Source organism: Sorex fumeus, unplaced genomic scaffold (genome assembly GCF_029834395.1).
Source record: "Sorex fumeus unplaced genomic scaffold, SorFum_2.1 ptg000131l, whole genome shotgun sequence".
Classification (NCBI taxonomy): domain Eukaryota; kingdom Metazoa; phylum Chordata; class Mammalia; order Eulipotyphla; family Soricidae; genus Sorex; species Sorex fumeus.
The window spans coordinates 31,274,623-31,562,980 of record NW_026606188.1 but is presented as its reverse complement, the minus strand read 5'-3'; the positions used below and the strand labels follow the sequence as shown (position 1 = coordinate 31,562,980).

Below are 288,358 nucleotides of genomic sequence, written 5' to 3'. Positions count from 1 at the left end.
CTCCTGGCTTTGCACTCAGAAATTACTCCTGGTGTTGCTTTGGGGACCATATGGGATGCCGGGGATTGAACCCGGGTCAGCTGTGTGCAAGGCAAACGCCCTACCCGCTGTGCTATCACTCCGGCCCCCAAACAAATAATTTTTAAGTTAAAAAAAAAAGCCATCAAAGTCCTTTTTAAAATTTCTTTTTTTTTTTTTTGGTTTTTGGGTTACACCGGCGATGCTCAGGGGTTCCTCTTGGCTCATGTACTCAGGAATTACTCCTGGCAGTGCTCGGGGGATCATATGGGATGCTGGGAATGGAAACTGGGCCAGCTGCATGTAAGACAAACGCTCTACCCACTGTGCTATTGCTCCAGCCCATTAAGATTTCTTTTGCTAGGGAAGTCTGGTATTGATGATGATATTTTGAAAAGCAAAGTAGTAGAAATGAGACAGAATCTTCAGAAGTAGGGGAGAGCTGTATGGAGCTGCCTTTTGCAGTGTCAGCTCTGTTTCAGTGTCTTCGTGCCCATCTAGTTGGTTTCCTAAAGGCTCTCCTGGTCTGGCTTGTGACTTCTCCTTAACATCCTAACTCTTCATGTTTCCCCACTGTGGGACCTAAGACAGACATTGTGTTTCCATCTGCGCTTCATTCTTTGGCTTTTCACTGGCTTTCTGGAATCTGCTTTATTTCTCCTTAGTCCAGTGACCGACCTGCCTCCTCCACAAATCCACAGGCTAAAGAAATACCCACAGTATGGAATGATTAATACACTGATCCTGCAATCTGTGCTGCATGTCTGTCTACCTGGGAGTAAGAATAACTATGCCAAGAAAACTGAGTGACAGGAAGTGCACTTGAGAAATATTCTCAGCCCTGAGTGTCTGCGCCTCAGAATTCCAGGGTGCAGTCTAAATTGACTGTTGACACAAACCTAAACAGTATCTGTCGGGGTGGACAGGAAGGCCAAAAATGAGAAACTGGGAATCAGGCTCCTGGCTTGTGAGAGGAAAACCTTTCCCCTCTATTCTCCTGTGATGAAGAAACTGGAGAAGTCTGAGACACAGAGAAGGGAGATGGGATGTCATGCCCTATTTTAGCTCAAAGAATCCTCAGGAATTTGATGTCACTTGTTCTTCAAACACTCTGGAGCCATTCACTTTGGGGGCAGCACAACAGAAGTCCAGTTTCTCGTCTCTGGACATTTGCTTTCCATGACAGCAAGTCACAGGATTGTCTAAGGCAAACTAATGCACTTACCGGGCAGATTCATCAGTAGCCCTTGGTTCAGGGGACCCTATAGTTGCACCCTGAAGTCTCATTTCATCAGGAGTTGCCCTATCTATCATGATTCAATTTAGGGATAAACTGATTATTACGGTCTTTCTGTAATAACGGAAGGAAGGATTATTTTAAAAACATTTTTGGTGGGGGCCAGAGTGATAGTACAGTGGGTTGGTACAGTTTGCCTTCTTCTTGGCCAACCAAGGTAATCTCTAGCATCCCACGTGGTAACACAAGTCGGCCTGAATGAACCCTGAGCATCACTGGATGTGGACCCAAAACAAACAAAAATTTTGGTGGAGGATGCATCTGGCATTGCTCAGAGAATATTTATCAACACTGTGCTTGTGACTCTGGGAATGACAGTGGGAGTGAGCGCAAAGCAGGCACTCCAGCCCTTGGAGTCGCCCAGCCTGGAAGTTTTATTTAAATGAACAACAAACCACCACAAATGGATATTGCGACTTTTTAAATGTTTTCTCCAAGTATCTCAGTTTTCACCTAATTTATAGGACCTTGTAAATAAGAACATAGTAAAATATAGGGAGAATTTTACCAGAGGGGTTTAGGGGCATGCTATGCATGCAGCTGACCCTGATTCAATGCCTGATACCACATATGGTCCCTGAGCAGCACCAAGAGTGATTCTGAGCACCCAGTCAGGAAGAGACCCTAAACACTACCAAGTGTGGTCAAAACCTCCCAATGAAGTTAAATAAAAAAACCTTTAAAGTACGAAAGGGTATTAGAGATTCCAGTCCCCTTTCTTTTATAAAAGAACATAAGCCCTGAATTATTAAATATTTCAAGTGCTATCCCTGTAAACAACTAAAAATGTTATTTCCCGGGCTGGAGCAATAGCAACGGGATAGAGCATTGACCTTACACTCGGCCAACCCGGGTTTGATTCCCAGCATCCCATATGATCCCCTGAGCACCAGGAGGAGTAATTCCTGAGTGCATGAGACAGGAGTAATCCCTGTGCATTGCCAGGTGTGACCAAAAAGGAAAAAAAAATGTTATTTCCATTACTAATGATTGGTTCCAAGGGTTTAATAAATTCACTCAAAGTCAACAATAATAGGTGAAAGCAGTATTCAGACACAGATCTGTTTTTCCCTCTGGCTTTGGAGACAGCTGTGATATGATGTGAACTGGCAATCTGACACCCGCCCCATTGTGTGAGCAGCTTTCTCATGCAGACAGAGAACTCTTCAGCGCACCAGGCTGGTAAGGTGAGTGCAGTGACGCGCCACAGTTTGAATCAATGCTAAGCAAAAGCAAAAGGATTTGGGGTTGTCTTCCTACTTGGGTTTCTGGAATCTGATCCTGCTGACATCAGAATAACAACTTGAACCTGTTTCTTTCAGCAGTCTTGAATTTGTCCTAGCTTTTTCCCAGCCTTAGACTTGGCTGTAACTCAAGACAGTATCCCTTAAAGGAACGTCTGTTAGCAAAGTCATTTGCTAGAGGGTCTTCAAGTGTGTGTGTGTGTGTGTGTGTGTGTGTGTGTGTGTGTACTTTCCTAAGTCCCATCCTGAAAGATAAAATCAGAATTTCCATTTAGTCTTCCTTTTCCCTTTTCTTTCTTTATATGTTACACCTGGTGACGCGCAGGGGTTACTTCTGGGAGTGCTCTGGGGACCACATAGGATGCAGGGGATCATAATTGGGGTCATCCAGGTGCATGGCAAACGCCCTACCCGCTGTACTATTGCTCCAGTCCTTCATTTAGTCTTCATGTTACAGAATATTTGAATGGGGTTAAATAAAAACAGACAAAAACAGTACCAGAATGTGGTCTCTTGTGGAAGACACAGCAAGTGTTTTTTTCGTTTTGTTTTGTTTTTAAAATAGACACAACATAGTTGTTAGATGAAAGTAAAACTGGTGAAGTAAAGATAAAACCGTCTGAGTCCTACATGGATACTGAATGACTGAAAGAGTACATTCTTCTGGTTACATTCCTGCATCTCAGCACCAAGCACATCTTTGAAAGAAATCTGTTGTTGGGTTTCTGGGCCATACCCTGTAGTGTTTGGGCTGGAGCGATAGCACAGCAGGTAGGGCATTTGCCTTGCACATGGCCGACCTGGGGTTCGATTCCTCTGCCCCTCTCGGAGAGCCCAGCAAGCTACCAAGAGTATCTTGCCCTCGCGGCAAAGCCTGGCAAGCTACCCGTGACATACTCGATATGCCAAAAACAGTAACAAGTCTCACAATTTGTTGTGAGATATTACTGGTGTCCACTCAAGCAAATCGATGAACAATGGAAGGACAGTGATACAGTGCTACCCTTTGGTGTCCGGCGCTTATTCCTGGCTCTGTGCTCAGGGATCACTCCTGGCATGGCTTAGGGGACCATACGTGCTGCCCAGGATCAAACCCGGGTTGGCAGCATGCGAGGCAAATGCCCGACCTGCTGTACTTTCTCTCTGGCCCTAATCTTTCAAAATTGCCCGTGTGTTTAGGTGTGTACGTTGTCTTCAACTCTCCTTGCCTAGTTTTCTGGTCAGGTGTGCAGAAAAGAAGCCCTTGGTGGAGCTAAAAGAGAGAATGGTCTCTTCCTGCTTCCAGTTCCTGTCAAGGTTACTCCAGCAAACTCTGGCTTGAAAATTCTTTCAGCTGACTCTGCCACACATCCTGCTGAACCCTTTTGGCTGTATGTAGGAAAAGCCCTACTGGGCTTCCTCTCCTGCTGGCTGCTGCTACGGGAACCTCGAAAGCACCTGGCAAGCTGCATCTCCCTGCCTAAGAGCTAAAGAGTGTCAGGCCTGATACCCATCACAGCAGTGCTTCTTGAAAGATCTCACCAATGAGTCACTGAAAGCCCCTGCCTTCAAACTGGATTCTGGGTGTCAGAACAATTGCACAGTGGGTAGGGTATCTTGCCTTATATGCAGATGACCCAGGTTCAATTCCCAGCATCTCATATGGCCCCCTGAGCACCGCCAGGAGTAATTCCTGAAAGCAGAGTCAGGAGTAACCCCTGAGCATCACCAGGTATAAACCAAAAAGGAAAAAAAAAAGTCGGTTTCTAGGTTTGAGTAGGCTTATCAGAGACTTCATATTTCATTTTTTTAATGTAGGAGTACTGTTACTTATTCAGCCACTGATTAGCTGTTGAATTGTGCATGAACTCCACCTTACTTTTTTAAAAATTTTTTATAATTTTATTTATTGAATCACCGTGAGAGCAGTTACAAAGCTTTTGGGTCTAAGTATCAGTCATACAATGAAACACCCACACCTTCACCAGTGCCCATTCTCCACCACCAAAAGCCCCAGTATACCCCCATCCCACACTTTCCCCCTACCTGTGAGGCAGATGATTTCCACATTGCTCTCTATTTTGATCACATTCAATATTTTGACACCAGACCCACCATTATTATTTGAGATTTTACCCCAACACTCAGATCTGCTGAAAAGGCAAGAGTAGACAATTTGTTTTCTATTGCTGGTTATGAATAACATGATGTCGCGTGGCTGCAGTAGTGGCCGCGCAATTTTGAAATTCCAAAATTTTAACACTTAAATCTGGAGGGATTTCTGCCAAAACCTGCTGGGTTACGAGATTTGCTCCTGAGTCTCTGGGCTCATGGCCATTAAGCAGCTTGATCAGGAGCAAAAAGGCCATTCATGGGCGGCGACTCAGGATCTTGTTGGGACAGGGAGGAAAGGGCCGGCTCCACCCCCATCCCACAAGGCCCCGCATGTCTCGTCACTGAGGGCCCAAACCTGACTATCCAGTGGCCTCTGGAGTATGGTGGCCACAGAGCCACCTAGGGGGAGCAGGCGAGGGACAACACTCTTTTCCCCCTGGGGTAGCCTGGCAACAATAACCTACTGCGGGGTCCGGACGCATTTCTGCCAAAAGTCGCTGGATTTTGAGATTTGTTTCTGAATCTCTGGGATTATGGCCATTAAGCAGCTTGATCAGGAGCCAGAGAGGCCGTTCGTGGGCAATGACTTGGGGTCTCACTGGGGTGGGGAGGACAGGACTGGCTCCACCCCCATCCCACAAGGCCCCGCATGTCTCGTCACTGGGGGCACAAACCTGACTGTCCAGTGGCCTCTGAAGGATGGAGGCCACCAGGCCGCCAAGGGGAACAGGCCAAGGCACGAAACCTATTCCCACCTGGGTTGGCCCAGCACCAGTAACCTACTGCAGGGACTGGACGCATTTCTGCCAAAAGCCGCTGGGTTTCCAGATTTGTTTCTAAGTCTCTGGGATCATGGCTATTAAGCAGTTCAATCAGGAACCAGAGAGGCCATGCCTCCAGTTATATAGCTGAGCTGGAGGTGGCTTGTGGGTGTGTTTCCCACATACCTAACTTTTGGCCGTTTACTTTCTTGGTAAACTTTGCCCCAAGTTTTTGGGGTCTGGCCAAAGGCACAGCAGCAATTCTGGGGTATCTGGAATTCTGAAGGCGCCATCAGGCTGCTGATGCACTTGCCTCATAGGTACAGATTGATTTGCTGGCAGCACCATACCCCCCAGAGACTTCATATTTCAAACTAGTCTTTGATGCCTTGGAGATTTTCTGTACTTTAGGGATATCCACAACAGCAAACATTTCTTTTGGAAAGAGGAAGAGAGGCAGCTGTGAAAGACAAGCTACCTAGGACAACCTGCAAAGCCTTTGCAGCAACTCCGTTTTAGGAAGGAAATATACCTTAGATAGTATATAGAGATAACCGAAAAGAAAAAATTCTCACTGTCATCTGCGAATTTGAAATCCAGGTACAGGCTTTGTAAAACTCAAGTAGTATAAACACTCCAGCTGAAGGCCATTGCTTTATGGAGTATTTGTAAAAACAACTGTACAAGGCTTAGGAGATGGTATAGTGGTATGGGTGCATGTCAAGCCACAAAATGGTCCCCTGGCAGGTATGGCCTGGAGGTCCCCGAACCAGAGGTGACCCAGGTAATCTCTTGCACCCTTGGGCCCTTACACTGAGCCACCAACCCTGTCAGCTGACCAGTGGGGCCTATGGGCCTCCCGATTACTGCCTGTGTCAGGGATTCATTTAAAAACCAAATATACAGTCCAGTGGGTAAAGCATTTGTCTTGCATGAAGCTAACCTGGGTTCGACCCTGACACTGCATATGGTGCTCCTGTCCACCCAAGGAAGGCTCTGGGCACAGAGTCAGGAGTAAGGCCTGAGCACCTCTAGGTGTGACACAATCAAGATAATAATAATAACAATATAATAATTTAAAAAACTGAGACAGAATTTTATAGAAGGAAAAATTTTTAAAAATTACATTTGGGGGCTGGAGAGATAGTACAGGAATTAAAACGTTTGTCTTGCATGTGGAAAACCCCAGTTTGATGTCCAGCATCACATATCACTGATCTGTGACCAATCTGATCCTCTGAGCCCCACAGGTAGTGATCGCTGAACACAGAACCAGGAGTAAGCCTGAGGACTGCAGGGGGTGGCCCATATATATCTCCCCACTCTCATACTACACTTGGAGAAAACAAATCCAGTCACTTCTAAAATCTATCAATTCTAACCTTTCAACAATTTTACCTTAACCTGACTCACCAACAGTGAAAGATCCAGGCCAAGGTCCATTATAAACTCACCACTGACGCTGGACCTTAAATAAATCTCACCGCACACCAAATAAAGGGTGCTAGAAAGATCCGTCCATGATGGGGGATGCATGCTGGAAATAGACTATAGACCGAACGTGATTGCCACTCAATGCCTCCTTTGCAAACCACAACACCCAAAAGGAGAGAGAGAACAAAAGAGAATGCCCTGCCACAAAGGCAGGGTGGGATGAGGGGGTGTGGGGGGTGGGAGGGATACTGGAATCAGTGGTAGTGGAGAATGGGCACTGGTGGAGGGATGGGTACTCGATCATTGTATAACTGAAACCCAAGCACAAAAAATTGTAAGTCTACAACTGTACCTCATGGTGTTTTACAAATAAAAATTAAAACAAATAAATAAATAAATAAATCTCACCGCACAATATCCCTGTCTGTGCCATGACCTGACACTGCTCCATACCTGTCACAGCTACCAAGCTTACCTTTTTTTTAAAATTTTTTTATTTTTATTTTTTTATTGAATGACTTGAGATAGACCCTTACAACCCTGTCCATGATTAGATTTCAGTCACACAATGTTCCATCACCCGTCACTCCACCAGTGTATATTTCCCAGCGCCAGTGTCCTCAGATTCCCTTCCGCCACCCCCCACCCCCAACTGCCTCTATGGCAGGTCCTTTTCTTCCCTCCCTCCGTCCCTCTCCCTTCCCCACCCACTTTTGGGCATTGTGGTTTGCAATATTGATACTAAAAATTTATCAAGAATACCCCTTTACCTACTTGTAACTCTCAGATCTTGTCCAGCGTGATCATTTCCGGCTATTATTGTCATTTCTCTATCTTACCTACCCTCAGCCCCACACACTTACCAACCTTACCTTAGACCAGAGTTTCTGAACATGGGCTGCCCCTTCCCTGGGCAGGCACTAAATCAATCTCGGGTTGCAGCAGCAGGCTTGGGTGCAACTGGGGGGGACACCTTGTTTATCAAAGAAGGAACAATTCCAGGGGGGTGGTGAATAATTTTTTTTGCTAAAAAATGGGGTTGCAGGTAAAATAAGTTTGAGAACCTCTACAAAGACCCTAATTTAAGACAATGGCAGTACTAAAAGAAAAGTTTGGGGCTGGAGAGACAGCACATTGGGTGGGGTACTTGCCTTGCATATAGCTGGCCACGGTTTGATCCTCCACACCACATGTGTTCCCTCCAGCCCCATCAAGAGGCTCTGAGTGAGGGCTGGAGAGATAGTACAGCAGGTAGGGCATTTGCTTGCACACGGCCGACCTGGGTTCGATTCCCAGCGTCCCATATGGTCCCCTGAGCAGCGCCAGGAGTAAGTCCTGAATGCAAAGCCAGGAGTAACTCCTGTGCATCACTGGGTGTGACCCAAAAAGCAAAAAAAAAAAAAAAAGAGGCTCTGAGTGCTGAGCCAGAACCTGTGCACCACCTGGGATGGCCCCCAAAACAAACAAACAAAAAAATAGTAACAAAAAAGGGATAATTTTATTACAAAAAATATTTTCTTAATGTAATTGTTATTAAACTAATAAAATTTATGACAATATAAGCAACCCACCACCATCTTTAAAGTTGACTAAACTCAACTGAGACAACAGATATAAGAATTATGATCACATACAAAGTATTATTTTTCATACAGTTCTATAGTAAATCTTAAGTTTACTAAAATTTAGCATTTTATGAATACATATTATGAATACCATCCTCGGAATTTATATCATTCTCTAGGGCTGCTTTAATTACCAGATAATGTCCAAATAAAACCAAATTTGAGTCAATTCCTCACTCTGTTATAGTGTAGCTTACTTAGAGGATGCATCAAACCAGTTTCATTTGACTCATAACCGCCTACAGCCTACAGAGATCGGGAAGTAATCTAAATGTGGAAGTAGGCTAGATGTCAAATAGAGAATCATGAAGAGTACATTCTGTTCTAAAGTCACTCAGTTATGTTTTTAGTTTTTTGGTTTTTGAGCCATACCTAGCCATGCTCAGGGCTAACTCCTGGCTCTGCACTCAGAAATTACTTCTGGTGTTCAGAGGACCATATGGGATGCTGGGGATCAAACCTGGGTTGGCAGCATGCAAGGCAAATGCCCTACCTGCTTTACTAAAACACTGGCCCCCTCTAGGTTATCTTCTTTTCCACACACACACTCCTATAGCTTATGCCGGAAATCAAACCCCAGGTTCCTGCAAGCGTGCAAAATGTGGTTGAGTTGTGTTTTTAATACCTTAAGCCAAACAAAAGCTTATTTAGGGCTCAATTTCAATAAACCTGTAAGGACTGAAAATCTGTAATTATTCTGTATGCTTGATACAATGGCGGGGCAGGGCAGATAAGGGAAGGGAAAATCATACTTGAAACAAAAAAGATTTTATTTCACTTGAATAGTGAAATCAACTAGCACATACGTATTTAACAATTCATATTACATGGTCATATCTCAAGAGATATTCAAAATGGGATTCAATGAAAAACTTTCAACAAATTCGTGACACTCTAAATATTTCATCTCCAAATTTGAGACAGGTCCTTAAAATAATTTCTTAGAAGTTACTGTTCTGAAAAAAATTATGTAATGAATTAGTGCAATATACCACTGAAGTGTCATTCAAAAGGCAATCTAGAGATGTGGATTTGTCATCCCAATTCCTTGGCATTCAATAATATAAGAGTCTTTAGAAGCATCTTCTTCATCTTCTGATTTCGTCACAGTAAATTTAGCCTGAAACCAGAACATTCAGTATGTAAGTAACATAGACAGGTAAATAATGAGCCCACACTCTTTGTTAAATATGCAGGATCTAAAATCAAAATCATTTTACTGAAGAAACTAGAGATATACAAAGATCAAATGGCTCTTGAGAGGTTCAACAGGCTAGATATACAAACTGTTCTGTTTCAGAAGCATAATTCCTGTTCAAAGAAAAAAACACATAGTAAAAAACTGGAGTTCTTTGGTTGTTGTTTTGTTTTGTTTTATCCACACCCAGCTGTGTTCAAGGCTTATTCTGGCTCTGCGCTCGAGTCACTCCTGGTAGTGCTTGGGGATCATATGTAGCGCTGAAGACTGAACCTGGGTGAGCTGCATGCAAGGCAAGTGCCCTGTCTGTTATACATCTTTCTTGTCCAATCTGTGGAGTTCTGTGACTGAGGTCCAGAATTAGAATCCCTGGGAAATCAGCCTAGACAACTATCAATGTCTAAAATCTCAAATCTAGAGGTTGGAGAAATAGCACAGTGGTAGGGTGCTTGCTTTGCATGCAACCAACCCGGGTTTGATTCCCAGCATCCCATATGGTCCCTCAGCACCTCCAGGAATAGTTTCTGAGAACAGAGCCAGAAGTGAGCCATGAATACCACTGGGTGTGACCTCAAAACAAAACAAAACAAAATTTAAGTCTCAACTGTTACTAATATTTCTAAAACAGCATTAAAGCACTTACACTTCTTTTATCTTTTAAAATGAGTCTTTCATTTCTCTCAAAATTTTATTGTCAATTTAATTTCCCAAATATACAATTAGAAAAAAACAAATTTAGAGGAAAAAAGGGGGAAGGTAATAATTAACACCTGTTAACCATTGTGCTCAACATTGCATTGTTTTTGTTTTTGTTTTCCAGTTGGGGACCACAACCAGTGATGTTCAGGGGTTACTCCTAGCCCTACACTTAGGGATTACTCCTTGGGGGACCATGTGGGATGCCAGAGATCAAACCTGGATCAGTCATAAGTAAGTCAAGTGCCTCATCCACTTTACTATCTCTCCAGCCCCTCAACATTGTGTTCTACTGTGAACAAATTACTAATTTACTTTTGGCATTGAGATATTTGTGCTCATCACAATATGCTGGAAATGCGATTACTTTTATAAAGTACAACTGTTCAAACAGAACTAACTTCAAATCGAAGCAATTAAGTAAGCTGACTGCATTTGTGGCAAAGAAATTTCAAGTATGCCTAGAATTATAATTCCTTAAAATAAAATTCAAAACCCATCACTCTATGGTCTTTTTAAACAGTAATGTTTAAAAAATCTCTCCAAGCTCAGTACTTACATGGTTCTTTACTGACACACAGTGGACACTGTTAAATAAGCACTGAATTCTAAGCTTAGTAGCCAAATTATTCTTGTAGCACTCATATAAAACAAACATTCCTGAAGGACCAGAGACACAGCACAAGGGTTAAAGGGCTTGCCTCGGGGGTATGGTGCTGCCAGCAGGTCAATCTGTACCTGTGAGGCAAGTGTATCAGCAGCCTGATGGCGCCTTCAGACTTCCAGATACCCCAAAATTGCTGCTGTGCCTTTGGCCAGACCCCAAAAACTTGGGCAAAGTTTACCAAGAAAGTAAACGGCCAAAAGTTAGGTATGTGGGAAACACACCCACAAACCACCTCCGGCTCAGCTATATAATTGGAGGTATGGCCTCTCTGGTTCCTGATCGAACTGCTTAATAGCCTTGATCCCAGAGACTCAGAAACAAATCTGGAAACCCAGCAGCTCTTGGCAGAAATGCGTCCGGTCCCTGCAGTAGGTTACTGGTGCTGGGCCAACCCAGGTGGGAATAGGTTTCGTGCCTTGGCCTGTTCCCCTTGGCGGCCTGGTGGCAGCCATCCTTCAGAGGCCACTGGACAGTCAGGTTTGTGCCCCCAGTGACGAGACATGCAGGGCCTTGTGGGATGGGGGTGAAGCCAGTCCTGTCCTCCCCACCCCAACGAAACCCCAAGTCACTGCCCACGAACGGCTTCTCTAGCTCCTGATCAAGCTGCTTAACGGCCATGATCTCGAAACCCAGTGGCTTTGGCAGAAATGTGTCCAGACTCCACAGTAGGTTACTGTCGCTGGGCCCCCCAGGGGTGAAAGGGTGTTGTCATTCCGCCTGCTCCCCCCTTGGCGGCTCGGTGGCCATCATCCTCCAGAGGCCATTGGACAGTCAGGCTTGGGCCCACAGTGACAAAACTTGTTGGGCCTCATGGGATGGGGGGAGCTGGGCTTGTCCTCCCCGTCCCAACGAGACTCCAAGTCATCGCCCACGAACAGCCTCTCTGGCTCCTGATCAAGCTGCTTAATGGCCATGATCCCAGAGACTCAGAAACAAATCTTAAAACCCAGCAGCTTTTGGCAGAAATGCGTCTGGACCCTGCAGTAGCTTACTGTCGCTGGGCCACTCCAGGGGGGAAAGGGTGTTGTCCCTCCTCCTGCTCCCCCTTGGCGGCTCAGTGGCCACCATCCTCCAGAGGCGATTGGACAGTCAGGTCTGGGCCGGCAGTGACGAGACATTTTGGGCCTCAAAGGATGGGGGTGGAGCTGGTCCTGGTCTCCCCGTCCCAATGAAACCCCAAGTCATCGCCCACAAACGGCCTCTCTGGCTCCTGATCAAGCTGCTCAACGGCCATGATCCCAGAGACTCAGGAGCTAATCTCGAAACCCAGTGGCTTTTGGCAGAAATCCCTCCAGATTTAAGTGTTAAAATTTCGGAATTTCAAAATCACATGGCCCTACTGCAGCCACGTGACATCATATGTTATTCATAACCAGCAATAGAACACAAGTTGTCTACTGTTGCCTTTTCAGCAGGTGTGAGTGCTGAGGTAAAATCCCAACTAATAATGGTGGGTCTGGTGTCAAAATATTGAATGTGATCAAAGTAGAGAGAGTAATGTGGAAATCATCTGCCCCACAGGTAGGGGGAGGGTGTGGGATGGGGGTACTCTGGAGTTTTTGGTGGTGGAGAATGGGCACTCGTGAAGGTACGGGTGTTTCAATGTATGACCGAGACTTAGACCTGAAAGCTTTGTAACTGCTCTCACAGTGCTTCAATAAATAAAATTATAAAAAATGAAAAAAAAAGTAAGGTAGAGTTCATGCACAATTCAATCAGCTAATCAGTGGCTGAATAAATAGCAGTACTCCTACATAAAAATAAATAAGTAAATAAATAAAGAGCTTGCCTCACATGAATGCATAGCGTGCCACGAGTGATCTCTGAGCACAGAGGCATGAGTAAGCCCTAAGCACTGCCAGTTGTGGCCCCCAAACAAAAAAGCAAACCCCCCCAACATTCTTCATATTATAAACATTTAATACATACAAAACAAGCAGCAGGCATGGAAATCTTTAGCCTACATAAAAACCTTATGAAAACTACAAAACTTGTTGGAAATGAGCCTTGAGGACCTGTGGTATTACATCTGACTCTATAAACTAGTTAAGCTGAGGCACAGAAAGAGTAAACAATTCACCCTAAGAAATGCTATGAAAACTTAACAGAGTAGAAAAAGACATCACTTGAACACTTGACATCCTGTTACTCATCGATTTGCTCGAGTGGGCGCCAGTAACATCTCCATTTGTCCCTGTCGCTTGCTAGTGTAGCCCAATGGCATCTGCTCGTTCTAGGAATATGAACAGCCTCAAACCTCAAAAAGACATCAGAGTTCAAATTCCACAGACAACGTGACCGTGACATGAAGCTCTTTTAAAAATTGTGCTGGGCAATGACAGAGAGTGTGGGCTGGATGTGGGCCGAAAACAAACCAAATTATTTTTTAAAAATTTGGTAGGAAAATTTGTAAGTCTACAATTGTACCTCGTTGTGTTTCACTAATAAAAATTTTTTTTAAAAAAAGAAAAACCACTAAGAAAATAAATAAAATGAATATTAAAATATTTCCATAAAAATAATTTGGTAGGAGTTCCACTTAGGGCAGAGTCAGTGTACACACTCCTTCCCTCCCTTCTGAGTGGTGGGAATAGGGGGCGCAAACCTAAAGAGAAAAAGGGTTTTTTCATTTGTTTGTTTTGGGGCCATATTTGGTGGTGCTCAGGGACAATTCTGGCTCTACACTCAGGAATCACTCCTGGTGCTGTTCAGGGGATACTGGGGATCAAACTTGGGTTGGCTGCATGCAAGGCAAGTGCCCAATGCACTGTACCATCTCTTCGGTCTCCGGGAAAAAAAAAAGGTTTTTAAGGGACAAAGAAAATACCTAAATATCTGAGCCAGGGAAGTATTTCACAGGGCCAGAATACACATTTTACACACACGCAGGAACCTGGGTTTTGATTGCTAGCAAAGCTATGGGAGTGTGTGGAAAAGAAACACCTAGATATCAACAGTGGTTTCAGTGGCAGGAAAGTTGCATAGGCAGGTTTCTTCATTTATTTCCCCCAATTTTCTATAAGGAAATCAGATTGGCTTTTAATGCAATATATGTGACGACCATTTTAAAAAAATTATGAACCCCACAGAAAGACAAATTTCCCCTCCCCACTCTGCCCCCCATCCCCCCCCCCCAAAAAAAAAGACATTTGCTTTGCATGAGACTGATTCTGGCTCAATCCAGGAACCACATAGTCCTCAAAGCACAGAGCCAGGAGTAGTGACCAAGCACTACTGGGTGTAGCCCCAAACCCTCTCCCGTAAAATATGGATGTGGCAGAAAGTATAAGGGTTAAGCCTGATGTTGATGTTGGTTCAATCCACAGAACCACAGAAGATCCCCCCAGACACCACCAGGAACGGCTCCAAAACCCAGAAAAGCCAAAGCAAAACCAAAACAACTAAGCAGCCTGGGCAAGTAGCTTAGTCCTTCTCCTTTACTTTACTCATCTATACAACAGAAATGCTAACTACTCCCCTAAGATGATTCGGGTAAATTGCTGAGTTAGCTCAGTGCCGGCCATGGAAGGAGAACTTAGTGAGTGACAGCAATGATGGTGACTATTAAACTTTCTACTGATTAAAATTTGGTCTCAACCAACTTCTCTTGGGGGCCAGATATCATACACCACCCAGGGTGTCTGCCTTGCATGTGAGCAGGACCCAGATTGAATCCTGGGCATCCCATATGTGTCCTACCACGAGTGGTCCCTGAGTGCAGAGCCTAAACTAAGCCCTGAGCACTGTCAGGTATGGCCCCCCCAAACGAAACAAAACAACAACAAAAACAACAGTAGCAACAACAAAAATCAGCTACTCTTTTCCTCGTGTGTGAGGAGGCCCTGGTACCACACACAAAAATAAGATGTTAAAATGACGACTCTTTCTGATGGAATACTCACCTTTGTCAGTTGTTCAGCAAAATGAATAACTGTTTGTGTATGGAGTGTAACTGGTCCTGTCTTAATTCTAGAAACGCCATTGGCCAGCGCCATAAAAATGATGAGCTATTAAAAAAAAAAAGAACAAAGAAGGAAAATGCCACACATTTATAGATATTTACAGTAAGTACTTTGGTGTTTCCAATTCTACTAGAAACCAAGGGGCTAAAGCTCTAGTACAGCAGGTAGGGTGCTTGCCTTGCATACAGCTCACCCAGATCATTGGTAGCACCCAATATGGTCCCCTGAGCATGGCCAGTAGTGATCCCTGAGCTTAGAGTTGGGAGTAAGTCCTGAGCACCACTGGGTGTGGTCCCAAAATGAAACAAAAAAGCTAGAAATCAAAATACCTAACAAAAAAATAATTATTTTTGGGTCATCCACCTGGTGATGCTCAGAGGGCCATATAAGATGCTGGGGATAGAACCCAGGTAGTCTGTGTGCAAGGCAAGTGCCCCACCCGCTATCCTATCCTCCACATCCTCCAGTCCTTTTTTTTGGGGGGAGGGAGGGTGCTCAGGGCACCATGAGGTAGTGGGGACTGATCCCCAGATTCCTGCATGGAAAGAATGCACCCAATCAGTTAAGCCATCTCCTAGGCCCCCGCAAAGGGTCCTTATAATCTTGAAAGTGTGATTTACCTGGTCTTGGAGATACTCATCCACAGCACCACCATGTCTAAGATTTGAAAGTAGCATTTCAGCGGCATCAATTCCAACCTTGTCTGCATTGACACCTATGATAGCATAGCGTTAAATTAACAAAGACCTAAGTTACTAAGAAGCAAATGATCAATACAGCCTAGTTAGCATTTATATAACATTTTTAAGATCCTAATCTCACTGACTGATTTTTGGCAGGGGTGCCACTTCAGCTTTGCTCAGATCTTATTCCTGGCTCCATGCTCAGGGAGTTACTTCTGGTAGTGCTTAGAACAAAGGTCAGGCAAGTCAAGAGTCCTATCTATTGTATGATCTCTCCAGCCACTCACTCAACTTATTTTTCTTTTACCATTTTTATTGCTCACTCAATTTTTTTAATAAATCACCTTTATGTATGTTTAATCTTTGGAGATATCAGTATATGCAAATGCTTTTATGTTTTTCAAAGTATAGTTTATATAGTATAAATATTTGTTGTATGATTCAGGAACAGAGGTTGGCAACACATTTCCATTGAAATCAACAGAAAGTAGTATCTCTCTCTCTCTCTCTTTCTCTCTCTCTCTCTCTCTCTCTCTCTCTCTCTCTCTCTCTCAAACCCAGGATTCCCACATTCCCACATACAAAGATGCTATGATAGCCCTCTAGCCATTTGCCTGGCTCCCCAAGAAAATTCTTCATGTTCCAAAATTAGTTTGTGCTCTGAATGGCATAAGCCTCCTTATGTCCTTAAAAGTCTGGAGTGATAGTACAGTGGATAGGGCATGGCATACAGTGGATAGTACAGCCTGGCATGTGGCTGACCTGGGTTTGATCCCTGCCACCCTATATGCTCTCCGGAGACCACTAGTAGTGATCTTGAGTGCAAAGCTAAACGTAAGCCCTGAGCCTTGCTAGGTGCGGGACACCCTACCAAAAAAAGTCTTTCATGAAACCATAATTTCTTTAGAAATCTGCATTTGCATTCTTCCTTGTTCCAGCTAGAAAAAAACTGAAAATACCATGGTAGTAACTCTCCTGAACAAAAATGTCCTTACAGACTGAAGGAGAAATAAACGGAGATCAAGTCAGTTCAAAAACTTTTTCTATCTTTAAATGCACAAAGGTAAAGGAAAAAAACTGGGGCTGGAGTGCAATTCCTGAGTGCAGAGCCAGGAGTAACCCCTGTGCATCACCAGGTTATGACCCAAAAAGAAAGAAAAAAAAAAACAGGAAGTTTTAGCCTATTAAAAGTCCTAGACTAGAGGTAACTAAATAGTCTAGCAGATAAGGCATTTGCTTTGCACGCAGCTGTTTGGGTTTAATCGCTGGCACCCCAAACACTACCAAGAGTGATCCTTGATCGCAGAGCCAGGAGTAAGTCCTCAGCACTGCTGGGTATGACTCAAAATAAAAGTCCTGGGCTAGAGAGATAGCACAGGGGTTAAAGTGCTTGCCCTGCATACACCCAACCCTGGTCTGATCCCCAGCACTGTCTATGGTCCTCTGAGCATCACCAGGAATGATCCCAGAACATAAAGCCACGAATGAGCCGTGAGCCCCCCAAACCCAACACTCCCCGCTCCCCCAAGAAAAGATTACAGCACAAGGGAGATGGCTCAGAAGGCTCAAGTGCATGCTTTGCAAGTACAAATTCTGGGTTCGATCCCTGACACAACATATGGACCCCTGAGTACTGCCAGGAGTGACCCCCTGAGCACAGAGCCAGGAGTAAGCCCTGAGCACAGTTAGGTGTGGCCCAAAACCCAGAGGGGGAAAAAGAAAAAAAGAAAAACTGACATTATATTGATCATTACTGCTCTTGGTTTATGGGCCACACTCTAGGGTGCTTGGGGGCTACTCTTGGCTCTACACGCTAGACTGCTTCCTGCAGAGCTCAGCAGACCAGACACACACCAGGCACTGAACTAGGACCCCCTAATGCAAACATGCACTCAGCCCACTGCGCTCTCTCTGGCACCAAAGCCTGCGATTTCTAAAGACAAGCATCACTGCTAGTGACTCCTGACCCAGGAAGGAGCCCCTGAGCACTGCAGGGAGGGGGTGGGGAAGGGTATCAACAATAAAACAAAACAAAATCAAACTGTGTTTAAACAGTTCCACAGGTGGAGCACATGCCTCACATGTAGGAACCCCAGGTTCAATCCCCAGCACCCCCAAGCACACTGGGAAATACAACAGAACAGCGATGGGTGTGTGCTGTCATTCATCTCTTCCACGGGCTTGGAACCCTTCAAGGCCTAGAGTGGGGGACACATCAAAATTCTACCTGACTCTAAACACAACCAGTCACCCCTTTCCTTCTGAACTCGCTTTCTACATGATGAGCTGGAGCGACAGCACAGTGGATTAGGGTATTTGCCTTGCACGCAGCTGACCCGGGTGAGATTCCTCTGTCCCTCTCGGAGGGCCCAGCAAGCTACCGAGAGTATCCCGCCCACATGGCAGAGCCTGGCTCCCTGTGGCGTATTCGATGTGTCAAAAACAGTACAACAAATCTCACAATGGAGACGTTACTGGTGCCTGCCCGAGCAAAACGATGAACAACAGGAGGACGGTGCTACAGTGCTATCTACACATTATTCTGTAACATTCTAATCCAGAAAGATAACTTCAAAGTCCTCCGCTAGTGATGGGAATTATAGACCTCCCTCATTTACCTCGTTTACCAAGTGCCGACCCAGAAATCAAACAGCCGGTGGATGTCTCGGCAACAATGCTGTATAGAAAAAAAAGTGTTACTCTTTATACTCTATAAAATTATGCACATAAAAAAGAACAGTGACTGTTAGATACACAGAATAAAATCTAACCAGTACACTGCAGAAATGGAATTCTTCTGTAGAACACATGCCTCTCAAGCGTGAGATCCTGGGTTCGGTCCCTGGTCCACCCCTCCCCACATCACTGCACCCCTCCCTCTCACACACAGAGAAATTATTGGAGAGAACAGCATGATTAACATTATCTTTTTCAAAACATTAGAATTCTTTAGCATTTATGACAATTACATTAGACTCAGGCCAGGGAGGTGGTACAAAGGGCTGGAGTACAAGTTTTGCATGCAACAAGTGCAAATTTAATTTCATCCCCAATATTGCATGATCCTTTGAGCACCTTGCTAGGAGCAGCCACTGAGCAATGCTAGTGTGAATCCCTTTGCTCCACAAAAATCATCTGAGTCAAAACTACTCACAAGTGAAGAATGGCCCTCCCTGAAGTCACCAGGTCTGTACACTGTGGTATTACTGCACTATGATACTATGCCATAAAGTATCATAATACCTTAAGATGAACTGAAACAGGGCAGAGAGATAGTACAGTGGGGAAGGCACTTGCCTTGTGTGTGGCCAACCCAGGTTCAATCCCCAGCACTGCACCTCGGTATCCCACATACTGGCAGGAATAACCCTTAGAGATCCCTCCACTCTATGCCTTACTACCCAGGAAGAAGCCCCGAGCAGAGCCATCTGTCATCCACCACTGAAATACTAACTTGGAAAGGTCTCAGGCAATACTGGGGATGGAACTGCAGCTGGACACAGGAAAGGCCAGCACCTTACCCTCTATTACCTCTCTATTGCATATATGGGGGTACAAAGAAACCTGGCACTGTTTAGTTTTTGATATTATGGTCCAGATGGAGAACAGGCATTTACCTCAAACCCATTAAAAGAAACTCTTGAGATTTTAAAATTTAAATTCCTACAAATACTACTTTTACATTTCAGAAGGTATTTCTGACACTAAAACCAATTATCTCAGCAAAGGATTATGACCATATGGGACTCTGGGAATTGAACCCAGGTTGGCTATGTACAGAGCAAGCACCTTAACTGCTGTACTTTCTCTCTGGTTCCTAAAGACTACAAATGTTTAACTTAGACAGGATTGCTATTCCATACCCTATACCAATAGATATTATATTACCAATATCTATTGGTATAGGGTATTGCTATTCCATACCATATACCAATATCTAGGAACAAGCATTTTATCTTACATTATTCCACTTCCATTGCCGAAAGCTTGGTCCTTCGGCTCCTGGACAGACTGAATGTTAACGTACAGATCCCTAATCTCTTTTCTGATGCACCGCACAGCTGCTGCAGCCATATCTTTTGCCAACTGTTTTGGTAAAACAGAAAAACAAGATAAAATTAATGATTATGTTGATAATTGTTTTTAAGTTTCCAAAGACATACAAAATAATAAATTATTCTTAAAACTTAATTTTCAACAGAAGAGAATAGATAAAAAAAATAAAAGATTCATTGAAAAATCAACTTTTTTTTTCAATAATTTCAAAATTTACATGACATAATCATCTATCAAAAGATATGTGGGAATAAAGAAATAGCCCAGTAGGTAAAGGCACTCTCTTGGCCTGTGGCCCAGCCGTGGTTCAATCCCTGCTGGCACCACATATACCCCTCCAAGCACTGCCTGGGCCCATCCTGAGCATAAAGCCAGGACCAGACCCTGAGTGCCACTGGTCCCAGTCCCAAGCAATACCAAATTCTGGTGTTTCTGTCTCACCCAGAGATATTCAGGGCTTATTCCTGGCTTTGCACTTAGGAATCACTCCTGGAAGTGCTCAGGGGACTGTATTGTATGTCAGGGATCGAACCTGGGTAGGCCACGTGCAAGACAAATGCCGTATCTGGTGTTCTATCGCTCCAGTCCCAAGAAATATATACATTTCTAAGAATAACTAGACAGGGGCCAGAGCGATAGTACCGTGGGTAGGGCATTTGCCCTGTACTTGACCAGCCCAGGTTTGATCCCTGGCATCCCATACAGTCCCCGAGTACTGCAGGAGTAATTCCTGTGTGCAGAGCTAGGAGGACCCCTGAGCATCACTGGGTGTGCCCCAAAAAGCCCAAGAAAGAAAGGAAAGAAGAAGGAAAGAAAGAAAGAAAGAAAGAAAGAAAGAAAGAAAGAAAGAAAGAAAAAGAATACCTAGAGAACTTACTTTAAGTGGTAGAACACCAGCAACAAAAGCTCTTCCATGTATCTTAGTCACGGTGCCACGGTCAGTTAAATCTATTGGGTTCAACTGCTTAACTGGCGATGTCCGGATAATCACTTCCCCACCCCCCTTTGGGTAGTAGCCCCTACGAAAAGGATGAGAAACATATAAGCTGACGGTATGACATGTATAAGGCTGAATTTTTATGATATTATAATATAGTTGATACCTAGACATCTAATTTACATAAAAGATCTATTCTAGATCTAGGCTGATCAATTTGGAATCCCTGAACTAAACAAAATGTCAAACTCAGCTCGCCATTGGACCACTGCCACTTCAAATGCTCAGAAACAGGCATCTGTGGCTGGGCTGCTAGCCAGCTGCTGGCTAAAGGGAACACTTCTGTAAGTGCCAGAGCTCAGGGGTACAGCACTTGCCTGGCACACGTGAGATTTTGGGCTCAACCCCAGCACCACAAAACAACACGGAAACGGCAGGCTTCATTTTGAGAATGTATGGGATTCCCAATTTTAGGAAAGTGGAGGAGGAAAAACACAAAGACAAAAAACATCTGAAGGCACAAAGCATGATTAAGGAACAGAAATTACACAGTCAGAATACATGGCATGTGAGAAGGATGGGAAGGAGAACGAAAAAGATAAAGTTGGTATGAAAATGCCAAGCATCGGGGCTGAAGCGATTGTACAGCGGGGCGGGCATTTGCCTTGCACGCGGTTGACCCGGGTTCGATTCCCAGCATCCCACGATTCCCCGAACACCACCAGAGTAATTACGGAGTGCAAAGCCCAGGGTAATCCCTGAATCCCTGTGTATCGCTGGGTGTGTGTGACACAAAATGTTTAAAAAAAAAAAAAAAGTCAAGTGCTGGAACGTCACACCAAGATATCTGGCCTTGTTATTCTGTGGCAAAAGGGATGTCTCAAGGAGAAAGAACCTGAATGCTGATATGCTTCTCTAGAAAATTACTGCGGGTATCTGGTCCGGAAATCTCTTCTCCTCAACCTGGTGTGCCCTGCACACTATCTACAGAGCTTCAGTCTATGCTGAGCATGGAGAACGCCACACATGAAACAGGTGAGTATCACGCGTAGCTGTGTTCAATTCCCCATACCCCTGCTGGTTATCATTCCTGTGCTTCAAAGCACATCTGTTTCCTACAAGCATGATGTGGTAACTGGGATCCAAAATGGCAGTTCTCTAGGATCTACATATTCTTTTCTTTTTTAAAAAAAAATTTTTATTAGTGAAACACCATGAGGTACAGTTGTAAACTTTTTTAGAATTTTTGTGCTTGGTTTTCAATTATACAATGATCAAGTACTCATCCCTCCACCAGTGCCCATCCTCCATCACCATGGGTCCCAGTATCCCTCCCATCCCCCACACCCCCATCCCACCCTGCCTCTGTGGCAGAGCACTCCCTTTTGTTCTCTCTCTCCTTTTGGGTGTTGTGGTCTGCAAAAGAGGCACTGAGGGGCAATCATGTTTGGTCTATCTATAGTCTACTTTCAGCATGCTTCTCCCATCCTGGGAGGATCCTCCGAACACCCTTTATTTGGTGCTCCCTTCTCTATCTGAGCTGCCCTTTCCCCTAGCATGTGTGGCTGGCCTCCAAGCCATGGAGTAAACCTCCTGGTACTAATCTCGGCTATCCTTGGGTGTTAGTCTCCCATTTTGTTACTTTATGCTCCCCAGATGAATGCAATCTTTCTATGTCTGTCCCTCTCTTTCTGATTCATTTTACTTAGCATGATACTTTCCATGTAGTACCACTTGTATGTAAATTTCATGATTTCATCTTTTCTAACAGCTACATAGTGCTCCATTGTGTAGATGTACCAAAGTTTCTTTAACTAGTCATCTGTTCCTGGGCACTCAGGTTTTTTCTAGATTCTGGCTATTGTAAACAGTGCTACAATGAACAAACAAGTGCAGATGTCACTTCGACTATACATTTTTGCCTCTCTGGGATATATTCCCAAGAGTGCTATTGCTGGGTCAAATGGGAGCTCAATTTCTAATTTTCTGAAATCGTCCATACTGTTCTCCAAAAGGGCTGAACCAGTCGGCATTCCCACCAGCAGTGAACGAGCGTCCCTTTCTTGCCACATTCAAGCGAGCACCGGTTGCTTTTGCTCTTTTGGATGTGGGCCAGTCTTTGTGGTGTGAAGGATCTACATTTTCCACAATCTTTAACTGTAGTTATCACAAGTCTAAAGATTAAGAAATAAGTAACTTACCTCATTTTAATGTCACAGTTAAATGTGAAACCAAATTTTTCTACAATTGGCTTGAAAACCTGAAAAATACGTTCATTGTTACTTTAATCCCCACTCTTCATTGATACGATACATATGTTAAACAAGTGGTATGCATTGAATTAGTAATAGGTCAAATAAAAAGTGAACAAAAGTTTGGACTATTTCTATCTTTCAAATAAAATATGCACTCAAGTTGTGAGTTTAATATTTAATTAATTAGAGCTGTACAAGTCAAGTCAATGAAAAAAATTGAAACTGGATATTTTAGTCAGTGGTCATTTTAATCTTCCCCATAAAGAGTTATATATGAGATGCAGATACAGCTCAGTGTAAGGCTCTGGGTTGGATTTCTGGCAAGAAGGGGGGAATAAAGTCAATATAAAATAGTATAAGAAATTAAATGAGGACAGAGAGATAGCAAAGCTCTTACCTTGCCTGCAGGAAACCCAGGTTCAATTCCCAGCACCACATATGGTTCCCAGAGCCCCACCCAGAATGATCCCTGAATGCAGAACTTGGAGTTGGTGCTAGAACACTGCCGGATGTGACCCCCACCCCACCACCCACAACTGGAAAGGGAGGGGCAGATAAGAAGGAACTTGAGAGCGATGTGAAGGGATACTAGTAGTCTGGTGGTGGGTGTGGTGGAGTTAATACTGTATGCTTTAGGCATAAACATTACCACCATTGTAAACCACATTGTCTCGGTACTAATAAAATGAAGGACCAGAGACACAGAAGAGTGGATCAGAAAAAAAGGTGCATGCTTTGCTTTTCTTGTCTTTGATTTGTTTTGTTTTTGGACCCTACCTGGCGGTGCTCAGGGATTACTCCTGGCTCAGTGCTCAGAGATCACTCCCTACGGTTCTCAGCGAACCATATGGGGTGCTGGGGATTGAACCTGGGTCTTGCAAGGCAATCATCCCTATTATCTACTTCTCTGACACCAAAAAGAGCTTCCTTTTGTGCACATTCAACCTGAATTCGATCCCCAGACCACCCTGAGCACCACCAGGGTAACCCCTGGGCACTTCTAAGCATGGCCTCAAAACAAAAAGTTGAAAAAGAGACCTTCTATGGAAGGAAGGAAAAAACATTTATTAAATAACAAAAAAAAAAGGAAGGAAGGAAAGATGGAAGGCAGAGAGGCAGAATGGCTGGTAAACAGCATTCCATCCTGTGTTCTCAATTTTAAGTAGTAGAAATCTCATAATATATACATATTTTATCCTTAAACAGAAATACTTTCCTGGTATCATAAAATTCATCCTAAACATCCATGACTGCATGGAATTCTAGAATTATTTCCCTAATCATTCTCCAAATTTTCAGTTTTACATAATGACATGTGTATGATATAAAAGTGGTAACTATGACCTAATGCTCTGTTCAAATACCTTTGATATTTCTCTTTCAATGCATTTTGTATTATTTAATTAGAGACATTTCCTTGAAGCAGAATTACTAGGTGAAGAAAATAAACTTCTAACAACTAAATACATAATATATTGAAATTTCAAGATTAGGGGCAGGAGCAATAATACAGCAGGTTGGGTGTTTGCTCTGCACATAGCTGGCCTGAATTCAATCCTCAGCATCCTAGATGGTACCCTGAGCACCGCCAGGAGTAATACCTGAGTGCATGAGCCAGGAGTAACCCCTGTGCATTGCTGGGTATGACCCAAAAAGCAAAAAAAAAAAAAAATTCTAAGACCTCTCCGAGATCCTGACTTCAATGTGGCTGCGGCGGCCATGGCCCTCCTGGTTCCAACATCAGACCTACAGATGGTGCCCTGAGGAATGACCACTGGGCTCTGCCAGGTAGGGGCCAAAAGTCCACACCACCAGCCAGAGAGAGAGTACAGCAAACAAGGCATCTGCCTTGTATGCTGTCCGTCTAGCTTCAACCCTCAGCACCTCACTGCCCCCTGAGCCCTGCCAGGAGTGATTCCTGAGCACAGAGCCAGGAGTAAGTCCCAAACATCACCAGGTATGGCCCAAAGCAAAGCCCCCAAATTCACATCAAAAAGTTAAAAATCCCAGAACTTACCTTAAGAAGGATAAATTTTACTATAAATAACTACTCCTAAATAAATCTGGAGGAAAATAAGATGATTCCAGGGCTAGAGCAATTATACAGTGATGCAGGGCGTGTGCCTTACACACGTTTGGACTTGGTTTGATCCTTGACACCACATACATCTCCCAAGCCCTGACAGGAGTGACCCCTGAGCACAGAGCCAGGAGTAAGTCCAGAGCACTGCCAGGTGTGGCCCCCCAATTTTTTTTTAAAAGGATGATTTCATTTTTCTCTCCCATTAGGTGTATGAACTGCCAATATTGAGTTTAGAATTTCAAAAATGTATAGTCAAAATATTACAACCATGTGTGTTTGGTGTTGGAGACTGAATGCAGGCCTCCAAGGCATGTGTTCTACCACTGATTGATAGGCCTAGAACATTAGTGGGTTGGGTTTTTTTTTTTTCACATTTTTCTTACTTTTTTTTTTTTTACATTTTTTTCCACTTTTTTTTTTAATTGTTTTGGTTTGAGGCCACACTGAGTGGTGCTCAGGGCTTACTCCTGGATCTGCGCTTAGGAATCACTCAAGGCGGGGCTCAGGGCATCATATACAGTGCCAGGGATCAAACTGGGTTGCCATGTGCAAGGCAAATACCCTACCTGTTATACTCCAGTCCCTCTTTTCACACTCTTACTCTATTGAGAGCAGGGATATAGCCTTAATGTGATGCCCTGTATACAATAATTAGCACCAGCCAAAGAGAAAATAAAAGGCTGGAGCGACAGTGCAGCGTGTAGGGTGTTTGCCTTGCAAGCGCAGTTTTCATCCTTATGGTCATCTGGCCTTGCCAGGAGTGATTCCTGAACACAGAGCCAGAAATCCCTACCGAGTACTGCCCAATGTGGCCCTGAAACCAACCAAATCAACCAACCAAATAAAAACCCCCAAAATCTCTAGAGCAGTGACTTTCATTTTCTCACATGCCAGCACTGCTTTGTGTGGCTGAAAACCAAATACCAGTAAGTTCTGGTGGGCAAGCAGATGAGCACTGATCTGTTGGTCAGCAGCAGAAAACCACTGCTGGAGAGCTTATTCAACTATAGATCAGCTATCATGAATAATGTTGCAAAAAAGTCAACTCTGGGAAAAGCACCCACCCAGAGAAGGAACTGCTGAATGATATAGTAACCCTGTTTCTAATTTTTGGAGGAAAAGTCATACTGTTTTATATTCCATCTCCAATACAGTGCTTTTAATTTCACTACATCGTGACTAATACTTGTCACACACAGTACTAAGAGCAGAGTGATAACTTGACAGCCTGAAGTACATGCTCGACCTGCAGTGCCCAGGGCTCAATTCCCAGCACTGCATGGTCCTCTAAACACCACCTGGATTAATCCCTGAGCGCTGAGTTAGGTCTAGACCCTAAGCATTTTCTGGTGTAGCCCCCCCCCCCCCTCCCAAAACAAAGTATTTAAGGGTCTGGAGAAATAGTACAGCAGGTAGGGCACTTGCATTACAGAGTTCAACCCACAGGATACTATATGGTTCCCTGAGTACTGCCAGGAATTATTCCTGAGCACAGAGTCAGGTGTTAGCCCTAAGCACAGCCGGTATGACCTAAACAAACAAACAAAAAAAACCCAAGAAGTAGTATTTCATTCTTATTTTGAATTTTCCCAAATCATAATTCCTATTTTATAAAATAAGTCACTTAAATAATAAGTAACATAACAGGGCAGGAGCGATGTTACAGCAAGTAGGGCGCTTGCCTTGCGCATGGCCAGCCCGGGTTTAAATCTCAGCATCCCATATGGTCCTCTTGAGCACCACCAGGAGTGATTCCTGGGTGCAGAGACAGGACAGGCTCCTGAGCATCACCAAGTGTAACCCAAAAAGAAAAAGAAAAAAAAAACCTAGAAGATTGTCTTAGCTTGCCACCACCAACCAAGTCTTTACCATTGTCATGTGATCGATCTGCGGTGCCATTTCTGCATTGGTTCCACCTTTCAAACGAAGCTCGGACGGTGAGGCAGCGAAGAGCACACAGGGCATGGACACCTGCATCAAGAGGCACACACTCCTAAGGAGAGGCAGAAGACACTCAGCTGAAGTTTCCACGCAAAGTCTCGGGAAAGCATCATCACCACAAAACTGGCCAAAGTTGGGGCCTGAGGAAGAGAAGTACTGCGGGCAGGGCACTTGTCTTGCGTGTGGCAGACCCAGGTTTCAGCCCCAGCACCACATATGTTCCCCTGAGCTTCGCCAAGAATGAGCCCTGACTAAGCCTGGAGCCACACACTTGCCAGGTATGGCTCAAAAGCAACAACAACAACAACAAAAAAAGACAGGCTGAAGCATACTCAAGTGAGAAAGCAAGTATAGCCTTTGAGTAAAGCTGAAATTGCAATTACTTTTTTTTTAAAGAAAAGATACTTTAATGGACTGAATGCATGATTTACATGCAAGAGGATTCAACCTCTGAGCACCAGGAGTGGCCCCCAAGCACAGAACTGGGAGTAGTTCCTGGGCACGGCAGGATGAAACCCCAAAACAACAAAGAAAACCCCACAACAAATAAGCAAATAATGGATTATTGCTATTAATAGCTTCAATAAGTAATCAGAGGGCACAGAGACAGGATAATACTAAAGGTGCTTGCCTTGAATGTAGCTGACCCTGCTTCGATCTTTGGTACCAAGTATGGTTCCCCAAACACCACCAGGAGCGCTCCTTTAGCACAGAGCCAGGAGTAAGCCCTGAGTACTACCAGGTGTGACCCAGCAATTAGATATCCAAAACTTTAGATAGTTTCTAACCCTAAGAAGTGTTATTTCCTCTAATTCTAAAATGAGGAAATTAAGGGCAGGGGATGTGGCTCAGTAGCAAAGCATGAGTCTTATGTGCACAAGACCTGGGTTTAAACACCGGCACAGTGCAAAATTAAAATACATCAAATAAGCTGAAAACCAGTTCCGAAGAGATAGTGGCTAAGGCATTTGCCTTGTAAGCAGCTGACCTGGGTTCAATCCCCAGCACCCCATATAGTCCCCAGAGCCCTGCTAGAAATGATTCCGGACTGCAGAGCCAGGACTAAGCCCTGAACAGCACTGGGTGTGGCCCCCAAATAAAACAAATCAATACAATGCAAAAAAAAAAAAAGAGAGACACCAAAGCAGTTTGTTTAATAAAGGCAATACCTGGATTGAACACCAAAGTCCATACTTAACTGGTAAGACAAGTAATACATACCCTGCAGTCTTGGTATCTGCTGTATGGACTCCACCTTTGATCTTCTCTGGTGTAAATGTTATTTCCGTTGAGCCGATTTCTGCCCCCTCCAGCTGTCCGTCACACAAATCTCGAATCATTTCCAATCCAGATAAATGTTGAGGCCTTCAGGTCATAACACTGCATCAAAATGTGTGCATTCAGCCTGCCTAGAGCCCTACATTTTATGACACATTTATAAAAGTGCAAATGGCAAGAAAACAGCAAGACTAACCACAGTAAGTGCCACAGCTTCAGTGTTCTGTTTGTTCATTTTATGCACCAAGTCTACCGGCTAGTAGACGTAAGCACACACTGGTATGTTTGGCATATTTGAAGTGTGCAAAAGAGGAAAACTAAAGAAACTACCAAAGAATCACTATTTCCACCATGCTTCACTGCATCACTCATGGATCCTGCTACAGGCTAACGGGATTCATACACTTAAGATTCAACTACGGTGCCTAAACTGGGAATGTTGAGTGCAACTTGGCAAAAGAGCCTTTAAAGAGGATCAAATTAAATAGAGGCAGTGAAGGTGGGTTTTAATCCACTTTCTGTGTCCTGACAAAAAAGAAATTTGGCCAGACTAGAAGAAATTTAGTCTGGCCGGCAGGCGAGGGTCGTGTGCACTTCGGGGGGGGGGGGGTGTAGTAAAATTTTGTGGATCAATGCTATAAACTTCAATACTATTGTATCTTCCAAACCATAACAAATAAATTACGAAAGAAATTAGGACAGGAAGAAAGACCTGGTGAGTGAGCACACATCCCGTGAAGGAGCAAGGGAGTGGCCCTTATGGACCTGTGCTCCCATTATGTTGCTACCCTGTGTATCTCTAAGTCCCACATATGAGACATCATCCTGTCTCTATCCATTCCTTCTGACCGACTTCACTCAGCAGATACCCTCTGCTGCAGCAGACTGCAAGATGCTGTTCTTTCTTAGAGTGGTAAAGTATTCCATTGTGTATAGAAACTGCAACTTCTTGGCCCAATTATCCACAGTTGGGCATTTGGGTCGTTTCCGTATCTTGCTAACGCACAACGTGCTGTGACGAATACAGGTGTGCATATATTCTTTGGGATTAATGTGTGTGTGTGTGTGTGTGTGTGTGTGTGTGTGTGTGTGTGTGTTGGAGGTAGATGCCAGGAAGCAGTATTGCTGGCTCCTATGGGAGATCTAGTGTTTGAATAGATCTCCATATGCTGTCTACCATGGCCCTTTTTTTTTTTAACTTGCCTCTTGAAGCGTCCCCAGAACCCAGATCCCTGGCAGCTTAACCGGATAGTTGGGGCCCCTGTCCCACTCTCAGATTCCTTAGCTCTGGCAAGGGCCGAAAATCATCTTCCCAACCATACGGTGCGAGCTCCGGATCGCCCCCCAGGTCCCGGGGCTCGTGCCATCTCTCGCACACACCCGCCCCGCACCCGAAAGCCTTGCAAACTCACCCCCTCTTCTCCAGTCCCAGCTCCGCATTACCTCAAGCCCGGTGTGCTGCGCCCGGCCCGGATCTTCTGCACCCGCAAGGGCAGGCCCAGGAGGCAGCTCAGGGCCGTGGTGACCCTCAGGATCTGGCCGCCCTGCCGAGGGTGTGCAAGGCAAGAGGAGGCGGTGAGACGGGTGGGGACCGCTCCCCGTGCAGGGCTGCACCCCCAGCCCGCTCCGCGCGCAGCGCCGCACTCACCCCTTCCATGATGCCGCCGTCCACTTCCACCCGCTGCCCCGCCATGCTGGGCACCCGGGGACCCGGCCCGCCGCCACCCAGGCCCCGCTGGAAGAGGAGGAGGGGGAGACGCTGGCGGCCTGCGACGCCCAGCGAGGACGCTCCACGAGGCCCGATTCTGCAGACACCTGCAGCCACGGCCGCACCCCGCTCCGTGCAAACGCGCCGGCTGAGGGCGGGGCCGCGGAGCCAAGTCCCGCCCCGGAAGCGGAAGCGCCGGTGGAGCCCGGAGCGAGCGGTCCGCGGGCTCCCCTAGAGCCGGGAGGGAGGTGCGACCTTGGGAGCCGGCTGCCGTGGACGCGACAGGAGCTCGCCGGGTGGCTGGAAGCCTCCCTGCCAGCCCTGATATCCAGTTCCCTCGCAGACGCCGCAGACGGAACTGGAGAGGCCAGGAGCTGCCCTGGCCCGATCTCCGCCTTTCTCTCTCTGCAGCCTTGTCTGCTGCAGCGCGGTGCTGCAGTGACTATGACAGTGTCGAGCCGACAGACACAAAGTCTTGGCCAAGAGTGAACGAGAGGATTCACACTCCAGGGCAACTAACGCAGAGGCCAGGATTGTGGCTCGATCCCTGCCTTATGTACCAGAGAATATGCAAGCCCCATAAGCTCACAAGAAAAGTGGGCTTGGAAAGATCGTACCGCGGGTCGTATGCCTGCCTGGAATGCCTCCGACACGGTTCAGCTGTATTCCTCCCACCCCTACCCCATCGTGATCACGAGTCCAGTAAGGAGGAAACCCTGAGCACAGCCAAGCGTGACCCCAAAACCAAAGAAACAGAGAAAAGATATTAAAGAAAAGCAAAGTAGAGTAAGGTGAGGGACCCTCCCAGAGGGCTTTGGTCTTGCTTTTCTACTTTCTGGCCTGCTCCCTGCACCTTGCTGAGCAGTATCTCCTGCAATTCTGAAGAAGTTTGTGTGTTTCGGAGACTGAGAAGAAAGCAATTGCAGTGTGGTTCACAATAGTCATGAAAATAGCATGTGCTTATCCTTTCAGCTGGAGCTATCGCAGGCAGGTAGGGTGTTTGCCTTGCACATGGATAAGCTGGGTTCATTTCTCCGTCCCTCTCAGACAGCCCGGCAAGCTACTGAGAGTGTTTCGCCTGCACAGCAAAGCCTGGTAACCTATCCGTTGACTATTGGATACGACAAAAACAGTAACAAGTCTCATAATTTGTTGTGAGATGTTACTGGTGCCCGCTCGAGCAAATCAATGAACAAGGGAAGGACAGTGCTACAGTGCTATCCTTTCGTTAGGTGAGGCAGAGGACAGCAACTAGAATGTGAAAAATTGTAATAATACTAACATTTATTAAGCACGTAGGTGAACACACTGTTTAGCTCTTTGGGTCACACCCAAGCTTGCTCTGGGATTTCTCCTGGCTCTGTACTCAAGAATTACTTGTGGCGGCTTCGTGCAAGGCAAGAGCCCTACCCACTGTGCCATCCGGGCCCCAAAGTACTGTGCATTCATGGCCTCTATAAGAACTGATTAGGGGAGAGTGGGGCTAGGCCACACTTACTCTGAGGCTGCTCTATGCTGGGAGGTGCCTTGCTATTGGGTGCTCAGGGGCTGCTTGAGGCTGTGAGGACCAAGTGATGCTATGTATGGAAGCTCCTATGGGTCAAACCTTTGAGCTGTCTCTGTATCCCTGTTTCAGTAGTTGCTATTTGGGCAAGGCCATCACCCTGAGGGGCTTAGGTACTCCTGGGTCTATACTGAAGTATCACTCACTCATACTAGAGATTCAGCCAGGTTTCCTAAATGCTTAATCCCAGGAGTTGGCTCTTCCAAGTACGTACTTTTCTGACCTTTTGTTTTGTTTTACATTTTGCAATACAGCCAACTAACTTGAACCGTAGAACAGTAGGAAATGAACTTGGATAATCTGATGTGGACACCCTGGTGTCCTAATTCCACTCTTCAGTACTGTACCTAGGCTTTGCCATACAATTGGGGGTGAGGAGGAAATCACATTTGCATTGTAGAATTAGGCAGTATGAGGCGACTAAACTAGGGGAAAGTGGACAAGCGGGTACTAGAGTAGAGATCAAGTAGGCAGGATTTTACATCTTTTTTAATGTACATTTTATTATGTAAATATTTTACATCTTTTTTTTTAGGTACATTTTCTGTGCTAATGTAAATGGAAATGTGAGGTTAATATTCCTGTCTTCATCTGGCTAATGAGGAACAGAGGCTTAAAAATTGATGTGAGCCACGCAGTGACGAGACATGCAACCCGTGAGGTCCTTTCCTACCCACCCCAATTAGACCCTCAGTCGCCACCCACAAACGGCCTCTCTGGCTCCTGATCAAGCTGTTTAATGGCCATGATCCCAGAGACTCAGGAGCAAATCTCGAAACCCAGCAGGTTTGGGCAGAAATCCCTCCAGATTTAATTATTAAAATTTCGGAATTCCAAAATCGTGTGGCCACTACTGTGGCCACGCAATATCATATGTTATAATCAGCAATAGAAAACAAATTGTCTACGTTTGCCTTTTCAGCAGATCTGAGTGTTGCAATAAAATCACAAATAATAATGGTCGGTCTGGGGTTGAAATATTGAATGTGATCAAAGTAGAGAGAGAGCAATGTGGAAATCATCTGCCCCACAGGTAGGGGGAGGGTGTGGGTTGGGGGTATACTGGGGTTTTTGGTGGTGGAGAATGGGCACTGGTGAAGGTATGGGTGTTTCATTGTATGACCAAGATTTAGACCCGACAGCTTTGTAACTGCTCTCATGGTGATTCAATAAATAAAATGATAAAAAATGAAAAAAAAAGTAAGGTGGAGTTCATGCCCAATTCAATCAGCCTAATCAATGGCTGAATAAATAGCAATACTCCTACTGCACTGTCCTGCACTGCACTGTCCTCCCGTTGTTCATCGATTTGCTCAAGTGGGCCCAGTAACATCTCCATTGTGAGACTTGTTGTTACTGTGTTTGGCATATGGAATACATCACGGGTAGCTTGCCAGGCTTTGCCGTGCGGGAGAAATACTCTCGGTAGCTTGCCAGGCTCTCCGAGAGGGGCAGAGAAATTGAACCCGGCTGGGCTGGACCATCGGCTTGCAAAGCAAACGCCTTACCACTGTGCTATTGTATGTGGGCCAGAGTACAGTTGGTGGGGCACTTGCATGCAGCTGACTTGAGTCTGATCTCTGTAGTCCTGGAGTTTTGCCAGCAGTGATCCCTGAGCACAGAGCCAGGAGTAAGCCCTGAGAACCACCATGTGTGGTGCTCCACCCCCCACCACCAAATTGATGTGACATGTTGAGTTGACAAAATCTTAGTATTTGGCCATGGAGAGAACTCAGAAGGCTCCTGTGGCAACCCTGGGTTTTATCTCTGTCACCGGATCCCCTGAACACTCTGGTGTGACCTAAACAATTGATTAATTAAATGTGTCAACAAACTATCACGTAAAATAAAAATTAGTGGTAAATGGGTTAGATCCGGGGGGACCTTCAATTATCTACAAAGAAAGGACAGTAAGTCTGAAAACAAATTCCTCAGTAGAATGAAGGAAATAAAAAATTCTTACCTTTAGAATGGGCTGGAGTGATAGCACAGCAGTAGGGCGTTTGCCTTGCATGCAGCCTGCTCGGCTGAGCCGGGTTCGATTCCTCCGCCCCTCTCAGGAGCCCGGCAAGCTACCGAGAGTATCTTGCCCGCACGGCAAAGCCTGGCAAGCTACCCATGACGTATTCAATATACCAAACACAGTAACAACAAGTGTCACAATGGAGACGTTACTGGGCCCGCTCGAGCAAATTGATGAACAATGGGAGGACAGTACAGTATAGTACAGTACCTTTAGAATGCTAACCAAAAAAAAAAAAAAATTAACCATCATGCACTTAACCTGGGTCTGATCCCTGGCACTTCATATGGTTCCCCAATCATATGCCAGCATTGATCCCTAAGCACAGAGTTTGGAGTAAGTTCTAAGCACCACTAGTAAAGGTAAAGGCCCTCCCGTTGATCATCGATTTGCTTGAGCGGGCCCAGTAACGTCTCCATTGGAGACTTTGTTGTTACTGTGTTTGGCATATCGAATACGTCACGGGGAGCTTGCCAGGCTCTGCCATGCGGGCGAGATACTCTCGGTAGCTTGCCGGGCTCTAGGTGTGGCCCAAAAGCCAAAAAATAAAATAAACATCAACATAGAATTAATTACCCAGGGGCTTGAAAGATACACAGTGTGTAGGTTGCTTTCCTTATAGGCGACCAACCAGAGTTCAATCCCTGGCACCTGAGTCCATCAGAAGTGATGCCTGAGTGCAGAGCCAGCACTAAGCCTTGAGCACCACTGAGTGTGGCCCAAAAACTGAAAAAAAGAAAAAAGAAAAAGACGAATTGTTTACCCCGCATAAGAACTTATGAATAAGGGAAAACAAAATATTTTCTAGGTCCACAGAAACTGAGTTTAAAAACCTATGACATGGAGGGCTGGAGTGATAGCACAATGGATAGGGCATTTGCCTTGCACACAGCTGACCTGGGTTTGATTCCTGGCATTCATATGGTCCCCTGAGCACTGTCAGGAGTAATTCCTGAGTGCAAAGCCAGGAGTAACCCCTGTGCATCGCCGAGTGTGACCTCAAAAAGCCAAAAAAAAATCTATGAAATGGGCTGGAGTGATAGTTCAGCGAGTAGGGTGTTTGCCTTGCACGCGACAAACCTGGGTTCGATTCCCAGCATCCCATATGTTCTCCCAAGCACTTCCAGGAGCAATTCCTGAGCATCGTGGGTGTGACCCAAAAAGAAAAGAAAAAAAAAAACCTATGACACAAATCGTAGAGATAATAATAGACTGAGCACATACTAAGCATGCAGTTTACTAGATTTGATCCCCAACACTACCTGATTGCCCCCAACACCAATGAGAGTGACCCCTTGAGCACTGCCCCAGGTAGCACAAAACCTAAAAGGCAAAAGAATCACAAGGTCTATGAACACTTTTTTGGGGATGGGGTGACACACCTCGCAATGCTCAGAGTTTGCTTCCGGTGCTGCACTAAAGAATTACTCCTGGGGCATCTCATGGGATGCCAAGGATTGAACCTGGGTTGTCAGCTTACAAGGCAAACATCCTACCTGCTTTACCATCTCTCTGCCCCAATAACCACTTTCCAAAGGACATACATCAAAAGGAATATATATTTTCTTCTTTTTGGGTCACACCCGGCAATTCTGCACTCAGGAATTACACCTGGCAGTGCTCAGGGGACCATATGGGATGCTGGGAATCTAACCCGGGTCAGCCGCGTGCAAGGCAAATGCTCTACCCGCTGTGCTATCACTCCAGCCCCCTAAAGGAAGGAATATTTAACCTCGGAAGAAAAGTCTGAGAAGTAAGAAGAAATGATGAGCAAAATAATTGTAGGTGAATGTAAACAAAATTACAAAAAAAAACTACATCCTTGAGGACTTATGCATTTGTGTTGGAAAAAATTACTTAGTATTCTCTTCAGTAAATTTTTTTTGTTTTTTTGCTTTCTGGATCACACCCGGCGATGCACAGGGGTTACTCCTGGCTCTGCACTCAGGAATCACTCCTGGCAGTGCTCAGGGGATCATATAGGATGCTGGGAATCGAACCTGGGTCAGCTGCGTGCAAGGCAAACGCCTTATCCTCTGGGCTATCTCTCCAGCCCCTCTCTTTGGTAAATTTAAGGATCTGTTTTGTTGGCGTGAGCCACGAATGAACAGAGAGATAGACAGCTCAGGATAGGATAGCGAGTTTATTAGAGACTCAGTGCTAAGGACTCTAAGTCAGAAGAAAAAGAGACTTGGAGCCCTGTTTGCTGAGAGGATCTCTCTTTTATCCTCTAAAGGTGGGCTACAATCTATGTACATTCTTACCAGTGAAAGGGGAGATACAGAGGTAATAAGTAAGAGAAAAACAATCAATGCATCATTCCCACATGGTATGGCCTTCAGATGCTCAAAAGAAAAATAGTCAGTGTCAATATATCTTGTCCATTTTTGGTGTGGCCTTCAGGTACCATCTCCCATGCACTCCCATCAATCTGCTGGGCCCAGTGTGCTCCCACCAATCTGGGCTGGTGGGCCCTTAACTCGGTTAATTGGGATCCTAAAAGGAATGCTTCTCCATCCTTCTCTTGTTTAACTAGGGGATCAGTTTCAGTTTCCCAGTCCACATCATATTTTCTTAATTTTCATTACAGTTTCAAAATTCTCATTACATATAGCTTCTTGCCATTACAGATCCACTAGTTAGAATATAGTTGGCTAACCAGCGCTTCTATATTGCTCATGGCTTATTAGGAATGCTGACATAGTTACTGCATCTTTCTTACAAATATGTATACATGGGCTTATCAACACAAAGTACATATAAAATCTTTTGTTAATAGGAAAGTTTAGCCTGGCAAGCTACCGAGAGTATTGGATATGCCAGACACAGTAACAACAAAGTCTCCAATGGAGACGTTACTGGGCCCGCTCGAGCAAATCGACGATCAACGGGAGGGCTTTACCTTACCTTACCTTAAGTTCTGGGACACACAGCTCACTAGGCTGCGCCTAGTGCATGTTTTACATGCAGAAGGGCTTTCCTCAGCACCTCTGGGAGCAAATGCACAGAGCACTGTCAATGTCACTGTCACTGTCCTCCCATTGTTCATCGATTTTGCTTGAACGGGCACCAGTAACATCTCCATTGTGACACTTATTGTTACTGTTTTTGGCATATTGAATATGTCATGGGTAGCTTGCCAAGCTCTGCTGTGCGGGCGGAATACTCTCGGTAGCTTGCCAGGCTCTCCAAGAGGGGGTAGGAATTGAACCTGGGTTTGCAAGGCAAATGCCCTACCTGCTATGCTATCGCACTGGTCCTACCCTCCAAAAATCAAGCCAAAGCAAAAAAACTTGAATAAAACAAAAGGAATACATTTGAATAGTATTAATGTGTCTGTAAAACACCTGGTTTCTTTTGTATCCACCAATCTCCAATGTAAGGATTTATTTACTGGTTCTTTCGGTTTTGGTTTGGGGCCACACCCAATGATGCTCAGATGCTCTGGGGTAAGGGCTGGGGTGCCTCCACATGGAACCTGGGTCTCCACCATGTAAAGCTGGCGCTCCCAAACAATCTCTCCTGCTCCTCAATGTTAAGGATTTATAACGTTGCCTTCGTTTCCATTCCTCATCCCCCTCAACAACTCCTGTGCAGATTTTCATTATCATGTAAAAGGCACATGTCATTCGTTATTACTAGAAATGTTCCCTCATTACTAGAGTTTCGATTCACTATCTAATCTCTATTTTCTTCATCAGTTCCAAATGACCTGAATTTGATATTTGTTGCATAAGCAGGGCAGCAATGCAGGAAATCTCTTTTTCTAAAAAGATTTTGTACACCATGTACAAAAGTAAGATCAAAATGGATTAAAGACCTCAACATCAGACCAGAAACCATAAGGTACATTGAAGACAAAGTTGGCAAAACCCTCCATGACATTGAGGCTAATTTATCTTCAAAGATGCCACGCCACTGGCCGAGCAAGTGAAAACAGAGATAGATAAAAGGGACTATCTTAAACTAAGAAGCTTCTGCACCTCCAAAGAAACAGTGACCAAAATACAAAGATAGTCTACAGAATGGGAAAGGATATTCGCCGAATACACATCTGACAAGGGGTTGATATCTAGGATATACAAAATATTGGTTGAACTCCACAAGAAGAAAACATCCAACCCCATCAAAAACTGGAGCGACTAAATGAACAGAAACTTTCTCAAAGAAGAAACCCAAATGGCAAAAAAGCACATGAGAAAATGCTCTACATCATTAATCATCAGGGAGATGCAGATCAAAACCACGATGAGATACCATCTCACACCTCAGAGACAGGCCCACATCCAAAAGAACAAAAGCAACCGATGCTGGCGCAGATGTGGCGAGAAAGGGACACTCCTTCACTGCTGGTGGGAATGTCGACTGGTTCAGCCCTTCTGGAAAACAGTATGGATGATGCTCAAAAAATTAGAAATTGAGCTCCCATTTGACCCAGCAATACCACTCCTGGGAATATATCCCAGAGAGGCAAAAATATATAGTCGAAGTGACATCTGCACTTGTTTGTTCATTGCAGCACTCTTTACAATAGCCAGAAACTGGAAGAAATCTGAATGCCTGAGAACAGATGACTGGTTAAAGAAACCTTGGTACAGCTACACAATGGAGTACTATGTAGCTGTTAGAAAAGACGAAGTCATGAAATTTATGTACAAGTGATACAACATGGAAAGTATCATGCTAAGCGAAATGAGTCAGAAAGAGAGGGATAGACATAGAAAGATTGCATTCATCTGGGGAATATAAAGTAACAAAATATGAGATTAATACCCAAGAATAGCTGAGATCAGCACCAGGAGGATTACTCCATAGCTTAGAGGCCAGCCAGGCATTCTAGGGGGAAGGGCAGCTCAGATAGAGAAGGGAGCACCAAATAAAGGGTGTTTGGAGGATCCTCCCAGGAGGGAAGATGCATGTTGAAAGTAGACTATGGACTGAACATGTTTGTCACTCAAAGTCTCTTTTGTAGACCACAACACCCAAAAGGAGAGAGAGAACACAAGGGATCGCCCTGCCACAGAGGCAGGGTGGGATGGGAGGGATGGGGGTGGGAGGGATATTATCCATGGTGGTGGAAAATGGGCACTGGTGGAGGAATGGGTATTTGATCATTGTATAATCGAAACCCAAGCACAAAAAATTGTAAATCTACAACTGTACCTCATGGTGTTTAAAAAAAAATTTCGGAATTTCAAAATCACGTGGCCCTACTGCAGCCACGCAGCATCATGTTATTCATAACCAGAAATAGAACACAAATTGTCTACTGTTGCCTTTTCAGCAGATCTGAGTGTTGGGGTAAAATCTCAATAATAGTGGGTTTGGTGTCAAAATATTGAATGTGATAAAAGTAGAGAGAGAGTAATGTGGAAATCATCTGCCCCACAGGTAGGGGGAGGGTGTGGGATGGGGGTATACTGGGGTTTTTGGTAGTGGAGAATGGGCACTGGTGAAGTTATGGGTGTTTCATTGTATGACCGAGACTTGGACCTGAAAGCTTTGTAACTGCTCTCATGGTGATTCAATAAATAAAATTAAAAAAAAAAAAGGTGGTGTCCATGGCATGCTTATTTTATTTTATTATTATTATTATTATTATTTGCCTTTTGGGTCACACCTAACGATACTCAGGGCTCACTCCTGGCTCTGCAATCAGGAATTACTCCTGATGATGCTTGGGGGACCATATGGGATGCCGGGGATCTAACCCGGTCGGCCGCGTGCAAGGCAAACGCCCTACCCGCTGTGCTATCGCTCTGTCCCCAGCACGCTTATTTTAGACCTAAGGTAAACCTGTTCATCTCCCATGGGGGTGGGGGGCGGGGATTGAAAAGTCAATTTTGGTCAGTAAGAGCACTTAATGCACTGTAGTACTGTCCTCCCGTTGTTCATCAATTTGCTTGAGCGGGGCCCAGTAACGTCTCCATTGTGGCACTTGTTGTTACTCTGTTTGACATATCCCATACACCACTGGGGAGCTTGCCAGGCTTTGCCCAGGGGGCGAGATACTCTCGGTAGCTTGCTGGGCTCTCCTAGAGGGGTGGAGGAATTGAACCCAGGTCGGCAGGGCTGGCGGCTTGCAAGGCAAATGCCCTACCGCTGTGCTATCACTCCAGTATGACATGATCAATACTAACTCTTTTTTTTTTTTAAGAACACTTAATAGGAATAAGAAATGCCAGTCATTGGGAAGTAAGGACTTGTGACTCAGCTAGTGGTCCGGAGCCCTGGAGCGAAGCTTAGAAATGTCCCTCCCTGTTTTTGTAATCACGGTAGTTACAGTCTGAACTGAACAAAAGGATATTTATTTGCTCAGCCCTCAGGTGTCAATCTCCCCCAGGCCAAGCACTCTTCCTTACAGCTGCCTTTCCTCTCTATCCCATTGCAGGAAATAATGAAGCCACGGTCCTTGGGACGTATGCACTGATCCGTCAGTGCCTTGCCCAACTTTGTCCCTGAAACGAAACTTCTGTGCCCTCCTGCCCACTTTCTGCCCCCCTCCGGAAAGCTCGATTTTCCGTCCCGCTGGGCTGGCCACCCCCTGGGGCTTATCGCAGGCCCCGCCCCGCTCCCTGATTGGCTGTCCGGTGGGAGGCTCGTTCCCCCGCTCGCCATTGGCCGCCCCGGGGGAGGCGCGTTTCCAGGCTCGCGATTGGCCGCCCCGCGGAGGCGACTCTCGGCCGCCGGGCCGCGGTCATTTCCGGGCTAAGATGGCTGCAGTGCGTGTGCTGAGGACCTGGAGCAAGAATGCGGGGCGGCTGGTGAGTCGGTCCGAGCAGGGTGAGGCGGGGCGGGAGCGACACAGTCCGAGGCGCGCTGGCCGAGACGCGTGGCGCGGCCCTCCGAGCGCTGCGCGTGCAGGGCGGGAGGGATGGAGACGCGCGGTGACATGTGCCAGCGAAGGACAGAGAGGGTGGCCAGCTGGGGGCCGGAGCCGCCTCCGCTCACCTGAGGACGCGGCTGCGGCGACCGGGATGCCCTCGCGCCCCTGCACCCCCCGGGTGCCCCGCTGTGCCCGGGCACCGGTGGATGCGCGCTCCGGGCAGAGGCACATTCTCATTCAGCATTTAGTGACCCTTACCCAAGTTTTCCAAACGCTGATACCTTTGCCCCCTAAGTTGGGGGAGAATCTACCATCTAGGGAAGGGGCCAGGCGAGAGCACCCGTCTCGGCCTCCCAGGCACGGGCGGATCCACTCTTGGGGCCTCCCCTTCTCTCCTGGCATCACTCTTCTTCCAAGCCGCCTTTTGCATCACCGCCTTTGCGACCTTCTCCCACCTTCTTTCTCCCTTGCGATTACCCCCATTCACACAGGGACATCAACCCAGCGATCGTGCTGCGTCCTGTTTGCAGGTTTTCTTCCAAGGTCCCCTTCTTCCCAGGTTCTTGCTGCAGTGACCTATAAGTGGCCTTATAACCCACCCCACCCCCCCCCACCTGCTAGTGAAGTAAAACAGTTTTTATTTACAGAAGTTAGAGGAGTGTGAGAGAAACTGTTCATGAGAGATCATGGGAGGACCATAGTACGTGGGTCGTCGGGCAAGTGCATGGGCTCACCCAGGTTGGGTCCTCCATAGCCCATATGGTCCCCCAGGCCCCACCAGGAGTGAGCCCTGAGCACTACCTGGTGTCTCCTCCTCCCCCATTCCCTAAAAAGAAGAGAAAAGGGGCTTCTCCTGAGTGGAAAAAGCCCTTAAAAACCCTGTAAGAGACTACTCCGTGCCAGGTACTGTGCTCTATGTACCAGGTACTCTGATAAGCCTTAGGGATGAAGATATGAGTAAGGTAGACACCACCCTTATCCTCAAGGGGGAGAGGCAGAGATTGAACAAGAAATTACAGCACAGTAAGAAAAGTGCAGGATGGAATAAGTGCATGGATACTGGAAACCAGGATGGGGTCTTGGAGGCAAAGAAGAGTTACTAGATGATTCCCCATAATTTCACCTTCACACCTTTCTGGGTATTGACCCTCTTTTTTTGGTCTGTGGTAGGGGTTTGGGCCACCCAGCTGTGCTCAGGGCTTACTCCTGGTTCTGGGCTCAGGGGACCATACATGGTGCCAAGAATTGAATCTGGCTGAGCTGTGAGTAAGTGCTCTATCAAGTGCGGGAGAAACTACGGGCTCCTTGACCTCCTTTTGAAAGCTCTTCATCCTCAACCTCTTTTTTTTTTTTTCTGTTTGTTTCTTGGGCCACACCCAGTGGTGCCTAGGGCTTACTCCCAATTCTCACTCCGGCATCATTCCTGGTGGGGTTCAGGGGTCCATATGGGGGTGCCAGGGATTGGACCTGGGTCAGCAGTGTGCAAGGCAGTCACCCTATCAGCTGTCTGATGGCTCCGCTCTGCCCCTCATCCTTGACTTCCGATACTCAACACTAACACTAACGTCTAAAATTCTTCATTCATCTTTGGTTACTTCCTCCCAACCTCTTCTCCACTGATTTTGTTCTTTTGGTGCTTAGGAGGCCCTAGGCCCCCTCCCAGCCATTCTCTGCCAACCAGATGGCAGTTCACTGTGGTGCTTCTTAGTCCTGAGAGACAGTGGATCACCCAGGCCACTCCAGCAGTGCATGCCAAGTGCCAGTGGATGGAACAGGTATTATCCATGTGCACACCATGTGCTCTATTAGCCCCGTACTCTCTCCCGGACTTGTCCAGCTTGTTGCGGGTGTTTCTGGGGCTAGAGCGATAGCACAGCGGGTAGGGCATTTGCCTTGTACGTGGCTGTCCCTGTTTCCATTCCCAGCATCTCATATGGTCCCCTGAGCACTGCCGGAGTAATTCCTAAGTGTATGACCCAGGAGTAACCCCTGTGCATCACCGGGTGTGACCCAAAAAGAAAAAAAAATTTTAAATGTGGGTGTTTCTAAGTTGCACATAGCCCCACGATGATTCCCAGAAATCACTCTTGAGCACAGAGCCCAGAGTAATCCCTGGCTTACCTTACCCATTGTTCTTGGTGGGGCAGGGGACTCACCCTCTGTGCTCAGGGGCCTGATATTCGAACCACTATCAGTTGGATGCAAGGCAAGTGCCTTATTTTCTTTTTTTGATTGTTGTTTTGGGTCACACCCGGTGTTGCTCAGGGCTTACTCCTTGCTCTGTGTTCAGAGTTCACTCCCGGTGATGCTCCAAGGACCAACCACATGGGGTGCTGGGGATCAAACCAGTTTGGCAGTGGCAAGGCAAACACTTTACAAATTAGGGGGCTGGAGCTATAGCACAGCGGGTAGGGTGTTTGCCTTGCATGCGGCTGAACCGGGTTCGAGTCCCAGCATCTCGTATGCCTGAGCACCGTCAGGAGTAATTCCTGAGTGCAGAGCCAGGAGTAACCCCTGTGCTTCGCCAGGTGTGACCCAAAAGGCAAACAAACAAAAAACAAATTATTGTTCTGGTCCAAGTGCCTTAATTTCTGTACCATCTCTCTGGCCTTTACTTTTTAAAAAATTTACTTGGCAAAATATGCATATAGCCATTCTATATAAAGATTTCTATATGGAGCACATCTTGTATGTCTCATTTACTATTATTATATTGAATGCAATGGAACATAGTGTCTTGTGCATAGTTTTGAATGGATAAATTCTCTTGAAAGTTGATTTACTTAAAAAAAAAAACTTAGTTATCGCTATATGATGATTCCCAAAGTTTTCCCGAATCCCAGCCAGATGTACCCATCTAGACCCATCTTTCTCTTACTGTCCTGGAAAGCTCCAGATTATACTAGGTGTGTATTAGATGATTTCCAGCTAGAAGTAGTAGTAGCCCAACCAAGCCATAGGAAATTTAAGTCACCGTGTATCCAAAGTATCCCAAAGTTAGAGGACAGCTGGCATTGACTGATTCAGTGACTCATCATTCTCAGGGTTGTAATTTATGTCACTTGGCTTGTCCCTTATGGTCAGAGGAGGGCTGCTTCAGTTTCTTCATGTTCAAGGCAGGAAGGAGTCAAGAAGAGTACCAGCCAGACCAATTGCTAAAACCAGTGGCTGAAATCATGTTTGATGTCCCCAGCAAATACGAAACTTAGAAGAGCTAGACTGTAGCCTTCTCTCTGCTGTACAGACTCTAGGCTCCAAAACATAATTCCTCAAACCGTTTCTCCTGATATGAGCCTATAAATGACTCTGAATCTAGGCACAGCGCCCCAGCTGCAGATCTGCTGGCTCATCCTTAATGACTTTCTGACTTGCATCTTGGGCCTCCCCAGCCCATGGCTCTGCAGTATAACCAGGGCAGTGTATAAAGTAAGACACAATTCTGAGAATCTCATTTCCTTAAAATAGCACTCAGAAAAATAGCCAAAATCCAGTTATCTGGAACCCTCCAACTTCTCAAGCCTCCTTTAGTGACAAAAGTTCTTCGTCCTGGGCCAGAGAGATAGTATAGAAGATAGTGAGGCGCTTATTTGCCTTGCACATAGTTGTGATGGCCGGGACTGTGATTCAAATCCCTGCATCGCACATAGCCCCACGATGATTGCCAGAAATCACTCTTGAGCACAGAGCCCAGAGTAATCCCTGAGCCCTGCATGTATGGAACTCTCTCCCCAGTTTCTTTTAAAAATAAATATATACAGTCATTTTTTTAAAATGGTTGAGACTGAAGAGATTAAGTCTCGAGGTTAAGGTGCTTGCCCTGCACATGGCCAACCCTACTTCAGATCTCCAGCACTATATGTGGTATCTGAGCCCCACCAGGAATGATCTCTGAGCACAGAGCAGGACTAAGTCCTGAGCACCTACAAAGAACAACAGAAATGCTGTGAATCCTAATCTCTGCTCTGATGCTTCCTTCACGATTACTCAGCTCTATTAGAACTATCTTCAATAAATTCAGTTAATGGGGCACATTGTACTCTCTTTTGATTTCAGACCTTTGCACATATATTTCTTGTTTTAAAGTCTCTTGCGTTACACTCTTATGGCCTGATCTGGGACACACCTACTAATCCCTGAATCACTCCTACTCCTCCTTCACATCTGCAAGTTCACATCCTCCGAGTACATTTTTCTGTAGCACTTCTTATTTCCCGTCATCACTTGGTTGCATGTCTTTATCTTTCATCGTGTGGATTCATTCTATACAAGAAAGAACTGCGTGTATTTTCTTATCCCTAGTTTCTGGGACACATTACATTTCTCATTAAATGTTTGTTGAATTGCTCATTAAAAATTCTGTTTGAGGGCCTGAAAAGATAGTATGGAGGTTATCACATGCCTTGCATGCAGCTGATCTTAGTTCAGTCCCCAACACCACATAGTCTCCCAAGCACCACTGGGAATAACCCCTGAATACCACTGTGTGTGTGTGTGTGTATGTGTGTGCGCACACACGCATGGGGGGTGAAGGGTAGCTTTCCTAGCTTTAAAATTGTCTTCTGTTAATTTTTTTACTTCTCTATCTGTTTTAATCCTTCCATTTAGGGCTTACTTTTGGCTCTGTGCTCAGGGATCATTCCTGGCGAGGCACCCCACCATTTGGGGTGCCTGGGGATTGAACCCAGGTTGGCTGCACACAAGGCAAGCACCGGCCCTGTCTGTTGCTTTCTTATGTTTCTAATATTATCTTAAGGGACTAGCTTAGTTAAGGAACTAGTTTTTCTAACAGACTTCTCCATGATTTACCTGTTAGATCTAATCGGACTAGATTGAATTCCTAATCCCTGTTTTTTTAAAAAAAATAATTCATAGGTGTATGAGTTCAATTTTTTGTCATCAATAATTTGGTCCTTGAATTTCAGGTTGCTCCCTTTTGTAAATTTTATGAAGTCAAACCAGGCTGCTCAGGCTGTGGCATACACGCTAACCAAGCTGGCCGCAAACTCCTTTGTGCTATCTCCTCTGCCTTAAAAGCACATTATTACACGTTAATTACTTATGTCTGTTATGAAGACCCTGCTCAAACCTTCCTCCAAGAAACCTTCCTAGGTCAGGTCAATCTTTAAAAAGATACACAATTTAATGCCTTATTAACTATACTTATTAAAAAGTTTATAGAGTGTGGAGCTGGAGAGATAGTACAGTGGCTAAGGCCACTTGCCTTGTGCACAGCTGATTCTCAGCATCCCATGTGGTTCCCCGAGCACCATTAGGAGTAATGAGGGCAGAATCAGGTGTATCCCTGAGCATTGTTGGGTGTGCCCCCCCCCCCAAACAGAAACAAATCAGAAATTTAGAGTGCAGACTCGAGAGTGAATGTGTATGTGTAATGTGTGTTTATTATTACAACTAGTTGTGAAGTCTCTGAAAGCAGGGATTTTTTTCCCTCCTGATAGCAATAGGATTTGATACCAAGAGTCTGGGCTTTGGAGTCATGTTTATTCAGCTTCAGAGCTGAGTTTTTTCCATTCATTTGCTGTGTGACCTTGTACAAGTTCCTTCTAGTTTTTCTTTGTGTTAAAGTAATTGTGAGATATAAAGAGAACAATGCTTGTAAGTCCTTCAAAGTACATAGTAAAATCTTACTATGAGAACATAGTAAAATCTTTTTTGATAAATGTTAAGCTTGGAAATTTGTCTTTCTTACATTAATAGCTCCTCAATAAAAGTTGAAGGTAGGATCTTCTAGTAGTTGAATTTCTCTGCAGAGGTTTTAAAAATAGAAACTCTTTAAGTCAGTATAAAGCTATCGAATTTACAGTCTCATTAAATGTTCTTAATTTTTCTTCCTGAGAAAGCAGAGGCTGATTTACCCTTTAAAGTTTCTTGTTGACCCAGAGCCAGGGTTGAAGGAGTTGAAGGAGTTGAAGGAGAAAGAAAGGGCAAAGAAAACCGGGTTGTTTGCAGGAGAGAATTTTTTCACCCTTCGTTAAGTTTGAAGCTGTCAATTTCAGTCATTAGAGTGAACTTCGTGTTTTCTAAATGTTAACATCAATAAAAATAAAATATAGATATTGTAAAGATTTGTGACTTTTGGATCATCTCTTACCATACATTGAGGATGCATGTTTAAGATCACGTATGTTGTAGGAAAGGAATCTTTAGCTTTACTTTGCGTGTAGGAATAAGTAACGGGCTCAGGGACATCTTCCTGGCTCGATGGACTGGAGCACACACGTCACTCCCCAAACCAGGGTTCGATCCCCAGCACCATGAGGTTCCCTAGAGGGTTGCAAGCAGTTCTCTGACAGAGATGCTCCCCCCCCCACAGGGTGTGGCCCCAAACAAAAACATACAAAACAGAGATGAGGAACAACTTAGAAATGAACGTGAACAACATGTGAGTTTTAACGTGTTAGTCCTGTCAGCCAACCCATGTATTGGTTTTTACATTATTTGCTGTCAGCAAAGAAAAGAAATTTGTCTGTTTATGGGCCACGCTGGATAGTGCTCAAGGGGGGGTCTACTGGTGGGGTCCGGGACTGAAACCCAATTTTCCTCTTGCAAAGCGTGTGCTCAGCCCTTTTAGCTATCTCTCTGGCCCCCATTACTAAGTATAATTTTAATTAGAATCAGAATCACTGATTATAACAGGACTTTAGTATAAAACATAACGTGGATTATGGCATAAGTTTTCACTGCGGGTGGGTTAGGCCATACCTGGTGGTGCTTGGGTTAGTTACTGGCTCTTACTCAGGGATCTCTCCTGGTAGGCCTAGAGGACCCTGTGGGGTTCCAGGGATTAAGCCCTGGTCACTGCGTGCAAGGCCCTACCCACTGTACTCTCTTTCCACTCCCCCCACCAGGCTTTCCATTTTAAGACCTAGTCACTAAATTACAAACTACACAGTGATCAAAGAACAGCTTCCCCCGCCCCCAAGGCCCCTTGCACACTTGGTTAAAGTATCACACTTGGCCACAGTCGCACACTTTGTGGGCAGGACATAACAAACAGCAGTGCCACAGTGATTGCACTCGTCCTGTAGGCCACTGCCAGGGATGGAAGCCTTGGCCTCGTGGCCAGGCAGGCCAGGGCTCACCCAGGAGCCACCCCGAGCCCTGGGTTGACTTCTGAAAGTCATCACTCCCTGCTCAGGGTACTTTGGCATATACCTTGGCCTCCTGCGTGTAAAGCCAGCACTCAGCCTGAGGAGCCCTCTCTCCTGTCCCTGTGTGGTAAGTTTTATAGCCATGTTTCGCCTTTTGTTTTTGGCTCACGTTTTAGTGCTCACATCTGGTTCAGTGCTGGGAGTGGGGTAGGGACAGTGCTTCTGCATGTAAAGCAGCTGCTCCAGCACTTGACCTGTTTCCTCAGCCCTTGAGTTCCTTATTAGTTTATTTCAGTAACCCTTTAATGACTCAAGTGTACCTACAAGCTGCTGTGCTTATCAGGTGTGAAGACATTGTTAAAATTACTTTCATAAGGATAGGACTGGGAAGGTAGAACTTGGCTTGCCCATAGCAGACCCGGGTTCCATCCTGGCACCCCATATGGTTCCCTAAAGCACCATTGGGTGTGTCCCAAAAGCAAATAAATAAAAATGAATTAAATCACTTTCATAAGGAAACAATAAACTCATGAATAATCTGACACTGAGATATAATTATACTAAATAAGAACCACGGAATGTTTTCTGTGAGATATGGTTTGGATACTTCAGCTTTCTCAAAAACAAATACTGAGGGCGCTGGAGTGATAGTGTAATGACTAGGGTGCCTGCCTTATGCGCAATTGACCTGGGTTTGTTCCCTGGCACCCAGTAGGGTCCCCTGAACCCCTCCAGAAGTGAGGGAGGCTGCTAGAGCACAGAGTCAGGAGCAAGCCCTGAGTGTGCCTCAGAACCCCCCAAACAAACGGACAATAGTAACAATATTGAAGAAATAATCAGCCATATACATGTTATTGATACCAAATGTTCTGATTTGGGGCTTAAATAATACAGTTGTTTATATTGACATGATTGTTCTGTGTTGTGAATCAATTCTGCATTTACCTGCTGAGATACATATTAAGGTAATTTATAAAACTTTATTTTCTCATCTCCAGATTTGCATTCACTACTTCCAAGCACGTAGTAATATTCATATTTTGAAGCCGAAGTATGTGTGTTTCTTTGGTTATCCTTCACTCAAGTATAGTCATCCACGTCGGTTGCTGCAAACAACGGCTGGTAAGTAAAATCTCAAAACTATCAGTTTAAAATGATTTTTATAAAGAAATCTTGTTTTGGGGCTAGAGCGATAGCACAGTGGGTAGGGCGTCTGCCTTGCATGCAGCCAACCCGGGTTCGATTCCCAGCATCCCGTATGGTCCCCTGAGCACCGCCGGGAGTAATTCCTGAGTGCATGAGCCAGGAGTAACCCCTGAGCATCTCCGGGTGTGACCCAAAAAGCAAAAAAAAAAAGAAAACTTGTTTTGTATCTTACTTCGAACCAAGTACTTTTTGTTCAAGAAATTGGAGATTTACCAAAAGTAAAAAAAAAAAAGCCTTTTTATTTTTAGCCTGCCTGTCCTTACCCTCCCCTGATCTATTCCTTTATCTTGTTTTCTTTGCACCCTATTTTGCACCCAATGGTACTTACGTCTGTGTTACATTTGGCCCTGTGTTCATTTACCCGACTTGCCTAAGTGCAGTGTTCAGCATTGGCACTGTTCCCTGGTCGACATTGTGTCCTGTGCCTGCTGTATTATAGTTTGACAGATGAGGCATTTAAGATGTCACCTTGGGGTGAGGTGACAGAATCAGCCTGAGGTACTCTCAGTAGAAAGGTCCCTGACTACCTTTCCCCCGTATTTTCTATTCTCTATAAAGAACTTGAAACTTTATCAGATTGATCAAGGGTGTTTTTTTTTTAAATTGAATCACCGTGAGATATAGTTACAAAGCTTTCATGTTTGAGTTTCAGTCATACAATGATTGAACACCCATCCCTGCACCAGTGTACATTCTCCACCACCAGTGTCCCCAGTATCCCTTCCTACCCCCATACCACTCCTCCCCCTGCCTCTGGCAGACAGTTTCCCCATCATGTTTGGTCCTTCATCTACTTTCAGCACACATTTCCCATCTCAGATGATCCTTCCAACCATCATTAACTTAGTGATCCCTTCTCTATTCCAGTTGCCTTCTCCCCCAGCTCATGAGGGAGGCTGCCAATGGCCCCTGTGTCTACTGTCCTTGGTATTAGTCTCATATTATGTTATTGTATATTCTACAAATGAGTGCAGTCATTCTATGTCTATCCCTCTCTTTCTGATTCATTTCACTTAACATAATACTCTCCATGATCATCCACTTATAAGCAAATTCATGATTTCATCTTTTTTAACAGCTGCATAGTGTTCTATTGTGTAGATATACCAAAGTTTCTTTAACCAGTCATCTGTTCTTGGGCACTCTGGTTGTTTCCAGATTCTGGCTATTATGAACAGTGCAGCAATGAACATACAGTTGCAGACGTCATTTCTACTGTGCTTTTTTGCACCCTTGTGATATATTCCCAGAAGTGGTATTGTGGGGTCATACGCAAGCTCAATTTCTAGTGTTTTAAGGAATGCCTTATTGTTTTCCAAAAAGCATTCCCACCAACAATGAAAGAGTCCCTTTTTCCCCACATCCATGCCAGCACTGAATGTTCTTGTTCTTTTTGATGTGTGCCAGTCTCTGCAAACATGTTTTCTTTTTATTTATTTATTTATTTATTTATTTTTTAATTAGTGAAGCACCCATGAGGTACAGTTGTAGATTTACAAATCTTTGTGCTTGGGTTTCGGTCATACAATGATCAAATACCCATCCCTCCACCAGTGCCCATTTTCCACCACCATGAATAATATCCCCCCCCCCCCCACTCTGCCTCTGTGGCAGGGCATTCCCCTTTGTTCTCTCTCTCCTTTTGGGTGTTGTGGTCTGCAGAAGAGGCATTGAGTGGCAAACATGTTCAGTCCATAGTCTACTTTCAGGTTTCTTCCAGTTTCTGGCTATTGTAAAGAGTGCTGCAATGAACAAACAAGTGCAGATGTCACTTCGACTATACATTTTTACCTCTCTGGGATATATTCCCAGGAGTGGTATTGCTGGGTCAAATGGGAGCTCAATTTCTAATTTTTTGAGAATCGTCCATACTGTTTTCCAGAAGGGCTGAACCAGTCGGCATTCCCACCAACAGTGAAGGAGTGTCCCTTTCTCTCCACATCCGCGCCAGCATTGGTTGCTTTTGTTCTTTTGAATGTGACCCACATCCACCCCCCCCCAAAGAAAGTGATTACCAAGATTTGTTATTTATTTATATTTGTTGGGGAGTGGGGGGAGGTTAGGCCACACATAGCAATATAGCAGTGCTTAGGGATTACTCCTGGCTCTGCACTGGAGTTCTGGCAGGGCTTGGGAGACCATATGGGGTACCAGGCATTGAACCTAGGTCAACTGTGTGCAAGGCAAGTGCCTTACCCGCTGTACTATTACAAAGATAGTGAGTCCATACTTAATTTTCTCTTCTGTAGTAGTCTTGTTTTTTTCTACCACCCCTTACCCAGCCAGTAAGACTTCTGCTCAGTTAACTGTTACTAAAAAACACCCAACACACACATGCACACATACACTCCTTAGTGGATTTAAACTACAGTGATTTATAATTTCTCAAAATTCTGGGAATTGACTGAGTAGTTCATCTGCTGGTTCTCTCTTGCCTCACTACATGCCTGTATTCTGCTAAGATCATCTGGACTGAAAAATCTAAAATGTTCTCACTCTGCTGGCAGCTGCTGCTCTCTTTTTATCTGGAACATCTTACTTCACTGGCAGATGGTCTGTCTCATCTTCCACCAGACTAGATCAGCTTCTTTACATGGGAATCTCAAGGCAGCATTTCAGGAGGAAGTAGGTAGGAGCTGCAAGATCTTTTTCAGCCTGAGAGTTTCACAACTTTTCTAGTGCTATGTCCTGTGTTCACGCAAGTCATAGTTCAGTGCGTTTAAGTGGTGGTGAAATAGATACTACCTCATATGGAGGCAACTGTACAAAACCAATGACTTTATTTCACATCTGGCTACTGCAACCGCCTTGCCTCATCATGACACACTATGGTTTTTAAAAACTAGGTTGATTTCTTGCCCTATATTCTATCTTTTTCCATAGAGAACTGTTGATGGTTCTCCAGGCTATCTCTTTATGAAGATATAGTCATGTTCTGAACATACTGATCCTTGTGTAATGTTACTGTATGTAAAGGTGCCATAGTATTTACTTGCTATTTCTTTGCTTTCTTAGTTTTAGTTCTTCATTCTACCTCCTTAATAAGTATACTTTTATTGGTAGTGGGGCAGAGGCATGGGAGGGGTTTGTTCCTCACTTGGCAATACTCGGGATTAATCCTGACTATTCCGGGAGACTTTTTGTGGGCTTAGGTGTTTGGGGGTGGGAGCATTATATGTTATGAGGGATTGAACCAAGTTGGCCGAATGCAAAGCAAAAACCTAAACCCTGTGTTCTTCTCTCCAACTTTTTTTTTTTTTTTTGGCTTTTTGGGTCACACCCGGCGATGCTCAGGGGTTACTCCTGGTTCTGCACTCAGGAATCACTCCTGGCGGTGCTCAGGGGACCATATGGAATGCTGGGAATCGAACCCGGGTTGCCTGCATGCAAGGCAAACGCCCTACCCGCTGTGCTATCACTCCAGCCCCTCTCCAACCTTTTGATGACCATTCTCTGTGTACCTTTTCTCTGTAAAAATCTTATCTTTTGATAAGTCTTTCTATTTTCTCAGGGAAACCAGTCTTAAAACTAGAATTAATTGTTGAGTTAAAGATTTGGATTCTTAATATTAAGTAGCAAATGTTCAGGGCTTACTCCTGACTCTGTGCTCAGGGATCATTCCTTGTGGTGCTTGGGAGTCTGTATGTGGTGCCTGGGATTTAACCCAGGTCAGCAGTGTTTGAGGCCAACACCTTAACCCACTGTACTATCTCTCTGACCCCATTTTTTTTCAAAGGTTTCAGTTAATACTGTAAGCAACAGTGTCGGGGAGGATTGAGAAGAAACAATACCTACATGTAAAAATGATGGGGTCAGAAGGATAGTACAGCGGGTAAAGCATTTGCCTTGCGTGCAACTGACCTGGGTTTGATCCCTGACACCCCGTGTGGTTCCCTAAGGCTTGCCAGGAGTGATTCCTGAGGCAGAGCCAGGGGTAACCTCTGAGCATTGCTGGAGCAATAGTAGAGTGGATAGGACGCATGCCTATGCACTCAGCTGACCTGGGTTTGGTCCCTGGCACCCCATATGGTGCCCCAAGCACCGCTAGGAGTGAATCTTGAGTGAAGAGCCAAGAATAAACCCTGAGGACCTTCAGGGTTGTGGCCAAAACACAAACAAAATTATTTGGAGGCTCGAGAGATAACTTAAAAGACTTTGCATGCAACAGCCCCTTGTTCAAAATCTGGCACCATATAGTCCCCTGATCATAACTGGAAGTGACCCCTGAACTGTAAGTTTTAACCCAGAAAGGGAGAAAGGGACATTATTTTATATTTTGCAAATACTAACTCATATTAAAGAAAAAAATACATGGCTGGGGAGTAGCTCAGTGACAGAACTTGTCCTTGGTACGTATAAGGCCCTAAGTTAAGTCTCTGGGACCACCACTTCCTTCCCTGACAAAGAAAATGTTACTGTCTTCACCTACTTGTGTATTTTATAAGCAGTTTTGAATAATTACAGTCTAAAATTAGATGAGCAGTCTTCAATCTATTTAGAACTTTTTGTTCACTTAGAAAAAGAGGTGGGGGCAGAGCAACAATACAGAGGGTAGTGCATTTGCATCGCATGCAGCCAACCTGCGTTTGAATCCCAACGCCCCATGTGTTCCCCTGAGTATTGCCAGGAGTGATTCTTGATTATAGAGCCAGGAGTAAGGCCTAAGCATAACCAGGTGTGGCCACAAAATCAAAACAAATAAATATATAAATAAAACCTCATTCAATGGAAGGGCTTTCTAGGCTCTTATTTCTTAATTTTTTTTTTTTTATGTAGGAGTACTGCTATTTATTCAGCCACTGATCAGCTGATTGAATTGGGCATGAACTCCACCTTACTTTTTTTTTTCATTTTTTTTTATAATTTTATTTATTGAATCACCATGAGAGCAGTTACAAAGCTTTCAGGACTAAGTCTCGGTCATACAATGAAACACCCGTCCCTTCACCAGTACCCATTCTCCACCCCCAACAACCCCAGTATACCCCCATCCCACACCCAGCCCCTACCTGTGGGGCAGATGATTTCCACATTACTCTCTCTCTACTTTGAGCACATTCAATATTTTGACACCAGACCCACCATTATTATTTGAGATTTTACCCCAACACTCAGATCTGCTGAAAAGGCAACAGTAGACAATTTGTTTTCTATTGCTGGTTATCAATAACATATGATGTCACGTGGCTGCAGTAGTGGCTGCACGATTTTAAAATTCCGAAATTTTAACACTTAAGTCTGGAGGGATTTCTGCCAAAAGCCACTGGGTTCCGAGATTTGCTCCTTAGTCTCTGGGATCATGGCCGTTAAGCAGCTTGATCAGGAGCCAGAAAGGCCGTTCATGGGTGATGACTTGGGGTCTTGTTGGGGTGGGGAGGACAGACCCGGCTCCACCCCCATCCCATGAGGCCCAGAATGTCTCGTCACTGTGGGCCCAAGCCTGACTGTCCAATGGCCTCTGGAGGATGACGGCCACTGATCCGCTAGGGGGAAGCAGGCAGAGGGACAACACCCTTTACCCCCTGGGGTGGCCCAGCAACAGCAACCTACTGAGTGGTCCGGAAACATTTCTGACAAAAGCCACTGGGTTTTGAGATTTGTTTCTGAGTCTCTGGGATCATGGCCCTTAAGCAGCTTGATCAGGAACCAGAGAGTCCGTTTGTGGGCGATGACTTGGGGTCTTGTTGGGACGGGGAGGACAGGACTGGCTCCACCCCCATCCTGTGAGGCCCACCAAGTTTCGTCACTGCGGGCCCAAGCCTGACTGTCCAGTGGCCTCTGGAGGATGGCCGCCACCAGGCCAACAGGGGGAAAAGGCCAAGGCACAAAACCTATTCCCTCCTGGCTTGGCCCAGCACCGGTAACCCACTTCAGGGACCGGATGCATTTCTGCCAAAAACTGCTGGGTTTCAAGATTGGTTTCTGAGTCTCTAGATCATGGCCATTAAGCAGTTCAATCAGGAACCAGAGAGGCCATGCCTCCAGTTATATAGCTGAGCCGGAGGTGGCTTGTGGGTGTGTTTCCCACATACCTAACTTTTGGCCGTTTACTTTCTTGGTAAATTTTGCCCCAAGTTTTTGGGGTCTGGCCAAAAGCACAGGAGCAATTTTGGGGTTTCTGGAAGTCTGAAGGTGCCATCCAGCTGCTGATGCACTCGCCTCACAGGTACAGATTGACCTGCTGGCAGCACCATACCCCCATCTTAATTTTTTTTATGGGAACTTTATTTTACAGTCTTTTTGTTTGTTTTCTGTGGTATTTGGGGGATATCCTGCCTCTGTGCTCCCAGGGGTGCTTGGGGTGCCATGTGGTACTAGGGATAGAATGTGAACCTCCTACATAAAAGCATACATTGAGCTATCTCTTTGGTCCCAAGAATACTATTTTTGTTGAAAAACACAAGTTCTGTGGCAGTGCCAATAGGTCTGTGTCAGTAAATATTTAATATGTTGGTTATGTTTTTTCAAAATTATTAAATGCTTTTTAATCTATAAAGTAGAATTATTTATGCCTCTGTGAATATTTTCTAATTTTATATGTAAAAGTATGGATCATGCATTATATTTTCAACATGATTTTTTCTTATTTGTTTTGAAGCTCTGCAGGGACAGATTGTTCAATTCAAACTCTCAGACATTGGAGAAGGGATTAGAGAAGTAACTGTTAAAGAATGGTAAGTTATCCTGAACTTTTGTTAAGTAAACATAAAAATAATTATGTACAAGTGGCTAAGATCTATTTAAATTGGGAAAGTTCTTTGTATACACATAATATTGTTTTAAAGGTAAAACTAGTGGTGTTGATAATATACTGGAAACACGATTCATTATATATCATGAAATTTTATCCTATGAAAAGTATTAAGAATTTTTCTCCTTTTCAGAAAGATTCCTTTCAGTGGCCCAGGTGATTGTACAGGAGTTATGGTGCTTGTCTTGCATGTAGCCAGCCCTGGTCAGTCCCTTGCACTGTGTCTGGTCCCCTGAGCACTTCCAGGAGTTATCCCTGAGCACAGAGCCAGAAACAACAAGCTCTGAACACAGCCAGGTGTAGCCCCCAAACCAAAGAAATTAAAAAAAAAAAAACCCAAAAAACCCCAAACAACAAATCATTCCATTGACTACCCTCCCTCACTTCAGCTTAAGAAAAAAAGAGAGAAAAATAAATGACTAAAATATGTTCAGTTGAGATGTCCTGTATTATGAGTAGCATCTAGTGTGTAAACACAGAACCTCTTTCCAAATTGTTTATATATTTTTTATTGTAGCATATGTTATGATTGAACATAGGGCCTCACCCAATGCAAGGCAAATGCTCTACCACTGTACTGCATTCTCGCTCTCCCAAACTATTTAAAAATCACCCTGTAGTGTGAACTTTCTTTCTGGAAAATGATTCCATTCAAATGCAAGTATAGGACCAGGGAGAGCGCTCGAAGTGCTGGAGTACAGAGTCCTCCCTGTGGAGGTGAGGTTCCTGAGAGGATATGATCCCCTGGATCATGACACACCTTTAGCAACGTTCCCACCTGGTCCAACAGAACAAAGAATTGCAAGTGCAATGGACTCACCATTACAATATCTATATATTTAGAAAAGGTTATACCAAAAGATGAAAATCGACTGGGCCAGAGTGATGGTACATGGCACTTGCCTTGCTCATGGCCAACCCGGGTTTGATCATTGGCATCCCAGACAATGAGCTTTACTGAAAGTGATCCCTGAGCAAAGGGAAGCAGTCAGCCCTCAGCATCTCCTGGTGGCCCAAAAACAATCAAACAGAAAAACAGAAGAACCAAAGGACTTGAATCAAAAATAACTTTTAAATAGGTTTAAAAATGTTCAGAAAAGGTCTTGGAACATAAGAAAAACCCTTCCACTGCCTTAGCTATTTTTTTTCTTCATGCTTTCTTTGAATTTTGGGGGAAAGGATGCAATAATCTAGGGTATTTAAATGATTTCGTGGGGGTAGGAGTGCCGTTGATTGAAACCAGAGGAACTCACACATGGAAGGTATGTTGTGCTACTGTTGAGTCACATATCTGACCTGTTTAATTATTATTATTTTTTTAATGTAGGAGGACTGCGATTTAATCAGCCACTGATTAAGTTGACTGACGTGGGCATGAACTCCACGTTACTGTTTTTTTTTTTTTTAGTTTTTTATTGAATATCCATGAGGTAGACCATTACAAAGCTGTTCATGATTGTGTTTCAGTTATACAATGACCCAACACCCATCCCTCCACCAGTGCACATTTTCCACCACCAGTGTCTCCCGGTTCCCTCCCACCATCCTCCAACACCCCACCTCCCACCCCCAGTCTCCCTCTATGGCAGGCACTTTTTTCTTTCTCTCTCTTTCTCCTTTTCCTTTTGTGCATTATGGTTTGTGATAATAAGTAGTGATAATAAGTTTGTAATAAGTAGTCATCATGTTTGTTCACAGCATTCAGTTATTTTTATCGGGACAGTAAAGCTGGAGTAGCTTTTAATTGGGTGGCAGCTTTGGGGTGTGGATGTGGCTGCTGAAGCTTCCGGAAATACAGGGAGGTGGGAGAAGGTAGCCCAACCCAACCCCAAGAAAGCCTGGAGCTTTCAGTCACAAAGACCTGCAAATCTGAATTTTCAACAGATCATATCTCCATGAGGTTTGTCCCGAGATGGTGGAGTCTGACCTGTTTAATTTTTAAGAGTTTCCAAAAGTAACAGATAAATAAGATTCTCTTTCACTGTGATTTCATACTGTTGAGGATCACCCCGCTATTTTTCCCAGTCTTGGGGCCACACCCAGGCACCGGTGCTCAGGAGTTGCGCCTGGCTCTGCACTGAGGAATCTCTCCTGGTGAGGCGAGGGTACCAAATGGGATTCTGGGAACCGAACCCAGGTCGGCCCTACCCCCTCTGGCCCTCCATTGAAGATCCTTCTAAGAATTGGTTCGTCTCCCCTGAACATTGTTTTTCTGGAGTTCTAGTATCAGTACTTTTTAAGTTAGAAGAGAACTTTAGTAACACAGATGAACCATACAGCGAGGTGTGCAGAGCCGGAGCAGAGGCAGGAGTAAGCTCAGCATGTTGCTGGGTATGTACTTTAGAAAACAAATCAGAGAAGCTGGACTGAGGTGTATGCATTGTACAGGTGATGCACTTGGCGTGGACTTCGTGGGCTTTTGTCTCCATGTGTGGCATTATGAGTAACAGTCTGCTCCCTCACAAAGGTTATTGAAAGCATCAAGTGTAATAAAGAGAGCATACATTTTGAATCTACGAAGTAATGTGTACAGCTGTTACCAATTTTCCAAAACGTTATTTTCCTTTTTCCAAAACCAACCCCGTGATTTGTTTGTCTTTAAGTTTTTGCCACACCTGCCGTGCTTGAAGGCGCCTCCCACCTCTCTGCCTGGGGGTTCTTGGGGGAAGGGGACCTGGTAGAGCCGGGGATCAAACCTGGGCCTGACTCAGAAGTCTGCACTCAGACTTCCTTTGAGTGCTTGTTCTACTGTCCTGCTTTACTTTCCTTATTGTAGGGGAGTGGTGTTGGGTGGAATCCAGGACCTCACCGACGTCAGTGATGTACATGAAGCCACATTTCTGACTCTGAGGCTACTCTCTTTTTGATTTCAGAATATTTTTATTTATTTATTTTTAATTTTTTATTTTATTAAAAAGCCTGGATTTACAAAGTTACAGAAAGTTGGGATTTAGGCGTACAATATACAGACACCAATCCCATCACCAGTGTCAACTTCCTTTTGCCAGTGTTATCACATGTGCTCTCCCTCCTCCCCATCTGATACTTCGTCAGGCACATTTCAAAGTTCTGTGGCTGTAATTTGGATCTCATGTTTTCAGTGTTTTTGATTTTGTGCTTCGGAGCTATACCACTCTCCCGCATATTAGGTATAACAGGTCTGACTCTTGTTCCCTTGTTACTTCCCTTTCAGAATATTTTTAAACAGTTATTTGGGGGGTTTGTGGGGAGAATGATCATATAGTGGGCAGGGTGTTTACCTTGCAAATAGCCAACCCGGGTTGGATCCCCAGCATCCCTTCTGGTCCCCCAAGCATCACCAGGAGTAATTCCTGAGTGCATGAGCCAGGAATAACCCCTGAGCATCGCCAGGTGTGGCCCCCAAACAAAACCAAAACTTTTTTGTTGTTTTTTTTTTTTGTTTTGGTGCCACACAGAGCAGTGTTCCTGGGTTATTCCAGGCTTGGTTCTTGGGGTCTTCTGCTCAGAGCAGGGGATTAAACCCAGGCCTCTTGGATGCAAAGCATGTGCTCCAGCTTTTTGAGCCCATCTCTGGTCTCTTCTCCTTTTTTGTATTTGAAACATCATGATTTACACTTGTATTTTTTTGCTCATTTGTTTTTGGTTTGGGGCCGTACCTAGCTGTGCTCAAGTATTGTGCTCAGGGACTGCTTCGAAGTTGTGCACAACTTCTGCCTCTGCGACTCAGAGATGACTCCTGGAAGACTCAGGGACCATAGGGGGTACCTAGGATCAAACTCATTTCAACTGCATGCAAGGTCAACTGCAAGGGCCCTACCAACTGTATCATCTCTCCAGCTATTGTAATACTATTCATGTTAAGGTTTCATGTATACAACATCCTTCTTTTCCACTTTCCTCTAGAGATCTACTTCCTTCCACCATTGTCTTAGAACCTTCCCAATCACCCCAACTCTGGTAAATTTAGTTCAGCCACCCAGGTCTCAGGTTCTATTGTCCTTTAATAGTACTATAATTTCTGTCTCTCATTTATTCTCTAGATCTGTCTGAATGGTGTGGGGCTTTTCAGGCTCTTGAAAAAGATCATTTCACCCTAAATGATTCTTTAAATGAATCATTTGATTTATTTTTTTCAGAAGTCCTTTAAGAAATTAAAAAAAAAATTGTAGTTTTCTTTCTAACATAGTTTCTATAAATCGGAATTTTGAAAAAAATTGTCTTGTTGCATTTGGTAAAATACTAAAAAGCATAATTTAACAGAAGTCACTCTGTTGGTATGAGACAGTTAATACCTTACCCTTTCTTAGTATTTACAGAAGAAAATATATGACGATCAATGGTAAATAAACTTAAGTTTTAAAAAGTATTTGACAGAGTTCTAAACAATTCTTTATGTGCTTTTGGATCTTATATATACTTTTGTATTAAAGTCCTTTGTCCATAACTAGTCCAATTACTCCAGCTCTTTTACTCTTTGCATACTGCCTTTAACCTTTTTTTTTTTTTTGCTTTTTGGGTCACACCCAGTGATGCACAGGGGTTACTCCTGACTCATGCACTCAGGAATTACTCCTGGTGGTGCTTGGGGGAACCATATGGGATGCTGGGAATTGAATCCGGTCAGCAAACGCCCTACCCACTGTGTTATTGCTCCAGCCCCCTTCTACTTCCAATCTATTTGTGTCTTAATTTAAAGAATGTCACTTACAATATAGGATGTAAGGTTCTGTCTTGCATGCAGGTCATCCTGGTTTTCTCCCCAGAACCACATGTTTCCCTGAACAGAATTGAAAGTAGTCCCCAAGCACTGTCAGATGGGTTTCTCCACCCTCACCCCAAAGGGATATAGATAACATATAGTTCGATTATTTGGGCCTGGACTAATAGTTCAGCTGGTAAGTTGTTTGCCTCGCACACTGCTGACCTGCATTCCGTCATCGGTACCCCATTTGATCTCCTGACCACACCAGGAGTGATCCTTGAATTCAGAGCCAAGAGTCAGCACTAAGCACCGCCAAATATGGCCCCAAAACAAAAAAGCAAACCAAAAAATATATAGTTGCATTATTTAATTTTTTTTTAATTTGTTTGTTTGGGGGCCCGCACTGATTGTGTTCAGTGCTTACTGGCTTTGTGCTCAAGAATTACTCCTGGCAGTACACGGGGACCATATGTGGTCCCTAGGATTGAACTCAAGTTGACCATATGCAAGGCAAGTGCCCTGTGAACCATACTATCTCTTTGGCCCACTAGTTGGATAATTTTTAAAGTGCTTTCTGATAATCTCTGCCTTTTTATCGTAGTATTTAAACCACTTATATTTAGTGTAGTTACAAATGAGGTAAGATTTTGTATTTGTTTTCTGCATATTTCACGCGGTTTCTATTGGATTATTCTTCTACAGCAGCCTTCTTTTGTGTAAAAACAGATGCTTCCCCCCACCCCTTTTTTTCCCTACTTTTGGGCACACTTAGTGGCACTCACTGTTCAGTCCTGGCAGTGCTCATGGGGCCTTCTGTGGTGCCAGGGATTAAATAGGGATTGACTACATGCAAGTCAAATGCCTTAATCCCTGTACTATTTTTCTAACTTCAAACATATACTGAAATGAAATATGCCATTTAATCTCCTTGATATATGTGTGTGTGTGTGTGTATGTGTGTGTGTGTGTGTGTGTGTGTGTGTGTGTGTATGGGCTGGAGCGATAGCACAGTGGGTAGGATGTTTGCCTTGCATGCAGCCAACATGGCCGACCCGAGTTCGATTCCTCCACCCCTCTCGGAGAGCCCGGCAAGCTACCGAGAGTATCTCGCCCGCACGACAGAGCCTGGCAAGTTTCCTGTGACGTATTCGAGATGCCAAACACAGTAACAACAAAGTCTCCAATGGAGATGTTACTGGGCCCGCTTGAGCAAATCGGTGAACAATGGGAGGACCGTGACCGTGTGTGTGTGTGTGTGTGTGTGTGTGTGTGTGTGTGTGTGTGTGTATCTTTTGTTTTGGTGTTTTTTGTTCCCACTGGTATACACAGACTATTCCTCTCCTAAGCTCAGAGGAGTACTCCTGGTGGTGCAGGGAATCAGCTACATGCAAGCCATATATCTGAGTCTTAACTTATATTTTTTTGTAGTTTTTGTGGCGTTGGAGATTGAACACAGGCAGAGTTCACATTCATACATGCAGGGCTGAGGTTATTTTTTCACTAGTTGTCCAAGGATTATAGTTGATTTATCAATCTAAGGCAACTTATTTTTTTCCTTTTTTCTTCTATTTAATAAATTCATTTATTTTTAATTGAATCATTATGAGATGCACAGTTATAGAGCTGTTCATGGTTGGGTTCCAGTCATACAATATTTCAGCACCCGTCCCTCCATCAGTGTGCATTTCCCACTACCATTGTTCTCAGTTTTCCTCCTGTGCACCCCCATTCTGCTCACCCTATCTCTATGGCAAGCTCTTTCCTTCTCTCTCTCTCTCTCTCTCTCTCTCTCTCATTTTGGGGTTTGTTCTTTTATTTTCAGCACACAGTTCTTTTTTTTTTTTTGCATTTTGGGTCACACCCAGCAATGCTGAGGGGTTACTCCTGGCTCTGCACTCAGGAATCCTGGCAGTGCTGGGGGACCAAATGGGATGCCGGGGATTGAACCTTGGTCAGTCGCATGCAAGGCAAACACCCTACCTGCTGTACTATCGCTCCAGCCCAGCACATAGTTCTTATTCAGAGTGATCATTTCGAACTCACTTAGTCATAGTGGACCTTTCTCTATCCCAACTGCCTTTTCCCCAGAACTTGGGGCAGGTTCCAATCATGGACCAATCCTCCTGGCCATTGTGTTTACTATCGCTGGGTCTTAGTCTCATATTATGTTTTTTCATATCCCACAAATGAGTGGAATCATTCTGTCTGTCCCTCTCCTTTTGACTCATTTCAATCAGCATGATACTCTTCATACCCATCCATTTATAAGCTAATTTCATAACTTCATTTTTCCTAACAGCTGTGTAGTATTCCGTTGTGTAGATGTTCCATAGTTTCTTTAACCAATCATCTGTTCTTGGGCTCTTGGGTTGTTTCCAGATTTTGGCTATTGTGAATAGAACTATCTATTCAGATATATATCACTGGAGTAATAGCACAACAGGTAGGGCGTTTGCCTTGCACATGGCCGACCTGGTGGGCCCAGGTTCGATTCCTCCGCCCCTTTCAGAGAGCCAGGCGAGCTACTGAGAGTATCTTGCCCACACGGCACAGCCTGGCAAGCAAGTGATGTATTTGATATGCCAAACACAGTAACAACAAGTTTCACAATGGAGACCTTACTGGGCCACTCAAGCAAATCAATGAACAATGGGAGGACAGTGACAGAAATGGTGAATAGAGCCTAGATAACATAGAAGTGCAGATGGCATTTCTTTTGTGTGTTTTTGGGCCTCAGGATATATTCCCAGGAGTGGTATTCTTGGGTCTTATGAAAGCTCAATTTCCAGTTTTTTTGTTTGTTTGTTTGGTTTTTTTTTTTTTTTTTTTGCTTTTTGGGTCACACCCGGCAATGCACAGGGGTTACTCCTGGCTCTTCACTTAGGAATCACCCCTGACAGTGCTCAGGGGACCATATGGGATGCTGGGAATCGAACTCAGGTCGGCAGCGTGCAAGGCAAACGTCCTACCCGCTGTGCAGTTGCTCCAGCCCCGATTTCCAGTTTTTTGAGGAATGTCCACATTGTTTTCCAAAAGGGCTGGACCAGTCAGCATTCCCACCCACAATGAAGGAGAGTCCTTTTCTCTCTGCATCTGTGCCAGCACTGGTTACTTTTGTTCCTTTGGATGTGTGCTAGTCTCTATGGCTTGAGATGATATCTCATTGTTTTGATTAGCATCTCCCTGATGACTAGTAGTGTAGAACATTTTTTATGTGTCTTTTAGCCATTTGTATTTCTTCTTTGAGGAAGCAGTGTATTATTTTGTTTTGTTTTTGTTTTTGTTCTTTTGGGCCATACCATGTTTTGCTCTGGGTTTTCTTCTGGTGGTTGTACTCAGGGGACCATATGTGGCCAGGATTTGGACCAGGACTGGCTTCATGCAGGGCAAGCTCTTATACTACTCTTATACTTCCCCTCTAGCCCCCTAAGACAGTGTAATTTTAACACCAATGGAGTTTCAATTGTATATAAAAACTTTTGCTTTGTTTGGGGATATACTCGGCAATACTCAGGGGTTATTCCCACTCAGGAATCACTCCTAGCGGTGCTGAGGAAACCATAAGACTTGTTGGAGATCAAACCCAGGTTGGTACATGCCAACTACCCTGCTGACTGTACTCTCACTCCAACCCCCCAAATGCATACATGTTTTTCTTATACTTACTTTGTAGTTACCTTGACTGATAGATTTGGTTTGGGGCCATGCCCAGCTGGTACTCAGGATCTATTCCTGGCTTCATGCCCAGGAGCATGTTGGTACCTTGGGTTACCATATGCAGTGCCGGATATTGAACTGGGCTCCGCTTACCTCCTGTACTGTTTTGCCAACTCCTACTGATAGATTTTTACTTATTAAATAAATAAAATAATTGTTCACAAACACAGGTCAGCTAGGCCTCTCCAGCCAGTACTGAATGGGAAGCCAGCTGTGTTGGGGGTCAGTTCAGGGCCTCACGTGCTCTGCCATTGGAGCCAAATGCCTGGCCCTTGCTGATACTGTTTATTACTCCATGTGAGTTCTGTTTCTGTCTAATGTCCTGTGTTTCACCTGAAGGGCTTCTTTTGGTACTTCTTGGCCGGGCAGGTGTACTTATCACTGAGTTTCTTATTTATCTGGGAATGTATTCACTTTGGCCTTTTTTTTCTTTTTCTTTTTTTTTTTAAATTTATTTATTTATTGAATCACTGTGGGAAAGGTTACAAAGCTTTCAGGTTTAGGTCTCAGTCATGCAAATATCAAACGCATTTCCCTTTACCAATACTTATTTTTTACCATGAAGAACCCCAATAAGACCCCACCCCCCACCCCTCCCAGTCCCTGTGAGGCAGATGAATTCTAGTTAACACTCTATCTGCTTTGATTAGATTCATTGTTTCATTAAAAAATTCACCACTATTATTTAGAGTTTACCCCCCCGCCCAAATCAGACATGCTGAAAAAGCATTGTGAAGTAATTTGCTTTCTACAGCTGGGTTCAAGAATTAAATGTTGGTTTTGGATTTCTGCTATTTTACTTATTGACCCTGGAAGTATTTCTACTGAAAGTCAGATAGTTCAGAAATTGGTTTCTGTGCTCTGGAGTCGTGGCCGTGCTGGAGAGCCGCTCGTGGGGGGCAACTGGTGGCCTCGGTAGGGTGTGAAGGGCGGGCCAAAACGCCCCCCTTCCCATGAGGTTTTAGTCGCCCCAACACCCCCGGCTCATACCTGCTGTCCACAAGGCTCCCATGCGGCCGCCATCTTTCTTTCCAGGGAGGAGGGCGGAAGGGAGCAACACCCTTTCCCCTCCGGGCAGACATGATGGCCTGGATTACATCAGAGATTCAGAAATTTTTAGTTAATTGCTATAGAATGTCCTTTGGTGTACCAACAGGGAACAAATTCCGAGCTAGTACTTCCTGACATCTAACACCACAACACAAAAACATTAATTCAAAAAATATATATGTAAACGTGTGTCCACTACAGTGCTTAGGACAATAGCTAGGACATGGAAGCAATCTAAATGTCAAATGACAGATGAATGGATTGGGAAAAAAAGTTGTGATATATATATATATATGTGTGTGTGTGTGTGTGTGTGTGTGTGTGTGTGTGTGTGTATGTATATATCCAGATATATATATATCCAATATATATACATATATATATCTGTATATATACACACAGAATGGTATACTGGTTGGCTGTAAGAAAAGATAGAATTTTGTAGTTCACTGCAACTTGGATGGAACTGGAAGATATGTATCAAGTGAACTAAGTCAGAGGGAGGAAAACAAATATCGGACGATCTCACTCACCTATAAGTTATGGAAAGACCCAGCAATGGAATAGATAATATCAAAAATGACAAACACTTGGCCTTGGATCAACAGTTACTGGACAAAACTGATTCTGTAACAGAAGGGAGGAAGGGGAGAGGTGAATGAAGATAAGACCAGAGGTGATAAAGGGGCAGAGGTGAAGGGTCACAGGCACGTTGGGGTCTGGGGGTGTGCAGCAACTTTGTCATTTTACTATGTACCATTGTAACCACTTTACCTAAACCATCATTAGGAAAAAAAATAAAAATAATAAATTCTGGGCTAGATGAATTTTGATCTAATCCAGTGTGATCTTTTCATTGTCAGGATGATCTTTACTTATACTTGTTGATATAAAAGTTTTTTGTGTCTTTTTCTTTTAGGTATATAAAAGAAGGAGATACAGTGTCTCAGTTTGATAGCATCTGTGAAGTTCAAAGTGATAAAGCTTCTGTTACTATCACTAGTCGTTATGACGGAGTCATTAGAAAACTCTATTATAATGTAGACGATATTGCCTATGTGGGGAAGCCATTAGTAGACATAGAAACGGAAGCTTTAAAAGGTACTGTAAATACGTTCGTGTGTTTTACCAAGTCCTTCGCTACTGTCCTTTTGTCATTGGGTAGCAATGAGAAGGAATGTTTTACTCAGTACTGTGTAGGATTGGATTGGAGGGATTAGCCCTGAAGTCAGGACAAAAGAAAAGAGTCTGTGCAATGAATGACAGTAGTTTTTTGGGAATGGGGGAGGAAGGGGCTTGGACCACCCCTGACAGTGCTCAGGGATTACTCCTAGCAGTGTATCAGCAACCCAGTGTGATGCCAGGGATTGAATCAGTGTTGGCTACATGCAAGGCAAGCACCTTAACCCCCGTACTATCTCCTGAACTCTGAATAATTGGTATCATCTTAAAAACATGTATAGGAACATTTCATTTATCTGGAGGCCTGTATTTTCTGGAAACCCTAGAATTCAAAGAAGCATCAAACTCTCTGGAGAATTAAATACACAGGCCTTGAACAGTGAACACTAATAACAAAAGTTGGAGTTTACAAAGGTTAACTCCAACACTTCGATTATTCTGTGTTAGCAAACAATCCACTGTGTTGGTAACAGTCAAGAAGAGTAAATTTGAAGAAAAATAAAAGAGAAAAAAAGGATGAAAAATGAAGAGCTCAGCATTCTGGTTTGGTTTTTATTTCTGTTTTTGTTTTATTGGGCCACACTTGGCAGTGCTCAGGGGTTACTCCTGGCTCTGCATTCAGGAGGTAACTCTGGGCTTGCTCTGGGGACTATATATGGGATGCCGGGAATTGAACCCAGATTGGCCTCATGCAAGGGAAACGCCTTCTCCACTGTCCTATGGTTCTGGTCTAGGAGTTCAGCATTCTGAAGAAGCATCAACCATAGGACTGACTTACAAGCAGTAGATGTCCTGTCAAAAGAGAATTCATCTTAAGACTATTATGAAGAAAAAATAAGTAATGGACAGTCCCTGGGATGAGAGACACCTGCCTCTCTACCTGAGAATTTCCTTTTTATTGTGATACACCAAACTTACGTCATTTAGGAAACAGCTGGGGAGCATGATATTTTATTATAGAGACTGGAGCTGGCTCAGCAGGGTAGAGTGCAGGGTGTATACAGGGTGCCTGGGCTTGGTCCCTGGCACCTCACAGTTCCCCAACCAATGCTGGGAATGAGCCCCAACATTGAAACAAGACTAAACCTGTAGTCCGCTGAAATAAAGATCTCAACAGTGTGATTTTGAAATCTAGAAGGACTATAAATTACATAGTACATGGACTGTGTTGACTTCCGTTCTGCCATCTGTTCAGTAGTAATAATGAATATTAATTATTGAAGATCATCATCCCCATACTTCACCATTTACAAAATGTTTCATCACTTTTCCTTTTTTTGTGAGATAGTCCAACTTCACAATTTATAAAATGTTTCATCAATTTTCCTTTTTTGTGAGATCGTCCAACTTCACAGAGAGAAAAAACTAAAGCAACCTAGAGAAGTAGGATTATTCACCCAATGTCAGGGACGGAGCTCAATTTAGAGCCCTGATGTTTGCAGCCTTGGTCCATGGTCCTTTCCTCTGTGGCATCTTCCATTTAAAGGCTGGGTGGTGGCATACTAGAGTCTCCCTATTACTTAATTGCCATTATTATAAAAGCAAGGCATGAGCTTAGTAGAACGTTAGAAAATGAAGAAACCAAACATAGGAAATTGCCACTCTTAACATTCACGTATCTCTTTTCAGGCCTTTTAAAAAGTACATATAGAGAAATAGGTGACTGTTTATTTTGATTTTTTGTTCTGCAGCTACACTTGGCAGAGCTCATGGCTTTTCCCTGGCTCTGCATTTAGTGTTTACTTTTTCCAGTAGTCAAGGGACCCATTTGTCATTCCGGGGATTGAGCCTAGGCTGGTGTCATGCAAGACAAGTGACCAACTTGCTATACTATTGTTCCCCAGATTGTTTATTTTTTACCAAAATAAAGCAGTAAACATAGTTTTCTAATCTTGTTATTTAGTTAATGATCTGTGTGTTTTTATCATAACACATTTCATTTTTGCCCTACAGACATTATTTATATACCTGAATTGCCACCGAAATTTCTGTTGGTCTGCTTAAATGAGGGTTAACTCCAGCATCAGAGATAGTACCTGGTCTCTCTCTCCCTCTCTTTGCATTCTGTTCATTTTGGTGCCATACTTGGTGCTCAGGGCTTACTTCTGTTTCTGTGCTTGGGGAATTTTGTTCTATTTTGTTTTTTTTGCAGTGTCAGGAATCGTACCCAGAATCTACTCATGCAAAGCTGGTGCTATAACACCGAGTGTCAGCCCTGGTCCTTGTTACGTGGTCTTTTTAAGCCTCCCTCACATTTTGTTTCTTGACATTGACTAGCTGTAAACACTGTCATTTGTCTGTGTGGAATGTCACATCTTTGGGGTTATCTCTTTTGAGGGTGTGTGGGGCAGTGTGGGGAACCACACCTGTTGGTTCAGGAGTGTGCTTCTAACTCCAGCTCTGTGCTCGCCACCATCACTCCAGGTTCCTGGTGCTTGTGCTGGCATCCGCCCGGTCAGCTGCACACGGAGCCAGCGCCTCAAGCCCTGGACTGTCTCTCCAGGGCCTGGGGTTTGTCTTGTGACTTCTTCACAGTGGTAGTTGACTTGTCCTCCGGTCCATATATTTCCTGTAAATCCAAAATGTTGAACAAGTCTGTGCTGAAATATTTCGGCTAGAATACACCCTGGTTATTAATGTGATTCATGTTGCTTCACACAAGGAAACATGAACCACCTGGACAATTTGCTTCAGTGGAATAAACTCAGGTACTGAACGAGGATAACAATACCCTTACCCCCCCCCCCCCATTGTTCCCTTTGAACTAAAAGTTATCTGTGTGATGTTACACACATCTGTGTGATGTGATTATTTGGAGCCATATAAATCATAAGATTTTTCGAGAATCTTTTTAAATCAGTAGCTGCTTTATGGCTGTGGGATGATGATTTGTGGATTCTGTCAATCCTTTGCTGTTATCAGCTGTTACTAATCTATGAAGTAGGGCTTTTTTTCTCTTGGTATGGGGCTATTAATTATTCTGAGAAAGACAGAATAATGGTTGATTCCCTTTACTAATTCACAGAGTAAGGAGTTAGTTTAATAGCGCCTTCAAATGGGGCTATCAATGTTTCCAACTTTCTCTTTATGTTTCAGTTGACTCCTTATGCCTAATCTATTACAATAATTCTTCTTGGTACTTGTGACTCTTGAAAGGGACTTGGAGGTCCTGTATAATCTTAACATTAGCCAGCCTGATTCTCTAAAGTTTCCTTGCTGTTGGCACAAGATACCCTAGGGTCACCTTGTACTTTTCTTGCCCAGGACCTGAAATTAACCATTGTTCCGTCCCTTAATGTGTGTTGGGTAAGAGCCATAGTACCACAGGTATTTCCTTTATCTTGATTCTAGCTTGATTAAAGGTATAATATAAAAAGAGTAGAAACAAAAACAAAACAAATTTTATTTCTTTGGTTTTTGGGTTACACCCATCCGTGCTTAGGGTTTACTCCTGGCTCTGTACTTGGGAATTACTTCTGGCAGTGCTTGGGAGACCATATGGGATGCCAGGGCTCAAATCCAGGTTGGCCGCTTGCGAGGCAAGCACCTTACCTGCTGTACTATTGCTCTAGCCCCAACATGCTCATTTGAAAACTATCTGAAATAAATATAGAATTGTTTTTATCCACCAGTGATTTGGACTCCCAAAAAAGAAAAGAGGATTATACTTTTGATACAAACTGAGATGAATAAAGATGCTAAATGCTTTTGTGATTGATATTAAATTAGACTCTCTAATCAGGTACGAGTTTGACTGGATACAAGATTAAATACCAACCTAGACCATCCCAAAAAAACCCAATTACTTTTTTTTTTTGAGGGGTGGTAGTCGGGGAGTTGTTTGGGCCATATCTGGTGGTGCTCAGAGCTCACTCCTGGTTCTGCTCTCAGGAATCATTCATGGCAGGGCTCAGGGGACAATACAGGGTGCCAGGGATTGAACCCAGGTCTACCACATGCAAGGCACATATCCTATCCTCTGTACTATCTCTCCTGCCCCCCACCCCCCCCAAAAAAGCAAATTACTCTCATGAACAGGTGTATACTTCCTGATGTTCAGGGTTGGCCCCCAGCCTTGCAGGGAGCACCGTGCAGTGGTGGAGGTTGACTCCACACCTCCTTCATGAAGCACATGTACTCCAGCTCTTTAACTATCTTATGGGCTCCTGAATTTGTTTTTAATACATGGAAAATAAATCTGTAGAATCAAGGGCTTAAGAGTTGAAACTAGACATCTTTATTTCCAGTAGTAGTTTTGGATATTGCCCTGTGTTTCAATCCTTACATCAATAATATTTTTCCTCAAGTGGGGGTGAGTGCTCCTAGTGGTCCTCAGTGGCCCTGGGGCCTCTTCCAGTGATTCTAGCTGGCTAGCACTTCAATGCTGTGGCCCAAAGATCCCGTGTTGCTCAAGTCCTTGCGTGTTGGGCCCTCTGGGGCCACACTGGCAATGCTTGGGGCCTCTAAGGTCATACCAGGCAATGCTTTAGGGGCCCTGCAGGTAAATATATTCTCCAGTATTCGGGGGTACTTGGAGTTTGGAGGTCAAACCAGGAGTTCATGCATGATCCCCCAACTCCTAAATGATATTTTATGGTACTGTTTCTTGCAGCCTGGAGTTGCCGCCTGTTTTTCAAGACTGGAATATTATAATTTTAGTGAGGGAAACTTTTTGTGACCTTTAAGTCTTATTTATCAGTGGTCAACTATGGACAGACTGCTGTCAGAAAGGATTTATGCCATCTGTGTGTTTACAGGGCATGTATTGTTTAAATAAAATACATTATGTTGAAATTCAGCTACTTAATGTCATCAGGATTATCTCAGAACTGATCGTATCTGGGTCTCAGTGTGTGCTCTATTGGAAATTCAGTTTTAGGTGGAGTTCTCTTTCTGGCAAACCTGATTTCTCTCACTTCTGTTTATAAAATCAGGTGACTGGTTTTTAAACAATTAAAACCTATCATACCAGCTTTTTATTTTTCTTTCAGAATCATAAGGGTTTTTGTTCATTTATTTTGGGAGTTTGGTGCCATACCCAACCAAGTTGGGGGTGAAGTACAGGGGACCATGTGATACCTGGAGTCAGACAGGGCTGGCAGCAGCCTGGGCAAGTGCCTAATGTCCGGGATTGCCTCTCTCACCCTTTGTTTCGGGGATACTCCTGTATTGTTTAAGGGCTTCATTTGGTTTCGTGCTCGGGGACACGAAGCTGAGTGTGAGCTACTATCATGCAGAGCATGCATAGAATGCTGTGATTGTCTCCTTTGCCCCAATTTCATTCCCGTAAGATATTTAAGTATAACTCAAAACTTTCTTGTTATGCAAAGAAATGTTATTTGTGGCTCCCTTGAGGGTTTTGGGGTTTTGTTTTGTTTTTTTGTTTGGTTTGGTTTGGTTTAATTTAGGCTCTGAGCTTTGTCATTATTCCATCACTCACCTTTCCAAGTTTCTGAAAAGGCACGACCAGCTTTGAGAAGAATTGTTTCCGAGGGAAAAGTGAGAGGGTCTGATGGAAGTCTGAATGCCTTTCCTTTATATGAATGCATGCTTTGGATGCCGCAATTTTAGGTATCCTGGGTCTTACGCTGTGCGCACAACTAAGTTCCCAGGATGTTTGACAGCAAATAAGTGGACATTTCCTCTAATGTCTCCTAATTAAGGAGACTTGCCACTTTTGAGAAGTATTAAGGATGAGTTGGAGGGACATAAGACGTCGCAGGAGTCTTATAAAAAACTAAATATTTTGCCCCTTACATTGCATTTGCCCTTTAACACCATCATTAGTGGGCTTTTTGTCTGTGATAGTGTTATCTACGTTCTCATTAAATCCACAGAGGTGGGTTATAAACCGAGGTTTTATAGCTTGTCGATAGTGACATAGCAAGTAGTGGATGGAGTTATAGTTTGACCTCAGCTGTTTAACTTAAGAGCCTTTGTTGCTGACCACCTTTGTTACACTGAAACTTCTATTTAGAGCTAATGGGTGTCTGTGCCATTCTGTATCTAGAACACTGAAATTGAATTTCCAATTCCATGAACAGTGTTTGGGGATGTTAAACAAAAAGCTCTTTGATATAAATCATGCTAAGATCACAGAGTGCCACTTAATTATGCTCAGAAACCTGAGTTGGATAAAATAATGCCAGGACACATTATGTGCACAATGAATGAAGTAGCTCTAGCTTAATTTTGTGCAGCCAATTAGAAGTTGCAAGTTTTAAGGGAAAAATTCTTCAGGCATTTTTTTTTTAGTATTTCAAAACATTTTCTTCCCCAAATTTCCCCCAGTCATCTGAGTTAATTTGCTCCCTACTCATGTAGTTTTATGGTTTAATTTTTTAATAATTCAAATTTATTTTATTAGTTAATCTGAAGTAATATGACTTTCTTGTAAATTTTCTTCATATGAGGAATTTTAGCAACACTAAATTAGCAACCTTCAATACTTCTTTTTGTTTTTTTGTGGTTTTTTTTTTTGTGCCATACCTGGTGGTACTCAGGGCTTACTCCTAACTTGTGCTTAGGTATTACTCCTGGCAATGCTCAGAGGACCTTATTGATTTTGGGTCATGGAACTCCGGTTGGTCACATGCAAACCTGCTCTACTGGCTCTCCGGCCCCTACAGAGTGTCTTTACACAGTACTTCTTTCCCAGAGTTTCTTCTTCTTTCTTAAAATAAAAAATATTTTAATTTCAACCATAATAATAAAATCATGTATATGTGTGCTAGACCCATGAAAATTTCATTCGTTGGAGAGTCATGAAATTTGAGGTTAGTCTTAACTCTGTCCCTCCTCTAATCCGTTTCCACACATGTCCTTCACACCTGTAAAATGGCATGATAATTAATGGAGAAAATAGGTGTAAAAACGCTTAGGAAACAATTTTCAGAGAGTTGTGGAATAAGTTGGTATTTTAGTATTTTCGAAGATGGCTTTCTCCCAACTATGTCACTATTTAAAATAGAGTGACTTTGTTGCAGGAAGGTAGGGAAAAACTCCTTACCTCCTTACCTTACCTGTCTCTCTGCAGCAACTTCTCACAAATAGGTTTATTTTTATCATCAATATCCAGGTTGTCGTAAAAGGCAATATTTTACAACATTATCAAAGTATTTTTTTCACTAGATAAGTAGCAGTAAATTGTTTGATCCTTTAGGAAACATCATTTTTCATATATGGACTGCGTAACTCCTAGATCTTAATCCCTCCTCGGCCCCTAGATCTTAGATTTTGGGTTTTTCTTGGTTTGGAGGGTTTTGGGAGATTTTATTGTTTGGTTTTTTGGTCACACCAGATGTTTGCTCAGGCCTTACTGCTGGCTCTGCACTCAGAGTTCACTCCTGTTGAGGCTCAGGGTACCATATGGGATGCCGGGGATTAAATTCAGGGCTGCCCCTGCAGGGCAAGTGCCTTACCTGCTGTACTGTCTCTCCAGCCCCTATTACATTTTGTTTTTAACAGAAAAGAAATTAATGCCTGAAAATGATTACTCAGAACTGTACAAATACTGGACCCATGGGCCCCACCCCATGCAATACACACAGAAGCACAGTTTCCATTCCACCCCTATTGTTTTCCTGTTCTGAAGGAGGCTGATGGTGTTTTATTTTTCCTTCAGTGTATATTAACTTCAAGTTAAATTTGTTTTTGTGAATCTCTAAAGTAGTCCTGGCTAAAGAGTAACATTTTAACATTTTACATTGTGGCCAGACTCAGAAGAAGATGTCGTGGAAACTCCTGCGGTGTCCCACGACGAGCACACGCACCAAGAGATAAAGGGCCAGAAAACGCTGGCGACGCCTGCAGTCCGCCGGCTGGCAATGGAAAACAATGTAAGTTTCCTTACTGTTTCACAGGAGGGGGAAGAACTCACCGGAAGGGGGGGGGGGGCGTGCCCTGCACGCAGCCGACCTGGGTTCAGCCCCCCAGCATCCCACCCATATGGTCCCCCAGCACCGCTAGGAGTAATTCCTGAGTGCAGAGCCAGGAGTAACTCCTGAGCATCTTTGGGTATGACCCAAAAAGCAAAAAAAAAGAACACATAGGAAGAACACGTCGGTGGGGACTGGAGAGAAATCTCCGTGGACCAAGCAGTGCTCTGACGTTCCCACCAGGAGTGAATCTGGAGCTGCCCCCCAATACTGTAAGGTGTGGCCCTGGAACAAAAAAGAGAAATTATGCATTTGTGTAGACACAAACTGTGAATAATTGCCATCATCTCAAGATGATATGACTGTTTCTGATTAAAGAAAACGTTTGGTCAAATAGCACCAACTGGGCCAGTAGATCCTCAGACAAAACTTAAGCAACCCCATTGTGAAATGTAGCAGTCAGCACAAATTGACTTTTATTGACCTAAGTTTTCATAGTTCCATTTGCCTTTGTATTGTAACAAACAATGTGTAGTAAATTTGTTTGTGCCTGCTAAGGGCCAGGCAGGGGTGGTGGGAGGGAAACTGGGGACACTGGTCACACTCATGGTGTGATTGGTGTGAGAACATTAATGCCTGAAACAATAGTCTTAGGAACAACTTCATAATCACGTGTGAAAATACCTTATTATTATTGTTATTATAATTTTGGCTTTTTGGGTCACCCCCAGCGAAGCTCAGAGGTTATTCCTGACTCTGCACTCTGGAATTAACTCCTGGCAGTGCTCGGGGGACCACATGGGATGCTGGGGATCGAACTCAGGTTGGCTGTATGCAAGGCAAATGCCCTGCTCACTGTGCATTACTCTGGCCCCTGAAATTTTCTTTTAAAAAGAAAACATTTGAAAGGGAGATAACTCAAAGTGCTCTGTATGTGAGTAGCCTGGGTTCAGTCCCCAGGGACCTTGAGCACTGTTGGGAAAAGCCTGTGAGCACCGCTGATTATGCCCCAACTCCCACAGAAAGTAAAACAAAACAAAAAAACATGAAAATACCTATTTCTAAAAAAATCATTTCTCAAAGTTCTCATGAGAAATGCAAAGAAAATTTGGAGTGTGTCTGCCTTTTCCTTTTTGTTTTATTTATTTAGGGAGGGAAGGGTGGTTGGGCCATACTCCTGGCTGGAGACTCAGAACCACACTGGGGATGCTCACGGGACCCTGTGGGTTGCCAGGGATCAAACTCAGGTCAGCGACATGAAAGGCACGTTGGTCTAGCTCACGTTGCCCATCCAGAGTACGTGTTTTGTTTGTTGGAGCCCAAGTTCGATCCCTGGTAACTTTTTGATCAACCCCCAAACACTGAGTTGGGAGTAGCCCCTAAGCATCTATCAGGTGTCGTCTGAAAAAAGAAACAGAATAATAGTTAAATGTCCATTTTTTAGATTAAGCTGAGTGAAGTTGTTGGCACAGGAAAAGATGGCAGAATTCTTAAGGAAGATATCCTCAACTATTTGGAAAAGCAGACGGGAGCTATATTACCTCCTTCACCAAAAGGGGAAATTGTGCCACCTCCAGCAAAACCAAAAGAGAAGACTATTCCTGTTCCAGTATCAAAACCGCCGGTATTCATAGGCAAAGACAGGACAGAACCAGTGAAAGGTAATAAGAACCTTTATTTTTAATAGAAATAATAATGTAAGGGAATAGTGTAAAGTGTTTGGGCAGAAGATAAGAGTGTTTTCAATTATTGCTGAAGGGAAAGTTTTGTTTTCTTTCATTGAAGTGAAGCACATAGTTTTTATTCAACAAAACTCGCTTAGAAAGAGGTAGGAAGAAAGAAGGGAAATGTATTTGTTCAAGAGTCAACACAAGCATCTCCAGAGTGGAAATAAGCGAGTTAAGAAACAGACAAGCCAGCCAGCCATGTGCTCAAGGGAGAACGCAGGTTTGAAGAGAAGCCGCTGAAGGCAAGGTTGATACTCGGCATATGGGGAAATGACGGTGTTTTCAGGCACCGTGACAGTCTGTGCTGATAATTTCTGAACTCGTCTACAACGGTGGGTTTCCTTGGGATGCATGCACATCCCAAGAACATGTGTAGATCATTGTTCTGTTAGATAAAATTGGGGGGATCTTTCCAATAGTCATTATTTTTAGGGCGCTTTTAAAGTCATTCCTGGTTTATGAGCTCTGTTAAGGTACTTGGCTTCCGGAAGTGGGCCTCAGCGAGAAAGCCTCTGGGTGGATGCACCATTTCCATTCTTTTGCGTTTTCTCTATGGCACAGTTGCTGCTTGTTACAGTAACACCCTGAGCTCTGGGTGCTGTGGCAGGGTCACCCTAAATTCTGGGTGCTGCGTGGCAGTCACGGCCTCAGCTCAGAGAGAAGTGACTGAAAACAGTAGCTTTAAGACCTGCTCTTCAAGCCCCTGTTCTCTTGAAAACGTGTCTCCCCATCTCTGTGTCCTGGTCTGCCTAGTTTCACTCTCAAGAAGCCTGTGTTCTCTACCAACATGTACTTCTCCTTTTCTCTCTCCTCACATCTTTCTGGAGAAGTTTCAATAAAACCTACCTTGCTTTACCAAAACAAAAACAAACAACAACAAAAGTATAACTTTTGGATCAACCCCAAATACTGAGTTGGGAGTAGCATATGTAAGCAGCAGTATCTATAAATAGCACCAAGAAGAACTGTAGAGTGACCAGCATTAGAGAACCTTTTATTGTAGGTAGGGGATGGGAGGGTAGTGGGGTGGGGTGGGGACAGCAAAGAATTAAACTATTAGAAACAATGTATGTGATGTGTTTCAGGCTTTCACAAAGCCATGGTCAAGACTATGACTGCAGCCTTGAAGATCCCTCACTTTGGATATTGTGACGAGGTTGATGTTACTGAGCTGGTTAAACTCCGAGAAGAACTGAAACCCATTGCTTTGTCGCGGGGAATTAAGCTCTCCTTTATGCCCTTCTTCTTAAAGGTGAGGTTTCGTTCATCTTCAGCCACGAGCTGCTGTAGGACATCTACCTTTTGTTTTGCAGAGATGCAAGGTGTTCACTGTGGATCAGAATGTAATTGTTCCTTGGCCATATCGCATAGGAAATTGTCCACATTTCATGGGAATTTGTAAAATTGACTTTTTTTTCCCTTTTGGGTCACACGTGGTGATGCACAGGGGTTCCTCCTGATTCTGCCCTCAGGAATTACTCCTGGTGGTGCTCAGGGGACCATATGGGATGCTGGTGATCCAACCCTGGTCCACCATGTGCAAGGCAAATGCCCTACCCACTGTCCTATCGCTCCAGCTCAAAATTGACATTTTTTTGTTGCTTGATCTGCTTGTGTCTGTAACTAGCTCACGTTGCCCATCCTTCATGGAACTGCTGCCGTTGGTCACTCCAGAGGGATGCAGGCCTAGCAGTCAGAGGCATATGGTGCTAGGGTCACCCCCAGAGCCTTCTAGGCCTGTGCTCAGTTTCTTGAGCCACATCCTTGGCCCCATGATCTTTTTTTGATCCTGAATAATTCCTGACTTGTAAATACTGCTGTCTCCCTTCTAAGGAAATTGGGACTCAGATAAATTGAGAAGGTTGTTAGGGATTTATAGCTAACAGCAAGAGAAGGCTTAGTTTTATCTCTGCTTTATAAAACACTGCAGGCTATGGTGTTGAACCCTGGAGTCGCGTCCTGTGCCTTGGCTAATTTCCCAGAAATAAATCACCAAAGTATCCCCTACTCTGCAGTGATCACTGCTTAGTGCCTGAGAGTAGTTTTCCATGCTCCTTAACTGTGGCATGCATATACTGTTACCTGCCTCTTCTTTTTTATTTTTTTGCTTTTTGGGTCACACCTGGTAATGCTAAGAGATTACTACTCCTGGTGGTGCTCAGAGGATAGTATGCTGTGCCAGAGATCAAACCTGGGTTGGCCATGTGCAAGTCTAACACCGTCCTTGCTTTACTATTGCTCCAGCCCTGCCTCTGTTTCTGCCAGATTAAGATCACCATTGTTGTTTATGGGACACAAAATGCCACATGAAGTGCCCTTCTGTCCTTGATTGTAAGCTGCATGACCTAAGTAGCATATTTTGTTCAGGTGGCACATTCTAGAAGCTTTTACCAGCTGCCTTAGAATGAGTTCAGTCTGCTTTTGCTTCCCATCACAATCTCATGGCCTCACAACTGTTGACTTAGTTGTCTCTTCACTGGCCACTGAGCTTTTCTGAGCTAGAAACGGTTCTTTAGCTGTATCTTTTTGATATTCTCTTGACAAACGGAGAGATGTTCCTCTGAACAGGAAATGTAGTAGGTGGCAGTCACCGTGAGCACTGGACTAGATGATCGCTTGAAAGAGTCCTCTGGAGTGCTGGAGTGACAGGGCACGTGGATGAGATCACTCAAGTCATGTGTGAGCCAGAAGAAACAAAGGCCGAAAAGTTTTCTATTCATATATATATATAAATATATATATATATATTTTCCTTTTTGGGTCACACCCGGCAATGCTTAGGAGTTCCTCTTGGCTCTGAGCTCAGGAATTACTCCTGGTGGTGCTTGGTGGACCATATGGGATGCTGGGAATCGAACCTGGGTTGGCCGCATGCGAGGCAAACGCCCTACCCACTGTGCTCTTGCTACAGCCCCTTCTATCCATATTTAATGGGCAGGTAGAAATTGGGTTAGCATGTTAGAAGGAGAATGGGGTCAGTACTGACACTAGAAGAGTTTTTTGCATGTGGCATAGGGTCCATAACCCATCTGTTTTCTTCACCTGGGTTCTAACACTGGCAGGGATGAAGCACAGAAGCAGGATTTGAGTCCAGTGTGTCTTTTCTTTTTTTTTTTTTTCTTTCAGAGCCATCCCTGGAGATGCTCAGGGTTCACTCCTAGCTCTGAACTCAGGAATCATTCTTGGCAGGCTCAGGGATGTTGGATATCAAGCCAGGGCAGCCACATGCCAGGCAAGCGTCTATCTGCTGTACTACAGCTCTGGCCATGTCTGTTTTCCCCCAGCGCGCCCTTCCATCCCAGTGGTTGGCCACACTCAATGATGATCAGGGGTTACTCCTGGCTCTGCACTTAGGAATTACTCCTGCTGGTACTTGGGGGATCATATGAGATGCCAGGGATCAAAACCCGGGTCGACCATGTGGAAGGCAAGTGCCCTACCCACTGTACAATGGCTCCAGCCTATCTTTTCTTAATTTAGTGACCATTGTCATTCTAAACTCAGAAGCAGTTTATAAGAACACTACCAGAGGGCGTGGATATAAAGAGGCATGGATTGGGTTATGCCTTCAGCCCTCACATAATTAAGAAGCAGACATTTTCCTTTCATACTTGGGTCAATCTGCATAGTTGTTTTCAGAAATTTCCTTGATATCTACAAGCTGCCTGCTGTTTTTTCTCTTATTCTTAAGTGATTAGAGGAAATCCATACTGCTTGAAGATAACATAGATGCACATAGGTACACACAACTTGAAATTAAGCTCATAGATAAGTGTTTTTTCCCTTTACACCTCACCTTCAAATTATCTTTTCAGAGTTGTAAATGCTGACATTGTATTCTCCTTCTGTTAAACAGGCTGCTTCCTTGGGATTACTCCAGTTTCCTATTCTGAATGCTTCTGTGGATGAAAACTGCCAGAACATAACATACAAGGTTGGCTATTGGTTGTGAAATGTTCTTATTGTAAATAGAAGGTGATGTGAATGTGCTTGTTAATTAGAGAAGCTTCTATTGTACCTCAGTGGTCATCTTTTTAGACTAGAATTAAAGGTACAGACAAACCAGCACACTGAAATATAATTTGTCATTGTTGGTTTTACTGTTTAATAATGATACTGTTCCAGTGATCGCCCCTTTGGAGAGGTTTGTGGATACCCAGCAATGCTCTGGGAATCAAACCCAGAGCCCCCAAAGACAAAGCATGTGCTCCAACCCTTTGAACCATCTCCCTGATCCTAGTTTTTCGGGTATGGTTTGGACTTGGGGGGAAATCACACCTGATGGAGCTCAGGGGCTGCTCTGTGCCTTGGGGGTCATCCCAGGTGGTGCTCAGGATCAAAACCTGAGCTTTCCGTGTGCAGAGGCTGTGCTCAACCCATTGGGCCATTTCTTCTGCCCTATATTGGTATTTTTAAGTCCCTTTGGTTTTCTGCTTAAAATAATAGAAATACATGACTGTGAACAATCCATAAGCCCAGAATTATGCACCCCTTTTTGCTATATCCTTTCCTCTAAAAAGAAGCTCTTCCAAATAGAATTCCTATAATTTTAAAACAAGAATAATTTAAATGAGAAAACTGATACAAATTTGATTTTTGTTTGAGCTGGGTTTTTTGTTGTTGTTGTTTTTTTTTTTTTTGGTTACACCCGGCAGCGTTCAGGGCTTCCTCCTGTCTCTGCATTCAGGAATCACTCTTGGCAGGGCTCGGGGACCAAATGTGGTCACAGGATCGACCATGGGTGGCCAAGGCCAAGGTTCTATGATTGGAGTGAAAGAGTATGAGAACAGACTCATAACACTATATGCCCGAAACCTCTATAATGTTATACACCAGTGTCACCTTTGAAAGGTCTTAAGAACTGGGGCCAGAAGGATAGTACAGTGAGTGGGTAGGGCATTTGTCTTGCATGCAGTTGACCCGAGTTCAATCTCTGCCTAGGAGTATTTCCTGAGTGCAAAGCCAGGAGTAACCCCTGAGCACACTGGTATGTCCTCCACAAAACCAACCCCAAACAGATATCTTAAGAATTCTTTGCCAGTCCTTGTGTTTATTCCTTATTAGAGATAAGTATTAAGGGGCCAGGATGTTGTTCATATTGCTCCACAGAGCATACGCCTCACATTGAGTGAGGCTTTGTCTGCCATCCCTGACAACAGGAAAGTAGATAAATACACAACCAGGAATAGAATAGATATCATAAGCAGTCAAACCTTCACATATAATTAGTATCATTTCCTTCCTAATTATGTACTATTACAGGGGCGCAAGCAGTAGTATAGTGGATAGTGCATTTGCCTTGCACAAGACTGACCTGAGTTCAGTCTCTGGCACTACATACGGTCTCCTGAGCCTCCCAGGAGTGATCCCTGAGCACAGAGCCAGCCATGTGTAAGCCCTGAGCACTGCTGGCTGTGTCCAAAAACAAACATATATAACTCCTGTTCTAGAGAATTTCAACAGGAAAATATTTATCTTTAATCCCACGATAGCAAAAATAATTAATTACTTTGAGATATGTATCCTAGGAATTTATTTTTACATACTTAAAAATCATATGGACTATACATGCTCTTTTATTAAACTTATTAAACTTACAACCTGAAAGTATTTTTCTTTCAACATTTCTTTTTTCATGTAGTATATTGTCACTGTCACTGTCCTCCCGTTGTTCATCGATTTGCACAAGTGGGCACCAGTAATGTCTCACAACAAATTGTGAGACTTGTTACTGTTTTTCGCATATTGGATACATCCGGGGTAGCTTGCCAGGCTTTGCCATGCAGGCGAGATACTCTTGGTAGCTTGCCGGGCTCTCTGAGAGGGGTGGAGGAATCGAACCTGGGTCGACTGCATGCAAGGTAGACACCCCACCCGCTGTGCTATCGCTCCAGCCCATGTAGTATATTACATATTAATAAATGTAGCATTATTACTTAGCCAGTGGACTGTAGGTAAACTTTAGGATTGTTTATAATTTCTTAATTTTACAGTCTGAATCCAGTATCCCTATATAGTTCCTGCATTTATTGTTTTCCAAAAAATGTGTTCCAGCTGATACTTTCATTAGCAGTGTATGAAAATATAGCATATTGCCCTATATTCTTTTTTTTCCCCCCTGATTTTACTTTTTTTTTTTTGCTTTTTGGGTCATACCCCACGATGCTCAGGGGTCACTCCTGGCTCATGCACTCAGGAACTGCTCCTGGTGGTGCTCAGGGGACCACATGGGGTGCTGGGAATCGAACCTCTGTCGGCCATGTTGGCTGCGTGCAAGGCCAATGCCCTACCCGCTGTGCCATCACTCCAGCCCCTGATTTTACTTGTTTTTGGTTTGTGACTATACCCTTCAATGTTCAGGGCTATATGTGGTTCTGGAGACCAAATCCCTGTCAGCCACATGTAAAGCAAGTACCTTACTCGCTATACTTTTTCTCCTGCCCATATTGCCCTGTACTCTTAACCAAGGTAAAAACTACCTTTTAAAAAGTATCCTTCAGAATCTGTGGGCCAGTGCAAAGATGGGGTGTCTGTTTTGCATGCTGGAAGCCACAGTTTCACCCCAAGCACTGTGGGTATGGCCCCACACCAAAACAAATAGATCAGTTGATGAGAACCAAAGATTCCACTTAATGTCAATTAGAAAAGAGATAAAGTCACAGAAATAGTAGAATGGGTAGGGCAGGCACTTGCCTTGCACTTGGCTGCCCAGGTTGGTCTCCAGCACCACCTGTGACACATGAGCCACATAGCTGGGTACGGCCCAAACTCCTCTCCCCCAACAAATTATTTTGTTTTGGGTCACACCTGGCAGTTCTCAGGGTACCGTATAGGATGCTGGGGATCGAACCTGGGTCAACTGTATGCAAGGCAAGCACCCTACCCACTGTACTATCTCTTGAGCCCCAGCCCACCAAATTATCACAAGACAATCACCACCTTTCTGGTATTGTTTTTGATAGATGTTTTTATAAAACAGTGAAAGGTGGTCTTTTCCTGTTATCTTGTGAAAAGACTTATTGTTTCAACTTTCCGTGTGTCTGTGTGTATCTTTTAGGCTTCTCATAACATTGGGATAGCAATGGATACGGAGCAGGGATTGATCGTGCCCAATGTGAAAAATGTTCAGGCCTGCTCTGTATTTGAGATCGCCTCGGAGTTGAACCGTCTCCAGCAGCTGGGCTCCAGCGGGCAGCTGGGCACCACTGAACTCACGGGTGGCACATTTACTCTTTCCAACATTGGATCTGTGAGTACCGGCGGTGTTCAAATTCAGAAACTGTCACTGATGAGTTTTAATCATCTGCACTTTTAAAAATTTTAATTCCTTTTATCTTTTGTACCTCAAATGCTGAATGTTTTACTGTTTTTTTGCGTTTTTTTTTTTTCCAGATTGGTGGCACCTATGCCAAACCAGTGATATTGCCACCTGAAGTAGCAATTGGGGCTATTGGATCAATTCAGGTATGTTTATTCAGTCACTGAAAAAGGAATTTGAACAAATCAATGGAGTAAACAGTGAAGAGTAGCCATTAACGTGGTTTTTTGCCCTCCTTTTTTGAGTTTAACTGTGACTTTGGCTTCTGGAACCAATTATATCTTCCTGAGAGTTAGGCTGCAACTCTGCTCTCTGTCTGTGTGTGTTATGAATGGTGGGGATTAGAATTGTTTCTGAGTGCATTATCTATTGTAGATTATGCTGGGCATACCTAGGAGTCCCTACCAATATCTCAAATTAAGCTAATCACTTCGAACATTTGTTTTGCTCTTGCTTTTTTTGTCACACCTGGCTATGCTCAGGGGTTAATCCCGACTCTACGCAGGAATTACTCCTGGCGGTGTGCAAGTGACCATATGGGATGCCGGGGATCAAAACCGGGTTAGTCACATGCAAAACGAAATGCCTTATCCACTGTACTATCACTCTGACCCCTAAACTTTATATATATTTTTAAGTTTTTATCGGTTTAGTCACTGTGAAATTAAAAAGTTATTTATATGATTGGGTTTCAGAATACAGTGTTTCAACACCCATCTGTCACTTCACCAGTGTTCATTTCCCTTCATCATTTGTCTCCCACCCACCAGTCTGCCTCTCTGAGCAGTTGTGTGTGTGTGTGTGTGTGTGTGTGTGTGTGTATAATAGTTTTTGCACTGTGATTTAGGATACTACTGCTGATGGGTTTCATACATAACACTTGACTCCCTTGCAATACCTACTCCTCTTGTCAGTGGAACGCTTCCCTCCACCGTAGACGTTGCTCGTCCCTGTTCTGTTCTGCTGCCTACTCAGATGGAACGTTTCCTACTGATTCCTAGTTTTCATGCTCTTTGTCAGACTTTACTCTTTTTTTTTTTCTTTTTGGGTCACACCCAGCCAGTGCTCAGGGGTTACTCCTGGCTCTGCACTCAGGAATCACTCCTGGCGGTGCTTGGGGGACCATATGGGATGCAGGGAATCGAACCCGGGTCGGCCGCGTGCAAGGCAAACGCCCTACCCGCTGTGCTATTGCTCCAGCCCCAGACTTTACTCTTTATCATGGCAAGGCAAATTTAAAATGTAGATTTCTTGGGACCAAGGAGATACCTGAAGTGACTGGAACGCTTTTTGTGTGTAGGAGCCTTAAGTTTGATTCCTAACATTGGATGGTTCAATGAACACTCCTGGCAGTTCTGGGAATTGAACTGGGTTTACCACATGCAAGACAAAGGCCTTACACCATCCCCCACCCCTATGCTATTATTCCAGCCCAAACGGTTGATTCTTTTTTCATTTTTTTGGTTTTTGGATCACACCCAGCAATGCCCAAAGGTTACTCTTGGCTGTACTCAGGAATTACTCCTGGCAGTACTGAACAGACTATACAGAATGCTGGGGATCAAAACAGGTCTGTCGCATGCAAAGCAAGTGCCCCCCCCACCATGCTATCGCTCCAGCCCCCACCAAATGTAGGTTCTTTTATTTCCTTTTTTGTGGGGGTGGGGGAGTGTCATACCTAGAAATGCTTAAGGCCTACTCCTGACTCTGCACCCAGTAATGACTCCTGGTGGTGCTCGGGGATCATATGAGAGGCTAGGGATCAAACCCGGGTCATCCATGTGCAAGGCAAACCCTGCCCACTGTGCCATCACTCCGGCCCCGTGGATTCTTGGTCTTGTGTAGAGAGCCTAAAGAAATTGTGTTTTAACAAGAATCCATGTAGCTCCAGTGCATGTGATCTGTGTGGCTGATTTAGAACAGGGTTATAATAATGTTAGCCCTAGATATACATTAGAATCATTTGGCGTGATTGAAAACAATGACAACCAAATACACCTTTGGGAAAAAAAGAGCTTGACATCCTTATAATCCACCAGAAATTAAGTAATAATGCTCTGGATACCATTTTAGCACCACTATTAAATGTTAGTCACTTCATTTCGAGGGATTTATTTTTTGTTTTGGATTTGGTTTTTTTGTTTTTTTTGTTTTTTGCTTTTGGATCATACCTGGCAATGCTCAGGGTTTACTCTTTGCCCTACACTCGAGAATTACTCCTGGCTTGCTCATGCTCAGAGAACCATATGGGATGCCGGGGATTGAACCTGGGTCGGCTATGTGTAAGGCAAGCACTCTACCCATTGTGCTGTTGCTCTGGCCCTCTCTTTTTGAGTTTTGTATCTTCATAAAAACCTATCTTCTATTTATAATGCTTCTATAGAGTCTTTCATTAGTGTTTTGCTTTCATGTTGGCATGCAAAACCTTTGCAGATAATTTCATTCAGCCTTTGATTTCTGGCCCATCACCCCTCCGCAGTAGCTGTTACTCCCTATTCTTCCAACATTGCTTTCCCTTTAGGCTCACAGAGGAAATGGGGAGGAAAAAAGCAAACACACATAACATGACACGGTGTTTTCCAGTCAGGGATTTCTCCCAGTGTTCATCTTCCAGAGAAATAATCCAGGGGGGAGGGTTCTTGTCTTGCATCCCACCAATCCCGATTTGAATCACCTACATCATGTATGATCTCCTGAGCACCACCAGGGATCACTCCTGAGCACAGCAGAAATTGCTTCAGAATATCCTGATAAATCAAGAAAAATGGCCAAAAAAAAAAACATTTTTAGAAGTTGAGGGGCTGGAGCTATAATACAGCAGGGCTTACCTGCACATGGCTGACTCAGGTTCAATTCCCAGGCACCCCGTTTCTGTCCCCGAGGCTGCTAGGAGTAGGAGTCTATCAGAGTGCAGACTCTGACAACAGCAGCCCCCAGTGTAAAGCCAGGAGTAAACCCTGAGCACATCTGGGGATAGCCCCCTCTCCCACAAAGAAAGTTGAAATCTGAAAGGAGAGCCACCAGTGGTCAAGGTGTGTACCTTTTATGTACCAGGTCCTGAGTTTGATGATCGCCAGCCCTGTCTGTGCCTCCGTGGCCCTCTCCAGCTCATTGGGTGTCACTCTGAAGGCCTCCGATGTCACCAGCCCCAATAGTGTCACAGCACTAGTCACACATTGAACTGGTTGGCCAAAAAATTCCAGGAGTGGACCTTGGCCCCCTGAATGTTGGTTGGGCACCGACCCCTCACAAAGAAAAAGTTGGAATCTGGGATGAAATATTCTTTATGGATGGAGGTTTTACAGGACAAGAAGTATCTTGCGGAAGTTCTGCAATTTAGAGGTGTGAACTTAAAAAAAGTGGGGAGAGTGCCCGTTCACGTTTTCAAACGTCTCTTGAAATGTGTGTTACGTGGAGGAGGGTTGCCATTGTCAGAGTTGGTACTTGGCGCCTTGAAACTTGACTCTGTTCTCTTCCTTATTTCTAGACCCTTCCCAGATTTAACCAGAAAGGAGAAGTATTTAAGGCACAGGTGCTGAATGTGAGCTGGTCAGCTGATCACAGAATCATTGACGGTGCTACCATGTCACGCTTCTCGAATCTGTGGAAATCCTACTTGGAAAACCCAGCTTTAATGCTGTTAGATATGAAATGAAGATTAATAAGACATCTGTGAACTTTTTTTTTTTGAGCTTCCAAAGAATATGTAGAGCCTAGCAGTGCAAGCAGATGTTCTTCATTACGATTTGTATTATAAGTGATTTGTATTGTATGATTAAGGTTCTATGGCACAATATTTATCATTGTTCTGTTAGACTTTTTACTGCGATTGAATCATGGTGAAAGTGTTCCTCTGGGGCAGTTACATTTTACAGGTCCGAGTATAACTTTCCCTTTTTTGCAGGGGGTTGGGGATGGGGTCTGCCAGGGATGGAGACCCAGGTCCCCTAGTAAGCGCTTTTCTATTGCACTCCAGTCCCATAGTGTAGCTTCTGACTGTGTGGTGCTGGTGTTGGTGGTCTGACACTGGCAAAATGCAACAAAAATAATGTTACTAAAAGACAGGTAGCCATATCCTATACATGCAGTATTTACCCTATTTTTTCCCTCTGTTTTACTTAATAATATGAATGGAACTTGAGTTACATTTTGTTGGGACAAGGAATTCAATAGGCAAAAGGATTTTCTGTTTCCCTACAATCACGCCAACTGTAAGAAAAATAACAAGTGCAATTATACTTACTTTTAAGATATCTTGGAAGTATATGGCTGTGTGAAGATTATCATTGGTAAATGGCTTTTGGATATTAATACATTTTAAAGGAGAAATTGATAGAACACAATTACAGTTGTGTAGCTAGTAGAGCAGTGGAAGGTGTTTGTTGCAAATGGAGGTACTTTGGGCAGAGAGGCCACCTCAAGGGCCGAGGGGCATGTTTTGCATGCGGGAAGGCTCAGTTTGAAACCTGGCACCTCCAGGAGGGACTCCCAGAGTATCAAGCCGGGAGCAGCCTTCGAGCACTGCTGGGTGGGGCTCTGAAACAAAGAAGTACAATGAGGTCCAGAGCTATGATACGGTGGCTAGAAGCTGACATTGCACACAGCTGACCCAGGCCCCAAATCCCTGGATCCCGAGCACTACCAGGAATAATTCCTGAGAGCAGAGCCAGGAGTGACCCCTGAGGATTGCCAGTTACAACCCAGAAACAATAAGTAAAATAAATACGCCTTTAGAATCTTGCTAATGTTTTCTTGGGAAGAATGCCTTTGCAGACTGGTTTTGTGTAAAGACGGTGCTTTAAATATAGTAGCTGTTGATATTATCGTGACTCAGAAATTCACTGCCTTCAATTTTTTTTATTTTTTAACTTTCTTGGTGTTCAGCAAAAAATAGGATAGGATCAAATTAAGATCCAGGCCTGGGGAGATAACTCAGAGGGCTGGAACACGTGGTTTGCATGCAGGGGTTTGGGTTCCCTCCTGAGCACAGCCAGGATTGACCCCTGAGCACTGCATCCAGAGTGGACCCTGAACACCAAGAACGTAACCAAAAAAAAAAAAAACAAACAAACAAAAATAAGATCTATTACTACATTCTCTGTACCCTGAGAAGGCTAAGAATAAAGAGAGAAGAGTCTAATGGGCAATTGTGAATGTTAAAATAACAAATTACATTTCTTCATCATTTCCCTACAAGATGATCGTCGAGATCATTTTATTGGAGACACAGACACTTACAAATGGTACCTGAATAAATATGTTTCAACATTTTCATCCAGGTTGTGTCTAAATACGGTCTAATTGGAATTATGTGCAAATGAAAATTTGTGACAGGAAAAAGTAGTTTTCATCTCTACTTGGTTGTTCCAGTATGGAAATTATTTTTAAGTTAGAAAGGAGGTCAAATGAATGTTATTATTTTTAAAACTCAAATAATATAGTTACAAAGAAAATAAAGGTATTCTATTAATTAATTCTATTAACATTTTGATCAATGCATCTGTATACATAGCTATTCTTTTTATAAAAAGATCAAACTATACTATTTTATAATTTGTTTTTTTAATTTAACACTTATGGGGCAATTTTACAGGTCAATAAATTCACATTATACTTTTAAATGACTGCTTGTATTCTATTGTGTATATTAATATGTTTATTTGCTTGCATTTGTTTTGGGTTTAGGGACATACCTGGATGCTCAGGGGTTTCTCCTGACTCTGCATTCAGGACTCTGGCAGTGCTCAGGGACCAACCATATGTTTGTCAGAGATCAAACTCAGCATGGCCAAGTGCAAGAGTTACCTGCTGTGCTGTCACTCCAGGCCCCTGCTTTTAAATACTAAAAGTTTACTGTGTACCAAACATGGTACTTAGTATTGGACATCAAATATTTATCCTCATGGTTCATGCCTTTATTAAGCTTACAACATAGTGGGGCAGACAGGTGTTAAATTGTCTTGGGCCCAAGAAATAATTCAGCAGTCTGGGAGCGTTCTTTGTGGTGGCCTATGTTCAATCTCTGGCGCTGATGGTCCCCCAACAATGCTTAGAGCAGTCCCCAGGTAACACCAGGTCTATGAGCTTGAACTCCATGAGGACATCCTCCCCAAATCCTGGCTGGCTGCTGCCTAGGTCTGCTTGACTAGCTACTGCCGAGTGAGCCTCACATCTAAGTTCCCTTGTGAAATCCCGCCTGCCCGCACTTTCTAGAAAGGTCCGGTTTCTCTGTCTCTGCTAGCTCTCCTTAAGCAAGGGCCGCTGTCTGGTCTCAGCTGGGGAATTTCCAAGGCTGCCAACCCAGAAATATAGATTATTTCCATCGTCCCAGAGAATACTGTATTAGATAATGCTGCCCTGACTAGTAAGATAAATATATGGAGAGATGATGGGGTGGGAGAGATGTACAGGTAAGGTGCTTGCCTTACAGGCAGCCAACCTGGAACCTAGAGGTCTACATACAGTAGAGATCTGGAACCACAATAAAGTTCCTTAAACACCACCATGAATGATCCCCAAGTGCAGAACCAGAAGCACAACTGGATGTTCCCCCGCTAAAAAATCAGTAGCAGACCCAGATTCCATCCCTGGCACCTAATGATATTCTGAGAACCATTGGGAATGACCCAAAAAGCAAAAAGAAAATCAAAGAACAACAACCTCTCTGCCCCCATCCAAATTCTCTGAACTTTACTGGTCTGTGAAAAACCCTGAACACCTCTTTCTCAGACTGTTAGGAACACGAGCAGTGGTGACCTGGGCAAGCCTCCTCTCCATTCCCTGACTTCGTGAATCTTCTCCAGTGCATAGTTAGTCTTGAAATTCTCCTAATTCTGGTCATGACTCACAACCATGGTGTGCTTGGTAAAAAGCTATGGCGGAGTTCTCTTCTTGCCTCTGAACGCAGCTGCCCCTGAACTCCAGACACTCTTCCTCTCACTGGGGCCAGCACCCTGGCTGGTGACTTCTCCTGGGCTAGTGAGACCCACACAGCTCTCAGCTCTATGCTGGGTCTCAGATGGTTATTGTTAACCCCCGGTATCACCACGGGCTCCCTGTTGTTTATTTTTTGTTTTTGGGGGTCACACCTGGCAGTGCCAAGAACTGTGCATTGTGGTTCTCAGGGGTTTCAGCTGTGTTATGGGCAGGGAACGGACACCATTCAGTGTTGGAGGTCAATTCCAGGGTTCCAGCCTACAAGCCAGTTCTCCTGCCACTTGAACCATCTCGTGGGCCCCACTGCACCCCCGAAACTTAACAAAAAAATTTTTTAGATTTGTTTTTGGGGGGTGGGGGATTTGGGCCACACCTGACAGTGCTCAGGCTTACTCCTGGCTCTGAACTCAAGGGTCACTCCTGGTAGAGCTAGAGGGACCATTGCAAGGCAAGTACCCTACCTATCATGCTCTCTCTCCATCCCACCCCCCCCCACACACACACCCCAGACCCATCACCAAAACTGTTACTATTGGTATGCAGGTGGGGCTGTGGATCTGGACCTTCCAAGCATGAAGCCGTGAGTGTGTTCCTGTTGCCCGTATGCACGAGGCGAGATCCTGGCAGCTCTGCAAGGCGAGGCTCCAAGTGCCGTAGCAGCGTGTTGCCAGACACGCCGGTCGGCCCTGCAAGAGCACCACCCAGAGAAAGACCACGGAGAGCGCCTCAGCCAAATGTGCGAGCATTGCAAACTGCTCATTGCAACAGTAACAATGAAGGGATGAGGAGTGCAGGGACGGGGACTGGAAGGCAGAGAACAGGAAGGAAGGGGAGAGGAGCAGAAGGAGAAATACTTTTTTGAAAAAAGGAGGGCTGGGGGATGTGGCTAGGTGGAAAATGCTTGATCCTTAAGAAAGAAAAAGAAAGAATGAAAAGAGAAAAGGAAAGAATTTTTTAAAGTACTCGTAACATTAAAAAACCAAACAATACCATAAACACACACACACACACACACACACACACACACACAAATACAAAAGGAACATAGGCATTTCCAGTATTTGGTTCAACTCTACTAATTGTTGGTTTAACCAATATGTTGATAGAGACTCATAGGAATCTCGGACCCGAGCAGCTCGTGGTAGGGATGGGTCCAGACCAGGTGCCCCGCTCATTTCCCCCGGGCACCTCAAAACGGGAGTAGATGTCCTCTCTCTCCGCCTGCACCAGATGAACCCCGGCAGCCCCAAACCTCCAGAACCCAGTTGCCACCACCATCACGGTCTATCTTCACAGTCCTGTCCTGGGTCACCCCATGCAAGAGAATAAATCTGCTGAAAAAGCCAGGTTTGTGGGACCAGTGACTCAAAGCGCCAGGCCTCATGGGGTCAGGACTGGGCCATCCCTTCCCTTCCAGGATCCTGCCCACGAACTGCCTCCGGCTGGTATTTAATTAGCGCATTAGGGGCCATGATCACGAGACTTATATATGAATCTCGGAACCAAGTACCTTACTGCAGGGATGGCTCTGGACCCCAATTATTTAAATTTTTATGATCCCAGGACTACACGGTCCCAAAATGCTATATATCGGGGCTGGAACAATAGCACAGCGGGTAGGGCTTTTGCTTTGCACACAGCCGACCCGGTTCGATTCCCAGCATCCCATATGGTCCCTTGAGCACCACCAGGGGTAATTCCTGAGTGTAGAGCCAGGAGTAACTCCTGTGCATTGCCAGGTGAGATCTAAAAAGCAAAAAAAAGAAAAAAAAACCAAAAAAAAAAAAACCCCGCTATATATCACATATATCATACTCTTTTTTTTTTTTGCTTTGCTTTTTGGGTCACACCCGGTGATGCACAGGCATTACTCCTGGCTCTGCACTCAGGAATTACTCCTGGTGGTGCTCAGGGGACCATATGGGATGCTGGGAATTGAACCCGGGATGATGACGTGCAAGGCAAACACCCTACCCGCTGTGCTATCGCTCCGGCCTTATCATACTCTTTTTGTTGTTGTTGAATCACTGCCCGCCTGTCCTTCGCCAACTATAAGACCAAGATGACTGCCCTCCGACGTCCTGATGGATCCATCACATCCTCCAGAACGGCAATGGAGAAGATTATCCATGACTTCTACTCAAATCTCTTCGATAGCCATGTCCACTTGCCGACATACCAAATTCCACAGGATGGGTATGTCGTTCCTAACGTTCTCCCTTCTGAAATCCGACACGCCATTTCGTTGGTAAAGAAGCAAACAGCACCCGGCCCAGACAAGGTCAGACCTGAACACCTGAAGAACCTGCCATCAGTACTCATCAATACACTGGCTCGGCTCTTCACTCGCTACCTGTCTGAATGCAAGGTTCCGTCCCAATGGAAAACCAGCAGGACCGTACTACTGTTCAAGAAGGGAGACATCCATGACATTGGCAACTATCGCCCGATCTGCCTATTGTCTGTCATCTACAAGCTGTTCACTCGAGTCATCCTGAATAGGATTGGCAGAACACTAGATGAAGGACAACCATGCGAGCAAGCAGGGTTCCGCAAAGGATTCAGCACCATCGACCATATCCACACGGTAACCAAGCTCATTGAGTTCAAGATGCCGCTCTGCTTAACGTTCATTGATTTAAAGAAGGCCTTTGATTCTGTTGAGACGGAAGCGGTCATTGAAGCCCTAGCCAATCAGGGCATTCAAGCCCAATACATCAGGATCCTCCGTGAGCTGTATTGCGGATTCACTACCAGGATCTCACCATTCTACAAAGAAGTGATCGTTGATGTCAAGAGAGGGGTGCGGCAGGGTGATACCATTTCACCGAAACTCTTCAGTGCCACCCTCGAGAACATCATGCGACGACTGGAATGGGAAGGAATGGGAGTGAAGATAGATGGTCAGCAACTACACCACCTCCGCTTTGCTGATGACATTGTTTTAATAACACCAAACATCAGCCAAGCGGCACAAATGCTGGCCGACTTTGACCGTGAGTGTGGAAAGGTAGGACTACAGCTGAATCTTACGAAGACAATGTTTATGAGAAACAGCCTTGTTCCTGACGCCCCATTCGCTCTCAATGGAACGACCATCTCCGAATGCAACAGCTATGTGTACCTAGGTCGAGAGGTCAACATGACAAATGACCTGGCACCCGAGCTGCGCAGGAGGAAGAGAGCGGCTTGGAACGCCTTCAAGAACGTCGAAGAAATAGCTAAGAGGACGAAGAACCTCTGGCTCCAGGCACATCTCTTTGATTCCACTGTTCTTCCTGCATTAACATATGCCTCAGAGACCTGGGCCCTACGCAAACAAGATGAGAACGCCATTCAGGTCTCCCAAAGAAGAATAGAAAGAGCTATGCTTGGAATAACACGTTTCACTCAAATGAGAGAACGAATCCGGAGTTCTGACATCCGTCGACGATCAAGGATCGGGGACGCTGTCTCATATGCCAAGGTGTCGAAAATCAGATGGGCTGGTCACGTAATGAGATTTAAAGACGACCGTTGGACTAGAGCTGTTACTGATTGGATTCCACGGGATGTCAAGAGACCGCGTGGCCGCCCACCTACCAGATGGTCAGACTTCTTTGTCAAGATCATGAACGATCGGTTTGAGGCCCTCCATGTTCCCGGAGCGAAGAGATGCCATTGGGCTACACTAGCACGCGACAGGGACAAATGGAGACGTTACTGGCACCCGCTCGAGCAAATCGCCGACTAACGGGAAGTTAAGTGATTAAGTGATTTTAAGTGTGAATCACTGTGAGATAGACCCTTACAGACAGCTTATATTATTCATAACAAGCAATTGAGAATAAATTATCTAGCATCTGCCTCTGGGGCAGACTTGAGTGGTGGTGGGAAACTTCAAAATACTGGTGGTGGGAAGATGTAATGGTGGTGGGATTGGTGTTGAAATATTGAATGTGATCGATTATTGTGAATAACTTTATGAAAATAAAATTTAAAAACTATTGTGATAAAACTATATTGGGAGGACAAGAGAAGTGAATAGATTACACTTAGTGGTTAGTTTAATTCTTTTATTCTTTTTTATGGTACAAAGTTAATAGATGATTCTGAAGTAAGTATAGATAGCAATAGCAGTGCACACATATTTTGGGAAATACAATAAGAAATAGTTAAGGGCTTGAGAGACAGTGTAGGGTAAAAGCACTTGCCTTTCATGCTGCTGACTCTGGTTCAAATCCTTGGCACCCCTTGGAGTGATAATACAGTGGGTAGAGGGGGCGTTTGTCTTGCATGCAGTTGACGGGGGGTTGATCCCCAATATTCTATATGGTTTCACCCCCCAAGCACTGACAGGAGTGATTCCTGAGTGCAGAGCCAGTAGTGACCCCAGAGCATCACAGAGTGTGGCCCCCAAACAAACTAACAAGAAAATAACAACAATAACCCCAAAAACAAATCAAATTCTCGGCACCTCATCTGTTTCCCTGAGCACTGCCAGTGATCACCCCTGAGCACAAACCAGGAATAACCCTGAGCACCTCTGGTTTTGGCTCAGCCTCCCTGCCCTCCACCCTCCAAATATATCATTAAAATAATTCTGGTTCCTTTTATTACCCCACTGAGGATCAAACCCAGGACTCCTGACAGTCAAGGTACATACCCACCACTGAGTACGACCTATTACTTTCTGTTTGCTTGCCTGTTTATTCTTTTCTTTTCTTTCTTCTTTCTTTCCTTCTTTTGCAGTCCAAATATATACCCAGGGCAAGTGCTCTGCTGCTCAGCTACATCCCCACTCCTTATGTCGGGTCTTAAAAACAGTTTTTCAGGTCAGGGATGTAGCTACCATTTGTGTGTCTGTTGGTACTTGTGTGTGCTTCTTAAGATTACTGGCATATTTATTCTTATAAATTGATAAATCTTTCTTGTTTGCTTTTGCTTTTGTGTGTTTGCTGGGGGGGAGGGAGTGGTCACACCTCACAGTGCCAGCCAGGGCCTGCTCTTGGCTCTATGTTTGGGGCTTGCTCCCAGCTGTGCTCAGGCAAGTGTGCAGTGCAGACATCAAATACGGGCGTCCTACTAGTGAAGCAGAAACTGCAGCTCTCTGGTCCATCTCTTCAGCCCCAACATGCTGTCCTGAGGAAGGTACACAAGTAACTGCTTACATTGAGAGTCTTCAGAGCAGAGAACTGGGTGATTGGAGGTGAGGATGGGATAAAGTGAGGTTCATTGTTTTTTTGAAATTTGTTCCATGTGTATATATTACCAGTTCAAAAAATAAATACATAATATTGCAGAGATACAAATTAACTACTATCTCTTGCGTTCTGAAGAGATGAAGACTAAAACACAATCACATTTGACATGCAAATGTAGCAGTGGTCTAGAGGTTTTTCTCTTACCCTCCCTAAACAATAGCTTCATTTTCCTCTATTTCTGGTGCCTCTGTGCCTTTATTTGAAATATTTAGAAATATATAGGCCAGAGATAGCCCAGCAGTCAAATGCCTACCTTTAAGCTTTACCCCCAACATGCCCTCGCAAACCAGACTGTGAGGCAACAGAGTCTCTGCTCTCGGGGCCCTGGGGCCTCAATAAAGTGTGTAGTCTCAGAGATGATTTCGGATTCCACGCCAGACTGAGTCTCATCAGGGACACCCCATAGGGGAATGGGTGAGCCCAGCACTTGCCCAAACAGAGCCCAGCGGTTGAAAACCTCCACAATCTCAGAGCACAAGCATAGAGCAACATCGCCTCTCATGGCTGGACTCCACAGGCTTGGGACAAGCCTCATTCAGAAATTGATCTGTTGAAAAACTGAGGTATGTGAGTTTTATGACTAAAATCTCCAGGATCTCACGGAGTTGGGGGAGATGACCTCCCCCCATCTGCCTGTTCTTCAGGGAGTCCGCCCGTGAACTGCCTCTGGTGCTAAATAAGCTCATGCATCAGTCCTGATCCAGAGACTCATAAATAAATCTCAAGAGATCAACAAGCTGCAGAGGTGCTTCCAAACCCCAAAGTCGTCATCCAGTTAAAATTCAACTCCAGCTGTATCGCCCCATACAAAAATTTAGAATTTCTGAAGTGTACAGCTATGATTTTAGCTGCAAGACATCTCAAACTCTACATCACTGATACATCAGGAGTAGCACATCTTATTGGATGGGATGCAACCAATCTCAATTAAGAAAATATTAAAACACAAGGCTTAACCTGCAACAACATGTTTTTTTAATTTTTAATTTTTTAATTTTTTAAAAAAGTGTGTAATCTCCAGTATACCACAACCATATGTGTGCAAACACCACAATCCAGTCTGCTACTCCTGTTCATTGCAGAAACATCAGCAAAGGGACCGCAATGGAAAACATCTAGAGCACTATGCCCTAGTGCTGCATATTTCTAATTTTCTCTGTTTGGAACAGATTCATTCAGTTCAATTAAGCATTAGCATGTCTAAGTCCTGAAAGGTGGAGGGACTTCAACAAAGGTTCTTTTACAGGAGTTCAGTAAAAGTTACACTGGATTGTTTGACAATGCGTCTGGATTGTCAGCTGACCCTTACATAGAGGCCCATGTGATTCTTGCTATTCTCAGCTTTGTCCATGAACTAAATTTAGAACTAGCCTGACACGATGTTTCACTTGCTGATAGTCTTACTGAGGATTTTAATCATTTGGAGTCACACTGAATTCAATTCTTCCTGGAGTCTTTCTTTTGCCCACTCTAGCTGATTTTGGGTCTGTGAGCTTCTGAATCCACCAACAACTGTAAGTACTTTTTACCAAATATTCAGCCACTCTCCACCTGCTCTTCACAGAAAAACAGATGTCTGGTGATGCCTTTATTCTGCCTCCATTTGTTGGAGTGTTAAACTAAGCTTGAAATAAATTTAAAGTTCATAGTCATGCATGTAAATTGTCTGCTGGAAGTTATGAAGTAGTTCTTCGAAAATTGTATTTCTTTTGCTGTTTTTTTGTTATTTATTTATGTTTTTACTTTAGGATTTTAAGAAGTTGACAGTTCTGGTATTGTTATACTTATTTTGTTGTCATGCTATGCATTTTCTGTCATGGTAATAATCAATGTAAAAATGGAAATCCCATATTAGAGACAGAAAGTAGCATATCATTGTTAAACATATTTTTCTTTAAGGGAAATTGATTGGTGACCAAAGTTTAATGGCAAATGAGAAAATGAATTAGAATATAAATTATTACATATCTCTACTACAATACACATTTAAATGTAGATACTTGAAATTTTTAAATTGTGATTTAATAATCAAATACTATAAACTTTGAAAAATCTGAAACAACAAATTGTTTAGTGACTGTGACATGTCCAGGGAGTTGAATTATAAGTGTATATATGCTCAATATTCTGGTGTAAATTTTGCATGCACTGCTTAAAAGTAGGAATCATCTCAATAATTTAATGCCTATTGGCAATTCAATGTCAATTTTCAAGTTTTAAGCCTTTCCCTCTGCATTAAAGTTATCTCTCTTTTTTTCTCTGTCTCTCTTGATATATCTCTCAAACACACTCCACATTTTTAGTTTAGAGAAAGAAATAATTTAGAGGACATTAATAAGAAAAAGCAATATACTCTGTCCAGTTTCTTTTACTGTAGAAGTAATCATTTTTTTAATTTAATTTTTATTAGTGAAACACCATGAGGTACAGTTGTAGACTTACAAACTTTTTTGCTTGGGTTTCAATTATACAATGATCAAATGCCCATCCCTCCACCAGTGCCCATTTCCCACCACCACGGATCCCAGTAACCCTCCCACCCCCATCCCCCATCCCACCCTCCCTCTGTGGCAGGGCATTCCCTTTTGTTCTCTCTCTCCTTTTGGGTGCTGTGGTTTGCAAAAGAGGCATTGAGTGGCAATCATGTTTGGTCTATAGTCTACTTTCAGCATGCTTCTCCCATCCTGAGAGGATCCTCCCAACACCCTTTATTTGGTGCTCCCTTTTCTATCTGAGCTCCCTTTTCCCCTAGCATGTGTGGCTGGTCTCCAAGCCATGGAGTGAACCTCCTGGGACTTGGCTATTCTTGGGTGTTCTTCTCCTATTTTGTTACTTTATGTTCCCCAGATGAATGCAATCTTTCTGTGTCTATTTTGCTCTTTCTGACTCATTTTGCTTAGCATGATACTTTCCATGTAGTACCACTTGTATGTAAATTTCATGACTTCATCTTTTCTAACAGCTACATAGTACTCCATTGTGTAGATGTGCCAAAGTTTCTTTAACCAGCCATCTGTTCTCGGGCACTCAGGTTTTTTCCAGATTCTGGCTATTATAAAGAGTGCCGCAATGAACAAACAAGTGCAGATGTCACTTTGACTATACTTTTTGAAGCAACCATTTTAAAAAAAACTATTTCAAGTTTTTATTTTAATGGTGAGCTCCATATATCCTTTTCTTTTTATAAAGCAATTATTTACTATTTTTAGTCAACTTTAGACATTATCTACTCTGAGATATGATGTTTAAATTCACTTTTACCTCCACAGCAGTATATCATCAGTTTTAGTTCTCTCCCAATGACTTTTATAACTTTAAACAAAATTTTAACTTACATTTCTACTTCTTGGGAAAAGGATCCATAGTATCTCTTGATTTCCTACTTTGAAGATGTAGATATACCCACTGCTTCTCTTTTCCATTTCCTTCTTTCATATTCTCTTAGACGCACTTTTGCTTTGAAGGTTCAGGCACTTGCCTAGAGTGAGACTGCGACACCTGTGGTCTAGAAGAATATCTTCTTCCTTATGTTAATCTAAACTTCACTCTTCCCTTTCCAAGCTTTATATCTTTCTGTTTATGTCCCTGGCTTTATAGTATTCTGGTATAATGGTGGATAGAAAGGGTGACTCTTTCTCTTTTCTAACTGGAGGACAGGGACAGTGACAGTCACAAAATAACTATGTTATTTTGTTTGTTTGTTTGTTTCTTTTTTTTTTTTTACAGTTGTAGATTTACAATTTTTTGTGCTTGGGTTTCGATTATACAATGATCAGATACCCATCCCTCCACCAGTGCCCATTTTCCACCACCATGGATAATATCCCACCACCCCCATCCCCCCATCCCCCCTGTCTCTGTGGCAGGGCAATCCCCTGTGTTCTCTCTCTCCTTTTGGGTGTTGTGGTCTCCAAAAGAGGCATTGAGTGGCAAACATGTTCAGTCCATAGTCTACTTTCGACATGCATCTCCCCTCCTGGAAGGATCCTCCAAACACCCTTTATTTGGTGCTCTCTTCTCTATCTGAACTGCCCTTTCCTCTAGGATACCCGGCTGGCCTCTAATAACTATGTTTTTTTTAATAACATGGTTTGTTTTACTTTATTTTGTTTTGTTTTGGGCCACACCTGGCAATACTCAGGAATTACTCCTGGCTTTGCGCTCAGGAATCACTCTTGGCAGTGCTCAAGGGACCATATGGAATGTGAGGGATCGAATCCAGGTCAGCTGCATGCAAGACAAGGACCACTATATTATCACACATTCCTTTTTTTTCTCTTGTATAATTAGATCTTTTTTGAGATGGCATCTGGAAGACCATTATTCAGAACTTAATAATATTGTTGACTGTGACAATGTGAAGGAATCATGTCAGAAAACATGGTTTGTACGGGAGCCGTTCATGCTGCAAAGGACGTTTGGGAAAAAAGAATAAAGAAACTCAATGATGACCTGAAGCGAGAGAAGGAATTTCAGCAAAAGTATGCTATACCATGTTTGTTATTTTTAATTAATTAGCAAAAACTTATAACGTTATCACTTAAAAAAGAGCACTTTTTTCCTTTTTTTTAAAACTGAATTTATTTTTTCCATTTTTTCCCCCTTACACTTTATATTAACACTGTGGTTTGCAAAGTTGTTAAGAGTGATTTGTTACAGGCATTCAATATCCCAAAATCAATCCCCCCCAAAAAAAATTTATTAAATTTCTTAGAACCGAACATGATAGAGATATTTGTTTGTTGAAAACTGAAAATACATATACAGGAAACACCTATTTTCTAAGGAAACTACCAAGCAAACGTGGCAATGTGAGGGGGGCACTGAACGTGAAAACATTACTTACTCATCATACTCAGGGTCTTTTAGTACCCAGTAATGTTCAAATATCATTTAGTCTACTTTTCAGTGACTCCTTGTTCAACATTACATTGCATAGGGTCAAATCAGAAGGGATGGGGCTGGCGCGATAGCACAGCAAGTAGGGCATTTGGATTTGCCTTGCATGCGACCGACCCGGGTTCGATTTCCAGCATCCCATGTGGACCCGTTAGCGCCACCAGGAGTGATTCCTGAGTGCAAAGCCAGGAGTAACCTCTGAGCATCTCCAGGTGTGACCCAAAAAAAAAAAAAAATCAGAAGAGATGGACGAGGCAGTCAAATTTATTTAAGTAACTGTGAATTTCAACCAGCCCCCCATTGAGGATCAATTTCTTTTTTTTTTCTTTCTTTCTTCTTTTTTTTTTTTTTGCTTTTGCTTTTTGGGTCACTCACAATGAAGAGGTTACTGGGCCCACTCAAGCAAATCGATGAACAATGGGACGACAGTGCTACAGTGTATACCAACAGCTTTTTGGGTCACACCCAGCAATGCACAGGCATTACTCCTGGTTCTGCACTCAGGAATCACTCCTGGCAGTGCTCAGGGGACCAAATGGGATGCTGGGAATCGAACGCAGGATGACCGCGTGCAAGGCAAAAGCCCTACCCGCTGTGCTATCGCTCTACAGCCCCGAGGATCAGTTTCTTGATGTGGCCCATTTTGAAATGCTTTAGCTTTCATTTTCTTTATATTTATTTATCTATCTTTATATTTATTTATATTTGCCTTCTTTATATTTATTTACTCTCCTACTTGGGATAGCTGCAAAGCAACGTATTCAACAATTATTGAAAGAATAGCCCCTTTCCCTGTCAGATTCCACATAGCTTCATACAATTGTTTTTCATGAAGTCTCTTTCCAAATACCAGTCTTGCTCATATAGAAAATTTAACTAAAAATGAGTAAGCAATAGGGATAAAAGTAAATTAATCTAAAGACTTCAACTCCATCAAAGATTAGTCTCTTTGGCGGGCTGGTGTGATAGCACAGCAGATAGGGCGTTTGCCTTGCATGCCACCAACCCGGGTTCGATTCCAAGGATTCCATATCGTCCCCTGAGCACCTCCAGGAGTGATTCCTGAGTGCAGAGCCAAGAGTAACCCCTGAGCATCACTGGGTGTGATCCAAAAAAAACAAAACAAGCAAACAAACAAAGATTTCTCTCTTTTTTTCCTTCTAATTTTGTTACTTCTCAGCTTCCTTTGCTGATCTTAAATGCCTCATTTGATCCTTATGTTAGTTTCCCTCAGAACTCCCGCAGGCATCTTCAGTTGTCAGAAGAGTGGAAGCTATTTTTTTTATGCATGAAGAAAACTTTCTGAAGTTCTGTTTTGCCTTCATCTCTTATTGCACAGATCTGTGTCATTTGTGCCCCACTAAGTAAATTCTCTTCTAGAGAAAATGAGAGTGTATTATGATTGGTTTAGACAAATAAAGATTTATACCCAGATTACCTGGAGAAGTGGAGACACTTGAAAATAATTAAAATTCTTCACAAGAGGGGGAAATGATGATGGTGATTATTATTGCTACTGCTATTACTGTTGGTTTGGGGGCCACACCCAGTGGTGCTTAGGGATTTCTCCTGGCTCTATACTCTCAGGGATAACTCCTGGATGGGGTTGGGAAAACTTACGGGGTTTCAGGGATCAAACCAGGTTCAGTCATGGGCAAGGCACGCACCCAACCCGTTGTATTAACTCTCTGGTTCAGAAAAATATTATTGATAATAATTATTTGTGTTTATAAGCTGTAAAAAATGAGCTGAATAGGGAGGAGCAATTTTTGCCAACCAAAGTCAAAGGAGGGACTGGTGCAATAGAACAGCGGGCAGGGTGTTTGCTTTGCAAGAGGCTGACCCAGGTTTGATCCCTGGCATTCCATATGATCCCCCGAGCACTGTCAGGAGTAATTCCTGAGTGCAGACCCGGGAGTAACCCCTGAGCATCGCCAGTTGTGACCCCAAAAGCAAAAATCAAGCAAACAAAAAAAAATAGAAAAACTGATGTTGACCATGATAAAGTTGTCACAACTGGAACTAAACTGTTTGCAAGGCACTGTGCTAAGTATTTCATGCCCACAAAATCATTTATTATTATTATTATTATTTAACATGCAGAAGCATAGTGTCATGATGAGGATTAAGTTCCATCATGAGGAGCCAGAATGATATAGTACAGCACTTGCCTGGCACCTGGCCAACCCAGGTTCAATCCTCAGCATCCCAGAATGTCTCCCGAGCCCTACCAGGAGTGATCCCTGAATGCAGAGCCAGGAATAAACCCTGAGCACTACTGAGTGTGGTAAAAATAAGATTCTAGGGCTGGAGCGGTAGTACAGCAGGTAGGGCATTTGCCTTGCACTCACCTACCTGGTTCAATCCCCAGCATCCCATGTGGTCCCCTGAGCACTGCCAGGAGTAATTCCTGAGTGCAAAGCCAGGAGCAACCCCTGAGCATCGCCAGGTATTATCGCAAAAGCAAAAAAAAATAAAAATTCCATAGTGAGATGAAGGAAACTAAAATAATAGTGCCTTCAATAAGGAACGCTACGTTTTCTGGGTTGCTGATTCAGCACCAGAATAGCACAGCCCTGAATCAGGCATTCAAGATTCTATCTGGTTGCTCAAATAGCACATGCTTGCCATTCCTAAAGTCATTTCATTCCCCAAATAGATACAACAACAGCAGCCATCATATTTAATTCCAGTTCAGCAGAAACTAGACACACTGTTATTTCTGCTCACATCTCACTGGCCAGGAATTCAAAGAGCCCTTATCTACCCATTAAGTATTTTCCTGGTGTTAGGAATCAAACCTAAGGTCTCATACATTCAAGGTACATGTTCTACCACTGAGCCATGTTCTGCCCTGACCCATTTCTTGCTGCTAGACAAGATGTTTTAGAGAAGTCTACATCTAATTAAATTTAGAGGATTTGTGCGGGTGGAATAACATACTGAGCCAATTATAAGTGTAGGGGAAAATTAGGAGTGGAGGTGGGTAACTAGAGGCAGGACATCTGAGTGACCCAGTGTAGGAACTGGGCAAAGATGACTAGGTCATAAATCACAAAGTTATGATCAGAACAGAGCAGAAGAGTGAGAATGATTTGATTATTTGAGCAGGAACAGAACGGGGACACAGAAACAATTAGTAAATATCTATGTGGAACTGATTGTACTAAGTATAATGTATGTTAAGCAATCATTGTGTGTGTTAGATAAGAAAATTGTTCCCATAGAAACAGTACATCCTGTAATTAATAAGATCCGTGTGAACTGTAATTCCTGGCTTTTCATTTTGGCTTTAGCCAGGTTTCATCTGCATGTTTAGTTAAAGCTGATTCTACCTCTAATCTCTCATGTGTTCGTGCCTGTTTCTTGGTCCCATATACTTAACATTAGCAGACTCTGCTATGTTAGAGAGTATTATTTTATTTGGGGTTTTGGGCCATACCTGGCACTCTGCAGGGCTGAGTTCTGCTTTGTGCTCAGGGCTCACTTCTGGTGGTACTGGGGTACCAAATGCAGTGCTAGAGATAGAACCCACATCAACTCTGTACAAAGCTAGTGTCTTATTCCCCGAGCAATCTTTCGAGCCCCAAAGTCTAAATTTTAGGGGCTGGAGAGATAGTACAGAGGTAGTATGTTTGTCTTGCAAGCGGTTGTCGTGGGTCATATTTCCGGCATCCCATCTGGTCCTCCAAGCACTTGATCACTTCACTTGACTTCTTGTTAATCGTCAATTTGCTCGAGCAGGCGCCAGTAACGTCTCCATTTGTCCCTGTCACGTGCTAGTGTAGCCCAATGGCGTCTGTTCGCTGTAGGAACACGAAGAGCCTCAAACCAATCATTCATGATCTTGATGAAGAAGTCTGACCATCTGGTAGGTGGGCGACCACGCAGTCTTTTGAAATCCCGTGGAATCCAATCAGTAACAGCTCTAGTCCAGCAGTCGTCTCTAAATCTCATTACGTGACCAACCCATCTGATTTTTGTCACCTTGGCAAATGAGAGGCCAATAAAATCTCAAGGCCAAACTAGGCTGCCACGACAAAGGAAGACAAAAATGATCATCTGTACTTTCAATGCACATACGCTAGCATCAGATGCATCCATTGAGGACCTGATGGTACAAGCGCGAAAGATCAAGTACGACATCATTGGTCTGACCAAGACAAGAAGGCACCAATCTCATCACGCCATTTTCGACACTGGAGAAGAATTGTTCCTCGGAACATGCGATAAAAGAGGTGTGGGAGGCGTTGGTGTCCTTGTCAACACAAACTTGGCCATGAGCATTGATTCATTCAAATGCCTAACAACCCAAATAGGACGTTTACATTTGAATAGATGTGGCTCACTGCCGGCAGTTTCTATCTTCGTTGTCTATGCACCAACATCCAATTATGATGAAGGAGAAATTGAGAAGTTCTACATGGAGCTGGAGAAGTTCTATAAAGAAGACCACATCTTCTACAAGATCATTGTGGGGGATTTTAATTCCAAGATAGAACCAAGAAGATCAGCTGAAGAACTTTGCATCGGGACCCATGGCCTAGAATGGAACGAACTGGGTGAGAGATTGTCTGAGTTCATCATGTCAACCAAGACCATCCATGGTAACTCAAGATTCCAGAAGGCCGAATCTAAACGTTGGACATGGGAGTCTCCCGGTGGACAATTCCACAATGAAATAGACCACATCATATTCAATCAATGGTTTTGCCTGACCGATGTCACTGTTGTCCCAAAATTCCAAACGGGATCGGACCACTGTCTCCTTCATGCAAAATTCTACTTCACAGAGAGGGGAGAAAGGGCTGCAAAGTTTAAAAAGAGAACTCCCAGAACGACCACCAACTGGGAGCTCTTTGGCACTATTGCGGCAACATGGGAAGATGCCATTGTTGAAAATATTGATGAGGAATATGATCGACTGGTTCAGCACCTCCGTGATTGTGCTAGGAATGCCAAGAGAGAGATAGCCACAAAAAAACGCCTGTCTTCAAAAACTCTTGAGCTTATTCGCCAACGTGGCTTGGTGCATGCCTCAGGCAACCTCAAGTGAATGTCTGAGCTCGCAAAGCAGTGCAGAGATGCGATCAAGGAAGACCTCAAAGAGAGAAGAACAGAAGTACTGGTAGATGCGGCAGAAGCCGGAAAAAGTATTCGTAACTCCCACCTGTCCTTCGCCAACTACAAGACCAAGATGACTGCCCTCCGACGTCCTGATGGATCCATCACATCCTCCAGAACGGCAATGGAGAAGATTATCCATGCCTTCTACTCAAATCTCTTCGATAGCCATGTCCACCTGCCGACATACCAAATTCCACAGGATGGATATGTCGTTCCCAACGTTCTCCCTTCCGAAATCTGACACGCCATTTCATCAGTAAAGAAACAAACAGCACCCGGCCCAGACAAGGTCAGACCTGAACACCTGAAGAACCTGCCGTCAGTACTCATCAATACACTGGCTCGGCTCTTCACACACTTCCTGTCTGAATGCAAGGTTCCTCCAAGCACTGCCAAGAGTAATTTCTTTGTGCAGATCCAAGAGTAACCCCTGAAAATCGCTCGGTGTGATTCTCCTCCCAAAGTCTTAATTTTAAACAGAAATTATATTGGTTGTCTTTTTAATAATAATAAAATTATTATTATTTGGGCTGGAGCGATAGCACAACAGGTAGGGCGTTTGCCTTGCATTCAGCCAACATGGCCAACCCAAGTTCAGTTCCTCCGCCTCTCTCAGAGAGCCCAGCAAGCTCCCGAGAGTATCTCACCCGCACGGCAAAGCCTGGCAAGCTACCTGTGACGTATTCGATATGCCAAACACAGTAACAAATCTCACAATGTTACTAGGCCTGCTCGAGCAAATCGATGAACAATGGGAGGACAGTGACAGTGACTGGGGGGGGGCGGTCTTCACAGTAGTGCTGGGAAGACCAGGTCACTCCTGGCTGGACAGACCTGCTGTGAGGTGCTTGGACACAGTGCTGCAGTGCTGCTCAGGCTTGGTGGGGCTGGGGCCACCTGGGCCACACCTGACAGTACTGTGTGTCATATGGATCCAGGAAGAGAATTCTGGGCTCGCTCAGCAGGACCTGTGTTCCAGCCCTTTGATTTTTCTCCCTGGCTCCCGTACTCATAATCTCTTGATGCCAAGATGAAGAAATCAAGCATTTAGGTAAGAACTTACGTGAAGGCATGGGAGAAAGGCTTTAGACTATAAGAATTCTATTTTTTGGGGGGGTTGGGGTCACACCTGGTGATGCTCAGAGGTTATTCCTGGCTCTGCAGTCTGGAATCACTCCTGGTGATACTCGGGGAATCATAGGGGGTACCGGGAATTGAACCTGGGTTGGCCACATGCAAGGAAAATGCCCTCTCTGTTGTTCTATCACCCCAGCCGAAGGACTCTGAGGATTCTAGAGGAAGTAAAAACTCTCTATCCAAAACTTGAAAAGAACATAAAGCTTAAAATAAATAGTACAGGAATCATAGAATACAAGGACCAGAAGTGATCTTAGATACCATTTAACCCAACCCCTACACTTTGTAAGCAAGACCAACAGAGTGAGAGGTCTTCCTCAAGGTGACTGAGATACACTACAGTTCTGAACTTGATCACAGAAAGTCAGAGCCAAAAAGATAAAGGAATCATTTTACAGTGAGAAAGAGACTTATCTAATAATATTCTCACCACACTCAATAAGGAATGAGTTTTTAGTTTACCCAATGTATACACTATGGAACTTGGCATATAATGGGTTCTTCGTAAATCTCTTAATAGGAGCCAAAGAGATAACACATGGTAGGGCACTTTCTTTGCACGTGGCTGTCTGAATCCCCAGCATCACATTTGGTCCTCTGGCACTGCCAGGCATGATCTGTGAGTACAGAACCAGGGGTGATTTCTGAACACAAGAGCCAAGAGTGAGCTCTGAGAATACACCCCCAAACCCAAATAAATAAGTAAATAAATAAATAAATTCTTTAACTGACATTAAAGATTAGGGAATAGGACAATTGCATTTTCACTAAATCTTGTTCAGAAATATGCATATATATTAATGATCAATAAAAATTTTAATCTTGTTCAAATAAATGCTATTTTTATAAAATATAATAAAACTTGCAGAGCCTGGCAAGCTCCCTGTGGCATATTTGATATGCCAAAAACAGTAACAATAACGGGTCTCATTCCCCCGAAACAGCCTCCAATACGGTACCCTTGGGAAGGACAAGTAAGGAGAGGCTGCTAAAATCTCAGAGTTGAAACAAATGGAGACGTTATTGGCACCTGCTCGAACAAATCTATGAACAAGGGGATGACAGTGATACAGTGATATAGCGATAATAAAACTGAAAATAGCAGTATGTGTTTGTCTCAGTTAAGTGCCAGTAAGTTTAGCTGTTCAGTCTTGAAGGCCATATATAGACATTGCCAGAATGCTTTTGCTTATTGATTATTCAAATTTCCAACAGCCCACAGTAGAGTGGGCAGGGGGCTTGCCTTCCCCGTGGCTAACCCGGGTTCCCTCCCCAGCACCCATATGGTCCCTTGAGTCCTGAGCAAACTGAACCGCCACCTAAATTTCCAATAAGAGCAGACAAAAATGCAGACTCCATAGAAACATTTTGTCAACTCAAATAGGTAGAAAATATACTTTTAGAGATAATTTAGGCTTTTTTCAAAAGAAAATCTTCACTATTAATTAATATAAAAAACCATTAAGAATATGTATTGGGGGACTGGGAGAGCCTTATAGCAGGTAAAGTCCCCTGAGCCTGTCATGCATAATCCCTGAGCACAGAACTAGGAGTAAACTCTGAGCACAGCTATGACCCCAAAACCAAAACAGCCACCAGAAAAATACAAGAATATCAATTAACTCTCAGATACTGATGGTCTCTAGTAAATATTCAAATTAATTTAGCTTATGGTTTTTTAATTATTAAATTGTATTTGGTACAATTTTAACATGATAAAATTTAAATTCTAACTTTCAGAAATTTCAATTCTAAATTTTTTTTTTTGGCTTTTTGTTTCGATGCACAGGGGTTACTTCTGGCTCTGCACTCAGGAATTACCCCTGGCGGTGCTCAGGGGACCATATGGGGTGCTGGGAATCGAACCCAGGTTGGCCGCGTGCAAGGCAAATGCCCTACCCGCTGTGCTATTGCTCCAGACCCTAAATTTCTTATTTTTGATACATCAAAAAAGTTTTAGTATAGAATTAGGAAACCTTTCACAAAATTTTGGTAGTCATTTTTATAGCTTGGTATTATGTATGTTTCTGATATACCAAGTCAAAGGATTTTGCTTTAGTATGACAAAATAAACATTCTGTTTTTGTTTTTGGGCCACACCCAGCAGCAGTTCTTGGCGCTTACTCCTGCTCTGTGCTCAGGGATCACTCCTGGAGGGTTCAGGTGCTGGGGATCAAATCTAGGTGGTTGGTTGTGTGCAAAGCAAATGCCTCACCTGCTGTACAATCAGCACTTTAGGGTTTATTTTTTGAGTGATGAAGTCATTTTGAATGAAATGGTGGTTGGTGTTGCTTGTACAAATCTGTGAATATACTCTGATGGAATGTGCCTGTACTCTCCGAATATACCATGACTGAATGAATGGTCTACTTTTAAAGGATCTATTTATGGCATGTTAATTATGTATTAATAAAGCTATGGTCAGGCTGGGGTGTTCTGTCAAAGAACTAGAGTGCACGTCTGGCATGTGCCAAGTTCTGAGCTCTATCCCTGTTGCTGCACGGTCCCCCGACATAACCGGCTCAGGCTCTGGACAGTCCAGTGGACTCGGTGGTCCAGTCTCATGCTGCTGGCCCCAGATCACTGTGACTCCCCCGGCCCTTCCAAAAGGGATTTTGGGGAACCAGACTTTTCAAAACTGTGAAGCTGGGGCATTTCTTAAAATAAACATAATTACTTAAAAATTAAATTCACATATGGTTTTCAGATACTGTTGATCCAATGTTTCTTTTTAATAGATTTCATTGTTTTCCAACAAAGTGAGTGCTCTCTGACATTATCTATACACTGAAATGATTTTCTGGACTTCTAGGCTAGTGCGAATATGGGAAGAAAGAGTAAATTTAACCAAGCTGAAAGAAAAGGTCATTAGGGAAGATGGAAGAGTCATTTTGAAAATAGAAAATGAGGAATGGAAGGTAAGCTTTACTGAAGAAGTTTCTGATTTTCTACCTTTTGCTACATGAGGCAATTTGAGGTAATAATTTTGACATTCAGACTGGAATAACTAGAAGGTACAATTTTAATAATATATACTCAGCGAATTTGAACACTAAAAATAAACATTTCACAATTTTTTGACAAAATTTTTACTATCTTGCTTCAACTACATAAACTTGTAATATTGTAATTTTGTACTATAATAAACTTGTAATTTGTAATATTTCCATTAATTCTAATAAACAAATTTTCATTTTCTGTAAAAATAGTGGCCATTGTCTAACAAAAATTATATAATTTTCCTAAAGCAAATGCTTATTTGCAATTTTATAAAATGGAAATAGTTATTAATTTTTCTTAGATCCATCTTCTTTATAGTCTCACTTTCACAAAGTTGGTACATTATATTACATGAGTGTTCTCTCTCTCTGTCTTTCTTTCTCTCTCTCTCTCTCTCTTTCTCTCTCTCTCTCTCTCTCTCTCCCCCTCATGAAGGCTAAGAAAGCTTTTATTTAGAAGGGATGAAGTAATCACAAGCCAAGTTGAGGATCAGGCTATGGCTTCAAAAATTTCTCTTGATGTCTTCCAAGAGTTGAATTTTTAAATTTTTTAAAAGTCTTTTCAAACCTCTAACTTCAGACCATAGTTAAGTGAATATACGTTCTCATTTTAATAGATTCTTATTTTTACAAGGAACTGTCCTCCTTGGATTTGTGTCTACTCTAATAAATCTATGTGTATTTAGCTAGGGAATTAGTTTCTCTTTTAAGTTAAAGGGAAAGAGTTCAGAACAGTTGAAACTCAAATTCCTTAAGTTAAAAATTTCTTTTTAAAATGTTTAAAAAATATTTCAAAAGAGAAGGAGAAAGTTTGAATGATGAATTAAAATAACATTTAAGTTTCTCTGTGATTTTATTTAACTACAATAGTCTCTTTTGGAGGGAGACTCCCCAGCGGTGCTCTGGAGACCAGGGTCCCACTAGTACTTCTCAATCAGACAGGCCTGCAACTCAATGTAAGGGTCCCCGGATGCAATGGTGCTCGCACATTCTCATTTTTTTATTTAATTTTTGTTGTTGTTGTTTTTTGGGTCACACCCGGCGAGGCTCAGGGGTTACTTCTGGCTCTGCACTCAGGAGTCACTCCTGGCAGTGCTTGGGGGACTATATGGGATGCTGGAATCAAACCCAGTTCGGCTGCGTGCAAGGCAAATGTCCTACCTGCTGTGCTATTGCTCCAGCCCCACATTCTCATTTTTAACTGCATTTGTATCCTTATATGGTAGAATGTTCATGTTATATTGACTCAAGTGTCAATTCTTCTCATTATATTCTGATTGGGGTTTAATAGTCAAGAGAAAAAAGTTAAGCTTTGGAAGTAACAGTAAAGTCTTTAGAAAAAAGCCAGCAAGGAAAAGGAGTTTTAAAGTTCTCTTGCAAATCAAATAATACATCTAAAATCATTCTTCAATGAACATAATACTAAAATAATTTAGCATCATAACTCAGTTTTCGGGGGTGATGATGTGGATAGCAAACCCAGGACCTGATGCAAAAAAGGAAAGTATTCTATGGCTGAGCTCCGACTATGGTCTTAACTGTCATTTTCCCCCCCTTGGTTTAGACTCTTCCTTCTTCTCTACTGAAACTGAATCAGCTACAGGAATGGCAACTTCATAGAACTGGTTTGTTGAAAATTCCTGAATTCGTTGGAAGATTTCAGAACCTCATTGTGTTAGATTTATCTCGAAACACAATTTCAGAGATACCACGAGGAATTGGTAAAGATTGCTTTCATGACTGTGCTATTTTATCCACATATAGATTGCTTTTTCCTTTGCTTTTCTTTTTTTTGTGATGAAAAAGGGGCTCATCTTTATATAGCTCTAAGTCCTGGAAAAATCTTTTTTCTCTCTCTCTCACTTTTTATAAATATATACATAACTACAGTGAGATACACAGTTAAAAAAGTTGTTCACGTTTGGGTTTCAGTCATGTAATGTTCCATCACCCATTCCTTCACCAGTGTACGTTTCCCACCACCAATGTCCAGTTCTGCGAAAATCTTAATCAATTAATCTAAGTGAAAATTTCCAGGGCCATCTAAAGCTCTGGATTAAATGAGTTGATTCAAGAAGAGGTTTGTTTATTTTACTTTTGGGTCACATTCCCTAGTGCTCAGGGCTATATCTTTTTCTTTGTTTTGTTTTTCTGTTTTGTTATGTTTTGGGGTCTCACCTGGCAATGCTCAGGGGTTATTCCTGGCTCTGCACTCAGGAGTCACACCTAATGGTTCTCAGAGGACCATGTGGGATGCTGGGGATTGAATTAGGATAGCCACGTGTAAGGCAAGTGCATTACATGTACTATTGCTCCACCCCTCAGGGCTATTTCTATATGAAAAACACATGCTCAGTCCTTGGCACTGTTTGTTCTGAACACAAGATGAAATTTTAACATGAGTAGACTCTTTGTAATTATTATTGTGTAGACTCTGGAAGCAATATTTTTGTTTCTGTTATTCTCCCTAGAAGAAAACAGATAGTTGAAAGGCCAAGGGTGGGGTGGTGGTGGTGTTTCCAAATGAGAAAAAAAAAATTCCCAAATGGAAAACTGATCAGGATAGAGTAAATATAAATCAGAATGACAAAGGAATATTTTGCCGATAGCATCAAAAGTCCTGTTTCTAAAGAATAAGTCACCGACCATGAAAAGTTAAAAACCTGAAAAATACCATTTCTTTATCCAATCATCTGTTCTGGGACACTTGGGTTGTCTTCAAATTTTGGCTATTTTGGACAGTGCTGCAATGAGCCAAGGAGTGAAAATGTATTTTCCGAGTAGATTTTTGGGCCTTTGGGGTAGGTGTACCGAACTGTCATTGCTGAATCATATGGAAGCTCAATTCCTAGTTTTTTGAGGAATGTCCACTTGTTTTCAAAAAGATTGGACCAGTCGACATTCTCATCAGCAGAGGATGAGGGTCCCTGTTCCCTGTGTTCGATCGACACTGGCTGTTTTCACTCTGCAATGTATGCTAGTCTTACTGATGTTTTGATTTGCAAGAGGGTAGGGCGTTTGCCTTACACGTGGCCAACATGGCCGACCCAAGTTCGATTCCTCCGCCCCTCTCGGAGAGCCCGGCAAGCTACCGAGAGTATTCGATATGCCAGACACAGTAACAACAAAGTCTCCAATGGAGACGTTACTGGGCCCGCTCGAGCAAATCGACGATCAACGGGAGGGCCTTTACCTTTACCTTTACCTTATTGTTGTTTTGAATTGCATTTCCTGGACAATAAGTGGCACAGAGTAATTTTCTGCCTTCTTTGTTAAAGTTTCACCCTTCCCCCCATTTTTGGATGGGATTGGTTGTATTTTCTTGTCAAGTACCAATATATATTGGATGTTAATGCTTTGTGAGATGTTAGGCAGATATTCATTCCCAGTCCATGGGGTGTCTTTTTATTCTGGTCATCTTTTCTTCTGCAGTGCAGAAGCTTTTCAGTCTCATGTAGTATGATTTGCTTGTCTTTGCTTCTGTTTGCTTGTCCAGTGGCATTGAATCATTAAAAATGCCTCTAGTTTTAATATCATGGACACACAGGCATGCTACTCGACTATACAAAGTTATGAAATCCTGGAGTTTGCTGTTAGGCAGATAGATCTGCTACTGTAGCATGCTGAGAGAAGTTAGAAGCAGAGGGACAGACACAGAATAACTGTCCAAGTATCTGGAATACAGGGAAACAAAGTAAAGAAACAACAAAGGCCCAAAGGCAATAGAAACCCAGAACTGTCCTTAAGTAGGAAGCATCTCAATGTACGGGACATGGAGGGAGAATACGATGGAGCTGGGACAAACTGGGACAGTGGTGGGGAAAGCTGACGCTCTGGAGGAGGGTGTGAAATTGAAATGTCTTTTGCATGAAATTCTGCATATCAATACTGTAAATCACAACGTCTGAAATAAAATTTTAAAAACTGGTGTGAAGGGAGCAATAATACAATGGGTAGGGTGCTTGCTTTGCATACGGCCAACCCAGGTTCAAGCCCCAGTATCCCAGATGGTCCCCTGAGCACGGTCAGGAGTGATTCCTGAATGCAGAGACAGGAGAATTGCTTGGTGTGGTGGTCTAAAACCAAAGTCACACAAAAACAAAACAAAAAAATGCCCACATATATGTCCCTCCCTCTCTTCCAAAAAAAAAAAAACCCGCCAAATTCTGTCAATAGCAACCTGAAAAACTATGTTTTATTAGTCAAGCTTTGAAAGTATGATTATGGCCAAGAGAATAAATCTACGTTATTTTCAAAGCTGACAACATATCACAGCTACTAAATATGTTCATTATTTCTTGGGAATACATGAGAGTATTTGAAAATATTATTTCTGAACTGAAGGTGTTTTATTATTCATAATTTAAATTACATTAATTTAAATTCATAATTTAAATTAAATTTAAAATAAGTTCTCTAAATAATTATAATATCTGAACTATTAAATATGTATTGCTTATGATTTTTCTTCTAGAAAAGAATAAATGATGTCAAAATTAAAGTCACTACATGATGTATTTCATTTATTATATTTCAATACTAATTAGGACTTTTTGAAATTATTTTATAAAATGCCAATTTGAAGAAATTGTTATCTTCTGAGGAATCCTAGAAGTTCTATATTTAACATATAATATTAAAGCACTATTATTATGTTACATGATGAATCATAATTGTGCATGAAATACCACAGTCACGGTCCTCCCGTTGTTCATCGATTTGCTCGAGTGGGCCCAATAACGTCTCCATCATGAGATTTGTTGTTACTGTGTTTGGCATATTGAATACGTCACAGGTAGCTTGCCAGGCTTTGCCATGTGGTCGAGATACTCTCGGTAGCTTGCTGGGCTCCCCGAGAGGGGCAGAGGAATCGAACCTGGCTCAACTGGGCTGGCTGCGCGCAAGGCAAATGCCCTACTGCTGTGCTATCGCTCCAGCCCCCACGAACTTTATAATTTTATCATACAAACCTCTATCCAATATGTTGTAATTTTTCACTGCATCTCAAAGTATCAAGAGTAATATAGTATTTCAAATATCCATGTTTGTATGAGTTTCATGTATTTGGAAATTATTTTTGTATCCCTTGGAAACATTTTTAAGATAATATATTTATATTTCACCTACTATGTAGACATTATCAGCTCATGCAACTTCATTTTTACAACCTTGCCATATTCTATAGTTTCTCCTATCTCTTTTCTTTGCTATTGCTTTAGAGAGGTAATCTATTCATCAGCATTCAATCGTGGCAATATGCTTAAATAATATTTTCAATAGCTTCATGTAACATTTTTTTCTGAAAGAAAAACTTTGAAATAAAAAATCATATCATGTTTCTTGTAGGATCTTTTTATGACTTAACAACAATTAAAAACCCTGAGAAGAGTGATATAGTCAAGAGGAAACCGGAACTTATGTTACAAAGCTTGTTAACTGGGAACTGTTATTAATATCTGTTCTCTCTTTTTCAATATGTTTTTAGGTTTGCTTACTAGACTTCAGGAACTGATTCTTAGTTACAATAAAATCAAAACTATCCCCAAGGAACTAAGTAACTGTGCCAACTTGGAGAAGTTAGAACTTGCTGTTAACAGAGATATATGTGATCTTCCACAAGAGGTCAGAATGATTTAAATGTCTATATTTTCTATCCACTTGTCATGGTGTGGCCACTAAAAATAATATTAAGAAATACCACACGTTTTACTTCAGGAGATATCTAATAAAAACCACTTCCTACTACTATCAATATAATGCAAGTTTTATGTCTTTTTCTTTTTTCATTTTTTTGTCATACCCAGCAGTACCAAAGGGTTACTCCTGGCTCTGCACTTAAGAATCGGCTTTATTGTGTCGGTCGCATGCAATGAAAGCACCTTATGTGCTATACTATCTCTTTAGCTCTGTTCTATACCCCCTTTTTTTTTTGGCTTTGGGGGGTCATACCTGGCGATGCTCAGGGGTTACTCCGGCTCTGCATTCAGGAATTACTCCTGGTAGTGCTTAGGGGACCATATGGAATACTGGGGATCAAACTCCGGTTGGTCACATGCAATGCAAGTACCTTACATGCTGTGTTATCTCTTCACCTCTCTTTTATATCTTTTAAGTTTTATTTTCCCCCCTCTTTTTGCAGTGTAGGGGATTGGACCCACGATCTTGGACTTGTGCTCTATCACTGTCACCTCCCTAAGCCTTACAATGCATTTTTAAGAGAGAGATCTATTTAGCATAAAGATACTTCCATCATTGCCAAATATTTTAACATCATTTGTTGCTTAGCCTGTGATCTCCTTGAAGTTCAGAATGAATTGAACTTATTTCTATTCCCAGAATTGAAGGTACAGACAAGAGTTTCTTAGTTGGGTATTGAATAAATAAGTTTTATAAAGCACAGACAATATGGTGATAGAAAAGTTTTCTTCACTAGTTTTTTTTTTAGCTTTTTTTTTTTTTTTTTTTTGCTTTTTGGGTCACACCTGGCACCTGGCGATGCTCCGGGGTTACTCCTGGCTCTGCACTTAAGAATTACTCCTGGCGGTAGCTCAGGGGACCATATGGGATGCTTGGAATCGAACCCGGGTCATCCCCGTGCAAGGCAAACGCCCTACCCACAGTGCTATCCTTCCAGCCCCCTCCCTTTTTTGGGGGGGTCACACATGGCTATGCATAGGGGTAACTCCTGAAAAGTGGTTTGTTTTTAACAGAGAAGTCAAGTAATGAAAAATGAGTTCTTTTGTTTAGGAAAATTGTTTTCTTTTTTTAGAAAAATATTTTCTGGACTGTAAAAGTTAAAGCAAAGCAATAATCTTGGGAAGTATTCAAACTTATAACTAGCTTATGTTGTTATTGGCCAAACCAAACTGATTGTAGAGCTTTAGACATCAGTGTAACTTTTCAAACATGCTTGATGATTTTATTTTATTTATTTCTGTTTTTTGGGTCACACCCAGCCGTGCACAGAGGTTATTCCTGGCTCTGCACTCAGGAATAACTCCTGGCGGTGCTCCGGGGACCAGATGGGATGCTGGGAATCAAATCCGGGTGGGCCGGGTGCAAGGCAAACGCCCTACCAACTCGCTCCAGCCCGTCTGATGATTTAAAAGCCAGCAAAACAGCTTTGGTGTTTTGTCACAAATGTCTTTGCAAGATGAAAGTGGAGAAAAACAGAGCCCAGGAAATGCCTCAAAAGCTGGGGCATGTTTGGGCGGCGGGTCGTGGTCCTGCGGCCTCTGTGCATTGCTGGTTGTAGCTCAAACTCCGCTGTGGTGGCCTGGCCTGGCCCAGACCGCTGGGTTACAGCAGCACGGGTTCTCCCTAGCAGCGAGCTGCTGACTTGGATGGTGCGGACTTGAGATCCGTGGGAGTGGGCGCCCCCTCCCGAACCCTGAGTACTGTGTGGGAGGAACCCTATTTGCCTCCTCCTTCATCCCCCACACTGGTCCCCACCCTTGAGCAGCAAATTTGGGTTAATCTATTAACTGCTTTTATATTAATTGCTTCACTCAGGGAATTATGGGGGGGGTGTGTGTGGGGGGGGGGGTGGGCTGGAGGAAGTATCACACCAGGCGGTGCCCAGGACTTACTCCTGGCTCTGCACTGAGGGATCACTTCTGGCGGACTAGCAGGGTGGGGGAGACCCTCTGGAGTGCTGGAGATGCAATCTGAGTGCCCTCTCTCCAGCGCCGTGAATATACTGTTTTATACATGTAGGTCTTAGCTTACACATATGCAAAAGTAAGGCTGTTAGATTATAACGTTTTTTTTAATTTTGTAAAACCAAAAAGTTCTGGTTCTGCAAAACCAGTCCTTAATAAGGTGTACACACGTTTACTCTCATTGTTCAACTGAAAAACAATCATTTTATGATTCTATTCTGAAACATTTATAAAAGTGAAGTTTGATAAGTATTTTGAAAAATCATTTTATGGTATGAATTCTAACTGGAGAAATATTACCCACTTAATGGAGTCATTTTCTTATTTTGCATTACTCACAAAAGTGTGTGTGTGTGTGTGTGTGTGTGTGTGTGTGTGTGTGTGTGTATACATGTCTGTGTTTTGATGGCATCATAGTTATGGAATGAGTTTGAGTATCTCTGAGATAGAAATTAAGTAAATTTTTAAATTAAATTCTCCAATCCTGAAACTTTTGTTTCAGTATTATGTGGAAAGAAATTTTGTGACTTTAAGCCACAAAAAGCTGGATGTGAATCATAGCTTGACTTTCTACTTTCCAATACCTATTTAAATCATTTGTCCTTATATTGGAAATAAGGTATTCACCTTGCAAAGCTAACCTCAAAATTATTAATTTAAGGTACAATGATTGACAATTCACATACTCAAATTTTCTCAATCTGGAAGTAGAGAAGATAGGTAACGAAAGGGATATTTTAAATGAATAAACTAGAGCTGTAATAATTAAAAATGACAATTTAAAATTGATATATATATAAAGAAGTCAAAGATAAGGAATACCATTATAATCCTAAAATATTTAAAAGGTTATGAAATGTTTTATTTATAAAAATATATAGATAATTATAGAAAGACACACAACATATGTAGTAATAAAAACATAAGAATGATGCTAAATTCAGAATAAAGATAATAAAGATTATCACTAAAGAGGAAGAAAGCAGAAATGTGTAGTATAGTCATATTAATATATTTTTTCTAAAGTTGAAGACACTGGTGGCATAGTATACCTAACAAGTTTTTATTTTTTTTTGTTTTCATTTAAAAGAAGAATTACCTAAAAATAAATTCTATGACTGAGATAGCATGTGTTCAACATCAGAACAAGGACATCATCATCACGGTCCTCCCGTTGTTCATCGATTTGCTCGAGCGGGCCTAGTAACGTCTCCATCATGAGACTTGTTGTTACTGTGTTTGGCATATTGAATACGTCATGGGTAGCTTTCCAGGCTCTACCGTGTGGGCGAGATACTCTCGGTAGCTTGCCGGGCTCTCCGAGAGGGCCGGAGGAATCGAACTCGGATCGGCCATGTTGGCCGCTTGTAAGGCAAAAGTCCTACCACTGTGCTATCGCTCCAGCCCTCATCAGAACAAAGAAGTTACAATAGTTATTATTATGAAGTTTGTTTTTCTCATCAAATTTCAGCTACTATATGAGTGGAAAAACATTAAAAATTTACTCTCAGAAAGGAAATTAAAAGCTTCTGCCAGGTAGGTCCTGGAAAACTTTAAACTTTCTTTGAAAAGATAAACTTTGCTAGGGAGGGAGCTTTCATTAAATTTTATGTCAATTTTCTCATGAACTATGGAGTACACAGACCCCCCAAGCACAATAAACATTCGTATATTTATCTGGCTTTTGGGTCACACCCAGTGATAATCAGGGGTTATCCTGGCACTGCACTCAGGAATCACTCTGGCCATTGCTTGGGGGACCATATGGGATGCCGGGAAACAAACCCAGGTCAGTTGCATGCAAGGCAAACACCTTACCTGCTATATTATCACTCCAGCCCTCACATTCCTCATATTAAGACTAATATTAAGACTAATATTTACTTTATTAAGGTTAAGTGTTCCATAGTTTACATGGCGGTAATTTTGGAAACTTGCTTTCTTCCTCAGCTCAGCAATCTGTTAAAGCTCACTCATCTTGATGTGAGCATGAACAACTTTACTACAATCCCTCCTGCTGTGTTGAACATGCCGGCCCTCGAGTGGCTCGACATGGGAAGCAACAGTCTTCAACAACTGCCTGAGACGATTGAAAGGTAAAGCAGCAGCTATTAGATACTAACAAGATATGTGGAAGCCATCGGCAACAGACAACACAAAGAACCAAAGGAAGCCCAGCCATAATCACAACGAGCCCATACTCTTAAAACAAACAAACGAAACACACAACGACAGAGTATTTTTACTTAGTCGGAGTCAGTAAAAGGATTTGGGGAGAGATGAATTGGGTCTAAACTTCAAGCTGATTGAAATAAAGCCACAGGCATAACAGCATTGCTGAGTGCATGCCAGGCGCTGTCTGTGCACTTTACAAAACAGATGAGAAAATCTTCGCCAATATGTTAGCGATTGCTGGCCGTCTCAGAAGTGAGCATGCATGGGTGGGGAACTAGGCAGCCTGGGATCAGAGTCCAGGGTGCTCACCCTGATACGACTCCCCTTATCCCAAATGGGCAGATGATTAATTTTTGATTTTTCTCTTAAGACTCTAGTTTGGATTAGATAACATTCACAGCAGCTCTTCTTTAAGAAACTGTTAGAATAGTGAAGAATCCTAGAATGCATTGGTCCTATTTCTGTGAAAATGGTGAAGAATTCTAGAATGTATTGGTCGTAATTCTGTGAGAATAGTGAAGAATTCTAGAATGCATTATAGAACCAATGGTAAAAATAGAACTTTCTACCACCACCTGATGAGAGCTGTACTATAGAGACAAACTTCCCGATGTAGTGCCCCTGGCAGGTAATATAAAGTCAATGAGCACATATCCTGGGTAAAGATAGATCACGAACTTTCTTTTCTTTTCTTTTCTCAAAGAAATTAGGGGCCACTTCCAGCAGAGCTTGTCCCAGTAGTGTAGCACTGAGACCCTGTGATATTTAGGGACTAGCAGGGGTCTGAGAGTCGGTTGGGACAGGCGGTGCTGATAACTGAACTCAGGATCTCACATATGCTAGGCATGTGCTCTACCTCCTCAGTTTGTGTTTTGGGTCATACCAGGCTGTGTTCAGAGCTTACCCCTGGCTCTGTGCTCAGGGATCACTCCTGGCAGGCTTAGGGAACCATCTGGGGTGCCAGGGCTCAAACCCTGGTCAACTGTTGCAAGACAAATGCCTTACCCATGGTACAAATGCTGCGGCCCCATGGGCTCCTGAGATATCCCTAACCCCTTTTGCTTTTAAGTTGATAGAAACAAGAGTTTTCATATTTTATGTGATTAATCATAGAAACTTTTTTGAATTCTTCAGAATGCAAAATCTTCATACTCTATGGCTGCAACGAAATGAAATCACATGCTTGCCGGAAACCATCAACAAGATGAAAAATCTGAGTACTCTTGTTCTCACCAACAATAAACTACAAGATATTCCAGAGTGTATGGAAGAGATGACCAACTTGAGGTAAAAAGCTGTGTACACATATATAAACTATTTCCTTCTGGCTACACAGTAAAGTAATACAGATAAATTACTATTCACAGATTTGAGTTCTCATTCTTATAAATGAATAAACTAAAAACATTTTTAACTTTGAAATTCTGTAATTGATGAATAGATTATTCAAATAATTATGATCTAAATTATTCAAGAATCTTTGAAAGTAAAGTCACACTGGGATTTATCAGTTTTATATCAGATTTATCAGCAATATCCTTTAGTGACATTTTCATGAAAACCATCTTAATAATTGCTAAATAATCTCATCAGTTATATGAAACCACCTAAAATCTAAAAGAAGTGATTTTTTTTGTTTTTTGTTTTTTGGGTCACACCTCGCAATGCACAGGGGTTACTCCTGTCTCTGTGCTCAGGAATTACCCCTGGCGATGCTCAGGGGACCATATGGGATGCTAGGAATCGAATCCGGGTTGGCCGCGTGCAAGGCAAACGCCCTACCCGCTGTGCTACTGCTCCAGCCCCAGAAGTGATTATTTTAATTTTTTTCTTCTAAGTACTACAAATAGACACATGCAACAGAGAGGAAAAAAAAGAAAAGAAAAACTTTCATTAAATTACTATCAAACACTCTCCAAGTATCTTCTTTCCAAAATTCTTTCCTAATAGTGAACATAAGATTCACACAGAAACTTGGGGTGTATCACATCTCTGCATGATGTTCAATTATTGAAATCAGTTTAAAAAGAGTAATTTAGATGACATCTGGTCTTTCTCCAGGGAGTTAAGTGCACACTTTTGTGGAACATTTAAATTTTTTTTCAGTTTTTGGGTCACACCTGGCGATGCTCAGGGGTTACTCCTGGCTCATGCACTCAGGAATTACTCCTGGTAGTGCTCGGGGGACCCCATATGGGATGCTGGGAATCAAACCCTGACTGGCAGCGTGCAAGGCAAACGCTGTATCTGTTGTGCTATCACTCTAGCTCCATTTTGTGGAACCTTTAAAAATGCTTTTTTTCCCCCTTTGATGAACTGCTAGGTTTGTCAACTTCAGAGACAACCCTCTGAAACTAGAAGTAACGCTTCCTCCCAGTGAAAACACAGATGAGGAAGAGGAACAAGAATTGTATGGAGTGCGGTTTATGCACTTATATATACAGGAATCACGAAGAAAAGCAGGTATGAGATTTGTATATAATGAAGGCTAACTTCTTTTCAGTAAAGAAATGTGTATACAGACATGTTAATTTCTTTATAGAGTTCTCATTCTAACATTTTCTGTCAAATTCTGGTCTCCTGGGATACTGTGGAAGAAAGTGAAGTTTAAATCCATTTACAATTTTGTTATAGGCATAGAGGGAGACTGTAAAGATATTTAGTCTTTTAAAGTAAGTACAAAAAGACATTTTCTTGGGGGAGGAGGGAGTAATCAGGCTTGAGCTCGAGGCTCATATGTGAGAATTACCCTACCCCTGAGCAATCCCCAGCTACGAAAATAAACTTCTTTGAAAGAGTTGAAGCATGATGAAAATGTTAACTCTTAAAGTTTCATTCCTATTCTCCCAGATTATTACATATCAGTATATTTTCATAAACATACTTTCCCAGTCATTTCCCATTTTTGATACTATCCACAGATTCTTTTTGGACTAGAAATAAATACTAAGGAACATAAACTACACTCAGGCAGAGCACACACTCAGGTCCTTTGACCTTAGTACTTTGGTACTTACCACTAAGAGAACACAGATTTTTACCAATAGATGAAAGATGAGGGCATGAGAAATTGATTTCCATTAGTTTCTGATACTTTAGAATTAAACCACTTAAAATTTTTTTTTTTTTTGCTCTTTGGGGCATACTTGCCGATGCACAGGGGTTACTTCTGGTTCAGGCACTCAGGAATTACTCCTGGTGCTGCTTGGAGGACCATATGGGATGCTGGGAATCGAACCCAGGTCGGCCACGTGCAAGGCAAACGCCCTACCCTCTATGCTATCACTCCAGCCCCAAGAATTAAACCACTTTTTAAAATAAAGAAGCTTTTAACTTAAGTCAAAATCTGGGAGAAAGGACCAAACGCATGATTATCTATTAATAAGAACATTAGTTAAGGGGCCTGTTGAGAGTACAGCAGGTAGGGCACTTGTCTTGTATGTGGTCAAAAGTGGCTCAATCTCCAGCATCCCATATGGTCCTCCAAGTCTACTTGGAGTAATTCCTCAGTGCAAAGCCAGGAGTAACCCCTAAGCATTTCCGGGTATGATCCCAAAACAAAAAAGCTAGTTACTAGAAACAACAGCAGTGTTAGAAATCACGGTTTTGGGACCGGAGTGATAGTACAGCGGGGAGGGCATTTGCCTTGCACGCAGCTGACCCGGGTTTGATCCCCAGCATCCAATATGATCCCCCAAGTATCACCAGGAGTAATTCCTGAGTTCAGAGCCAGAAGTAACTCCTGTGCATCACGCTGGGTGTGAGTCAAAAAGGAAAAAAAAAATCATGGTTTTGTAGTTCACTAAAATGTTTTCTTTAAATTAAGGTAGATTTTAGTTTATCATTAAATAGTTACTTCAAGGAATTAGTATAGTCTGAAAACACAAGAGTTTTTCAGATGAAAGAATTTTTGTGGGTTTTTTTGGGAGGTAGGTTGATTGCGCGAGAGCACAGTGGATAGGGCATTTGCCTTGCAAGGTCCCAGGAATGACATGGAAGACAGACTGGAGGAAGTAAAAGTTGTAATAGTTTTGAAACTAAAAAAAAAAAAAGCTGTAATAGTTTTGTTTGGAAAGCAGTGGCAAATATGGGTTGGGGTGACAGCACAGCGGGTAGGGCTCTTGCCTTGCACGCGGCTGACCCAGGTTCGATTCCTCCGTCCCTCTTGGAGAGCCCGGCAAGCTACTGAGAGTATCCTGCCCACACGGCAAAGCCTGGCAAGCTCCCCGTGGCACATTCGATATGCCAAAACAGTAACAAGTCTCACAATGGAGACGTTACTGGTGCACACTCGAGCAAATCAATGAACAACGGGAGGACAATGCTACAGTGGCAAATTTAGAAAGCAGGAGAATTGAGGAATAAAGACGAGAAAAGGAAGGTGAGGAAGAATGTTTTGTGAGAGCACTGCTTCCTAATGTGGATGACACCACTGATAGTAACTACTGGCTATGATGGATGGATGGACCAAGTTGGCCATTTCCTATTTGTTAGCTTAAAGAAGGTGGTTTTCAAGGGCCGGAGCAATAGTACAACAGGTAGGTTGTTTGCCTTGCATGCAGCCAAATCCAAGCATTCCATACGGTTCCCCAAGCACCGCCAGGAGTAACTACTGATTGCATCACACCAGGAGTGACCCCTGAGCATCGTCACATGTGATCCAAACTCCCCTTTCCCTCCAAATGAAGGTAGTTTTCCAGGGTTTTTTTTTTTCCCCTGAAAAGAGAGCAGTAGGCCAAATAGGTTTGGGGTCTCTGAGTCAGAGTACCTGACTGGCTGGTGAGGCTGAGATTAGGAAATGAGGTGTAGGATCTGGTTTAAAGGCAAAGATAGTGGGTAAAGGTAGATGAGCTTCAGTTTTATCTCAGTGAATCGGATACTTCTCATATGAAGTAAACTAGGGAGGAAAAACAATCCTGACCTATGGCTGATGTGTTGAAGGACAAGCTTTACTTCCTTGTATTTGGGAACACTCTCACAAACAGATCACTGTTAAATGGATAACATTTTTTAGTTTACTGATATAGGATTGTATCAGTGTAATCTTGTATATTTAAGCTTGATAAGATGCAACCAAACTTTTGCTTGCTATAGAAAGTGTTTTACTTCTGAGCATAAATTGTTGAATGATGCAAAACAAACTATGACAAAAATCAGCATTGTTTCAAAAGAGAAGAAAATTAGCATTTCCTTCCCCTTGGAATCAGTTATTACACAATCTTCATTTATGTTCTTTTCATTGGGGGACATGAATAACTTCTTGAAAAATCAATTTCATTAGCTTTTACATAAAACATAACAAGATAAAAAAAGACTACAAGTTAAACAAGAGTTACTAAAAGCCTGCCTATTATTAAAACAGAAACATGAAATCAGTACCATTAATAAGTTACAATTTATTGAACATTCTGTGCCAGAGTTTCTCTAAACATTTCACATGTGCTATTTCATCTGATGTTTACAACATTGTGAGACATCATCATCATCATCCCCATCAACATCATCAACATCATGCCTTTTTTAAGAGGAAGTAAAAGAAATTAAAAAAAAATAACGAAAAGAGGAAATCGAGGCACAAAGAGATTTACCACCCAAGGTCATACAGCTGAGATCTGAACATAGGCAGCCTTATAAAACATGTGAAATTAAACTAGAAAGATCAGAAATTAGAAATAGGCTATCCTTCTAATTTACAATTCACAGAGTCATGAACCTAAAGGATGAAAAGTTACCTAAGAATATCATCATATCATTTTATACTTAAAATTGGTTTTTCTGGAACTTTGTCTGGGCCACACCCGGTGGTGCCATTTCTCTCGTTCATGTACACCTGGCCCTGTGCTCAGGGGTCACTATTGGTGGGTCATGGGGGACATATGTGGTTTGACTGGGGATCAAACCGCCATCAGCCATGTGCAAGGCAGCATCTTACCCACAATACTAAATCTCCGGCCCAATTCTGAATCTTTCATCTTGGCAAATGTACCACTGAAGAATACAATTTTTGTAATGTTCTTGGGGCTGGGAGACAGCCCAGTCCCTGGGGCACATACTAGCATGCACGAGGCCCTGGCTGGATCCCTGGCACTGCACAGCATCACTGGGTGTAGCCCTGAATGCCCTGAAGCACTGTCAAGGTGGCCTGGTAACCAATCCTGGTCCCACAGGTCCTAGCAGTGAACTGCTGGCCTGTGACTAAGCATTGCTCAAAGCAGTCCCACGTTCAGAAGCGCAGTTTGGGAAGTACTCCTTCAAGCCCCCGAAGTCTTACCATTTGGTTTAATATATGCTTATGCACAGAAACTTAATATTTTCCTAAGAAGGCAGGAACATAACTATGTATTATGTACTTCTACATGTAAAAGTGGCATGTTGAAAGATAGGAGATGTCTGAGGACTTACTTGCAAATTTCAGTTTAGTTTGTGAATTAGGGTCCTAAGTATCTCTTAGAAAGTTCTCAAAAAATAACCAATTTTAAAAACGAAGTGAAATTGTGTCTATTTTGCTGTTTGTCCAGTGACAGAAACATGTGTGACTGGGGATTTTAAGGTGAATTACTTACTTGATTCTGCATATCTCTAATTATACGTTCAGGTCTTAATGCGGAACACAATGCATACATAAGCCAAATTATCAGTTTGACTTGTCATGAACTGAGAACTGATCAGTATGTCCTGATCTTTAGAAATTATAAGTCTTAAAGAAAATAAAAAAGAAAACGAGTTTCCAAATTAATGCAAACACAAAGTTACTATTCTAGTTATGTGTCAATATGTTGTGTGTTTCAGATAACCAAATCAACAGTTCCACTACTTCACCAATCTCTTCAAATACTGAAGGATAATATTATTCAAGATATCCTGTTGATGTATGGAATACTTTGGGAATTTGGTGACTTCTTCAATATTTGAAATTCTCAAGTAAAAATCAAAGCTTTTTAAAAAAAAATTTTCTGAGGCCTCAACATTTTCTAAAATTGATGTTACCTGCTATTCAATGAAATTTTCTTGAGTATAAAAATACAATAAAAATACAATGTAAAATATTAATTCCTTTTGGTGGAAGCCAGGTGTTGTTCAAAATTTCGTTTCCTTTAAACAGTTTTATCTGGAGATGATGAATGAGTTGGTAAAGCAGTTAACAATACATTTTCCAAAGACACCACAGGATCTGTGTAATACTGCAGAGCAGGGTTGAATCCCTTTTGTTGCAAATACTCGATTCGGCCTTGATCAATCAGCAATTTACAAAGGTGCCCTATTTTCTTCTTTTCTTCTACAGTAAGAAACCTAAATTAAAATAAGCACATAAAAACCACTGTTAAAATTTTTGTAACAATGTATAAAAAATGGTCACTTCTATTTATTGGTCGGCTACTAAATAATCCATATTATCCAAGGTGCTATAATATGACCACAATAAAAAATGCGTGTATTTTAATTTATTCTAAAACGAGATAGCAAGATATATTTTCATAAATGTTAGGTAATGTGTATCTAAGCAGAAACTAGAGCAGTATTAAAACAGTTCTGCCCCAATGGCGTGTGTGCATTTATTCCGTGCGGCCACTTACTCCGGTGTGCTCTCGACACCACCCGCGGGGACCGTGCAGCCCTCCTCATCGTGCTCTTCGCTATCATCGTTCCGACCGTCTTTTCTCACTATGGCAATGTTTGAGGCTTCCGCAGGGGTCTTCCGCATTCCACAAGTTGCCCAACTACTCATTCGCTGGAAATAGTGGAATTCCACTGCGCCAAGGCCTAAAGTCTTGAAATATTCTTTGCCCACATAATGTCTCCAATCACACCTGTGGTGACAACAGAGTGCAATGACAATGCCAGCCACCGGCGTCCACTTCTCTGGGACAATTTTTTCACTTCCTTCCTCGGCCAAAGGGTTAATTCCTTTTTCTGTTTTATCATTCTTTATGCGTTTGGCTAAAGGTTCTTCATTTCCTTCCTCATAACTGGCAGCATAGGTTTCAACCAAACATCGTAATGCAAGATCTGCAAACACAATTACGTGACCCCCCCAACCACATCATCTTTAACAAATCAATATTTTTCCATTTATTAAGCAGCATGGTTTTTTAAAAAGAAAACCCAATAACTGAAGAAAAACAAACAAACAAAAAACCAAACCAACATCAAAACACCAAAAACCCAAGCCCAGCTTAGCTTTATGCTTTGATAATTCTTCAGTGAATTAAATGCTCATTGCCAAACCCGTGTATTTTGACAAGCATCATGCTGCTATCCAAATATATGCTGTAAAACCCATTTTATGTCTGATTAGATGGCTATCCCATGCCTACTCAATGCAAAACAAGTGGTTTAAAATTTTTATTACCCTAAGATGTCACAAATAAATATTATATGATCTTTATTTTAGTAGGAAAGTGTATATATGCATTTAAGGACTGAGCAGGTAGATGACTGGCTTGAGCATATGCTTGCATGTAGATCTGGGTTCAGACCACAGGACCTCATGGTTCCCTGAGCAGCACTGGGCATGTCCCCCTAGCCCCCAAATATGTGCATATTATATATATATGTAATATTATGTCATTATATATATATATATATGTCATCAAACATTACCAGATAACTATTATTTGGAGAAAACAAGGTAAATTCAGTCATTGTTTTTCTATTGTTTTTAGTTTTTGGGTCATACCCAGAGATGTTCAAGGGTTTCTCCTGGCTCTGCATCCAGGGATTACTGCTGGGATGCACGGGGATTGAACCTGGGTTGGGCACATGCAAGGTAAGCACTGTACCTGCTGTACTATCTCTCCAGCCTCACATTCATAGTTTTGCTTATATTGAATTTAACTGATTTTCAGAAGTCTGAAAAACCAAAAAAAATTAAAAAGTATTAAAAGAATAATGTTTTGGGTTTTTTGTTTTTGTTTTTTCTTTTTGGTCTTGGGTCACACCTGGCAATGCTTAGGTGTTCCTCCTGGCTCTGCACTCAGGAATCACTCCTGGCAGGGCTTGGGGGACCATGTGGGATATAGGATGCTGGGGATCTAACCCAGGTTGGCTGTATGCAAGACAAGTGCCCTACCCTCTATAATCTAACTTCAGCCCCCCAAGTAGTTATTTAAAAAAACAGACGTTATAGCTATCTGAATCCTCTTTGTATAGACAAGTTAAAGGACAAAGCGTCATAAATCATGAGGGCAAGGAAATACAGTAAGTTGGTTGCCAAGAATAAATTGAATGAATACATTATTCATTTATTTTTGGTTTTTGAGACACACTCTGCAATCTCAACAATGCTCAGGGGTTGCTCCTGGCTCGGAACTCAGGAATTACTCCCGGCAGTGCTCAGGAGTCCATATGGGATTCTGGGGATTGAATCCAGGTCAGCCGTGTACAAAGCATACACCCTCCTCACTGCACTATCCTTCTGTCCCTGAATGAAAACATTATTTATTCAAACATTTACTGAGTTCCTGTTCTATAACAAGCATTGTGTTATCACTGCCTATGCTCATAAAGTTATAGCAGTGTCTGAAGGAAGTACTCTGAAAGTGTTGACGATAAGAGAAAGAACACATGGAGGGTGCGGGATCCCGGAGGAAAAAAAAAAAGAAAAAACAGGTTCCAAAAAGAGCCAAGTTCACCCGCAAGTTCCAGATGGAGTAGGCGCCGCATCTCGCCTCCCCCAGATGGAACCCCGGTGACCAGAAGCCTCTACAAACACAGCTCGAGTATGCGGGAACGAGGACTTTTTCTCAAATCTGCCGAACTACACCTCCCAGGTAACCTCTGATTCCGGAAGTCATGCCCACAGCCCGCCCCCCAGCGCCATCTTTGAAGCCTTAAGCATAAGAGAAAGAACACATGGAGGGTGCGGGATCCCGGAGGAAAAAAAAAAAGAAAAAACAGGTTCCAAAAAGAGCCAAGTTCACCCGCAAGTTCCAGATGGAGTAGGCGCCGCATCTCGCCTCCCCCAGATGGAACCCCGGTGACCAGAAGCCTCTACAAACACAGCTCGAGTATGCGGGAACGAGGACTTTTTCTCAAAACCGCGCGGCCGCTTATGCGGCCGCGCGACATCTCTCTATATACAAAGTGATCAATGAGAAGTAAACCACCCAATCTTTCTCCCTGAAAGTCAGAGTTAAGTTTGGAGCACGGCCACAGCCCCAGAAACACAAGGACTTAATGCAGAACCCAGCAGCTTAGAGCAGAAAAGTGAAAGGACTATGCGTTAATCCAGGCCATCAAGTCTGCCGGAGGGGAAAGGGTGTTGCCCCATTCGCCCTCTCTTCTCTGGAAAGAAGGATGGCGGCCGCATGGGAGCCTTGTGGACAGCAGGTATGAGCCGGGGGTGTGGGGGCGACTAAAACCTCATGGGAAGGGGGGCGTTCCGGTCCGTCCTTCACGCCCTACCGAGGTCACCAGTTGCCCCCCATGAGCGGCTCTCCAGCACGGCCACAGCCCCAGAAGCACAAGGGCTTAATGCAGAACCCAGCAGCTTGGAGCAGAAAAGTGAAAGGACTATGGGTTAATCCAGGCAATCATTTCTGCCCAGAGGGGAAAGGGTGTTGCTCCCTTCCGCCCTCCTCCCTCTGGAAAGAAAGATGGCGGCCACATGGGAGCCTTGTGGACAGCAGGTATGAGCCGGGGGTGTGGGGGCGACTAAAACCTCATGGGAAGGGGGGTGTTCCGGTCCGTCCTTCACACCCTACCGAGGTCACCAGTTGCCCCCCACGAGCGGCTCTCCAGCACGGCCACAGCCCCAGAAGCACAAGGGCTTAATGCAGAACCCAGCAGCTTGGAGCAGAAAAGTGAAAGGACTATGCGTTAATCCAGGCAATCATTTCTGCCCAGAGGGGAAAGGGTGTTGCTCCCTTCCGCCCTCCTCCCTCTGGAAAGAAAGATGGCGGCCACATGGGAGCCTTGTGGACAGCAGGTATGAGCCGGGGGTGTGGGGGCGACTAAAACTTCATGGGAAGGGGGGCGTTCCGGTCCGTCCTTCACGCCCTACCGAGGTCACCAGTCGCCCCCCACGAGCGGCTCTCCAGCACAGCCACGGCCCCAGAAGCACAAGGACTTAATGCAGAACCCAGCAGCTTGGAGCAGAAAAGTGAACGGACTATGCATTGATCCAGGCCATCAAGTCTGCCGGAGGGGAAAGGGTGTTGCCCCATTCGCCCTCTCCTCTCTGGAAAGAAAGATGGCGGCCACATGGGAGCCTTGTGGACAGCAGGTATGAGCCGGGGGAGTGGGGGCGACTAAAACCTCATGGGTCGGGGGGCGTTCCGGTCCGTCCTTCACGCCCTACCGAGGTCACCAGTTGCCCCCCGCGAGCGGCTCTCCAGCACGGCCATGGCCCCAGAAGCACAAGGACTTAATGCAGAACCCAGCAGCTTGGAGCAGAAAAGTGAATGGACTATGCGTTGATCCAGCCCATCAAGTCTGCCGGAGGGGAAAGGGTGTTGCCCCATTCGCCCTCTCCTCTCTGGAAAGAAAGATGGCGGCCACATGGGAGCCTTGTGGACAGCAGGTATGAGCCGGGAGTGTGGGGGCGACTAAAACCTCATGGGAAGGGGGGCGTTTCGCTCCGCCCTTCACGCCCTACCGAGGCCACCAGTTGCCCCCCACGAGCGGCTCTCCAGCACGGCCACGACTCCAGAACACAGAAACCAATTTCTTAACTATCTGACTTTCAGTAGAAATACTTCCAGGGTCAGTAAGTAAAATAGCAGAAATCCAAAACCAACATTCAATTCTTGAACCCAGCTGGAGAAAGCAAATCACTTCACAATGCTTTTTCAGCATGTCTGATTTGGGGGGGGGGGGGTAAACTCTAAATAATAGTGGTGAATCTTTTATTGAAACAATCTAATCAAAGCGGATAGAGTGTTAACTAGAATTCATCTGCCTCACAGGGACGGGGAGGGGTGGGGGGTGGGGTTTTATTGGGGTTCTTCATGGGAAAAAAATAAGTATTGGTAAAGGGAAATGTGTTTGATATTTGCATGACTGAGACATAAACCTGAAAGCTTTGTAACCTTTCCCACAGTGATTCAATAAATAAATAAAATTAAAAAAAAAAATGAAAGTAAAAAAAAAAAAAAAAAAAAAAAAAGAAAGTGTTGACAGCAACTGAAAGAAGAGCAGAAAGTGAGAAGTTTAGAAACCCACTGAGTATAACATATGGGAAATATACAGAGTTTGAATTTGCTGCCAGTCAAGTTTGAGGCTGGAAATGGCAAAGAAGAAAGTAGTGGCCAGTTTAGAGCAGCACAGCATGTTAAAGACCTTAAACTAGTTTTTTTTTGTGGGGCGGGGGAGTGTTGAGGGGTCATACCTGGTAAGCCAGGGGCTTACTCCTGGCTCTGCGCTTAAGAAATCACTCTGGCAGGCTTGGGTCGCCATGTAGGATGCTGGGGATTGATCCCACGCCAGCCACAAGTGAGGCAAGTGCCTGCTGGACTATCTATCGCTTTGGCCCTAACACCTTAAACTTTTTGCTGAAGGTGACTGAGATCTGAGAAGGTGAAGTAAATTTAGTGGGTAATTTAGTGGGTAATCCACCCTATTAGTATTTGAATGATTGATTCTGGAAACAAAACATGAAAAAAAGAGAAAGAATACCAAAGATACAGGGGAAGAATCAAGAAAGAAGAGTCAAAAAGAAGAATCAAAAAGAGAAGGTGGGCTGTAGCAATAGTACAGCAGGTAGGGTGTTTGCCTTGCACGTGGCCGACCCAGATTCAATCCCTGGCATCCCATATGGTCCCCCAAGCACCAGCAGGAGTATTTCCTGGGAGCCCCTGCTGAGCATTGCTGGGTGTGAGCCAAAAGCAAAAAAAAAAAAAAAAAAGAGAAGGAAATAGAATAAACAAATGCAGCAGATGTTTTCAGTATAATAATGATGATGGATGATTTCACACAGATTGAGTCAAAGACTGTAACATTAGAAGTGACCAATACAGATTTTACATCTGAGAAAAATGACTTAAATGGAAAGGAAGGAGTATGCTTTATTCCTCTCCAGCAGGAAACTGGCTAACTTCAGAAGGCTGAAAAAATATAAGGCTGACTAGGGGAAAAGGGAGCTCAGATAGAGAAGGGAGCACCAAATAAAGGGTGTTGGGAGGATCCTCCCAGGATGGGAGAAGCATGCTGAAAGTAGACTATAGACCAAACATGATTGCCACCCATTGCCTCTTTTGCAAACCACAACACCCAATAGGGGAGAGAGAACAAAAGGGAATGCCCTGCCACAGAGGCAGGGTGGGATGGGGGGGGGGGTGGGGTGGGAGGGATACTGGGATCCGTGGTGGTGGGAAATGGGCACTGGTGGAGGGATGGGTATTTGAGAGAGTATTCGATATGCCAGACACAGTAACAACAAAGTCTCCAATGGAGACGTTACTGGGCCCGCTTGAGCAAATTGAAACCCAAGCACAAAAATTTGTAAGTCTACAACTGTACCTCATGGTGTCTCACTAATAAAAATTAAAAAAATAAATAAAAAAGATAAGGCTGAAAACCACCTAAAAACCATGAAGGACAACAGAAATAGGTAATACTCAAAGACTTTGCAGCAAATTCTGAATAATATTTGATGGTGGTTCCAAGCCCCTTATCAGGGTGGGGACAAAGCTAGCAGAAGCCAGTAGGAAAAAAATAACAATAGCTGTTATTTATTGGCACTAATATGTGCCAACACTTTACATGTAATGTGATAAATTATATATTTCTTGCTTCGCATACAAGAGAGCCAAAGTTTATGGAGTTTGCCAAGGTCATCCTGCATAGTTGGACCTGTTCTCAAACCTGACTGCAGCCAATGCATTCCTTCCCACCACACCAGGAGAGGGAGAGCAGAGCTGAGACAGAGAGTCCAGATTCTTTATCTACTTTATTCTTCCCCCCCACATTCTAATATACAAGGATCTCGTGGTGAGATAAGCTATCGAGCCTTTCCCAACCAATTCCGCTAAAAATATCAAATGAGTGCCTGGTGGAATCATACAAGTTCGTTAAATTGCACTGGTGGAGGGATGGGTATTTGATCATTGTATAATTGAAACCCAAGCACAAAAATTTGTAAGTCTACAACTGTACCTCATGGTGTCTCACTAATAAAAATTAAAAAAAAAAATAAAAAAAGATAAGGCTGAAAACCACCTAAAAACCATACAAGTTCGTTAAATTGCTTCTTTTTTGGTTGACATGTAACCCCTAAAAGTTTAGATTCACAGGCATTTTCACACATCTCCCTCCTCTTGTGTTTGATTTGTTCTTGTGTAATGCCTGATAGTATTTAGGGGCTGTTCCCATTAATGCTTTGCTGCTGGCAGTGCTGGGGGTACACACAGCACTGGGGATAGAACCTGGGCCACAGCTCACTGAATTCTCTCTCTAGCCTAAGTACAGAATTTTATTTTATTTACTTACAGGGCTTGGGCTCCACATGTGCCTACTACTAAGACAACCCTGTACATAAACTTAAAAAACTTTTGAAGAAATTTGGGAGGGGCTATTCCTGGCTATGCTGAGGGTTCACTCCTGGCAGTGCTCAGGGGACTGGATGGGGTGCCAGGGATTGAACTTGAGTCGGTCGTGAACACAGCGAGCATCTTATCACTGTACTGTTGTTCTGGCCCCGGCTCATAAAATTCTTAATCCATCCCTCAAAACGGCCAAAACGAGCAGGAAACATCAAAGTTTTATCTCAAAGAGTTTAATGCCCATCAGAAGATGAATCAGTGAAGATTAATCAATTGCACATGTTAAATGACATAAATACAGGATTGTTTAAAGGATTACTTAAATGGCAGGGACCATGTTTTGCTAAAAGTTAGTGTGTCCTATAATCCATGGTTGAAATTGTGCCACAAGTTGGGAGGGGGGGGGGCAGTTAAGGCAGAGAAGGGACCACAAAGACAATGATAACTGGAAATCTCTCTGGACAAGACTTAAGTGCTGAAAGGAAGTAAAATAGTATAAATAAGACCCTTTCAGTAACAGTATTACATATCACAGTGCCTAAAAAGGGGTGGGGGAGAGAGGGAGAGAGGGAGGGAGGGAGAGAGAGAGAGGAGGAGAGAGAGAGAAGGAGAGACAGTGGAGAGAGAGAGAGAGAGAGAGAGAGAGAGAGAGAGAGAGAGAGAGAGGAGAAAGACTGGCAGGAGGGAAACTGGGACATTGGTGGTGGGAAATGATCATTGGTGAAGGGATGGGTGCTGGAGTATTGTATGACCAAAACCCAATCATGAACAACTTTGTAAGTGTGTATCTCATAGTGATTCAATTAAGAAAAAGTTATTGTGCTCTAGACATTACTAGTGTGTTTACCTGTTGCTGCACCACAAAGATGCTTTCCAATTCCGACTACTGGTAGTTTTTCTTTGTTCAATATTGGAATCTTGTCTGAAATGAAAGGAATGACAGTTCAGTTAGTTTTTTTGTTACAACAAGTCATTAAGGTTGCTCTCTAAGAGAAAGTATAAGAATTTTAGGACTGAAGCAAGCAAAAAATTGACACTTTATAGCTAAGGAATAAGAATCTCAGGGATGTAATAACTTGATAAGTAACAGAGGTATCTGGTGATAGAGTATTAAAGTTTCCTGACCCTTAAGGCAAAGCTATTTCCTCTATCTGAAGGCCTTTCCCTTGTATAAAATTTATTTTGCTGGAGGTCAGAGCGATAGTACAGTGGGTAGGCTGTTTGCCTTGCACATGGCCAACTTGGGTTTGATCCTTGGCACCACATATAGTCTCCTGAGCCCTGCTAGGAGTGACCCCTGAAAGTGTAGCATCAGGAGTGAGCCTGGAGCACTGCTGGGTGTGATCCCAATGCCAAAATGATTTACTTTGCTAAAGATTATTAAATCAATAGTACAGGACCTTAAAACTTTCCTTACCAGAAGACACACAAATATTATAAATGTAAGTAAAATACAATCAACATATATATAACAAAGTACTCAATTCACTGTTATAAGCATACTAGATCCTTTATTATTTTGTCTTTTTAGTTCTTGAGCCACTGCCAGTAGTGCCTGGATGACCATATGCATCACAGGGATCGAACCTGGGTTGTCTGTGTGTAAGTTAAATCCTGTACCTTCTGTACCATTTCTCCAGCCCATATAACTACTCTGGCCTTTAATAAGTCTTGATGATCAAGAATATCTTCGCTTTTCATACTGTTCCAAAAAAGAGCTTACTGCATCCTATGAAAGTTAAAAAACCATACAAACAAACAAAACTCCAAACTGTCTGCAAGATAATTCAGAAAAATGTATTATACTAGCATGGCTTCCATTTTCTTCCATCTAATTTTAATTAGTTTTGTTTCTGGGTCTGTGCCAGAAGTGTTCAGGGGCTACTCCCAGCTCAGGGTCAGTCTCAACTGAAAAGGATGTTTCACCTCTTCAAACCCAACTAGTATCTAACACCGTCTACGGTCCAATGAAGGGACGGAGTGAATATCCCAACTTTCCTATTCCTTGACTTCAGATAGTATTAGGTACTAGCAGAAATGGGCACCTCTTCAAGTTGAAGAGTGAGTTTGTATCAGGGAATGCAGAGGTTTAGAGTATTTCAAGATGAACAGGATAGATAGTACAGCAGGAAGACTGGGCTTGATCTATGGCACCACAAGGTCTACCAATCCACCCAGGACTCCCAGAAATGATTCCTGAGCATAGAATCAGCAGCAAGCCCTGAGCACTGCCAGGGGTGGCCCCCAAACAACAAAAAGTCCGGATAAAATGGGGATGGAGAGACAGTACACCTGGTAGGTTGTTTGTGGCATGTGGCTGACTTGAATTTGTTCTCCAGCATCCCAATACGGTCCCCTGAGCCCTGCCAGGAGTGATGGCTGAATGCAGAATCACCATCAGGTACAGCCCAATAATAAACAAATAAACCAGTATAAACCCCCAACCTCTTGAAGGAAAAAAAGGAAAACGTGGAAAGGCTGAGACTAAACCAAATACCTCCTACAAATCCCCCAAAGACTGAGGAGCTGCATGTCAGGTGCCTAGGCAATAGACCCAAAATGGCGATAATAATGTTGGTAGAAAATTTTGTTGTTTTTAGCACTTTTGTTCCGGCCACATCCAGTGGTGAACCTGGTGGGTGGTGGGGTAGGGTCAGGAGGACGATATGTGGTACTGGGTATTGAACCCAGGTTGGCTGTGTGCAAAGCAAACACCCTACCGGCTGCACTATCTCTCTGGCCCCTGGAACGTTTATTTAAGCTGTAAAAATCCTACTTCTTTGCCACTGTAGATTGATTGTCTGGAGCAGGTAAAACTAGAGGTCACTGGACTGAGGGGAGTAAGACTTTGTTGTTTTTATTGTGGTTTTCTTTGTTTTGTTTTGGGGTCACATCTGGAAGTGCTCAGGGGCTACTCAGGCTCCATGCTTGTGGGCAGATCCTGGTGGTACTGGGGACAGAATCCCACCCTCAAGTTTGCAACAACTGAGCCTCAGTTCTTTGAGCTTCCTTCCCAGACAGTCCTGTGTTTGCGTTAACACCAGAAAAATTACTGTTGTTAATAATAACAGTTATTAATCACTATATAACTTATTAATAACTAGGGTTACTTTTACTTTAGTTCCTTAAAATGGTGTTTGGCTTGATTGTTTCTAAACAACCCCAGGCTTTGAAACTTCTGTGATTTAAGGTAAAGCAACCGAAGGTTCACAACTTACTCAAACACAAGTGCTGGATATCAATTTGCAGTCTTTCAAACACTGAATTTTTCTTCCTATGTTTGCCGTCTACCTGCACAAACAGGATAGAAGTATGGTAATGGTGATTCATGCTAAAATATTTCTGAGGGCAAAATATATTTTTACAGACATGTATCTATATACTTATATCTATCCATCTATCCAAGTTCACAAGGCTCGGCCTTTAAAACATGTTAGTAATCTCTTACAGAAGGGAGTAATGGCCCCTGGATGAAATACAACAATCATTACACATTTTCCTCTAAGGGAACTCTTTTGGAGCATTTTCAGCAGTTTATTCATAACAGACTATACAAAATAAATTATTTTGGTTCTGCTTTGGGACAGGGGTTGGGGTTCAGGATGGAAACATCCCAAATAATATGGTGGTGGGAATGTATAAAGGTGATGGGATTGGTGTTGAATATTAAATGTAATCAAAGATTGTGAACTATTTTATAAAAATAAATTTCTGAGGGCTTTCAAAGTTCAGAGTAAGTTTCCATTCTAACATTTTAGTACTAAAAACTAGAATTATAGGCTGGAGAGAGAGTCCATCAGGCTGAGTGCACGCTTTACATGCAGAACTGGTTTCATCCCTAGGTCCCCCTTGGAACTGCCAGGAGCCAACGAAGCAGCCAACTGGGACTAGCCCCGACATTCCTGGGAGTGGACCAAAACAAAGTAAACTGAAGCTGTAACTAAAAAATAAAACTTAAAAAAAAAAAAACAATCATTAAGAGAAACAAATTTTGGGGGCCAGAGTGATAGCACAGCAGGTAAGGTGTTTGCCTTGCACAAGGCTGACTCGGGTTTGATCCCCAGCACCCACAGGGCCCCCTGAGCACCACCAGGAGTAATCCCTGAGTGCAGGAGCCAGGAGTAACCCCTGAGCATCACCGGGTGTGACCCAAAAAGCAAAAAACAAACAAACAAACAAAAAAAAAACCCAAATTTTTTTGTGGAGAATTTTGGGGCCCCACCAGGCAATACTCAGGGGCCATTACTGGCTCTGTGCTCAGTAGTGACCCCGACAGTGTTCAGAGGATAATATATAGTTCTGGTGATCGAACTGGGGTTAACAGTATTCAAGGCAAGTGCCCTACCTCCCGAACTCTCTCTCTGGCACTAATTAAAAATGTTAAGAAAATTCCAACAGAGCTAACATTTTTATGCACTTAAGTATTTTTTTTAATTTTTATTAGTGAAACACCATGAGGTACAGTTGTAGACTTACAAATTTTTGTGCTTGGGTTTCAGTTATACAATGATCGAGTACCCATTCCTCCACCAGTGCCCATTCTCCACCACTACTAATCCGAGTATCCCTCCACCCCGCACCCCCCCATCCCACCCTGCCTCTGTGGCAGGACATTCCCTTTTGTTCTCTTTCTCCTTTTGGGTGTTGTGGTTTGCAAAAGAGGCATTGCGTGGCAATCATGTTCGGTCTATAGTCTACTTTCAGCATGCATCTCCCAACATGGGCAGATCTTCCCAACACCCTTTATTTGGTGCTCCCTTTTCTATCTGAGCTGCTTTTACCCCTAGAGTGTGCGGCTGACCTCCAAGCCATGGAGTAAATCTCCTGGGACTTATCTTGGCTATTCTTGGGTGTTAGTCTCCTATTTTGTTACTTTATGTTCCCCAAATGAATGCAATCTTTCTGCGTCTATCCCTCTCTTTCTGACTCATTTCGCTTAACATGATACTTTCCATGTAGTACCACTTGTATGTAAATTTCATGACTTCATCTTTTCTAACAGCTACATAGTACTGCATTGTGTAGATATACCAAAGTTTCTTTAACCAGTCATCTGTTCTCAGGCACTCAGGTTTTTTCCAGACTCTAGCTATGGTAAACAAACAGCACTAATGAACAAACAGCACTTAAGTATTTTAGAAATTATTATGTATAAATCATTTCTTTTAACTACAAAACTCTGTTTCAACGATGAACAAATATTCACAGAGATTAAGTACTTATCTAAGACGATTTGATAGCTCTTTTATCTTTGCAAGTACTTATACTGTTATTTTTGGCTTGCTCTTCTTACTCTTCCTGAAAGAACCAATCTCATCATACTCAGCTATTTATGCATCATCTCTCAGCTGAGAGATGATGCAGTGTGTAGGGCATTTGCCTCACATGTAGCTGACCTGGGCACTTGCCTCGCATGTTGTTCGATCCCTAGCATTCCATATGGTACTTGAGCACTTCTAAGAGTGATTTCTGAGTGCAGAGCCAGGAGTAACCCCTGGGCATTGCCAGGTGTGGTCCCAAACCAAACCAAACCAAACCAAACCAAACCAAAACCAAAATTCCACTCTGGGAGCTGGAGTGATAGTACAGTGGGTAAGGCCTTGCACATGGCAGACCCAGGTTTGATCCTCAGCATCCCATATGGTCCCCTGAACACTGCCAGGAGTGATTCCTGAGTGCAGATTCAGGAATCACCCCTAAGCATGGTTGGGTGTGACCCAAAAAGAAAAAAAATTCCACTGTGGTGTGGATTTCTCTGAGGAACAAACATATACTCAATTGCAAATTAAAGTTTCACTCCAACAGCATGTTCACTCAGAACTGCTCTCTACTGCCATGCCCATTCTTCCTCTTACTCCTTCCACATCTGCAATCTCAGGCGAGTGCATCACTTAGTCAAACAAGCCATAAACTAAAATGGAAAAAACTTCTTGAGGAATAAGTTCTGTCACAATGAACACTAAAATTACCACGTCTGTGGTTTCCAACAGGGCAGAGTTTTTTTATTCTCTTTTCCTTGTCTTCACAACCGTTTTGCTCTGACTTACTTAGATTACTAGGTAGCAATTATCTTAGGCTCTTGATTTCAACTTTTAGACTCTTTAATTTTGGAGCCACACTTGGCAATGCTCAAGGGTTACTCCTGGCTCTGCACTCAGGAATCATTCCTGGCACTGCTCCGGGGACCACATGGGATGCCGAGGATCGAACCCAGGTCAGCTGCACGCAAGACAAGCATCCTACTCGTTGTACTATTGTTCCAGCCCCCTCACCATCCCTGTTTTTTTTAGTCAAACTTGTTTGTCCCTTCTTCGAACCCACACTACTTTGTGTAGATTTTTTCCTAAAATTTTAACTTTTAAAACAGCATTACTTTATCTATTTGTCTATCACTTCTGAACATAAACAATAAAGAACATTGGGACTTTATGTATCAATGTCTATCAAGGTGCCCACTGGTATGCTCAGCATTTAGTGAATGTATAGTTAGTAAGCGGCAGAGAGAGGTTAGGACATAGGACTTTTTTGTGTATATTTTGGGGTCATACCAGCAGTGGCTCTTGGGACTACTCCCAGCTCTGAGCTCAGGATTGTTCCCTGCAGGGTGCTGGGTTTGGCCTCTGGATTCTAACTCTTGGCTTGAACTTGGTTCTTTCCATATTTTTTCTTGATTTTGTAAATATATTTTAAGAAATTTGATTCCCCCCCCCTTTTAAAAAAAAGTGTAAACATTTGGTTACTAATATACTGCAATGGTTTCTCTTACCTTGAATCTTGTGGTCACCTTCTCCACAAGGATGAAATGAACTTGTTCAGCATCTTTTAAGGCAATATCAACCCAATGAGATAATTTTCCCTTTCCTGCGCCAAACTCAACAAAGCATCTTCTTGGACCAAGTAACTTTAATTTTTCAATGTTGCCTAAAATAGAAGCCTACAAACTTACAGATTATTTTACATACTAGAGCAAACATTGGTCTCAAATGGGAAAATAACAAGGTAGTTACTAAATGAGGAAACATGTTCAATTGGTCATTTTTAACATAATATTTTTTTTAATATTTGCCTATTATTTTTAAAGTTAGTTACCATGAAGTTACATACTTATTTATAATTGGGTTTCAGGCATACAGTGTTTCAATACCATCCCTTCATCAATGTCTCCTTCCTTCCACCGAAATTTCTTTATTGCCACGCATTCACTTCCCACACCCCAGTCTGCTTTGACAAAAGAGCTTCTTCCACTCCTTAGTTTTGCAAAATGTTTTATAGTCCTGTTGCTGATAGTCTTTCAGACATACCACTTTTCAGCACCACCTCCTCGACATAATTTTTTCCTCTAGTTTTTAAAATTATAGAGTACGCAGACCCAGGTCTATGCAAAAATTTATTCTATATGCTTATTTATTTTTATTAATTGAAAGGTAAACTGTTCAGAATTGCATTACTAGCTTTATATTTATATTTAGAAATAAATATAAATTTAAAAACATTTATATTTAGAAGGGCTGGAGCGATAGCACAGCGGTAGGGCGTTCGCCTTACAAGCGGCCAACATGGCCGACCCGAGTTCGATTCCTCCGCCCCTCTCGGAGAGCCCGGCAAGCTACCGAGAGTATTCGATATGCCAGACACAGTAACAACAAAGTCTCCAATGGAGACGTTACTGGGCCCGCTCGAGCAAATCGACGATCAACGGGAGGGCCTTTACCTTTTTTACCTTTATATTTAGAAATAAATCCAAGGTAGGTTACGCAAATGAGCAAAATGCCATTTTCTACAGAGTTATTATTTCCTAAATATACCTGTTGTTTTAGATGTTTGGCTGCAGAATCACCATTCTTAGGGTCATTAAGAACATCATGCAGTGCTGGATGGGACAGAATTTGATTTTTAAGTGTAGAATTCAAACCTGTGCCAAATATAAACATAATAGTTTACATAAACAAAAAACCCATCAAGTCTCTACGACAATGGCAGTAACCTAAGTCATACTAATATCAATTTATAAACCACCTAAATACATCAGTTTTTTTTTTTTAAAAAGCTTACCTTTACATACTTCTCTCAATTTCTTAATTAAATTTTCCAATTGCTCTTCAGAGAGAGAAGAAATTGGAACCTATATACAGAAATAGAGCATGAACAAGTATTGGGAACTAATTACTTTAATAACACTGATTCCAGAAATGAATTTAAAGCCAAAACACTGATTTATTTCAAACAAAAATGGGAACCTGGTTAATCACAAGATGGAGATAGCTCATAAATAAAAAGCTGAATATTTAGCCAAGTACTTACTAAATGTTCAGGTACTTCGGTTTCATCTTTTAAGCCTGCATTAATATCTTGAATAAAGAAGTCCTTAACAAAAACAAAGGAAAACCATAGCAATTCTGTTATTAATCTGAAAACTCATAAAAAATAAATTGAAAACTCTATTCTACCTTTATACTCTATCTGCCATCTTTCCTTCTTTATGTGTTAAATAATTACTGAGTATGTACTACAGTCCTTCATTTTCCTTCTGCAGGTAATGATTCACCAAAGTCCAAAAAAAAGGGACAAAAATGTCTGAATTTACAGATCTTTTTTTTGGTGAGGGAAGTCACAGTCCCCTATGCTTAGGGTTCACTCCTGGTCTTTATTCAAGGATCACTCCCAGTGGGTGATCACCTGAGGTAGGGACGACAGAACCCAGGTCAACCATGTGCAAATCAAGCACCCTACCCGCTGTACTATTTCTCCAGCCTCAGTTTATAGATCTTATATTCCAGTAGGGTTGTTATCTAAATAAACGTTTATAATCTAAGAACTTTATCATTCATTTTGCTATTTATTTTGGGCTATACCTGGTGGTGAGCTGGAGCAATAGCACAGTGGGTAGGGCATTTGCCTTGCACCCGGGTTTGATTCTTCAGTCCCTCTCGGAGAGCCGGGCAAGCCACCAAGGGTATCTCGACAGCACGGCAGAGCTTGGCAAACTACCCGTGACATATTCGAAATGCCAAAAACAGTAACAACAAGTCAACAAGTCTCACAGTGGAGATGTTACTGGTGCCTGCTCGAGCAAAGTCGATGAACAATGGGAAGACAGTGCTACAGTGCTACCTGATGGTGCTCGGAATGACTTCTGGCTCTGTGCTTGAGTTGCGTGCAGGGGACAATGTGGGGTTAGGGATGCAAAGTCAAACTCTCAGTCCATTGAGCTATCTCTCTGACTCTTATATTCTAATTCTTTTGTTTAGTTATTTGTTTTTGGGCCACACTTGTCCGTGCTCAGGGCTTACTCCTAGCTCTGCACTCAGGGATCATTCTAGGTGGGTTCAGGGGACCATTAAAGGGTATAAGGGGATCAAACCCAGGACAGCAGTAGCCATTATACTAATGCTCCAGCCCTCTTTAATACTTTTAATTAAATTTTTAACCATGTCAGTTTAAACTGTCATGACATTTAAAAAATTATTTCTATTAAAACACTGTGATTTATAAAGTTGCTCATAATACAGTTGTTTCAGGCATCTTTTCAACATACCAGTATTACCTTCCTTCCACCAATTCCCCAGTTTCCTTTCATGTCATGACACTTTTTTCACTGCCATGAATTCTATGTCAGTTATACATAAGGTCTTAAACCAAAAATATGGCACACTTATTACCAGTTTTACTGATTAAACACTTACAGGTTTTGGCTTCTCTCTTGAGTTACATTTTTTCAAATGCTTTGCAAGTTGATCTTCATATACGGTGCTAAAATTAAAGAGAAAATGATATAAAGTAAGGCTAGGGACAATTAACTACTTCTAACACAGAAAATTATTTAAAATAAGACCAGTGAAAATCTCCCTTATTTGACCCATACTTACTGTTTTGGATCTAAAGGACATAGTATTCTTTTCCGAGAATTTTCTTCCTAGAGAGAAAAAAGGTATTTTTTTTTAATTCTTATTAGTGAAACACCTTGAGGTACAGTTGTAGACTTACAAATTTTTGTGCTCGGCTTTCAGTTATACAATGATCGAGTATCCATCCCTCCACCAGTGCCCATTCTCCACCACCAATGATCTCAGTATCCCTCCTGCCCCCCATCCCCCCATCTCATCCTGCCTGTGGCAGGGCATTCCCTTTTGTTCACTCTCTGAAAAAAGGATATTTTTACTTAAATAAAATATAATGTTCATTAATTACAGTTAACTTTAGTGTAATTATAAGCTTATACACTGTTATTTTAGAAACCACTAAGAAAAAAATGCTACCGATGAAATTACAACATTTCATTGGCTTTACGATGTACACGTGTGGGGAGTGTCTGAAAAGCAGTGAAATATGGCACTTTAAGGATCTGTATGTGGTTAGATTCTACTGGCTTTGCAACTTTTCAGTAAAGCCAAGTCAAATACTGCTTAATCCTAAGACACATGGACTTTACTACATGCTCCAGGAAAAATGAAAATTAATAGCTGGCAAGTCTATTCAATGTTTATATTAATCCGAATGCAACAACATTGTATGATAGTTAAAACCACAGATCAGTAAGATTTCCTAGGTATGACCTTGTTTTTCTGTTTTGGGAGGGGGTTAGGCCATATCCAGTGATGTTCAGGGTCTACTCCTGGCTCAGGAATTTGGGATGACCTTGCAGTGTTGAGGGTTGACCCCAGGCCACTGCATGCAAAGCATGTGTCCAGTTCTTTCTGCTGTGTTCCCAGCCCATGGCACTCAATTTTATCTAGTAGTTCCCAATTCTAAGACTTACTGCCTCTTCTGAAAGAAAAAATAGTGTGTCTTACCTGAGTTTTGTGTCAATTAAGTGAACTAAAGTTAAAAATGCTTGCCACACTGCTAGCTATATAGAGAGTGAAAGTCAGGTGTCCCTTTCATCATTTAACATAGTGTTTTCATTTTATTGTAGTATTGATCTGCCTCCAAGCATAGTAACAAAACTAAGTTCACCGAATATCATAGTAACAAAACTAAGTACACTGACAAACATAAGAAAGCTAAGTCCTTTTCTTTTCTTTTTTGGTAGTGATATTGCTTTTTTGTATCTGCTGGCTTTAAAAATTGAACCTTTAGAACAGCGCACAGGGTAGCTGATTTGCACGGTGGTTGCTTTGCATGCTACTAACCTGGGTCAGATCATTAGTACCATGTATGGCCCCCTGGAGTCCCACCAGGAGTAATCCCTGAGCGCTATTCTGATCCCTCAAAGCATAACCATTGTGCAGATTCTCAAGGTTCAGTACTTGAGTTTAGAAACAAGGTATCTCAACCTTGCCACTACTGTCAGTCGGGTCCAATAATTCATAATTCTTTTGTGTGAGGGGCTATGATGTACAGGGTGTTTGGTTTAGGTGCATCTCTGGTGAGCGGCCATTCGATTCAAAGTACACGCTTTTCAAACTATTTTTAATTAATTTTTTCATTTTGGGCTACTCCATGTTCAGTGTTCGGATGTGTTCCTGCTGGCATTCGGGGGCCTCGGTGGTGCTGGGGATTAAACCTGCACAGAAAGCTTGTACTGAGCTCACTGAGCTAGAAGCTCTCTGGCCTCTGGAACGCTTAAGTGTTCAGTCTCCAAAACACCTCCAAACATTGCCTAGTTTCTTGGGAGACAAAAATCACCTCCAGTTGGGAATCACTGGGTAAAAATGAGTACAAGAGTCTCAGCTGTTATAAACTCTTGCTAAGAAATAATGAGGGGCCAGGAAAGATCACATGGTCCCCTGAGTTCCAAGTGTGACTCCAGTGGTCCAGTATGTTGGCAGTGGTTCCAGAACATTGATGGGGAGCACCCCCACCAAAAAAGAAAAGAGAGTAAGATGGACACACAATTGTATCACAAGTCAGATCAAGCAGGAGGCCCACAATTGAAAAAACTGTGGTCAGAGGAAGTGTGGCATTTGGTGTTCTTCAGCCTTCCCCCCGACAGTTCTTCTTCCTCCCTCCTTCCTGCAGCTACCAACACCATGTCACAGCTCTCCAGGAGCACTCAGAATGTGAGGATTTCATTCCATGTGACTGCCACAATCTGGGGTCACTTCCTAGATGTCTAGTTTACTTTTCTCCATCTTGGAGCAGACAACAAAATTCTCCATCATAATCTCATGCCCATGATCCCCTTAAAACCAGTCGATATAACTGTGGGGGCACTGCAGAGAACTCTCCCCCAAATCATAGGTCTTCTGCCTCCCCCAAATATGGTCTTCAGGGTGCTGATCTCTGGACAAACACTAGGCAAAGAAAATCTGCAGCAGATGCACGGGCTCTAGGGAATGGTTTGTAAGGGAACCTCAAGAATACCTTCCGCAAGAATAAGTCATCCACTGAACAAAAAAATTAAAGGAAACACAAAAACCAGATGCATGCTCATTGATCTTTCCGTGTTAATTTTCTATAAGCATTCTGCTCGTTTTTCATTCATTCACTGCTGCTGGGAATGGAACCCAGGGCTCTACACGGAAGCCACTACTGCGGACCCACCGCCCCTGCTCCTTGTTGTCACCATGCCATCTGTGTTCTAAATAAACAGACATCCACGAAAATCGAGGCTTTGACAGTACAAGGAAATGGACAACTACCATCAACTGAAACCACATGTTTTCTGGTCTCAATTACTCAATCCAGAAAGAGCCAATCCTGACATGCTTTTACATCTCTCCAAAGCCAGCACGACGGTGATAAATAACTGCTTTCCAAAAATTTGCTCAGGGGTCGTTACTCCTGGCTCCGCACTCAGAAATCACTCCTGGCACTGCTCGGGGGGCTAAAGGGATGCCAGTGATCGAACACGGGTCAGGGCAGTGCCTTTCCCAAAGCACTCTCTCTCCAGCCCCTAAAGGAACATTGAAACCAATTTCCTTTCAATCTCGTTCCACCAGGAGAGATGATCACTGCAGAGTCGATGAGAACGCAGTGCGGGCATCCCCCAGCCTCCCGATACCCGAACTCCTTTTCAATTCAGGAAAACACTTTCCCACTGGAAAAAGTGGAGGGAGGGGGCGCGTTTGTAAGCAGCGCAGTTTCGGGGTTCAAACGAAAATCCAGCGTCATCCGAGCACCGAGTAAAACGAATCCCTTCTGGCGTTTGGCTTAGGAAAAGGAAATACGGCCCTGGCGCTCGGTAGCGCTGACCCCCCGAGGAGGGCAGGGCTGCACTGCCTAAAGGAAAAGCAGGACACTCGAAGGCACAGAGGCAGAACCTGCCCCCGCGGAGGTGCGGCACAGGGAAGCTCATTCCCGACTCCCGCAAGGGTAGGGCGATACCAGACCTCGGCAGCTCCGGCGTGTTCCCCGCAGAATTTTTTCCCTGCCGCCACCACCATCCTGCAAAACCTCTTCTTCTTTTCCACAAAGTACCCGCATCGACCCTCGGCTGGAAAGCCAGTCGCGGGTGGCGTCGGCTCAGAAGCTGCCATAACTCACGGCTCCCAGCGGGTGGCAAGCCTCGGGCCCAGAGAGGAAAAGTTGTCAGTTTCCCCAGGGCCTCCTTCCCTTAACAAAGATGGCCGCCACGGCTCCCCACGCCCGCGCCACCACGTAGTCGAAGCCCGGAATTGCCCGCCTAACTTCCGCACGGGCCGGAAGGCGCCGACGGTGGCCGGCAAGGCCCAAACCTCCCCTGTCTTCCCTCCGTTTCTCTGGCCCCGCCTCCTCCGCGGAAGCCGAGCGCCAAACTCAAACTCGGGCCGCCGCAGGTCGCCTCTCGGGCTGCTTCTCCCGGGCCCGGCCTGCTGGACTTTCCCGCACCCCTCGCCGGAGCAGTGGTCCAACATGAGCCAGGTTCTGTTCCAGCAGCTGGTTCCGCTGCTGGTGAAGTGCAAAGAGTGCGAGGAGAGGTGAGAGACGCGGTCCCTGGCCCCGCGGCTGGCGGTTGGGGTCGGACCCGGGGGAAGATGGCGGCGCGGGCCGGGTCGCGTCGTGCGCGGTTCGCCCCTCGGGGCGCGGGGAGACCGGGCTCTGCCCCTCCGCCGCCCGGCTCGAGTGGGGTAGGGGAAAGACGAGGCGGAGGTCGAAGACCACCCCTCGGAGCGGCGCCGCGGAGAAGCCGGCCGACGCCTTCTGACAGATCCGAACCGTGACCCCGGGGTTGTCATTTGCTGGGGGTCCCGCGGGGGGCTCATCGCGCCCCGCGGGGCTCAGCTCCTCCCCAGCCACCCGCGCTGCACCGCATCAGGAGCCAGTTTGAACGTTTCATAGAGAAAGTCGATTTCACGGTGTATTGCCAAGCTATGTACGTTAGTTGCAAAATAATAATAATAATAAGCTGGGCAATGTTTCATCCTCCGAAATGCAGTAGAGGAAGCCCGCAGATTTCATTCAGTCGCCTGTCGACCAACAAGTACTGCCTCCTTGCAAAAAAAACGCTTGCTGGGCATCGGATGGCAGGAAGAGCCTTTACAGTTTTTGTTTTTTGTTTTTTTTTTTTTTTTTTTGCTTCTGTAACTTATTTTCAGAAAGTTCAATAACTGTGTCTTGGCTTCATTGATTTAGATATACCGAAATACTGGGTATGTCTAAAATCAAGTGAGGGAATCTGTGTAAGGTAGTATGTACAATGATGTTATGAAGACTTCCTAATTCTTGGACAAAGGCAAATCTTCATTATGATTGCTATTAGTGGTTCAGTTGTAGACCTACAAAATTAACAGAAGCTAAAATTCTCTTTGCCACTGATATTAAATGTTAAAAAGTTCAAATACACACACTACAGCGACAGTAAAATTCTACATTTTTATGTTTGCATGCCATGATCCAGACCATACTTAGCACGGCATTAATATTGGAAAATGGACCTTTGTGGAATTTGCAGCCTTGTGGGTGGGGAACCCGCCAGCCAGCCCCACAGATAGAATCACGCTTAAAGCTTTGATTAAGGTAGTGGTGATGTTGGGGCACAAGTAGAGATATTTGACTTCAAATCAGCTTTGAATTTTTTTTTTCTGAGTTCTTCCAGTCTTTAAGTCTCTTCTTTTGTAAAGTGGATGTAACAGGCCCACAACCCACAGATGTAGTTGGTATGAGAGTCAAGTGCGAAAAGGAACTTGAAAGTCACCTGGTGTGTAATTATGGCATGGAAATGAAGACACTGATTTATCATGTGACTTTTAATGGGGAACAAATGATTCAAAGTTAGGTTCAGAGTCACTGGGCATGCCTGTCCAGAGGTTGGTACCCAAACTAGCCAGTGGGTGTGGTGGTGACGTTTGCCTTACTTTGACCCATTGTTGCACGATTGCATTGGGACTAAAACTAACTGGAATCATGTGCTCAAGATTGAAATGGACTTTGGATTTTGAGATTTCTTATAGAACTAAAGGTAACAAAATATGTGAATAAATTTTGTGTGAGGACCATCTTCCTGAGTGTCCCTAATCCCCTGCAGCCTCCTCAGAATATAGGACTAGTTATCTGTAGGGCCCCAGATGTGGGTCTGCTTTGTGGAGGAGGGCTTCTGGTAGGAGATTTGAATTCGGGCCCTGTGCTTACAGACTAGGTGTTCCTGAACCCAGGTATGTGCTGTGGGTGCTGGACTCTGCCCACCTGCTCCCTCTCAGCACAGCCAGGCTTAAAGAGAATGCCTTGTCCCGGGACCCTGCGGGCCTCTTTCCACATGAACCCTGTCCTTGATCAGGGAGTCGCCCTGTCTGGTGGCGGCTCTCATTCTCCAAACCCTAATCCACAGAGACTAGTGTATCTGGGCAAGATCATTATTGACCATGCTTTTCATGTTAAAGCCAGGGATGCAACAACCATACTTAACTGACCGAATACAAGTCACGCCCCTGATTGCTGAGCTAGCTCCCTGACCTCTCAATCATTTTTATATTGATTAAATATCAAGGAGACTATTTTAGATGAGTTAAGTTAGAACATTTCTATGAAATGAGTTTCTTCATTTTGATTGTTTTGCCAGCACATCTGGTGGTCCTTGGGGGGTTTTCCTGCTCTATGCAGTGCTGACTTTTCCTGTGCTGGCTGGTGAGAGGGTCCCAAAGGTGTTTGCTGGAACCATGAATTTGGGGGGGCTAAAAGTTGGACCTCCTGAATGCAAAGCATGAACTCTGTGCATACAACTATCTTGTTGGCCTTTACTTTTTTTTTTTGCCCCTACATTTTTTAATATGACTTTTCTCCATCTCGTTATATCTTCTCTTCCTGAAGCATAATTTCATCCTTTTTTTATTCCTCAGCCTTTCGTATACTCCTTTGCCTTTTTGTTTTGATTTTGGGCTGGAGTAGTCTTTAGTTCAGGGTCTAGTTTATGTGTGGCCTGTGCTGCCACTCAAGCGCTCTCCTGGCCTGTTCATGGAGTCTGTCACGTAAGCCCAGATCAGTGAATCAGACTCAGTATCACCGCTTACACTTGTCACCACAGCTTTATTGGAACACAGCCATGTTGATTTAAGAATCATTTATAGCTCTTTATAGAACTATAAGGGTAGAGGTAAGAAATCACAACAGAAGCTTTAGAACCTGCTGAGCCTAAAATACTTGTTCTCTGGCCCTTTTCTGAAAAAGCTGCTGATCCCTGACCTATAGGACAAGCAGTTCATCCTGTTGAATTAACTACTCAAGGCCAGTGCAGGTCTTTAAATGCATATTTATCAGAAACTGTCCTATATGCTAAGACTATATAACTTCTTTCTTACCTATCTACTAGCTATAGAAAACTCAGTTATTCCAGCCCTCAAAGAATTTCCACTTTAATAGGGGAAACAAAATCACTGAGAGTTCTTCTAAACTCTAGCACAGTTTAGAAGTTTAGGCTTTGGGACCAGATTATATTTAAGCCCCAGTTCTGCCACTTAGTATGATTTTGCCCCTCTTTTTAAAATCTTCTTTGCTGCATTTTAAAATCAAAATAAGAAGGCAAAGAGGTATACGAAAGGCTGAGGAATAAAAAAGGATGAAATTATGCTTCAGGAAGAGAAGATGAATGAAAGATGCAAGTATTCACTTCACTGGATTATGTGCATGAAATGATTTTTTATATATAAGATGCCTAGAACAGTGCCGGCAACATAATTAGCATTCACTAGATACTATTATGAATAAAATATAAATGCTGCATGAAGTTATAGCTTTATTGAAGCCGGAGAGAAGAAGGACATTTAGTTGAGACAGTGGTAAAGCTTAAAGTATTCTCTCTGGAGGGTAGTGATACAACCTATGATGGACACCGCCAGACTGGATCATTTTTGTTACCTAACCCCCCCCACCCCCCCAGTCTCACAGGAACACTTAATATCCTTTGAAGTAACCTACAGTGTCACCTTAACAAGGATTGTAGCTGTAGTCTCAGGTTCTTCCTTTGTGTGTTGGAGAGAATGTTTACTTAAGTTTTTGGTTAAGTGAAGACTTACATACGTGTATCCTCTACTGCAGTACTTAGTAGCATATATGCTCAGTAAGTGTTATTACCACTTCCTAGCCTTCACTTGAAGCCCTAAAATTCAGTTCAAAGCAAATCCGGGGCAAGCCATTTAATCTTAAATTGAGGACATAGACCATGTTTATTTCTGTTTGTCTCCCTAGCACCCAGAGCAGTACCTGGCTTAGAGTAGCTTTTATTGTTTGAACTGAGTTTCAGACCATGGCTACTAGGTGACAGAGGTAGGCTTGAGTCTGGTTGTGTGAATGCCAAATGTAACTGATAGGGAAGATTTCATGTAGATGCATGCATTGTCCAGAGTGTGACCTCTGTGGTTTTTTTTTTTCTTTTTGGGTCACACCCGGTGACGCACAGAGGTTACTCCTGGCTCGTGCACTCAGGAATGACTCCTGGCAGTGCACAGGGGACCATATGGGATGCTGGGAATAGAACCTAGGTCGGCTGCATGCAAGGCAAACGCCCTACCTGCTGTACTATCACTCCAACCCCGTGACCTCTGTTTTGAGAAAGAACTTTTTTTGTGAGGTGCCAGGACTCAAGCCCAGGGTTTCAATCATACAAAGCATATGCCTTAGCAGCTAGCATTTTTAATTGAGCTTTTATTGATTTGGGGGGTATTATGTATTTTGGGGTTTGGGGGCTAGCCTAGCTCTGCTCAGGGCTTACTCCTGGCTCTGTGCCCAGGGATCATTTCTGGTAAATGTGGAGGGACCGTTTGTGGTGTTGGGGATTGAACCAGCATCAGCAGCTTGCAAGGCAAGCTTCTGAACTCACTGTACTATTTCTCTGGTCCATTGATTTGATTTTTATTGCTCTTATGACATTGATCATTGCAGCAGAGGTGGTAATATTTATGATTTTAGATCATATGTTCTCTGAAAGCTCAGATTTTTCTGGAAGCTATGTCTTTGTGGGATTTTTGAAGTTTAATATGAGTATTAGATTTAATCTATAGTTCTTTCAACATCTAATGCTTATAGTAATTTAGACTATGATACTGAAGGTTTGCTGTCTGGCTCAGAGAAGGGGAAAAGGGAAAGAAAAAAAAGTTTGAGCTATACTAAAAATATTTACTGTTGTATCATTGTAATATAAGAATATAGAAGTATTTTTTCTATATATAAAATATATAATATTCTCTATATAAAATATGTTCTACATGCAATATGTAAATATATAAAATATTCTTTCTATATATAAAAAGAATATAGAAATGAAAGAAAATAGAAAATAAAAGAATAAAAAAGAATTTTTATTATTATTGGAAGATTATTGTTAAAAAGTTTCAATATTCTGTTTAGGATACTTTATTAGGGGCCCAGGGAGAGTACTGAGAGAGCTGGAGCTCGTGCTTTGCGTGCTGGATCCGGGATTTGATCCCTGGCACCACGTGGTCTACAAACATGCCAGATTTTCAGGCTTGACAGGTTTTTTAAAATGAAATCACCATTTCCTTATTGTGGAATTATGAATTGAAAAAACTACCCCTCCCGTTGATCATCGATTTGCTCCAGCGGGCCCAGTAACGTCTCCATTGGAGACTTTGTTGTTACTGTGTCTGGCATATCGAATACGTCACAGGGAGCTTGCCAGGCTCTGCCGTGCGGGCGAGATACTCTCGGTAGCTTGCCGGGCTCTCTGAGAGGGGTGGAGGAATCGAACTCGGGTCGGCCATGTTGGCTGCGTGCAAGGCAGACGCCCTACCCGAAAGTGAAAATCCTACATAATGACTTTTTTTAATCAGAAAAGATCTTCACAGACCTAATTCAATCCACTAATTTTACAAAATGAAAGCATTTTCCTCCAAAGAATGATTCAATGAAATTGAAGTTGTCATCTAATATGAGTCACAGGTTAGAGAGGGTTAAGGTCCTTGCTTTGAGCATGGCTGACCTCGATCTGATCCCTGATACTGCATATTGTCTCCTGAGCACCACCAGGAGTGATCCTGGAACACAGACGCAAGAGTAAACCCAGAGCACTGGGGAATGTGGCCCGCAGACCATAAAAAACAACAACAAGACTAATATTCTGCATACTAGAAAAATAGAAACCAAGCATCTTTTTTATAAAAAAAGATAATTTTCTCATTGTGCTGCTCACTAGTGCTGTTTGTTTATTTTTTAAAATTATTTTTTAAGGATTTTGTTTGTTTTGTTTATGGGCTATCAGTTTGTTTTTGTTTATCAGTCCTGGCAGTGCTCAGGACTGATTCCTGGCTCTGCATCAGGGTTAATTCCTGGTGGGGGTTGGGGGTACCAGCAATTGAACCTTGGTTGGCCACATGCAAGTGTCCTACTTGCTGTACTATCACTTTGGGCCCAGCTTGTTATTTTTTTTTTACAAAGGCAAATTTTGGTAACTTGGTATAAAATCTACGATTTAGTGACTTCACAAAATATGTGTGTGCTGCACATACATTTGGTGGTCAAGAGCCGCCTCCCATCCTCCCCAGGCCTCCCCAGCAAAGAGACAGAGAAGGGGGACTACAGCCTGATGGTCAAAATGGCCCATTTAATGCAGAGCTGCTAGCAGACTTATAGACCATCTGCGGGGGGGTTGAGGTAAGGACATAGGTATGATTGATCATTTACAGAGATAAAACAGTTGGCAGACATTCCTGGGTGTTAATCTCCCTTTTTGTTGCTTTATGTTCCCCAGATGAATGCAGTCTTTCTCCATGAATGGAAGGCCAGCCACAGGCTCTAGGTGAAAAGGAAGCTCAGATAAAGAGAGTACCAAATGAAGGGTGTTGTGAGGGCCCTCCCAGGGTGGGAGAAGCATGCTAGAAGTAGTCGATAGACCAAACATGATTGCCACTCAAAGCCTCTCTTGCAAAACACAGTACCCAAAAGAAGAGAGAGAGAACAAGGGGGAATACCCTGCCACAGAGGCAGGATGGGACGGGGGGGCGGGGGGGGGGGGGGATGAAGGGTGGGGGAGGGATGCTGGGACCCGTGGGGATGGATGACGGGCACTGGTGGAGGGATGGGCACTTGATCATTGTATAACTGAAATCCAAGCACAAAATTTGTAAGCCTATAACTGTACCTCATGGTTTTTCACTAATAAAAAAAAGAAAAAATTTTAAAAAAAAAACAGTTGGCAGAGGCAAGTCTTTAGAAATTAACGCAAAACGTTTGGTAAAGGCAATTTTCTTGGGGAGATTAACTCAAGGAGACACACTGTCTCCCAGGGACATCTACATTGCTTCTGTCTTTTCTTCTAGTGTATATGTTATACAATTAAGTTTACTTGGTGGGTCACACCCACCAATTGGCCCCCTGGCGCCGTGTAATCCCATCAACGGCCAAGACTCAGAGACTATAAAATCCAGCTCCCGGAACTGCGCGGCCGCATTTGCGACCGCGCGACATCTTATTATGACATCTTATTATCTCATTCCTACTTTGGACAAACTGGCAGGCTACCGAATGTAACCTGCCCACACGGCAGAGTCTGGCAAACTCCCTGTGGCGTACCCAATATGCCAAATACCAGTAACAATGATGGGTCTCATTCTCCTAAAGAGCCTTGAATATAATCTCAGGGCTAGGATGAAGGAGACGTTACTGGGGCCTGCTCGAGGCAATCGACGATTAACAGGATGATTTGTGATTTGTGATTGTGATAAGTTTACTTCTCACCAATGCTTGCAGTTTTTTGGATAAGTGCAGTAAGAGACATAGATCCCAACACTTAGTTCTCTGGGCTCTGAGAGCAAGCAAGGCTTTTACTGTAAATCCCAGACTAAGTCTTTTCAAGCCAGTTCAGCTTGTCCTTCTCCATGGGAGTCCTGTCTCTTAAGTCATAACAGCTTGCATCAAGACCATGCATTTATGCTTTCTAGATTGTCCCATTTCGATGCCACTCACCCCAGTCCCCCACCTCCCTTTTGGGTTGTTAGGAACTATAGCAACTGATGCCTGAGTCAAATAATTTGACCAATACTCAAAAGTAGATATATTTCAGTCAATCAACTCCTGAATATTAGGAGTATAGCATTAGCGGTCTTTCTATGTTTAACCAAAGAACATTGCTTTATAGTAAAATATAAAAAGATTATAGGGGAAATAGAAAAGCAGGTACAAATACACAGCACTTCAAATACAAAACACTACAAATACAAAGTCCAGAATTACCAGAAAGTTTGGCTTATAAGTAATCAAAACTAACTTGGGGAACCGAGACAAGGATAGGTTAAAGATTAACTGAATTTGGGATGCTAGCAAGAGCACGTTAAGCTTCTCTGGAAGGAGCAAAAGGGGCATTTCACTGATGAAGCCTAAAAGGGTTAATATCCAATAATTTGGTATTCAAATTTATGTTCAATAAGAACTAAAATGATTTTTCTTGGGGTTGGTTTTATTTTGTTGGGGGGCCACATCCAACAGTGTCAAATATCCACCCCAAGGCTCCTCATGGCTTGCTTGCACCTCAGCCCTTTGAGCTAGCTAGCTCTCCTGTCCCAAGTTGACCTGTTTTATTTATTGAAGGAACTGTTTGGATCTCTCCTGGTAGTACTCAGAATTTGCTCCTGGCTTTGTGTTCGGGATCAACTGCTGGTGGTGCTTGGGGAACCTGATATGGTGCTGGAGATTGAACTGGTGGTGTTGTGTGGAAGGCCTTAAGCCCTGTACAGTCTTTCTTGCCCTCAAAATGACATGTTTTAAAACATTATAAAACATGAAAAACTGTCAAAGCAATTTATTTTAGCTTTAGTTAATTGACCATTTCCTAGTTTTTCTATCAACATGTAATTGCTACATCTATGTTTTCAAATTTCTCTAGCATGCAAGTATAGAATGTGGGAAAGGTTTAAAACAGATGGCCCTGCTGGGTCCTGAGGACCTCTGGAATGAACCCTAAACCACGAGTTCTCCCTGTTAGGATGAGGTTTGCTGGTATGGCCCATAAAAAAACAAAAGGAAAAACTAGCATTAAAAGAATAACTTAAATTGAACAAATTCTTGGACCTGACGAGATAGAGAGTACAGCAGGTAGGACTCTTGCCTTGCAGGCTGCAATCTTAGTTTCCCTCCCTGGTGCCCAGTATGGTTTCCTGGTACACTGCCCCGAGTATCCCTGAAGGCAGAACCAGGAGTAAGTCCTGAACTCCACAGAGTGTATCCTTCCCCCATCAAATTTTTTTTTTTGGAATGAATACTTTTTGTTAATTTTATTTCCCTAGACAGTAGGTAAGCTGTTGTTATTAATTTTGGGAGGGTGGGAGGAGGTACATCCAGTGGTGCTCAGGGATTACTCCTGACTCTGTACTCAGGATTTACTCCTGACTGGCTCAGAGGACTCTGTGGGGTGCTGGGGATGGAACCCAGGTCAGCCACATGCAACCCAACTTGCAGTACTAGTGCTCTGACCTGTTATTTAATTTTAATTTAAAAAGTTTGAGAGCCACTTGGTAATTTTTTTACCCCAGTTTTTACTTTCATTCCTGAAGTATTTAAACATTTTTTGCACAGTTTTTATTAATGCTCCTAGCACCTTTAAATACTGGATTCTATAAGATGTAGGAAAGAATGTAAAAGCTGTAATCTGTCTCATGATTTAGAGCGGTATTGGTCAGCCAGGTGTAGCCACCCAGGATATTTTGAGTGGCCACAGGTGAAAGTAGTGTAAATGGTTGGGGGGAGGTCACAGCACAGGACTGGGAGCCTAAGAGTAGGAATGGGGGTAGAAGGGGGGTGCAGGATGGAAACAAGGTTGGAAGGGCCCAACAGAAAGGTCGTAAAAGGTCGTGAAACATTGATTTAGAGGGGCGGGAGTGATAGCACAGCGGGTAGGGCGTTTGCCTTGCACGCGGCCAACCCGGGTTTGATCCCCAGCATCCCATATGATTCCCCCAAGCACCACCAGGAGTAATTTCTGAGTGCAAAGCCAGGAGTAACCCCTGAGCATTGCTGGGTGTGACCCAAAAAAGCAAACAAACAAACAAAAAAACACATTGATTTAGGGGCTGGAGAGATAGCACAGTGGGTAGGGCATTTGCCTTGCACACGGCTGACCTGGGTTCAATTCCCAGCATCCCATATGATCCCCTGAGCACTGCCAGGAGTAACTCCTGAGTGCAGAGCCAGGAGTAACCCCTTGCATCGCCAGGTGTGACCCCAAAAGCAAAAAAACAAAAAAAAAAAAACAAAAAAACCCCATTGATTTAGAGTTATTCTATGATAGATAATAAACTTATTCGCTATACTTGTATGGCTCTGTCTCAGAGAATATGTTGAGGAGTTGTAGTTTTTTTTTGTTTGTTCGTTTTTTTTTTTTTTTTTGGCTTTTTGGGTCATACCCGGCGGTGCTCAGGAGTTACTCCTGGCTCTGCACTCAGGAATCACCCCTGGCGGTGCTCAGGGGACCATATGGGATGCTGGGAATCGAACCTGGGTTGGCTGCGTGCAAGGCAAACGCCCTACCCGCTGTGCTATTGCTCCAGCCTGGAGGAGTTGTAGTTTTTAAATCTGAAAAAATAAAATACATTTCCTACATGTCCAAGGATAGAGAATGTTTTCATTAATACCTGATTCTAACCACTGCAAAAATATTAAAATATTTTGTCTTTTTCAAATGAATTGCATATTAAATTGATGGTTGAGTTTTTCCATTGGTGCTATTTTAGAATCAGGGCAGTGAATTAAGTAACAGGGTACTACTAGGCTTTTCACATCATTTTATCCCATTTAATTCTTAAAACCTCATTTTACACGGGGAGAAAAATTTAATTGTTTATTAGTAGAACAAGAAGGCAATCTTAAAATCCAGTGTGTTTTTCTAAAGGATCTCTTCTTAATGTTAGGGAACGTCAGTGACCTGGGAGTCACTCTGCAGTGCTCGGGATTCCATGCGGAGTGGCATCACCCTAGGTCTCCCAGGGCCAGAAAGATAGTGAAGAGGGTGTGGTTGTGCTCTGTGGTTCTCTAAGCGCTATAGGGAATGAGTACTGAGCATAAAGCTGGGGCCAAGTCCTGAACAAGGCCAGGGCGTGTCCTAAAAGCAGCACTCCAACCCAAAATTAACAACAGCACACAGACCAGGGCATTCTGCCTGCACATCCTGCACTCTTAATATTTCTCTCTCTCTCTCTCTCTCTCTCTCTCTCTCTCTCTCTCTCTCTCTCTCTCTCTCCCCCCCTCTCCCCCTCCCTCCCCTCTCCCCTCTCTCCTCTTTCTCCCTACCACCCCCACCAAAAAGCTTAAGATGAAAACCTTAGCTAATATAAATGACTGTAATCATGCAAATGTTTCTGATAGCTGTTCATATCTTGTCACCAGGAGAGTAAGTGTGAGAGTGAGCATTGAACTACAATCAGTTTCCAATCCAGTTCACAGAAAGGTTGGTATTTTATTCTGTCCTTGTAATAATGGTATTTGATGTACATTATAATTGTTTTTGTGCTTGAAGAATATGAGATCTGTCAGACTATCTTAGTTTTAATTCTGGGATTTTTATGTAATGTGCAAGTCTGGGGTAGTAGAATTCAGTAGAATTACAAAATTATTTTGCGTATGTCATAAAATTCTTTTTTTTTTCTTTTTTTTGCTTTTTGGATCACACCCGGCGGTGCACAGGGCTTACTCCTGGCTCATGCACTCAGAAATTACTCCTGGCGGTGCTCAGGGGACCATATGGGATGCTGGGAATCGAACCCGTGTCCGCCGCGTGGAAGGCAAACGCCCTACCCGCTGTGCTATCACTCCAGCCCTGTCATAAAATTCTAAGGCATACAATAGGCTTTTTTTTAGGTTTGCTTAATGCACTTAAAAATTGCTAGAATACATCCTATAGAATTGGCATTTCATGCTGTAAATGTTAGAACAAAATGAATTGATTCACTGCTGCAATTTTTTTTTTTACATTTCTTTAATTTTAATGTATCACTGTGAGATACAGTTACAGACTTACAAATTTGCATGATTACATTTCAGTCATCCAATGTTCGTTCATGTTCCTCCACCTGTGCCCATTCTCCACCACCAATGTTCCCAGTATCCCTCCTGCCACCCTGATGTTATGTTTTTTAATCTTTTACGTTGCCCTTTGAAAAGAGGATATTTAGAACATCCTATCTGATTTTTGGGCCAAAGAGATTGTACAGAGGTGAGGCAGTTGTCCTGCACTAAGCCAGCCCCAGTTTGATCCTGGCATTGCATATGTTCCTCTGAGCATTACCAGAAGTGATCCTTATGCATAGAGCCAGGATCAAGCCCTGATCACTGCCGGGTATGGCTGAAAGTCTTCCCAACCCCACCTCAAAAAAAAAGAGCATAGAACATTCTATATGATTTTCACTATCATGGGTCAATAATGGATAAGGAGGGAGATAGGAGAGGTAAGAAATACGGCATGTTTTATTCTGCGACAGCTTTGAAAAAGATCAGACCTAGCAGTTATTAGTAGCATGACAATATTTTATAGCATATTGGGGTGAATCTCAGGAAGGACTTAAATAGAATCTCTTTCAGAGCTGGGCATTCTGAACAAATACCCAGATTGCTTATTTTCCAGGATAGAGGTTATAAAAATGTCTGACCTGTTAGTCCGTTGTTCTTGATTTTCTATTTCTACTGTAAGTGAATCAGGTGTTTCTAGGATCCTGCCAGTTCATCTGTGACCACAAGATTTTATTTCAAAGTGGAAACTTCCTCTTACTTTGTTAATCCTCCACTCTCTTTTTTGCTGTGCCTGATTGTTTTAAACCATTATTCTCTACATGAGGTCTGTACTTTTTAATAAGCTTTCACTGCTGTGAAGATCCCTTGCTATAAATTTGACTGCCGGGAAAGTGGTTTTTGTGAAAAGTGCTTAACTTCATTTGAAGCTGGAAACAGATGGGATCCCCTTTGGAATAGGAGAGAATAGGTTTTAGGATGAAGCCCTGGAAATTTGTCACCTGATATCCCTGTCATCTGCCAGAGAGACAAATGTTCCTTTGTTTTCTAGGGTGGGTGATTGTCATTTCCCCTGTTGGATATGCCACTTTCAAAATGCCAGGCATTAACTACAGGGATACTTAAAATGCAGTTGAATAAGATGTGGCCATTGGTAGAGTATTTTTGTCATGGTAGCAAGGACTGAGCCCATTTTTCCTAAGCCTCTCATCAGATGATGCTCTTTTTTTTTTCTCTTTGGGTCACATCCAGCGATGCACAGGGATTACTCCTGGTGCTGCCCTCAGAAATTACTCCTGGTGGTGCTCCAGGGACCACATGGAATGCTGGGAATCAAACCCGGGTTGGCCACGTGCAAGGCAAATGCCCTACCCGCTGTACTATCACTCTAGCCTCATGATGTTCATTTTATTGGTGGTTGTGGTGGTGGGGGTGCTCAGTGCTCAGGGGGACTAAGGAATTACTCTTGATGGTGTTTGGGGGACCATGTGGGAAACCCGGGCTGGCTGTGTGCAAAGCAAGCACCCTTCCCTTTGCTGCTCTGTCACTCTTTGAACTTGAAGCATTTAGTTATCAGCCCTAGGCCCCCCCAGCATGTGGCTCTCAGCGACTAGTAAGTATCTCTCTCCCTGTCATGAAAACCCTGCAGCAACAGAAAGCAGGTTATTTTAGATAGAGAAGCATTGATGTTCTTACATAGTTTAGCTTACAAGAGAAAAGAAAATACTTCAAAATCAGCTCTACTAAAGATGTTAAAACTTTTTTTTCTTCTTAGGACTTAGTTATTCGTCTGACTGATGATTCAGATCCATTTTTTCTGTATAACTTGGTTATATCTGAGGAGGATTTTCAGAGGTAACTAAACTTCTTTTTCTGCTCTTTATTTTTAACCTAGATGTCTAGGTTTTAATGAATCTGGTGGTACTGCTTTGTTTTCTTGTTTTTTTTTTTTGTGTAGTGTCAGGACTCAAAACCAGGACTTCTATCCAGGGCACAACCTGTCTCTCCACTGGACCATATCTGTGGTCTGGGGCTCTTTTTGAAATACCTATTAGGAACACTAAGATACTAGGGAAACACAAATTGATTTGAAAGTAAATGTTTCCTGGGCTATTAGAGTTCTGTATGAGATAGGTCAGAAATTTGGAGCTATAGCTAAATTTACTGTTTTTCTCTTGAAATTGAATAAAATCTACTAAAATCAAAGTTCTCTGACTTAATTCTTCATTATAACTGGCAATTATTAGATGACTATAAATTAAAACAAGAATCAGATATAATAACGTAATTATAATTAAATATAGTGCTTCACTGTCACTGTCCTCCTCTTGTTCATTGATTTGTTTGAGCGGGCCCAGTAACATCTCCATTGTGACTTGTTACTGTGTTTGGCATATCGAATACATCATGCGTAGCTTGCCAGGCTTTGCTGTGCGAGCGAGATACTCTCCGTAACTTGCCGGGCTCTCCAAGAGGGGCAGAGGAATTGAACCCGACTGGGCTGGGTCGACCACGTGCAAGGCAAACACCCTACCACTGTGCTATCTTTAAAAAATCTTTTTTCTTGTTCTCTGTGTAGTTTAAAATTTCAGCAAGGTCTTCTGGTGGACTTCTTAGCTTTCCCACAAAAATTTATTGATCTGCTTCAGCAGTGTACTCAAGAATATGCCAAAGAAATTCCAAGGTAAGTGTCATGAGAGCAAAATATTATTAAGCTTTTCTCAAGTCAAGCCCTTCTTTGACTACCAAGTTGATGACAGAATATCTTCTATATCTTCTGTTAAGTATAGAAGATAGTCACGGTTCTCCCGTTGTTCCTCGATTTGCTCGAGCGGACCCAGTAACGTCTCCATTGTAAGACTTAATTGTTACTGTGTTTAGCATATCGAATACGCCACGGGTAGCTTGCCAGGCTCTGCTGTGCGGGCAAGATACTCTCGGTAGCTTGCCAGGCTCTCTGAGAGGGAAGGAGGAATCGAACTCGAGTCGGCCATGTTGGCTGCGTGCAAGGCAAACGCCCTACCCGCTGTGCTATCGATAGCACAGCGGGTAGGGCGTTTGCCTTGCACGCAGCCAACATAGCCAACACAGGTTTGATTCCCAGCATCCCATATGGTCCCCTGAGCACCGCCAGGATCAATTCCTGAGTGCATGAGCCAGGAATAATCCCTGAGCATCGCCGGGTGTGACCCAAAAAGGAAAAAAAAATTTTAAAAAATAAATAGAAGATAGTAATAGCTTTAAAATAGACATCTTCTTTTTAAAAAAAATTTTTTTAAAGAAACATTCACTTAGTGATGCTCAGGGGTTACTCCTGTCTCTGCGTTCAGGAATTACTACTGGCAGTCATCAGGGGACCACATGGGATGCCAGAGATCAAACCTAGGTCAGCCACATGCAAAGCAAACACCCTTCCTGCTGTAAAGAATAGGAAAGACTCTGATTCATAAAAACTGAGACTAGGGCTATGTTAAATCTCAGGTTTTAACAACTTACAGTAAAAATCAAATATTTCCTCTTAATTTTTATATTTGGCGCTGTCCAACTTGTATATTTGGACAAAGCCATTTGACACATTTGAAATATTTTACAATATAAAACATGATTGTATAATAACTTAGAAAAAAGAGAAAAATAAGATTTTGAGTTAGTGTATGTTTGTATTCATCCGGTGGTGAGGCTTGATCCAATCTTTATTGTTTACCAACCCTTTAACTAATGATTTCATTGACTGTTGTTTGAAACAGTAAATTTCATTAGGACCTATAAAAATTATTTTATAATTTTTTATTTCTATATTATTAGGTATAAGTCTATAAAGGAGAGCTTTCCCTTAGCAATTTTGACTGATTATTCTCAGCATTCATACAGATTACATCTCAAATTTTTGTTTGTATTTGTAAATTGTCAGTTTTTCAGATAATTTTTCAGGGACTTCAGGAGTTGTTATCTACTTCCATGGTTTTAGTGATGTTAAAGCTTTTTAAAAAATTGGTTAGGGTGTTCGGGGGACCTGCCTCTGTAGTAGTGTTTGTGGCCTGGATACGGGACTTGCAACTCAGTGCTCTCACCCAGTGGTGCTGGGGATTACCAGGTCCACAATCTGGTGGTGCTTAGGGAACCCTGTGGTGCAGCAGATGCTGTTGAGGGTGCTGGGCATTGAAGGCATCCCATAGGCATCTCCCTCTTCCCTTTTTTTTTTTTTGTCTTCGTTGCCTCTCCTTTGTATGCCACTTACTTGGAACTCATGGACATGGATGTGTATGTATAAATACACATATATACAGATGCTGTTCCAGTCGATCTGTTTTCTTGCCCAGTACATCCATTTCCCCCATTGAATCAGTCTTTCCCATTTTGCCATTTTGGGCAGTTCTTTCGTATTTGCATCTGCATTCCCATTATGCCTCCTTTCCTTACCCTGTGATTCATTATTTCATAAACATGTTCAAACGTGACACTCTTCTTTTCAAGGTTTTTGCTACAGTTAGTGTCTCCATCGGCAATTTTGGATAACTCACCTGCCCTTTTAAATGTAGTAGAGACAAATCCTTTTAAACATCTCACACATCTCTCATTAAAACTTTTACCTGGAAATGACGTGGAAATAAAGAAATTTCTAGCAGGCTGTTTAAAATGTAGCAAGGTAAGATGTACATTTATGTTTTTTTTTTAAAGTGCAGGTTTAAAATAAATTTTCTTAACAAAACAGACATTTTATTTAGACAAGCTGCAGTGAAGATAGCTCTGGGGTAGGATTTGAGCTGTATTGGTCCAGTGCATTTTACTGATTTTCTGACACCTTAGGCATATGGTTTCATAAGGAAGAAAGTGGAAGCAAGTATTTATACTATTTAGCTGATTACTTCATAAAGTAGATAGTTTAAGAAAATAACATTGATAGGCATCATAAAAATTTTAGGGCATTTTGTTTTTGGGACACACTAGCTGTGCTTGGATCTTTCTCCTGGCTCTGTGCATAGGGATCACTTATAGTAAGTCTGGGCGACCATATGCAGTGCCAGGGGTTAAACTTGGGTTGGCTGCCTGTAACCTGTGTTTGTGCTCTCTGTGGTTCAGAAGTATTTTAATCAAATGCATTGAGATTAGTGCATCTCAAAATGTAATGGTGTTGCTGAGTCTGACTCAGAGGTCTTAGGTAAAGCATGAGATTTTAATCTGCCTTTGTAATTAACTACCAGGGTCTTGCTGATGCCATACATTGTTACTCTGAGTAGCATAACTGTAGATGATTAAATTGTAAACTGCATAATAATACTATTTTTATAAATAGGAGGAAAAATTATCATTGACGCAATCACTTGATGATGTTACTAGGCAACTGAACTTTACACAAAAGGTAATTCAAATTTCATTGAACATCATCCAAACATTCGCTTGGAATTGCTTCTTGAATCAAATCAAAGATTTTGTGTGTGTGGGTGTGTTTCTTCAAAATATATTATCATTGAATTGTTTCTCTTTCTTGTCTTTTCCTTTACCAGCTAATAATTTTAATCTAACACTTTGATTTTTTTTTCATCCAGACTGTTTTGATCTATGGCTTGTTCCCTTCAAATCTTCGTTAAATCATATCATGTATATTTGCTTCCAAAAGTTAGTTTTCTTTTACTCTGTTCCTTTTGTCTGAACTAGTTTCTCAGTTCCTGATTTCCAAAATCTATTACATCCTTCTGTTATGTTTAGATTAAATTCCTTTGATAACCTTTATTATCATTTCAGGCATAGCTAGCCCTTGAAATTCAAGGATCAAAGTATCTGATAAGCTGCATTGTTTTAGTCAGAAAATAACGCTCCATAGCTTGGTTCATCTTGGGAATCTGTATTACTAGGTTAGATAAGTGAACTACCCCTCTTGACTACTTACTTGAGTTGCTTCTTTTTATTTTGGGGGCCACTCTGAGTGATGCTCAGGGCTGACTCCTGGCTCTGTACTCAGCGACCATATGTGGTGCCAATGCTGGGGACTGAACTCTGTACTATCTCACTGGCCATGGGTTGCTTTCCTTCTTCCTGTTGGAAGAGAGGATCAGCAGTTGAAGAGCCAGATTTAACAAAACAGTTAAATAAACATGGGTAGACTTTACCTGTGTTCCACTTTAGCTCTGACGTTGCTTCTAATCTTTATTTTCTCAACTTAAAAAATCTGTCTAGATTTTGAAGAATATAGATTTTGAAGAAACTGCTATAAATATCTTGAAAAACTGATCCCATTTTTATATAGCATTGTAAAGTATTGCCATATTCTAATAAAAAAATTAAGAGATTGTCTTAATTTGTATAACTCCACTACAGACATTGTCAGAAAAAATTCAAGAATTAGATAAATTACGGAATGAATGGGCATCACATACAGCCGCATTGTCAAATAAGCATTCTCAAGAATTGACAAACGAGAAAGAAAAAGCCTTGCAGGTATGAACACTTTTTAAAACCCTGAAAAGTAGCTTCATTTGTGTGGTAAGTCATTTTGTTCATTACAAAAGTAAAACATGTTTGCTATAAAATTTCCAAACTTGCAGAAGTGTATAAAATGAAAATTAAGAATCTTTATTTCAGGGGCCAACCCAGGTCTAGTTCCTGACACTGTACATAGTCCCCCAAGCACCCTCAGGGATGATCCCTGGGTGCAGAGCCAGGAGTAAATCCTGAGCACTTCAGGGTGTACTCCCCCTTAACTCCCCCCCACAAAAAAACCCCCCAGGAATTAAAAGAATATATGTTCTGGTTGTAAAAACAAAACATTATGCTTTGCATTTGTGATACTGTGGGTGTGATATTCTGCAACAAAAATCTTGATATAAAGGTCACGGTCCTCCCGTTGTTCATCGATTTGCTCGAGTGGGCCCAGTAACATTGTGAGATTTGTTACTGTGTTTGGCATATGAAACACATCACGTCACGGGGAGCTTGCCAGGCTTTGCCGTGCGGGTGAGGTACTCTCGGTAGCTTGCCGGGCTCTCCGATATAAAGGTATTTCAAACAAATACTGATGAGCCTTGAGCCTAAAGGTAGAGCCAAGGTGCTTGAAGGCATGCGACTGCCCAGCACCCCATGTGGTCCCCTGTTCCTGGCCAGAAATGATCTCTGAGTGCAGGGCTGGGAATAACTGCTGGGTGTGACCCATAAACCAAAACAAAACCAAAAATCCAATCTTAAAATTTTTTAAGATACTCAAAGTGCTTTTTTACCCAAATTCATGGTATGAGATCTTATATCTACTGTTTCAGAGGGTTTTTAAAATTTTTATTTATTTATTTATGCAGAGGTGGGTGGCGCTATTGGGGCAGACACACCTGGTGGTCCTCATGTTTTACTCCTGGCTCAGGGATCACTTCTGGTGGGCTTTAGGAACCATATCTCATGTCAGGGATGGAACCCAGATTGGCTAAATGCAATGCAAGCACCTTACCCCACTGTACTATTGCTCCAGTCCCTTTAGTTCTTTTAACTTTGTCATGTATCACTTTCCATATAATTCAAACACCACTACTCTAAACATATGTGGGTTTAGGATAACTATATATACTTATAAACATATAATGCTTTACATTATGATAACTGATAATTATTAAAATAATAACTAATCGTATGCTTTTAATAATAATATGGGTTTTGGAAAAAGATAGTATGCATAAATAAGATTTTAGTGGTAAATTTACCTTATTGCCCTTTTTTCTAGTTATAAGACATTTCGAACAGGAAATCTAATAATATTAATTAGTATGGTTAATATTTTTTCTTCAGATCTTTGTATATTTTTCATTTGAATTTTGAAATTATTTTTTGCTTCATAATAGGCACAAGTTCAATACCAACAACAGCATGAACAACAGAAAAAAGATTTAGAAACCCTCCATCAGCGAAATGTCCAACAGCTACAAAACAGGTTGTCTGAGTTAGAGACGGCTAATAAGGACCTAACTGAAAGGAAATATAAAGGAGACTCTACCATCAGAGAACTTAAAGCAAAATTGTCTAGTGTTGAAGAGGTATTGGATGTTGGATTTGTTCTCTCCTACCTTCCAACTTTAGAAGTATACATTATAGCTTGTGTGGGTGGTTTTCCTTTGTATGTATAAGGTACAGGAACCCGTTGGTAGGGTAATCAGATCAAACCATGCAAGAAAGCACAATATGAAATTTGATTTTTATTAAAAGGATTAATTACTGCTGGGGAGGTAACGTAGCAGACTGGAACTTAGACTTTTCACGTAGGATGCCCAGATTGATCCCTGATACCACTTGATTCCCCCAAGCATTGCATGGTCTCCTGAGCCTGGTTGGAATGTAACCAGAGCTGCCCCTAGACTATGCTAAATGAAAGGGCTAATTTTGCATAGAACTGGGATAATCTTGGATTTGGGGGCATTAGGATCTTGACTTTTCTGTTCATTTTTAGTGTAGTACCAGTAGGTATTGACTATTGACAGGGCTAGTTCCATATCCCAGATTGCTTAGCACACCAAATAGATGAAGTCTGGTGTCATCTAATAATGAGAGCATTCATATCAATCAGTTCTTAAGCAGTACTTAGAAGTGACAGACACTTCTAAGTTCTTTACATCTTATTCCATTTAATTCTATTTTGTTTGTTTTGGGGCCACTCCTGGCGGTGCTCAAAGATCACTCTTGGTGTGCTCGGGGCGCTAGGGATTGAACCCAGATCTGCCATGTGCAGGGCATGCATCCTTCTTGATTTCTCTGTCCCATTTAATTCATAAAACAGTTCTTTTAAAGTAGGTCCTGTTATTGTCCTCATATTACAGATGATGAATCAAAGATTCAGGGAGTTAAGTAACTTGCCCAAGGTCAAAAATAGGTAGGTGGAAGAATAAGATTGGAACCCTCTGTTATTTTCCTGTGTTTTGTACTGCTTTGTTCTTTCAAGCAAGGATATTTATAGTCTTGTTATAGGGGCACATTTGTTGATGCTTTGGTAGTCTATCATATTTGTATCATGTAAATACGGAGACTACCAGTGCCATTTCACCCGTCTTTTATGTGTAGGAACGCTACGTACTGTTTCCATTTCCCCAGGTGCTAGAGATTAATTAAACCCAGGATCTTAACATATGCAATGCTAGTAATATTCTACCACTGAGCTGCCCTTGGCCCTAAAGCATAGAAACTAAAACCTGATGGAGTTGATGTTGATTCTCACAGCATTCTGCCCACAGTAATTGCCTTCAGTTTTTTTTTTTTTTTGCCTACCTGCTTTACCTTTTGCAAACCTAGTACCTTGTATAATTGAAATGTTTTGTTAGAAAGTGCTGTGTGATTTCTTCGTTCTGAAATGGGTCAGTATATAAACAAGAGTGCTCCATTGTGTCGATACTTACCTAATCTAAAATATTTCTTTTAATTTAAATGAACTTGTACATTTCAGGTATGCTAAGAATAATTGCTTCATTTATAGAGGCCTTGCATATGTGAGACCCTAGGGTCAATCTCTAACACCACCAAAACATTGTTGTTATTGTTTACAATATTTCTAGATACTGAATATTTATTATATGCAAGAAATTATATTGTGTATTTACAAAGGGTTTTTTAAAAATTAAGTGTTGGTCTTCTTTATTTGACGGATGAGGTAACTGAGATTTAGGGAAGTTAAGTTATTCCTCAGATCATTCAAATGAACCCACATTTATGTGATACCAAATTCTTTACTTCTAAAACCACTCTGATATGATACTATAAAATTATTTTATAAAATTTTTATTAAAAACCTATCTAGGAATATATATGTTGGACCTTTGTGTACTGGTATACAAGTTAACTCACTAGGAAGTAATCTAGATTTTTAAAATTTATTTTTAATTATTTGAATTTTGCTTTAAGGAATGAACAAAAATAATCAAAAATGGATTATTGTTGACATGGAAATATATTTATAATACATAAAGAAGTGTAAACCTGCATAGTATGAGCTCTTTGTAAAAACCAAATCTCTGTATAGACCAGTGAGTTCCAGGTTTTTTTTTTTCCTCTCAGTATTGGGCCGTGGACCTGGGCCTCAGAAATGTGGAGTTCTACTGTTGAGTCAAATCTCCAGCCTGATTTCTAACCTTTCTATACCTTTGGGCCAACACTGACACTTGGAAAATACTGAGGTGGACAATAGAGAGGAAAAGGTTGCTTTTGAGCATGGCTTTTGTTAAACTGGGCTGAGATCTCCCCAGAGGAATCTCACAAAGACAAGTTACCATGCAATAAGCAAAGGGTCTTTATTGACTACCTTGAGCTAGGGCCCTCATCCAGCTCACTGACACAGTGGCAGCCTTCTTGGAATGAGTGGACCACCCTTTTTGCCGTAGTCTGTCCACCTCTTACATAAGGGTTGCATAAGAGTTATATAAGCTTATGGGTCGGGGGAGGCTTCCCTACCTCCCTACCTGCACCTGATTGGTAACCCTTAGTTGACCTCACCATGGCTATCTCACTTCCGGGGAAATCATGTCTCAATTCCAGGTATCTATGCTCAATTCCAGGATTTCTGGAACCAAAACCTAGGCCTAGCTTCTTCTGGCTTCTTTTTAAGCCTGTCATGGCTCTGCTTTTGCTTCTCTGTCTCTCACTCTGACTCATCACAAGCAGTGCTTCGGGGCAGTCCTTGGCCAGGCTGTTGAGCCAGGCTGTTCACTGTGTAAACCCAGTTGTGCTGGACCACCTGGGTTGTACCTGGCACTGTGGAGGGATTGAGCTGGGAGCCTCCTCATACCAGGCTTATGCTCCAGCCCTTTGGACTGTCTCCCCAGCTCCTCTGATTATACTAATTTTGAAAAGTTACAGTCATTTATTCATTAATCAAGATTTATTTTTCTTCCCTTACAGCAGTTAAATTAGGTATTAGTGCATTTTACAATTATGCACTGTTGCACTGAAGCATTCTTCTCCCGTGGTTCATCAGTTTGCTCGAGCAGGCACCAGTAGCGTCTCCATTGTGAGACTTGTTACTGTTTTGGGCACATCGAATACAGCACAGGGAGCTTGCCAGGCTCTTCCGTGCAAGCGGAATACTCTTGGTAGCTTGCTGGGCTCTCCGAGAGCGACAGGGGCCTCGAGCCCAACCCGGGTCGGCTATGGCAAGGCAAATGCCCTACCCGCTGTGCTATCGCTCTGCCTTAAATTATAATTATATATATTCTAAATCCACAAGTTACCTACAACTATAAAGAGAATTTTTTAGATCCTTAAAAAAAACCGGTAGTAAAACTTTAAAACATTATTAGATTTCAAAAAATATTTAAAACATTTTAATGATAAACTGCCGGATGAGCCTGCTTCTCTTTTCTGTAATTCTATAGAAGAATAGGACTAGATTCAGTAGAAGTTAGACCATAATTCATCTTTCTTGGCCCCTCGACCTCACAGGACCTTCAGCGGACCAAGCAAGAAGTCCTCTCTCTGAGAAGAGAGAATTCTGCATTGGATGCTGAATGCCATGAAAAAGAGAAACATATTAATCAGCTACAAACAAAGGTGGCAGTTTTAGAACAGGAAATCAAGGATAAGGACCAGCTTGTGTTAAGAACAAAAGAAGCATTTGATACAATTCAGGAACAAAAGGTCTTCTTTAAAACTTTCTAAACAAATTAATGATGACATTTACAAGTGATACTTTTCTAAGCAAATACAAATGCCCTAATGTTTTCTGTTTGCCCACATTAGGTGGTTTTAGAAGAAAATGGTGAGAAAAATCAGATGCAACTAGGAAAACTTGAAGCTACAATAAAATCATTATCAGCAGAACTTCTTAAGGTTTGTTTTGAATACTTTATTAAAATAATGAACAGTTTATTTGGAGCATATGAGAATATACATATGAAATTCTTTTACAGGCAAATGAAATTATCAAGAAGTTACAAGGGGATATGAAAAGTCTAGTGGGTAAGTTGAAACTGAAAAACACAGTTACTATTCAACAAGAGAAACTCTTGGCTGAGAAGGAAGAAAAGTTACAAAAGGAACAAAAAGAATTACAAGACGTTGGACAGTCTCTCCGACTTAAAGAACAAGAGGTAGCTAATATTTTGTTTGTGTGTTTATTTACAAGGTAGAAAAATTTCCTTAGGTGTATTTTGAATTTTTGAGGAGAAGTTTGCTAAGTGTTCCCGGTGGGCATGTGGGCCATAGGGAAGGTCCTCAGTCAACTGAGCTGATGGCTTAATGCTACAGTCCGTAAGGACATGGTGCTGCAAGGGCCCTGGGGTGCCATGGACCACCAGGGCCACTGTAGTTGCTCTCAGGGACCTCTTGGACCACACTTGGCAAAGTCAGCTTTCCTATGCATGTGTCTAAATCGCTATTCTATTTCTTAGCCTCTTCCAGATGTAATTAAAATTTTTTTCACTTTGTTATATTAGAAAATAAAAAACGTTTTTCTTTTATTTTCAAAAGAATAGGTTGAGATTCAGTAGAAGTTAGCCTATTTTCGATAAGTTATGACTCGTGTCTTGGGCATTTGTATATATGTGTATATATATTTTCTTACATAGGTGAACCAATTCATTATTGAGACAACTAGCAAAAAAAAGTCAGCTAGCTGTGATTCATATCTTCAGTTTTTCTAGTTTTTATTATACTGATGGGATTAACATATTTCAGGTATGCAAATTACAAGAGCAGTTAGAAGCTACAGTTGAAAAACTTGAAGAGAGCAAACAGCTTCTAAAAAATAATGAAAAGTGTAAGTATATTATCTTGGCCATGCCCTGTTGGGGATATAACTTGTGGCTTCATGATTCCAGCCATGTGCTTTCTCACTTGAGCCATATCCTGGCTCTGTAGCTATATTCTTGTTTTTGTTTTGTTTTGGTTTTGGGGCCACACCCAGCAAGGTCAGGGGTTACTCCTGGCTCTGTCCTCAGGAATTAATCCTGGCGGTGCCTGGTGAACCATGTGGGATGCCTGCGTTTGGACCCGGGTCGGCACATGCAAGGAAAGCTCTTTACCCATTCTATTATCTCTCCAGCTCTGTAGCTGTATTTTAATCGAAATCTTTATTTGAATTCATAAAAGTCTGAACATACCAGAATATTGCTCAGTGCAAGGAAGTTCTGTTTGGTATATACCGTCTTTTCTACACTTTGTCATTGCAATCATGCAGCTCACACACCCCTGGCTGCAGTGCTCCCACTCTTGCGGAGGTCGACTGTATTTGTGGTGTTTGCGCATACAGTGGTTGCAGTGCATGCTGGAGGTGCACACTGGGTTGTGGTGCCTTTTATTGAGGTGAGCTGAGATCATGTGGTTTGTTTGGACTCGGGATCTTACTCAGCAGTGCCACTGGGATTGCTGTTGGCAGGTGGGCTGGGGTCATTCTCTGGATTGAACTTGTAGCCTCCTGCATGAAAGGCAAGTGTTGCACCATTGAATCTCATCTCTGAGTTTGAAACGTCCTTTTTATTTTTTTTGCTTTTGATTCACACCCAGTGATGCCCAGGGCCTACTCCTGGCTTTGCACTCAGGAATTACTCCTGGTGGCGCTCAGGGGACCATATGGGATGCTGGGAATCGAACCCGGGTCAGCCGTGTGCAAGGCAAATGCCTTACCCGCTGTGCTATCACTCTGGTCCCCACATCCTGTCTTAATATCTGCTATATTGTTGGTTACATCATCTGTGAAACTTACCATCATTATAAAGAAAATCATAACAAATGGCAGCACCCCAAAATTAAAAGCTATGAGAATATTGGTTTAATTTTTACTTTAAAATTTTATTTTCCTATTTTTAAATTACTGTTTTCCTAAGAGTAACTATTGGTTATTTGAACTATAATAGAAGATTAAACATATAGCTGACATTTTCTCGATTTCCAGTATTGTTTATCAGATGTGTGAACTTCAGAATTCATTTATAAAGATTTTATAAAGAGAAAAATCTTTCAAAAAGATCTGTTACTAATAAAAAATGTTTCTCATAGTGATAGAACAGTCTTATGTGACAGTTGCTAAAATAAGAGGTTTTTTTTCTTTTCTTTTTTTCTTTTTGGATCACACCCAGCAATGCACAGGGGTTACCCCTGGCTTTGCACTCAGGAATTACTCCTGGCGGTGCTCAGGGGACCATATGGGATGCTGAGAATCGAACCTGGGTCAGCTTCGTGCAAGGCAAATGCCCTACCTGCTGTACTATTGCTCCAGCCCCAAAATAAGAGTCTTGAATGATATACATTTAAATGAGGCTATGTTGCCTCTCCAGTGATAGAGTGGTTGTAAAAACTTAAAAGTGTCTCAGTGTAATTTTTTGTTTGTTTATTTGTTTTTTGGCTACACCCAGAAGTGCTCAGGATTTCCTCCTGGGTTTGTGCTTAGGAATCACTCCTGGAGGTGCTTGGGGGTCCAAATGGGGTGTCAGGTTTGACTGTGTTCAAGACAAACGCCCTAGCGCTGTACTATCACTCTGGCTCCAGTCTCAGTGTATTTTTTAAATGTTTGGAATTATTAGGGGAAAAGTCTAATTTCGTTACATTGTTTTCTGTTCATTTAAGTAATCACATGGTTAAATAAAGAACTAAATGAGAATCAGTTAGTGAGAAAGCAAGATGTTCTAGGACCTGCTACCACTCCATCTCTACATCCTGCTGGCAACACAATCAGAAGTGGAATTTCTACTAACCCCAATATGGTAAGATTTAAGTTAAGATGTGAGAGCTCTTAGTAAATTTTCTGAAACAAAAAGTACTCCCAGATTTTTCTGAAATCTCTACGACTTGAGATGCTGGTACTAATACAATGGGAACCCTACAAATGAAGGCACTGAAGTAGAGGTTTTCTGGCAACCAAGCCCAACAGTACTCAAAGATATTCCTGACTCAGTGCAGTGCTTAGTAGATCGCATGGTGCCGGCAGTCAGATTTGGGGCGTCCTCATTCAGAGCATGTGTTCTAACTTTGCACTCTCTACGATCCCTGAAATAGTGTTTTACGTGTACTTAAAAGCTATTATTGTCACTGTTCTGTTGTTCATCGATTTGCTCAAGCAGGCCCAGTAACATCTCCATTGTGAGACTTGTTGTTACTCTTTTTGACATATCGAATACTCCACGGGGAGCTTGCCAGGCTCTGCCGTGCGGGCGAGATACTCTTGGTAGCTTGCCGGGCTCTCTGAGAGGGGCGGAGGAATCGAACCCAGGTTGGCCTGGTCGGCTGCGTGCAAGGCAAATGCTCTACCTGCTGTGCTATCACTCCCACCCAAAAGCTATTACATAGACTTGAAATATGAGTAGATTCTAGGAAGAAGCCATTTTTAAGGGAATGCTGTTTTGTGCAATTTTAATGATACACAAATTATTTAGTATTAAAGTACTGCCAAACGCATTGAAGATTTTTAAGATACAATCATGCTTGCTTGCATATACACAACACAAAGTCTTTAGGAAACTTCGAGATTAGGGCACTGAAGGACTTGGGGCTTCAGTTTGGAACTACAGTGGAAGCAGCCTAAATGGGATTCCATCAGTGAAGAGAAAGAAGAGGACCAGAGGGATGGTGCAGGGATGAAGGCACTTGCCTTGAATGCTGTAGACCCTGGTTCAAACCTTGGCACCACATTTGCTCCCCCAAACAGCACCAGGAATGATCCCCGAACACAGTGCCAGGATAACCCCTGGTCATTGCCAGGTGTGCCCTCAGAGAAAAAGCAAGAAGACAAAAGACTGAGAAAATCCCCTTGGGCTTGTTAGCTGCAAATTCTAAGAAAAATGGGTTCAAAGACATGTATTTTTCAGCTCCCAAGATGCTGTTTTTATTTTTTTTCCCCTTTCAGGAAACAGGAGAGGGATGGTAAAAAAACAAAAGCAATTTCTTACATCTGGTACTCTCAGATCAGCTTAGGTGTTGCTAGGAACTTAGCCTCAGACCTGGGTCTTATTGCTCTCCTTTTGAACATCAGTAGTTTCACAGAACATTAACATCGCACAAGTTTGCTCAGTAACTGATCAATCATGACGAAAAGAAAACTCCATACTGTCTCAAAACAGACAATAAATATGAACATCACTAAACCACAAAAACAGTTTCTATCCTGGCTAACATAAGTGACTATTGTTCCATTACTAATTATAGCTTTGCCCTTAATACTTTCACATTCTGCTGTTGTAAGTAAAATTTATTGAATTACTTTGTCATAAATTTATTCTCATTTTTGAATTGTATTTAACTCACAGCAAAATCCCACCCTTTTTTTTTTTGCATGATATGACTAATTTATTAAGTACCCACAAAAGTGAGGCTGAGTGTGTGTGCTGTGCCTCAGTAGGAGGTCAGGTGCTTGACACATGACAAATATTAAGTGTGTATTAGTTCCTGAAAGCTCCACTTTCTTAAACTCTTCCTCGAATCGTCTAGCATATGCCAAGGCCTGAAACATCCATTTTTTTAGTATATACCCTCTGCTCGAGCCCCTTGGTGGTTTGCAGTCTCTCTCAGTGCAAGGACTCATAAAGCCTGTACACCTGTAGGTATGTGTGGGTAGTCATTTACTGCGGTTCATTGACAGAGGTTCTAAACATGAAATGCTTAATTGAATTTTTAATATACCCTAATAAATCAGATAGTACTTGGCATTTAAAAAAGAAAACGAATTTCTGATTAGTTAGAAAATGTTCTGTAGAGAAATACCTGTTTCTGAATTAGAATCTCAAAGCAGCAGCTGGAGACAGACACTTGCCTTGTATATGACAGATTTATTATGACTGATTGATGACTGATTAATAAATAGCTGTGTGATAGATACTTTCTGATAGGCAGCCCCTACTGTATGCATTGTTCAATGTTTGTATTTCAGGGACCAGAGAGATAGTACAGGGATGAAGGCACTTGCCTAAATGCAGCCAGACCTGGGTCTGTCCCAGAATACCCCAAGAGGAACCCACCGCACAGAGCCTGGAGTAACCCGAAACTTTCCTGGACATGACCCAAGCCACCCCTTCCTCCACCCTCTCAAAACAACAAAAAGATGTGTGTTCATCTAGCCTCATCTAAGCTGTTTTTATGACATTTGTTAATTTCTTGTATAGACAATATATTGAAAATTATTGGCGAAGCAAGTTATTGCCTCAGTCCAGTGAAGAACCTATTTTGTTTTTAATTTAAGTTTGGCGGAAAATATTTTTTATTTTATTACTGATGGGCCTATTGATTTGTGACTCCCATCCTTACACCCGTCTCCCCTTTCCAAGAACAAGGGGAACTGAGACCGAGTCTTTGTTATTTCGAGGAAGACCCAGTGGTCTGTTTCATCTAAGCTGCATAGATACTGAAAAACTTTCCAGGCCAGAACTGTCCCATCTTTATGCTGCGAGTTGTGTTGTCATAAATTAAATCAGTCTCTGGGATAGTGCTCTTTCCTTTTTTTAAATTGAATCACTGTGCTACCAAGTTAATTGTTGAGTTTCAGGTATGCAATGTGCTAACAAATACCAGGCCCTTCACCATGACACAATGCTCTTAATTACTACTGTATGATAATTATTCTTGGCTAAGCATATGTGATTTAGAGCTGACTTCATCCTGAACCATTTTTCATGTTTTTTTTTTTTTTTTTTAGGTTGATGGTCGACTCACTTACCCAGCTTGTGGGATAGGCTATCCTGTGTCCTCGGCATTTGCATTCCAGAATACCTTTCCTCACCCTATAGCTGCAAAGAATGCCATCCACCCAGCTTCTGGACCAAAGGTACATAACCAGATCAATGTTTCAGAAAACATGTTTTCTTAGAAATAGAACAATATATTAAAATACAAATATTTTGTGTCTTTAGATGTTTAGTATAATTGATTCTTTGATGAATAAAAATTCATCCTCAGATGCTAAAACATTTTAGGTGATGTGTTACTGAATGTTTAGTACATAAATTTATAGAAAATGTACTGACTAGGCATTTGATTTAATTTTCATTCGTAACGTTGGGTCTAAATTGAGTTTCCTCCTACATCTGAGGAACATTTAAAATAACTTTTTTTTTTTCAGTGAAGAAAATGGTTTTGTTAAATTTACTTAGTGCGGTGTGAGGGGAAAGGAAGAGAGTAAATTTCAAGAGAGAATAAGGGCTTCTCCAGAGAGGAAAAAGACAAAATACATATTTTTTTAAAAAAAAAATTAAAAGAAAAAGTTGTTAGTAGGGTGTCTTCTTTGAGCCAGGAGTGGATATGGCAGGCCCTGCCTTTGATACTAACATGTTGCCCTGAGCACTGCCAGGAGCACCCTTGAGTAACACAGGGGGTGACCCCAAAACAACCAAGCAAATGTGAAAATTTTAGGGGTTTCCCTAGTGGTAGTAACTGGGAAAGTGGCTTATAGGATGCAATTCAGGGCCTCTTTTGTGCAGATAAAACATATTTTGACCTAGTTCCTGGCTCCTTGCTACATTTTAAGCCAGTATGTATGACTAGCTACAGGATGGAAAGACTATGCAAAGGTAAATAACTCCTTGTGGTACTTAGTTTTAAGACTATTACATTTGTTGAATGTATTTGTGTTCATGTTTTTGTTTCAATGCAATTATTTTAAAAATTGTTGTGTTCATCTTGACTAGGTCAGTAACTTTTTTGGCAGGGAGAAATCAGATCTTTTATTATTTTTAAATTTAAAATTAAATGAAACCTTCATTACAATTTGTGTTTATGTTGTAAGATATAGGTTGAGACTTAAGCTTATTTGGTCTAGATTTATGAAAGAAATATTTTTTTACCATCTGTCTCAGTTTGCACTATTCAGTTTTATGATATGCTTTTTCTTGTACAGGTCCAGTTTAACTTGCAGTTTGCAAAACCAAATGCATCACCAGAGATCCATCCAGGAACAGCTCTTAGTGTGCCTGGCTCAGGCGATAAGGAAAAGTAAGTACTTGTTGACATAACATTTAATATTTGCAATTTTAAGTCATCATAAAGATTTTTTTTCCAGAAACAGTGTAAAATCAATAAAAATTGTCAAGCATTTTAATCAGTCTTTGGGAATTTTATTACTTACTCAGGAATTACTCCTTGTGGTGTTCAGGGACCATATGGGATGCTTGGGATCGAACATGGGTCCTTCATGTTCAAGACAAATGCTCTACCCACTATTCTATTGCTCTGGCCCCCATATGGTAAATTTTTACTTTTTAAAGGAAATTCTCCTACAAAGCTGAATTGCCCTTTCAAATACTCTCGGACAAGTATAGTCTTGTTAATGCCTCATTGTCAGTTAACTTTGGTTTTCTGTGTCTGTCTGGCTGTCAAGCTTTCTTTTTTTTTATTCTAATAATAATTATTATTCCATCTGCAAGTCCACTAGTGAGACTGCTAAAATTCTTCGGTAAATAGGCTTGTAGATGTGCCATAGCTTATGTGAATAAGCTTTTAAATCTACTTGTGACTTGTTTTGCCTCCTAAGAGATTCCTTGCCTCTAAGTTTGACCTTAAACAGGTTTTGACTCAGAAAAGGTTGTTCAGTCAGTGAGTTGTGGCACTATTAACTCATATGCAGAATTGTCTCTGGTGAGTTTCCATGACTGTAATACTGTTTTCATTGTCATGCCTTCATACTTAAAATAGTGGTGTTTAGGGCTTGTCTGCTGGCATCTATCCTGATGAGCTCTCATCATTCCAGTATATTACAGACTAAATTACTAACAGGGTTCACAGAGGCTTATCCCAACTGCCTAGCCATTGTTCACTGGCTCTTCAAAATTGGCACAAAGGTGCACCTTGAAATAGATTGTGAGCCTCCTTTTTTTTTTAACCTTTTGGGTAACACCTGGTGATGCACAGGGTTTACTCCGGCTCTGCACTCAGGAATTACTCCTGGCGGTGCTCCGGGAACCATACGGGATGCTGGGAATCGAACCCGGGTCAGCCGCATGCAAGGCCCTACCTGCTGTGCTATCACTCCAGCCCCAAGAGCCTCCTTTCTTAAAAAAACATTCTTTATGCAGGCCAAACAGTACAGTGGGTAGAGCATTTGACTTGCATACAGCTGATTCAGGATATGCCTCCAAAACAAAAACTTGTTTTGAAGTTCTGATATGTACATAATTGATTTTTGTTTTTGTATCATACCTGACAATGCTCGGGTCTTATTCCTGAGTTTGTGCTCAGTAATTACTCCTGGCAGTGCTCAGGGACCATATGGGACCCCAGGGGTCAAACCCAGTTTGGCCGTATGCAAGGCCAGTGCTCTATTCACTGTACTATCTCTCCAGCCCATACATAATTGTTTTACTTAATTCATACTTGTTCAGGAGGAAGAACACCTAGAAAATTCTTTTTTTTTTTTCCTTCTTAGATTTTTATTAGTGAAACACCATGAGGTACAGTTGTAGACTTACAAATTTTTGTGCTTGGGTTTCAGTTATACAATGATGCCCATTCTCCACCACCACCAGTCCCAGTATCCCTCCCTCCCCTCATCCCCCATCCCACCCTACCTCTGTGGCAGGGCATTCCCTTTTGTCATCTTTCTCATTTTGAGAGCTGTACACCTAGAAAATTCTTATTGGTAGAATACCATAATGATTATATATTTCAGTATATCATATACACTGATAAGTTTTACTTGCAGAAGATTTTATGTAGTACAAAATCAAACATAACTGAGTGTCTAAAATTAGGACCATTCAACTATTTTAGGTTTTTTTGATTAGAGCTGGTTATTGGTGGAGAAAAGTGGCAGTGCATAATAAAGCTTGAAAAGAATGTCAAAATTTTAAAACACCTATTTGACTACTTGCTTTCTAAAAATTGGGGGGGAAAGTCACTAATAATTCTAAGTCTGCAATGTTATTGATTTGCAAGAGCCTTTAACATTTTATTATCACTACTAGAAAATCAACTTTAGAAAGACGGTAGGAAAGGGTGAGATACTATTAAAATGGTTCTTTTAATGTTTATTATTTGGGACCTCCCAAGTATTGTTAAGGGGGCTGGATGCCCGTTTCTGGGAATGCTCTGTCTGGTATAGGGGTACAGACAGTTCAGTGCTCAGATCCAGCTCTGGAGTGTTGGTCAGTGGTGGGGTTACCAGGCAACCCCTCTAATTCTCTGGGGGCCAGCAGGGGTACAGCTGGCAGTGCTCACGGCACCATGTGGCGCCGGGGACTAAACCAGGAGCAGCCACACACATAGCAGGTTCCTCAGTCCCGGTGCCATTTCTCTGACTCTATAGATTACTCCTTCCTGGTAAAGTATTGCTAACTTATCTGTATAAGAAACTTATTAAGTATGTGATTTGTTTTTGAGCAAATGTCGAGTATTAGCATCGTTATATATAGTATCTATATATGAGATGACAATCAGAACAACTATTTAAAAAGTAACGTTTGATTAAAATAAGCGAATTACTTTTTTTTCTTTGTAGTGGTGAAAGTTCAGGGCTGGAACCTAAGTATCTGAAGAAGAGGGAAGATAGCATTCCTTTACGCGGGCTCAGCCAAAATCTGTTCAGTAATCCAGGTAAAATGACACTTCTGAAAAGAATTGTTCATTGTTTAAAATTACATGCGTGTAAAGACCAGGGGAAATCAAGTGTCCTTGCCCTCCTTTGCAGAGCACCCCAAAGAATGCACGCTAGCAGCACTGCAGCCCGCCAAAGCAGCGGGGTTCCCCTCCCCAGCGTCCGCCTACTTTCCCGCTCAGCCACCCAGCAGCTGATCTGAGTATCGTCTTGCCTTAGTAGAGAAATTCAGCTGCTTTCTGAATATATTAACTTGATGGAATCGAAACAAGCATCTTTCCGTGTTTACTGGAGCTACTGGATTAGACCGCTGGTAGACCGCTGGCTCCTTCAGGATATTGTCATTGATGGTAGAAGTTTAGAAAGGTAAATTTGTGCTTGGAGATTGGTGAGGATTCTGAGTAACCAACACATTTAATTTGTGAGCTTAGAATGTTTTGTGGACTGGTACAAATGTTACTAAACTAGTCCTTACACATTCTTAGAAATTTTAAGGAAAGAGTCTTTACCTTTAAGAGACTTTCTAATCATACTATGCAGGTAAATTAAAACCTGCACAGAAGTAATCTGAAGCCAAAGAATGCTATTTTCATTGGTAAAATAAAAATTATCTTTTCAGGGGACTATATTATTATTTACTGTAAAGGGTACTTACTGAAATTACCTTAAATGAAATGAATTTTTCATACCAAGTATTTCTTTTAAAACCTTCAACTAGGGTCCGGAGCAATAGTATAGCGAAGAGGGTTTTTGCCTTGTGCACAACTGATCCAGGTTCAGTCCTCAATATCCCATATGGTTCCTTAAGCACTGCCAGGAGTAATTCCTCAGTGCAGAACCAGGAGTAGCCCCTGAGCAATCATGCTGGATGTGACCCCAAAAGCCAAAACGCAAACCAAACAAAATCCTTCACTATTATGTTTGATTAAATTCTAATCACTATATTGCAATGCATATGTGTGACTAGGTGTATAACTTGATTTAGCTATTTAACTCAGTAAACTGAGTTACAAAGATTTTAAAGCTTCTTGAAAGCCTACACATCCAAACTTTTTTTTAGAGAACTTTATTTTATTTATATATATTTTAAAGATATTTTTGTGAGGCACCATGATTGACAAAGTTATTCGTGACTGAGTTTCAAGCACACAATATTCCAACACGATTCTTTCTCCAGGGTCTAGATGATGCCAGCCCCAGAGTCCCTCCCACCCCCCAGCTGGTCTCTGTGCCAGACTCTATTGCCTGCCTGAGGCACGTTTGTGGTGCTTCCTATGTTTCCCTGGCCCCTCCCGGCACCGCCTTTTGCTTCAGAGTGGCTCTTTCCCTCCCCTGTTGTTGCACACACATCCAGTTTTTAGTTTTCATTGGCATTTCATTAATTTTTTATGCAATTAAATCTGAATATGTGGAACTTGAAGAATCTGTGCTACCAAAATCTTTTCTCTAAGAACATAACATTCATTGTGGGTTTTTTTTTTTTTAATATATTAAGTGGTTTTCGCTTTGTTTGGGAATTCACACTTGGTACTGAGAGGCTGTGCCCACTGCGGTGCCCTCCTGGTGGTGGTCAGGCAGTACGGACAATCCAGCCTGGAAGGTGGTGTGCACGATAAGGACCTTAACCCTATACCATCTCTCTGGCCCCAGACACGCTCATTTGAAAGTATAGTTACTGAAGCAGGCAAAATGAAAGACTGTTAAAATATTCTTCTCTTCCTCTGTAACTGGAAATTTCAAGTAAGAATTGTTCCTTGAGGAAAATTAGGCATTATTAAAAATTCACCCAGAATTGCTAAAGGCCCTATTTCTTCTTGGCTTCTTGAGAAATCCCTAAATCTGGGGGCTGGCGCGATAGCGCAGGGGATAGGGCATTTGCCTTGCATGAAGCTGACCCAGGTTCTATTCCCAGCATCCCATATGGTCCCCGAGCACCGCTAGGAGTAATTCCTGAGAGCATGAGCCAGGATTAACCCCTGTGCATCACCAGGTGTGACCCAAAAAGCAAAAAAAAAAAAAAAAAAAAAAGAAAAGAAATTCCTAAATCGATTCTGTCTTTGCATAGATGGCTAGTGCTCACGATATTTAAATAATTATTTTCAAGGACCATATTAAAACAGGAAAGTATTTCAAGTAACATTCCTGTTACTAAGTTCCCAGTAAGACAAAGAATCCTGACTAAAATTTTAAGTTATGACATTGCAGCATACTGTTTTGAAACTATTGGTAATTTCAAGTGGACTTAAACTAAAATGTTAGTAACCACAATTAGGCATTTTCTTTTTTCCTCACTTAGATGTATCTTATTCGTAAGGATACTTGGTTACAGTGACGTAAAAGCACTTGTGTTCTGCAAAGAAACCTAGAATCAGCTTTCTTGTAAATAGCTGTAATATAAATGAGTACAGGGTTTGAAGAAGACAACTAATATGCAGTAGTTCTTCCCTTTTTAAAGAATTCCTTTTGCAGCCGGGCAGCATGCCAGCAGGTAAAGTGCTTGCTGTGCACTCAGGTCCATCACCAGCACATCTGCTCCCTATAGTGGGCCCGGAGTGAGAGCCCCTCTGGGGTGCAGTCCCTCCCCATAATTTTTCTTTCCATTCCACAACCAAACACGAAAAACTGGAATGTTCCAGAAGATGGGATGGAGATAATTTTTATAAAACTGCTAGACTGTTTTTTTTGTATTAAGGGTGTATGTATATATATATGCATATATACAAGTGTGCTCTACCTCTTAAACTTATTTGAAATTGTTTTACAGTGTAAAATTGTACATGTGTTAATAATCAGAATGTTGCATTTAATGTATTTTGTAAACAGCTTTAATATTAATAAAATGTTAATATCTGGGAAATATGACATGTAAAAAGTGTATAAAACATCATCATAATCAACAATTTTTCTTTTCTGCCTATAAATTTGTTTCAGTTAATTGTGAACTAGGTTGTTGGGCTTATTTTCTTTGCTTTGTCTTCCTATTTTTCAGTTGGGGAAGAAATGGTCAGGGAATGGAAATGGATTCACAGGGAGAAAACATCAAGCTTTGACTTGTTACTGCAAAAACTATTAGGTAACAAACAAAGCCAGACTCAGCCCTAGAGATACTCAGAGATCAAGACTTTCTTTTTTAAAAAATCATTAAAATATTTAATTTTATTAACAGAATATTTACATTTAAGACCTTATCCATAGTGAATGTTCCAAGTTTAAAAAGCATTAAGCAATAACCACGCACAAGATGAAAACAGTGTAAACTATACAATACTTTATGTACAATTTTTACAAAGTAACACTTTTTTAAATAATATAACTGGACACAAAAATATACACTTTAGAGAAGAAATTCACATCAGTAATTGTATAAAGCTCTCTCCTAGGGTCCTGAAAATTTAGGACAAACATTAGCTGGGTAAATAAAGTGTTACTGTGACAGCAGTCCTCAAAGGCCACTATATGTATATGTATATTCATCTACTATGGAGATCACACCAACGGTTTCAAGGCTACCAGCTGTACTATAGAATTCCAGATTATGTATTCAAGTGTTGAGGCTCTTATGATTATGCAAACATGAAAAAAATAGTGGTGTAAGTAGCTGGGGGACAAATTTGAGCCAGCATTAAATTCATAGGCTCTTAAACACCCCCATTTAAATTCTAAATGGCTGATACTTTTTTCATTTCAAAAATAGTAGTGAATAATGTGTAACACAAAATTACTACAAATGAGCTTGAAACATGATTCAGATTAATATTATTTTCTTAAGAGTTCTTTTTAAAATGCAAACAATTCATTTACCGTTTCTTTAGTGCATCTGCATTAAGGCTTTGAATTATTTGACCCAAGATTTTACAATATTAAAATCTGACTCAGTATTTTAAAACGTTAAGCTAGTCCACAACCGTATCATGTACTCTGTCTCACTGTGTGTCAGCATAGAGTTAAAGCTCAACACCTGAAGGAAATGGTAGCAGAGACATTGCTAGGATCTAAGGAGTTACATATATAGTTTTTAATTAAAGGATGTATATAATAAAACAAATAGTTTAGTGGCAAGAAATTGGTGCTCATAAACAAAAGGTTTCTTTTCAAAAGAAATTGTAACATCTTTGGAAAACTGACCGGTTCTTTCTTTAGTTCCCACGGAGTTCATGCAGATACATTTCTTAAGACAACCGTAATGTGTATTTTAGATGGAAATGGAATGTACATCCAGAACTACAGGTGAAAACTAAGACCTGGGCATGGATAAAAAAGTCTTCCTGATTTCGGGCATCACACGTTTGTGTCCTGGAGTAAAGGTTCTTTGGCCTCTCCCGGTGCTTGTGTGCTGTGAGGATGGCTGTGGCTGCCACAGTGCTTTCTCCAGCTGCTGGACCGTAAGCTTAGATTGGTATGTTCCGGAATAAACAAGGCAACAAGCAGGGCCAGCAGGACTGAACAGGCTCCGAAGAGGAAGGGGGGGCCAGGGATGATGGAATTCTGAGGAAGAAGAAACAGAATTTCTGTGCAGACATCTTAAAAGAAATTGCTTATCTTTTAGTAATAACTGCTGTGAATTATGAGACAGCGGCAATTCTCAAAATCACAGAAAAAGCATTCCCATTCCAGGACAAAGGAGACATACATGCTTTTCAAGATACAATTCCAGCACTAATAATAACTAAAAGAATAGCACCAAAAGGGTTTTTTTTTTTATTTTTTAAACAGTCTACGCAAAAATACTAAATTTGTCATGGTACAAATCTGATCTTACGAGGTTTTTTTTTTTTCAAGAGGAAAGTAGAAAATTTATTGTTTTAGTGTTTGGGGGTCGAAGGGGTGGGAGAGGGGAGCCTCCACACAGTACTCAGGAAACTCAAGGAGCTTCTGCCCAGCAGGTTGGCGATGGTACTTGGGGCTTGCTGCAGCTGATCTGCCACATGCAAGGCCTGGAACCCTGTACTACACCTTTGGTCTCAACAGAAAGGTCTAAACAGCAGCGACGTAGCAGACAATATTAAGTGTGCGCAGCCGAATCAAGGACCAATTTTCTTGTTTTATATTCTCTAGGATAATTATATCTCTAGTGACTAAAGGAAAGTGATTCCTATTACCATGTGAAGAGGTAAACAATGACTGCTCCATCCAAAATTACATGCTTGGCAAAACTTGCACTGCCAGTTTTACCTGTATATAACCCACATTCTGTTTTATTTAAAAGTAGTCTTAGCTGGTTTGAGGGTTAGGTAGAATTCTAAATAAACAAGGAAGCTAACGAAGCTGTTTGCACTGGCTAAAATAAGGCTGTTTGCCGTTAACATTTTCAGTTGTAGTTTCCTTGTCACTGATCATCAGTTCAAATGTGGAAATAAAAGTGGATTAAACAAAAGAATAAAACCAACCCCCTTTTCAGTTGTAAGGGGGTTGGTGGGTGGGGCGGTGTAGCGAACTGGTCCTCACACAGAAGGCAGCTTACTCAGAGCTGCACAGAGGAGGGCAATGGCAGCACAATGCTCTGTGACCTTAGGTATACACGAAGGCATCTAAGTCAGCTTTAGTTTGAAGGGAAAAATGAAATGTGCGGAACCAACTTCACAACGAGGCAAACAGGAGAATACAGTTTCCTATGGTGAGTTTTTTCAAGCGTTTCATCAAATGTAAAGCATTCATAAAAGCTTCAGTGAGCAAACACTAACATCTTTCAGCTGGGTCAAATAAATTCCATTTCTGTCACAGATGAAGTTACCTGCTCAAAGTGGTGCTGCGGACTTGTGTTCGTTCCTAAGTCTGTTCCTGTCATTGGTAGTTCTTTCAGTTCCACGTGAAATATGTAGAAAATAAATCCATAGAGAGCTGGTCCTAAACCATTGCACAACCCTCGAATTCCTGTTATCATTCCTTGAACAACACCTAAAAAAAATAAATTATGGCCTTAGGACACAACTTTTCTTTTTTCTACCACAGGGTAAGTATTTAATCACAATATGAATGCAAAGTTTGTATCTGCACCAGCAACTTACTGTGATGGAATTACACATTACTTAGAGGATCCAGGTGATAGTGTAGCAGGTAGGGCATTTGTCATGTATATGGCCAACCCAGGTTTGATCCCCAGCACCCCATATGGTCCCCTGAGCACCGCCAGGAGGAATTTCTGAGTGCAGAGCCAGGAGTAAGCCATGAACATCACTGTGCCCCCAAACCAAAACACCAAAACCAAAATTACTTAGAAGCTTAGGTGTGGGTGGAGGTGAACTCAGTTAGGTCTAACTGAGCAGGAGTCCAGAGAGATAATACAGCGAGAAGGGCCCTTAACCTGGCATGTGGCTGACCTGGGTTCAATTCCTGATACTACATATGGTCCCCCAAGCCCACCAGGAGCGACCCAGGGTGCTGAGCCAGGAGTCAGCCATGATAACAAGCAGCTGGGGCTCCAACACACACAAATAAAGTGGAAGTAGGTAAAGGGACAAACGATAATCTTTCAGAACTTAATGCCCAAAAGGGGGGGAGGAGGAAGAGGGGAAGAGAGATTCCTGCCTTAGAGGCGGGGGGTGGGGGGGGGGAGAGGGAGGGAAGAACTAGAGACAGTGGTAGTCTGAAATGTGTATCATGGTGATTCAGAAAAAAAATCAAGTAGGCAAAAGCACTTTATTTTCACCTTTTAGAAGTTCCCTGCCTAAAAATCAGCATGATCTTGTTAAACATTTCCATTTACGAGCTGGAATGACAGTACAGCAGGGTAAGGCAGTTCCCTTGCACACAGCTGACCCTGGTTTGGTCATTGGCATGCCATGTTTCCCCCCCAAATCTTCCAGGAGTGATTCCTGAGTGCAGAGCTAGGAGTAACCCCTGAGCATTGGCTGGGTGGACCCCTCCCCAACCCCGCCTCCCTCCTACCCCCCAAAGCCCTCACTTCCATTTAAATATAGGAGCTTTTAATAAGGTGAGTTTTAATTTGTCTTAAGGACCTGTCAAATTCAAAAGGCAATTTGTTGTGGTCACTAGTTTTTTCTTCTTTGTCACACAGGTGGCCACCGTTGTGCTCCTTTTTCTCATGACTAGACAAACAGATTTTTTTTGAGAATTATGACTGGTCACTTATTGCAATAACCAAATGCTCCCACCAAAACTGCATCTAGACATGTTTGCTGTTCATGTGGTGTGGTGCCCAAAAAATTTTACAAAAATGTCTGAGTATATATAAAGATGTCCAGCATACGGCAATAAACACTTAAGTGGTAAGTGGCTTGAGAAAAGGCCTGCTAATAAGTCATAAGCTGATTGTGATAGCATTTTAAAAAATATTTGACCCAGTCAAAACACTGGGGACAAGGCCAGAGAGAGAATACAGGGCCTAAGGTGCTCGCCTGTGTGTGTGCAGCTACAACCGTGGGTCTGAATCCCCAGCACCACACGTGGTCTTGGAGCAGCACCGGAGTGAGCTTGAGCCCAGGGCCAAGGAATGCCTCCGGGCACTGTCAGGTGAGCCCCCACTCCGCTCCCTTGACAGGAATACACGAGGGTCTGGAAGACAGCCAATCTTAATCACTAAATTTTCTAGCAAAAGGTCACTTGGGAGGCCAGAGTGAGCAAGTCCTGGGGCCAGTGCCTACATTTTAGTAGCATCCCCGTGTGTCCCTGGCACAAATAGCCTCTAGCACTGTTGCAGGGCACCACACCACATGCTCAATCCCCAAGGGTGAACTGCCTAGAACCCCCTGGGGGCCCTTTGGCTGCCTCAACACTGCCTGAGAGGAACCCTCTGTCTCTCCCCTTCAACAGATAAGCTGCACCTCATATTCAAATTGAGACAAGATTATATATTGTCCATTAATAACACCCTAGAATCTGCTTTTCTTTCTTTTTTGCTTTTAAAGTTTTTGAAGTAAAATTGTTTTATTCAGGAATCATGAAAGTGAAAAGGGAAACCCCGGAGTGAAGGGGTTCCTTATTCCCAGCTGAAGGGGACATTCCTGCGCAGAGCGGACTTCTCTCTGTTCATGATGATACATAATTTAATGTTTCAGGATTTAAGGGAGGCAAAGGGAGAGTATCTAGTGATAGAACATAGGATCAAAATATTCTTTGCTTTAACTGATTTACTTTGTAGGGGGCCACACCTGGCTATGCTCATAAACATACCTTGTTGGTCAGCATCAGCAGTCCTTGAGACCAGGGCACTGACAGCTGGGAATGTGATGCTGGACATGGCGGCCACGGCCCCCGCTGCCCACATCATCCTAGAGATGGAATGCAAGACAACGAGTGGTTATTCTCTACTGTGTATGTCAAGGTCAGAATACATTCTTAAAATCAAGGAACTCTAACTGTTGAAAGGGTTTTACAGAGGAAAAGGTAACACTGTACTTGTCTCCTACTACTGTGTGACTCTGGGCAACTCATTTTAAAAGTGTTACTTCTTACTGAACCATTTTCAGTAAATTTCTAGAAACAGAAATACAAGAAATTCTAGTGACAAGATATTTTCTTGTAATGTCTATTTACAGAAATGATGAGCTTTTATGTTGGACTACCATGTTCCAAACTGTAAAATGTGGTGGGAATTACTACAGTCTGGAGTGGGTGGGGAGAGGTGCAGAATATAACGCAAAACCACACACAGCTGTACACACACTTGGTGTTTACTCCCAGCTAACCATGGACAGGCATTCAGCTGCGTGGAGCAGTATCAACTGTGCTGTTTAGACCTGTGCCCTGAGCACCGGGAGCTGAGGAGCCATCGGGCACCAGCATGGTCCATCCTGGTGCCTTCAGGAAGCCAAACTGGCAGACTTTCTTTGGCAGACAGCCAGAACCACAGAACAGCTTTTCTCTCTCCTGGTTTGTGTGCTGGTTTCGGTAATGAGCACTAATGGTAGGTACTTAACTCTCTCTCACCAGAAAAACATGAAAGGCAAGAAAGGCTCTAACTTTCAGGGAACTGTTGCTACAGAATCGCACATTTCCCCCCAATACCAAATCTAGACTAAATGCTCAGAGATTCAAAGCTTAATAATCTCATTCAAAACCCCAACCTTAGGAATAAAATGTCCCTTTCTGAATCCTCCAATCATTCTAGAATGGTTAAGTATAAAAGTGAGATTTATATTGTGGATGCTTTGAGATAAAAAAGTGAAGTTAATATGCCTGAATTGTGAAGCAAACAAAAGCAAAAGTTTTTGTCAATTATACCTCAAACCTTTCAAAATAGAGTATGAAAAAGAGCAAAATGTACCTACCAAGGTTCTGAACCGAAGCCATACCAAGCCAGCTGTAATATTTGAAATCCTAGACCCAATAAAATGGTGTTCTTATTTCCAATTGACCTCATAAGTAAACTCAAGACTATGGTCTAGAAAAAAAAAATCAAAATGGTTCATCAAACATTTGAAATCTCAGAAGACTATAAATTATTTGACGACTTCTTTCGATCTAGAATATAAAAGGACAATTACATTTTTGCATATTTTGATTTTTCAGCTATACTACTTGAGCATCTGAGACCATTTCTGTGTCTTCTACTGACACAAATTCAGAGAAAAAGAAAACAGTCTGAAATTTCCATTCAATATACTTCTATTGGGCTGGAGCGGTATTCGCCTTGCACGCAGCCAACATGGCCGACCCGAGTTCGATTCCTCCGCCCCTCTCGGAGAGCCCGGCAAGCTACCGAGAGTATCTCGCCCGCAAGGCAGAGCCTGGCAAGCTCCCCGGGACGTATTCGATATGCCAGACACAGTAACAACAAAGTCTCCAATGGAGATGTTACTGGGCCCGCTCCAGCAAATCGATGCGGGAGGACAGTGGACAGTGGAATTTATATTAAATTAAATGAAAAATACTGATTCTTCTGGAGAAAGTTCAACGAGTTCACCAGTTACACATTTATCCCTTGTTTAATCAGTATTTCCCACATTGCCCCCCGCCCTTCCAGCAGCGCAGGATGATAGCTAGTGACAGAGGTGGCAGCTGCCTTGGCTACCGCAAGGGGACACTTTGTGTATGTTCACCTGCAAAAGGCAGATTTCCAAGAGGAAAAGATAAGTGACATTTTTCTCTTCTTTCTTTTAGGGCCACACCCATCTTGCTGGAGGCTTTCTCCTGTCTCTCTGCAAACAGGTTGGGTGGAAGGGAAAGGGAGGGTGTTTGGCTCTGGGGACTAAGCCACAGTCTGCCTGGGCCTGCGAGGCAAGCACTTTATCCCTTATCCATCTGTCTAGTTCAGAGGGCGGCTTTTTCCCTTCTGGAAAGGAGGCACCAGGCCAGTCCCTGTTGTGCTCAGGAGTAACCCCAGAGCTGGAGATGGAACTGGGGTCAGCAGCATGCAAGGCAAGTGCTTACCTCCTGGACTATCACTCTGGCTTTTAATTTTTGATGAGATTATTATGCTTTTACAATCAGTTTAATAAATGACTGGGGGGGCAATACAATATAACTAAGAACACAGCCTTGTACAGAGCAGATCATAAATCCTGTCACTGTCACTGTCCTCCCGTTCATCGATTTTGCTAGAGTGGGCCCAGTAACATTGTGAGACTTGTCAGTTACTGTGTTTGGCATATCGAATACGTCACGGGGAGCTTGCCAGGCCTACGCAAGACAATTCACTCTGACACTTAGTTCTGTCTCTTACAAATGGTGATAAACATAATCTACAAGTTTGTCATATGTATTAGAGAATTACATAAAGACTTTAGCAGTGAGCTTTGAATTTAATAGGGTATTATGAACCGGTGGGTTTTCTCTCAATGCTAAAAGGTAAAGGTAAAGGCCCTCCCATTGATCGTCGATTTGCTCAAGCGGGCCCAGTAACGTCTCCATTGGAGACTTTTGTTGTTACTGTGTCTGGCATATCGAATACTCTCGGTAGCTTGCCGGGCTCTCCGAGAGGGGCGGAGGAATCGAACTCGGGTCGGCCATGTTGGCCGCTTGTAAGGCGAACGCCCTACCGCTGTGCTATCGCTCCATCGTTAAGAAATGATATAGGATCAATAAAAATATTTTGTTCCTTTCTAATTAAAATTTTAGAGCAGGAGTGATCACGATCAGCACTGACCAGGAGTAAGCTGAGCATTCTGGTGTGACTCAAACCCAATAGTAATAATAACAACAACAACAACAACAACAACGTTAAATATATAAAATAAACTTATAAATCCATAGAGGAAGAAACAAAAATCACTTGAGAATCACTATTTGATGACTGGCTGATACTGTAAATTTACAACTGTCAAAAGCAGGGTTAAAAATCTTTGAGACAGGGGCTGGAGCGATAGCACAGTGGGTAGGGCGTTTGCCTTGCACGCTGCCAACATGACCGACACAGGTTCCATTCCCAGCACCCCATATGGTCCCCTGAGCACCGCCAGGAACAGTTCCTGAGTGCATGAGCCAGGAGTAACCCCTGAGCATCGCCGGGTGTGACCCAAAAAGCAAAAAAAAAAAAAGAAAAATCTTTGAGACAGTCTACAGGTTTAATAAGGTTTGATCACAAGCCAGTGGAAAGCAGATGCTGGGGGCATGGGGGTGGGAATGCATAGTTGGGTGCTGGGCCACACCCAGCAATGCTCAGGGCTTACTCCTGGCTCTGCTTTCAGCGATGCTTGAGGGACCATATAGGATGTTGGGGATGGAACCCAGGTTGGCCGGGTGCAGAGCAAGCATTCTACTACCCACTGTACTATTTTTCCTGCCCAAATAAGTCTTTTCCAAGCTGCTGAACTTTGTTCTCTGAGATTTTCTCTTCCATCACGTAAGCTGTCATCAGACTGAGCTGTCCTAGGCTGGAGCCTTGCTGGACTGCGCCCTCCCGCCACCACAGCCACGGAGGAAATCAATATACGCAGTGTGCAAGGCCGAAAAGATTCAGTGTTTCTTAGCTTAAGATAACTCGATTTTGGAACTGAGAGAACTAATTCCAATGGCTAAATGACATAACTAAGATGAGTCAGCTAGTTAACAAACCATGAACTGTCATCCGCTGTGGTCAGTCAGTCAAGTATTTACCAAATTTCTACAATATCCAACTTCGAGCTTCGGAGTACACTGACGTAAAGGTTAGAGAACAGGTCAAAGGTATGTCAGCAAAAAAGATGACCTGACAGGTGAGGGCAGACACACAGAAATGTACTCATGGAACCACGCAGTTTCGGGTTCAAGCTGTTGGGAAGGGGATCTGGGAGCGAAGCTTCTGGAGTCCAGGGCAGTGGAAGCCTGGGGGCAGGTCAGAGGCACACTGCTGCTCCAGGGCCCAAAGCGGGGAGGGGGGGGGCGTCCCCGCTTCCCGCCCTCCGGGCAGCAAGTTCAAAGGTCCCAAACCAGCTCAGCAGCAGGTGGGGTGGAGGAAAATGAGGTCACAGCAAGAGCCTCATCTTAGTTACAACAGAAAGTAAATTTTAAACAAGAGCCACGGTGACACTGTCACTTTGGCAGACTGAGTGAGAAGCACGGAAGCAGACCTGAGTCCACTGCCCACGGCTGACCTGGGCTCCTGCAGCAGACGCGGAGAGTAACGCCTGGATTCACAACTGATTCTGAGGTTACAGCTGACAGGCGAGACTCTGCATGGGCATACTGGACGTGGCGTGGCATGGCGTGGCGGGAAAGAAACCACGGAGGCCACTCCGGGAGACAGGGCGGCTCAGCGGAGACCTCGGCAGCCTACCTGAGGCCCTGTGTTCTGGTCATATGAGTGCACAGCAGCTGCGTCAGCTCAGGGTTGGCCGGAGGGTTTCTACTTGGGAGCCACCACCCCAAATGAGAGCATGGAGGAATGTGGAGCACTAAACCCATGCAATCAGTAAACCCTGGTTTACTACGATGCATTATTATTCTTTGTCTAGAGACAAAGAAGTGATAGGAATTAAGGCAAACCAAAAAGCCCAAACGGGGACAGGAAATACTTGACTCTGACTGATGGGTCTGTGCAGTGTTACTAGACCTAATACCAGCACATCTGCACTTTCGGATCACACCGGCCATTTTAAATGCTAATTTTAAAGCATTCCAACACTATGTAATGGGCCCAGGGATCGCTCAGGGGCCAAGTGCCAGCCTTGGAAATGCGAGATGGCAGTTCTCATCCGTCTGGGATTCCCAGCACGACAGGAAAGTTTGCAATGCAATCAACTGCATGCAAGCACCGCAGGCCAAGTGTGTGACTGCTAGTCCCTGCAGAAAAATCCCTCTGAACTTTAGTTTAGCACCTGCCGGGACAGGGCAGGGTGCTACATTGACTCCAGAGAATGTGATATAAGCCTGACTCACAACCTACTCAGAGCTCTACAGGGTGGTCAGTCGACCATGGGGAAAATAACAATAAATAAGTAAAAACTTTGCCTACACTGTATTCTGCACAAGTTCAGAAATGACCACGTGCTCTGGGAGCTCAGAGAAGGGAAAATTAGAGTAGAGGAACAAACAGGAAGCAGTAGCAGAAATGAAGATCCAAGGACAAGCAGGAAAAGAGGCATAAACTGGTCCACGGCCAGCCCTGTCCTGCGAAGCAGCGTGAAGACACTGACCATCCTGAGAGAGGGGGGTCAATGGTGTCACAAACAAGAATTTAGGTCATTTCTTAGCCTTCTAACACCTGTTCTACTTAATATTTTAGTTGCGCTAATGACATAAACTGCAACTATCAGGAGTCACGGGGACAGCTCTGTGGGCCAAGCCCGGCACCACAGAATCACCTGTGCACGAAGCAATCTGGATGTGCCCACAGCTATCCCTCCCCACATCCCGAAGAGCTAAATAAAACCAAACACACTCTCTCTCTCTCTCTCTCTCTCTCTCTCTCTCTCTCTCTCTCTGTAGGAGAGAGGATAGAAGGTGTAGAATATATCATCTGCACCACTGCAAAAAAAGCAAAAGCTAAATAGCAGAAATGGGCATTTTCACAGAAAGAAGACTGAGAAAAAAAAATTTTGATTGTGAAGTAGAGATTGTTTAGAGGCAGAAGAAATACCTCTGAAGAAAATTTAACTTCCTTTGTTAATTCACCTCTGCTTCATCAAACCACCACTGGATTTCCAGGACAGCTGGATGTCATTCGCTCCTTGACTCCAAACCCTCCCCGCCAGCCACAGGCTGCAGGCCCTCAGGGCCACTGTCTCTTCAAACCCAGACCCCATTTCCCGTCATACCACACACTAAAACTGGCCCCCTGGCTACTTCTTCCACAAGTCAGGCACAGTCACTTCGAGTTTCCTTTTTCACTGCTGAGGATTCTGATCCCCCAAACAGTCCCAGGCTTCCTCTTTCCTGTGGGTCTCTGCCCAAGAGTTATCTTGGTCAACAAGGCTTTCCGAACCCTGCCAGATAAAACAAACCCTGCCCCAATCGCATGAGAGCCCCCTGAGCCCTTCATCATTTTCATTACAACTGCTAAGTTTGCACTGACACACATTCATTTTCTATCCCACAAAACTGTATTAAAAAAATTTACTACATATCTCCAGTGCTTGGACACATGAGAGGTATTAAGTAAATATTTGCTGGATGAATAAATAGCAGAATAGGATAAATATTAAACTCTTGTTTATACATCGTTTATTGTTTAATATGTAAGTCCCCCAAATCTTATCATACTAACAATCGAGTTTCTAAACCTACAAACACCAGTGATGCCACTAAGATCTGCTCACCGAGCACAGTCAGCAGGCCACCCTCTGTGCCACACACAGTCACGCAGGGACCCACCTGTGCGATGATGGAGAGGATCCCGAGGACCGCTATGAACGCTGCGACACTTTCCGGGGAGAACTTCATTATCTAGAAGGTTTTCAGAAAAAATAACAATAAATGAAAAAGTACAACAAACAGAATACAAAAGAAGCTACTGTTTTGTCCTAATATTGATTTGTTCTAACAGACTATATAAAATTGGCAAGAAAAACAAATCTTGATAACCCAAGAATGCATAGGAGGAAGTATCTGGCTTCCACTATAAGCCAGAACTACTAATATCCTAAAAAAAATTTCTATTCAACTTAAGATTAAGTCTAAATCACTTAAATCAAACTGATTAAATTACAGACAGCTAACAGCATTCAGAATTCATTTTATATACTATATACCATTTTGGGCTTCTTACTGATGAAAGTTTGATCTCTGCTTTGTAAGGTTAGTGCCAAATGCTCTCATTTTGGCTAGCTGATTTATTAATACGTACTCTAAATAGGAGTAAAGAGACTGGAGCAGGTGAATTAATTTCAGTAACTATAAACAATATACAAGTAAACTCAAACCACATATATTATGGGGAAACTATCTTTTTGCTTAAGCCCAAGTCTTAACAGAAAAGCATAAGGAACATCAGCAGCATTAAGTACAAAGTTAATTCCAATAGACTGCGATTTTAAATAATGGTACCACTCTAATATAACAGCTCATTCAAAGTTAAATATTTTGCTATTATGGCACTAAACAATGTAAGAAAAGTCCATCTTGACAGAGTAGAATTTTACCTGTCTGAGGTATAGAAAAAAGCTGGAATATTGGCCTGCCTCCGGTAAGTAGGAGAGAAACACCGTAATGCAGATTAGCAGCACTATGGAATCTTGGCCCACTTTTTTTAAGGACTAGAACAAGAAAAAGATCGGATAAAAGGTTTTATATCAAAATACTGACCAGTCTCAAGAATTGCAGTGATATTTTTCAGCAGTGTATATACAAGTAGCTAGTTATCTTTTTTTTTTTAAACACATCTTTCCCAAGCTATTCTTAAATGGATTTAAAAATAACATTTTCCCCTCCGATCACCAACTTGTTTCCACCAAAGAACAGCTACAACAAAATATTAGTGCCCTATTAAATTATCATTCAGTTTTGGCAGAGAAGGACATAGCCTAAACTTACTGCAAAGGGGTCAGCCTGTTCCCAGGAAATGGGCGCTCCCCACGATGCCGGCCGCATCTTCTCAGGCAGTGACTCTGGCACAGCAACCAGGATAAAGCAAATATCCAGCAAAGCTATGGCTGTAGCCAGGACCACCACTAAGCTGTCTCCGTACACTCGCCCAAGGTAGGCTCCAATTGCAGGGCTGGTTACCAAACTGGCAGCAAATGTTGCTGAGACCTGAAAAAAATCACGGTGAATAGATTAGTTAGGTACCTAGCTCCAACACACAAAACTCAGGCTGGTCTGCTGGGAATGTGGGAATGGCTCCAATTAAAAAAAAAGAAAAGGCAACATTTGAGAAAAAATAACACAAGAATAACATGAGGGTGTATGTCCTCATGCATGTATCCATATACCAGACAACGAAAAAACCACACAACAAAGGAACAATTTACACATGTACTGACATGATTGAACCTCAAAAGACTAAGTGTTCAAGAAGCCAGACACGGAGACTACATTTCATTTAAGTGAAGGTCCTGCCAACTACTGAGATAGACAATGGCTTTGTGTCTGCCCAAGGTCAGGCCCTGGAGAGGTTGGGGGCTGACAGAAATGTGGTTAAAACGGTCTCTCCTGGAGACAGTTGAGCAGGACAGCCCTAGCAAATGAAACGCGGCGACACGCGGCGACTTGGGGTCTCAGAGGATCTTGCACCTGAGCACAACTTGGGGCTCCCAGCTGGGAAGGAGGTGATCAATGACCCTCAGTGCAAAGGCCAGGGAGGGATGCAAGGTCACAGGTGCAAGACAGTGAGCTAAGAAAGTCCAATCCGAATGCAGAGGTATCCTGGGCTGGAGAGGTGGCACAGTGGGGAGGGCAACACAGCCAAGCCAGGTTTGACCCCAGCCTCACATATGGTCCCTTAACCCCACCAGGAGAAAGCCCTGAGCACTTCCACACTCCCGGTGTGGCTTTAAACCCCCGCTCTCAACAAAACATTAAGTCATAAAACATTTTTTCTACATCTTTCCATCAGATACAAAGGTGTAGGATAAATACTTACCAGTCCATAAGCCATACTTCTTTCGTGTTCTTGGGTTATATCTGCTACATATGCAAATACCACGGAGAAAGTCACTGCAAAAACTCCAGAAACAGAAATAACAGCGAAGTACCACCTAAGATTGAAAGATAATTAACAAGAAATGGTCAAAACAATGATTATTATACTTCAATTCCACTTACCTCTAAAGTGAATTAAAGAACAGCTAACTTGCTTCAAGTTTACTGGTAATTTATAGAACTGTAGCACTGCCCTCCCGTTGTTCATCGATGTGCTTGAGCGGCCCAGTAACATCTCCATTGTAACTTATTGTTACTGTGTTTGGCATATCAAATACGTCATGGGTAGCTTGCCAGGCTTTGCCGTGCAGGCGAGGTACTCGCGGTAACTTGCCAGGCTCTCCGAGAGGGGCGGAGGAATCGAACTCGGTTCACCCGGGTTGGCCGCAAGCAAGGCAAACACTCTACCTGCTGTGCTAATACATTTATTCAATCACCTCTGTAGAATTAGAATCTGATTCTTACAAAAAGCAAGTTATAGAAACATAGTTTTCTCTCCACCTTCATTTTAAAACTTTGCCAGATGGCTTAGAACAAACCTGGCTTGTTCTTTTGTATAAACACAGCAAGATTAATTCTATAAATCACAGTCACAGATATCAAAAAAATACAGGACAGAACAGGGCTTTTATAGCAATTAAGACATAATGTAGAAATATTTAAAATCAGCTAATGTATTCAGGCCAACTGTTTACCCAACTGTTGAATTATTAGTTGCATAGTTTTTGTTTCAACTAAAAAGAGTAACAATCAAAAGTCATCTCCTAATTTTTACCACAGTAAAGTGTAAGTGTCAAAACTCAGTAAGTAAAGCTAAAGACTAAGTGACTGTGTATTTATGGCAAGTCTGCATACAGAAACTAGCGCGTTTCTGGGCATTAGCTCTGGTTCTTCAGACAGTCAATTTTTCCCCCTTTGTGCTGCTGGTGGTCCTCACACACATAAGACAAACACTCAACCATGAAGCTAGACCCCCTGGTCCTTCTGCTCTTCATATGTCAGCAGAACAACTCAGTCTTCACAGGAAAGAAATCTGCATGGCAGTTTTCTTAAAATTGAGAGGTTACAATAAAAAGTGACCGAAAGACATTTACTATCTAGAAACCTGGATTTCATCATGCATAATTTCAAAACACCTGGCAGGGAATAAAATGTTTCTATTGCAACTCTAATTTAGTTTTTCAAATCAAGCATAATCATTATAAAATCTCCAAATATCTTTTCTTCCATTTTGGTTTCTGAGCCACATCCAGCAATGCTCAGGGTTTTCTCCTGGTTCTGCATTCAGTAATTGCTCCTGGTGGTGGTCAGCATACAATATAGGATGCTGGGAACTGAAACCAGGTCAGCCATGTGCAAGGCCAACAACCTTCCACTACTATAACTCTGGCCCCAAAGTCCCCAAATAATCATTCTACCAGGACTTTACTACTTATCAAATTTTTTCTAATACATTGCTTTCCATAGCAAATTCTTTGCTGCCTCCTACCACTCTCACCTTCTCCTCCCTCCCCCTCTCTCTTCCTCCCTCCCTCCCCCTCCCCCTCCCCTTACCCACCCCCCACCCCCCTCTCATATTACAGTTTGCAATATAGAAACTGAGAGACATTTACTATCACCACACATAATTTCAAAACACCTGGCAGGGAATAAAATCATGTTTGGTCCTTTGTCCACTTTCAGCACACATCTCCCATCACAGAGATCCCTTCCAACCAACACTGTCATAATGGCCCTTCTCTGTCTCAATTGCCCTCTCCCCAGCCCTTGATCAAGGTAGGCTTCCAACCATGGAACTTTTGTCCTGGCCTTTTCCAGAATTTTCTTAAAAGCAGGCAATACTCTTTCATCTCGATGCCTTAGTGTGATGTGAGCAGGAGCCCGAAGACATCTCGGACAGCAAAGAATGGTGGAGCAAAGACTGAGAAGTCCGTTCCCTGGAAATGTAGCCACTTTGGACTGCTCCATCTGGAGAGAGCGACTATGTTCCCTTGATTTTGAGTATTTTGGGTTTTCGTGATACATAACCTATTCCATGATAAACTTTGATTTCTAACTTTCTATCTAAGAAATAAAAACGTCAGTGCCTTATCCATCCTCTGCTAATGTTCTTAGGTGCTTAAAGCACTTCCTTAGGCTCCTGTTCACACATCAGGCAGCAAGATGAGATTGGGTGGATAGGTACAGGGGTAGTAAGAACAGACTGCCTCTCTTTAAAGGAACTCCCAAATTCCCACCAAACATCTGCTAACTAAAAGTTTAACTCTATGTTAAAACATCGTCTTAAAAGTTGGACCATTAAATCCCAAAGTGTATATGCTTCTTAAAAGCAGCATCTAGAGCTAAAATCTTTATCAACAATGGCTTAGTTTCTTATGGCCCACATATCTGCATCAAACAACAGATTATTAGAAGAATAAAGTTAAAGCCTAGAAAGTGAAATAAGGGAATATCCAGAACACAGTGGACAGGAAATGATATCTGGCAGTTATAAACTGAGCATGCACATACCATGGGCTGATCTTCATTAAAGGAATCGGGGCACATGTGAAAAATACTGTTAGCAGCAAGAAGGACTTTCGGCCCCAAACATCAGAAAGAGCACCAATAAGTGGGGCACTGAGGAATGACAACAAACCCTAAAAAAGGGGGGAAAGGGGAAGGGAAGAAAAAAAACGCGTACTTTATGAGTTAAAAATAAACTGCTTTATTACCGCAGAAGAATTTTAAAGACATTTATAAAGTAAATACAGACAACACTAAAATAAAGATACGCAATACTTCTCTAGGTACGACTTCAAATTCTCAAGACTATCTAAGATCAATTCCTGTGCTGTCTGTGCACTACATACGAAATGCTCTAATGAATTCTCAACTATGCTAACTCCAAAGTAGCAATATCAGAAAGCATACATCATTCAGCTAATAATTATCCACATGCTAATTACGTTTCTGAAACCTTGTCAAATGGAATTAAGATTATGTAGGACAATCAAGATTTATCACATTGATAAAAGTTTTATATTTAGGTACTTTTTATATACCAGCACAAGCTGTGTTCCAGGTTCACCAAGAAGGGCCAGGCCTGGCAGTTCTGGGGTGGGGGCTTGCCAAGCTGGACACTGGACTTAGGGTCTCACAAGTTCCACAGCTGTTCTACCACTTGAGCCATATCAGACCTACTGATATATTTTTTTTAAAGTTATTTTCTCTACAATATATGTTTTACTGTTAGTTTACAAAAGCATTCAGAAATCTATTAGGACGTGGTATATTGTTATAAATTATGTGGCTACACTGAGTTATATGTATACGTTATGTATACATATAACTGGCCATACAGAGTGGCCGGAGAGCTAGAGCTAGGGTTAAGGAACTTACCTTCCTGGCAGCCAATGCTGGTTTGATTCCTGGCACTGCATACGGTGGCCCCAGCAATGCCTACGATCACTCCTGAGCTTAGGAATAACCCCAGAGCACCACAAGCTGTGGCTCCAAAACCCCCCCAAATTTAAAAAAATTTAAATGAATCGGCTACATTGAGTCAAATCATATTTAAAACCCAGTTAATTTAAAAAGCACTAAGCAATTCTTCAAGATAACTCTTTATATAAACTAGAGTTATAAAATGGACTAGTCAATAAACGTGTTATAATGAAAGAATGATAATGATATACCCAAGTGTACGGGCATGTGTGTGAACATGTGTACATGTATGTGCAGAATATGATCTCACCTTTACTCCTTGAATTAGGCCATTCATCAGAAATGTATGTTTGGGAAAAGTTTCATGTAGTACCTAAAGAACAGAAAAAGCTCATTCGACATTTCAGTCTTGATAAAAGTTCAACATTTGCACTTAAAAACACCTCCTCAAAATACAGTAACTTATTTAATATGAAATTTCATATTTACATGAGACTATGTATGCATAAGCATTTGCTATGTCGTAAAAGCAAGGAACTGTACACTTTTCATATATCATGTCCTTTATTTCCTCACAATTCTATCAGAAAATTGACAGAGGCCAAATAGCTTATCTGACGGAGCAAGATTATGTAACTCCTAAGTGGTGAAAACTGAAACAGAAAACAGGAAGTCTGTTTTCAAAGTTCAGACTTTTAATCATTTTGCCCTCTCACTGCAACTTACAACTCCTTTAGAGACAGGCAGATGTTGTTTAGGGTAGCAGACTAAGAGAATAAGATTTTGATTCCAAAAGGTAGCTCTAGAAAAATTTCACAAAGAAAATAAAACTGTTACCTAAGAAAAACATGTTATACTATCCTTTCCTGGTTTCAAACCACAAGTGAAAATATTCATCGAGCAACAAACCACTGGGAATTCTAAAAAAAATTAGAAGGAAAGATAAGTGAAAAAGAAAAAGTAGTGGCAACACAATTTTTACAGCCTTTGTAAACGAGTTCTTTGCTGCTTTAAAGGCAACTACCTTTCTTTATTTTTGGCTTTTTGGGTCACACCTGGCAATGCTCAGGGGTGCTATTCCTGGCTCTGCGCGCAGGAATTACTCCTGGTGGTGCTCAGAGGACCATATGGAATGCAAGGGATTGAGAACTTGGGTCCACCACACAGAAGGCAAATGCCCTACCTGCTATGAGCAGCAATGCAGGAAATAAATGCAGGGAAATCTATTCAAGAAGAAAAACTATGATGAGAAGTACATTTCTGACATTTTACAAGAAAAACCTTTAGAGGGATTAGAATAACCTTCAGTTACCCTACTTCTATCAAATAACAAAATTCCACAAAAAATGGCATATGGAAAAAGAGGGGGAAATTTGGAAACAAAATGTACAGCTGTCAAAGAAAAGCATAAGCCTGAGGGAAAATCATGTCTATGTTTGGGAGGCACATCCAGCTGTACTCAAGAGCTTACTCCTGATTCTATACTCCAGCAGTCACTCAGTTCTGGGGGGACCATCCAGAATGCTGGGGATCAAACCTGAGTTGGCTGCGTGCAAGGCATGTACCCTACCAGCTGTATTAATCCCTCTAGTCCAAAATTACGTTTTTGAGGCACTGGTTTGCCTAAATAAATATTTCTCAATCAAGAGCAAGATGCTCTAGCATCTTAGCAGATAAGGGTCAGGAATGCAGCTAGAAAGGTGCAATGCCCAGTTTAGGGCCTCCAATATAAAATCAACCATGGAGCCCTGTATCTACTTTTCTACCACTCATTACTAAGGAGCAAATGACTCAATTGACCAATCATGTTAGAACTGACCAAGATGTTAAGAATCAAGAACAACGTAAGGAATGCCTACAAAAAGTTTTATAATATGCTAGATCTTATTCTAAAGATTCACTTTACAAGTTTTATTCTATTCCAATCACTGTGCTCTAAATTACTTTAGAAATATATATTCCTCCGTTTCCAAAAGCCACACTTTCAGACACGACATTTGGTCCATTTTGAATGTCTCTTTCTGAGTCGGCAACCCCCACACTATCCCTGTTGCTCCTCGGCTAACAATTTTCCCTGATCAAAGCAGACTTCTCCCTCAGGAAGATCACACTGCCTTTCATGGCAATCACATACAGTTTTGTGACAGTCCTTAAATAACAATACTGATAAATAACTTTGCTCTGCTATTACTCAGTTTTGCATGTACTTAATATTTTTCAGCTTTATTCAAACTTACAAAAGAAAGCTACTACAACCACTATCCCAAGAATTTAACATAGTTTTAGTGCCTCCTAGAATGCTTTCATGTAGTAGCATCACTAAATGATGGTAAGGATATGCCCTTCTTTGCAAAAATTGCTATGGGATTTTTTCCATTTGGAGGAGCCTGTGCTCTCTCCTGATCTTTCTTTCTCTCACCTCACAATTCCCTTAAGTAAATTTCTTTAACTCTATTTTGCTACAGACACACACACATATACACACGCGCAATAATATGGGTCGGAGAGAGAGTACTGCATGTAAGGCTTTAGTCCTAAACACCACCTGGTGTGGCCCACCCCCATTTCCCTAATAAAAAAATTTATTAATATAACAAGACAATACCTAAAATTTAGCTCATGTGACAAAATAAAAAAGTCACAATTTCCCCAAAGAAATATAGTAAAATAAGGTAAATAAGACCCATGTTTGAATTTTTAACAAGTCATGAGTTAGAGAAATAGTACAGGCAAAAGGCACTTGCCTTGCTTGCAGTCTACCCTGGTTCTATACTGACCTCCACCAGAGGTGACCCTTGAATAGAAAGCCAGGAATAAGCCACAAGCACTGCTGGGAATGACCCCCAAAACAAAGCAAAAATGAAGAAAAATCAAGACAAACATAAACAACTAATATAAATCAAAACAACTAATATCAGGAGTTTTCATTTGTGAGACACCCTTAGTATCTGACTTTGGGATTTAACAGGAAAAAAACAGTCAATAAATTTTATGGAGAACTTTAACATTTTAAGAGTAAATAGTTATTAAATGCCTTAGAACTAGCTCAACAGCAACGGATGCATGCCATTTGTGTAGAGAGATGCAGGCCAGTCTTGGTCTACAACATAGACAATGCACCTAGCTGCCTGGACCATCAAACACTGACCTACCATTTCTAGACCATAGATTTTTTCAAATATGTGGATATACTTCCTACCATGATATATCCTCATAGAAGGATCACTAACTGACCCCCGCTACAAACCAACCAGCCATACAAGTCCTAATCTACCCACGCCACAGTGTGCAGCTGCAATCCTTAAAAATATCTGCCAGTACAAAATTCCTGTTTGTAGTGAAATCTCTGCTAGTGGGGACTTCACCAGCCTCCCTGGGCAGATCCTCCATACACAGCACAGACTTTGTTCTTGTTCTTTGTGTATTATGAGAACACAGTGTTCTATAAGCTCAGTGAGCTTCAAACAAAAATTACTGCAACCACATAAAGAAATATAAATATTTTTACTTCATTTATACTTCTAAGACAAACACAAATCAAAAATACATTATAACTAATGTGTCTTAAGAGTGGTTAGCAAATAATTTAATTAAGACTATTTGGAAATTTCAAATGCTTAAACAAACTCTAATTTTTTAGCGTTCTACATAGGAACCAACTTAAACACAAATAGATCAAATTTTACCTTCATCTTCCCTTTCTCTTTTTAAATAAATGTTAAGAGCTATGATTCTTTAGCAAGTATCCTTTACAGTAATATTCAAGACACATGAAAGAAATAAAATGGTTCAACGTTAACAGACTTTTAGGAAGAAGGGAACTTGCTCCATTTGCTATCCTTGCTCTACCATGAAACCCACCTGGCCCCTCACCCAACACAAGGGTGGGATTAGGGGAGATGCAGAAGTCCTAAAGACAGAAAACAGAACTGCCAACAAAACCAACAACTACAATCTTTAAGCAAAAAAAAAGTAAGGAAAGAATGGAAGGAAGAGAGAAAGGCAGAAAGTGAGAGAGGGAGGGAGGAGAGCCAGACGCATAGTACAGTGGGTAGGGCGCTTGTTGGATCCCTGGCATCATATAGTTCCCTAAACACTGTCAGGAGTAATTCCTGTGTGCAGAGCCAGGAAATTGATGCCTGAGCACTGCCATCACCAGGTCACTGTCGCTGTCCTCCCATTGCTCATCAATTTGCTCAAGCAGGCACCACCAGTAACGACTCACAAAAAATTGTGAGACTTGTTACTGTTTTTGGCATATCGAATATGTCATGGGTAGCTTGCTACGCTCTGCCATGCAGGCGAGATACTCTTGGTAGCTTGCCGGGCACTCCAAGAGGGGTGGAGAAATCAAACCCCTGCTGGCCGCATGCAAGACAACCGCCCTACCTGCTGTGCTATCACTCCAGCCCGCGATCACCAGATGTAACCCCAAAAAATAATAGGAAACAAGCAAGCAAACGAGCAAGCCTTAAGTCACTAAAACCTGAAAAAATCCAACAACAACAAAATTCTCACATCAAATATACTAGTTCTCAGGCCAGAACAACAGCCGGGAGCATCTGTGGCCTGCAGTCCAAACAGGTTGGATCCCTGACACCCACATGGCAACTCCTCAAAACCGCCTGAGCAGAGTGAGGAGTAAGTCCTCAATAATGCTGGGTGTGCCCCCGCTCAAAAAAACCCAAAAAAATATGTTTATAGTTGATAGAGAAGAAGATAAAAGTCCAAAAAACTCTGATGGTCTTAGCACTGTCCTCCCGTTGTTCATCGATTTGCTCGAGCAGGCCCAGTAACATCACCATTGTGAGACTTGTTACTGTGTTTGGCATATCGAGTACGTCACAGGAGCTTGCCAGGCTCTCCGAGAGGGGCGGAGAAATCGAACCAGGGTCGGCGGGGCCGGCCGCATGCAAGGCAAATGCCCTACCGCTGTGCTATCACTCCAGCCCCCGATGGCCTTATTTAAAGAAACAGAAATGGCAAATATGGGGGCTACTGAAGTAGCAGAGGGGTTAAGGTGCTTGCCTTACACATGACTGACCCCGGGTTAATCCTAGCACCACATAGGAACGTCCAAAACTAACTACCAGGAATGATCCCTGAGCAGAGCCAGGAGGAAAAGCCTTGAGCACCACAAGGTGTGGTCTGGGGCACTAACACCAAAACCAAAGCAGCAACAACAACAAAATAGAATTATAGGATATATAGAAGGGTATAAGAAGTATACAGACTTACACATGTTTCTACATAGTTTTCTTTAATCATATTTCAGCACTTTGCTATTTCAATGCCCAAAGGCCAAGACACCCGAACAAAACAAATCTAAGGAATTAGAGACGATCTAATCTCTACAACTCAATCCTGGTTGGCTTCAACTTTGCCTTAATTCTCTTCACACAAAAGAAAAGCATGTATCACAAGTAACATGTTTACATCAGACAAGAATTAGCCAAAAAAAAAAAAAAACCCCAAAACCCTGAACTTAATATTAATAACCCTGATGTTTGCCTCACAGGCCATCAGTCCCAATCTGACCCCCAGCACTGAGGGAGCCTGAGGCCTGCCAAATGTGGTAACACACACCCCCCCAGCCCACAACATTTACAAATTTATTCAAAAAGGCAGTCTGAGTTTTAAATAATCCAGTAATGATAAATTATAAAGAGTTATGAATGATTATTCTCCTTGAAAGCCACAGCTCAATCATCTTGCCGCTTTAAAATCCAAGTATAAAAAACATGTCAGAGTAACTGTTAAGATAACCATGGGGGCCATCTTGCTATAAATCAATAGCTGCCAATGATGTTACAGTGCTTGTCTAAAACAATGTAGCCATGCAGAGGAAAAGGGGAAAAAAAAATCCCTCCACATAAGCATCCTTAATTTTTCTGACTAGAATTCAATTCAGTAGTTTTTAAAAAAGAAAGCAGGGGCTGGAGCAATAGCACAGCGGGTAGGGCGTTTGCCTTGCACGCAGCCAACATGACCAACACAGGTTCAATTCCCAGCACCCCATATGGTCCTCTGAGCACCGCCAGGGGCAATTCCTGAGTGCATTAGCCAGGAGTAACCCCTGAGCATCGCTGGGTGTGACCCAAAAAGCCAAAAATAAATAAATAAATAAATAAATAAATAAAAAAGAAAGCAGTGCACAAAGGCACTTTCCATTGGGGGTGGGGGGGGGAGGCTGGGCACACCCAATGGTGCGCAGGGGCTATTCCTGGCTCTTTGCTCAGGACTGAACTGTCAGTGCTCAGTGAAATATACATATGCCAGGGAATCTGAACTGTGCTCAGCTGCTAGGCAAGCTCCTTAACCGCTGTACTCTCTCTAGTACTTCCATTTTTAAACAACGATGGTTCAAATACGGATGCTGTGGTTTACTATCGCACTAGCAAGCGAGTTGCTTAGCTTTTCCCAACTTTTTCTCATATGCATTATGTAGTTTTGAGGATTAAAAGTGATAATATAGTTAAGGTGCTTAAAATGTGTCAGGAGCAATCAACTCTATGAACTATTTACTAGCACAAATCTCAAACACTTTAACTACAGGATCAATGATCCATCAGGCAGATTTATGAATGAAATTGATAGTGGATTATAAATAGCACACTGGAACATAATAAAAGGCAATATAAAGGTGTGAGGTCACACAGTTATCACAGTAACTCAGTAGCCCTGACATCAGGTTATTACACTATAATGAAGTTACAAATGTCACAATGAACATGAATCACCTTAAAGCTCCAACTCAGTGTACTTGGGTTAACGAAGGCAGAAAATGTGTATAATCATTTAAGATGCTGACACAGAAAGTGTCTTTTAAAAAAGGTTTTTAGAAGTCTTCACTATTTATTTTGAATTGTTTTTGAGTCACACCAAGCTCTGCTTTTAAGTTCATTAAGTAGCATGTCAAGTATAAGATAGTACGAAAACTTCTGAACCACATTAAGTCAATAAAAATGGGGGGGTGGGGAGGTGCGCAATAGTTGTTAATTTTCAGGAAGTTGTTAGACTTTCAGGAAGATGCTGAGTGTATTCCCCACCCTCCCGGAAAATAAAAATAGGTGATTGGCCAGATAAACTGGGAACCTCTGCTCTACTAGTTGTACAAGCTGGGTTGTGAGTTCTGTAACGTCCCTCCTCTCAAGTGTCCGTGCACGCTGCTACCGTGATGCCCGCTGACCTTATGAAAGGTGCTTGGGGACCATCTGCGGTACCAGGGACTGCACCTGGGTCAGCCATGTGCAAGACTAGCACCCTATCCACCCTAGACCGCTGTATCTATCTCTCTGGCCCCTGAAAATTAATGTTTGTAAAACTAGTAACTCATTAGCGGTAAATGTGCTGTTGCTCCCTTCATAAAACAGGAGAGTCTCTATCAAAACAATCAAAGCCACAGTATAGCTATATTTCAGAAAACTATTATGATAATTATACTAATCTGCATGGTTTACAAAAAATGGTGTAAAAAGTAGCAATATATTATGAATTCTCTTTTTAGAGTACTTATGAAGATATTCAGATATCCATTTTACATAAATATGGTACGCATCCATGAAACATGTCAAAAGTAGAAATACAACATATTATAACTAGCTTAATATACTTATATGATTCAGTATTTTAATATGAAGTTTTATATAGCAAGTTCATGAAAAAAATAAAACTACATCTTTAAAATTCTTCTGAGATTTGCTGAGCTGCACATTTACCCTAACTGAACATTTCATGACAGAGACATGTATGTTAACCACTTCTTCATTTCATTACTTTCACCATTTAAACCAACTGGAGGAAACTAGTCATCACCTGAATTGCTTAATCAGGCAGAGAGATTTTTCCCTAAGATTTTAAATAGAGGAATAGTAAGGTAAGGTAAGGTAAGGTAAAGGCCCTCCCGTTGATCGTCGATTTGCTCGAGCGGGCCCAGTAATGTCTCCATTGGAGACTTTGTTGTTACTGTGTCTGGCATATCGAATACGTCACGGGGAGCTTGCCAGGCTCTGCCGAGCGGGCGAGATACTCTCGGTAGCTTGCCGGGCTCTCCAAGAGGGGCGGAGGAATGGAACTTGGATCGGCCATGTTGGTTTTGTGCAAGGCAAACGCCCTATCGCTGTGCTATCGCTCCAGAGGAATATTAATCAAATCAATTGATTTGATTTTTTTTTACCCAAATATTCAGCGCTATGGGTGATCTGGAAAATACTTTTCCAAATTCTTGGCCTAAACTAAAAGAACTGCTTGAGTGAGTGTAGTCTCAAAATAATGCAGTGATCAGGATGATGGGCATCATCTTTTCTACACCTGCTTTAAGAATCCTTTAAGTTCATTCTACCCAGGCAAAGTGTTTGTGACCTTGTTTAAATACATTAACAAAAATCACACACATGATTCACCACATAAATTCTACATAAGGGAATAGGTAAGGCCTTTGCTTTTCCTTTGACTTTCCCTTGTTTAGGAAAAAAAAATTTTAAAGCAACAACAACAAAAAGCAGCAAAATACAGTAACGAAAGGTTAACAATACTGGTTTGAGTCTTATCATGGGAGGGAAAGGGGGCTCTCAACCCACGAAACTGAGAGAAGCAAAGATTACTTACCACCAAGGTGGGTGCTGTCAATAATCCCCAAGCAAAAAATTCCAAAAAGATGACAATAACCGCATGATAAACACTAGGAGAACCTATTCCTTGAGGCTGCAAAAAAAAAAAAAATTTTTTTAAAAGTTAGTGATGCATTTCAAAATTACTAACAATGACAGCAATAGTCAATAAATGTTCACTGAAAATATGTATTATCAGGGCATTATGTCAAACAGCTGAATACAGGAAGAGGGAAACATACGTGTGTGTGTGTGTGTGTGTGTGTGTGAGAGAGAGAGAGAGAGAGAGAGAGAGACGGAAAGCTCGACTTCCAGGAGGAAGTTTGAAGAATATGAAGGCGTTACCCAGGAGCAAGGGGGCTGAGAGTGACCGTCACGGCAGCAGCCCGCAGACACTTGAGGGCAGGGAGCGTGACAGAACTCACGGCACAGGTTGTACAACTAAGAGAACAGAGATTCCCGAATTTATCTGGCTGATCACCTGCTTCTCAGGGAAAAAACAAAAAACAAAACCCTGTCAGTGCCTTCCTAAAAGTCTGCTTTAATGAAAATTAACAAAAAACTATTACACACCCCTCCCCTGCAAACTGTCACTGACTAAATGTGGTTTCATATTTGACATGCTATTCACCCACCCTCCCATCAAGTGTCAATATGCCTCCACCACAGTCCTCAAGTCCCTTCTCTCCCTATACTCGCTTCTGCACCTTCAGTTCATTGTGGCCACATCTCAGGGTTCATTTCCCTTGCTTAGTCTCTTTACACTCCATGTATGAGAGGGAGTTTCTGGTGTTTCTCCCTCCTCCTTCTTTAAAAAATCTTTTAAACTTGTTTTCATGTTTAATATTTTTAGTTCTCTTTTCCTTTCTAACTCTCTTCACTTGCCATGATACCCTTCAATTCTATCCATGCTACAGTGATCCACAGATTGCATCTTCTCTTTAAGCTGAGCAATATTCCATGGTACACATATATGCCACAATTTCATTATCCACTCATCTGCTGTGGGCTCTTGGGTTTTCAGAGTTTTGTTGCGGTAAACAAAGCTGCAAGGAACGCAGATGTGTAGACGTCCTTGGGGATTCATGTTTTGGTGTTCTTGGGGAAGAGTCCAGGAAGGGAAATCACTGGTTTATATGGGAGTTCTAATCATTTTCTGTCCATTTCTAATCATTTGGAACTACTGGAAAGCTACTCTAAGTGTACAAACATAAAGTGTCCTGCCAGCTCTACCTGCGGCTTTATCTGGCTTGTGGATGGCCACAATGTCTCCTGTGGGGAGACTTCACCTGCTGAAAGAGTGAAAGATGAGTGAGAGATGACCAGCCTTGTGTTGAGGGGCCTCCAGTTCTGAAGGCAAGTGGGAGCCACTGCAGAAAAAGTTAAGACCCATGATCTGATGAAAGTTATTAATCATTCTGACAAAGGAACAGCCACAGATTAAGCCTAAAACAACCGAGGCTGTGACAAGTGCTGTAGCAGTTATCAACATGAATCGGGAATGACTATTCAAATACAGAGGCTAGGGAGGGAGCTCTGGAGAGAGCACACATGCTGAGCATAGCCCAGGTCCTACCTCTAGCTCTGAAGGGCCCCCAAGAAGCATCGTTGTGGCCCAAGCATGTCACTGGGAGGCCCTCCGCACCAAGCACTGCAAAGAGAGACCCCCATCCCTCTCCACTCTCAGCACTGTATGCCCTTTAAAAACAAAAAAGTAGTAGTTGTGTGGGCCACAGAGGGTTGCTCTGCATCCTGCTTACCCTGGTTTGAATCTCTGGCACCACATATGCCCCTCCACTCCCGTCCTCCCCTCCAAGTAATGCCAGGGGTTACTCCTGAACTCAAGAGCCAGGAATAGACCCTAAGTACCTGAGTTTGGCCAAGTCTCTCCTGTCCCCAAATTCCCCCAAAAAGTAGAGACTGGGGCATGGTACCTAAGAAATAAAGTAAAATTAAGTTTAAAATATTATTAAGGCATGTCTTACGAATAGGCTGGAGTAGGGGGCTGGAGCAATAGCACCATGGGTAGGGCATTTGCCTTGCACGCGGCCAACCCAGGTTTGATTCCCAGCATCCCAGATGGTCCCCTGAGCACCGCCACGGGTAATTCCTCAGTGCAGAGCCACAAGTAACCCCTGTGCATCGCGAGGTGTGACCCAAGGGGGGGGGGGGGGAGGCTGGAGCGATAACACAGTGGGTAGGGCATTTGTCTTGCACGTAGCCGACCAGGGTTCAATTCCCCCCTCTCTGAGAGCCCGGCAAGCTACCGAGAGTATCCCGCCTGCACGGCAGAGCCTGGCAAGCACCCCGTGATGTATTCGATATGCCAAACACAGTAACAACAAGTCTCACAATGGAGACATTACTGGGCCCACTCGAGCAAATTGATGAACAACGGGAGGACTGGGCTACAGAGCTACAGTCTTAAGAATATAAGGGCATATCTTACGACTTTAGGGGTCAGAGACGTGCAATGGTAGAGTGCATGCAAGCCACACATGGGGGAAATGTCAGGCTGATACCCTAGCACCACAAAAACAAAGCAATAACCGGAGCAGCTGCATTTCCTGTTTCTAACAGTGATAGTAAATTGATGGAAAAGCAAATGGCCCATGATATTAACTCAGTTCCACTAATTTGTGTAACAGAAATGCAGAACTGAATTTTGTTATATGTAATTGTAATCAATGTTACAATGGCATACTTTAAGTATTAAACTATATTCAACAGCCAAATTTGGAAATTCTTACTAGTTTGGGTTTATCTACAAGCTAAAAATAGTACTAAAATGATTTTATATCATTTTTAATAGTTATTGCATCATCATCATCATTAAAAAAAGAGATGTTTCTCCCAACTTACAGAACGTAGATATCTCTGCACTCCCTCAGAGGAGATGCTGAAGCTAAGGAAGCGGAGTGAGCAGAGGTGGGGCGGGTGCGAGAGGCCGCCCAAACCAAGGACCCGTGGCTGAGAGCAAATCTGTACAGAACTTACGTGCTCCCATTAGGGGGCAATTTTAAGTCATGTGAAACTGTTGATGGAAAAAAAGCATAGCGGTAGGGCGTTTGCCTTGCACGCGGCCAACATGGCCGACCCCAGTTCGATTCCTCCGCCCCTCTCGGAGAGCCCGGCAAGCTACCGAGAGTATTCGATATGCCAAACACAGTAACAACAAAGTCTCCAATGGAGACGTTACTGGGCCCGCTCGAGCAAATCGACGATCAACGGGAGGGCCTTTTACCTTTACCTTTTATTATGTTGTTCTGAGTTTTCTAAGTCTTTTCTATTAGGTATTTTTATACTTTAATAAAAGAGGAAATATTTAAGAAAAAAACTATATATAAAACTAGACAAAAAACAAGATAGGTAGCTGGACACACTGTTCCACAGCCATTACCTCCCAGAATTGGGGAAGAAAATTATACTAAAAAAAAACAAACGGGGCTGGAGTGATAGCAAAGCGGATAGGGCGTTTGCTTTGCACACGGCCGACCCGGGATCGATTCCCAGCGTCCTATATGGTCCCCCAAGCACCACCAGGAGTAATTCCTGAGTGCAGAGCCAGGAGTAACCCCTGTGCATCGCTGGGTGTTACCCCCCCCCCAAAAAAAAACCCAGAGGAAATACTGTTATAAAGCACAGATAATTTTGTGTGGCATGATTTGGTAGATTCTAATAGAACACTTATAAGCTAAAGTCTTGGACAATCTGAGATAGATTACAAAGGTCGAGACTGAGCAGAAAAAGTAGGATAACAAAGTATCTGCCCAGTGAGCAATCTGTGGCACCAAGAGGAGGGAGAGATCCTACGATGAGGAGACCATCCACAGGTGACCTGCGTGAGATGCTCAAGAGAATTCAATAGGTACAAAGTAGAAAATCCTGAAGAAGACAAATCAGAGCATAAATTTGTGCACACCCTGGGCTGAAGTGATAGCACAGTGGGTAGGGCGTTTGCCTTGCATGCGGGCAACCTGGGTTCGATTCCCAGCATCCCATATGGTTCCCTGAGCACTGCCAGAGGTAATTCCTGAGTGCATGAGCCAGGAGTGACCTCTGTGCATTGCTGGGTGTGACTCAAAAAGCAAAAAAAAATTTGTGCACACCCTATTCCCAAGGCAAAGATAGGCCATCTTAAATCCTAACGGTTACTCTACCAAAGTTCATTCAGCTGAGCAATTTCTCTATTGTGGAAGCTAGAGATGATTCCATTGCAGCCACCTCTATCTTCAACCTCAAAAGTTAGGGATAATCTTTAATCCCTCCACACTCCTATTTCCTGTTTCTCAAATCATACTTTCTACAATACTAGAGTTATGGCTTCATTAACAAGGCTTTCGACTAAGCCTATTTAAATCTGTATGTTTTTTCTTTTATCCTGCAACACTACGTAGCATCCTATAGTTAAATTTTGCTATGTCAGGTTCTTATTTATCTAACCTGAACTTTTTTTCAAGCTCATGCTCTGATGCAGACCCTGCACTTTATTCTTCTTTGATCTGGAGTATGTGGTACACACAAAAAATAGCACAAAGGAGTTCAATGAATGTTTGCAGAACTACTTTAAAGTGTTCTCCAAATTTCTTCCATCAGTATAGGTACTCAGTAGTTATCACATCTTCTCATTTTGAAAACAGCATTATAAGACTGTATCTTCTCTTATAAACTCCCTCCTTTATACTGACATCTCACACTGCTACCTATCACCTATCATGGATTTACTACACACATACCCTAGATTAGAAGGCTATGACTAAAGATTTACAATGGTTTATATTCATAATCTTATTGGTTCTTCCCAGCAACCTTTTCAGCTAGATACTATTATCTTCATTTTACAGCTGAGTTCATCAAGTAAGAGCTGTAGCAGTCAAGGCAGGCACTACCAGAACCCAAATCTGGCGTTACAATGGCTGCAGTGGTGACACCACAGAAAATTGCCACTACGTGTTACTTAAGTACAGGGATGTATTCAGTCTCATCCACTCCAGTATTCCAATGCACGGCTCGGCTCTGGGAAAGAAGGGCATTTAATGCCACTGAACTGGCTGATCCTGTAGCACTGCACTGTCCTCCCGTTTATTCATCGATTTGCTCGAGCAGGCCCAGTAACGTCTCGACCATTTTGAGACTTGTTGTTACTGTGTTTGGCATATCAAATACATCACTGGTAGCTTGCCAGCCTTTGCCGTGAAGGCGAGATACTCTCGGTAGCTTGCCAGGCTCTCCGAAAAGGGGCAGAGGAATCGAACCCGGCTCAGCCGGGCCGGCTGCACACAAGGCAAACGCCCTGCCGCTGTGCTATCCCTCCAGCTCCTAATCAGCTGATTCTAATCAGCTGTAATTATGAAGATCACAAATTGCTAGGTAACCTAAATTAATCATTTTACCACTGTCACCTGTAAGGGGTAGATAGATTATTAATGCATCCTAATAATCAAATTCTAAGTCTATGACTGCCCAACTGCCCAAGAGTCTCCCGCCCCCGTGCCCAGTTGTCCTCACCAGGGTCCCTTGTGTGTGGGGGGGGGGGGAGGGTTCAGTTTCCCTCCCCGCCCCGAGTCCCAGCAGAGTCCCAGCAGCTGAACATCTCCAGAACCAGCCACAGCCATGCTTAAGACCACTCTCCACATGCTCGGATAAGCCTCACACATGAAGAAACCAGCAGAGGAACCCAGGTATGCGGGACCCGGGGCTGAGATCTCCAAGCCTGCTCGGATCGGGACTGGGCCTCCTCCACCCAGATCCCCCATCTTCCAGTAGCTAGGCATTACACCCACCAACTACCCCTGGAGCCGTGTAATCCCGCCAAGATACAGAGACTATAAAACCAAGCTCCCGGAAGCTAGACCTCTTTTTCTCTAGTTCTCGCTCCAGAAGAATCCGGCAGGCTACCGCTAGTATCCATCCCATCCACACAGCAGAGTCTGGCAAGCTCCCTGCAGCATATTCGATATGCCAAAACTCAGTAGCAATGATGGGTCTCATTCTCCTGATCTGAGAGAGCCTCCAATGTGGCACTTGCTAAAATCTCAGGACAAGGACGAATGGAGATGTTACTGGTGCCTGCTCAAGAAAATCGATGAACGACGGGATGACAGTGATACTAGTGATATAGTGATGACTGACCAACTGATATGAGTGTATGAATGCAGCGGTTAATGCTAGGTACTGATTTCTTCAAGTTTTCTCCTCCCCTCTTTCTGCTCCCCTTTATTTTGGCGGGAGAAGGGGAACTGGTGGCGTTCACCAGAGGTTGTAGTTCCTGGCAGGGCACGCATTATTAAACTGGGATGCTCACTGGGATTTATACACATGCCGCTGTGGTGTGTCCCGATACAGCTATGCAGAATTGGGGAAACCCAGAGAGCTTCCAGGATCCTGCTAGAACATGATGGCATGTGGCCCTACACTTGTAAATAGGTACTCTATACCCCTGAGCTATTCCTCAGCGCCACAAACTAATAAGACCAATAATACTCTGCATTCTTATCAGTAAACCAGGGGCTTATGTGGATGGTTCAACAGAAAACAAAATAGTTCCATCAGGTAACTGGCTATTATAATCAATCCTATTTATTAGGATGTATCTGAGAAAACAATGAAAATCAAACTTAGGTTTGTCCTTAAAGCACTAGTCAACTCTATCCAAAAAATGCCTTTTTTACATTAAAAGAAACCAAAGAGACATGGCAGCTAAATGTGTTGATTAAATTCTGCATTAAGAAAAAAGACAACTGGGCTGGAGAGATAGCACAGTGGGTAAGGCGTTTGCCTGGCACGCGGCCGACCTGGGTTCAATTCCCAGCATCCCATATGGTCCCCTGAGCACCGCCAGGAGTAACTCCTGAGTGCAGAGCCAGGAGTAACCCCTGTGCATTGCCGGGTGTGACCCAAAAAGCAAAAAAAAAAAAAAAAAAAAAAAAAAAAAGAAGAAAGAAAGAAAGAAAGAAAGAAAAAAGACAACTATTGAGTACACTTGGGACAACTGGGAAATTGCAAACATCAGATTTTCATTAGTATTAAACTTTCTGAATATGGTGACTATTGTGGTTATATGGGAAAGGCAACATCCTGATTCCCAGGTAAGAAATTCGGAATGTTTAGGGACAGTGCTGTGATCTCTACAACTTACAGATGGTTCAGGAAAAAAGTGGAATATATAGAACGAAAATAAAGAGTGCAACAAAACAGTAACACTAAGTGAATCCTAAATCTATAAAATGGGAAAAAAGAGTACTCTCACCGATTATTCTTGTAATAATGTTGTTTGTTTTGGTTTTGGGGCCACACCTGGAGATGCTCAGGAGTCACTTGTGGCTCTGCACTCAGGAACTATTATTACTGGTGGGCTTGGGCAACCATATGTGATACTGGAGATGGAAAAGGGTGGCCACATGCAAGACAAGCTTCCTCAGCCTGAACCTGACTTCAGAGAACAGCTGCTCTTTGACTGGCTCCGGACCCTTCCCCACAGCAACCAGTAGCTATTCAGCTAGTAGCTTCTGGGGCTGAAAGAACTATGCAGCAACTCTCCTACCCAGCCCTCTCCAACCCATCCAAGAAAGATTGCAAAGAACCATAATTTGAATATAGACTAATGAAATGGTTTGAGACTCCTATCTGTAATCAAGTTAATAAAACTCTCATGCCTTCCTCCTGTGAATATTTCATTCTACAAATGAAGTGCTCAGTAGTATTTTTTCAGGTACATCCAACAAAGCAATTCACATGCCTGGTTCTGTATCTAATTTACTGTCTTTTTGTATGGGGACTATATCCAACAGTCCTTAGGGGCTACAGTGCTCAGGGGACCACAGGGTGCTTGGAATCAAACCTGAGGTTCTTGCAAGTAAAAACGTGTTCAGCAGCTGGAGAGATAGTACAGTGGGAAGAGTGGATGCCTTGCATATGGCCATCCCGGGTTCAATCCCTGGCATCCTATATGGCCCCTGAAGCACTGCCAGGAGTAATCCCTGAGCACAGCACCCGGAATAATCTCTGAAACCCCTAAACATTAACAGGTATGGACCCAAAAACCAAAAGAAAAGAAATTCATACACCAAGGGCCACTGAACTGTATTCCCAGTTCTCTATCTAATTTTAAAGTCATTTTTACCCATTCTCTTGTTAAAACAACTGCATATTTTAACTTTGTCAGATTATTCAGTTTCACAACTGTATTTAAAAAAAAAACTTTCCTAAGAAATGAGAAAGTTTTTTGAAAATCACAGAATGATTTTCATAGAAAAAGTATAGTTTTGATTACACAAAACACTAATGTAAACAATTCTAGTTCTTAGCCTCTCACAATATGGTTATAAATAATCTGGTGACACATGATAATGATTTAACAAAACTGGAAGGATTCTAAAATGTCAGGATGCATTTTTAAGTCGACTGCCCTAAAAGGTTTACACCTAAAGAGAGACATCAAAACATTTCATATGCTAGAACTTGTAAAAGTTGTATTCCTACACGTCTCAAAGAAAGGAAATTCACATCAACTGTCACTGTTTTGATCAATAAAATGCCATTTAATAGATTAATATTTACTATGCAAAATAGCTTTATTTAGGAAAGCTGAGGGAAGAGAGAGAAAAATCAAAATCCCATAAGGAAAATTATCCACCCTTCTCTGGGTCGTAGGTGACTCCAGAATGTAGTATACAATGTGTATTTAATATTGACACTTATGCAAATTAAACTTTCTTGAACTTTGGAAAGTACAAATCTTTTGAGGTATTCTCCTAGAAAAATATGCAGTCAGAATTTTGTCAACAACTTCAGGGTTAAGAGGCCCATGTTAAAAGAACCACACACCTCTGTGTAATCTGCCTTAATTATGTACTACTCATATCTTAGTAAGCCTGACTCTGGTTTCAGAGCCTACTTCAAGAAAACCAGTTAGTATTTCATGATAATGGTTTAGAAGGGTTAACCTACAACTGCCAAAAACTATGATAAATCTGTTGGACGAAAGTTATCATTACATTTTACAAACATTAAAATTGGATGAGTGGGCTTTATCAAGATGTCATTAACAGAATAAAGCAAGATCACTTTATTAAAATTCTTCAACACTAAGTAGAAAACCGAAGGAGATCAGGGCTGTACCATTCTTGTCCAGAGATGTGAAAGAGGATTCAGCCTAAGGACCTGACTCCAATGAACCCACCCACTCACTGGTGAACCTTAAAAACACACAGACAAATGAAGAACAGAACAATACCAAATGGCAATCTTATTCCCTTAACATGGCAAAAAATAAAAACACAAAAAACTACCCTGACACAGAACACAATCCCTGACTAGATACAAGAATAAAAAGAACAATTAAAAATCATTTAGAGTGTGCTAGAGTACACATTTTTAATCACTTTAAATGTGTAATCATTCTAAACTTACAGAGGACTCAAAGATGCATAAACAAAGATCATACTCTTCCGAGTGCCTGGTGTCCTAGGAATGGAAAAATACTACAGAAGTGTACACAGATGATAAATGACAATACCCCCATGCATGCAGCCTATATTTTGTTTGCCCACTGAAAACATATAGAACTGGTATAAAAAATTTTAACTGTGGGGTCTGGGGATAGTACAGGGGCTAGGGTGCTTGTATAGCACGCGGGTGACCCAGGTTCAATCCCTGACACCCCAGATGGTCCCCTGAGTACCAACAGGAGTGATTCCTGAGTGCAGAGTCAGGAGGAAGCCCTGAGCATCACTCAGTGATGAGCCTCCGAAACAAACTACAACCAAAAAAACCACAAAAAAGAAAAAATCGAAACTTGTGTCCAGAAGCAACCCATGAATTCACTACAACTTTAAAGAGCAACTGAGATTTTAAAAGACGGTAAAAGTCAACCTCTGGCAGATCTCACGGGATCCGGAACCAAGGCATCTGCTGTAAACAGAATTAAACAAAACCACAAGCTGTAACATACTTAACTTCGCAAGGAACTGGAAGGTGCGCTTTCTGATCGGATTCATTGCCTTACTTAGGCAAAGAAAGTAATGCTAAAAGCCGCGGCCAGGCTTTGATTCAGTCTGACCCTTTTTTGTTGCCTTCTGGCTGTGAATTCTAAGCACGAAAAATACCACGTCCCCTGCGGCTGACGAGTGTTCACGGTGATTTCTCCACGTTGCTCTCAACCTGGCCCTGGTCAAGTGCCAGGTCTTCTCATAACTGATTTACTCAACGCACAGACTAATCAAGTACAAGAAGATCTTCGGAATCTGAATTGTGGACCTTCCTTTCTGGCAAATAATAAGCAAGCCTGGCAATGAACTACAATTCTTCCAACGGTGCGACCCGGGGGCCGGGCTCTCATACAGTGGCTAGCATACTGACGGTTCGGAAGCGTCGGCACAGAGTTGTCCACTTCACGCGAATCCGTCAGATCCTCGGAAGTGACCTACGAACACATGTCACACTGGGGCTGCCGGGGAGGCTCTGACCAACTAAGAAACCCACGGGGCCCAGAACGGCGCCGTTTCTGGGAAAAGCGAACCACGCACGTCACACTTCCAAGCGCGACCCTCAAAAGCATGCAAGCAAGACCCGCGCGGTGGGCGACGGAGAAATGTCATCATGGAGGAGGAAAATATATATATATATATATATGAAGTTATTTTCTATTAAAAGAAAAACTCAAAGCCCAGCCCGGCTTCCGTTCCCTGCGGGTGTCACTTCAGCCCGGTGCAGAAAGTTCAGGCTGCTGACAACTGTCTGGCCGTGGGTCGGGCGTCCTTCCTAGCTCCCGACCACGCTCCGCCGCATTTCTCCTGGCGAGAGAAACGTCCCGACACCCTCGGGGGGCTGCTGGTCCCCGAGCAGCCGCCCCGCGCTCAGGCCGGCCCGGGTCCCGCTCCGGCGGGGGAGCCCACCTGGGGCAGCTCCGGGGCCCGCGCAGCGCCGCCGCCGCCGCCGCGGCCGCAGCATATGGGAGGGCCCGGCCGAGGCGCGGCGGGCGGCGGGGAGCCGGGGAGCCGCGAAGCCCGGGCGCCCCGCACGTGGGGCCGAGGCCGCGGGCCGGGCGGCAGGTGCGGGCGCGGCGAGCGGTTGCGCGCAGGGCTCGGGCCCGGGAGGCCGCAGGCCGGGCCCGGGAAGGCCGGTGCCCGGGAGCCGCGGCTCGGGGCCCCGGGGCTGGGAGCCCGGCGGGCCCCGGGGGCGGCGGCGGCGTCCGGGGGCCCGGAAGCCGGCCGAGGAGGGTGCGGGGCGCGGGGCGGGCGGGACGCGGGCCAGGGCCGCTCCCCCGGCGGGGTCCCCCGGCTCACCGTGCCTCCGTCCTTAATGATGATCTTCTTGGCCAGCATGATACTGCGGTTCGCGGCCCGTTTCTTCTTCTTCCCCTGGGTCATTTTACCATCCTCGATTCCGGGCGCTCCTGCAGCCACTCCCGGGGCGGCCGGCCCCCGAGGCTAGTGCGGTCCCGCCACTACTGCCGGGCCGAGCCGCTCGGGGCTCCCGCCGCCATCTTGAGGGCCCGGCCTGCCTCGGGCGGCGCGTCACATCGTGCGATCGGCCGACGCGCCGCCCCGCCCCGCCCCGCCCCGCCCGCCCCCGTGATGCCGTGCCGCCCCGCCCCGCCCCGCCTCGCCCACGTGACACCCCGGCGCCCCGGCTCGCAGGCTGCCCTGCGCCCTGGTGTCCGCGCGGCGCTGGGTGCCGCTGGCCGGCTCCCTCGCCCGCGCTCTCCCTGTCCCCGCTGGAGACAGTGCAAGTTTAGGTTTCCGAGAGTGACCCCAGCGTGGAGCTGGCGTTGGTGCACGCTCGCACAGCGGCTCGGATGCGGCCTCCTTCCTTAGTAGCGCTTTCCCCGGTCGGTCTGAACCCAAACCGAAAAGAACCGTTGAAAGTTTGCTCCCAGGGAGTCGGACCCTGGAGGGGGTCAAGAGAAGCCCATCTGTCAGGAACTCTCCCGTCCTGCCGGCGGCGAGGGCCCTCCCTGGATCTCCACGCGAGCATCAGCCTGTTTCTCGCAGCCCTGCAACCTGGGGATCTTTTTTAATTTCCTGCCAATAAAAGTGTACGTCGTTTTCCGGTCTCGCGTTGTGGCCCACGGCCCGTTTCGGATTATTATTGCCTAAAGAATCCGTTTGATGACGCGCGGGTGGGGTGGGGTGGAGGGGGATGTTGGGGGATTGCTGGAGAGGATGGGGAAATGGACAACTGCCCTAGGAGACCAGCTGTTTCATTGAGAAAGACGCTAACCCGAGGAGGGAGGGAGTTCTGAGTGTTTGGCCACGCCCAATGGCAAGACGTGGCCCGCGTGTGGTTTGTAAAATAAGCTCACACAGACTCACCCGTGCGGTTCCCCGCGGGTGGAGCCCCACGCGCCGGGCCCCGCGTGTGGGCTGGGCGTCGTGGCAGCGCGGACTTGAGGGGAGGACTTGAAACGCGCCCGGTCTCCCGCCAGCTAGGGTTTCCCTCCCTCCGCGCCAGCCCAACTCGGATCCTCGCCAGCCTCGGTCCCCCGCACCGGGGTTTCCCACCGGCGAGATCGCCTACCCCGAAGCGGCCGTTAGTCTACTGCAGCGTCCCGGTAGCCCCGCGGGGCTTCTGCGGCCCGGCTTGCAACAGTGCTGGGGGGCCAGGCACCTCTGCTCCTTCACAGGAGGACCATCCGGCTCAAAGCCTTCATCTCCTGACTCCGAAACCGAGATAAAAGCGTTTGTGAAGGGCTGGAGAGATTTAGTACATGGATAGGGCGTAGGCCTGCATGCAGCTGATCCCAGTTGGATTTCCGGTACCCAGTTCCCCAAGACCCGCCAGGAGTGGTCCCTGAGCGCAGAGCCTGGAGTAAGCCCTGAGCACCACCACCGAATGTGACCCGGCATCCCCTCAACCCCACCAAATCCATCAAATCCCGCCCTCCCCCACCCCCCCCCAAAAAAATTTGTAACTAAGCTTTTTGGTCATGCTACACAGCTACAAAAATGTGAGTTCTTTCTACTATTCCTGCAACTTTTTAGTTTGAAAATTTTAAAATGTTTAATTTCAGAATGTTAAAAATATGATTTTCTCTTCCTTGTTTCTATTTACTAGAATTAACAAATTTCATGGAAAGAAGGCATTCTAGCCTGATTCAACACTTTTTTAAAAGTTTTTTTTAATTGAATCACCATGATATACAGTTACAAAGCTTTCATGATTGAGTTTCAGTCATACAATGATCAAACACTCATCCCTCCACCAGTGTCCATTTTCCACCACCGATGTCCCCAGTATCCCTCCAGCCACCCCAACCCCATCCTGCCCCCTGCCTCTGTGGCTGGCACCTTCCTTCTTACTCTCTTTACTTTTGAGCCTTATGGTTTGCAACACAGATACTGACGGGCCATCATGTTTGGTCCTTAGTCTACTTTCAGCACACATCTCCCATCTCAAGCAATCCCTCCATCATTAACTTGGTGGTCCCTTCTCCATCCCAACTGCCTATCCCCCAGCTCTTGATTATACCTTTACATCACCAAATAAACTTATCACTTGAAAACACTTTTGCTAACAAAGTATTTTAGTTGAATTACAAATGTGATGTTTAGAGAAATATAAGAAGTTCTGCTTTGGGGAGTATTCATTTTATTTAGTTTTGGTTTTGATTTTGGGGCCACACCCAGTAGTGCTCAGGTTGGCATTTGGAGGACTATATTGGGTTCTCGGGATCAAGCTGAGGTTAGCTGTGTACAAGGCAACTGTACTATTTCTTAAAAATTAAATTCCCCAGAGGACTGGAGCGATAGCACAGGGGGCATAGGGCATTTGCATTGTACATGGCCAACCTGGGTTCAATTTCCAGCATCCCATATGGTCCCCTGAGCACTGCCAGGAGTAGTTCCTGAGTGCATGAGCCAGGAGTAACCCCTGTGGGCCACCAGGTGTGACCCAAAAAGAAAAAATCTCCGGAAACGATCTCAAAGGGGCAGGGAGCCACTCCCCACAATACCTGAGGACTGTTAGTTCAGGCTTGAGAACACAGCAGTAGTACAGGATTACCAGGGCATACTGGCAGTGCTAGGGGACCTCGCAACCTATACCAGATGTTCAGGCCATGTGATGCTGGACTTCAAACCTGGTTTAGGTACATACAGGGCACACACCCCAAGTCCTGTACTATCTTCCCAGCCCAGGAACTTAACTTTGATGGATATCAAGGTAATTCTAAGGTAATTTATTGTGTAACAATATACTTTTAACTTTTCATAGCCCCATACAATTATACTTCATCCAGTTACATCCATCTCCCATCTTCATTAACAGATTACGATCATTCGTTATTCGTTAATTGCCTCGAGCAGGCACCAGTAACGCCTCCTTCGTCCTAGCCCTGAGATTTTAAAAAGTGCCATATTCAAGGCTCTTTCAGGGTTCGGAGAATAAGACCCATCATTGTTACTGGTATTTGACATATTGGGTATGCCACGGGGAGTTTGCCAGACTCTTCCCTGTGGGCAGGTTACAACCTGTAGCCTACCAGGTTGTCCAAAGTAAGAATATGATAATAAGATTCAGGAGCTTTCGAGAGCTGGGTTTTATAGTCTCTGGGTCTTGGCCATTGATGGATTACACAGCGCTGGGGGGCAGTTGGTGGGTGTGACCCCTGCCTACTGGAAGATGGAGGATCTGGGTGGAGGATGCTCAGCTTCGATCCGAGCAGGCTTGGAGATCTCAGTCCCGGGACCCGCATGTCTGTATTAACAGATTATTATTAAAAAATCCTTTGACCACCTACAATTATAACCTTTACTAGACATGGAGAATACATCAGAAATGATACCGCTTGTCTGCATGCAGGGGACAAACTGGGGGACACAGTTACAAAACAAGGTAATTGCAGTTTTGGTGAGTGCTGTTAGAAGCAATGTATTAAAGCGAAATTTAACATACTGAATGTACAGTGTCCCAGATTTTGCCAGAAAAGCTGCAACAGCAAACAAGGGAGGCCAGTTTGAAAGGCTTAATGTGTCTAAACTTGTGGTTTTGTATTTTGTCGTTCAGTTTGGTTATTTTCGTTGCAACAGATGGTGCTCAGGGGTTTCTCCCAACAGTGCCAGCGATCAAAGCTCAGCCCCCTCACATGAGAGATCTGCTAAGCTCTTTTTTTGGCCCATTTATTTGTGGATATGAGATTTAGGGTTGTGAATAGTCACCATTTTTACTTCGAGGGTTTGATATGTCAGTTGGGATTCTTAGTTACAGTCAACAGAAACTAGCATTGGCTAACAAGCTCAGATGCCTTTGAAAGAATATTGGGAGCTCCCAAATTAATAAGAAGGCCAAGAATTGGGCCTGGAAAAAAAGGCAAGAACCAGGGTTTCAAAAGTTCATGACAACAGATCGAGAAGCACTTTGGAAAGAAGTGAAATTCTTTGGGTGAGAAAGTCAATGACCAAAGCTAAGTATTCTTAAAGAAACAAGATTAGGGGCCAGAGTGATCGTACTTGTCTAGGCCATTTGCCTTGTATGCATCTGATCCAAGTTCTAGCCCTGGTACTGCACAAAGTCCTCCGGTATACCAAAAGTGATCCCTGAACAAAGGCAGGAGTGACCCAAACACCAAACAACACAAAAAACTATTCATAAGTTTTAGTCTATTAACTTTTTCTTAAAAAGATTAGTTGTCATTTAAAATAATCTCAAAACTATACACTAATATACAGCATAAATAAAAACTACATATTTAGAAGTTTTATAGTTTAGGCAACAATAGTATTAATGTTTATGATTTTGTTATAGTTATAGTATTTACTACTGGCAAAGTGACACTCTGCCAACGCATATCTGTCACTTCTAGTCCCCAACTCCCCCCCTTTGCTTGGTAATCTGTTTTTCAATCCAAGGCCGAGTGTTTATCATGATTTAATACTGTCTATTCCCTTATTTCTTCATCTGAACCTTACAAAATTGCTCATTAAAATAGATAAGCATTTACTAGTTGTTGTTAAATATAAGATTAAATACTCCACATGCTCCACATGATAGTATTGTATGAGATTCATAAACATGTTTTCTAGCCCTAAGTCATATTTCGTTCAGAATAATTTGACAAGATTTTATGACATTAAAAATGAGTGTATAAAGGTCTCTATAAACAAGTGCCCCAATTTGTGCCACCCGCTTTATTTCAGAATAGTAAGGAATTACTTTGATATCATCAAAGAGTTTTGTCCCAAAACTCCGGGAGGTCTCAGTAATCTTGAGTATTTTTATAATTTATGATAGGGCCCTCAAGACTACATTATAGTTTATGCTAACAAGATTCCTGGGTCAAGACTATTGATGTCATTGAGATCTCCAGGGAAAGGCTGGCCTGGAGGTGTGTTTATCCACCTGGGTCAAGAACCAAGCATGCCAAGAAATAAAACTTTAGTAGATATCTGGATACCTTGGGCTGGTGACATAGCTTTAAGGGTTCCAGTTCCATCCCCAGCACCATAGTGGCCCCCAACACACTGCAAGGTCCCTGAGTAGCACTGGGCCTGAGTAGTGTCACATTATCAGCCAAGCATTACCGAGTGGCTGAGTATTACCGGCACAAGTCTCTAGTCCCTTCATTCTTGGACTGCCTCCAGTCCTTCGGAACATGGCTTTTTTGACAACACAGTTCGAGGTGAGCATTTCTAGTTGGGAGGTACCATGCACCTGTGGTCAGAAGTAAACGCTACTCCATGGTGGGGGGAGGGGCAGGAAACTACAAACTACTGAAGTTCAGATGTCTCCTAGAATGTGCCCTAACGCTTCCTTTGGGTGGTTCTAATTTGCATTCTTTCTCTGTGATAAATGTACTTGTGAGAATGATTATTTTTGGTGTGTTTGTCTTTGTAGTTGTTGAGTTTGAGGTAAAGTAAAAGTAAAGGCCCTCCCGTTGATCATCGATTTGCTCGAGCGGGCCCAGTAACGTCTCCATTGGAGACTTTGTTGTTACTGTGTCTGGCATATCGAATACGTCACGGGGAGCTTGCCAGGCTCTGCCGTGCCGGCGAGATACTCTCAGTAGCTTGCCGGGCTCTCCGAGAAGGGAGGAGGAATGGAACTTGGGTCGGCCATGTTGGCTTTGTGCAAGGCAAATGCCCTACCGCTGTGCTATCCCTCCGCCCCTGGCAAACCCCTAAATCTCCAGTTACCAAGACACTGAATTTCAAGTCTTTGGGATTTGAAGGCAATTTTTTCCCTTTTGGCTCTTTTCTTTCCTGCAGTGTATATATGATCAGTTCTGCTTTGATGAATTCTCTAAGAACTACAAAGAGAGGCAGAGAGGTAGAGACAGGGCTAGGGTACACAATGGTCACATGTACTATGTGGTTTTCTGAGCATCTCTAGGTGCAGCAGGCTTCCTGAGCACCTCTTGGGAGGCTCAAAAGAAGAGATCCAGTCCCCAAGTCACACGGTCCTCCAAGCACTGCTGGCTATGTGTAACCCCAACATAAAATAAGTGGGAAAAAAAGGTAATGTTCTTTTTTAGTAATTAAAAAGAGCATTTTACAGCAGATTACATTTAAGTATTAGTGGCAGGAATTAAACCTTAAAAATGCTTACAGTTTGATCTCTATACATTGAAAGGATAGTCACAGTAGAAGCTTTTAAATTCAAACTGAAGGGGGAAAATATCAATTAGTTTAATTACTTACCCTTGAGGCTAGTAACGATTATATAAAACAGAAATTTTAAGCTTATACCATCATTTGGTAGAGGAATTCTAATATAAAGTCTAGTCTCTCATACTATAGCACCGAGCACACAAAAAAAGAAGCAGCATCATGTAAAGAAGTAGGAAAAAGATTTGTGAGTTATATTTTATAGAAAAAGATGAGAGTGATTCACAGGCTAAGTCAGACACAGGTAAACAGGGAAACAAATATATAGCAAGAAATTTACAGTTAATTATGAAAATAATCTATTTCCATAAATCCACTAGATAAGTGGATACTAAAAACTGACAGAGAAATTCTTCAATTTAAAAAAACTATTCAACAAAAAACAGTTTATACATTCCTTTGAATTACATACATAAAATTTTAAATATAAAAATTACATTCTCAAACCCAAAAGAATCTTCCAAAACAAAGACCTATAAATTCAGAATCCAAACCATTAAAAATGCTTTAAAAAGTCCACTAAATTATATCACACTAAAAAATAAAACAAGAAAATGACAGTTATATACAATTGTTAAAGGTTCCAAAAATTCAGTGATGGAACAATGATGCCATTTAAATACCTTTTGTTTTTGTATATTCCCAATTTAATATTGTCCAGTATTTTATGTATTTAGAGTGAGGTACTAAGGATTGAACTCAACACCTCACATATGCATGGCAAATACTCTTCTCATGAGCTATATTCCCACCTCCAACATTATAGGTTTAAAGAAACATTGGTTAAAAACAGGGGGAAAAAAAGCTACTCTTGAAACATCCGACCTTTGTGCATGTGTTTAAAGTTGTGAATTATAGTAATATCCTCCAGAAGAGTCAGGTATTTTGGCAAGGCACAAATGACCACATTTTGAAAAGATGCTTTTTCTTTGGTCCTATAATTGCTACATGTGCCCTAGACTTTTTCCCCCCTCAAATTTTTCAATTTGTTTTGGTTTTGGGGCCATATCCAGCTGTCCTTAGGGCTTCTGGCTCTGTGCTTCAGGGATCATTCCGGGCTGTGCTCAAAGGATCATATGATACCAGAGATCAAACTCAGGTAGGAAGAGTACAAGCCAAGGACTCTTAGCCATGTATTATCTCTCCAGCCCTGACCTGGAGATTCTTTTTTTTTTTCTTTTTGAGTCATACCCAGCGATGCACAGGAATTACTCCTGGTGGTGCTTGGGGGACCATATGGGATGCTGGGAATCGAACCTAGGTCGGCTGCATGCAAGGCAAACACCCTACCCGCTGTGCTACTGCTCCAGCCCCATGACCTGGAGATTCTTAAGATGACTTTCAATACAGCATAAATAACTTTTATAAACCTTTTTTATATAACACATTACATTTAGATGCAATATAATGAAAGTGAGTCATGCTAAACCTTTTTTTGAAAAAGAAAAACTCAGTTAAATGACTATAGAATGACATCTTAAAAGTTCATTAGCTTGATATGTAGGAAAAATATATCAATTCTTAAGAACAGGGACTGAGATAGTTAGATGGGCCCAAGGTTCAGTCCAGGAACTGCAGGAACGGTTCTCCCACTTCCCACACACATCCAGTTGTCATCACTAGCCTAAATCTACTGAACAAAAGTCAATCTCCTTCTAGACTCTGTCTTCCTAGACTTCAACCTTTCTTCAATGAATTTTGACATTCTATATGAATTGATGTAAACATTTAAACTTTCCATCCCTAAATATAGTTTACTTTTCAAAATTTTTGTTAAAAAACAGATATTACTGTATTGAATAGCTATATGTCATATTTCAAACTTTCATTATTTCTATAAATGGTAGACACGGTCCTCCCGTTGTTCATCGATTTGCTCAAGCAGGGCCAGTAACGTCTCCATCATGAGACTTGTTGTTACTGTGTTTGGCATATCGAATACGTCACGGGTAGCTTGCCAGGCTCTGCTTAAATTTAATTTGGGTGCTATGGACTGGGCATAGGACCACATATATTTGCCTGGCCCTCATACTCTTTTATTTTTATTGGAGCCATCGGTTGGCATTTTCTTTCCATGAATTCGCACATATTTATGATAAAATAGTTGACAGATAACAGGTAACTTTTATAAGTTAAAAACTTAAATAATCAAGAAGTCATGGTTCTAAAAATATTAATAAGACCATTGAAGGTTATCAAAGATCACACACAAAGAATGCATTATCTATTTAAGACATAGACCTAGTCTACAAGATCCAGCTTATCAATTATCAATTATGATTAATTCATATCATTTTTAATCTACTATAAAAGCAAACTATAAACGATCCCTAGTGTTTGCCTTGAAAATATATTTTTTCTTTCACATAACTCTTGATTTTAGATAGATAGATAGATAGATAGATAGATAGATAGATAGATAGATGGGCTGGAGCAATAGCAAAGCTGGTAGGGCGTTTGCCTTGCACGCAGCCAACATTGCCGACCCGAGTTCGATTCCTCCGCCCCTCTCGGAGAGCCCGGCAAGCTACCGAGAGTATCTCGCCCGCAAGGCAGAGCCTGGCAAGCCCCCCGTGACGTATTCGATATGCCAAACACAGTAACAACAAAGTCTCCAATGGAGATGTTACTGGGCCCGCTCGAGCAAATCGATGAACGAGAGGATCGTGGACCGTGGATATAGATAAATTTTTTGTTTTGATTATTGGACCACACCTTGCAGTGCTCAGGGATCACTCCTGGCAGGGCTCAGGGGATCATATGAGGTGCAGGTGATCAAATGGGGGTCTGCTGCATGCAAGGCAAGTGCTGTACCCACTGTACCATGGCTCTGGTTCTCTGATTATATTTTTATAAACTTTACTGGGAATCTTGAGAATTATATTACTTTGGGCACCCAAAAATATATTAATATTGTAATACCTGATATCCAATAATTTTCATGTGTATAATTATTTAAAATAGTGCAGAGTAGACCTGACATAAAAATTATGTGTATACTGAATGAATAAATAGCCATCTTATAAAGTACTTCAATATAAGTTGAACATAAATCATTACAGTTAACTTTGAATTCTGTTCATTTGCAAGATTCAGATTTCACTTAGCAGTAGGCATGAAGAGATGCAAGTCTGAAGGACGATAACTACAGCTTAAAAATGTCATGCTCCACAACACCCAAAAGGAGAGAGAGAACACAGGGGATTGCCCTGCCACAGAGGCAGGGTGAGATGGGAGGGATGGGGGTGGGAGGGATATTATCCATGGTGGTGGAAAATGGGCACTGGTGGAGGGATGGGTATTTGATCATTGTATAATCGAAACCCAAGCACAAAAAATTGTAAATCTACAACTGTACCTCATGGTGTTTCACTAAAAATAATAATAAAAAAAAGAAAAAAATTTAAAAAAGAAAAAAAAAGAAAAAATGTCATGCTCAAGAAGTGGTAATTAGGCACTGAGGAGCATGCTCTAAGGTCGGCAATATGCCTGGCCTGCCCAATACCGAGGTTCAGCCCAGGTACCACAGAGCCTCCCTAATACCTCTAGGAATAGCCAGGAAGCCCTACCCCCCCTGCAAAATACTAATAAGAAAGATTTTAAATATGACAAAGTTGCTAAATTATCTAAAGGTGATCACTGAAAAGCCTTAACTCTCAGAAAGTTTGCTTGATGACAATTTGGAATTTCCAGCAAATTAACTTAAAATATTTTCTACCATAAAACACACTTAAACTCTGGATGGAGCAGATTAGGCCTGTGTCCTACAAAGGTATTTTGTATCAGAAAAGTAACATAATCAGCACTAGTTTGTGAAGAGAACCCAATAGATTTTGTGTGTGTGAGAAAGAGATAGTGTTTTTTAGATTGTGTGTGTGTGTTTGTGTTTCTGTGTGTGTGTTTCTGTGTGTGTGAGAGAGAGAGAGAGACAGAGAGAGAGAGAGAGAGAGAGAGTGTGTTTTCAGCCAAATTCTCTTCAACAAAATCCAGGAGAATCATATAAAAATATTTATTATTTTTTCACAATTTTGTATTATAGAAACGGGTAATTTTAAAAATTAAGTATAAATGAAAAGAATAAGTAAACTATTTTGTTTCTGTGTTTAATTATTAGACCCATGTCCAAATTTACAAAGTATCTTTTTTGCTCACCAGTTCATCTTATTTTTCTGATATATATTTTTCCTTGAATCAACTTACAAAATAAGTCGTAATTTCCAACCTCACCTCCAGTGCTAATAAAAAAAGAACAAGAAACCACTGTTTCAAAGCAATGTTGGTTCCCACCCAATGGCTTTTATAGGGCACATTAAGGGAACTTCAAATTTCACTACCTCTTCCAGACCAAACAGAGGTCTGAAAAATTCTCCGAGAAGCCTTGGGCTTACAGTTACAGTGCCATTAAAAATAATAAAACACAGCAATCAAGAATGTCTCCAAGAAAAGTCATTATGGTCTCAATTCACTGACATTTGTACTACTATTGTTTGGTAGTATTTTTTTTTCAACAGTAACAAAATAAAGGAAATTCATACAGCTTAATGAATAAACGATTCATAAACATTCTAGTTACATACAGCATATACTTTGATAAATCTCAAATCTCCAAATGGAGATATTAGGCAATAATAATAATAATTTTATTTTAAATTATTACATGAATATTTAAATCCTTAAGTTCTTTCAATACAGTGAAAACACAAAATTTTAAGTTAAAGCAATATTAAAAAAATTTTTTTCTAATTTACAGAAAAAAATATAATTATGAGATTAAAGACAAACCCCACTGGTATAAAAGTCATTGGCTACAATCAAGCACAGTGGCAAATGGATTGCCTTCACCAGTTTCATAGCATTAAAAGATCTTAAAATGTAGATGGAGAAAGAAATGTCTATATTTTTCTATGTTAAATTTAAACATGAATTTCATCCTCTGACAAATCAGACCCAGAACATCACTTTTCTCAATTTTCATGTAGTTGAACAACAGCAATTTGCAATTCATTGTTTAGTAATCTTTCGTATAAATATAAAAATCTCAGGTACACTAAAATGTCTTTCAAATCATACATCTACTTCTTCACAGCATAATAGTTAATTATAATTGATGAACTTTAAATATGCCTTATGATTTGCTGTATCAGAAAAAAATTTTTTAAAAATACAAAATTAACCTAATTGGCAATACTTGATAGAACATTTGTTATGTGCTCTTACAGTGTGCATAGGACATTTCTGCAGCAATCAGAAAAGCTAAAATCTCTTTAAGATTCAAACTTCTAGTTTCTTCCAACAATTTTAATCCCTGGAAATACTTTCAAGTTTTGATTTCTAGATGCAATAGATATTTTGTTAAATATACACATTTTCTTTATAAACTTACATATTTTCAAACCATTTGAATAACATGATCAAATTCAGCACAGTGATATCTTCTTAGAATCTGTAGGTATCCTCTGTGTAAGACTAATATTGAGAATCCCAGCGCACCATTGTGAAAAACCAGTTAACGACAGTATTCAACTATGCTTTAGTGAGACTTCCTGTTGGTTTGGGATCATAACCATATAGGAAAGTAGCTGCTATTACTAGGATGGCTCCAAGGAAAAAGACACTAAACAGAGGAAGAAAAAAAATGAAAAAGAAAATTAGATAAAAAGCAAAACAAATCCCTTCTATTCTTTATTATAAAAAACAAGTATAATTCCTTGAAAAAAACAAGTATTTTTTTCAGGATCCAGTACAGTGACAAGCATATACATAATGAACACATTAAGTTTCTTTCAAAGAAGAGCCTAAGAAGAGAAACAGACTTCTCCAAAAAAGACATATATATATACATATATATACACACATATATATTTTCTTTTGTTTGTGGAACACTTCGGGCAATGCTCAGGAGTTAGCTCTGACATTCCTTTATCAGATACTAGTAAATATTCTAAATAAAGAGGGAAAGACAATTAGACTAGAGGGAGGGGTCCTTTTTTTTTCTCTTTAATTTGAAGTCTCTTGATAATGGTGGCAGTTGAGCCAAGATCTAAAGAAGTAAGGGAGTGTGTTATGTGAGCATACAGGAAGTCAGTATTCCAAGGCAACTGAAGGATGAGTCAAAGACCAAGCATAGAGGTCACTGTAGCTTTAAAAACAAAAAGAGGAGGAGCCAGAGAGAGGGTATGATGGGGATAAGGCACTCCTGAGCCTGAAATGGTTCTGGGCATCACATATGCTCCCTGAGTCCCTCTATGAGTACCCAAAAGAAACAACAAAAAAGAAAGGAAAGCAACATCACCGGTTTCTTCAAAAATGTAACCCATCTTGTCCTTTTTAGCTATATAGATCCTGTACTTTACTTGGGAGGTTGACCCCAGTTTCAATCCTGGGTACTTCATGATTCCCTAAGCACCACCTGAAGTGACCCCTTAGTACTGCGGAATGTGGGTTTTTGTGACTTTATCTACTGGGGGAAGTTGGGGGGGGGGGGGACACTAACTCCCAAGCCATGCTTAGGAGGCCCAGAGCCCCCCACCCCCTCACCCCCACCCCCACCCCCAGCGATGGCCGGTCAGTAGGGCAGATTGGCACAAAGATGAGGTACTGCTCAGGCCTGGTGGTGCTTGAGGGATTTGCAATATGCACCTGGTGATGCAGGGGGACCATGTACCATCTCCTGGCCACTACATAAACTTTTTTAATATAAGTTTTAACTTGGGGTAAGAACCCATTCAGATCTACTAGCCTATTTGTATTTTTTTCATTCCAGTCAGAAATCTTTTCATGTATTTAGCGTGAATATTTTTTCAAAAAGATGGTTAAGTGGATCTTTTACTATATTTCCGTGATCGCTTAAAAGTTACAATAGAAAAATGTTCAGATCAGATTTTCTAGAACTTTTGAATTCTTTTCATTTCCCTATACTCTTAGAGATTTAAAGAAATACAGATGAATGCATCAAGAAGAGGTGTGTGTCAATGGAATACTATGTAGCTGTCAGAAAGGATGAAGTCATGAAATTTACATACAAGTGGTACCACATGGAAAGTATCATGCTAAGCGAAATGAGTCAGAAAGAGAGGGATAGACATAGAAAGAGTGCATTCACCTGGGGAACATAAAGCAACAAAATAGGAGACTAACACCCAAGAATAGCCGAGATAAGTACCAGGAGGATTACTCCATGGCTTTGAGGACAGCCGCACACGCTAGGGGAAAAGGCAGTTCAGATAGAGAAGGGGGCACCAAATAAAGGGTGTTGGGAGGTTCCCCTCAGGATGGGAAATGCGTGATGAGAGTAGACTATAGTCCGAACAAGACTGCCACTCAATGTCTCTTTTGCAAACCACAGCACTCAAAAGGAGAGAGATAACAAAAGGGAATGCCCTGCCACAGAGGTAGGGTGGGATGGGAGGGTGGGGGATGGGAGGGATACTGGGACTGGTGGTAGTGGAGAATGGGCACTGGTGGGGGGATGGGTATTCGATCATTGTATAACTGAAACCCAAGCACAAAAATTTGTAAGTCTACAACTGTACCTCATGGTGTTTCACTAATAAAAATTAAAAAAAAAAAGATATGGGCAAAACTAAAAAAAAAAAGGTGTGTGTGTGTGCGAGAGAGAGAGAGAGAGAAGATAAAATCATGTAATTTGCCATTACGTGGATGGAAGCAGAGTATCTTCCTGAAAGTGGTAGGAAAGGAAAGAAGAGATACAGAATAATCTCTCACAGGTGGGATATAGATACACAACAAATGAAGAGAAAATGGCCAAAGGCAACAGAACTGAAGAGATGATCCACAGAACTGAGTTTACTGGGGGGGGGAGGTGAGTTGTAGGTGGATAGGAAAGGTCTTGGGGCACTAGTGAAGGGAAGTTGGCTCTCCGGTGATGGGTGTGGTGTTGGAACAACATATGCATGAAACTATCATTAGCAGTATTGCAATCACAGTACCTCAGAAAAGGGACCAATAAAGAATGATATAGAAAAGAGGATTACCTGGTCGGCACAAAATCTTGTAGCCAAAAATAGGATATCAGCGTTGATAATATTATGGACAAAGAGGTTGCAAATCCTTTTAAAATATTATCTGCATACTTAATAACAGCAGCTATTACAAGACCACCAAGTGCCTGCAGAGTTTAAAATATTATTTTAAAAAAACCAACATACATAAAACTGCTTTTAAAATAATCTCATTATTTAAAAAATAATCTCATTATTCAATAGTTCTAAGCTTTGTTCTATAAATTTAATGAGAGTGATTATTTTTTTCTTTTTGGGTCACACCCAGCAGGGATTACTCCTGGCTCTGCAATCAGGAATTATTCCTGGCGGTGCTGAGGGACCATATGAGATGCTGGGAATTGAACCCGGGTCGGCCGTGTGCAAAGCAAAAGTCCTACCCAATGTGCTATCAATCCAGCCTGAGAGTGATCTTTCTTGACATCTCATAACTATTAAGGATTGAACTTGGGGCCTTTGCATACCAAGCATGTACTCCTGCCCTTTGCACCATCTTCCAGAGCCCAAACTCGTTCAAATTTGTTTATCTTTTGTTTTTTCTATCACACCCAGTAATGCTAATAGCTCCAGGCGTGGTTCAGGAGACTATATAGGGTGCCGGAAATCGAATCTGGGTTGGCCCTACAGGCTGTGCTCTCTCCAGCCCCAATGTTAGTGTTCCTGAAGAAACTAAATACACGAACATGTTAACAGCACTAACATGAGGGGTGTGTTCTGCTTACATCAGTGTATTAATAGCTACTTTGAATTTTTATATCAAAATTAAGTTTGTTAGCACTAAACATAAAACTTCAAATGCTTTACCTGAAGAATAACAACTATCCAAGTCAGCCGGTTATATCCCTGAAAAAATCCATTCTTTGATACCAATTCTCCATCATAAATGTATACACCCATCAATCCAAATATACTACCAAAGAAACCTAAAAAAAAAAGGTTTATGTCATATGCCATTCTGTTTTTCTAAAGAATTTCTATTTATATTACAAATAACTGATGCTTAACTTTTATTGTTTGATAAAATTTGAGCACATAATTTTTTTTTACTTTGTCATATAATTTTAAAGATATAGTTGTATATAATGATGTAGTCAAACACATGAGAATATAAAGCAACAGAAATTACCAACCTTGGGGCATTTAAAAATATAATGCATAAACATCACTAAAAGCTGCTGGCCTATTTAAATATTTGTAAAATGCTAACTCTGGGCATATTTCATTCAATCTTTCTATTGGTAGGTAGATCTACATGCATTTGCATTACACATGCATATACTAAACCTCAGGTATGTGACAGAGCACTTTTTATTTTAAGAATTTTGGGGGCTGGAGCAATAAGCAGGTAGGGTGTTTGCCTTGAAAGCAGATGACCCGGGTTTGATTCCCAGTATCCCATATGGTCCCCCGAGCACCGCAAGGAGTGATTCCTGAGTGCAGAGCCAGGAGTAACCCCTGAGCATCGCTGGGTGCGACCCAAAAAGAAAAAAAAACTTTTTTTGAATGTAGTATCCAAAAACGTCAGAATTAAGAGCTAATAAGTTGTAGGTAACATCAGAATCTGACCTTAATAAAATCTGCTGGGGAAGGCCAGCTGCTCAAAGACAGCAGTGGCTGTCTCTGCCTCAGAGTTTATCATCTTACTACTAAATCTAAAGGAGTTCCAAGAACAATCTCCAACTCTGAAGGAAGATATGAACAGGGGCCATCTCATAGAAGTAGTCTCTGGTACCATATGCAGTTGAAGAGGGAAAGGTGAAGGTCAATCTAGTAAAACCCAAAAGTAAGCATTCCACATGGAAATGAAAACAAAAAGAAATAAAATTTTTTTCTAGATTTTAGTTATGCCAGCCCTACATTTTAATATGACTACTTATGAACTAAAAATTGTAGCACAACACAAACTTATGAAAATAAATACTTCAAAGGGAATACTTCATCCATTTAAAAACAACAGGACACCCATGAAACATGAAGGAATTAGACCTCAACGAGGGAAAATCCCCTTGGAAAAAGAGCAGAAAGCATCTCTGTGTCTCACACAGCTTGATGAGCGTACCCCAGAGGGCTTCTGAGCACCTGGCACCTTCAGTTTTGAAGGAGGGTGACTAAAACCCTCTGGTGTGGGCTGGGTCAGGGCTAGGTACTGTGTACTAACTAGGAGGTGATGGGGACTGCCCCGAGGGAATTACAGACCAAGCAGGGGGAAGGAAAGCACCATGGGGCACGCAGACTCCAGGAACTCAGTGGGAGCGCAGGAAGGGAACTCCCCATTTGGCTGCCAGAGGCTGAGTGTTGCGACCCATCTCTGAACTCTGGCAATTTTGGCACAGTGTGACAGGAACCCCACACCTGCACTAAGCTTCCAACTAAAAACGTTGGTCTACATCTCCTAGTGCAGCTGAGGGGGCTGGACAGGTTTTCAAACCAAGCAAGGAAAGTGCCTGGACCCTAGGAACATAAAGGTGTCTGGGACACCAGCAGAATCCTTCAGGGCGGAGAACAGGATTCTGCTCCAGCAGGGATCTTTGTCTATACAAAGGTGCCAGTGACATCAGCAGGCCAGAAGGACAATGGCCTCTCTGAGCCCATTACTGAGAAGCATTTTTGACCAGCAGAGCCTTTGGCTACAAAATTCCACTGTCAATGACAAAGGAAAAAATATTTAATTTTTTTTTTTTTTTTTGCTTCTTGGGTCACACCCAGCAATGCACAGGGTTTACTCCTGGCTCATGCTCGCACTGGTGGAGGGATGGGTACTTGATCACTGTATAACTGAAACCCAAGCACAAAAATGTGTAAGTCTGTAACTGTACCTCATGGTGTTTCACTAATAAAAAATAAAAAAAAAAAAAAGAATTACTCCTGGCAGTGCTCTGGCAACAATATGGGATGCTGGGAAATGAACCCAGGTCGGTCGTGTGCAAGGCAAACGTCCTACCTGCTGTGCTATCACTCCAGCCCCAATTTTTAAAAAATTTTAAGAAAATATTAAAGGCTACTTAGGAAGAAATAAGGTAATGTTCAAAGACACCTCAGCGTCAGATTATCATTAGATTTCTTAGCATAAACCCCACCAGCTAGAAGAGACGAACCATCTATTCACCATTATGAAAGGTTAAACTTCTAAGCAAGAGTAATATCTTGCGAAATTTTCTTTCAAATATGGTGGATAAGTAAAGGCTTTCCTGGATAAACAAAAGCTAATGGAGTACCACTACCACATCTGCAGCAGCACCGAAGGATTGGGGCGAAGGAGCCAGGAGGCGGGAAGCATGCAGTGATAAGCGTGTGATGGGACTGGGTTCAAAGCCCCTGGCCCCAGGACTGGGAGGAGTATTGCTGAGGCCCCAAGCACTGCACCGCATGCAACTTTAACACTAATGCACACGGGCCAGCTGGCGAGTACCTGCCAGGGGGACCCTTCTCCTGCCTCCCTCCCAGAAGAGAAAGGATGAGGGCGAGCACAGTCGAGTGCATGCTGCACAGGCAGGAGCCGGAACTGCATCCCCCCTGAGCACTGCTGCTAGGGACCTTGGAACACAAAGCAGGTACTGTCCTGTGAGTAGCCAAACAAAAACAGCCAAAAAGAAAGAAAGGAGTCCTTGTACTAGAAAAGACAAAGAAAAATAACAGCAAACCTTGGACATAATAATAAATAGTGATAAAGAATCATAAACCATAAAATGAGTTAACAAAACAAACAAAAAACCCCAACTCAGTAAAGGAACAGAGCAGACAAGAATCTGTTTAATATAAAAATGATGAATCAGGATTGGGGAGGAGAAAAGGACTGTAGCACACGCTTTGCAGGCAAGAGGGTAGTTTGGATGCAAGAGCACCACATGGTTCACGAACACTGACAGGAGCAACCACTGAACACTCAGGGGTGTGCCCCACTCTCCCCCCAAAAACTAATCAATACCTGCACACACACACGAAAGACTACTACAAAATAAAAATCACTATCTTTGCAATATACTGCTCATGGTGACAAAGGAAAAATGATGAAACTTAGAGAATCACTAGGAAAAACTATCTAAATGAAAAAGCAGATAGAAATGCCTTTGGAAAATAAAAAAGGTACAGGAAAACCAGAATTATAAAACAACCTGGGATAAAAGAATGGCAGCATATATAAACTTCATACATTAATAATCACTTTAACTGTGAGCAGTCCGATTTTCTTAACTTAATGTCTGTTTTCAGAATGATCTATAACATATTTATTCATATTTTTCAATATCTTGAGCAAGTTTATCATTAATACCATTAATAAATGTAATGGTATTACATTTACCTACACACTGTACTATCACTCTGGCCCCAAATTTGAATATTTCTTCTCTTAAATTTATATATTTATACAAATATCTCTTATTAGTGCTTATGGTATGCCAGATTTTTCATTCTAACCCACTTTATATATGTATCATTTAATCATCATAGCTACATATGAAATGCTTTACATTTATAGATGAGGAAAGTGAAAGTAAAAAAAATTCCTTACAGCCATATAAATCGTGATATACCAAGCATCTGAAGTCTGACCACAATACAAAGTGTTCTTAACCACTACACTATAAACACATTCTTTCCGAAATGATGAATTTAATTGATTAATGCTTTTTAACTACTCTTAACTTGCTCTCTAAATAAACTGAACAAAACTATTAATTCATTTTTTTCTTTACTTTTACCTTCTGCACTGCAAGAAGCAAAACTGTCTTTCTTTCTTTCTTTCTTTCTTTCTTTCTTTCTTTCTTTCTTTTTGGGGGGGGCGGGCAGTCACAACCAGTGATGCCCAGGAGTTACCCCTGGCTCTGCACTCACAAATTACTCCTGGCAATGCTTGGGGGACCATATGGGACACCGGGGATTGAACCTGGGTCAGCCGTGTGCGAGGCAACTATCCTACCCACTATACTATCACTCTGGCCCCTGTTTTTCTACTTAAAATACATTTGAATGGTGACTTCTAATATTTGAAACTCAGATCACGGGACCAGAGGGGCTGATGACATAATACAGCAGGAAGGGCTCTTCCCTTGCACATGGCTGATCCAAGTTCGATTTCCGGCACCCCCCAGGGTCCCATGAGAAATGCGTGGAGTGATTCCTGAGAGCAGAGTCAGAAGTAAGTCCTGAGCATTGCCAGGTGTGGTCTAAATGCAAATAAACAAACAACAACAACAAAAGCAACAAATCATGGGGCCAGAGAGATAGTACAGGGTTTTAGGACTTGCCTTGTATGTGTCAACAGTAATTTGATCCCTGGAACCACACATGGTCCCCTGAGGACATCAGGAGTGACCACAAGGCACAGAGCCAGAGGTAAGCCCTGAGGACAATAGTGTGGCATAAAAACTCAAAAATTAATAAATAAAACAATTCAAATACTTTCAGGTTCTATAGCTTTTAGGTTTTTCTCTTATTTTGTCTGAATCCTACACTTGGCAAATAATATATGATGATATAAACTGCCTTGCAATGATTCAGATAAGATTACTATTAAAAATATGAATTTGTTTTGGTACAAAAGTACTAGAAACTACTGGAATCAATCTGTTTTAACACACCAATGAAAAAATAATTGACTGCATTTAAAAAAGAAAAATATGAGGCCAAAGAGATAGTGCAGCTGTGTAAGGTGCTTGCCTTGCAAACGGCTGACCCAAATTTAATCCCCAGTACCATATACGGTTCAGGCACATGAGCACCAGGAGTGATCCCTGAGCAATGCTTGGTAGGATGCAAACACCACACCCACACTCCAATTAAAAAAAAAAAAGGAAAAGAAAAAATAATTATCTTGAGTGTTCTACAATGTGATAAAAATGAAGGTCAATTTCTTTTCACATTATTAGAATGTGAAACCTGGGACGTTCGTGGGACGGTCTGGCTTAAAATACAGGCCTTTAGGAGTACAAATCACAGACTGCTCTCAAGAGACACTGTGACAGGTCTGCCCAAGTCCCTAAAAGGATGAGGGCAGTGGACGTGGCACAGTGGTAGAATGGATGCCCCAGGGAAATACATGAAGGGTCTATCTGGAATGATTTGGGAGTTCCTTGTACAGTCAAGTAGTCAAGTTTCAGATAGGGGGAAGAGGAACCTGTACTTACTAAAATGATTTGAGCAGAAAAAAGCAGCAGCTTCAAAGATGAGCTGAAAAATCACAAGTACAGAGATTTAAAATAGAATGTGTTGATTTGCAGTTGAGTTGCTTCTCACACATAGCAAATTCCAAAATAAATATATACCAGAAATACTAAGTGGTGGAAACCGTGTGAGATATAATAATACTATACATAAATCATCTATATATTTGTTTAAGGGCAATCCTCAACGTGTGGAGTGATTTTTCTTTTAGTCTACTTTAAGAAGAATAAACTACATTCAGCTAAAATAAAGAATGAAGGGCTGGAGCAACAGTACAGGGGGTAAAGCCTGTGCCTTCCATAGAGCTGACCCAGGTTCAATCCCAGGAGCCCCAATATGGTCCCCTCAACCTGCTTGGAAAGACCGCTGAGCACAGACTCAGGAGTAAGCCCTGCACGCAGCCAGGTGAGGCCCCCAAACCAAAATACAGTAAGATTAAAAATGAACCATAACATGTTGGGAGGATCCTCCCAGGATGGGAGGTGCATGCTGAAAGTATAGATAGGACATGACTGCCACTCAATGCCTCTTTTGCAAACCACAGCACCCCAAAGGAGAGAGAGAACAAAAGGGAATGCCCTGCCACAGAGGCAGGGTGGGATGGGGGGTAGGGGGGGAGCAATACTGGGATCCGTGATGGTGGAAAATGGGCACTGGTGGAGGGATGGGTACTTGATCATTGTATAATTGAAACTCAAGCACAAAAATTTGTAAGTCTACAACTGTACCTCATGGTGTTTCACTAATAAAAATAAATTTAAATGGTGTTTCACTAATAAAAATAAATTTAAAAAATGAACCATAACTTATTGAAATAAAAAGTCTTTTGAAAGGGAGGTGGATATATTGGTGATGGATGTGGTATTGGAATTATGTACATGAGAAACCATCATTAACAGTATTGTAAATCATAGAACCTCAATCAAGAGAAAAAAAAAGTTCTATTAATATTTTAAAACAGATGAAACACTATTTCAAACTTCCTTTAAGTATTTTTTTCAGTTGTAGTATGTTTGGCAAAATTCTAAGATATTTAAAGTGTATATCATGGAGATTTGATAAACATATAACATGAACAGCTGACAACACTGTTATCATATAAAGTTTGCTGAATATCTTAATCTCTTTTCCCAGAAAGGGAAAATATCTCAATTATTTATACCATCTCTCAGAAAAAAAATAACCAGAGATAGTTATTAAGATTGCAAAAAGATACATATACTCTAAGTTACAGACCTAAATTCTTGTATTACTGAATAAAAGACTTTCGTGTAAAATATAAATATGAATTTTTAGGCTAAGATGTAGCTCAATAGCACAGCATGCTTTGCACATATGAGACCCAGGGTCACCCCTGGCACTGCTAAGAAATGAAATCATATATTTTGAAAGGCAAAACCTTGACAGTTATTTTATCAATAGCTGATTTTATGAAAGGTTTATTTATTTAAAGATACATAGAAGTTTTTAATCATAACAATACCTGTAGAAAATAACAGAGAAAGCACTAAAACTTACCCAGTTGGATATTTCTTATCCACACTGATTGTTTGGTTTCTTTTAAGATTTTCTCAAAGTAAACCCCAGCAAAGCCACTTGAAAAACAAGCTGTGAGAACTGCCATGAGGCCAACAAACTGTGAGCCCGCGGAAAGGTCCTTAGAGTCCAGCTCCTGAGAATCCGAGGGCCACTGAGCAAAGAGGAAGGAAATGAAGGCCAAGCTTAATTCCTACAGCACTGTTCAGCGTCTCCATTCAAACTTGAAGGCAAAACTGTGAGCAATAACACTCTTGGGGGTTCTAAAAGGAAATCTCAGAATCATTGTATATATTCCCCACACTTACGTTCCTGTTATAAGTTAGAACTTCAAAAACTTTCCTAACAAAAGGAGAGAATGAATAAGTGCACAGATGCAGGGAATGGGCCTTGACAAGTAGCTCAGCTGCAGAAATGTGGAATGTGAAGTGTAGCGCAGAGGAAAACAAGTGAAGCTGCTGGTGCACCGAGGCCGTCTGGTGCCTTGCTAGCTAACCATTCTAGACTTAATTCTGTAGAGCAATGTTCCTAAATGACCCATTACTTTAATATTTTAAATTAAGAATATCTACTTATATTGTAATAGCTAGTTAAGTTTAAACAATGGCCTAAAAGTTCGATAAGTCATTATAGTTTTCTAACGCCCATTCAAAATAAAGATGTAAAATATTTTGTATTCAAGACATACATATTAGGGGCTGGAGTAACAGTACAGTGGACAGCGGATAGGGCATTTGCCTTGCACGCGGCCGACCTGGGTTTGATTCCCAGCATCCCATATAGACCCCTGAGCAACGCCAGGAGTAATTCCTGAGTGCAGAGTCAGGAGTAACCCCCATGCATCGCTGGGTTGTGACCCAAAAAAGCAAAAAAAAAGAAAAAACCATACACATCACACCCTGGAAATATGACTGGGAATCCTTCTAGATGGCAAAAACAGGTATAACTGGGTTGTTGGGTTGTTTTTAAACAGATCACTGTGGGGACTAGGGAGAAGCTTAATTTGAGGCTAAAGATAAAACTGTAGTTAAAAAAAAAATTGGGAAGACAAACATTGAAAGAAATCAAGAAGGCATGATTTGCAGTAGTGACAGACAAGGGCAAATCAAGAAGCAATAAAAAGTAAACAAGGTAAGGTTTTGGCGATTAGATGTACCGTATCTTGAATAATTCCCCAGGCTGAATAAATAATGACCGAGAGAAACAAGAACAGATTAGGTGGAAAAAATAATAAAGGTTAGTGTTGGGTAAACTGAGTTTGCCAGACCCGTCACCAATAAGCAACAAAGTCTAAGAATTTGGATATACAAATCTGAAATGATCAGGGCTGATGACAGATGACAGAGCCATAGCACATGTGTTAATTAAAGCCTCCAGAAGGAATAAAATCTCCAAAAATCAGAGCCCAACTTTAGAGAAAGAGCAAGTCTCTGAGCACCTGAAAATCTAAATGCAATAGCAAGAAGAGAACCCTGGGATTGAAACCAACAAGGGACCACTAGAAAGATGGGAGAAAAGCCAGGAAACACCTGCACCAGGGAAGTGAGAAGACAGTGAAATAGGAACAAATGATAACTCAAAGCTCCAGATACTCCATAAAAGTCAGCTTCATTTGACATGCACTGTCTTAATTCCTTCACTAGCTCATTTATTTTTACAGCAGATAATGTAATCTTTACATAGAATCTTGTTCAAAGAACCCCCACCCCCCAAGAGTCAGTTCTGAGAATAAGCATTTAGTGGTCTCAATAAATAATATATACTAGGTTTTAAAATTAAAGGTTTTAAAATTGTGACCAAAATGAAAGATATACTTATCTTGAATAGTTACCTGTACAAAAGCAACTCCTGTCATCAAAATTACTAGGGAGAGCCACTGGTACACACCTAACTTTTTACTAAGCATAGACACAGAAAATAATGCTGTTGTAAGAATTTTCAACTGATAGGTGACCTGAAAAAGAAAATAACCAATATTATTAAAGTTTGCTTATTTGCTTCATAAAAGGATAACTGAAAATATATTTTAAGTACCTGATAAGTAGCAGCATCTAGATTTGACAATGCCACATACAGTAAATTATTCTGAAGAGTATATACCCCTGATGGAATTGCAAGTTTAAGCGTTTCCATAGGTTTATTAAGAATTTCATCATGTAGTACTCGATTCAGTGCTCTTAGACTACATTCTAGAAAAAACACGAAATGGGCAAAATCAGTAATTAAGTAACTCTAAGTTACGTACCCTCTCTCAAGGCCTCAGTTTTCTCATCTGTAAAAAAAGGAAATCTTAATGTTATACTTTTAGGTCTATAATACACCCTTCATTACGTTAGATATTGTAAGGCAGCAATAAAGTAAAGCATTATCTTTATATTACTTCAGTGAGAAATACAATCAAGAATATGTGTCGCTCAAACATTCACACATACGTATTTACGATGCCCCCAAAATTCAAAAGTATGAATTTGTCAGTCAAGTATTTAAAAATTTATTATAGCAACAAAAAACTTGACATTGTGCATTGTTTGATTATCAAATATCCATTTAACATTTGGCAAGAGTCTAATGATAAAAAGACAGATCAGTTTAGGAGGAGGCTTTGCTACAAACAACAAAACGCCCAACCCAACACTGGCTGCACCTAGAGGGATCTGTCTCATATCCTGAACCAGCTCCAGAGATCCAGTGATACCCCCTCCAGCAGCTCAGTGATGACATCAGAGCCCTGAGTGTATGCTCCTTCCCCCCACATATATATAAGTAGTTATAAGACTGATGAAGCTTAAATATATGCTTCTCCGGTATTGTTTACATGACATGACTATTGCAAAAAAGTCACCAAATGTCTGCTGCACCTCTGGTTCTTGTTCTAGGTAGGAAGAGGAGCAAAGGAGAAAATACTCCTTTTCAAGTATTTTCTTTGCTCTCATTGCGCCTGCACTGTGTGGCAAAAAAAACTCTTGCTTCAAGCGATCTGGAAGACTGGGGCTGAAGGAATAGTACAGTGAGTAGGGCAATTGCCTTGCATGCGTGTTAGACATAAGAGAGGACAAGGGATTTTGTTAGCCGAACTTCAGTATCATTTATTTTTAAAAGTTCTAACTTCTAAGCAATACAAAAACTCCTAAGGAAGGGCTTATGTTTTTTGTTCATTTTTTTAAAAAAATTATAGGCATAATGGTTTACAAGACTGTTAATGGGAGGGTTTGATTCATGACATAATCCAGAACCAATCTCTCCCACAGTGTTCACCCAATGGGAAGTTTCCTACTGAAGACCAGTTCTCAGTTTCTGTAGTCTTTGGGCATTTGTTATCTCCCTACTCTGTTTCTTTATATCCCACATGGAAGAGATCATTCTGTATCTGTCCCTCTTCTTCGAACTTCACTCAGCATGACACTCTCCAGATCCATACACCTCGCAGCAAATTGCATGACTTCATATTTTCTTATAGTCAAGTGGTATTCCAAAGCATGTATGTATTGTACCACAGTTTATATATTCAGTCATCTGTTCTTGGACACTTGTGTTATTTCCAGATACTGGCAACTGTGAATAATGCAGAAACGAACATACCAAATCAATAGCCCAAATATATTTTCTGAAGGTAATTTTTGGGCCCCTGTGGTAAACGTTCAGACGTGGAATTGCTGGGTCACATTGCTCAAGTACTTGGTGATTTTTTTTTGTTTTTGTTTTTTTGCTTTTTGGGTCACACCCAGCGACGCTCAGGGCTTATTCCTGGCTCTGTACTCAGGAATTACTCCTGGCGGTGCTTGGAGGACCATATGGAATGCCAGGGATCGAACCCAGGTCGGCCACATGCAAGGCAAATGCCCTACCTGCTGTGCTATCGCTCCGGCCCCCTTGGTGATTTTTTTTAAGGAAAGTATTGTTTTACCATAAGTCTGGACCAGTCAATATTCCTACTAGCAATGAATGAGGATCCGAAAAGATTTACATTTTGTACAGAACCCTAACACTTCCTCAACAATAACAGTTTAAAGATAATTTTTCCCTCTCTCGACGTAACACTTGAAAACTGTTTAAAAGCAATGTCTTATTTGTATGAAGACTTGAGTTCATTTCAGGTAATGGATAGCCCCTAAGTACCATCAATGTGGCCTCCACAAATAGAAGACAAAATAAAAGAAATCTTAATGAGAGATCTCATGGGGTTGGGAGTACGGTTCAAGTGATGAACACATGCCTAGAATGTTCTTGAGGCCTGGAGCTGGATCTTCAACATGGTATACACAGGCATGGCTCTTATTTAAAAAAACTTACTCCCAGATATTCATCCTTTCTTCACACTAAAATAATACTTTAAAAAACTATATAACTAGCCAGGGATGTGGTTTCAGCAGCAGAACATCTGCCTTATACACGCACGGCCCTGGGTTCTATCCTGGGCATCATAATAAGAAACAAACAAAAAATCTTGGGGCCAAAGAGATATAGCTCAGTGGGCCACAGGGCATGCTTTGCATGCGGTTTTATCCCCCCACCCCCAGCACAGCCAGGAACAACCTCTAAACAGAAAGCTGGAAATAGCTCTCAAGCACCAATGGGTGTGGCCCTGAGTCCCAAAAAGAAATGAACTAATTTAAGTTTCTTCTCTCTCTCTTTTTTTAGCAAAATACTGCGTAAAATGCTAGTTCCTTTAAAAAGGGAGCTAGTGGTCAAGTGAATGCTCTGTATGCAAGAGACGTGGCTTCAATTCCTAACACTGCAGGGGCAAAAAAGAAAAGCAAAAGGAAGGAAAAAAACCCCTTCTACTATTTTTAATTAAATTTTAAATAATACTAGATTTTTACTTTCAGAAGTAGCAGAGGGAGATCTTATTCCATTTTCAACCAATTCAGATATTGCCAGACTTCTTGTTTCCACTGCCATGGGTAGTAAAATGGAGCATTCTGTTTGTAATTTTCTCTAACGGCTAAGTGCAGCCGAGCATCTTTTCATTTATTGGTCACACAGTTTTTCTCTTTTGTGTTTTTAATTTTGATATTTTCCCCCCCTTTTCTGTTGAGTTGCCGGTCTTTCTCTTATTGAGCTGCAGAAGTTCTTTGTATATACTAGACTGCACCGATGATTTCATATGATGTAAATAAATTTTCTCAATGTGTAGCTTTGTCTTTTCATTAGGTTTGAAATATAGGCATATTCATTCTAACCTTCAGAAGGTCCTTGAATGATGTCATTTCAGTCGCCCTTTCATAACATCATCAATGAGAAAAGAAGTTCCTCACTAGGACTATGATCGGTGTGGGGTTTTCAGTATCCCATGTTTGCAGCGCATTCCTCCCTCCTCCCAAAGACATGCGCACTGGTGTGTTTTCTGGTGTGTTTCACTGTCCTGACATCAATGAAGGTGGGTGTGTGGAGGTGCATCCTGTTTAGGGCTGCCCTAAGTTTCTGGGACAGACTTCAGTTACCTGTAGCCCTGAAGTGGAATAAGGGAGTGGGGGTAAGGGCTGGAAAAATGAATGATTATTTACTCAATTAAAATAATACTTTCATATTAGAAGTGTTTGAGATCTATTATTCATTTACAAATAAATTTTATACTAGAAATCGTTGGGACCTTTTATACAAGTTAAGTGATTTCTTTTGGCAGGGGGTTGGGGGTGGGGACCACACCTGGTGGTTTTCACAGTTATTCCTGGCTCTACACTCAGGAATCACTCCTGGCTGTTTGGGGAACCATATGTGATGCTGGGGCTTGAATCCAGGTTGACCATGTGCAAGGTCAACACTCTATACCCTGTACTATCACTCTGGCTCCAAGAGTATGATTTTGTGACCAGAAATATGACCTAGGAACTTGGCTCTTACTTATATCAAGTAGCCTATGGTAAAACTGGTTTGTTAGAGATCATTTTGCTTAAAGTTGCAGTTCTGGGAAATGTCAACAATATTAAAAAAGGATTTACTGAACAAAAAGGATCTATGTTTGCTTTATTTTTATTTTAGAAACTTGTTTCCAAACCTTCATAGCATAAAACATACTTTTAAATATCAAATTTTAATTTACCTGTAATTTAATTTTTGTGTGTAGTCTTATCTATTTGTGTTTTTGTTCACTGTTAGTTGCATTACATCTCTCTACAATGCCAGTTATTGATATTTAAGATACCATCGGATCTATAATGCTGCATGAGTGGCTATTTCCATCTTCCAGATTTTAGCAACAAAAACACTACTTTCTGAGGCTGGAGAGATAAAACAGTGTGTAAGGCATTTGCCTTTGAATGTACCTGTTTAGTTTTGATCCCTTGCACCACATACGATCGTGAGCCATGCCAGGAGTGATCTCTAGCACCTGTCAAGTTATTTCTCTGCCCCCAGAGAAGTCTTTTCTGTAAGCAGACAGCCACTGGGAGCGAGGAAGAGTGCTGTCTCTGTAGTTTTGACATGTGAAGTGCATGTGAAGTGCATGTGAAGTGCATTTCCTCGATTACTAATGACACTGAGCATGTTTTCATGTGCTTACTGGCTTATATATTGCTTTAATATCAAGGACTAGGTGAGATAAGTGTATTTTTCCAGAAAGGAAGGCCAAACATCATATTCAACATTCAGAGAATATGTTGAAAAGGGAGATTAACAACAGCAACAAAATTAAGAGATGGAAGGAGATGTGGGGAGACAACTGTGAAAATGTATCTGGAAAGTCAAGGAAGTAGTGTTTTTTGTTTGTTTTGGCCCAGATCTGGTAGTGCTCAGGGCTTACTTCTGGATTTGTGCTCATAATCTATATTAAAATTCCTATACTACTACCTATAAAATCTTTAAAAATATGAAATATTAAATATTCTTATACTAGGGCATGAGAAAATGCATGAGATGTATAGTTACTAATATATAACATTAAAATAAAACCAAACTAATTGGGCTGGAGCAATAGCACAGCGGGTAGGGCGTTTGCCTTGCATGTGGCCTGAGCCAAGTTCAATTCCTCCGCCCCCCTCAGAGAGCCCAGCAAGCTACTGAGAGTATCTCGCCCACACAGCAAAGCCTGGCAAGCTACCCGTGACATATTCAATATGCCAAACACAGTAATAATAAATCTCACAATGTTACTGGGCCCACTCGAGCAAATCGACGAACAACGGGAGGACAGTGACAGTGATCAAACAAATTACAATAACTTAAAAAAACAAACAAACAAAAAAACCCTAATACCTACTGCAATCTTTGTAGACCAATAAAATGCAGGCTATTATCTTCAAAAGCTCAGCAATAACCACTGCTGTAGAAGACAGATACCGAGGTCCCTCCTCTTTTAAAGTTCTAGAATAACGCATTGTCAGAACCAAACTGGTTGTCTGAAATACCAAAATTCCCAAGGAAAGGTATTTTAGGTTGGCGGACATTGTTTTTTCTTCATTTGCCTGAAAAACAAAACAAACAGGGCAAAAAAAGTTAGGAAATAACAGAAGCTAAAACAAGTAAGGGACTTCTGATTCCCCAGAAGATGCACTGGGTGTATTCCACTCTTATTTTCCTAAATTTAACTACTGATTTTAGTCCCAAACTAAAAAGCTATGACAAGAAGGTTTCAAATGTGAAGGAATTAAGACAAAATGGCTATAAATATCAGTCTTCAGTGGATGTCTTAGCAATAAATTCCCTGGAGATTTTTTTTTTCCTCGTCTATATCTGGGCGGGTGAGATACTCTCGGGTGCCACAGTAGTTTAAAACCTGAAAGCACCAAAAGTTGTAAATCAGTAACAATAACAAAAAAGGTGAACCCCCCTCCCCCAACTTCCCAAGCTAATACACGGGAAGAGAACAGGCTGTCAGACAGGGGAAATGCTCCCTGGGCACAGGGTAATTTGGGGACACAGCACTGTTGACCACAGACCCATGAAACAAGCAGAGGGGGCTGCAGCCACACAGACTCTGGGGCCTGAATCCTGCTGCTGCCAGCAGGGCCTGGCAGGAACCAAGGGATGCTGGGATGAAACCCCAGCCTTCCACATGCAAAACACGGACCAGCCACTGAGTTATCTCTGCATCCCTATACACTTACCTAAAGAGTAAACAGCTATTTTTAAATGAACTTCCACCACTATTCGTTCATACCGATTATTATATAGAAACATGTAATATATGCGTAATACATATGTACATATGTATATGCATATACATATACATGCATACACACACGTATTTGGCTTTGGGGCCACAATGGACCGTGGTCAGGAGTTATTCCAGGCTCTGCACTCAAGAATCACTTCAGGTGGTGCTTAGGGGACCAATGGGATGGTGAGGATCAAACCTGGGTCAGCTGCGTGTAAAACAAATGCCCTAACCACTAACTATAGCTCTGTTCCCCCAAAGGAATATAGATAATAGACTTGTGATAAAAGTTAAAACTACTAATTTGCAAGAGGAAACAATAACCACAATGAAAAAGACTTCTTAAATAAGCAGCAGCAGCAACAACAACAACAAAAACCCCAAAAAAAGCAGGAAGAGACTAAACATCATGAAAATTAAAAGCATTTTCTAAAAGTAAGATAAAATATGGGGCAGAGCAATATTACAGTGGTTAGGGCCCTTTCCCTGCATGCAGCCAACCTAGGTTCAATCCCCAGCATCCCCTATGGTCCCTCGAGCCTGCGAGGAGTGATCCCTGAGCACAGAGCCAGGAAAAAACCCTGAGAACCACCAAGTGTAGCCCAAAACTATCTAACTAAATAAACATATTATGAAATAAAAGGGAAAACACACCCTAGAAAGAATTCTTACTTTAATATCTGACAATGCTTACAACATGATTAGTAGGAGAAACCACGATTTCAAATGGGTAAAAGATTTCCATAGCTATTACACCAAAAAGATAAATGAATGGTGGATAATTATTAGAGACATGTAAATTAAAGCCACAATGAGATAGCATAGGTACCAATTCAAACATCCCCAAAACTGTAGCTACCAAGTGTCAAAAGAAATTTGGAAGAAAAAGAATTCCCAATACTGCTAGTAGAAACATAAAAGTTTGTACAACTGCTTTAAAAAACAAAGTCAATAATAATACCCTAATATTTTTTCAGATTACCTCGCAATTTTATTCTTTGTTATGCCCAAGAGATTTGAAAATATGTGTCCATAAAAATACTTGCAAATTATTATTCACAAGAGCTTTATTACTAAAAGCCAGAGAGTGGAGAAGATGGAAATGCTCACTAACAGATGAATTATTAAACACACAATGACACGAACAATGAAGTACTGCTCAATAATAAAAAGAACTGTAATACTGGTATGCAATAAATATTGACTCCAAAGCAGAGTGAGCAGAAGAGTGCACACAAAATTGTATATACTATATAATCCAATTACATGAGCTTCTAGAAAGGGCAATTGACCTGTAGTAACAGGGGGGCATTCTTCACTTGGAGTCGGGCTGGTGTAGGGCACTGGACTATAGAGGTACAGCAAGGATTTTTTGAGGTGATGGAGAATATCTTCCACTTTGTGAAAATGTTTGGCAACTGTATGAGTTTATTGTAACTCACTGAACTGTACATTTAAGATAAGAACATTTTAATGTCTATAGAGTTCCCCTTTTACTAGAAATTGAGGAATGTTCTAAAGCTGCACTCCTCAGTAGGCTTTCTTCAGAGCATTTGTTCTGCCTCTGATTCCTTTCGATTACATTGATATGTAATCAGCCCTAAGCGATAGCACAGTGGGTAGGTTGTTCGCCTTACAAGCGGCCAACATGGCTGACCCGAGTTCGATTCCTCCGCCCCTCTCGGAGAGCCCAACAAGCTACCGAGAGTATTCGATATGCCAGACACAGTAACAACAAAGTCTCCAATGGAGACGTTACTGGGCCCGCTTGAGCAAATCGACGATCAACGGGAGGGCCTTTACCTTTACATTGATATGGATTGACATGGTCATTACCAATAAGGCATTACAATGATAGTGTTGTCTGTTCTTCAACTTCTTTTAAACTAACTTTTATTAATATGAACTTTGGTTAGGTCTATTTCTCAGAGCTCTCACAACCAAGCCACAATTTACAGCTCTAGATATGACCTTTTTCTTTTCTTTCTTCATAATTATTACAATAGTATATGATACATGCAAACAGGTTCAGTAATCAGAGTCTACACCAGTCTAAGTATCATGCAAAGAGGGCCTATTTTCTAAGGCATGACCTTTTTCTTTTCTTTCTTCATAATTATTACAATAGTATATGATACATGCAAACAGGTTCAGTAATCAGAGTCTATACCAGTCTAAGTATTATGCAAAGAGGGCCTATTTTCTAAGGCATAAAGCACAGCTTACTGAATTTAACAGTTCCTTTCTACAACTGAATATGACCCTATAGTACAAACAATGCACCGCAGTGTGGTTATAAGAATAAAATTAGTATGTAAGAGTGACACGGTCCTCCCATTGTTCATCGATTTGCTCGAGCGGGCCCAGTAACGTCTCCATCGTGAGACTTGTTGCTACTGTGTTTGGCATATCGAATACATCACGGGTAGCTTGCCAGGAGAGGGAGAGGAGTGAAGAGAAAATCAGTATATTGCATATAAAATGAAGATCAAATTTAGAACAAAGACACCAATCAAACTTCTACATTATCACTGTAAATATTCACTAGCAAAAGAGCTAATTAAAATAAAATCAAAACATTTCAGTACTGGGAGATGCTTTAGAACATACAGTAACGTCTCCATCGTGAGACTTGTTGCTACTGTGTTTGGCATATCGAATACATCACGGGTAGCTTGCCAGGAGAGGGAGAGGAGTGAAGAGAAAATCAGTCATTGCATATAAAATGAAGATCAAATTTAGAACAAAGACACCAATCAAACTTCTACATTATCACTGTAAATATTCACTAGCAAAAGAACTAATTAAAATAAAATCAAAACATTTCAGTACTGGGAGATGCTTTAGAACATACACTAACACATGTTCTAACTCTTCATTTTAAAATGAGTGAAAAGAAGCCTTGAGTGACTTTGTTCAAGGTTAAATAACTAATAATTAGAATTAACTTGTAATTAACTAGTAAAGGTAAAAAATATTAGATAATAGAGGGCTGGAGAGATAGCCTTGCACTCAGTCAACCTAGGTTTAATTCCCAGCACTCACACGGTCTCCCGAGCAACAAAAGGAGTGATAGCTGAGGAGTAAGCCCTGAGCACTGCTGGATATGACCCCCAAACAAACAAAACAAAATTAGATAATACAGTCAAATATGATAATTCCCCCTCAATGTCACCATAGATTTCCAGAGAAAATCGTAGTCTTTATCTCTGTATAGAAGGAATGCAACTTTGCAGCAATCAGCATTTGGCACATACTCTGATTCTCCTGGAAAATGTCAAACAATGCTTTCAGATCTATTCAAGGAAGTCTTTTGTTTATTATATGCAACTAAGACCATAATGCACCTGTTACAACAGCACTGCTCTAGCTTCCCTTCTAACGTGAAACTCAAAAATCAGACTCTAGGTCATGATGCACTATTTTCACTATTTTCCTCTTCCGTTTCCAAACATGCAGTTTCTTTTCTTTTTCTTTTTTTTTTTTGCTTTTTGGGTCACACCCGGCGACGCACAGGGGCCACTCCTGGCTCTGCACTAAGGAGTCACTCTTGGCGGTGCTCAGGGGACCATATGGGACTCCGGGAATTGAACCCGGGTCGGCCGCGTGCAAGGCAAATGCCCCACCCGCTGTGCTATCTCTCCAGCCCAGTACACGCAGTTTCAATATAAAGATTCTCTCATATAATACAGGTTTTTAAGGATTAATGCAGGTTTTTAATACTTTTAGTCCCTATACGACGTATTTTTTAAGTTTGTGATAGTACGATGGCCACTCAATACCTCTATTGCAAACCACAACACCTTAAAGGAAAGAGAGAGCAAAAGGGAATGCTCTGCCACAGAGGCGGGGTGGGGTGGGGAGAGGGTTACTGGGATCAGTGGTGGTGGAGAATGGCCACTGGTGGAGGGATGGATACTCGATCACTGTATAACTGAAACCCAAGCACGAAAGTTTGTAAGTCTACAACTGTACCTCATGGTGTTTCACGAAAGAAAGAAAGAAAGAAAGAAAGAAAGAAAGAAAGAAAGAAAGAAAGAAAGAGAAATTTAAAACAAAAAAATCTGTGATAGTAGAAAACTGTAAATAAAATAAACATGTAGTCAGACTCCAACTCTGACACTGGTCTTTATCCTAATTGGCTGTAATTTCTTAGGTGATATAAGTGCCTTTTGTTCTAATGATGCAACTTTGGAGAGGCTCCTGTATGAGGGCTGGTTATCAAAAGTTTTAAAAGCCATGATCAGAGAAGTTTAGATTTGGGGGAGAAAGGAGAAGTACTAAAAATGGAACGACTGAGCATGCCTTCACTGTCTCCATGAAAATGCCAATGGTTTGGGGTTCAGAGTCTCCAGCTTGCTGAATGTCATCAGCCTCAGTGGGAGAAGGCACCCCAACTGCAAGGGAACAGAAACTCCGGAGTGGGGCCCTCCCAGACCTCTTCCTATGTTTTTCTTCATCTGTGTGTTCAAATAAACTCTTATTACTAAACTCTTTATTATAGCCTTTAATAAAGCATAAACATATTTCCCTGAATTCTCTGGGCCATTCTAGCAACTAACCAAACCAGAGGAGGAAGTCTTGGGGGACACCTATTTTCAGATAGTGCAGAACTGAGCTAAATTACAGGATCCCAAGATGCTATCACAGAAAAGAGCCTGGTGATCAGAAGAATCTGGGGATACACAGGAGTAGAGAATACAGTGGGTTTTCTCATTCAAAGGAGAAATATAAAATAGATACCAAATTATTTTGAGGGCAACATAAAAATAAAAATGCTAAGATTATATAGTTTGGTTTTAAGAGTATAGAAGTACAACTACTTTCACTTAATATCTAATAATGTGAAGCCAATCCATAAATACTGAATTAGTCAAAATGAAGATTGTGTTCTACTTACATTATCTGTTTAAATTAATTTCTAATATTTCCCTCTATGACTAAAGACCAAATAAACATGGTTAAGATATAAGTTCGGCACTGGATTTCTTTTCTTCTTACTACTCAATTCCTCCACATCTTAAAAAAATCATCTCAGCTCATAAGAGTCCTCATTTCCAGGCTTAATCTTTGTTTCATAAATATTTCTAGGAAATGCAGAAGCTGTTACTCAACAAGAAACTGTTCTGAGTTCTTTTAAAAATACAGCCTAATTTGATTTACTATCAAAAATCATGTGAGCCAGTAAACAAATTATTGCAATGTTCTTTTAAGGACCTGGTGACTCAGCTCCTGAGGGTTTTCAAGGCTCATATTATTACAAAGTGGCCACAAAAGTCAAGATGCTTAAATATTCAACTTTCACCTCTAACAGAAAAGATACCAAAATTACATTCTATCTGATACTAGAGTAAATGACATTATTTTATTCTGATGGCTTTGCTTTAATTTTCTTTTTGCAGTACTGGGATTGAATCCGCCAGAAATTTATATAAATATTTTTTAAGTTTACTAAGTAAGAAATTCTACAAGTCAATTTTCCTTCTACCATAAAAATAAGCAGTTTGGGGGCTGGAGTTACAGTAGAGCAGATAGGGCATTTGCCTTGCAAGGGGCTGACCTGGGTTTGATCCCCGGCACCCCATATGGTCCCCTGAGCCTACCAGGAATGATCTCTGAGCACAGAGCCAGGAGTTAAGCCCTGAGAACTGCCAGATGTAGCCCAGAAATCAAAATAAATAAAGAATTTAAAAAGGCCACATTTGTTATTTTTAATTGTTTTTAAATTAAGTTACGTTCATATTTTCTACACATGAGGCTTGAAATATACTCCCTAAATAACCTAATAGTTCAGTAACATTATGGAAAACACAGAAAAACAGTTATAAAGTACTATATGAATATAAGTTTACTTTATATTTTAGTCAGAAACATACATTACTTTATATAACAGTCAGAAACAGAAATCTTTCAAGGTTTTCCCCAATTAAACAGAAAAAAATACATACAGAAATGTTGATCGCTGTTGCAATTTTTTGTTCTTTATCTTCCATGATGCCAGGACTTTAAAACTTCAACCAATATCTTTATATGCTAAATAATGACAAAATTCATTACAACTGGTTTTTGCTTCTGACACTGGTTAAGTCTCTTATTTCTTCTTTTCAAACTACCTAAGCAACAATATGTTGTATTTTAAATCCTCGGTCCTTTGGAAAATCCAAATTTCTTGCTTTTGATACAAATGAAAGAAACTGAGTTAAAAGTAATTTACAGTAAGTTCTCTTAAGTATTTAAAGAGCAGATTCCTGCTCAGAGGAATATTTAACTATTGGACTCCGGAACATCTATGGTTCTATTACAGTCTAGGTTAAACAATGTTTCATTGTTTCTCCCTTCCTTTCTTCCTCAAGGTGTCAAGTGTCTGTTTACTTAAGACAATATCACTGGTCCCTAAGTTACAGTACTGTAAATTTTTAACTTGTTCTTTCACAATCTGAAAATTTTCCAATCCTATTTTCAGGTACTATCGGTAGTGTTCAAATACTTTTTTTACTATACAAACATAAAGCCAATATTCCTTCTAATCTTTTGATTAAAAGCTCTTCAGTATACTGTACTCAACATAAAGTCAGTGACCTGGGAAACACAATGACAATCAATAAAACACAAAAACTTCAATAAGGGCTTAAAAATCCTTTGAACGTGTGCTTCCATGTAAAAATGTACTATTCTCGTTCCCATTCCCCCACTTCAATGTTCTGATCAGCCATGAGCTGTGATGGTCATTGCCCACCAACTACAACTAAAGGTAGAAGTGAAAGGTATATTCCACAAAGAACAGAGACTAATATAAAAGTCAGGTAGGAGGCCGGAGCAATAGTACAGTGAGCAGGGCATTTGCCTTGCACAAGGCCAACCTGGATTTGATCCCCATCATCCCATATAGTCACCCCGAGCACTGCCAGGAGTAATTCCTGAGTGCAGCAGAGCCAGGAGTAACCCCTGTGCATTGATGGGGGCGGGGGAAGAGGAGGAGGAGGAGGAGAAGGAGGAGGAGGAAGAGGAACAGGAGGAGGAGGAGGAGGAGGAGGAGGAGGGACAAGGAGGAAGAGGAGGAAGAGGAGCAGGAAGTGGAAGAGGAGGAAAAGGAAGAGGAAGAAAGAGAAGGAAGAGGAGGATGAGGAAAAGAGGAAGAAGAGGAAGAGGAATAAGAAGAGGAGGAGGAAGAAAAGGAGGAAGAGGAAGAGGAGCAGGAAGAGGAAGAGGAGCAGGAAGAGGAGGAAGAGGAAGAAGAGGAAGAAAGAGGAGGAAGAGGAGAAGAGGAGGGAGGTTCTCTGGGCACTACCACTGGTAAAGGTTTGAGATTAAGGATAATCTCTTTGAGATTAAGATTAAGGAGGTTGTGGTAGAAGGCGAACAAAGGCCTACACATCAAGTACTGTGATGAGCAACTGGGAACGAGAGGAACAAGAAGGATGTTTCACTGTTCATGGAGTTGAACCTCTAGCACACAGGATACATTACCCAAGGAATGTAATAAAGAATCGTAAAGCATATAAATCCTCCATTCTACCTGACAGATAAATCCTCTCTTCCATCTGATGTCTATATGATGTCAGGTTATAGGTGGAAAGACACAAAGTCTGCAGAAGAGTCAGAAGGTAGCCCTGAATCTGGAGCCATTACTCTCAGGAGTTTCAGGGTTCAATGTAAAACATAAGTGGAAGCTGGCAGATCAAGATGGCATAACGTTTCTTGATCTACAACAGCGTTTCCTCTCCCAGGCTTGTCACCAGACTCTCAACTGGACACAAAGTTACACAAGGTGACATCTTTCCATAGATTGTCCACCAGTTCCACTGAATGGTCTTTGCGGGGCATGGCTGCTTAAGGACTTTGGAGTAATCTTCCAACATTCTTTTCTTTAACTTTTACTTCCCTAGTTTCTCCCTCAACTGAGGGAAGTGTTATTCCTGTGATAAAAGCCCTTATTCCACAACAGGAAAACATTCTGTTACTCTGTGGAACCCTAACTGACACATGACACCAAACGTGGTTCCAGGGTTAACAACCATAACAGTAAGACCTACTACTATCTGTAGTTCTATCCCTCTGGCGCCATACTGGAGATTGAACCCAGGGCCTAACACACACAAGGCAAGGCTCTCCTGCTCACTGACCCCTTAAACAACCCCTTATCTCCTTTCATTGCAAAACCAACATTTCTGAAAACAAAATCCAAAAGTCTGATCCTGCTGAAGGCTGAAATAAAAAGAAAATTGAATGTAGCAGGATCCCATATTCTATATATTCCCCCCATCTTTATATCCTAGTATACGGCCAGATGTAAAACACGCTTGAGAATGATGGTAGGCTGAATCAGGGCTCCTAAATCCCTAGAATTTGCAAATGTTACTTTGGAAAAGGCAATTTTGTAGATGGAACTAAATTAAGAGCATGGTTTGATAAGATTATTCATGATTAGCTAAGTGAGCCCTATATGACAACATAAGAGTCCTTATAAAGAGAACGGACGCACAAAAAGAAAACAATGTGAAGATGAAGAAAATATGAATTTGAAGATGCTAGCCTTGAAGAATGGAATATTATATCCACAAAGCAAAGAAATTGATGGGAAAAGATTCTCCCTTAGATGCTCGAGAGAAGTTGGCCCCTCTGACACTTTGACATCAGTCTGTTGACACTGATTTCAGGTTTCTGGCTACCAGATTATCAGAGAATACACTTCTGCTTTCAGTTACCAAATCTGTAGTCACATGTCACTATAGGATTTCAGTCTATTTGATTCTTGTCCTGTACTCTGACTTTTCAGGCTGAAAACATGTAAATGTCTGGATCAGCAAAATACACATGGAGAAGCCCCAAGGCTGCCACCATCACGTCCTGCAGGGGCTGGCAGATATTTCTAATCTGCTCTGCTTTCCAGAAGAGCCCCAGAGGAAGGACTCCGAAGAAAGACTCGGCAGCTAAGCCCAGAACTGAAGAGGGAAAAGCTAACAGTGGCCACAGGAATAGTGGTACCTGTGTGAGTCAAGCTGGCAAAATGCCTAAAGCTGTGTCTCAAAAGTATAGGGCCCTGGCAAAAGCCCTTCAGTTTGCATAAGAGAAAACTTCCATCCAGCATGACTCCTGGAAATATTCTGACCACCCTCACTGCAGACGCAGATGCAAAAGGGGAATTCTAACTTCTGGCTTGGTACTTCTGACTGGATCTTTGTCCCTTGACGAAACATACTGAAATGTGTCACTGTTAATACTACCAAAAGTAGTCTGAGTGACATAAAAATCCCCCAGGACCTCCCTGATAGCTGCTTCAAGCAGCAGCAGCTATGTAACCCAGACATCGGGATGGTAAGATCTCTGACTCCAGAAACAGAGGAACCTGTGATTAGAGCCAGCAGTGTAGGCTGATCAGAAAGTCGTGGAATACAGATTTTGCCAATAATCAAAACTATTCCCAGCTCCAGGGCCAACTCTGTTTACTCTCGCGAGTGGGGCTGATCCTCACACACTGGTGTTTACATATCTTACAGAGACTTAGTTAATCCATTTCTATTTTTTTTTTTAATTACTGAAGATAAGTGTTTGAGAAGAAGATTGCTTTAGTACTTAGGAGAATCAAAATGTTATCAGGAAAACTGGGTTATGCTGTAGGGTACACAGAACAATTCTTGATATATAACATGCACTCAGAAGTTATTTTAATAACTACCAAACTCACTAACAAAACAAGGATACCAAATAAATATTATTCCAACAATTTTCCATCATGAAAAATACGAAGCCCATCCACTATGTTCACTGAACTAAATGACCAATAATATTTCCATAGGTAAGAACCTGATCAATGTTATGAAATAAATATTATAACTTCATTTTAGAAAATATTCTCTTCTACTTTATTTTGATTTTACTTTTTGCGGTACCAGGGATCAAACCTTGGGCCTCACACCTACAAGATATAAGCTCTAACAATGAGCTTTATCCCCCCCCCTTCTTTGCTACTTTAAAGGACTTAAAAGGTCAAAGAAAGTTTAGCCTGTTATTATTTCTGTTAGTATCTTTGTTTGATGAACTAAAATACTAATAGCAGATGCTTGATAAGGTTTCTAAGCTTGACCATTTTAAGTTTTCTGTTCATATGAGACGATTCTCAAGTTGCTTCCTGTCATTTTGTTCTGTCTTGATTTTTGGGTAGCCACACCTGGCAGTGCTCAGATTTTACCTCTGGCTCTGTGCTCCTAGGGGTGCTCAGGGATCTGATGCATTGCTAGGGAGTAAACCCTAGTTGACTGCAATCCAAGTGCCTTTTCTACTGTATTCTTTTAAACATGACTTACTGCCCAGTTTTGGATATATTACATGTGTCAAAACACACCATCTGAATCATATCTATGGTTGCACGGTCAGACAAAATTATTCTCTAAAGCTAGTGTTGCTTCTCTGGCTTAATAAGAAGGCTCTGATATTTTCTGATGAGTTTATTAACACTCAAGTACTAAAGCATACAAAGAAAATCAAGATCAATATTTAATTCAACCTGAGGATCATCTTGAATCATTTCTTTAGATTATTGACAAGTGAAAAGAAATTAGGAAAATATATTTATCAATAAAAGTAGTTCCACTGAAATTTAACAGAACATCTGTAAATGAGTTGGTACTTAGGGATTTGTGATATGATAAAAATTATTTTTAAAAAATTGAATCACAGTGAGATACGCAGTTACAAAGTTGTTCATGATTGGGTTTCAGTCATATAATGTTCCAACACCTGTCCCATCACCAGTGTACATTTCCCACCACCAGTATCTCCTGTTTCTCTTCTGCCCATCCCTGCCTCCACCTCCATGGCAGGCACTTTTATATTCTCTTTCATTCTCTCTCTCTCTCTCTCTCTCTCTCTCTCTCTCTCTCTCTCTCTCTCTCTCTCTCTCTCTCCCATTCATTCGCTCCTCCCCCCCACACACACACACCTTTTGGTCCTTACGATTTGCAACACAGATACTGAAAGGTTATCAGATATATCCCATTATCTACTTTCAATACTCAGTCCCTGTCCAAAACTTACAACTATCATAAGATTACTTATAACTATTATTGTCATACTGCTCCCCTCCCTTCTCTATCCTAACTGCCTTTTGCCCCAAACACACTCTTGTGGCAAGTTTCTAACCACTGACCAGTCCTCCTACTGCCAGGAATTTTTTTTTTAATTAAAAAAATTTTTAATAGTGAGACATCATGAGGTACAGTTGCAGACTTAGACATTTTTGTGTTGGGTTTCTGCCAGGAATTTTTAAACTTTCTACAATCCTTGATGTTAACTGTGCTTAGGTAATTAATGGAAGACTGCACCTTCCCCTGAGGACAAAAGTTTAGGGTTAGAATTTAAAAGCCCTGGGGGCTGGAGCGATAGCACAGCGGGTAGGGCGTTTGCCTTGCCCGAAGCTGACCCGGGTAAGATTCCCAGCATCCCATATGGTCCCCTAAGCACCGCCAAGAGTAATTTCTGAGTGCAAAGCCGGGAGTAACCACTGTGTATAGCCTGGTGTGACCCAAAAAGAAAAAAAAAAAAAGAAAATTTAAAACCCTGTGCTATTTTTACAAATCAACACCATTTTATTTTGTTGTTGTTGCTGTGCAATATTTTTTTTTAATTTTTATTAGTGAATCACCGTGAGGTACAGTTACAGACTTACAAACTTTTGTGATTGCGTTTCACTCAAACAATGATGGAGTGCCCATCCCCCCACCAGTGCACATTCTCCACCACCAATGATCCTAGCATCCCCCCACCCCTTTTGTGGCAGGGCATTCCCTTTTGTTCTCGCTCTCCTTTTGGGTCAACACCCTTTTAAAACAGGAAACTACAACCACTCTGAAACCTGCTGTCTCATAAATGATATATACTCTGGGCTTATTAACTTTACATACAATGAGAATTCATTTTAATTACACTTGCTCAATATTTACTGTTCAAGTTTCAGGTCGCGCTACTAAAGACGACAATCTTCTACAAGATCTAGTCCTCTTTTAAGCAGGTATCGTAACAAAACACAGATCTGACCACTTTGCTTTTTTATTTGTACAGTTCAAGAGATTCCCCACCAAAATAAATAAAGAAAGAAAGAAAGTAAAAACTCTTTTACATAGAACAGTCCTTCATATGTTCTGCAATAAACTACTGTCTCTTTGTGCATTCCTTAATCAAATATGCCTCTTTTTTATAAAGTACCCTTTGGGACTAGAGCGATAAAGGGAAGGGCATTTGCCTTGCACATGGCCAACCTAGGTTCAGTTCCTGGCACCCCATATGGTGCCCCAAGTCCTGCCTGGAGTAATCCTTCAGCAGAGTCAGGAATAAGCCCAGAACACCACCAGATGTGGCCCCCAAACAAAAACAAAAACAAAACAAAAAAAAACCCAAGCAAACTTACATTTAAAAAAAGCCAAATTTGGGGGCAGGTAGGGCATTGGCCTTGCACGCAGCCGACCTGGGTTCGATTCCCAGCATCCCATATGGTACCTGAGGAACTGCCAGGAGTAATTCCTGAGTGCAAAGCCAGGAGCAATCCCTGTGCATCACTGGGTGTGACCCCCCCAAAAAAAAAGAAAGAAAGAAAGAGGGGGAAAAGCCAAATTTTAAAAGGCTGATTCAAAAAGAAAAAGGCTCCACTTACTTTACAACTGAAAAAAAACTGTTCTGAGATATTGAGTATATAACTTGACATGAATGTCAGAGTTCACATTTGAAACAAGATTTCTCTTAAAAAAGTTATTAATTTTGCAGGAAAGTTCTGCATGGTGTTTGAAGTAAAGCATAAGTTAAGAACATCTTAATTATTAGAGGATAAGTTAATACAGTAAACAATAAACCTTAGGTTAAACCTCTAAATAGCCCGAGTTTATTTTCTGTCTCCACCATTTGATAACAAGGAGAAATTACTTAATCTCGCTGTTCCTCCTCTTCCTTGTTCTATAGAATGCAAACAACACTATGTTCCTCATAGTCTTGTGGCATTTCAGGTAGTACCGCCAATATGGATAACATAAAAGCAATCTGGGCACGCAATTTGGAAAGATTATCTCACCAACATTTAAGCTTATAAACTAAAAACACATAAACACACTATCTTAATGCAAAACGCTCAACTTTACATAGCAAAACATCCAAAGACCAATTATTAAAGTAAGAAGAGCACTATACTCCTTCATAAAAGCAGACAAGCTGAATGTACAAGTGTAACTTGCGGTTTTAAGGGCTGAAATCTAACTAGCTATTGGTTCAGTGATCTGACTTTTAGTACAAACTCTACACATAAATGATATTACTAACGGCTGGTTTGATAAATCTGAAACATCTTGTTGCCGATAAACAATTTTCTTAAAGTTTTTGCAACTTCACCTACAAAGACATTCCCAAGCAGACTGAAATCAAATAGAAAGTTCCCACTAAAATTTTCAAGCACGGAAAAGAGGTTCAAAAGTTACACTTCAGGTACTGAATAAGAAGCTAGACTTCAACTGACAATTTCAGCTGACTCGATAATTTACCTAGTCATTCTTAAGCATACTGGGTCGCAGAGAAGGAAAGATAATTGAAGAAGACTAAAGATCGCATGCAGTGCATTACTTGAGTATCTGACCTCTTGTGTTCTCATCTATAAAGTGGGGTGGAGAGAAACACACATCCTCTCCAAATAAATGACCACTACCACGTATCGCTTCTTTGGAGCTACGGCTCTTGAAAAACAGCAAATGCAAAGAGAGGCTTTAATCTGAATTTCCCTATTCACCTACTGATAAGTCCCCTAACATGCTCCTCAGTACTTCCTCCCCAGAAGAATTTCACCAAGTAAGGATGATCACACCCTATCAAGAGAGGACACCAGAAACCAAGCAACACCAGAACCAGAAAATCGTGGTCACTAGTACCTGGGGGGTACATGCGGGTGGAGGAAGCGCAAAGAAACGAAAACGAAGCAGGACCACAACTTGGAGGAAAGGGATTAGAAAACTACTTACAAGCCTTCCTGCTCCAGAAAACAACCTGCATTTCATCAGTGAACGTGGAATACGTGCACCAAGCCCCTGAGTCTTCCAAACTGCGCTTTTAGCCACGCTGAATGTGGATTCTGGTGCCCTTTTTAAAGCTGCCTGCAAGTGGCAACTTACAAGGCAGCTTTCTAGTAGCAAACTATGGAAGTGGACGCCTGAGCATTACTACCTGTCCCCATGCTCTTTACAAACCATCTCAACTAACACCCCGGAGAGGTGCTGAGTGGCTCGAAACGGACGGGGAAATTAGAATCCGGTCTCCCGAGGGACAAGGAAGCCGCGAAACTTCTCTCCCGCGCCCCCTCCTCGCCCCCTTTGCAGCCAGGAATCCCCCCCGCCTTGGCCTGAGCCAGCCTTACCCCCACGGGGCCACTTCTCCCGTCTCGAGGCCGCTGAGCTGGGGGCCCGGCTGCGCCCGCTGCGCCCGCCGGGACTCGGGGGCGGGTCAGGAGGGGCGGCGGGCCCGGGATCCGGGACACACCCCTCCGCTCCGGTTCCTTTTCCTCCCGCGCCCGAGCGCACCTTCCGCGCGCTCCCCGGCCGCGCCGCGTCCCGGCCCGGCTGGCGCTGCTCTCGGGCGGCGCGCGCGGCTCTCAGCCGCTCGGCCGCTCCCCGGGCGCGCCGCGCCGCCCCGCCGGCCCCGGGCCCCGCCGCTCCCGCCAGCGCGTCCGGCTCACCTCCCGCGCCGCCCCGCCGGCTGCCGGCCCGGCCGCGGCCCGCCTGGCGCCCCGAGGTCCCGGCCGCGCCGCCCGCCGGCCGCGCTCCATGCGTTTCCGGGTGCCCGCGGTCCCGTCGCCCAAACGCTCCGACTTCCGCCCGGGCCCGGGCGCACGCCGTTCCCGCTCGGCCCCTGTCGGCGGCGCGGGCAGCTAGTGGCACCTGGGGCAGCCCACCCGGGGCAGGGCGCGACCCCCTCCCCGCACGGCCTCCTGCGAGACGCCTCCGGAGGCCGAGCGGACGGACCGACTCCGGGGGCTGCCGCGCTGCGGACGGTGCCAGGGTGCCCGGGTGCAAAAAGGGCAAAGTCTGGAAGGGGCAAAGTACCCCAAAGGGCAGGGGGAGGGGCCCCAGGAAGCAGCGAACCCACTTTTCGGATGCAGGTCTCTGACGCGGAGAAGAAAGGAGCCGAACTCGGGCGCCGTACGTCCACCCGTGGGCTGCAGGAGGACTTTTCCCACTGCGAGTGATTGCCTGTCCCTCCTGGGCTGAGACTTGGGGGCCAAGCCGAACCCCAAAGGGCGCCACCAGTAGGCCTGGTACCTTCGTGCAGGAGGGGTGCGGGAGGAAGACCAGATGATCTGGCTTCCAAAGAGCTAATAATCCTTTCTTGGAAACCGCCCAACCATGGCAGTCCATTCTGGTGAAGGACAGGTGGCCCAGGTCCAGGAAATCTAGATTTTCAAATCCACGTTCCCAATTCCTCATTACTATCTCTTTAAATTGCGAATGATTAAGACAAAGTCCCAGAAAGACATTGGACACACACACAGAAGGGAAGGAGGGAAGGAGAAAGACAAGGGAAACACCAGAGGTAGGAGGAAGTGGCAGACAAGTAGGAGAATGTAGTTAAGTTACTGTAAGGGGACACAGCCCAGTCTAAGTTTACACTTGGCATTCAGGAGCCCTGGGTTTGGTTTCTGACTCAACATGGGCCCCCAGCACAGAGCCACGGGTAGTCTCTGAGCACTAAAATAGTGTGACTCCAAAACAAAATTAAGTAAATGTGCTTGATATGAGAATATAAAAATATTCTCATGTTTACATGCAGTTTGTGGGTGTGACTGCCAAGCTATTGGAAAACTGGGTATCAGGGTGGAGGGGCCCAGTTCTGATTGGAGCTCACTTGGGGATCTCAGCCTTGGGTCCCGCTTACCTGGGTTCCTCTGTCGGTTCCTTCATGCGTGAGGCATATCCAAGCATCTGGAGAGTGGCCTTGAGCATGGCTGTGGCTGGGTTCTGGAGGTTTTCGCCTGCCCACTTGAGCAAATTGATAATCAGCAGGATGACAATGACAATGTTTACATGAATTTGTATGTATATAATAAAAATTTTTAAAAATAGTATTTAGCAATTATGTGTCGTTCTAAGTAGAAAGATTTCAAATATTTTAAATATACATCGGTAAGAAAAGATGCCTGAGACTCTGCACCAGGCTGTTTTCACTTGACTTGGAGCACCCCAGAGGGGGGCGGGCTTAGAGCCTTCCCCACCCCAAGGGACCCAGCCCCAACAGCCAATCTCCACTGCCCAACTGCCACCACACTCCAGGCCACTTTCTGGACCGACACATTATAAGACACTTCCTATCCATTTTCCATAATTACCACACCATGTTTGATGGAGTTGAGACAGTAGGCAACAAATCATAGAATATATATATATATATATATATATATATATATATACACCTCTCGGAGCACTGGACAAGCTACCGACGAGAGTGTTCCGCCTGCACAGCAGAGCCTGGCAAGCTTCCCCTGGCATATTCAATATGCCAACACCAGTAACTATAACAGGTCTCATTCCCCTGACCCTGAAAGAGCCTCCAATAGTTGGGAAAGACAAGTAAGGAGAGGCTGCTAAAATCTCAGTGTTGGGATGAATAGAGACGTTACTGGCGCCTGCTTGAGTAAATCGATGAACAACGGGGATGACAGTGACAGTGACAGTAACATCAGCAAGAAAAAAACATACTTTGTGATTTAAGTTCATCAGAAAGTATACAAGCTGAACTACATCTCTGTGGTCGTAATATCCTAAAGAATCCTGTGTGTATGTCCAGAAAGCTTTAAAATGAGAAGCACTTAGAGCTATGAAACATCAACACTGAGCAATTTAGACAGGCATGAAATTGAAAATGACCAAAATTTTGCCTTTCAAATCTATTATAATAGAGAGGCCACCAATGGCTTTTTTTCCATTTATTGTCTCTAGATTACTGTAGCACTGTAGCACTGGGCTCAGTAATGTCTCCATTGTGAGACTTGTTACTGTGTTTGGCATATCGAATACACAGTAACTTGTTGTTACTGTGTTTGGCATATGGAATACACCACGGAGAGAATGCCAGGCTATCGCATTGATAGCACAGTGGGTAGGGCATTTGCCTTGCATGCGGCCGAGCCAGCTGACCCAGGTTTGATTCCTCCGCCCCTCTTGGAGAGCCCCGCAAGCTACTGAGAGTATCTTGCCCGCTCAGCAAAGCCTGGCAAGCTACCTGTGACGTATTCGATATGCCAAACACAGTAACAAGTCTCACAATGGAGACATTACTGGGCCTGCACGAGCAAATCAATGAACGATGGGAGGACAGTGACAGTGACAGTGACAGTATAGTTTGAAGTTGTGGGCAGAAAAACCATCCTGTAAATTACTAGGGTTTTTTTTTTTTTTTTGCTTTTTGGGTCACACCTGGTGATGCACAGGGGTTACTCCTAGCTCTGCACTCAGGAATTACCCCTGGCAGTGCTCAGGGGACCATATGGTATGCTGGGAATCGAACCCGGGTCAGCCGCGTGCAAGGCAAACACCCTACCTGCTGTGCTACTGCTCCAGCCCCTAAATTACTAGGGTTTTTAAAAAATTTCATGGCCATCTCTTTTTTCCCTCATATTTATTATTTTATTTCCATTGCTACTTCTGTCTACCATTTTTTTCCCTAAACTGTGCACGTTCTTTCTCACTGCATTTCTGTACGATTTCTTTTTCCTGTGACAGGGAAGTATAGTGTATTTTATATTTAATTTTTAATTGAAAAAAATTTCAGGCCACATCTAGCTGTGCTCAAAGATTACTCTTGGTTCTGTGCTCACGGATCCCTCCTGGAAGTGCACAGGGACCTGTATGTCGTGTGGGGGTTGATTGCATATAAGACTAGCACCTTAACACTAATGCTATCTCTCTAGCCCAAGAATAGTGTTTTAAAGTGGGCACTTCAAGGGCAGACAAGTAGAATTTAAATCCCCTTATGGGAACTTCATTGAGTCTGGGTTTCTCTTATATTGCTAGAATATAAATTGTAAAGCTAGGACAGGCTAATTTTGGTCATCAGTTTGGTACTTATATGGTTATATCATTTGTAGGTGTCATATATTTGACCTTTAGTTTTACTGGTTCCTTAATTCATATCAAACTTTGATTCCCTAAAAATAGACAAATGAGAACAACATGTCTGTATAAGAGCAGATTGTAATCAGTGGTACTGATTAGGGTTCCAGATAAAATATAAGAACTAGTTAAATGTGAGCAGACAATAAATAATTATTTAGTGTATGAAATAGTGGGACTATACTTACAAAAAATTCCTTCGTCAGAAATCAATTAACTGAATATTCTATATTGTTATTTGCTAAATCTGGTAACCCCCTTTGAAAGCAAACGTACATATAATATTGCAAATTAACTATGGTTTCCCAGTGGGGCTGCATAAAAATAAAGACCAAATCAAATTATATTTGATACAATTGACACTACAAGCATCAAGTACATAAGGTTACTTTCCTCAAATATGTATACATAGGCAGAGCCAAGTCTGGTGGTTTAGAGATTTAAATGATTTAAGAAACATTAGGAAAACAAAATAACAAACAAAAAACAGTAAGAGAGCTGGAACTATAGAGATATGTATGTATTTTTGTCCAGAACAGTGAAAATGCAAACCTTCAATTCTTAGAGAATTAAACTTCAGGTTTCCAGGTATCACTTAGACTTTGCTCCTATGTAATTACAGTTCTCAAAGCTATCGAATTAGAATAACAGCTCATGACCAGGAAAAACCAGTCTATTCTTGCAAGCTGCCAAACTATTTGGGTTAGAACTTCAGAGCCAAGAACCCATATGCAAAGAAAATTGCAAAGAATACCCAAAGGTTATCTTGTGCATCATTTAGCCCTCAAAGACATTGAATGAACTCAACAACATCATTAGTAGCTTAACAGGCTGTGATCCTTTTTGCTTTGAGATAGAGTTTAATACTAAAAAAAAAAAAAACTGACTTGAAATCAGATATTTTATGAATATATTGTATTACTAGCAAGTTGCTTCTAAATATTTTATATGTAGGGTTATTTTTACTTTTGCGTAACAATAAAATATAAAGACAAATTAGTTCTGTTCAATCTACCAACTAAGTCTAGAAACTATTTTAGGAGCCTGTGCTACAAAACTCAAATGTTATTTGTGTAAGAACTTTTTGGAGGATTTCTATGGAACAAAACAAAATACATAAAAGATGGGCCTTTCAAAACTATTTCTCAGTACCATTTTACAAAACATTCATGATTCATGAGAAGAATAGGGTTTTTGAAAACATAAAATTTGCTCCAATTTGGTTTATATCTTTCTGTTCAGGTAAACTTGGCTATCTCAGTTGGAACAATTTTCTTATAATTTTCCTTGTGTTTATAGCTCATTAAGATAATACAGATGTTGGGGTAGGGAAATAGCTCTATAGACTGTGGCATATGCTTTTCATGGAGGAGGTAACGTAGAGAGAAGACAGGGAAAGGCCCTCGGCAATAAAACTTAGGTCAACAGAACTGGGAAGGAAATCCTAAGACTGATCCACCCTGTGGATACAGAAAATAGACCTGATAAGGCTTTCAGCAGACCGTGAGGAGGTTGGACCCCTCCCCATGAAGTTCCTCAAACCCTCAGACCTCTCCCTTAATCTGATTAAACTGTGATCCAGCCCCAAGAAGACTCCAGAACTTCCGATCAAGACAACCCTCAAAGAGCCTATAAAAGGCACCTTAAACAAAGAAAGGGCGCGCATATGCTACCCAAGCCCAAGTGCTGCTTGTGCCTATGTGGCTGAGCACGTGTCACCCACTTCTCCCCTCTCGAGATGTGTGCTTTCATGCTTTCCTATCTAATGCTGGGATGTGTCTAGGGGCCTAGGGGCTCTCTTCACCCTTGGAGAGGCCTTCATTCTCTCTTGAGCATGTTACTCTCTCTCTCCCTCACTCCCCGTCAAAAACCCTTCAAATCAAATCTATTTACTTCTCTGCTTGTCTACTCCTGAAGTCCCTTTCTGCGAGCGAGACAAGAACCCAGTAACCTGGATCTCGTGTGGCAGAGGCAGATCGGGAGAAAGTGATCGTCTTTTTCCTCCCCGCTTCGCCTAAGTCACCTGTGGGGCCCACTGACATCAGAGACACCAAGTGATCCCTAAGCACCATGCTAGGAATAACCCCCTGAGAACCAGGTGTGGCCCCCAAACCAACACCAAACAAAATAAAACCCAAATCAAATAGATGTCAACTTGTTTATCACATGAGCTATCATGCATGGCATTTAATTGCCCATTTGTCACCCTCGACAACTCTCTCCCCCCCTCTTTCTCTGTCTCTGTCTCTGTCTGTCTGTCTGTCTGTCTCTCTCTCTCTCTTTCTCTCTCTCTCTCTCTGCCTTTGAGTTAGTCGATGTTTAAGATCATGATTGAGAGATAGGATATAAAGTGAAGGCCTGCGCTACTTATAATATAAAGGACAAAAACTTTCCAGTCTGTCATAATGTCTTTCCTGTTTGTTTTGGTTTGGTTTCAGAGGGTGGCAGCCTACACCTGCTCAGCGTCCACCTCCAATGCTGTGCGCAGAGAACCATACATTGCTGGGGATGAATCCAGGGTTCTGGCATGCAAAGATTTATTCCAGCCCTTTGAGCTATCTTGCCAAAGCCAAGAAAATAATTACATTTATTTATTTATTTGTTTGTTTTTTGGGTCACATCTGGCTGTGCTCCGGACTTACTCCTGGCTCTGAGCTCAGGGCTCACTCCTGGCAGGGCTCAGGGACCTTATGGGTTGCCAAGGATAGAACTGGGTCAACCATATGCAAGGCAAATACCTTACCTATTGTAAAATCTCTCAGGTCCCAAGAAAGATTATTTTGGGGAGCCAGTCAGTGCCAGGGTCTTACAGATGTGAAACAAGTGCTTTACCACTGGTCCCTCCAGTCTGCCTTAAAGTACAGCAATCTTCATGTCATAAAGATTTTAACAAAGCTTACTGTATATTGACTGAAAACAGAAATTGATGACCAGAGCTGGGGTATGTTTTTAAAAAGTATGACATTTTTAGCTTTGGATTCGGGTAAATAAAATTTATTTTATTATATTGAAGGAAAATTAAACTGATTTTAGAAGCTGAACAGATGACAATAACAGTAATAACATCAGAATATTTGCTAAAATTGACACCTAAAATATCTTGGAAAGTAAATAATAAACACAGTATGCTTGAAGTTCCAGAAAAACTACAAATGTAATTAATGTTAACAATGTATATTAATGTTGTCTACATTTGACAAGATGCTTCACAAAAGATAAATGTTCAATTAATTGCCTAGTTTCTAGATAGAAATGGAAAGAAAAAGGGCTGGAGAAATAAAGATATTCCTCTTCCACCAAGTTTGAGTTCCCAGTACCTGAATTAAGTAGGGAGAGAATTGAAGATATATCAGGAAATAATCTAAGGGATTGTTTAATCAGTGAATGCAACTCACTGTAATTAGGTACACAGGAAGTCAGTTACATTTATGAGATAATTGTACTGACAAATATTAGAGCCCACGTAAAACGCAGAATGCCTTTCCAGTTTCCTCCCTCCCTCCCTCCCTCCCTCCCTCCCTCCCTCCCTCCCTCCCTTCTTCCTTCCTTCCTTCCTTCCTTCCTTCCTTCCTTCCTTTTTCCTCCCTTCCTTTTTCCTACTTCCCTCCCTCCCTCCCTCCCTCCCTCCCTTCCTTCCTTCCTTCCTCCCTCCCTCTCTTCCTTCCTTCCTTCCTTCCTTCCTTCCTTCCTTTCTTCCATCCTTCCTTCCTTCCATCCTTCCTTCCTTTTTATTTCCTCCCTCCCTCCCTCCCTCCCTCCCTCCCTCCCTCCCTCCCTTTTTATTATGGTGCCAGTGAGTGAACTCAAAGCTTTATATGGGCCGGACATGTGCTTTCCTATTGACCTACATCCCATCCCATTTGATCTCCAGTTGTTTGTTTTGTTTTATGGGGAAGCCTCTCAAGGGCCATCAGGGCCACACCCTGGGTGCCAGAAGGACCTCTAGTGCTCTCTCCCTGGCCCCTAACCTCTAGCTTTTCATACACAGGAAACAAGTTTAGGCACCACCAAGCCACAACAAAGTGCATTTTCTCTGAAGTTCACTTCAGTTACAGCCAAGGAAGAGAAGAAAAAACTGGGTGAGGATGAGCCTCTCCTAGAACATCAAGGCAAGTGACCTGAGGGACCATGGAAATATATGGTCTTCATAATAAAGAAGATGTTACCTATGTTGATCTTCCGTTATGTTCAGTCAGAAACTTTTCTAACAATATTCATTTCAAACAGTCACAAATCTCCTTTAGCTCTTTATGCTAACTCTCCCCCTCACACACACTCCTCAAAGAGAAGACAGAAAGGATCAGGCAACCTCTCAACATTGGTTCCCAACTTCTGTCCCCACTCCAGGTTACAAAAAATTCTCCGAATGGCCCCATGGTGTTATGCCCAAAGACAGGTTACTAGTGACAGTGTTGAACTTTATCAAGTCCTGTGCTCCCAGATAATACTGGTGCTTATAAAATAGCCTCAATTTCGGGACTGGAGCAATAGCACAATGGATAGGGCATTTGCCCTGCATGTAGCCCACATGGGTTCATTTCCCAGCATTCCATATGGTCCCCTGAGCACCACCAGGAGTAATTCCTGAGTGCAGAGCCAGGAGTAACCCCTATGCATCGCCGGGTATGACCCAAAAATTTAAAAAAAGCCTCAATTTCTTCTCTTCCTAGAGTCTTTCAAAAGATAGTATAGAGGAGTGAAAGACAGTATACACTTGCCTTTGTAGGCTGCAAACCAAGATTCGGTCCCCCATACCTCATATGGTCCTTCAAGCCCTGCCAGGAGTGATCACTGAGCACAGAGCTAGAAGTAAGCCCTGAGCACAATTGGTTGGACCCTAAAACAAAGCAAGCAAAAAAAAAAAAAACCAACAACCCCCCCAAAACAAAAAAATTTCCAACTGTAAATTCTTCCCTTGTGTATTGTTTGTCTTACTTTAGGTTGCTATAACAAAATACTGTTATAGCAACTACATAACATAATTCTTCAACTTTATTCTGTTCTAAAAAATGGCTTATTTATAAGACAACTCCCCTTTGCACCTTGAAACTTAGATACGATTTTTCTAACCAACAGTTTTAATGACCTACACAGGACTTTATTACCTCTGATTCACAGATGGTTTTATTTCCCATCACCTGTGACCAGTTTCTTTTATGTGAACCTAGCAACATGCACACACCTAGCACGTCAGCTTCCCTTCTTTCTATTTCTTGTCATACGATTAATTCGCTGAGATGAAAACGGTCTGAGCTCTTTCCAATAGCTATCCACAAAGAAAACTATTTTCTGTTCAGCTCACCGACTGAGACTTGCCATGCTTGCAAAACAACTCCAACTGTAAATTCTTCCGTGTGTATTGTTTGTCTTACTTTAGGTTGCTATAACAAAATACTGTGGGCAGAGTGGCTTATAAACAGCAGAAATTTGCTCCTGGAGGATTGAAATCCATGATTGGGTTCCATCAGGCAGATTAGGTATTGGACAAAGCATTGCTTTCTGGTTCACAGAAGTGCCTTAATAATAGCTTTATGTTAGGGAGTATCTCTCTCTAAGTCTATCTTTCTGTGCTGGAGAAAGAAAGGCCACACACTTGCAAGGCACATGTTCTACCACTGAGCCAAATCCCCAGCCTGTAGTCCTTTTAATACAATCATTAGCTTTTTCCACCCCCAGGCCAGTGACTTGAACCCAGAACTTAACTTTCCCTGCGAATGCACCCGAGGCATCCTCTAGGACCCTGGGATGCTCTCATCCCTGAGCCTCTTCCTGTTAGTCCCCAACGCTGTGCCCCATCTTTTTCCATTCTCAGGTTGTACCCCACACAGACACCAGGTATCCATAGGGGGCGTGGCCTCCTCAGAAGTGGGCGTGTCCTAATTTTGGGCCAGCAAATGCTCACACGGCTGCAGGTAGTTTACCTATACCCAGCAATATTATGTAACGTCTCAGTCTCCATACCTCCACACCAACATGAAGAAACAACGCAAATCCCCACTACAAGGGAGGACAACGAAGAGTCCAGAAGCCTCATTAGGTGCTACTCACCTAAGGGACTTCTCTGAGAAAGAATTCAGATATGAAGTAATGAAGATGTTAAAGTAATTCAATGAAACTGAGACAGTTATACAGTAAATTGAAGGAGCATATAAAAGAAACAATGGATCAGACCATCGAGAAAATCCGGGAAGAAATGAGAGCAGAAATTGGAAAGCTACGCACAGAAATGTCATGAATCAAAGATTCCATAGAAGAAATAAAAAACTCAGTCTGTGCCCTCAACAGTAGAATGGCCACAGCTGAAGACGAATCAGTTATCTGGAAGATCAGTTGCACCAAGCCTACAGGCAACAACAAACAATGGCAAAGGACCTCAAAATAGCTCTAGAACGAATCAGAGCCCTAGAAGAGGATTCCAAGAGGAACAACGTTAGGATCATTGGAGTACCAGAAGGTCAGGGAAACAATCTCATTAACAAAGCCATGGTTAAACAAATCATTGCTGAAAAGTTCCCAGAGCTGGACAATGCAGCCATTCAGATTCAAGGAGCCTCCTGAAGGGTGCCAACTAAAACAGACCCTAACAAAAACACTCTAAGACATATCGTCGTTAGAATGATGGATGTCATGGGTAGAGACACAATACTGCAAGCAGCAAGGTCAAAGAAGAAAATCACATACAAAGGAGCACCCCTTAGATTCACAGCAGACCTATCAGAAGAAACCCTCCAAGCCTAAAAGCAATGAAGGGACGTAGTGAAAAAAATCACTGAAATAAATGCATCACCAAGAATACTCTATCTGGATAAATTCTCACTCAAACTCGAAGGAACAGTACACTATTTTCTGGATAAACAGCAGCTCAGGAACTTCATAGACTCAAAACCAAATCTAAAAGAAGGGCTAAAGGGGCTACTATAAGACAAGACAAACCCTACAGGCACAACAAACCCTTACAGAAAGATGACACAAAATCCCATAACAATAATCTCTCTCAACGTCAGTGGTCTAAATTCACCAATTAAGAGACACAGAGTGGCAAAATGGATTCAGAGACAGAACCCAACATTCTGCTGCCTACAAGAAACTCATCTGAACAGTCAGAGCAAACACAGACTCAAAGTTAAAGGATGGAAAACAATCCTGCAAGCAAACAGCTCCCTCAAAAAAGCTGGGGTGGCCATACTAGTATCCGACAACATCAATTTCAGGTTGAAAAAGATTAGAAGGAACATAAAAGGCCATTTTCTATTGATCAAGGGAAACAAACATACACCAGGAAGAAATCACACTCTTAAATGTATACGCACCTAATGAGAGAACAGCTAAATATTTAAAACAACTGCTAACAGATTTTAGGGAGAACATTGCTAACAACACAATAGTAGCCAGAGACTTCAACATTGCCTTATCACCTCTGGATAGATCAACAAGAACAAAACTCACCAAGGAATCATTGGCTTAGAAAGAAGAAACAGAAGAGAAAGGGCTTATATACCTATGCAGGACTTTACACCCCCAAAAGAAAGAATACACATTCTTCTCCAGTGCACACGGAACACTTCACTTAATCACTTAACTTCCCGTTAGTCGTCGATTTGCTCGAGCGGGTGCCAGTAACGTCTCCATTTGTCCCTGTCGCGTGCTAGTGTAGCCCAATGGCATCTGTTCGCTCCGGGAACATGAAGGGCCTCAAACCGATCGTTCATGATCTTGACGAAGAAGTCTGACCATCTGGTAGGTGGGCGGCCACGCGGTCTCTTGACATCCCGTGGAATCCAATCAGTAACAGCTCTAGTCCAATGGTCGTTTTTAAATCTCATTACGTGACCAGCCCATCTGATTTTCGACACCTTGGCAAATGAGACAGCGTCCCTGATCCTTGATCGTCGACAGATGTCAGAACTCCGGATTCGTTCTCTCATTTGAGTGAAACGTGATATTCCAAGCATAGCTCTTTCTACTCTTCTTTGGGAGACCTGAATGGCGTTCTCATCTTGTTTGCGCAGGGCCCAGGTCTCTGAGGCATATGTTAATGCAGGAAGAACAGTGGAATCAAAGAGATGTGCCTGGAGCCGGAGGTTCTTCGTCCTCTTAGCTATTTCTTCGACGTTCTTGAAGGCGTTCCAAGCCGCTCTCTTCCTCCTGCGCAGCTCGGGTGCCAGGTCATTTGTCATGTTGACCTCTCGACCTAGGTACACATAGCTGTTGCATTCGGAGATGGTCGTTCCATTGAGAGCGAATGGGGCGTCAGGAACAAGGCTGTTTCTCATAAACATTGTCTTCGTAAGATTCAGCTGTAGTCCTACCTTTCCACACTCACGGTCAAAGTCCTATAATCTCCCAAGGCTGAATCAAGAAGATCTAGAGTACCTGAATAGTCCTACTAACATCAAGGAAATTGAAACTGTAATCAAACGTCTTCCCAAAAACAAAAGCCCAGGTCCAGATGGATTCACTAGTGAATTTTTTCAAACATTTAAAGTGGACCTATTGCCAGTTCTTCTCAAGCTTTTCGAGAAAATTGAAAAAAAAAGAAAGAAACTTTCCCAAACAGTTTCTATGAAGCCCATATCTCTCTAATACCAAAAGGAAACAAAGACACCACAAGAAAAGAAAACTACAGGCTGATTTCCCTGATGAACATGGATGCGAAGATTCTCAACAAAATACTAGCAAATAGAATTCAACAACGCATCAAAAAGATCATACACCATGACTAAGTGGGATTCATCTCGGGATTGCAAGGATGGCTTAACATTCAGAAATTAATCAACATAATCCATCATATCAACAAAAGAAAAGATAAAAATCATATGATCACATCAATAGATGCAGAGAAAGCATTTGACAAGATCTAACACCCGTTTATGATGAGAACCCTCGCCAAAATGGGTATAGAGGGGACTTTCCTCAATATAGTTAAAGCCATCTACTACAAGCCTACAGCAAGCATTATCCTCAATAGGGAAAAACTGAGAGCCTTCCCTCTAAGATTAGGGATGAGACAAGTATGACCTCTCTCTCCACTGCTGTTCAGTATAGTACTGGAAGTACTTAAAATAGCGGTTAGGCAAGAAAAAGATATAAGGGCATTCAGGTAGGAAAGGAAGAACTCAAGCTCTCACTATTTGCAGAGGATATGATACTATACTTAGAGAACCCTAAAACCTCTACCAAGAAATTCCTAAAAACAATAGACTTGTATGGTAAAGTTGCAGGCTATAATATCAATACCCAAAAGTCCATGGCTTTCCTATACACAAATAGTGAGAGAGAAGAAAGTGACATAAAAAAAATTCCATGCCCCTGAAAATCAAGTACCTGGGAATCAGCTTAACTAAGGAAGTAAAAGACCTGTACAAAAAAACCTACAAAATGCTACTTCAGGAAATAAAAGAGGACACGAGAAAATGGAAAGGTATCCCCTGCTCATGGATCGGGAGAATTAACATTGTCAAAATGGCAATACTCCCCAGAGCATTGTACAAATTCAGTGTGATTCTATAACGATGCTCATGACATTCTTCAAAGAAATGGAGCAAACACTCCCGAAATTCCTATGGAACAATAAGCATCCACGGATAGCTAAAGCAATTCCTGGGAAAAAGAAAATGGGAGGAATCAACCTCCCTGACTTCAAACTCTACTACAAAGCAGTAATAATTAAAACAGCATGGTACTGGAACAAAGGCAGAGCTGCAGACCAATGAAACAGGTTTGAATATACTGACATCTCCTCCCAAACATATGATCATCTAATCTCTGAAAAGGGAGCAAGAAATGTGAAGTGGAGTAAGGAAAGCCTCTTTAACAAATTGTGCTGGCAAAACTGGACAGCTACATGCAAAAAAAAAAAATGGGCTCAGATCTCTGCCTAACACCATGCACAAAAGTAAGATAAAAATGGATTAAATACCTCAACATCAGACCAGAATCCATAAAGTACATTGAAGACAAAGTTGGCAAAACTCTCCATGACATTGAAGCTAATGGTATCTTCAAAGATGTCACACCACTGGCCTAGCAAATGAAAACAGAGATAGACAAATGGGACTATCTTAAACTAAGAAGCTTCTGCACCTCAAAATAAACAGTGACTAAAATACAAAGATAGTCTACAGAATGGGGAAGGATATTCACCCAATACACATCCGACAAGGGGTTAATATCAAGGATATACAAAGTACTGGTTGAACTCCACAAGAAGAAAACATCCAACCCCATCGAAAATGGGGCGACGAAATGAATAGAAACTTTCTCAAAGAAGAAATCTGAATGGCAAAAAGGCACATGGGAACATTCTCTACATCACTAATCATCAGGGAGATGCAGAACAAAACAATGAGATATCATCTCACACCACAGAGACCGGCCCACATCCAAAAGAACAAAAGCAACCAGTGTTGGCACGGATGTGGCGAGAAAGGGATCCTCCTTCACTGCTGGTGGGAATGCCAACTGGTTTAGCCCTTTTGGAAAACAGTATGGACGATTCTCAAAAAAGAAATTGAGCTCCCATTTGACCCAGAAATACCACTCCTGGGAATATATCCCAGAGAGGCAAAAAAAGTACAATAGAAATGACATCTGCACTTCTGTGTTCATTGCTGCACTATTTTCAATAGACAAAATCTGGAAAAAATCTGAGTGCCCGAGAACAGGTGACTGGTTACAGAAACTTTGGTACATCTACACAATGGAGTACAATGTAGCTGTTAAAAAAGATGAAGTCGGGTTGGAGTGATAGCACAGTGGGTAGGGCATTTGCCTTGCACGCAGCCAACATGGCTGACACAGATTGGATTCCCAGAATCCCATATGGTTCCCCGAGCACCGCCAGGAGTGATTTCTGAGTGCATGAGCCAGGAGTAACCCTTGAGCATTGCCAGGTGTGACCCAAAAAGCCAAAAAAAAAAAAATTTAAAAAAAGATGAAGTCATGAAATTTACATACAAATGGTACTACAAGGAAAGTATCATGCTAAGTGAAATGAGTCAGAAAGAGAGGGACAGACATAGAAAGATTGCATTCATCTGGGGAATATAAGTAATAAAATAGGAGACTAACATCCAAAAATAGCTGAGATAAGTACCAGGAGGTTCACTCCTTGGCTTGGAGGCCAGTAGCACATGCTAGGGGGAAAAGGGAGCTCAGATAGATAAGAGAGCACCAAATAAAGGGTGTTGGAAGGATCCTCCCAGGATGGGAGATGCATGCTGAAAGTAGACTATAGACCGAACATGATTGCCACTCAATTTCTCTTTTGCAAACCACAGCACCCCAAAGGAGAGGGAGAACAAAAGAGAATGCCCTGCCACAGAGGCGGGTGGGATGGGGGGTGGGGCGGTGGTGGGGGGTGGGAGGGATACTGGGATCATTGATGGTGAAGAATGGGCACCGGTGGAGGGATGGGTACTTGATCATTGTATAACTGAAACCCAAGCACAAAAACTTATAAGTCCACAACTGTACCTCATGGTGTTTCACTAATAAAAATTAAAACAAAACAAAAATACAATCATTAATCCCACTCATAAGGGCTCCAAGCTCAAGACAAAGCACTTTCCTAAAGTGATTACCTCAATGCTATCAAAATTGGGCAGTTTGCGTCAATATTTGGAGTCAGAGAAAACACAACGTTCAGACCATAGAGCTTCTCTCTCTATATATATATTTAAAAAAGAACTTCTCTATGTCACGGCCAAATTAGATACAAAATATTTAAAAAGGAGTTTTGCTTGTGGGGCAGTGATTAGTACATTGGGAAGGAAGTTTACATTACACACAGCTTACCCAGGTTTCATTTCCAGCACCCCATGTGTCCCCCGAGCACGACCAGAAGTGATTTCTAAGTGCAAAGCCAGGAGCAAGTCCCGAGCACTGCCAGGTGTTGCCCCAAAAGAAAGAGTTTTGTTGGGTTAGTTTAAAGATAATTTAGAGATAATTGAGCCTTCCGTAATTCTTAAAATTCCCAGAAGCTTAAAAATTTATCTTCTAAATATTTCAATGTACAAAATTATAATAGAAAATTATTCAAATCATTAAGAACTGTTCATATTATTTAGGTAAATCCTTGACAAATAAGACTAGTTTAAGGTTGACTGTGAAAATAAGGATGTCTTTTGAAAATTAATGATATATGTTATCTATTGGGTATATTTTCACTAAACTCATTATAAATTTATAAATCAAACTAGTACTATATCTAATGTTCAAGATTATGAAAAACACAGCTTAGTGTTTAACAGATTTAATCATTTTCTGGCAAAATGTTTTTCAACAATAATTTTGTTTTGTAGAATGCTAGTTTGGAAATAGTTTCCAAAATCTTTAGGCAACTGAAAATTATTTATTAAGGCTGGGAATTTAGACTAGTGGTAGGTGTACTTTTCTCCATATGGGCAGCCCTGGGTTTGATCCCTGACACTAAAAAAATATCATATTGATTGATTTTAGCTCTACTTGGAGCCAATTAGTGGATGCTTTTAGATAAAATAATAAAAACTGTTGGGGCCAGTCTAGGCTGTCAGGATGAGCCCCTGTAGACTGTCCTGCAAATGGGCAGGAACAAGGGTCCCATGAAAATGGGTGAGATTACTCGTGTGTCCTGACTGGTTTGGATGAGGCTGAACATCTCTTTCTTTAAGCTTCCTTCAGTCATTGTCACTGTTACTGTCCTCCCGTTGTTCATCGATTTGCTGGAGCGGGCGCAGTAACATCTCCATTGTGAGACTTGTTACTGTTTTTGGCATATCGAATACGTCATGGGTAGCTTGCCAGGCTTTGCTGTGCGGGTGAGATACTCTTGGTAGCTTGCCGGGCTCTCCGAGACGGGCAGAAGAATCGAACTCGGGTCGGCCGGGTCGGCCAAGTGCAGCCTTTCCTGCTGTGCTATCGTTCCAGCCTGAGCTTCCTTCAGTAAATAACATTAATTTCAACATACTGAAGGCGTCAGTCTTCCTCTTTTCACAGATCCCAGGTGTTTTCCTAGCCTGTTTGTTGTAGTATGCATATCCCAGGTACTGTTTTTCAGTATGCAGAAAAGCTTTCGGCTTTGCATGTTCTTCCTGTAACTTCTTTATTGATGATCTCACTGTATTGAGTCCTTTAGAGGTATGAACAATAGGATGGTAATAAAAGGAGATTTCAGGACACTCTACCTTTGTCACAGGGTCTGAGCGAACTCGTAATCCTTCATGAAAATAATTTCTCTCGCGTTCTTTGCCTCAGCACCTCCGACTGAATGAATATTCACACCACAAAAAACAAAAGCATAAAAAGCATAAAAGACAGATAAATGAAGACAGTCTGTTGCAGAGATTTGAGGAAAAGGACCTCTTAGGGGCAGGAAGATAGCATAAAGGACTGAAATTGCGTGGCATGTGGCAACCCCAAATTCAATTCCCAGTGTCACATGATTCCCCCAAATCCCATTACTGTAGCACTATTGACTCCAGTTTGCAGGACTTGAGCAGGACCAGATGGAGTATAGCTTGGCAAGGTCCCTGTGCCCCATAAACTATGCTTGAGAAGGTCCTTTGAGCTACTGTTCTGACCCAATTTTCTAGATTTCCTCCTACTACTTAACTCTGCATCCTCAAGTCCTAAACCCTGATAACAAGGGTCCCTTACACATGTTGTGCAGGCCTTTCCCCCAAGGACCTGAAGAAACCTGATGAGCTAAATTGGGACACAGTCACTTTGGCCTTGAATGACTTGGGACTATGTTACTATTGCAAGCAAAGAAAACAACACATAGATTGGAAAAGATATTGATTGATCTTAACTCTGTATTGAGCTAATTTATGAATACTTGTTAAGTAAAGTCATGAAAAAATCAGAGTATTAGAAGAAAGTTCAATAAATATAGACTGTCTTGGAGATTTGAGGAAAAGGACCAGTTAGGGATGGAAAGATAATTGAACAAGGTACTGTCAGGATAATTCAGAAGCTTGCCAAAATACTGGGTCATGTAGCCTTTTAAAAAAAGATGTAGAAGTGCTACTATTTATTCAACCATTGATTAAGCTGATTGAATTGGGCATGAACTCCACACTACTTTTTTTAAAAAATTTTATTTATGATAAAATGAATAATTTTAAAATTTTAAATAAATTTTAAAATTTTGTCCAGTTACAATAAAATAAATAATTTTAAAATAAAATTTTATTTACAAAGCTGTTCATAATTGGGTTTCCATCATACAATGATCCAGCACTAATCCCTCTACCAATGTACATTTCCAACTACCAATGTCCGCTGTTTCCCTACCACTCCCCCAACACCCCAACACCCCAACTCCCACCCCCAACCTCTCTCTATGGGAGACACTTTCCTTCTTGCGCTCTCTCTCTCCCTCCCTCTCTCTCTCTCTCTGTCTCTGTCTCTTTCCTTTTGTGCATTATGGTTTTCAATACAGGTGCTAAGAGGTCATGGTGTTTATTCAGGATATTCGGTATTTTTATTGTGACGGTAAAGCTGAAGTAGCTTTCTAGTTGGGTGACAGCTTTGAGGTGTAGTTGTGGCTGCTGAGGCTTCTAGAAGTACAGGGAGGTGGGGAAAGGTAGCCTATTCCAACCCCGAGAAAGCCTGGGAATTTTAGTCATAAAACCTGCATGCCAGAATTTTCAGCTGATTATATTTCAGTGAGGTCCATCCTGAGACAGTGGAGTCAGGCTGGGGGTATAGTGGCAATTTTGGATTGTGGAAGCAAGTAGCTGCTGGAGGCTCTGCTTGGGTGGGCACCAGACCAACCCACCTCCCTCCCATTTACCCCAGTCTGTTCAGCTATGCACGGGTCTGAAATAAACTGCAATTTTTGATCTCTTTTGAGATTTATTTATGGGTCTCTGAAATAAGGCCAATAAATGAGCTTGCATAGCTGAGCCAGAGGTGGTTTGTAGGTGTGGCTCCCACATACCTAACTTTTTGCCATTTAATTTCTTGGTAAACTTGGTCCCAATTTGCTGGGGTCCGGCCAAAGGCACAGTGGCAATTTGGGGGTATCAGGAAGCCTGAAGGCATCATCAGACTGCTGCCATGTAGGCATTTAATCAAGAGGTCTTCAAGATCACCTCCCACATCATAACTTTCAGGAACTCACTGGAACACACTCACTTTGGAAACACAGTGGACTGGTTACTTTGTGATTCAATTCCTGAGTCTATTTACTTTTGTACAAACTTTCACATTGATCCTTTCCCTTTTACATTTCAGGCATTCCCTTTTTAAGGTACCTCAGATATCTAGGACACTAAAGCAACTGACCTTCTCCATCACCTCACCATAAATAGTACAACTGATTTTGAAGTCATAATGCCAAAAGATCTTAAGAGGCTATTTCTTAGACCTTGCGTGACTTAGCTCAGGAGGGTTATTCCAGCCTTCAGCTGTTCTGTGAGAAATGGTTTTCATTCATCTTGAATAAAGGACTGACAATGTTGAACTCTACATGAGCCCTGTGCCCTTAAACAACAGAAAAGAAATCCTCCCAAACTTTTTCCTTTCAGCAAACAGACCCCTTCCGTTTGTTCTTAGTCTAATGACCAGGGAACTGAGCTTAGAAGTTTGCCTCCTGAGGGAAACTGATGAAGAATTTTATGTGTCAACTTGATGGGACAAAGGGATACTCAGCTAAGAAATCAAAGATTTCTGGGAATATTTGTGTGGGTGTTTGAAAAGGGTTGACTATATATATGTATATATATACATACATATATATATATCTATATATCTAGGTTGAATCCTAAGGGAACTCAATTCCTAGTTTTTCGAGAAGTGTCCATATTGTTCTCCAAAAAGAATGGACCAGCTAATTTTTCCCTCAGCAATTAAAGAGAATTCTTTTTCCCTTACATTACCTATCAACACTGACTGTTTTTGTTCTTTGTTATGTGTACCAGTGTTATTGGCGTGAGATAATATCTCATTACTTGATTTGCATTTCCATGATGATAAGTGATGCTAAGTATTTTTTTTTCCCCATATACCTTTTGTCCCTCTATATGTCTTCTTTGAGGAAATTTCTGTTCATCTTTTCTATCCATTTTTTTTTTTTTTTTGCTTTTTGGGTCACACCTGGCGGTGCTCAGGGATTTCTCCTGGCTCTGCACTCAGGAATTACTTCTGGTGGTGCTCAGGGGACCATATGGGATGCTGGGAATGGAACCTGGATTGGCCGCATGCAAGGCAAGCGCCCTACCCGCTGTGCTATTGTTCTAACCCCTCTTCTATTTTTTTTTTTCTTGTAAAGTTCTACCAGTGCTTTATATAACTGGGGTATTAACCCTTTATCAGATGAGTGGTGGATAAATATTCTCTCCCAGTTTGGGGGGAGTCTTTTTATTCCGGTCATCATTTCTTTTGCAGTGAAGAAATTTCTTAGTTTGATGTAGTGCTATTTGTTTATCTTTGCTTCTGTTAGCTTGGCTAATACAGAATCATTTAAGATGCCTGTAGATTCAATATCAAGAAGGGTTATGTCTTTGTTTCTCTTGGCATAATTTTTGAATTTAGATCTGACACTAAGGTCTTTAATCCATTTTGAATTGGCTTTTGTGCATGGTGTGATGCATCTTTTGTACATGTGACCAAACAATTTTCCCAGCACCATTTCTTTTAGAGGCTTTCTGACTTTACTTCATTCATTCATTTTCCCCCTCCTTGTATCAAAGATTAACTGTCCATACATCTGAGACTGTCTCTGTAGCCTCCTGGTTCTAAAGTCTTTGTACTGAGACTGAATATCACCACCAGTTTTTCAGGTTCTGCAGCTTGCAAAAGGCAGATTGTAGGGCTTCTTGACCTCTGTACACTTGAGGAAGCATATTTTACTGGGTGATTTGTTTAAAAAGTCTTATTTAAGTCTCTTAAGAGAATTATCAGAATTTTTGTGGAGAATTATGCACTGAATTTATATAAATGCTTTAAGTAGAGCGATCATTTACACAATGTTAATTCTTCCAATCCATGACCAGGGGAAATATTGGCACTTACTGGTGTCTCCTTCTCTTTCTTTTAAAAGAGACTTGCAGTTTCTGATGTATAAATCTTTCATGTTCATTGCAAAATTGATTCTATGGAATTTGATGTACCAAAATAGTGTACCAAGGTACACTATTTTGAAAGGGATTGTCTTTTTGATTTCTTGGTTTCTCATTTGTATACAGAAATGCCAATTCTTGGCTTCTACACTCTAAATATGAAAACATTAATTTGAAAACATACAGGCTCACAATATGTTCATTGCAGTACAGCAGTCAATATATGGAGCAAACCAAATATCCAACAATTGATGAATGGGTGGAGAAGTTGTGGTATTAGGAGGCTGGGGTGATAGTATAGCAGGTTGGGTGGTTGCCTTGTATGTAGCTGATCGGGTTTTGATCCCTGGCACTCCATATGGTCCTCAGAACCTCTATGAGGAGTGGTCCCTGAGCACAGAGCCAGGAGTAAATCCTAAACATCTGGTATCCCCCACCACCCAAAAAAGTAGTGGTATAAATACAAAATGTACTATCATACAACTTTAATTAGAGGTGAAATCTTGTAGTCCACTGCAAGATGCATGGAATTTGTGGGTATTATATTAAGCGACATAAGTCAGAGGGAGGACAAATACCAGATGATCTCACATATCTGTAGAATAAAGAGAGACAAAACAAGAGAGTAGACAGTACTAAACAATGACAAACACTTGACATTGGAATAAGAAAACAGATTACCAGTAGAGGGCAGAAAGGAGTTGGTGGGGAGGGGAACAACTAGAGGTGATATAGGGACTGTGGTGGAGAATATGTGGGCACTTTGGTGGTGGGGTGATGTAGTATTTTTGTCTTTTGATGCCATATACTTTAGCCATATACTTTAACACTTGTATCACTACCTAAACTATGATTAATTTTTAAGAACAGAAAGTCATTAATTTTAAAATTACTTATTTCATGTCAAAGGCAATGATTACCAATCCCAGAAAGCTACTGGGAAATTTGATTGGAAATATTTGGGAAGGCTGATATAAAAGGTAACAGGAGGGAACAGAAATAATTATGGGGTCAGGGATGTAGCTCAGTGCAGTGATAGTGTGCATACTCTGTATGTTTGAATTTGAGCTTCCATAGAAAAAAACAAATTATAATGTAGTTGTTGATTAAACATTAGATATAAGAGAGGATTTCCTGGGCAGAGAGACGGCGCAATGAACGGGAGTGTCGCTCAGAGGATCCTCTCTTATTTCGAATGTCTAATCAATGCAGAAGGACTGAGCTCCAACCGTGGCACTGAGTGCTCCCCAGTTACCTGGACGTTACCAGGCACCAAAGGGCGTGGTCCTTGAAAACAAAAACAAAACAAAAGGATTCCTAAGAGAAATAAACTATTCTCAATGTTGATCTAAAACGAAAAATTTATCAGTTGTGAAAAATTCACGGGGCCTTATAAACCTGTTTATTAACTTTGCTTCTCCTTTTCCTTCGCGGTAGTGATGGGGGTGGTGGGCACACACTTGCTTATGATCGCTTTAGTGGGGTTGTGGTGGGGCGCATGCGCACTTTGTGGAAGAGCAGGGATGACAGATCAGCCAATGCAGGTCAGGCATTTACCACTGGCTCAGCTATTCGGGAGGCCCTAGAGTATGAGTTAGTGTGTTAAAGTTACCGTAAAGTTTGATTTAATAGCGACATTAAGAAAGCACACACGCCTTGATTTCAGTGGGTACAGGTAGGAGTCGAGAAGTTCAAGCAAGCCCTTGCTGTGGTCAGTGTGTGTGTCCGGGACAGGGGCCAGGCTGCCTGACGGTGGCGGGTCGCCAACTGGACAAGCCTCCCGCTGAACCCAGGGGTGGTCTTCATGAGCCCTGGCAAAGGTTTTGGAAGAACTTTTTCAAATGAATAATTGGTTAAAGAATCTATGCCCTTGCCCACCCCCCAAAAGCCTAAATGCACGAAAGCTTTGAGAAAAATTTTTGGTGATACTCTTGGAATGATTATCAGGTGCTTTTAACTGCTATTCTTTTAACTGGTATTCTCCTTTAGAATACAAAAAAGAAAAAGGTTTCATGGAAGTCAAATACTTCAAATAAATATTTTTTTTCCTGGCTTGTATCTATTTCTTATTTAAAAGTTATTTAGGCGTCGAGATTTAAAATACTGTCAATCATAGGGTTTCAGACTTACGACGTTCCAACAGCAAGTGTATTACCCCCCACTCTCACTCCTCTTTTAATATTTTCATTTTGGGCAACACCAAGCAGTACTCAGGGACTATTCCTGGGTGTGCTGGGTTGCTTCCCCAGGGTTCTGGGGGAACAATGTTGGTGCAGGGGGTCAAGCCTGGAACTTTGACATACCAAAGATGCCCACAGCTGTGCAGCTCTCTCTCTGGCCCCTTGTTTTTAAAAGCTGAGACTTTGACATTATTAATATGGAGTGTTAAT

General features: G+C 42.3%; 7 protein-coding genes across 11 annotated transcripts; 3 read left to right on the top strand and 4 right to left on the bottom strand.

Annotated features, from left to right (window-relative positions):
* Positions 1 to 9,224: 9,224 nt before the first annotated feature.
* On the bottom strand, positions 9,225 to 29,998 carry RTCA (RNA 3'-terminal phosphate cyclase). Of its 2 annotated transcripts, XM_056106544.1 has the most exons (11): positions 29,878 to 29,998; positions 29,673 to 29,773; positions 28,173 to 28,316; positions 26,880 to 27,003; positions 22,874 to 22,932; positions 20,613 to 20,754; positions 19,641 to 19,765; positions 18,298 to 18,356; positions 15,617 to 15,711; positions 14,937 to 15,041; positions 9,225 to 9,593 (listed from the first exon to the last, which is right to left on the bottom strand). In XM_056106544.1, the coding sequence occupies exons 1-11, from the start codon at positions 29,920 to 29,922 to the stop codon at positions 9,492 to 9,494; spliced, it is 1,101 nt and encodes a 366-aa protein (XP_055962519.1). In that variant the 5' UTR covers positions 29,923 to 29,998; the 3' UTR covers positions 9,225 to 9,491. The 2 variants fall into 2 exon arrangements, with proteins under 2 accessions (XP_055962519.1, XP_055962520.1); XM_056106545.1 differs by lacking the exon at positions 29,878 to 29,998 and having other exon boundaries at positions 28,173 to 28,331; positions 29,673 to 29,772.
* Positions 29,999 to 40,220: 10,222 nt separating this feature from the next.
* Positions 40,221 to 88,592, top strand: DBT (dihydrolipoamide branched chain transacylase E2). Of its 3 annotated transcripts, none has more exons than XM_056106539.1 (11): positions 40,221 to 40,288; positions 48,458 to 48,581; positions 55,264 to 55,339; positions 65,787 to 65,968; positions 73,766 to 73,887; positions 75,371 to 75,587; positions 76,739 to 76,905; positions 79,510 to 79,587; positions 82,711 to 82,902; positions 83,046 to 83,117; positions 86,459 to 88,592. In XM_056106539.1, the coding sequence occupies exons 1-11, from the start codon at positions 40,238 to 40,240 to the stop codon at positions 86,624 to 86,626; spliced, it is 1,449 nt and encodes a 482-aa protein (XP_055962514.1). In that variant the 5' UTR covers positions 40,221 to 40,237; the 3' UTR covers positions 86,627 to 88,592. The 3 variants fall into 3 exon arrangements, with proteins under 3 accessions (XP_055962514.1, XP_055962515.1, XP_055962517.1); XM_056106540.1 differs by lacking the exon at positions 40,221 to 40,288 and adding an exon at positions 47,507 to 47,586; XM_056106542.1 differs by lacking the exons at positions 40,221 to 40,288; positions 65,787 to 65,968 and having other exon boundaries at positions 48,518 to 48,581.
* A 7,945-nt stretch (positions 88,593 to 96,537) lies between these two features.
* Positions 96,538 to 126,050, top strand: LRRC39 (leucine rich repeat containing 39). The gene is made up of 9 exons (XM_056106546.1): positions 96,538 to 96,664; positions 99,441 to 99,631; positions 109,126 to 109,231; positions 110,877 to 111,033; positions 114,798 to 114,934; positions 118,924 to 119,069; positions 120,283 to 120,435; positions 121,472 to 121,611; positions 125,938 to 126,050. Exons 2-9 carry the CDS (start codon positions 99,519 to 99,521, stop codon positions 125,991 to 125,993), a joined length of 1,008 nt encoding a protein of 335 aa, XP_055962521.1. The 5' UTR covers positions 96,538 to 96,664; positions 99,441 to 99,518; the 3' UTR covers positions 125,994 to 126,050.
* A 143-nt stretch (positions 126,051 to 126,193) lies between these two features.
* On the bottom strand, positions 126,194 to 147,046 carry TRMT13 (tRNA methyltransferase 13 homolog). Its single transcript, XM_056106543.1, has 11 exons — positions 146,900 to 147,046; positions 143,495 to 143,541; positions 143,312 to 143,378; positions 141,930 to 141,992; positions 141,681 to 141,750; positions 141,434 to 141,540; positions 140,395 to 140,562; positions 136,847 to 136,919; positions 134,476 to 134,550; positions 126,723 to 127,155; positions 126,194 to 126,438 (listed from the first exon to the last, which is right to left on the bottom strand). Exons 1-11 carry the CDS (start codon positions 147,044 to 147,046, stop codon positions 126,243 to 126,245), a joined length of 1,446 nt encoding a protein of 481 aa, XP_055962518.1. The 3' UTR covers positions 126,194 to 126,242.
* Positions 147,047 to 147,387: 341 nt separating this feature from the next.
* On the top strand, positions 147,388 to 180,587 carry SASS6 (SAS-6 centriolar assembly protein). Its single transcript, XM_056106534.1, has 17 exons — positions 147,388 to 147,466; positions 158,310 to 158,370; positions 160,702 to 160,781; positions 161,506 to 161,610; positions 163,401 to 163,572; positions 164,221 to 164,286; positions 165,243 to 165,362; positions 166,748 to 166,939; positions 170,325 to 170,519; positions 170,622 to 170,711; positions 170,792 to 170,971; positions 171,558 to 171,639; positions 173,445 to 173,581; positions 176,503 to 176,631; positions 177,700 to 177,794; positions 180,295 to 180,389; positions 180,484 to 180,587. The coding sequence occupies exons 1-17, from the start codon at positions 147,402 to 147,404 to the stop codon at positions 180,585 to 180,587; spliced, it is 1,968 nt and encodes a 655-aa protein (XP_055962509.1). The 5' UTR covers positions 147,388 to 147,401.
* Positions 180,588 to 183,643: 3,056 nt separating this feature from the next.
* MFSD14A (major facilitator superfamily domain containing 14A) lies at positions 183,644 to 220,924 on the bottom strand. The gene is made up of 12 exons (XM_056106538.1): positions 220,664 to 220,924; positions 209,377 to 209,472; positions 201,080 to 201,142; positions 199,855 to 199,982; positions 197,285 to 197,399; positions 196,237 to 196,455; positions 195,846 to 195,959; positions 195,079 to 195,150; positions 189,618 to 189,730; positions 188,521 to 188,618; positions 186,122 to 186,285; positions 183,644 to 184,875 (listed from the first exon to the last, which is right to left on the bottom strand). The coding sequence occupies exons 1-12, from the start codon at positions 220,745 to 220,747 to the stop codon at positions 184,669 to 184,671; spliced, it is 1,473 nt and encodes a 490-aa protein (XP_055962513.1). The 5' UTR covers positions 220,748 to 220,924; the 3' UTR covers positions 183,644 to 184,668.
* A 10,042-nt stretch (positions 220,925 to 230,966) lies between these two features.
* Positions 230,967 to 265,769, bottom strand: SLC35A3 (solute carrier family 35 member A3). Of its 2 annotated transcripts, none has more exons than XM_056139072.1 (8): positions 265,494 to 265,769; positions 249,896 to 250,100; positions 244,735 to 244,889; positions 244,532 to 244,654; positions 242,683 to 242,854; positions 235,807 to 235,925; positions 234,976 to 235,109; positions 230,967 to 232,595 (listed from the first exon to the last, which is right to left on the bottom strand). In XM_056139072.1, exons 1-8 carry the CDS (start codon positions 265,581 to 265,583, stop codon positions 232,505 to 232,507), a joined length of 1,089 nt encoding a protein of 362 aa, XP_055995047.1. In that variant the 5' UTR covers positions 265,584 to 265,769; the 3' UTR covers positions 230,967 to 232,504. The 2 variants fall into 2 exon arrangements, with proteins under 2 accessions (XP_055995047.1, XP_055995048.1); XM_056139073.1 differs by lacking the exon at positions 265,494 to 265,769 and adding an exon at positions 265,176 to 265,196.
* Positions 265,770 to 288,358: the final 22,589 nt, after the last annotated feature.

Excerpts from the sequence above, each read along its gene's own strand:
- MFSD14A (XM_056106538.1), bottom strand. The coding sequence starts at position 220,747 with ATGACCCAGGGGAAGAAGAAGAAACGGGCCGCGAACCGCAGTATCATG. Across the intron at positions 199,983-201,079 it reads GCCTAATTCAAGGAGTAAAG|GGTTTGTTGTCATTCCTCAG; the intron begins GTGAGATCATAT and ends CCCCTTTTTTAG. Across the intron at positions 189,731-195,078 it reads TCCTCTCCATCATCGCACAG|ACCATAGTCTTGAGTTTACT; the intron begins GTGGGTCCCTGC and ends TTTTTTTTCTAG.
- DBT (XM_056106539.1), top strand. The coding sequence starts at position 40,238 with ATGGCTGCAGTGCGTGTGCTGAGGACCTGGAGCAAGAATGCGGGGCGG. Across the intron at positions 79,588-82,710 it reads GCCAGAACATAACATACAAG|GCTTCTCATAACATTGGGAT; the intron begins GTTGGCTATTGG and ends TGTATCTTTTAG. Across the intron at positions 83,118-86,458 it reads GGGCTATTGGATCAATTCAG|ACCCTTCCCAGATTTAACCA; the intron begins GTATGTTTATTC and ends CCTTATTTCTAG.
- SASS6 (XM_056106534.1), top strand. The coding sequence starts at position 147,402 with ATGAGCCAGGTTCTGTTCCAGCAGCTGGTTCCGCTGCTGGTGAAGTGC. Across the intron at positions 170,712-170,791 it reads TATCAGCAGAACTTCTTAAG|GCAAATGAAATTATCAAGAA; the intron begins GTTTGTTTTGAA and ends ATTCTTTTACAG. Across the intron at positions 170,972-171,557 it reads TCCGACTTAAAGAACAAGAG|GTATGCAAATTACAAGAGCA; the intron begins GTAGCTAATATT and ends AACATATTTCAG.
- RTCA (XM_056106544.1), bottom strand. The coding sequence starts at position 29,922 with ATGGCGGGGCAGCGGGTGGAAGTGGACGGCGGCATCATGGAAGGG. Across the intron at positions 22,933-26,879 it reads AGATCGATCACATGACAATG|GTTTTCAAGCCAATTGTAGA; the intron begins GTAAAGACTTGG and ends CGTATTTTTCAG. Across the intron at positions 20,755-22,873 it reads AACTGTGACATTAAAATGAG|GGGCTACTACCCAAAGGGGG; the intron begins GTAAGTTACTTA and ends TCCTTTTCGTAG.
- SLC35A3 (XM_056139072.1), bottom strand. The coding sequence starts at position 265,583 with ATGGAGCGCGGCCGGCGGGCGGCGCGGCCGGGACCTCGGGGCGCCAGG. Across the intron at positions 250,101-265,493 it reads CCGGCGGGGCGGCGCGGGAG|GCAAATGAAGAAAAAACAAT; the intron begins GTGAGCCGGACG and ends TTTGTTTTTCAG. Across the intron at positions 244,655-244,734 it reads TAGATGCTGCTACTTATCAG|GTCACCTATCAGTTGAAAAT; the intron begins GTACTTAAAATA and ends TTTCTTTTTCAG.
- LRRC39 (XM_056106546.1), top strand. The coding sequence starts at position 99,519 with ATGTCAGAAAACATGGTTTGTACGGGAGCCGTTCATGCTGCAAAGGAC. Across the intron at positions 99,632-109,125 it reads GAGAAGGAATTTCAGCAAAA|GCTAGTGCGAATATGGGAAG; the intron begins GTATGCTATACC and ends CTGGACTTCTAG. Across the intron at positions 114,935-118,923 it reads TATGTGATCTTCCACAAGAG|CTCAGCAATCTGTTAAAGCT; the intron begins GTCAGAATGATT and ends TTTCTTCCTCAG.
- TRMT13 (XM_056106543.1), bottom strand. The coding sequence starts at position 147,046 with ATGGCAGCTTCTGAGCCGACGCCACCCGCGACTGGCTTTCCAGCCGAG. Across the intron at positions 134,551-136,846 it reads TATCCAGCACTTGTGTTTGA|ACAAGATTCCAATATTGAAC; the intron begins GTAAGTTGTGAA and ends CTTTCATTTCAG. Across the intron at positions 127,156-134,475 it reads TCTTTGTGGTGCAGCAACAG|ATCTTGCATTACGATGTTTG; the intron begins GTAAACACACTA and ends TTGTGTTTGCAG.